Source organism: Diabrotica undecimpunctata, chromosome 6 (genome assembly GCF_040954645.1).
Source record: "Diabrotica undecimpunctata isolate CICGRU chromosome 6, icDiaUnde3, whole genome shotgun sequence".
Classification (NCBI taxonomy): Eukaryota; Metazoa; Arthropoda; class Insecta; order Coleoptera; family Chrysomelidae; genus Diabrotica; species Diabrotica undecimpunctata.
The window spans coordinates 142672026-142892913 of record NC_092808.1 but is presented as its reverse complement, the minus strand read 5'-3'; the positions used below and the strand labels follow the sequence as shown (position 1 = coordinate 142892913).

The 220888-nt window shown below is 32.9% G+C and overlaps 10 protein-coding genes and 2 long non-coding RNA genes across 22 annotated transcripts in view; 7 read left to right on the top strand and 5 right to left on the bottom strand.

Annotated features, from left to right (window-relative positions):
• Nucleotides 1-2031: 2031 nt before the first annotated feature.
• On the bottom strand, nucleotides 2032-34249 carry LOC140444014 (uncharacterized). The gene is made up of 9 exons (XM_072535588.1): nucleotides 34076-34249; nucleotides 31519-31636; nucleotides 27968-28087; nucleotides 16197-16332; nucleotides 10908-10990; nucleotides 3786-3998; nucleotides 3419-3590; nucleotides 2524-2603; nucleotides 2032-2327 (listed from the first exon to the last, which is right to left on the bottom strand). The coding sequence occupies exons 1-9, from the start codon at nucleotides 34160-34162 to the stop codon at nucleotides 2137-2139; spliced, it is 1200 nt and encodes a 399-aa protein (XP_072391689.1). The 5' UTR covers nucleotides 34163-34249; the 3' UTR covers nucleotides 2032-2136.
• Nucleotides 34250-37230: 2981 nt separating this feature from the next.
• Nucleotides 37231-45453, top strand: LOC140444012 (protein CDV3 homolog). The gene is made up of 3 exons (XM_072535587.1): nucleotides 37231-37520; nucleotides 43351-43742; nucleotides 44751-45453. Exons 1-3 carry the CDS (start codon nucleotides 37347-37349, stop codon nucleotides 44893-44895), a joined length of 711 nt encoding a protein of 236 aa, XP_072391688.1. The 5' UTR covers nucleotides 37231-37346; the 3' UTR covers nucleotides 44896-45453.
• Nucleotides 45454-51549: 6096 nt separating this feature from the next.
• On the bottom strand, nucleotides 51550-62805 carry LOC140444018 (putative gamma-glutamylcyclotransferase CG2811). Its single transcript, XM_072535596.1, is given in 5 exon segments — nucleotides 51550-51748; nucleotides 55717-55963; nucleotides 57959-58177; nucleotides 58180-58224; nucleotides 62470-62805. Coding segments are annotated over 5 exon segments (795 nt in total). The 5' UTR covers nucleotides 62720-62805; the 3' UTR covers nucleotides 51550-51714.
• Nucleotides 62806-63872: 1067 nt separating this feature from the next.
• Nucleotides 63873-100523, top strand: LOC140444019 (LHFPL tetraspan subfamily member 2 protein). 3 transcript variants are annotated; one of them, XM_072535597.1, is made up of 5 exons: nucleotides 63873-64292; nucleotides 94891-95230; nucleotides 96666-96776; nucleotides 97581-97841; nucleotides 99334-100523. In XM_072535597.1, exons 2-4 carry the CDS (start codon nucleotides 94933-94935, stop codon nucleotides 97835-97837), a joined length of 666 nt encoding a protein of 221 aa, XP_072391698.1. In that variant the 5' UTR covers nucleotides 63873-64292; nucleotides 94891-94932; the 3' UTR covers nucleotides 97838-97841; nucleotides 99334-100523. The 3 variants fall into 3 exon arrangements, with proteins under 3 accessions (XP_072391698.1, XP_072391700.1, XP_072391699.1); XM_072535599.1 differs by lacking the exon at nucleotides 63873-64292 and adding an exon at nucleotides 85093-85320; XM_072535598.1 differs by lacking the exon at nucleotides 63873-64292 and adding an exon at nucleotides 85095-85307.
• LOC140444017 (NACHT, LRR and PYD domains-containing protein 13-like) lies at nucleotides 68729-94226 on the bottom strand. Of its 2 annotated transcripts, XM_072535594.1 has the most exons (8): nucleotides 94023-94226; nucleotides 91648-91838; nucleotides 81789-81970; nucleotides 79162-79433; nucleotides 78198-78285; nucleotides 71826-72020; nucleotides 70903-71108; nucleotides 68729-68836 (listed from the first exon to the last, which is right to left on the bottom strand). In XM_072535594.1, the coding sequence occupies exons 1-8, from the start codon at nucleotides 94200-94202 to the stop codon at nucleotides 68795-68797; spliced, it is 1356 nt and encodes a 451-aa protein (XP_072391695.1). In that variant the 5' UTR covers nucleotides 94203-94226; the 3' UTR covers nucleotides 68729-68794. The 2 variants fall into 2 exon arrangements, with proteins under 2 accessions (XP_072391695.1, XP_072391696.1); XM_072535595.1 differs by lacking the exon at nucleotides 70903-71108 and having other exon boundaries at nucleotides 68735-68836.
• A 3592-nt stretch (nucleotides 100524-104115) lies between the features above and the next one.
• LOC140442886 (UPF0585 protein CG18661) lies at nucleotides 104116-106989 on the bottom strand. 3 transcript variants are annotated; one of them, XM_072533845.1, is made up of 3 exons: nucleotides 106947-106989; nucleotides 106142-106188; nucleotides 104116-104781 (listed from the first exon to the last, which is right to left on the bottom strand). In XM_072533845.1, exons 1-3 carry the CDS (start codon nucleotides 106974-106976, stop codon nucleotides 104166-104168), a joined length of 693 nt encoding a protein of 230 aa, XP_072389946.1. In that variant the 5' UTR covers nucleotides 106977-106989; the 3' UTR covers nucleotides 104116-104165. The 3 variants fall into 3 exon arrangements, with proteins under 3 accessions (XP_072389946.1, XP_072389945.1, XP_072389947.1); XM_072533844.1 differs by having other exon boundaries at nucleotides 106849-106980; XM_072533846.1 differs by lacking the exon at nucleotides 106947-106989 and adding an exon at nucleotides 106563-106666.
• A 1051-nt stretch (nucleotides 106990-108040) lies between these two features.
• Nucleotides 108041-110756, top strand: LOC140444011 (uncharacterized). Its single transcript, XR_011951308.1, has 3 exons — nucleotides 108041-108409; nucleotides 108789-108854; nucleotides 110598-110756. It is a non-coding gene; the product is annotated as an uncharacterized lncRNA (long non-coding RNA).
• Nucleotides 110757-111249: 493 nt separating this feature from the next.
• Nucleotides 111250-151103, top strand: LOC140444010 (VPS35 endosomal protein-sorting factor-like). Its single transcript, XM_072535586.1, has 15 exons — nucleotides 111250-111647; nucleotides 111746-111824; nucleotides 112172-112351; nucleotides 112849-113017; nucleotides 113111-113441; nucleotides 113695-113871; nucleotides 117268-117445; nucleotides 117577-117746; nucleotides 121468-121750; nucleotides 124147-124290; nucleotides 125508-125831; nucleotides 143804-143996; nucleotides 145348-145635; nucleotides 146230-146486; nucleotides 148701-151103. The coding sequence occupies exons 1-15, from the start codon at nucleotides 111625-111627 to the stop codon at nucleotides 148785-148787; spliced, it is 2883 nt and encodes a 960-aa protein (XP_072391687.1). The 5' UTR covers nucleotides 111250-111624; the 3' UTR covers nucleotides 148788-151103.
• A 1917-nt stretch (nucleotides 151104-153020) lies between these two features.
• On the bottom strand, nucleotides 153021-158772 carry Fen1 (Flap structure-specific endonuclease 1). 2 transcript variants are annotated; one of them, XM_072535584.1, is made up of 6 exons: nucleotides 158422-158772; nucleotides 157836-157949; nucleotides 157353-157720; nucleotides 157004-157105; nucleotides 156216-156434; nucleotides 153021-155492 (listed from the first exon to the last, which is right to left on the bottom strand). In XM_072535584.1, exons 1-6 carry the CDS (start codon nucleotides 158501-158503, stop codon nucleotides 155241-155243), a joined length of 1137 nt encoding a protein of 378 aa, XP_072391685.1. In that variant the 5' UTR covers nucleotides 158504-158772; the 3' UTR covers nucleotides 153021-155240. The 2 variants fall into 2 exon arrangements, with proteins under 2 accessions (XP_072391685.1, XP_072391686.1); XM_072535585.1 differs by lacking the exon at nucleotides 158422-158772 and adding an exon at nucleotides 158160-158335.
• Nucleotides 158773-159197: 425 nt separating this feature from the next.
• Cul1 (cullin 1) lies at nucleotides 159198-190152 on the top strand. Of its 5 annotated transcripts, XM_072535578.1 has the most exons (13): nucleotides 159203-159357; nucleotides 159468-159620; nucleotides 163973-164119; nucleotides 167174-167524; nucleotides 169629-169847; nucleotides 174851-175105; nucleotides 175858-176151; nucleotides 181001-181264; nucleotides 184074-184253; nucleotides 185485-185634; nucleotides 187089-187207; nucleotides 188375-188816; nucleotides 189822-190152. In XM_072535578.1, the coding sequence occupies exons 3-13, from the start codon at nucleotides 164099-164101 to the stop codon at nucleotides 189900-189902; spliced, it is 2376 nt and encodes a 791-aa protein (XP_072391679.1). In that variant the 5' UTR covers nucleotides 159203-159357; nucleotides 159468-159620; nucleotides 163973-164098; the 3' UTR covers nucleotides 189903-190152. The 5 variants fall into 5 exon arrangements, with proteins under 5 accessions (XP_072391681.1, XP_072391679.1, XP_072391682.1 ...); XM_072535581.1 differs by lacking the exon at nucleotides 163973-164119; XM_072535582.1 differs by lacking the exon at nucleotides 163973-164119 and having other exon boundaries at nucleotides 167137-167524.
• An 8745-nt stretch (nucleotides 190153-198897) lies between these two features.
• On the top strand, nucleotides 198898-218230 carry LOC140444654 (cystathionine beta-synthase-like). The gene is made up of 7 exons (XM_072536416.1): nucleotides 198898-199137; nucleotides 200364-200473; nucleotides 201779-201946; nucleotides 205809-205990; nucleotides 212303-212389; nucleotides 212476-212761; nucleotides 217974-218230. Exons 1-7 carry the CDS (start codon nucleotides 198989-198991, stop codon nucleotides 218228-218230), a joined length of 1239 nt encoding a protein of 412 aa, XP_072392517.1. The 5' UTR covers nucleotides 198898-198988.
• Nucleotides 218231-220496: 2266 nt separating this feature from the next.
• The window catches only part of LOC140442885 (uncharacterized), a 7082-nt gene continuing 6690 nt past the window's right edge, over nucleotides 220497-220888 (top strand). Inside the window, exon 1 of the long non-coding RNA XR_011951168.1 lies at nucleotides 220497-220621. This is a non-coding gene — a long non-coding RNA (uncharacterized lncRNA). The remainder of the gene's footprint in view (nucleotides 220622-220888) is intronic.

Genomic DNA, 220888 nt, shown 5'->3' with positions numbered 1-220888 from the left:
CTTTTAAGATGTGGAAGCTCGTTTAAGTGCTTTAATTAAAGACTGAAATATGAATAGAACATGATAGGCAAAAATGCATTCAGCAAAAGTTGAATAATCTGCTGGTTGGTCTTCTATAAACTTCCATATGATGCGATTGCAGTGTTCTGTCTTTTATCGAATTCCAATTTAATAGCAGACCATCAAAAGCTAGGAATAGGCTTAACCATTGCATATATATATATATATATATATATATATATATATATATATATATATACGTGTTAATACTTAATGATACCCAAATGGCTTCATTTGGATCAAAAAAATGAATAGCAAGAGGAAAAAACTTTCTATTACCTTTATTGGAGGCATTGGTAGCAATTAAAAAGAAATTTTTTAGTTACTAATTCCTAACTCCTAATAATACTAACCAGTATGTTGCGCACGATGGCCTCTATTTTTCTTCGTCCTAGGTGAATTTTGGTAGATATCGATGAATCTCAGTAAATTTGCCAATTGAGGTAAAGTAAAAATAAGGAAGCAGCACTACATCGTTCTCATGTTTTTACAGATCTCGGTGAATCCCAGCTAAATAAGTCAACATTTTTCCGACTAAGCTACCATAGTATAGAGAAATTAATACATAAGCAATATATATCACTACCCACCAACAGATGACAGACTGTGTTGTGTTTTCTTGCTTGGACGATTCCATTATTGCTTCGAGTAGATTTTTAAATTTTATTCTAATTCTAATTCTAATTATATATTATTTTTATTTTAAGTTTTCAAGTGCTTGTGTGAATAATTCTTCGGGATATTTATTAAATAATAATTGTGAAAGAACATAGCCTTGTCCCAATCTTCTGCTTATCTGTTGAGCATCCGTGCTTTTTTTATCTATTACTACAGCCTGTTAATTCCAATAGAGATTTTTCACTATTTTAATAAATATGTTTATCGGATCCTTTTCGTTTTAGACATTCCATGATAATGTTTTGTTTAACTTTGTCAAAAGCTTTCTCATAATCTATAAAAGCGACATACAGATCTTTTTGTTGGTCTTAACATTTTTTAGCAAGAGTTGTGAAACTATATGTACTCTATTGTTGCAGAACTCATGTTCCAAAGTTACTACGACAACCAAACTGTCTATTTCCCACATCCGCTTTACACTTTTTGAATATTCTTGTACTTATCACCTTTTAAAATATTTTCCATAATTATGATATTGCATCATTTCCTGGAGTAAGTAGTATATCGTTTTAACCGTGACCAATGTTTTACCGGAATCATGCCAGCGTATTTCGCTTATGCCTTATATTTCTACGTTCAGTTTGTTTATTTCCTTAATCGTGCTGTGCGTCTTTCCTTGTTCGAATAAGCAGCTCACATTACATGTCCCCAAATTTAAAAAGGAATTGTTGTCTTTATAGTTACTTGTCACATTCAGGTGGATTCTCCTCATGTGGATTTCTAGCACCTCTCGACCATTGAAGGTCCACCGTGGACTAAAAGCCGTGTGATTGACTGTGTTTGATATTTTTATTGTTTTAGGAAAATCTGATAATCTTTAATGAATTGGTTTCACGTTGCCTTCTACGTCTTTATGCCGATGACCAAATACAGGTTCATCTGCCTTTGGGGCAAATTTCTCAACCCCAGAACAAAAGAGAGTCCTACCACAACAACTAATGCGCCCGTAGCCGTTGGTCAGTAAAAGAGATTGCTTATACTAGCAATCACTTGGTGAATAACTCTCCACGCTGGTAAAACGGACTGGCGAATGGTGGGAAGCACGACCAAAAGAACTTCTTCAACTCTTGGGGTGTGGGTGAGATGGGTAAGGCTTAGATGGAATGTTGGGTACGGACAGCGATCAGCTGCTCCTATTAGTCGCTTTTACGACAAGTAGGAGATCCTATGGGTGTATTCTTCTTAAGTAACCCGCATCTAACACTACCAATAAAATTGTAGTGGAATAAAAATGAAATAGTGCAACAACATAAAAATAAATCAAAGTAAACAACATAAAAATAAACAACAAAATTAAAATAATTTAATAGTTTACTTGATCAAAATGATATTCTTCGTACATTCTGGATTGTATAATCTATTAACAGTCGTATATCTGTACAATAATAGATACTCTTATTATTTTGGACAGATTAGCTTTGTTTTTAAACTTTCGTCAACTTCGCACGGTTCTTTCTTACAAATCTGGTTTCCATCCAGGTCTACACATCTACATTTTCCTCTTCTACATTGTTTTTGGGAATAATTTCCATTGGCATCACAAGTCGGCTTTTCATTACTGGACATAGTAAGTCTAGCTCTTGCACATTCTATTAAGAAAATAAAAATAAATACAAGTTAACTCATTATACTACTAGGAGTATAGATAGGAGTACTGAGTATCTCTGAACTGAGGAAACAAAGAAAAAAGGTAAAGGTAACGAACAATTTGGTAATAGCTGACACTATAGACTATATAATATGAGTACATAAATAACACCATTTATTGAATAAAGTTTTACTTACTGCAATCCATAGTTTTCGCTAAAGTATCAGTTTGAAGAACAGCATTTAAGACAGATCCTTCCTTGTCCACGCAATATTTACTAGAACAAGAATAAGTGGATGTAAAATAGAAATTGATGGCATCAGTATTGAATGAGTAATGCAAATAAAATACACTGTCTAGCTATGGAGACCTGGACAAAGAAGTGAGAGATCAAGTACAAAAAGCAAATAGACTGGCAGGATGCCTTAATAACACTATATGGCGAAACAGACACATTAACACTGAGATGAAATCAAGAATTTATCAAGCCAGTGTAAGACCAATAATGACATGCCTCAGAACAAGACCCGAAACAGCCATAACGCAAAGGCTACTGGAAACGGCAGAGATGAGAGTACTAAGAAGAATTACAGGAAATACTCTGAGAAATCGAAAGAGAAGTGAAGACATTAGAAGAAAATATAACGTACAATGTATAAAGGAATGGACACAAAATAGAAAAAATAATGGAATAATCACATATGTGGAATGGAGGAGATCCGTGTCGTCAAAATAGCAAGAGATAAGTTACCAATCGGCAGAAGAAGTATCGGACGACCGCGCAAAATATGGAGTGACAACCTTCCATAGAGTTATTAATCCGCCAATGAACAATCAGAATTGCTTATAAAGAAGAAGAAGAAGAAGAAGAAGAAGAAGAAGAAGAAGAAGAAGAAGAAGAAGAAGAAGAAGAAGAAGAAGAAGTAGAAGAAGAAGAATAAGTGGATAGATACGTTAAAAAATAAGTAAATGAAACTAATTTCCCTTTAATAGCCAAGAAATGCTTATAATAAAATAAAAGTTATAATAAAAGTTTGGGTAGACAAATCCGTTACATCTACAAAATCAAAACATAATTTTTTTTCTACTTACTGTGTTGAATTCTCTTGAAGAGGTTTATAAGTTCCATCTATGTCGCAGTTAGGAAATGAAAATCCGAGCATTATACTAAAACCTTCGTCTTTTAGAGCCTTATAGGCTTTATAACTTTCCAAATAATCACCTTCGCATTTTTCATAAAATATACCTGGTTTATGATTTTTGTCTAAAACAAAATGTAAATATACTGTATGATTTTAAGATCAATAAGCAAAAATATCTGACAAATATTTATATCTATCCAGAATCTAATCTGTATGATAATTCTATTGTTGAGATCCATATCAATTGAATATGTAAAAAATTATTTTCTTATTCTTAGATAAAACGGAAAAGAGTAAATTGCACAGTTTTTACTTACAACACTTTAAAGTGTCTTTGGATATGTCAGTAACATTGATAGCTTTAGCATCAGGATAGGTGGGAACGCCATCGTAAGTGTCCACACAGAAACATTTCTCATCCATGCATTGAATAGGATAGTAATCTCCGTTGGACGCACACTTAAAGAACTCGCCAGGTCTAAGCTCTCTTCCCATCAACACCACTGCCTCTTCGTAGTCACGAGAACATTCTATAACGAGTAATAAAATACATAAGGGTACGAACATAAGAAATTACATAAATATTAGCTGCAAATAATTTGAAGTATGGTCACAGTATATTGCTTTATAAAGAATTCCTTTAGCAATATACTGTGGTATGGTAGTAGATCTTATTGTTTTTCCTATAAATTGTCGTATTTTTTATCGAACACTTAATAAGGAGTTTTTAAAACCTGAAAAAAAAAACTGGAACAAACCTAAAACTCATCAAGCAGGCTACGTTTTGTTTTTGTTTTTGGTCCTTTTCGACTGGTTATCATGAGTAAGTCAAAGCACAGTTTTTCTTCAATAGCCAATCAACATTTTTTATTCTTAGTTGTGGCTGGTAGATACGGAAGTCCTTGGAAAAACGGGTTTCATTGGTTTCATTGTATTATAACCAAACCGCTTGGAAATAAATATAAAAAGGAATAAAACTATTTGTTTTATGTCTCAATGTTTCGTCACGATTTTGTGACTTCTTCAGAAGAACACTGTAAATTTATTAGAATTATTGGATGGAAACAAAGTGAATATTTCAACAGTTACAACTAAAAGAGTAAAAATTTAAATTTTGTTAACATATCTAAATGACATTTGTTTGATTTTAATTTATTTAAGAGTTATAGTAACCACAATACATTATATTTTATAGAGTGAATTCTTATATTGGACAATTTTTAGTGAATAAGTTAAAGTAAACAATTATTGTGACAGTATTATCGATATTATAAGGTGGAAAGATGCAATTAATAGTAGAGGAATGAGAAAGAATCAGGAACATCTTAAATTGATCTATCAAATGTAATTGATGGTACGTATTCAGTTATTGTAATACTGATACTAAGAAATGGAATAAAATTGTAGGTAGAATTACTACAAGTAAAGTATCTAGGAGTGACATTGCACCAGAATGGAAAATGGAGGGAGCACGTGCGGGAGGCGGTCCGGAAGGCTGCGAATAGTGCGGCTGCGTTGGGGAGGGTGATGTCCAACATTGGGGGACCCAAATCCGAAAGGAGGAAGGCCTTACACGGTGTTGTTCAGTCGATCGTCCTCTACGCTGCACCAGTCTGAAGCGAGGCGGTAGAAATAACAGCCTATAGGGAGGCTCATAACACAAGTGGACAGAACAAGTCTGTTGCGAGTGGCATGCACCTACAGGACTGTGTCTGCGGCAGTCTTGTGGACCATCACTGGATGTGTTCCGTTACATGTTTTGGCGGTGGAAAGAAAAGAGCTCTATGAGAGAAGAGGCCCAAACCTTACTGTGGTCGAGAAAAGGCAGGAAAGGGAAACGTCAATTGAAAGATGGCAAGAAGAATAGAACAACACGGAGGATGTGGCACAGTGTATATAAGAGAATACAAGAGATTGGGTAGACTGTGGCCACAGGCGATTGGATTATTTCCTGACGCAGGTGCTCACAGAACACGGGTGTTTTAGGGCCTACCTCTCTAGGTTCGGAAAGCCTGACATAGATGAATGCCTATACTGTGGATACTCGGACACTGTAACACAAACGATGTTAGATTGCAGCAGATGGATAGTGGAAAGAAACAGAATGGAGAGAGAGACAGGTGTGAATTTTGTTACAGTAAGAGAAATGATTGAGAGAATGATTGAAAATAAATCAGGTTGGACTAACGTATACAGCTATATCCATGCAGTGATCAAGAAAAAGGAAAAGGAAGAGGAAGAAAGACAGCTGGACCAACGGCAAAGGTAAGAGTGAAAGATGCTGGAAGTTGAAGCTAGAGAAGTGGGTCACACTATATGAGTTAGATAGGCGTGAGTCAGATTGTGGGGAAGGAGGAAATGCCCGTCTGGGAATGATGCCGTACTAGTAGCGATGAGGGTCTTCTACATGCTACCTGAAACGAGACACTGAGCCTCCTTGCTGATGAATGGAGTGTGGATGTGTATGAATGAAGAATGAATGAATGAAGATAGTGCTTCGGAAGTGATGCCGGCCTTACAGCTGCCATTCCGCTTCAGGATCGCTGGATGACAGAGGAGGGTCTGGTTAAGCAGATAGACGCTCGGCGTAGACTCGGCGACGAGAGGGCAATTTCAAGTACCTCGGGACCTATCGCCGGGAGTACGAAGAACGAATCCTGCACTAAGGTCTGGTCAGGCGGCGTCCTGCACTGGGATGTCTTTTGAAGATTCTAGACCCCCCCCCTCTATAAAGACGAAAAAAAAAAGGTATCTATTGTATAATAATTTTAAATACCTATAATCTAGCCTGCATTCTTTAAGCGCCTATAGTATTTTGCTTAGCTCAACTGTGTCAACGGATTTGTGAAAATCGATCAATATCAGCACTAAAGTTTTATTGTATTCCACTTCCTTCACTATCTTTTACTAAACTCCTGGACAAAATTAACGCACCACTCATATCTTTCTCAATAATCTTTATTTGTTGATAATTTGCTGTACAAGTTGCCTATGGACCTTGTTTGACAGTGACAGTTGTTATGTAAGCTAATAATAGTCTTGTTTTAACAATAATTTGTATTAAACTTCGTTTTAGACTAAAAGTGAGTTAAACTTTTCATAAAAAGTGCCGATTAAAGCTAAGTTCTTGTGAGAAACAAGCTTTTTATTGTGATATTTTTCATCACATGCATGTTTAAAAGTTCATTTGCATAAAAATTAAATAAAAAATAAACCGCCAAAGAAGTTTGTTAATGGAGGAGCCAGTGGGAGCATCGACCCTCCTAGATGAAGGATATTCAATGCGATACGTTGCAGGTTTGTTAGGAAGACATAATTCCAGCATCAGTCGCAAGGTGAGGCGATATAATGAAACAGAGTCATACCATCGAAGATCAGGGAAAGGGCAAAAACGTTGCACTAATCAAATTGATGATCGTTTTTTGAAACAGCGTGTTCTGAAAGATAGGAAAGTCACCAGCAATTTGCTAAAAAATTAACTAGCAGATGTTCGAAAAGTCGCGATATCGTCTCGAATAGTTAGAAGACGTTTACATGAAGCAGAATTGAGTAACAGGAAACCAGCCAAAAAAAGCTTGCTTACCAGAAAACACAGGGTTCAGAGATTGAATTTTGCAAGATTGCATCAAAATTGGACCCTCGATGATTCGAAACGAGTTTTTTCTCCGATTAGGCTAGAGTAAGCCTAAAAGCTCCAGATGGTCGTGAGCGTGTCTGGCGAAGGCGAGGAGAAAGGTTTGCCAGCTGCAATATCTCTCCTAAAGTACCTTTTGGTGGTGGCTCTAAAATGTTTTGTAGGGAAATTTGTTTTGAAGCTCATACGGAGTTGGTCCCCATACGTACGAGGTCTATGAATGCCCATTATTACTTAGACAACATTATTGTTAAACATGTAATGCCTTTTGCTCCGTTTCTTGAAACTAATTTTTTATTCATGCAAGACAACGCATGTCCTCATGTGGCTCGACAGGTTATTGGTTACCTAAATGATGTTGATATTCCATTATTACAGTGGCCACCTAACAGTCCTGACATGAATTCTATAGAGCATCTATGGGACTATCCCAAAAAAAAGATTCGAAGTAGTAGACCCCCTGTTGCCAATCACAACCAACTCATTGATGCCGTTATTGAAGAATGGGAGAATATTCCGCAATCTTTTGTTGAATATTTGATATTAAGCATGCCTCGATGCATAAATGCAGTCATAAGAAGTAGAGGAGGGCCTACACGGTATTAGTGTTGACCCAGATGCATTGTACTGTGTTACTTTGCTGATTTTTGTCTTTTTGCAATTTGAAGTTATGCTAGCTTATTTACGCATTTCCAGCAAAAACAATTTTTTAAAGATACACTAAGGCAAATTAAGGTCATGATAAAGTCATGTTGGACTTATTTATCGGTGTTTATTATTATTTCAATGTAACTTAGTTTTATTTTGTGTTTATTTTGTAAATATTTAGATTAATTAAAGTGGTGCGTTAATTTTGTCCAGGAGTTTATTAGGGTTTTTGTGCTTTGTAGATGGTGATTAGTTCAGTAACTTTTTCAGATTCCTGCCTGTTCTCTTGGTTGATAAGTTGACAAATTCGAATGTAGTTATAAGTTCGAATTGTTTCTAAATTCTCTTTGTCCGATTTGTCTCGATAGACGATGCTAAAATAAAATGTTGAAGTCGTTAAAGTCGTGCAGTAAAATATAGTTTTATTGACAGCTACTGAATGATTAAACTATAGTTGTTGTTGCGGTAAAAACGTATAATAGACTTCGTCTTAAAGCTATATTTATAATCTCACGAAAACGCCTTCTGCATAGCACAAAAACCTTTGACTTTTGAAAGCTAGCAAAAATAATTTGAACCAATGAAATGATTGCAGGCATTCCCTTAATAATATTAGGCAATAGTTTGCAGGAAGTTGATCAAACTGTAATTAAGCTACTAATCGATATGTTTTACAATTGAGGAGCGTCTGTTCAAAAGGTCGTATTTTCACCATAAATAAACTTTACAATAACTTAAAAAAAACTGCCTGTTCACATAATTTTCTTTTTATAATATATTTATATATACATTAATATGAAGGTTAAAACTACAATATGATGTACATTTTCAAAATAAAAGAAAAAACTCAAAATTCTAGGATTTGTTCAGTTTTATTTTAGAAATACGACTTTTTGATCAGTAAACTCAGAAATACGACCTTTTGCTTAGTCAATGTTAGAAACATGGCTTTTTATTTTGCCACTTCTGGAAATAAGGCCTTTTGACTAGACCTCAGAAATACTTTTAAAATGAATTATTTAAAAAATCATCCTTATACTCTAATGTCCCCAATGTCTGGTTCCATGCAAACACATTCACTGTCTTCATCATTATTTTCCTCATTGGCGGTATTGTGTTCACTCAGAAGAATATTTCTATACCATTGTAAATCTTCAATCAAGCTCCAATCTTCACCAAATTGTTTAACTAATAATGATGTGACATCTTTTTTTTTATTCCCATTAAGACCCTTACCTAGTGGTTGATCCTACAGTTCCGTTGGATGTAGTTTACCTCTCTTCAATAGTGATTCAAATTTTTCTCCTCCTAATTCAAAGCGATAGTTTTCAAATGCACAAACTTTTACATCTTTGAAACGACCACCTGGACCTTTAATTTTTCTAATTTTGATTCTCTTGGCAGATTGAATTTGTGCAAGCTTTTTGTAATTTAGCTCCAATTTTTTAATATCTTGGAGTGACCAATCAGTACCCATATCGTGAACATTTCCATGTTTCTTTATAATTTCTATGTAGTCTGTCCTGTGTGTAATAATGTCTTTTTCGATTCTTCCGAAGATACGATCCGCAGGTAAGAAGCTATGCCCACGGACTAAAAAAGTTATAGAGATTTCTTCAATTGTGTTATTACTATTAGCTAGCCAGTTTATTAATAAATGTAGGATGTGGCTATTTTTGTTTTGACCGCAACATCCGCCGCAGTACAAAATTAGGATGTGACATTTTCCCCTATTTTTAACTTTGCTAAGTATACCAGCAATCCAGAGCCAATTTCTACACATCCACGGGAAGCCTACGTCTCATCCCATAAAAAGAAATCAGGTTCATTTTTGTCCACATGGGTAATACAAAAGTTGTAAAAACTGATTTGCTTACTGTAGTATGCATCGCATTTCCTGGCTTCAAAATTTGCGAAAGTGGTATAACACGACTACCACTGAACTGTTCCGCGCTGCAATAAGCAAAGTGAAGATAGCCGTGATGATCGCCAACGTCCGGAACGGATAGGCACTTTAAGAAGAAGAAGAAGTATGCATCATTTATAGGGGTTCTAGGTAATGGTAATACCTTCTGCAAATCAAAACATAGTCTTATGCTGTTAGCTACTGGTTTCTTCAATGATTCGTAGAAAGCATTGGATCTTAGTTTGTGAACTCTTTTTTCAACAATCAAAGTTTGCTTCTTTACGCTACAAGTTTCATTTTCTTAGACCACAATATGCACACACTGCAGGCATCAGTAGCTGGGGCCTTAAATCCAATGTTAAATTCATTTAAAAATATATTATAGAACATTGCACGGGAAACTCTTAGATTGCTACAAACAGAAAGGTTATAGAATCTAAGTAGTTTAACAGCATTTAATTCAGATGACTCCACCAAACTTTGCTCGTCCATATTATTTACTTTTTTTTGTGTATTTTGTTAACAATATCGTAAATTCTTAAAATCTTAATCCTAAAATCGAATCAAGGAATCAACCCAGAACACGAGTCACCGATAGTGAAAAGTATCTGTCATTCGACTTTACTTTGACTTGACAATAAATTGACACGACAATCTTCTTCTTTTTCACTGTGTGACAAGGACACTGGCGTTTAATTGTGCAGCCACAATCGGTAAATGCCACAACCGTCCACTGACCTAACATCTTTTTAATGATGCCAACTAGCGAAATAAATACGTCCTTTTGTACTGAACTTTTTTTAAAAAAAGTTTTATGACGAGGAAATATGCCTGTTTTGATTAATATTATATATTATAGATGTTTTATTTAGTTAAAATGGATAAACGGCTTTTTGATTGGAATTTTAATTTTTAGAATCTTATTTCAAGGGAAATATGCGCTTTTTGAACAAGATTTGAATTTCCTACGAAGTGATCTTACACCACAAGTGTAAAAAAACTTAAAAATAAATAAATTTCAAAAGTGAAATACAACCTTTTGAACACTCCTTTGACACTCCTCAATTATACGTGGTGAAACTACACAAATTCGGGAAATTAAGATTAATGTGAGATTACACATTATTGGTCTAATTTGTGATTGAACAAGTCTCTAATTTTCTTATGTTTAGCATTAGAGAATTTTCTAGGTAACCAACAATTTAATATTAGTATGATGGGCTATTTTAAAATCAAAACTTATTTACTTACTACACTTAAGATCGCTTTCTGGAATTGAAGTAAAATCTGCCTCTCCAAAAATTCTGCTGCCAGTTGCATTTACACAGTAACAACTAAAAAACATATATTTACATCAAATATATTAAAAACGTATATATTAAAATAAAAATGAGCGTAGCAAAATAAATGTAAAACATCTATATTTACAGTACGGAATAACTGTTTGAGGTAATTCTTCTCAAGCAGATCGAATTTTTAAACTACAAAAAAGACTAGTGAGGATACTTGCAAGAGCAGAGTATAGGGAACACTGTAAACCAGTATTTCTGGATTTATGTATTATGCCACTACCTTCACTCTATATACATATATGAGACGCTGATTGAAATTCATGCCAACAAAAGTAACTTTAACATAAACTCCAACGTCCATGATCACGATACAAGATCTAGAGATGCTATTAGAGCACAACGTTTTAGCTTTAGGTTGACAAAGAGCATAAAAAATTTGACTGATGTTAGTTTGTATAACTGTTTGCCAGATGGAGTAAAAAGTCTTCACTTGTTATCGTTTAAGTTTAAAATCAAATCACACTTTTTGAAACACTGTTTCTATTCAAATCAGAGTACTTAAGTACAGCTTTTACACAATAGTACTAGTTTGGTCAGGGTATTTGCCTATTATAATTATATTTCATGTTTTTTATAATTCCATTAAGTGTGTTTGTCGTTTTTTTTTTAATTTTTAATATTAAATATATACATGTTTGTAATGTTTAAATTCGCCAAAAATTTTATATGTATTGTCACTATTCCTTTGACTTGTCAAAAACAAAATTATTTTTGTATATTTGATTAAATAAATTCTATTCTATCTTATAGAATAATTGATTCCTCCGAAAATGTTTCTGAGTACCTTTCCTTTTCAGATCTCTACTTTCTTTTCTTAACCATGGGTCCGAATAATGTATCGTAGATCGTAGACTCGCATTTTAACACATTTTTTGCTTTAAGTATTGAATTTAGTGACTACTGCTTTGTTCCCCTTCATTAATCATTTGTCTATATTTTTTCCTTCTTTCTCCGTGTTTGTTATGGTTACTCCTAAGTATTCAAATTTTGTTACTTTTTCAAAACCATATACATCTTTTGCTTCTTTCATATTGATTTATTTGCTATTGTTTGTTATGTCTCCTCTCATTTCCATAAACATTGTCCTCGCTAGTATCACCCCATCATCGGCGTACGCTATGCACTGTTCTATGCTCTTGAAAATGGTACTGTTTGTGCTCACATTTGAGTAGTTGATTAAGTTTGATTAAGTTGAATGAATTCGTTGATAGCGGATTCCCTTATTTTAAACCTCTATTTACTATAAACTGCCTTGTAAAGCTTTCTTCCGTTGTTACCCTATTTCTCGTGTTTCTAAGCGTCATTTTCACTAGCCTTATAATCTTTTTTGGTATTTATAATATTCTCATGGCCTCATGGGATAAATTTGTTTTCATATTTCGTTAATCTTCTCCCAATAATTTTTGCAAATATTTTATAGAATACTTCTAATATTGCTGTACCTCCATAGACTTCGCACTCCGTGTTGTCGCTTGCTTTTTTATAGATCAGACAAATAAGAGCGCTACTGCAGTGTTTCGGCATTTCCTTTCTTTTCCAAGCTGCTAATGTTAAGAGGAAAATTCTTTCTTGCAGCATTTCGCGGCCTTCCTTAAAAATCTTAGCTGGGATACAAGCTTTTATTATTTATAATGAAAAATCTTTCTAATGCGGTTTGTGAAGTAATAACGAGTACTAATCTCTAAGTTAAACCACAAAAATATAAAAACAATGATTATTTAATACTACTACTAATAATAATACTCGTAAATAGTTTGCCAACACGATAAGGAACATCCCAAACTACTCAATTACTTTTTTAAACTATTTAATATTGGGATATTAAAAAGACCCAAAAGTCCCAGTGTTCTACTATGGGTACCATTTTGAAGAAAAAAAAAAGAAATTTCTCTTTAAAATGGTAGCCATTTTTGCACTTTTCTTTAAATTATACTTCATTTAGTTTGTTCTGATTTATAAAACTAATGATGACAGTGATGTCGAAACGGGTCATTAACCAGTTAGTCTCTTATTATTTGTTTAACTTCATTTAGAATTGGTTCAACACATCTTTCCTTGTTGTTAATATGTCGCCATTATGACTTCTGCATTGACTTGTGGTTGCCTTGAATTATTTTCTGTTGTTAACTTTTGTATAGAATGCTCCGAATTCTTTCTCTCTGTTGAGGGTTTCTTTAAATTTAAGTTTCTTATTTAAGTGCTTTCTTTTTTTTTCTTTTGTGTATCCTCTTTTCTTTTCTCCTCTTTGTCTGTTAAATCTCTACAATAATTGTTCTAGTTCCTCGGGTAAGCATCTTTCTGTAGGCTTCATTTGTTTCTTTTATTGCATTATTGCATTTATCGGCAAACCAATGATTTTTAGATTTTTAATTTTTCTAGATTTTTATTCCGCTTAAATGTTAATATATCCGATTTCTTCGTATTGGCAGTTGAAATTTTATGAAGTTGCCGAGAATGATACGGAGCGTTATCCATAACTATTACCGAATTTGATGGTATATTTGGTAGCAGTTGTTGTAAAAACCATTTTTCGAACAATTCGCTAGTCCTGTCTTCGTAATAGTCAGCACACGACTTTTTGATATTTTTGGCCGATATGAGAAGCGCGTTTTGTACGAATCCGTTTTCATTTCCTGCATGTAAAATTATTACGCGTTTTGCCCTCGAACAGAATTATCCATAATATGTAATAGTAATTGTAAGGAAAAATTAAATCTTTCAGTCCTAGGCCTTCAAGGTCTGTTGACCTTAATAAATAATAAATAAACATTACTATATCACAATTTTGTTAATTTTCAGATTCTATTGACAATTTCGAGTGGGGTTGATTTTTCATTTTTTGTTCTCAAACATTCATAAATATTTAAAACAAGCCTCTGACATGCAAATCCTAGCCGCTTCAATACTAGGTAAAACATTTTCTTCATTTTTAGGATTGTTGCTTAAAGTCTTTTGTCTTAGATCTCGAAGTGAAAAATGAAGAAATTTAATATTTATTTAATATCTGGCAACGCTGTGCTTTGGTTTCATTTAAACAAGAGAGACGGAACATCTCAATCCGTGTAGAGGACATTACGAGGATATCTCGCATAGCTTGGTTACGTTGCGTACATTGCTTGGTGTAGTAAAACAGATCTGTTAAATAATATATTTGATCCTCCTCGTAAAACTTCAATTTTCAATTGATTTTGGATATATAGTCGGTTCGCTATATTTACGCGGGTTTCGGATTAAAAATTTTATTGTAAGTACCCAGTTTTAATTACCTGCTCTTTGGGGAAATATCAACTGGTTAAATGAAATGAAAAATAATCCATAACTTTTTTTAATTAAATAATAACGGAAAATCTTTTATATAATTGACAGTATAATAAGGAGAATTACTTCATTAATGGAGTCTAATGTGGCTAATATAAACCTAATAATAATGTTATATTACACTTCACACAGAAAATATGGTATATGTATATTTGTTCCATGGAGAGAATTTCTAATGAAAAATAAAAAAATTTAACTTGCCAACAAAAATAAAAATCAGTCATTATCATCAAAAATATCATAATCGTCATCATCATCACTGTCATCACCATTAATTGTTATTATGATTGGACTTATTTCGTTTATTTTATTTTCACGAGTCCACCAATCTTCTATTAGTTTCTCGCACTTGAATATACAGTTGCACCACACTTCTGGAGTTACAATTGAAAGTGCCTTTCGCCAAGTTTCCCGAACTGCGTCGTCGCTATAACCGTTAGGCCCAATATGGTTGTCATAATATTGTTTTGCTATTCCCCATATATATTCGATGGGATTAACCTGGCAATGATACGGTGGCAGACGTAAAACTTGATGACCGTAACTTTCAATAATCTGATCCACAACAAAGGTTTTTGGTTTTGCGTGGATATTTGCCAAGCGTAATAATTCTGATTTTAAAATATGTTGTGTAAATGGTATATGTTCCTTTGTCAACCATTCTTTAATTTTATTAACAGTCCAAGAATTCGTTGGACTTTTGTTTAATACTTCAGAATGGTAAGGTGCATTGTCTAAAATAATTACGCTGGGCTCACTTAAACCTGGGAGAAGTTTTTCATGTAACCATTTTACAAACATTTCTGTGTTCATATTATCGTGATAGTCACTTGATTTTGATTTAGATGAAAATATTAAATCAGCACCTTCTATAAAACCCGATTTCTTTACTGCATATAAAATTATATGTCGCTTCCCTTCTCCATCAGTATGTTTGATAGACTTTACGTTATCATCTTGCCATATTCTCTTGGTTGCACCCCTAGAAAATATCCATGTTTCGTCTAAATATATAAAATTTGCCCTTTCTTCTTTTAATTTAGAATATTTTCTTAGAAAGTTAATTCTTTTATGCACAACAGAACTTCTTTCACAAAGGGCTTTTCTGTTATCCTCCTTTTGAAATTTGAAACACAAATTATGTATCAATTGCCATAGACTTGTTCTGCCAATTTCGTCAAATTTTCTATCTTTTAATTCCGAGAGAATTGTATTTAAGGTCACATGCTCCTTGTTGGCTCCCATTCGATAAATGGTATCACGAATTTCAAATTTTTTTCCATCTGGAATATCTTTCGTTTTCAATGATAGGCGAGTTTTTCGGTGATCTTCTTTCGGCCGTTCATTATTGCGATTTTGTAATACTCCTCTTAGTTTGGTTTCACTAATTCCTAGAGCATCACATACGCGTTGTTGAACAGACATTACCGATTTTAAAGGACCGTCATTTTCTTTTTCATCCGTAAAATACTTATGTACACTACAAATTAGACTATCTACATCTAACACACGTCTAGGCATTTTTAAATATTTCCACCAAACATACAATGTCAACACTGGCAAAGAATCAATTCAACTGCAATATTGTAACAAATTTATACCTACCCTAATGTTATTTTAATGTATTTTAAAATATGACCATTAATGCAGTTTTTACCTAATTTTCTGGGAAGTCGTTTACTGCAACTGGTTATCAATGAGTCATTAGCATAATTTTGTTAATCCGAAACCCGCGTAAATATAGCGAACCGACTTTACCTTAAGTTGTTTAAGACAATAATTAGATTTTATATACAAATTTTCAAAAAGCATCACTCATGTCGGGTATCCCATGACATTTAAGAATATTTTTTTGGATTGTTATACTTACGTTTGACCCGGTATACAATTGTATGGTACAAACTCTCCCTCACTATCACAATCCTGTCGCAGTTCCATATATCCTAGAGTACCATTTATTCTTTTTGCGTCGTAATCATCTTGCTTTTTAGTACAACTTGTCTCCACTAAAATAAAAATAAATTACTAAAAATACGTACAGACACGAGCAACTTCCCGTATCAGTTGGTCCGCCTATGGAATTTGCATTGTAAAGCTTTTTGCCGTTTGTGGATTGTACAATGGGTCGAGGTAAAGGTATCGATAAGAAAATTTGTTCAATAATTATTAGATTTTTTAATTCTGGAAAATCCAATTCAGAAATCGCGAATATGTTGCAATTGTCACGTTATAGGATAAGAAATATAGTCAGAAGACAAAAAACTACAGCTTCAGTCCTCAGAAAACCTAGAAGTGTACGAAAAAGTAAAATAACCGAAGCAGATCGAAGAGCATTAAGACGCGTTTTAGTGAAAAATCGACGAGCAAATTATATGAAGTTAAGCGTTTTATGGAGTGACGTTATTGGAAGACACGTTTCTAGATCAACATGTATAACGTTTAGTGTCTTATACAATTTTGAAAGGTTTTTAGCATTGAGTTAGAATCTATGGAGAGGGCATAACGTGACTAAAAACGACCTCACTTCGGCCATATTGTTTTGACACTTTTGACAGATCGTATATGTTTGTTTACGTTTGTTGTTTTTCGAATATTTTTAGTTTTATAATACTTTTATAGAAACTGTAATAATATATTATGATAGTGCATAATAATGGTTTCTTGTTCTCAATGTAGTTGCAGTAGCAGAAGCAATGTTAATAAAACATCTTCAGGAATAACGTTCTACAGGTTAGTATATAAATATGTAAACAAAGTAATGGCCCGTACTTCAGAGAATAAATTAATAGTATTTGACTGTATTAATTTATCTTTATGTATAATATATCGTGTTTTTACTGTTTGCCGCGGGATAAATAAATCATAGTTTATAAAAAATATATTGCACTTTTTTAGATTATGATTAAATCTTCTGAATAACTAGTCATATTTTTAAAGTAGTTTTAATATTATTGAGTCCGGCCATGATCCCACCGCCATATTGGTATCATCGTTAGCCACGCCTACCTACGCCGTTTTTAATACACACGTTAATATGCTCATAGCTTCTCCATAGATTCTAACTCGATGGTTTTTAGGTAAGTTTTTAGTAACATTTAATCAACTTTCAATTAAAATTACAAACAAAAATATTTTTAATTTTTTTAATTGGTTTCGTGGTACATGTTATTTTGAGGTTATGTTTACTTTATTTTTCTAAAAATGTGTGGAATAGCTTTAGTATCAGTTTTTATGAGAAAGGAAAACCATTGCATTACTAGTAATATTTGGCAGTGCTCTTACAAGATACAGCTATTTGATTATAAATCGATTTTGCTCGTAGTGATTCGTTATTTTCTTTGTTTCAGATTTAGCTTATAGAACGTGTTTTTGAAAAAAAAATGCAGCAAATGCAAATCAACCATCGACATCAAGCAAAAAAAGGAAATACGCGTATTTTGACAGAAGATGAATTGTTACAGTTGTTGGACAAGTCTGACGATGATTTTGATGGTTTTGACAAGGCTTATGAGATAAGTGATGATGAGTGATAATGATGTCGAGAGTGATCATGATGTCGAGAGTGATGATGAAGAAACTGTAGTTGCAAATAATAGAATTAGATTTTCACAAAATGAGATATTGCAACCAGCAAATGAGGCCGACCAAGCAGAAAACTCAAAATGGTTTGACATTTGTCCATATGTCAACAAAATACCGTTTACTGGAAATTCTGGCTTAAGAGTAGCTGTAGATAGTAACGAACCCATCAATTATTTTAATTTGCTCTTTACCGATTGTAACCGTTTCAAAAGATTTAAAATAAACTCATTATATATTTCGATTATATTTTTTTTTTAATAAAACTAATAGCCCCATCTATCTGTCAAGTACCTACCTGTAGCCGACTCAAGGATTCTTCTGTAATTCCCAAATATATCCGGTAGATGAGCATATTTTTCAACTTGTCACTCACGCCCAATTTCCAGATTCAGGCGCCATGACAGCGCTTCGCTCTTTTCTGTTAAGACCGTCCAACCGTTAAGACGTGTTTTATAAAGTGGGTCTCAATTCAGAGGTGAGTTAATAAATCCTTTTCTTGTCCATATTTCAGATAGATATATTATTTTTTTAGCCCCTTATTGGAGAGGCTATAATGCTGATATTATATTTCTAATACTCGTCGCAAGATAGTATTGCTATGGAGTTATTCCAGATCATGGCCCAGTAGCAGTATCTTTTTTTGGAATCCCTAACCCCTCTTATCTAGGATGGTGGTGATTTTATATAGTACGTAGCTGAATCAATGGTTTATTTGGTGACTTATTAAACAAGAAGAGAAACAGAGCAGATTAAGGTTGTACCAATTTTTATTATACCTACTTTCAAGACAACAGAAATGATTATGAACTCAAAAAAAATGAAAATATAGTGAAGTGTTCTAATTTAATTTAAAGGTTTATTTTCTTCATTGTTGCTAGTTGATAAATAACTATATTATTTTCAATGTAAACAAATTTCGAAATTTGGGGTTAATATATATATATATACATTCATTTTCTTTATAACCAATTCTTAATTTAATACGATACAAAGATTTTTTGTTTATGATAATGTTAACATAAAATAATATTTTGGAATCCCTTTGGGATGACGTAACTTTTAATGTTTTCTTTTTGTTCATTACTAAGAAATAATAAAGAATAGTTTTCTTGTAAACTTTCAATAAATCTTAATTTTTTTTTCTCTTCCCCTTCGAGGATAAACCAGGGGTGGCGTCCAATAATAAATTATAACTTCATATTATCTAATTGTGCTTGGATTTAAAATACGATATAGTTTCTATATGTTTATGAAAACCCCGCCCAATTCTCTTCCGACAGTGAGCGATTCAGGCCTTGTATATATTATTGTAGCACGGCAAGCGTTACATAAATGGCGCCCAACGTGGGGCGTGTATCTTCATTATAAAAACAACGTAATATGTTTATGATTTCTGTTTACATTTCGTATTTTAGACTCAAGTTGTTTGTGTATTTGCTTTTACCCAATTTTTGTTTAATCAGTTTAACTGGTACGATTTTCGTTTTCCTTTAATTTAATCTTCGTAAAATTACGTAGAAATATTTCCGTCTATTTTCTGAGATCAAAATAAAACGTATTTGGAATGATGTGATGTAAACATTCACTGCTTAATTTCTTTTTGTCGGTATTCTTAATGCGAACGATATTAATTTGTGTATTTACAGACTCGTCTAAAAAATAAACATTCCATGTTAGAAATTTTGTTTACGTTCATGAAATAATTGATTTGGTATCTAAACGCTGGCCTTTTCTTAGAAGCGTTTGTAAGTAATATAATATTTCGTCGTTCTTTTTTAGTGTTTAGATTGAGTGAAACCTTGAAATTATTCCGGCTAATATGTCTCGACAATTTGTATAGTCCTCAATTCTTTTTCTTTGCAGTTCAGTCTTTTGTTTATAGGAACCATAATAATTATATTCCTCAATGTGTTTATTTTAAATAAACGAAATGGCTTTTAGCGTTCGTTATTTGAAAAATCAATTAAGTGAATTTTATTTCTTAACCTTGATTCATGGTTTTTATTTGCGGCACACAGCTGGGAATTATACCTATATACAGGCTGTCCCGACCTACCTAATTTTAAAATATGTTATCTGGATTCGTGTAGAATACTTACGCGAAATATTTTTTTGCGAGGATTTGAAGTTGAGTTCTTTGATCTTGGATGTTTTTAATATGTTTAATCTGTTATCTGTTAAATTTTCTTTTTAATTTGTCTTTCGTTTATTTTAAAAATTTATTTTTTCATAGTTTAACTTTTTCGTACTTTGAAAAGAAAATTTTATTTCCTGAAAAGGAAAATGCTTTCTATATTTTACAGTCCATGGTTCTTTTGTTTTGCATGTATAAGGAAGTAATGATATGACTTCGTTTCTCTCTGCCTAAGGCGTCTTTGTTGAGAATATAGAGCGGAAATATTGTTATTTTCCTTCTGTTATGTTAATTTTATGTCTTTGTGTGGTCAGATGTAGTAGAAGTATGTTTTTGGTACTGGAATTTATTGTTATTTGTGGTTTTACCTTTTTTTTCTCGAGATGTCCTGTAGGACGTACAGGCACGTGACCTGTATTATTGTATCTTGAGTTATTTGTGTGGATGTCAGACTGTTGTATACGCAGCAGCTTTCTTTTTTTTGTCGTTGACATTTTTGCGGTCTTCTAATAGTTTATTAGACCACATATATCTTTTTGCTTTGAGACTTTTGGCTAAGGCTCAAAAGCTTTCATTTATTATCTTGTGTTCACGATATGGTACAAGTGAGGTTGAAGTAGTTTGCTGTTGTCTATTGTGACTCTTTGTATATACAGAGGTGAAACAACCCGCTGCCGCCTATTGTGAATTTATCTTTTATCTTTATGTCGACGTTAAGACCACGTTTGTTTAACAATTGAAATAGTTCTGGTACTACCGTTAAATGACCCACTGAGAATTAAAAGTTTATATTATTTTGACTTTGTTAGAGTTCTGCTAAAGAATGGTAAACATTTCTTTGTGATTTGTATGACGACCATATTGGATTCAATTAGGTGTCAAAAATGTTTTACTGTTCAACTTTTTTATTGTTGTGTTACATCCAACATCACGATTTTTTATTATTGACGATGGACTGTAATATTTTTCTATTTCTTTGGCAGATTGTAATGATTCTTCCGTTCCTTTTAAGTCTTATCGTAAGTTTTTGTTTTGTGGAAGACTCCTACGATTTTTTTTTGTTTCTTTTGGAAACATCAGTCTTAGACTGAACTGTTTGTGTAGCGATTGTGGCTTGTATGCCATATACCCATTTTTCTTTCTTCTTCTCCAAGATTGTGTATTAACGGTTTGGATTTATTTTCTTCTTTTGTCCTTTTGCCAGTCTTCTTGCTTGGAAATTTTCTGCTGTGATCAATCCCAGAGGATATTCCTATGGAACTATTGGCCATCCTGTCTTTCTTCTTTTGCGTTAGTTCAATTTTCAACCAGTGGTTGGAAATTCATTCATTGCTTGACTGTCATAGTCAACTTTATTATTGTTTGATGCTATTTAGGTTGTCTACCTAGTGGATAACTATAGCGAAGCTTGCTAAAACTACTTAGTTGGCCACCCGCCTTTGTTGAGCTGGAAGCATCCCTCTTTTCGCTCCCAGAAACTTTAACACTGGTCTGTTCCACACTTTTGGTTAGGTTAGAGCCATATTTATAGAAATCTGCCATTGGTCGACGTGCCTAATAGCCAACGAACTGTACCTGATGTCGATTCATCAAATCGAGCATCCAGTTTAATTTTGCATGTAAATATGTCGTGATTTTTGTTTATTTTTTATTGTTTTATTTAGACCTAAAAGCTTATCAACCAGTCAGTGTTTCGACGGAGAATTCAGATTTGTCTGAAACCGAATAAATCAGTTTTCTTAAATTTTTAATACCTTTCTTCTAAAATGTTCAGTCCATTCTTAATTTTTAATTTTTTAGTTGATTCCCTTTACGCCTTTGCGTACTTAATCTTTGCTACCTTCTCCAGCGACTATTCAACCCCTCCGTGGCCCGTGTACAGGAAGAGTTGCGCTAACGCGAACTTTATCCTGGAGAGGATTCGTTTCCTTTCCAAATTTTTTTGGCGTGGGGTCAGTACAGCACTGATACCCTAGTACTTAGTACATTGAATACCACTTTGCTTCGGCAAATCTGTCCCTTAGTGCTTCTTTCCCTTCAGGAAGTTGACACGTTTCAATTTTTTTTTGAGCTGTCTCGACAACCCTTGTTTTATGTTGGTGGTGTTGACTATTAGTCAGGGAGCATCCTGCTATAGTCAAGTGGATTAGTGGACCTATCCCTATTCCAATTAATAATTTTGTGTATCTCAGATGTTGTCGCAAAGAGACGAGCCTCTGGAAGTAGTGTAGGAGACTCCGCACGTCGATCTCCAGAGCAACTCAGTTTGGCTCGCACCCCAGTTCGTTGAACTGTTTTACTTTTTATTATTATAATATTGATCATTTATTGTGTTCAATATGTCTATATATATGTATATATGTCGTATTTCTTTTCGACATAAATTTTATTTTTATTTATCTTATTCTACTTCGGTATTATTCTCTCTCTAGTTTGTATTGATCGAGATCTTGAGTTTGTGCTACCCCGACCAAGAACCTATATTAATTTTAAGGGTGTTTGCAAAATTTAATCTCATTTTATTTTTAGAATGCCTTAGTAGAATGTGATATTTTTATGCTTATGTTAGTTTATATTACAATAAATTGTACATACCTTTAGTTGTCTTCAAGTGGATACAAAATTCAATTTATCTTATTTTACGGATTTATAAATCCAAGTAATTTTTTTGGTATCTATACCAAAGATATCAAGATTCCTCTGTCTAGTTACCAATGATAGTTCATTATAGTATCTGTTCATTTTGCCTAAGTTTTACTCTTAGTGTGAAGACCTTCGAATTTCGACTCTCTATTCGAAACCCCCCAAAATAATGTTTGAAAAGATTATTGCTGTCTAACATCCTATATTCTGAATGGCCAGACACTGAGGAAGGCTAGGGATGAAGTAAGCGGATTCCCGCTAGTTGACTCGTCGGAATGATAAGCCATTCATAATTGTATTTCAGTAATAAATCTAGAATAACAGCCTCCCGCGTCAGGAAACTTTTTTTAGTTCTCCAATACCTGTTTAGTTATGTAATCTAGAATTATTTAGACCCTACCCGAAGTTGACCCTACCCGAAGTTGACCCTACCCGAAGTTGACCTACCAATGTTGTCCCTATTATAGGCGGATGATACACGTTAGTTATCACAAATTCTAGTTGTCATACTAATAACTAAACATCAGCCTTTTTTTTGTTTCTAAATATAGATGTGTCTTACAGAAATTCTGATGTCTACCTTTCCCAGTAAACTTATTAAGGCTTGTCTTTGTAGAACTTTAATGTACCCAATTTTGAACTATTAGTAACTCTTTCCTTTTATTTGTGTATTTCTAAATGTGTCTATAATGACGCGCTGCGTTATTACCTTATGTTATTCGTGGATTAAGTCATAGATGAAAGACTCTATGCTTCCGAACAAACGATGACACATTTGTATTTTGTATCTTATGGCGTTAATGATACGATTGTATTATTATTCTTATGTTATTCGTGGATTAAGTCATAGATGAAAGACTCTACGCTTCCGAACAAACGATAACATTATTTTTTTGTGTTTTATTGTGTTAGGTCTCATAACGACTACGCAGTAAATTATCTGTTTTGTATCTTGGTGACAACACTAGTATGTTTTGCTTTATATTACTTATGAAATTTCAAATAATAATATCTTAATTATATTGTTTCGATTGAATGCGAGCATTTGGTCTCAAATAATGATTTGTAGATATGTTTTGTTTTATTCCGCTTTGTTCATGATATTGGTTATAGGTGAAATACCCTATGCATTTTGAGAGTGAGCATGCAATTTTTTTTTGTTTACATTTTTATAGTTGAGTCATTTCTATGCGTTCTGTTTCGCTTTGTTCTGAAATCTTTGAGTTGTTACCACGTGAGTTGTGAAAGAAGGATTCTGTGAGTCCAGATTGTAGCTATATTTGTCCATTCTGTTTGTCTTACCTCTCCGTATATCTATTCCCACTTTTGAAAAGGTTAGTATGGTGTGCCACCATGCCTAGTCCGATTCCACGCTGGTACCCAGTTGAAATCGTGGGGAGGGCTGTGTAACCGTTTCAAAAGATTTAAAAGAAACTCATTATATATTTCGATTATATTTTTTTTTTAATAAAACTAATAGCCCCATCTATCTGTCAAGTACCTACCTGTAGCCGACTCAAGGATTCTTCTGTAATTCCCAAATATATCCGGTAGATGAGCATATTTTTCAACTTGTCACTCACGCCCAATTTCCAGATTCAGGCGCCATGACAGCGCTTCGCTCTTTTCTGTTAAGACCGTCCAACCGTTAAGACGTGTTTTATAAAGTGGGTCTCAATTCAGAGGTGAGTTAATAAATCCTTTTCTTGTCCATATTTCAGATAGATATATTATTTTTTTAGACCCTCATTGGAGAGGCTATAATGCTGATATTATATTTCTAATACTCGTCGCAAGATAGTATTGCTATGGAGTTATTCCAGATCATGGCCCAGTAGCAGTATCTTTTTTTGGAATCCCTAACCCCTCTTATCTAGGATGGTGGTGATTTTATATAGTACGTAGCTGAATCAATGGTTTATTTGGTGACTTATTAAACAAGAAGAGAAACAGAGCAGATTAAGGTTGTACCAATTTTTATTATACCTACTTTCAAGACAACAGAAATGATTATGAACTCAAAAAAAATGAAAATATAGTGAAGTGTTCTAATTTAATTTAAAGGTTTATTTTCTTCATTGTTGCTAGTTGATAAATAACTATATTATTTTCAATGTAAACAAATTTCGAAATTTGGGGTTAATATATATATATATACATTCATTTTCTTTATAACCAATTCTTAATTTAATACGATACAAAGATTTTTTGTTTATGATAATGTTAACATAAAATAATATTTTGGAATCCCTTTGGGATGACGTAACTTTTAATGTTTTCTTTTTGTTCATTACTAAGAAATAATAAAGAATAGTTTTCTTGTAAACTTTCAATAAATCTTAATTTTTTTTTCTCTTCCCCTTCGAGGATAAACCAGGGGTGGCGTCCAATAATAAATTATAACTTCATATTATCTAATTGTGCTTGGATTTAAAATACGATATAGTTTCTATATGTTTATGAAAACCCCGCCCAATTCTCTTCCGACAGTGAGCGATTCAGGCCTTGTATATATTATTGTAGCACGGCAAGCGTTACACGATGAGTTTCTTGAGCCTATAATTGAAAATACTAACAATAATGCTCTTGAAATACTTGCGCGTAGTACAAACGATCGGAGTCGAATCACAAGGTGGAAAGATGTAAGTAAATCGCATTAATGATTATTGGCGGACTCATTACCTCTTCAGTATACCTACCTACTTTTGCCAACTTCATGAGCAGAAATAGATTTTTGTTAATATTGAGAGCGCTGCATTTTAACGATAATAATGAACCTAATGAATCAAGGCTTGCTAAAATATTGCCAGTAATGGAGTTTTTTAATTCCAAAATGTCCCAGATTTATTCTTCATAAAGAGAGCTGTCAATTGATGAATCAATGATGTTGTGATGAGGTCGGCTGATATTTCGTCAATATAATAAAGCCAAACGACATCGGTATGTAATAAAGCTATATATTCTCGCTGAACCCAACTGAGTTGTTCAAAAAATCCATGTCTATTCTAGGGCTGTCGATACTATTTGTAACGTTTCAATCAACCAATTGAACGTGACACCAAGCTCCGCTTGGTACTTGTCCCTGGTACTATATTATTCCAAAGCGACCTCACTAAATTATAAATAATTTCTATAATAGTATTGCTTTATGAGGACAATTGCTTTGAGAAAAAACTTACACAACCGGGACGTTTTAACAATTTCCTCAGAATATGATGCGGAGATGATCGAAACAATTTCGAGAAGTAAACAAAAAAAATGAAGCTCAGGCTTGTAGCCAAATATAATAAATTTATGGGAGGCATTGACAAAAATGACCAAATGTTTAGTTATTATACCTACATGTCAACATAAAACTCTGCGGTGGTCCAAGAAACTGTGGATTCATATATTCCAAATAATGTTTATGAACTCCTACTATTTGTTCAACAAATATTCCGAAAATAATATGACATTATACGACTTTCGAATATCTATTTTGGAAAAATTACCAACAATATTGAAAGAAGAAAAACCAACCTCCACTCAGTTTTTTCCAGAATATTGTGCAAAAGACGAAAGTGGAAGATCAAAACGTCGCCGTTGTAAATATTGCTGGGATACTGCTAATAAAAGGAAAGGAACAGTAAACTTTAACACAATACATCTTCATTTTTAGTTTAATTATTTGCTTAGATAAATAGAAATAAGAATAATCGGTAAGATAGTTTCGAAACAAATTCAGATTTCTGCTTTAATCTGGAGCCTTCTAAAAATTGCAAGGCATAGCCAGACGTTGATAAAGATGTTAATAGAGACATGGGGAATCTAAAATTTGCATTCCACGACATGTCTCCTCAACTAGGCAGAAACCCTTAACGAATTTGTTTCTTGTACTCATACAGAGTAGATTCGAATAAAATGAAAAAGATAGAAAAGATTTGATTTCACGTACAAAGCGTCTATGTATCTGTTGATACGTATTTCGACTTAATAAGTCTCATCAGAACAGTTATTCATAGCCGTTCTTAACGTGAAAAATAATCTTCTCTGTCTTATTAGGAAGCAACAATAAAATGGCTTCGCTATGGACGCAACAGCGACATCTGATAGAAAAATCGGTAAGATAGTTTCGAAACAAATTCAGATTTCTGCTTTAATCTGGAGCCTTCTAAAAATTGCAAGGCATAGCCAGACGTTGATAAAGATGTTAATACAGACATGGGGAATCTAAAATTTGCATTCATTTGCATTTCATTTTATTCGGATCTACTCTGTATGAGTACAAGAAACAAATTCGTTAAGGGTTTCTGTCTAGTTGAGGAGACATGTCGTGGAATGCAAATTTTAGATTCCCCATGTCTCTATTAACATCTTTATGAACGTCTGGCTATGCCTTGCAATTTTTAGAAGGCTCCAGATTAAAGCAGAAATCTGAATTTGTTTCGAAACTATCTTACCGATTTTTCTATCAGATGTCGCTGTTGCGTCCATAGCGAAGCCATTTTATTGTTGCTTCCTAATAAGACAGAGAAGATTATTTTTCACGTTAAGAACGGCTATGAATAACTGTTCTGATGAGACTTATTAAGTCGAAATACGTATCAACAGATACATAGACGCTTTGTACGTGAAATCAAATCTTTTCTGTCTTTTTCAGAACTAAGAATATTTCCTTTTTCTATTTAATTACCCGAAAACTAATCAAAACACGCAAGGAGTGTGGTGGGCACACAGGCAAGAATTTACTGCTATGTGCCCTGGACACGCCACGCCATGTCAATTTGACAGTTTTTTTATGTCCATTTTAATATGTATACATAGAGTCTTTCAAATGGTTGAATTAAAACGTGTTAGGGCACTTGACATACCGTTACAAATTTAACTGGCAGTTAATGAGTTAATAAATAGTTTTCATAACGTTATAAAATATTTTCAATAATTAGGAAATTCAAAAATGTTGTTCGATGCATCAAAACTTCTAAAATTTACGCTGAGCTTTTATTTTTGTTCTCTAAAATTTAATTTTATTATCAATCTAACCTTGGGCCAACTGATATGGGAAGGATCTCGTAGTTATACCCTATTTTATATTACATTATGAACTAATTTCAAATATTGAAAGCTATATTCTGTGATTATAATCTTAAAAGTAGGTTTAACACTAAAGAGTACAAAAATAAGATGAACCTACAACAATATCTATAACAGCAAGACTTCTATATTTAAAATCATATCTTAAAAGAGTTAATAAATATTCAAATGTTTACCAATAATTCTTATTACTATGTAACAAACCTTACTTCGACTACATATTCCATCACTTTCGTCTTGACTAAGACTTTTACAATATAATCCAGGTCCACATATTTCTGTCACAATCGGATTGCTTATGTCACCTATACTACACTCTTCGCCTTCATCTAAAAATATAGAATACAAGTTTTATAAATAATTGCTATTAGAAACTATTAAACACATAAAAATGTGTTATTTTGCGAATAAAATACCAATTTAGCGAAATTATTTTATTTTAATTTCTTTAATTATAAATATGAAAGTATAATAACAACATTTTTTGTGATGTATGGAATTATGTTTAATTATAGGTATATTTTATGTTGATTACTATTTAATTAATTGATTAATAGCCAAAAAATGCTGACAACTAAATATTGGAACAAGAGGATTTTAACGAATTAAAATAAAAAATAATAAGGCGTACTGTCGTCCTTAGCTTAAATAACAGCCTGAACTCTGTTAGAGATTGTATCAACTAGGCCTTCACAGAATTCAGGTGTGAAACTATCCCATATTTCTTGCAATTTAGCACGTAGTTGAGGTAAAGTACGCTGAGGGTTATTTCTTACGTTCAAGTCCGACAACGCGACTGTCGCGTTCAGTGAATATAGCCTCAGAGGCCACCAACGCGAGTCGCGCGGTCTTTGACGATATGACAATATTATGAACGTTATCTCAATGGATTTTTCACGAATTACAACAAATATCTGCTGGCCGCTTGGAAACACTGGCATATACTGGAGTTTGTGTTTGGTTTTCGAATTTTGATGTTAAACTTTATTCTGAGTATATGACAATGTATGAATGTTATCTCGGCGGATTTTTCACAAATTATAACAAATATCTTCTGTCCCATTGATAAATTGGATGATAAAATATGAAATCCTCAATTTCATTGCTTACTTTTCATATATTCAAGCTAGACGTGCTCGGAAACGACAAAATTAGCTGTAATGAAAGGTTGTAAAGTAATAAAAGTAAAAGCATCGGTAAGCTTTGAAAGAATCACCAGGTGTATTTAGATTATATTGTACTTTCAATAATTTGTTGTATTATCATAATCCAATCCCATCGGTTTATTTTGCTATGCATTTAGTAATATTTTCCATGCCTTCGGTGTTGAATGTCTTTTGGTTTTACTGTGAGCCGTTGCACGTGTTTTGCTAAATACTTCAATTTTACATTATTTTTAAAATGAGTGATGAATATTGCCAACCTTCGACTTCTAACCGAGGTCTGTGGGAAACTTCTCAGCCAATCTCTGATGGCAAATTATTACACATATTAGAAGATTCACATGACGACAGTGACGCAAGTGGTGAAGATTTATACTGTGATGAAGATGATCGGATAGACGATCCTAATTTACAAGAAGAATCTGAAGACGATGATGGTGATGATGAGTCTCAAAATATTATTAAATGGTCTTCAAAGGTTCAACATCTTACAGTGCTACCATTTACAGCAATTCCAGGATTGAAAATTAATGTTGGTGGCAGCAATCCTATGACCTGATTATTCAAAATAGCAATTTATATGCCGTTGATATTCTTTCTCAAAGTAAATCTGATAAAAGTAGAACTGCAGCTTGGAAGGATATAACTGTAGAAGAATTTAAAATGTTTCTTGGTTTGTTGTTTCACATGTCACCGGGACAACATTGCCAGGAACTGTGTGAAAGACCTCCCACCGAGCGTCACCCTCTACCTGACGACATAGTCAATGCCACCCTCAGACTCTGCTACTTTCCATCTCCTTGGAAAGTAGCCAATACAATCATGCTCTTAAAAAAGGGCAAACCCCGCACCGATCTACACTGTTATAGGCCGATTTCACTTCTAAACGTTCTAGCTAAAGTCTTCGAGAGGATTATCAATGAGGGACTCGTGGACTTTACCACCGAATACAATATCATTTCATCACTTCAATTCGGCTTTAGAGAAGGTCACTCCACCAAAACGGCATTGACAGAGATCGTCACACAACTGAAACAAAGTCTAAACGACGGCAAAGTATCCTTTGGCATCTTCCTCGATGTTCAAAAAGCCTTCGACCAAGTTTGGCATGCTGGACTGGCCAAGAAACTGTTCCCTCTCATTCGTTAGACTTATCCATTCATATGTCTCTCAAAGTCTAATCACGGTCATAGTGCGAGGTCATTTCTACAACGCTTTTACTCCTACAGCATTAGTACCACAAGGTTCAGTGTTGGCTCCCATATTATACACAATTTACAACAGTGACTTCCCCAACCCAAAGTACACCAATACAACCACTTTGCTCTACGCAGATGATACAGCTCTCGTAACAACATCACGAGACGTAGACTCAATACTTTACAGGTTTGCTCAAAATCACCTTAACCTTGTCGACAGGTGGTGCAGGCGATGGAGACTAACACCTAACCTAAATAAAACACAAATGATTCTCTTTAGACACCCCAGTCTCAGCAGATTCATCACACCCACCATATCCGAAAGACACAACCTTAGACATTGGGGGAACCGACTACAGCTCCACGACCGGATCGAGTACCTCGGTGTGGTGTTTTCACAAACAGTACACTGGAGGACCGTACTAGACATAGTCTGTGACAAGGCTAGGAGCAGACTCGGTCTACTTAATGCTCTTGGTGGAAAGTTCAGAAGAACACACCCACGTACACTCATACATACATACAAAACATTTATTAGGCCGGTCATCGAGTATAGATCCAACACCTATATGGCAATGCGCGGCCATCTCACACAAAAACTGCTGGCACTGGAAAGGGGAATCCTAGTGTGAGTGAACAACAAACGACGCGAGTATCCCTCCGCCCTCATACATCACCTGTCGAATATCCAGCCCATCGATCAGAGGCTCTCCTCTCTGAACAGGAGTTACACAATCAAAACCATCCGAGGCCAAAACTTACTGAAAACTACCTGCTCATCCATCGGCAATATATTCAGAAGAAAACCTAAACCCAAAATCCCTGTCCTACTAAATACATTGACACCCAGGAGGCTACTCTCCTCTACTATCGTCGCAATAACTAGTAAATGCTCACTTCGAGCTTGCCTAGACAAGGAGGGATCGGGTTGCTGTGGTTTCCCGATCCCATTGCACAATGATATCTGTCTATAGCAGAGGATACAGCCACAGCTGCCGAAAGGAACAACGAGACAATGAGTATATGTTAACATATACCTCTATGGCTAGAACTTTTAGAATATCTAGAGGACCAGCACAACGCACTGCTCACTGAAAAACTGATGCTATGTAAAGTGCAATGTATAATTATGAAACAAGTTTTGCAATAAAAGAAGTAGAAACAAGTAAATATAAGTGTACATTGAAAACTATAAATTAAAGCCTTAGGTGACACTAATTTTTAATTTTTTCTTTTATTCGATGTCCTCCAACCAGTTAGCAATTTTCGTTACCCGCGCTAACTTTGCCATTTTACGGATAAACAATTTGACTATAGATAGAAAAGACGACGTTGCAAAATTAAACCTGAATTGAATAAAGTTGATCAGACATAGTACTACTTGATGATATTACTTACTTAAATTTTCTAAACAATATTCGCAACAATTACATGTCGTCATCGATGGTAAGATTAGTCCATTGTGAGTGGCATTTTGAATCTGACATTTTTTGGGCAGCTCATCACATTTAACGTCCTGCAAAAAAGAGAATCAGAGATGCAAAGCTACTACATTTTTATAGTTTTTTGAAAAATATACCTATTTTACGATATTCCATTATAGAATATCCTAAAATTGAACAAACTACAAGTGACGTCTACCTTATAGGGAATACCATACTATTCCTATTATGGAATATTCCACACTAGCTATGCTTTATTTCTAAGAATTTTAAGAAGTAAATCTACATAAGCTCTCTGCTAAAATAAATGCTATATGTAGATTAATTATTAACTTTTTTTTCAGAGTAATACTATGAGTCGTAAAAAATGGAGAAAAGAAGACATGGTTCCTTCAATTCAAGCTGTGCGAAGTCAGGAAATGGGATACAAAAAAGCCTCAGATATATTCAATGTCCCACGCACTACATAATTCCGTCTATCAACTAAGACGAATGCTATACCAGCCAGATTATTGAAACAAAATTAGGAAGATCTGCAGTCCTACCACAAAACTTGGAAGATAAGTTGGTAGACTTTTTACTTTTAATGGAAAAAAATTTATGGGTTAATGAGAAAGGACGTTAGAAACATGGCTTATCAGCTGGCTGCCTTAACTAAATTACCAAATCCATTTTTCAAGGAAAATGAGAGTACTGGAAGAAAATGAATGAATTTCAGAAGGACACAAGGATCGAATTTCTGTCACAAAGCCAACTGATTATCCAGTTGGCTTTGTGTCCAGTGTGTCATCCAACTGGGTGGATTCAAACTTATATTTTTACAAAGTGGTTAATAGATTTTATTGAAAAAGTGCAACCATCACAAAACGATCCTGTTTTGCTAGTGTTAGATCACAAAATTTAGATATAATACATTTGGCAATGCAGAATTTTGTTCACATAGTGTTCTTGCACTTTCATTCAACCCACCAACTACACCCTTAAATAAAACGTTAATGAGACCCTTGAAAGCCCATTATATTGAGGCATTGAAACTATTTTTAAGGTCAAATCAAATACCAATTACACACTATGACATTGCTGAACTATTATAAAAAACGTATCTTAAGGTTCAAACTGGGGAAATTGCCGTTAATGGCGTTAAAAGAACGGAATATTTCCTCTAAATCGCTATGTCTTTAACGAAAGAGATTTTCTTATTTCAGAACAAGAAGAATCTGCAGTAGTTGAAAATATTACCGACTTTAGTGTAATTGAAATGAAATTTATTGGACTCGAAAACATTACACCGGTGCCAAACAGGATCAAACAATTGTAAGTAGAAAAATCAGGAAATTTTGAAATAAGTGGGAGCGTCAGAGATTTCCCTCGATTAGGACGGCTAAGGGCGATGAGCAAAAAGGAGCATCAAAATATGTTGAGTGTTGTTGAAAATCGTAATGCCTCGGATCTCTCTTTAGGTAAAAATTTTGGATTGTCAAATCTGTGGGTCACCGAACTATCAAAAATGAAAATTGGTATTCCTTCAAAGTCAATAGCATGCAAGAACTGTGAGAAGATGAGACTGACAGAAGACCGGTGTTTTATGAAATGGTTTTAAATTTGCTCAAAAGAGATCCTAACGTAAATGCGGTATCCGACTGACAAAACAATATTTTGTTTAAACGAAACCGTTAATAAACAAAATACATACTTTTGGAGTCCGTAAAACTCCCGTTGGTTTCAAGAAGATCATACACAAGTGCAATAAAAGGTTAATGTTTATGCTGGGATTATTCTAAATCGGTTACTGAGTCCATAATTTTCTAAGGCAATTGAAATGCAGATGTTTACTTAACTTTTTACGTTTATACCTTAGTCCAGCTTTAGCACGCATGTCTCTAATGAAATGAATTCGGATCTACCATCTAACAACATCTGGTTTTAACAAGATCGTGCCCCACCTCATCTTAGGAATGATGTGCGGAATTATCTTCAAAAAATATTTTCAAATTGATGGATAAGTAGAAGAGGGTTTATTGAATGACCACCTCGTCTTCCAGATTTAACTCCTTTTTGTTGTGAGGTTATTTAAAAAGCAAAGTCTATGAAAATAGAACTTTGGAGAACGACGGAGTCTGGGGAAACTGATTAAACTGGAAGACATATATATTAAACATGTCTCCAAAACAGTATATAGGAAGAAAATAATATCTAATCCTCTGTTACTTTTGTTGATGGTAGATGTATTGTTGATTCATCTAGTAGCTGGTGTAAGGATTATATTTTCTGCCTATAGATTAGTTCGCATATTTTATTTCGATCTATAATCTTCTGTAACAGTTCATATTTAATTTTTCCTCTCTTTTGTCTTTTCAAATTAACTAGTAAACTAATACATGTATAACAAAAATAAAAAATAACTGCCACAATAGCCAGAACTAAATTGCGATATTGATGATAATACCATGATAATGGGGATAATTATAATTCCAAGGAGCAGTATCCGTTTATGAAAAAAATTAGAAATATACCTTGCAAGTTTCTTCTGTGCATAAAATATTATCTTCTCCAGCCAATATTGCTCCAAATATACAAAACAGTGCTACAAACCACAACATTTTATTTACAATTTTTTTTGTAAAATCTCACTGTCTTACGAAAAACACAACTATTCACAAAAAACAAGTGAAAAATGTTTTATTTGAAACAATATTTGATTATCTATGAATCATGTTAAGATAATCAGATATCAGTCTAAGATTGATTCAAATAAAAATTTATGAAAGATAAAATAGTAAGAATTATTATTACAGGATGTTTTATTAATATTTGTAAAACATATTATTACTGTACAATGTTGATGCCGACGATTTAATTCAATTAATTAGACAAAATATTCAGCATTTATGAAATTTATTAATCAATTAAATATTTAAAAATTAGGAATCTATTTTTATATTCTATATCCAGGAGCTGACATAGCTTTTGGTCATAACCCAGTTACAACATTTTCGTTAACTCTCAAAAGAGCCAAGAAGGCCCAAAAGAAACGAAATATCTATAGTAAGTTTAAAATTAAGAAACAAAAAGTCTCCAGTGAATGGAAAAGAGAAGATTAATTCTTTAAAATCAAGATAAAATAGTTTATAGTAAAACTCATCGAGAAGTACTACCACGTAAAATAAACCTGGAATGGGTAAAAAGGGTCACAAAAGTTGGGCGCTATTTTGGGTAACGTAAAAATAAACCCGAATGGGATGTTATGTGTTTGAGTTTAAATTAAATAAATAAAACTCCATTGCTACCGGCCGCTAGGTGTTTTATTAAAGGCCACAACGAGCGTTGGGAAGTAGATCAAAATATCTAGACTGGGGATGCTGAAACGGTTGATTTAAAATCAAGGCAGTAAGAAACTAAATTAGAAAGGAAGCATACTAATTGAAAAGGAACTAGATAATAAAAAAAATCGAAATAAATAGAAAAAGCTCCACCTTATCTTTTCAATAATTACCTGAGAGATAAGGAAAACTCAGAGGATCCTAGATGTTAAGGGTTCATTTAAAAAAGGAAAAAAAATATAAAAATATATAACAAATAGGTTTAACTTTTTTCTAAATCAATATATAGCTAAAGAAAACGAAACGAAAGAGAATAAGAGATTGTTAGAGAAATAAAAAAAGTAGACAGTGGTAACCTACTAGCTATATTTATTATTGGTTATATTAAAAGCTAAGCTAAGCTTAGCTTAGCTAAGCTAAGTATTATTAAAATCATAACAAAATCAGTACAAATTACTGCATATGCAGACGATGTAGCCATCATTAGTAGGAATAAGCAACGACTAATGGAAGTGTTCAAACAAATTGATCCTGAAGCAAGAAAAAGAGGTCTCAAAATAAACGAAGCAAAAGCGAAGTATATGACAGTCAAAAGAATAACTGACAATGAAAATAATATCACAATAGACAACTATACTATCGAACGAGTGGATGCCTTTACATATCTCGGCACAGAAATCAATCAGAAGAACTCCGTAAGTAGCGAAATTAATGCACGTATTTCCAGCGGGAATCGTACATACTATGCTAATAAAAGATTGATGACATCGAAATTATTAGACAAAAGAACCAAAATGACTATCTACAGAATACTGATTAGACCCGTAGTAACCTATGGATGTGAAACTTGGGTAATGACGAAAAAAGATGAAGCCCAACTCAGGACATTCGAGAGAAAAATACTGAGGAAAGTATATGGCCCCGGTACAAGAGGAAGATGGCACATGGAGAATCAGGAGAAACGACGAGGTTTATGAGTTAAATGAAGGTTATGACATTGTAAGATTTGTGAAAAGTCAAAGACTGTCATCGCTGGGACATGTGCAGAGACAAAACGATGCAAAAACAACAAAGAAAATGTTACAATGAAAGCCCATAGGAAGGCGAAAAAAAGGAAGGCCCAGAACGAGATGGTTGGATGACGTGGAAGACGACCTGAAAACAATGAGCATAAGACAATGGAGAAGAAGGGCACAAGAGAGATCTGAATGGAAGGACATAGCCAGACAGGCAAAGACCCATCTAGGGTTATGATGCCAAAAGAAGAAGAAGAGTATCATAACAAAGTGGAGATCTTAAATTACATTTTACAGAAACAGAAATGTCCATATAAAAAGATTATACTTTTATAATTATACAAGGAGATTTCTAGCATCCTCGTCTACATCATCCTGCCATCACTTTCTCGATCTTCCAATAGGTCTCTTCCCCTGCAGTCTTGCATTCAACAGTTTTTTCTTTTTTGAAGCATGTTTTCTTCCATCCTAAATATATGGCCTGCTCATTGAAGACGCTGTAGGCGCTGATGCCTATGCGGTTTACAGAAAGTCAAAAAATCCCACTTAAATAGGCTGATAGATATTTTTAACACGTCTCTACTACACTGGCTCTACATGGAGGGGCACATTAAGAAAATTTCAGCTTTTATTAATGTTCTTTGGTAGAAATACCAAAAATAATAAAATTATCCCTTCTTCATCACCTAGTCTTTCCGAATTGTAATATATTATTAGTTAAAGGAAATAAAAAGGGATGAAAAGTGTATTGGGTTGAACTATTAATTAGGCAGCTCTATTAACACCTTTAATTCGAAAGGTTATACCCAATATTGTACTTTTGATAAACACAGTTGTACGTTGTACAATTATATACATTATGGCATATTAAGTAGTGAACAACTGTATAAAATAATAAAATTTGAACATTTTCTATAATTCGTTTCAGAAAATGTGTAAATAATAAATTAATGCTGATAGAAACATTGAGATTCATTGAAATCCCAATTTAATACAAACGGTCAAGTTAGATAACGATGAAAACACTATAATTTTTCTTTTGCTCTTTTATTTTTATTTATGATATTTATTATTTGCATCATTTATTATTTACGTTAGTTGTAGATTTGGTTGAAAAGCATTTACAAATAAAGACCACTAACTAAATTTTAAATAAATATTTTTTGATATGCCATTACTGTTACACCCAACGACAATAAGGTGGATAAGATTAATTAAATTGGATTAGATTAATTCCTGTTAAATTATTTTTATATCCGGAACATACTTCAACTGGGTGGAACGTAGCTCACGATGGTTGACGTACAAAATGTTGATGTGACAGATAAAAGGTGACGTTTATTTGACACTTCCTTTCGGTCCGGCTCTGCATATCAAAGGTGCGAATTTAGTCATTAAATTGCCAAATTTTCCATTTGCATTCTCTAAATCATTCGTTTGGTAAAAAGATGGCAGACTTAGATGATTTCTTTGCCAAAAAAGACCGCAAGAAGTCCAAAAGTACAAAAAAATATGCTACCACTGAAGAAGTTGCCAAGAAGCTAGAAGACACTGCAAAAAAGACTGAAAAATTAAAGAAAGAACGTGTTAATGAGGGCGAAGATAGTATAGTTACTGAACAAGTAAGTATCTCAAAAGATAGTGTATGTAACGGTACTTGCATGTCTGTAATTAATACTTTAAGAAATCGCCAGCCATATTGAAGTTCTAAAATATAATGCCACATGTGTTAGGTTATAACCCTTAAAAAAGAGAAAATCGTAAATATTTGCGTCTTTTACATGAAAAGAAAACCTCATGTAATTTCACCCACTGCTAAGTTATTTTTAGAACAAAGCTGAGGTTGTAAAAGTATGCATAAAGAATGGAAAAAACAAAAACCTTGAATTAGGTGGTTGTACTTTATGTGAACTGGCGCCCAATAATATAAAAGATTAAGAAGCTATGCATTTGGTCGTTAAATAGTTCTTTTAATGTCTGTCCTTTTTTCACTAATCTATTGTTAGAGATCTTTGTTTTTTAAGTAGATCAAAGAAATAAAAATATTCCAGGAAAATTGGTTAAAAGTTATTTCAAATTGATATTGTTGAAATGCTGGACCTATTTGGGTATTATAATTCCCTACTGCAGTTTAATCTTGAAATATGATCAATAATACAAGTGCTGTATATGTTTTGTTGAAGGCTATCCACTTTTAGATGTTTTTAACAATTATAATGATACTGCTAGTAATTTATTTAGCTTCAATGATTAATTAATATTTATAAACATCTCTGAATGTTTTGCAAGCTATTCAGTCATAATTGTACACTCCTATAAATGTATTCAGCAAAGGTCTTTTGTTGTAATGTTTTACTGCTGGCTTTGGTACTTACAGATAGATACTAATTGGACCCATAGGGTCACAGCTATTATGAATGTTAAAATTGTATATTTGGATGTGCAATAGTTTGGTAACTTTTGCTTTTAGTAAAAGTAACAAAACATAACATGAACACATGCAAGACAATGTGTTTTGATCACAAAATATTTAAATTCTTTTGTTATATTGGTTTAGTGGTAGCTTTGTTTTAGCTTCATTAGCAGCAATTTTCTGCTCTAGTTGTTGACCCTTCTTAGCAAGAGCATCTTTTGTTTTTTAAGCATATAATATGTAGGCTGTAAGAAACAAAGTATTAACATTCTAAATAAATCAATGAAAAAGTATTTTTGACTTTCTGCAAATATTTCAAGTTTTTTAATATGAGTTTATTTATTAAATATAGTTGTTATTTTATGTTTATAAACTGTTCTTTTCATATTATCCACTTAATTTATAATTAAAAATGTTTTGTGTGGTAAAACTTTTATTTTATTTGTACTTTAGTAAGCATTTAAATAACTGACCTGAGATCATCTAAAAATCTTAATTTCTCAACTTAACTCAGATGACATTTCTTTGTTTTTAATTTTTATTCTTATTTAAATTAATTTTTTTATTGTATATTGCTATATCTGGGCTGGTATATTACTTATATTGTAAAATGATTATATTCTATTTACTGACTTACCAAATCCCAAAAATTAGTAAAAGCAACAAATTTTTGAAGCATATATTTTAATTTAAACTAAAAGCTAAGTGAATAGCAATTTACACAAAAATTGTTTATTAAAATCTTAGGATATACAAATATAAAATAGCCAGTCCAAGTTATTTTGATGTAGAAGGATAAAATTTAACGAATGTGGTTTTATAAATGTTTTTTCTTCATAGCAAGCTAATCATTTTTTTATTCCTTGTTTTGTAGAAGAATTGCGCTCCTCATTGTAGTCTATATTTTCTAAAAATTTTAATCTTTTTTCAATTAAACTAAGGCATTCAGTCAAGTTTACAACTATCATTTGATCCTCGGTTTGAACTGGATCCAAACAATCAAGCTCTTTAATTTCCTGCTATTCCTCATGTATTTCTATGGGTTCATCAATTGTTAGCTCCTGATTGCTGCAATCCAACAGTTTCTGAATGTCATTTCTATCTACTTCTAAATTTATTGGCACAGTCATATCAGCAACTTCTTTAATTAGATTACTAATTTCATCAGGCTCTGCCGTCAACTTTACCTTAGTGTCAGTGATAAAAAAAGCACACAATTTTTCCAGACTCCATTTAACATTTTTTGTGAAATTTCTGTTCAAGATTGTCCAATGATCTTCACTGCATCTAAAACGTTGAATTGTTGCTAAAAATCTTTAAGATAAGCTCATTGTTTTTTATTATACTTTCATAGAGGTGTGCAAATGATCGTCTGGTGTAATAAGCTTTTAATGTTTTAATGACTCCCTGATCTATCGGTTGAAGTGAGAGGGTTGCATTAGGTAGTAAAAATTCCTTACACATGACTCAAAACTAGTTAGAGTTGCATGAGGATGACCTGGTGCATTGTCAATGATTAGCATCACTTTTAATGGAATTTGTTTAGATTGACAATAACATTCGACTTCAGGTATGAAATGAGGACCTAACCAGTCTTAAAAAAGGGAAGCTGTCGCCCAAGCTTTACAATTGGACTTCCAAATCATAAACAAGCCAGATTTAGATGTATGTTTTAATGCTCTTGGATTTTCTGAGTGATAAACTAAGAGAGGTTTTAACTTTGCACTTAACTGCCTAAAAGTTCGTTTAGGCTTCTTCTTCCAGAACAGGCCAATCTCATCTACATTGAATTATATCTACACAGCCTATTACTACACTTTCTGTAATGCTACACCAATTAGAGTGACTTTTTAATCAGCTGAACCAACTATTAATAGCTTTAAGCTCTTTATCTGTAACAAACTCCCCAGCATCCTCTTTCAATCTCTCAAAAATCAGCTTAGCTTAGGAGCGCACTGTGTTCTGATTAATAGAATAAATTTTCACATTTACCTGATTATCACATCATAATTTTATCATTGTTTCCATCTCGGTGATAATACTGTGATGTTTACAAACGATGGTAAATTTAAAGATTGTCCACTTTTCACAGCTTTATGAATTTTTTCTCTACCCTTAATAATTGTTCTGACCGTTCGGCAATTCAGTCAATGCAAACTTCTTTGCTAATTCACAAAATTTCATTTTTGTATCAAAATATTTAATTATGTTAAGTTTACATTCCAAAGATAACGTTTTTATTTTTTTGTTTGATACAGAAGGATCAGTTTTACTTTGTTATCCCGGTATAAAATATCAATATGCACTCTGTAGGCCCAACCTGAATAACAAATATGCACTCTACAGACTCAATCATAAGTTGTAAATAAATTGTAACTGTGTTGATTTCATGCAACAAGTCCGAACATGTACATTGGCTGAGCAATAGTGTTGGGGCGGTAAGTCTATTATCGATGATCGAGAGATTTGCGGATGCTCAAAAGACGAAATGACGAGATTTGAAAATCAAGTAACTCCAGGGTTGCCTAAGTCAGGGTAGTGTAAGTCAACGTATTACTGTACTTGATCAACAATCAGTTGTTTTCAATGACACAGTTCTAATCTAATAGTTATTTTGGATGTTATACGGACTTAGGGAAAAAATAAATATTTGCTGTATGATATAGTTTATAGTGGATGCAGCATAAATAAATTTTATGCTCTATTTTGAAGAAATAGAAGTCTAGTATCTATTTTTGTACTAAGGTAACTTGAGATGGCTATAAATTTACAAGTAGACATTCTGATATTCCTCTTGCTAAATATTTTTTATAAAGATACACAATGCGAAGTTCCCAATATAGAAGTATGTTAAACAACTAACCATTTTTTTGTAGCTACTCATTATCAAGTGTAATTGAAAAGTTGTGTAGGGGTTCACTGTTTGATATTACTGTGTTCTTGGATTTACGAATTTATGTTTAGTGTTAGTTAGCTTGTGATATCCAGACTTCGAATTTATTTTACTTGATAGAACATTATTTTTGATGTAGAAGGAAATTTAGAGAATTGGGAATCACACGTTTGTTATGTTCTATTCTGTGTAACTATTCATATAACGATTTCTCCTTTTAATTTTCATGTAATTACTTTTTGAGTTTAACATTTCTGATAGTGTATATAACATATTTGGTAATGAAAAGTCACATAACTTGTGTGATAAACATTTGTAATGGGTTTATATTTTTTATGTATATTTTTTAATATTTCATTATCTATTAAGTTTTATTATCAGTTTAGTTGATTTAATTAAATGTTCCAAAGTCCCTTTATTGTTCTGTTTGGCAGTATACAGATATATTGTGAAAAGTTCATATCAGCTTACATAAAGTGCTTATTTGAAGGGTTGATATCAGTATGCCATTTCTTGGTACATATAAGTTTTAAGACTTTGTTTTTATGCAATCTTTTTTAAATATCACCATAAATTGTCCAATTTTGGCAAATTATAAGATATTGCTGTCAAATCCACTATTGTCCATATTCCAGTCTATTTATATCAGAAAACTTTAACAATTTTGAACATCAACACAAAGTATAGCTTGATTCTGTTGACACCAATATAATAAAAACTGTTAATAGCATTTCTTATTCCAGAAATATTTGATTTTCAAGAAATATAAATACAATAAAGCATGGTTTTTCAATCTGTGGGTCATTACATTACATTATTATTACCTCCAAGTGAGTCCTGCAATCTTGTTCAGGTTGTCACAGTTGTAAGTTACTTAACAAATCGAGAGATATATGCCCTACATGCAATAATTGCAGTGGGAATGCTGTGCCTGTTTATTATTTAATATGATTGCTAATCATGGTTCTGTGTTTGATATACAAATAGTTAAAATCATTTTCCAACTGGTACATATTTCTGTAGGGGGTAGGAAGTGGGAAAAGAAGCTCAAAATTCATCATAGCTTTCTCTGCCAGCTCAGATTAGGAATGGTAACTATGTATTGATACATTACATATATATATATATATATATATATATATATATATATATATATATATATATATGTTTGAAATATATTTTAAAATTTTATCCATATTATTATATGGATATTTAACTTTCCATATATCATAGATATTAGAGATTCAATGTATCACCTATACAGGAAAAATATATCATATTGGCATGTATTTAATATAATCCAGAACATAAATCTACTGATTTCTCTTTCAGTAGTTATGGAGGTCAATATCCACTTCAAATTATGTCATATGATGTGTCTTTATAATAAGTATTGAGTTTCATTTCCAATCTATTTCTATCAGTGTGTATATTATTTTGTAGTTAGTAAAACTAGAAAGAAAAATGGCACCACCCAAAAGCATTGGTTGCATTTTAATAAACTTAATAAAGAACAATCTTGCTGCAATTGTTGCTATAAAGTTTTAAAAACATCAGGAAATACCTACAATTTGTATGCCCCCTTAACACAAAAACAAGGTGGAGATTTTAATCAAGTAAATATTTAATTACACAAAAATATATCAATATATTGCATGTATCAATATATTTTTTCTAATATATCATATATCGATATCTTGATTTGATTTATCATATGATACGATATATAGATGTATAATTTTTTTGCCAATCTCTCAGTCAGGATATTCTACTTTTCATGATATCATTTTTGAACTAAATTTCATGTGAATCATTTTGTCAACAGCCTAATATCTAAAATATCACATTTTTGTTAACAGATTAGCCACTTATAGTGGCTTATCTAAAAATGTACTTACATGTGTTCAATAGTGTCTCTACCAAACTTTTCCTTTTGCAAACTTTCTACTATACAAGAAATATAAGAAGCATCTTCAATCTACTGAACACAAGAGTCATACATAATTTTTTGTAAAAACGTTGAAGATGCTCAATATAAATACAAAATACAAAAAATTATAAATGATTTATATATATCTGTAAATGTTATTTCACATGCTTTACCATAACACTGATTGTAAAATTAATGTATCGATAAATTTCTAAGGACCAAGACGAATGGAAGGACTTTGAGGAAGAAAAGAAAGACTACACAGGGTTGAAGATAGGAAACTTAACCATCGGTCAAAATTCGGAAAGCAGTACTACGGGAGCTAAAGAAACCACCGAACAGCAACAAGAAGATGAGCCTGGACAAGATGCAGAAAAGAAATCTGGACCTTGGAAACGCATCGACGTCGGGGAAGCGGAAGTGGAGAAAGTTGAATATAAACCGGAACCGATACTTCCTAATGTATCTAAGACTGGCACTTATATACCCCCAAGTTTACGATCTTCAGGACAAACCCAAGTTCAAAGTACTAGGCTGAATAGAACAAAAGCTGCTCCAGATATCCATAACGAAGAATTTTTCCCATCTCTTTCTGGTGATCATAAAAAGTAAGTTCTTTGATTTTTTTAATTTAATTGGTACGGTATAAATCCCGATGCCCGTCATTATCTAGGTCAGAGATCTAAGTTGACGTTGTTGCCAAATTAGAAAAAAATTCCTGAATTCATTTTGAATAAAATATTTCACATAATTATTGCAGAAGTGGATTGTACAACAAAACAAATAATATTCAATATAGATCAATAAAACAATTAGAAATAGAAAACAAGAATCAACTAATAATCTTACGTTAAAAATAATTTGAGCCGCTTGTATAGTATAAAGATCATTGTTTCCATACAAACTTTGTAGTAGTTTAACTAGATGAATCAGAATCTGGCTTGTTCAGGAGCTATTTGCTTGGCAGTAAACTGATCTAATCTATTCTGTATTATCTGTAAAAGGATTTTACTTGCATGTGTTATCAATGAGATGAATCTATAGTTATTGTTGTATTCCTGGTTAAAACATCTGCGCTAATGGTTTAACACCAACAATAATCATGTTTACAGCAGCAACCTTCTTATTCTATACTGCAATTAAAGAAGTCTTTTTTGAATTAAACACATGACTGTTCTGGTTACTGGTATTTTTTTAAGCATTTTCTTTTTATAAATTGGCATTAATCTGTAAGAATTGGTTCAGTCATCCGATAGTAGTTTTTCTGTTAGTTATGTAATCAGTCCACATAAACTAAATCGCCAATCAGAACACCAGATACCGCTGTTTCGACCAATTGGAAGGAACATCTTTGAAGAGAGATCCTGAAAATGTCACTTATGTTTTACTTGGTAGTCTTGTTAATCTTCTGACTGGTTAGTTACGCATTTAAAAGCTTCCACACATAATTAAGTATATCTCAGTGATATTTAAAGAGTTTAGAAACATGCTTGAGATATCTCTCCATAAGTTTCTGTATAGAGAAGAAGGAAGATATTTTTGATCTTAACACTGCAACTAGATTTATAACTGATCGATATTTTGCGATGATTTCATTTTCGTATTTATTTTTTCAGAAATCGTAACGAAGGATCATTTGAAGTAGTGCAGTCCAATAGGTCGACCTCACATAGACAAGCGGAACAATCCAAGATAAACTCTGCGCAAGGTCCCAGATGGAACCTCGCCAACCGTTACAATACTCTAAGTAACGACAGCTAGTGACGTTAATAATCCATAGAGACCAATGTGTACTGTGTCGAGAGAGGTGGCCAGCGATAAAAAAATGTTACTTACGGTTGATTGACTTATCCAATAACTTTGAAAAAATCGTGTCTGTTAATTTTTTAATGGAGACTTGAGTGGGCCCTCGATGTTTTCTGTTTCCAATAATAATATATAATGATTCCCTTTGTCAAAAAAGTTTATTCAGCAAATGCAGGTCGTATTCTCGAAAAAGACACTTAAATGCTCATAAAAATGATTGTATCTTATTTCATAGATGGTATAATAATTATTCTTTGTCACGGTATTTATTTGAGATTTCCAAAGGATGTGGTTAAGAACTTGATCATAGTTAACGATATAAGGCAAATCCAATTTTATTCCACTAACGTCATTTCAGTTAAAAATTATTAATTTGTCGAGTTACACCAGCAAAGCTCTTAAAACATTCAGTTTGGAAATTTTCTCAGGATTTTCTATTTTTATTTTTCATGTAACTTAAAAACTATAGAAAATAGGAAGATTTAATAAATGCTTTAATGATAAGCAACAACAGTTACTGTAATATTATTTCGCTAAACTATTTTCGAAAAGCAGAAAAATGTGTATATTTTTCTACTTCAGATTTCGTCGAAGAGAAAGTTGTAGTGTTTTATCTGAGGAGATTTAAGTAAATGTACCGTGTACAAACCTGTAGTTCTACGCTCTGTCACCTTTAAAGAGTAGATAAGCTACGTTTGTGTTACTATAGATATAGGGAAATCAATGTGTTAGAGAGAGAAGTACCTTTTAGGTAAGTAAGAGTGAGAACGATATATGTTGACTTCACAAGCCCCGTCTCAATATGGCTGCCGCCTGTAGTTAGCCATTTTTAAATCTAAATTTACAAATTATTTTTGAGGTTCAATTATTATCCGCTAGTCGGCACCAGTATTTCGCCATTATGACTTAAAATATCGGCAAACGTCTTTTGTTCTTTCGTACCCTTTTTCGTCTGTAATGGACGAATCCACACAAACCTTTAAAACCAATCAACTACATAACATTTGACGCAATACGTGGCATTTGGCATAATATGTGACGTTTGACGTAAAACGTGACATTTGACATAAAACGTGATGAAGTTGTCTTGGTGTTAAAAAGAAAAATACTCAAAAAGGATAAAACTATGCTACGTTGGATATTGGTTTGTTCGTCTTGTTTTCTTCTTTTCGACGTTTTTATTGCAACTTCGTATCGTTTCTTTACTCCAAGCAACAGCTCTTTAAAGTTCAGAGAATTTAATAAATGGTAAAAGGCATAAGATCTTAAAAAATATTCAAAATAGATAAAACTATGTCTTGTTAAATATTAATTTGTTCGTGTTGTCTTTTCTTTGATTCTTCGTATAGTTTTGTTACTCCAAGCGAATGCTCAAAAACCAAGGTAAATTTACGTGGAGCAGTAAATAAAAAATACAGACGCATCATTAAGAATGTTTTAAATTAAATATTTTTATTTGATATCTAAGTAATATTTGCATAGGAATATATTATTAATGAAATTCTTCAAATTAATTACGTATTTGTATTAAATATTTTTCTTACTCCGCGAGAAAATTAATCTGTTCTTTCAATAAAATCCATACACTAAGGTCTATCAATTTCTTAACAGTAATACATTAAAATGCTTTAGACTTTAAGTTTTACACTGTGCTACTAATTTCTTGGCCTTCCCATATAACACCAACTGTACCCTAAAAGTGAGGATTTATGCAAGATCACAGCACAACTGATTAAGTATTCTATAATATGAAGATGTGATTCTGTTGATAATCATAAAATAGATCTAAAAGTAAATCTCGTAGGAAGTATAAGCCAGCCAATGAAGTAATGACGTACTTCATTGGTAGATTAGATTTTTTTTCCTTTCCTTCCAAGGTTCCTTGGATAATTTTTTTTTTCAAAAATCGTTTTTTTTATATTTATTATTCAGTCATCTGACTCATTTTCTCTACTACGTGATATTTTTTGTATAAAGGTATTAAATTGTTTGGTACAATTTGCTGTTTGAGGAGTGAAAAGTTGCATTGATTTTGTTCTGTTTTTTTTTCTCCTTCGGTTATTTTTCCTCTAATTGTATTAAAGATTTATAATACTTTCGGAAGTTAAATTACGCTACAATTTTATCGGCTTTTCCGCTTCGTCCACTCATAACAGGAACCTCTCGAACTAAACTATCATAATTATTGTTGATACAGAAGAGTCTGCTACGATTAAAATCAGTTTCTACAGCCCTAGTTGTGCCTTGACTTTCCTTTGTCTGTTTCTTCAGTCGTTCTGTAATGATGCTGAAGGAAAAGTATTATTTAAGAGCAGATATTGGTTCTTTTCAATATTATGTAGTTAAAGGAGTATATATTTTTATTGGGCGAAATCTGTTTACTTTGATTTGAGTTTATAATTTAATGTACAAGTGTATTCTTGCCATCACACAAATCGACTTTAAGGACCATGACAGTTTAGATTTTAAGTTACAAAACAATTATTGGTATAATACGCAATCTTGACCCAAATGAATATTAAGTAATACTTTATATTATATCTTTCTTATAATACTTTTTTCCTTTATTATTCGGCCAAAATTTACTGCCGTAAGGGGGATTGAAACAAGAACATTGATTTACTAGACATTTTCTCTGTTGTATAAATCGGCATCTCTTACAGTTTTCACTGCCATCAACTTCACATGTTTTCCAGTGAAGAAAAGGCTTGGGAAAAAAGAAGAAATCTTGGCTGAGGAATATCAGAGATTGGACTAATCTCAGTGTTAACAGATATTTCACATTGCAAAAGATATGGAAGCATTTAAAGAAGTGATCGCCAACCTTCGTTAAAAGACTGCACAATAGAAGACTTGGAAAGTATCAATATGTCACTGAAAAATCTTCGGTTTTTTCTAATGTTTAACGTAGCATGAAGATCTGGTCCATTTTAAAATCACTTTGGTATGATCGGAAAAATAGTACGTTCAAATATACACTAAAAAAGTGTATGCGGTGTTAGAGAATTTAAAAACTACTTAAGATTGTGAGTATTGACCCATTTCCTATAGATTAGTATTATGGACTCACATTGACAACCTCTTCGTCATTTTACATTCCAATAAATCTTGTCCTTTATATAATGGGCAGATAATTCGAGTCACATCATTCTTCTGGGATTTGTTCTTCATTCCAGACTTTGACTAGTGTTTTAGTCATGGTTCAAATTGTTTTTGTATTAAGTTCTTCCTTAACCCATGGTACTATCAAGTTTTCCAATAATTTCAAGTAAGTTATCATTGTTACAATAAATTTTTTATAGTTAGCTCATAGTCTTATATGATTTAACCTTTCAAATTTGTGATATACCATTTCTGTGACCTATTTTAGATAACATATATAGAATAGTACTAGAAAACCAATAATAAGATCAATATATCATAACTAAATGCATCAAGCATTTATTTTTCACTATTTTCTATAATTTTTAAGCAGGCAAAAAAATGGGACATCCTGTTCCAAAAGACATTCACAAAAACGGTTTACTGTCAATAAATAATAACCGAAGATCAAAAATATATTTAAATGTAAATTGTCAGATAAGCTGTTTTCTAGATATGTCTTCTACATATCTTAAAAGGATGTAGATATATTTTCTTATTAAATTATGAGGTTCAAAAGTCTCCCTCCGTTTGTTCTGGTACTAGATTTTTTTAAACTTTATACATAGAAATAAAATTTTGATCCCTAATATTTAAAAGAAATTTTATTTATATCAACTTTTGTATTTTTGTTTAATGATGAATTTTCAATGCCTAGGTGTAAAAATCTAAAGTTGTAATATTTTGAAGTCGATTTACAATCAAAATGTTCGATGTTTATAGATACAAATAAATGGATGAAACATACTCTTTTAGTATTATACATGTCCATAAACTCCTTATGGGAGAACACGTCAAATTACTTGATCGGAATAAAAATTTTACAAAAATTGATCCTTCAGTTTTATGCGAGTCGTCCGCGGATTGGTACAGCCTAAACTGCAACAGATAAAGGAAACCAGATGACGGAGAAAGGAAAATTGATTAAGCTATGTGGAGAAAAAGTTTTTACTTCTGGTTTCGAAAAAACTACATTTACTTAATAAATATTGTAGCTAGAGTTTTTTCTTATGCACCATCTTACGTCAAGCTGCCTTGTCCGAGTGAAAAAGACAGATCCAATGAACTCTGCCCGCACAAGTTCGAATCCTGTCTACAGCGTAACAGTTTCGTTTTAATAATTACATAATATAAATTCAACAAAAATTATGATACCTAAGAATATATAAGAGAAAACAAAATACATTGTGGGCAAAGTGGCACCTGATGATGGTGATTTAACAATAACTGCGCAAAGCTTTGAGCGTAGTGTCACAAATGCTCGTTAACTCGGTTGACAAGGCGCAGTCACTTCGTCTGTTGTCCATGTGGATACTAGTTCCGTGGTATATAAACGTTGACTCAAAGCAACAGTCACGGGACGATCAGATCACAGTCAAATCCTCCTTAAGTCAAGGGGCAATTCATGCACACACACAATCCAGGCAAATCATCGTCAGACTACTTTAGCATTTAGGTTGATCAACTCTACAAGTTGAACAAGATCAAGATACATAAGGGGAAACACTCTACAAAATAGCATTACTTAGATTAAGAAAAAGAGGAGAAGAAGAAGTGAGGCCTCGTCGAGAATCGGTACGCAAAATTGTACCCACAACTAGTGAACGACGAGGCAAAATTCGTACAGTACATTCGCATTGCGATTTCCTTAATTAGCTGTCTATGATTAAAGGCGATATAACGAAGATGGATACTAACTTTAAAAGAACAGTAACTCCAGCCGAAAAGCTTGCTAAAAGTTTTAGGTAAGTAAATAAAATCATGAGCATAATTAAAAATTTTGTATTGTAAAAAATTTGTACACAAAGTTTTCTGGTGAATAAGCTTCTAAGTAAGAACCTGCAATTTTATTAGAGCTTGATAAGTACTGGGATGGCGCATTTTGAATAGGTGGGTTGATAAGTTGGCTTTTACCAGTTCATTGTGATATGTTGCCTTCATTTTGTCAAAGAAAAGGTCAATATCATTTGTTTCTTTCTTATCTTCCTTCAAAAGGTGTTTCATCATAACTGCACTAGCACTTTCACTCTTCGTTAATGGTTAAACGTTTTTCGCATTTGGATCGCTATAGAAGAGTGGATTGTTCCGTCGGGAATTCTCAAAAGAAGCTTCTCGCCTACATGAACTTATAATGTAAAAAAAATTCATTTTTAATGTAATACGATTTTTTTAAATTGATATTTAATTTGGACTACTTATACTGAAGTGGTATAACAACTGAAAACAGGTGGCTGCCTGACTGTGTCCTATTCACACCAAACCGGCAGTCCAGTCAAGATGTCGAAATTTAAAAGCGACTACGCCATGACAGTCGCAATCGCTAGCGATTCTCATTCATTTCGATTGTAGTTAAAACTGAGGATATTTACTTTATCATTTTGACACTGCTGAAAATTTGGGTTGGCCCTCTTGGTTATTGGCAGCACGCTGCACAACGCTTGTTGAATGTTTGTTTTGTTTACGTTACGTGAACGTTTTTTTTTTTCTTGTTTGAGTTGTTAAATCATATAGTGGCCATTCTCAATTATATAGGCTGTCGGTGATCGTGGCGCTAAATTGTCTGTGGAGCAAAAGGAAACCATGGTGGCTTTTTTGGAGGACCATGCTATTTTGCTCCCTGCCCATGATGACAAGGAAAGAAAAAAGGCGATGTGGGAGATCCTTAAGTTATAACCACTAAGATTTGACTTCGTGGTTATATTCTAATATATTTTTAAATTTACTGCAGCTTAGTAATACTTGCCCCAAACATTTTGGGTATCCTAGAGGGATAAAACCCTCCTCCAAATATGGTTCTAATACCCTTATCAAATAATTTGCAGCTTGTTTATTAAGCCGGAATTGCTGCCTAAATTGAGCATCACTTAGTGTAAAAGGATTTTGAGCATCCCGTAACATTCTTCTTATCCTCCGTTGTGAGCGACGGATATCTATCCTCTCTAATTCCTCCAAAACCAACAAATGTCCGTAAAATGCAGTCATATTAATACTTTTTACCATATTAATACTCAGTTTTCCTTGCAAGAATCAAAACACAACACCGCCTAAACTGAACCTAAGTTCACTTCTCCCAGTCCAGCCAGTCATGTCAGATTAATTTCGACTCAAAATGAAATTTCAACCACTTTTTTGTTGAAATTAATTTCGATAAATCGAAAATTAGTGACGTCGTTTGGTTAGTTCAGCTGAAATCCACAAGGCTCGCAAAGTCGCATTTCGACGTCGCCATATTAATTTCGACATGTTTTGAGTCGAAATCTCAATTAGAATCAGGGCCCAGGTCGTCCCGTGACTGTCGGTGTGAATCAACTGTACTCTTATCCAGGGATACGGGTGAAGATTGCGACCAGTCCGGCTGTACAAAAAAAGTCATTTAAGAATTTTAGATTTCTGAAAACTATATTTTTGGACTCACCGATTCAAGTTCTTAAACAAAATACATTAACGAATAAAATCAGAACAGTTGAATTAAAACAAAATTAATCTTTATTTTTCATGTTACAATCAGAAAATCGATGCATATTAGCATGATCTAATATTTTTACTAATCTACTGTTTAGTAATAACTCTGGATAATTTTTGGTAGTAAGAAATACTAGAAAAATAACATCTGCTGCTGATTATCTTCATTTTTTATGCATTTAATTCTTCAAGTGTTGATGCATCTCTAAAATAAAGTAGTTTGATAAAGTAATATCATCAATATTGATTCTGAATATTCAGTTAGAATAATTACTTTAATTTAACATAAATGTTAGTAACTACAACAACTACTACAAGTTAAGTCAGCTTGATCAGGTAGATTGATCGGTATATAGGTCTAAGGAATTGGTTCCTCCGTCATTAGCTTTCAAGTAACTACAAAAAAATACAAGTGTACAAATTTCACAGGAAGAGTTAACACAAAAAGACATCACAACATAAATATACAGTTTAAACTTTCTGAAATTGTTTTCTTGTAGCATTGGAATGAAAATTACATTTTATAAATGTTGTTAGACGCACAAAAGTGTAAAGTTTTAGTTTTAGAAATTTATTGAAACAGACGTTTCCTACTTGAGGGGTCTAACTGCAAAACCCACATTCTCCTGCAAAAAACTATAAATACTATGTTTCAAGCCCATTTTGTTAATTATTTTTTCACACTTTGTTTGCTTTTGGTCTCTTAAATACCCTGTTCAATTGTAAAATAAATCAAATCACTATCTTTATATATAAAAATTTCGTGTCACGATGTTTGCCCAAGCTAATAGTCCAACTTAGGAGATAGGACATTGTTATAATAAATCGAGAACCACTAAATTCATTTGGTTAATTTTGATTTTGAAATATTTATTTAAAATCCTAGGAAGGTCTAGCAGGTGAGAAAATATGATCAAATTATAAGGTATAATTTTCTAGTTTTTTCTAGAAATTTCTAGAAAGTAAGCTCTATTATCTCTAAAAATGTATATTTTATAAAAAAATTTATTAGTCCTTGAGTTGCGCCAAATGTAGGCAACTTACAGTTGTTCTAAGCATTGCGGAGAGCTGAGATATATCATTTCACTTAATATTTCCTTAAATAACGAATAAAATTCAATATTAACATCTCAAACTCAAAGTAATGATTCTACCTAATTGAATTTCATTATTTACTGAAAATCGAGTAACAGTGTTTAGTGATTTTATATTTCACATTATTATAGGTATAATTTGAAAAATATAAACATTAAACCTTTGATTTATTGTTTCACGCAGTTTTATTTTTGCATTCGTTAGTAGTAAATAATTGTTAGTTTACAGGCAGACAGACAGGTTTTTCATCTCTTTACATATGCGAATGCGATTAGCGCATGTTTAACACAATCGTTTTTATGATGAAATGTCGAAATTTGCTAAATATTGGAAACGGTAAAATAAAACTGCATCCAAATACACAATGCATCAAACTTCTAGATAATCTCTGCAATTTTGGTGACACCAAACATGAATTAATTGTAAGTGTCCTTTCGGCTATACTGAATAATTACTTGAACCATAATTGGCGCAGTGAGCACGCAATTTTGGCAGCGAAAAATGTTGATTTTACGAAATTAATTTCTAGATTTAACAGTTGTTACTAGGTGATCTCGTATATTTTAAATCAATCGACAGTATTGTCAATGGAGACGAAGCCGTAAATTATCCAAAAGAATTTTGAAATTCTCTGGATATACTGGGTATGCCAACACGGATTTCATGATATTTACGTAACTCTCTTGAATAAATTAAACATAGATAATATTAGTCGTACAATATCCAAGCCACAGCAAAGCGTGGCCGGGTCAGCTAGTAAATATATATTTTTTAATGTTTATGTTTGGATAATGTGAGTTTCGAGTTCAAAAAGTGAGTTTTGCATCCAAGCGATATGGAAAATGTGAGTTTTGCTTCATTCCGAATGGGCGTGTCTAAGCTACACCATCATTAAAGGCGGGTTGGCACGATCCAAGAATGCTTTGATTCCAACTTGGACCAAGTGGACTTGTACAACAACTGTACTTGTACCAAGTTAGTTGCCACGGTTAAATGACTTGGATATCAAATAACCATTGTAAAGATGGCGGAAGTGATTGTGGAAGGTGTTGCTGATATGCTGATACATGAGTTTGAAATCCAGAAAAAAGGAGTAAAAAAGAAAAAAATCTCCGCTTCTAGCAACCTTATTTTTATATTACTTTATCCGTACATTCCATAATGCTTCCTCAGCTTCATATCACTCCATGAATCTAACACTCTCCGTTTCAGACCATTTTCTTTTTGTGTTTACTTCTCCTCGATTTTTCGACACCGCCATTTTAATTTTATAAAACTACTCTACTTGGATCCAAGGAAGTTGGCCAGCGTCCTACTTAACTTGGATAGAATCTGCTGATACAAGTGTACTTGGATGAACAGGTGACACGACCAAAGTAGCTTCCAAGTGTTGCGCGCGCAATGTCCAAGCAGACGGCAACGGAAAGCTATAATGATGAAATTTTAGATACTCCGATATCTTTACGAAAAGCTGTGACTATAGAATCAAAGTTTGGGAGCAAAGTTTTAAAAAATGATCGTGTAAACCAGCACAAAAACAATGCCGTACCATGAGATGTCCTTGCTTCAAGAAAAAAGTTCTTTGTGGATCTAAATGTCATAGCAGTTTAAGTTGTGTCAATAAATGATTTAAATGTAACATGAAAATTATTAAAAACCTGTCTTCTTGGATTATACAAATTACTCATATCAAAATAGTAAAAGAAAACCTCCTTTAAAACCAGTTAGTAATTTTTAAATGAAACTATTATTTACCAAATTCCAGGTATGTACATAAAACTACTTTCAGCATTCTTGTTTTATCGGTGTCATAAAGAAAACCTGTCTAATTAGATTATACAAATTACTTACAACAAAATGGTAAAAGAAAACCTCCTTTAAAACCAGTTAGTAATTTTTAAATGAAACTATTATTTACCAAATTCCAGGTATGTACATAAAACTACTTTCAGTATTCTTGTTTTATCGGTGTCATAAAGAAAACCTGTCTAATTAGATTATACAAATTACTTATAAAAGAAAACCTCCTTTAAAACCTGTTAATAATTTTTAAATGAAACTATTTATAATTTACCAAATTCCAGGTATGTATATAAAACAACTTTCAGCATTCTCGTTTTATCAGTGTTGCAGTAGTTGCAACGGTTAAATGACTTGGATGTCAAATACCCACAGTAAAGATAGCGGAAGTGATTGTCGAAGGTGTTCTAATAGTTGCTGATATGTTGATACATGAGCTTGAAATTCAGAAAAAAGGAATAAAAAAGAAAAAATGTCGCACGTCTGGAATCCTTATTTTTATATGCCTTTATCCGTACATTCCATAATGCTTCCTCAGCTTCGTATACCTCCATGAATCTAACACTGACCCTTTCAGACCATTTTCTTTTTGTATTAACTTCTTGTTTTCGATTTTTCGACACCAACGCCATTTTACAATACCACACTACTTGGATCCAAGGAAGTTGGTCAGCGTCCTACTTAATTTGGATAGATCCTACTTAACTTGGATATAATCTGTTGATACAAGTGTACTTGGATGAATAGGTGACACGATCAAAGTAGCTTCCAAATGTATCGCGCGCAACGTCCAAGCAGACTTTAACCAAGTACACTTGGATCATGTCAACCCACCTTTACAGCTAATAATAGGGCAATCCAAGTGACAAAACATTGCCAGTATCAAATTTAAAGGAGTCACCCGGACACAGAAATTAAGTACAGTCAGTAAGTAGGCAACTAACTTATCTTAATCATCAGATTTTAAACGAATTCTAGAATAGTTGTTCTCAAACAAAATTAATTGAAGTTAATCTAAAAGAAACGTGTTTAAAATCTCAGAGAAGAGATCCAAAGCGAATTTTTATTTTAATAATGCAGTTCCATATTAACAATTTTGGAATATATTCATTCAATCCTAGTGATCCCTCTTAAAACGACAAAATGGGTTTAGCGAATGATTATAAGCTTCATTATGAAAAAACACTACTCTCCAATATTACTCTACACCGCCGTATCAGCAAAAAATGTAATGACATATATAATATATAACAAATATTATAATAAATAATATGTTACCTAGGATCATATGGTTTTCCATGAGATCCTGAATTGCTATAACTTTCATAACATGTTTCATTTAGTAACTTCGGATTGAAGTTTTGAATAACGTAGATCCACACTTTTACAGAAGAACCACCATTTAACAAAGTAACGTCAAACTGTTCTCGTGTATAAAAATCTGGATATTCTTCTAATATATCTAAATCGGCAAAAACTTTGTCGTCTACTTCATATACCTCACCGATAATGTTAGTGCCATTTCCTAAAATAAGTTTAATCATGAAATAATAATAGTACGTATATTAGCTACTCGTTTCGCTCAAAATGTGCAAAGATTTAACCCATTTCTAGTTAAAACACTAAATAAAATAAAACTCTATCGGGATCAACTACTGCTAAGTAGGTAGGTACTCCCATTTTCTCCGCATTAACAATTTGGGGTCTCTAATCAATTTTAATAATTTACACAAGTTTACAGGGTATAAACCATTGTGCAATCTGAATCTACATCTACATATTATGCGTTTCATACTTCGCATATAATTATTTTCATAAGAAAAAAACAAAGTTACAGCTTTTGTAGCACTTCATCTTAAATATTAAAACCGTTTCTGTATATTTTCTATAAGTTTAATGAAGTTACGCCTTTTAAAGGAACGTTTCTTTTTCATTGGTTTGCCGTTTTATCAAATAATATTTCAGGTTTACTCACATACCTTCAAAAAACAATACATTCAATAGCTATTCGTTAGTGGTGTGACTAGTAACACACAGTCGTACCCAAAATTGTTGATTCACCAATAAAAATGTAAGAACTCTAAACTAGTTCTACTGATAAGGCAAGTAAAAAACCTGTTATTTTATTTTGACTCAGTTTTGGGTGTTGTTGCCTGGTTTTGATTGGGACGAATCACATTGGCAGTTACTTATTTTGGAATAATTTCATTTTTAATAACCAATAATAAAATAATACAATAAAATTTTTGTTAAAATATTTAAATGCAAATATTTTTTGACAAATGTGTAACTCCTAACTAAATAAACAAATATCATTATAATCCGCGCTTATTATGTCGCTCATTGCGTCTACTATTGAATTATTATGCTTCCCTCAAACGTATTTTCCAATAATTGTAATCGGTCATGTTTCGAATTGTTTGGATTCAGTTCGTTTTTACTCTTTTCAAATCGTCTGTTTTCAAAACCTCTCTTACGTCAAAATATCTCTGGTTCAGCATTTAATGGGGATAGGAGTACGTCATAACTGGCACACTTGTCAAAAATTTACCTTTTTATGCAATTGGGATAAAATATATTACTTTTTTAACACGTAGGCTGCCACATAATTTCCCCATAAAGTACGTGGTTTCTAGTGGCGGTTTTCTCAGCCTTTATATATTCGACTTGAAAATTTTAATTTATAATGTTTACTTTATAGTAACATTTATAAAGTTTCTTACAAATTGTTTAGCTCTTTAATTCATAGATTATGCCTCTGATAAATGAGCTGCAATTCAAGCAATTGTTCTGTGACAAAACTCTGAATACTGCGCTGAGACTGAGGTTTGTTGAATGTTACGTCTGGTCGCAACTATTGTACGGGGTAGAAACATGGACATTAAAAGCGCAAATAGTTAAGAAGCTTGAAGCCTTTGAACTTTGGATATACAGGAGAATGTTGAGAATTCCATGGACTGCCAGAGTCACCAATGAGGAAGTGCTGAGAAGGATGGGTCGAGAAAAAAAATTGTTGAGAACAATAAAAGTACGCAAGACTGCATACCTTTTACACATACTAAGAAATGATAAATATAGTCTTCTGCAGGTCATCATGCAGGGTAGAGTCGGTGGCAAAAAGGGAATAGTAGAAAGAGGAAGTCATGGCTGCGAAATATTCGAGACTGGACAAACATGACTGTAGACGAATTATTCCACGTTGCAAAAGACAGAGAAACTTTTAAAAATGTGGTCGCCAACCTCCGTTAATGGGGACGGCATAGGAAGAAGAAGAAATGAGCTGCGGCTAACTGACATGACTTATTTTTCCACTCAAGTCCACTAATTAAGTAAATTTAGTGTCTTAAATCATTTTTATCATCTTTATAAAATATGTGAGGAGAAAATTCAATAAAAAATTTTGTTGATGCGTTAATTTTTGACCAATGTATTATAAATATCTTCGTATATTTAAGTACATAAAAACAGAAAAATGATACTTAAGTTTAAGCTAATATTTCATGATAATATGCGCGTAAACCTTCCGTTCTCATATGTCTCGGCACGAACGGTCTCCCATGAGATTCTGAGCTAACATAAGTTCCGTAAAATTCTTCGTTCAGCAGCTTTGGAAGAAAGTTAGTAACTACGTAAATCCATACTTCTTCTAAGGAATTGCTTCCATCCAATAATCTAACATCAAACTTTTCTCTCGTGTAAAGATTCGGATAGTCTTCCAATATATCTAGGTCTGCTAAACCTTATTATCAATTTCATACACTTCACCGGTTATGAAAGTTCCATTTCCTAAAATGTAATTTTTGTGAACGATGTTTAATCCAGTTGTCAGAAAGTTGACCCATAAAAATCATACGAACAGGCTTAATTTTGCTGATAATATTAATTTTGGGACCTCAAAAAAGATTCAAAAAAGTTTACTACTTTTTCCCCAAGGCTTCCCCCTTAAACCCACCTCGCAGGGAGCTAAAAACGCAAAAAAATCGATTTACCAAGAATCTGTGCACCCTAGAAAAAAATATTTCAAATAAAAAACGTAGCTGAGATAATTTTAAACAAAAATGTTTATGAGCATTAGAAACAACGTTTGAAGCAACCGTTGATTTTGCATGTCAGTTCCGCGCGCGAAATCAATGTTCCATAAAATTTGTATCAGCTCGACGGTAAAAATCTGATATCTTTCGATCCAAATGTCCTATCGACAAAAATCAAGATGCGTTTTAAAGGCAAAGAGTGCAGCTTTTGTTTGAAGTTTTTTGCCATTTTTTACGATTCTCGTAAGATCAATAAAATTGTTCACTTTCATTAAACAGTTGTAGTAAAATTTCCATAAAGATCAATCTTTAAAACCTATGACATGAAATTTCAATTTTGAGTTGTGGTAACAAATATGAGGCATTTGAAATATGTATAAAAAATGCAGAATTTAATGTTTTACATTAGAAACGATCACACGTCACGGGAAATGCATTTAAGAAGACGGTTTTGGATGTAGTTTATTGCAGAAGTTCTGTTCTGTTGAAAAAAGTACTAGTGTAATTGAAAAAAAAAAGTTTTAGATATTTTAGATCGTTTGTTGTGTAAAAGTTTAAATCCAGCGTTTTTTAATCATATTTCAAATGCCTCACATTTGTTGCCTAAACTCAAAACTAAAATTTCATGCTATATGTTTTAAGGCTCTAATAATCGAAATTTCATAGTGGCCAGTCAATAAAAGGGATAGATTGTATTGATCTAGTGAGAATCATAAAAAATGCCAAAAATCGCGCCACGTTTATTTGCGGCAAAATACAAAAACTGTATACGAAAGCTGAACTCTTTACCTTTAAAATGCATCTTGATTTTTGTCGATAGGTCACTTGAATCAAAAGATATCGAATTTTTACCGTCGAGCTGATACAAATTTTATTTAACATTGATTTCGCGCGCGTAACTGACATGCAAAATCGACGGTCGCTTCAGAACGGAAGTGAACGGTTCATTCTACACAAAAAAATGCTTATAAATATATTTGTTTAAAATTATCTCAGCTACATTTTTTATTTGAATTTTTATTTTTTGCGTTTTTATCCCACTGCGAGAGGAGTTTTAGGGGGAAGCCGGAGGCTAAAGTGGTAAACTTTTTTGTATCTTTTTTAGGGTCCCAAAATTAATATTCTCGGCAAAATTCAGCTTGTTCGTATGATTTTTAGGGGTTGAGTGGCATTTTCGTCTCTGACGACTGGAGTAGTTGGGGAACTGGGAGATATAAAACTACAATAAGTAAGTTGTAATAAGGGATACAATATACAGTTTTGCCCGGCAGTTAGTCAGTTTATTTGTGTGTTATATATTAATTGTTACATATTTGGCTAAAAAATTTCGGCTAAATTTAACAATATTTAATGTTTTTTTTTTCAATATTTTAATCATTTGACCTACATTATGAGCTTGCCGTTGATAAACAGAGTCACTTACGAAATCCCGACGTAACATTTCCAATTGTTCCTATTACGAATAATATTGAATTTATATCATTTGATTATTTTGATCTCTTAATAATAAATTTATAGAATTATATTTATATTTATTTAATAGAAATAAACTTCTACTTGCTATGGTAGAATTTCGCATTCCATTTGATCTTGTCGGTTAACTGAACTTACACTCACAGGTGCAGAGAGCATGGTAAAAATCCAAAACGATCTCTCAAGACCCTTCCATTGCAAAAATGGACTAAGACAGGGTGATGGACTATATGGCATTAGAAAAAATAATTCGAGAGTCGCAGATTACTACGAATGGTACTATCTTTAACAAATCAGTACAAATTGTCGGATATGCAGATGACATAGACATCATAGGTAGGTCCACAGAATCTCTGACTGAAGCATTTCAGTCGTTAACAGCATCTGCACACAGAATGGGACTAAATATAAATGTTCAAAAGACCAAATATATGTGTTGCACTAGGTCAAGCAACCCGACACCTACACGAATAATAATTGATGACCTAGAACTGGAAGGTGTTGACACCTTCATATACTTAGGGTCGCTGCTAACCAAAGATAACAACGTCAGTGAAGAAATAAAAAGAAGAATAGTGCTCGCCAATAAGTGTTACTATGGCTTAAGAAGACAGATGGCCTCTAAAATGCCTAGAAAAATTAAACTGACTGTATACAAAACACTAATAAGACCAGTGCTAACATATGGTTCAGAAACTTGGACACTAACACAGAATGACCAAGAATTGCTCAAACGTTTTGAGCGAAAAATACTAAGACGAATATATGGAGGCATAAAAGAACAAGGTTTGTGGCGCAGGTGTTACAATTTTGAGTTGTATAGAAGATTTGGAGAACCTGACGTTGTAAAATTCATTAAGGTAGCACGCCTCAGATGGATAGGTCATGTAATCAGACGAGAAGAAGATGCCATAGTCAGAAAAGTTTTTGACCGAAGAGGGCCGATCGGACAACGAAGAAGAGGAAGACCGAGACTTAAGTACCAAGACAACCTAGAAAATGATTTGAAGTCTATCGGAATTAGAGCATGGAGAAGAGTTGCCAGAGACAGGGGCGAATGGAGGATTGTTCTGAAGAAGGCTTTGGCTCATAAAGAGCTGTAACGCCACTGATGATGATGATGAATAATAAATTTAATTGGATGATAGAAATGTATTTAGGCTAAAATTGAATCGAAATTGCAAACAGAAATGGAATGTTGGTAAATTCTATTTTGAATTCTACGATTGGTTTGGCTCATGTAAGATCGGGGCCAATATTCACAAGGAATTTTATCAACTCCGTGTAGTTCTTTTGCAATGTTACCTTTGAATAATCGGACAAGAGATGAAAATTTTTATTGGGGGGGGGGGGGGTAAATATTGATTTTATTCCTCTTCATTTGATGATTTTGTCAACTTTGTCAGTGACACAATTGATTGAAAAGCTTTCGTATGATAAGGGCCTGAGTCATTGGGTTGAGATTGGGTAGGAGATTGATGCCTGCGGAGCTCATATTGATGTGATTTTCGCTCCTCGAATAGAATCAGGCTGGAGGTTTCGTTGACGCTCGAAATAAAGCACACGACCGCTAGCCGGAAGGCTAGCCAACAAACAGCACAACGCAAAAATTAGAAATGAGAATATTAGGGGAAGTCTACGGGTGGCACCAATATGTATATTTCGCTAATTGTTTGTTAGCTTCGTCAGCAGAAAAGAATTAAGAGCATTTTTAAACATTTCCATGTTTAAAACAGTATTGACTGTCAGCACTGTTTTGAACATGTTTAAAAATGTTTCCTTTGACCTTTCCATTGGTCATTTCGATCACGTCACATCATAATCCTTATACTTTATATATATTGTATTAAAATTTCACACAAAAGTACAAAAATGTTTGAAATTTTCGCTATTCTAAATCTAAATACACAATAGACTCTTCTCGTTTTATTCCTCACTAAGTTATTTTATGAATGAACTAAGTATAGCACTCTGATATTGTACAGCAGTGCCTTTAAAGAAAAAAATATATCCACTAATATCTACGACATTGATTACCCTCAGTTGTACACTTGTACCACTATCCTTGTGAATGTACAGAACTTATATTTTAAATTTGATTTGCATTTGTATATTACTATTAAAACTATATGAAAGTACAATTTGATAGGTAGTTTTTTGCTTTTTCTGTGTCGAATACAGCGTTAATTTTCTCAAAAAATGTTGTTAAAAGCATGGGTATATAACTGATATTTAGATTGGCTACTGGATAAGCCATAATTAACACGTTATTCAGGAAAATTTATACCTACAAGGGATATACACACAACAGTATTTACGATTTTTGATCGCTTTTTTGTTCACTGGACAACCAACCCACATAAACAATAAAGTAAGTAGGTAATGACCCCGTAATTCAATTCAAAATTACAAAAAAAAAAACTAAGCATAAGGCATGTAAATTTACATGCAAAATTGTGTAAATATTATACTTACATAATTTATTTTAAATAAACAATGAAAATTAGTGCGGTAAGTAAATACTGACCTGGGCTTTTTAAAATAAATGGCACGTTGTATTTTGTAGCTATAATTAAAGGCAATTTTTCGACTGTCTTAGCATCGCCAATATATTTATAGTATCCCTCAGCATTTTTGGCAAACCAAGAATGATTCGGTTCATTTCTTTTTAAAGTTCCATATACAAATATTTTGTGCAAGTTCATCGCCTTCGTAGTTACACCTAAAATAAGAGTTAAAGAAAACATAACAAACAAAGGAAAATAATTATTAAACATTTTTGTTAACTTCAGTTCCTAACTTAGCAGAAATAATTGCAATCCGATCCTGTCGAAAATACCTCCCTCATTAGATAAAAAATTACCACCACTTACGAACTGAAGTTAGCCTTTCGTGCTTAATAACCAATAAAAATATTTAGATTATAACCAAAGAATATAGACGCTTATAGAAGAATTTTTCACTGTTATTTTTGAGCATAGCAAAAGATGTGACATAGATAAAGAAAAGTGGAACGAGTGGAACGCACGTGTTGCACGTGGTACCACTAAGGAGCGGTTTGCTTCTAAAATATGAAAGAGTGGGGCAATAAATGCAACTTTAGATATTTTTATATGTAGATGCCGCGTGGTCGTAGAATAGGATTAAATTTTTGCGTTTTATAAAATTGTTTAAAGAAAATAATATTATTTTAACTTTTAATAAATTAATCTTTTTAGAAAAATTATTATAATTCAAATTTTTAATTGAAATATGTACAAATCTTAAGTATAAATCAGTTTAAGACTATATTGTAATAATTTCACCAATATTCATTCATTGTGAAAATTATGTTTTAGATACTATTAGTTGTTATTTTAAAACAAGATTAAATAGTACCCATACAGCGTAAAAACTTTCACATATAGGTACTATTCATTAAAATGTACTGTTAAAGTTTATTTTGTTATTTCAAAAATAAATCAGGAATGCTTTTTGTTGTTATTGAAAAATTATGGATGAAATGGAAGTTTTGGCGAAACGGAAAATTTCATAATTTAGTAAAAAGTTTCATTGAATACTTTTTTTTTAAATTGAAATTTTTTAAAATTGTTTCGTTAATTTCTGGGCAGAAAAACAGTATAATAAAAAGTTATGTGACGGTTTTTCGTTGTGTTGGAACAAACCAATTTTTAATTCAAAGTTATACAATTAAAAAAATAAATACTTTGAATATTGTAAATATCATACATTTTTAAGTTTTAAAATTAAAAATTTAACAATTTAATATATTGAAAATAAAGATTTTATTGTGAAAAAACAAAAAAAAAGACAGTTTGCAAATCAATGGCATCGAAATTTTGTTTAGGCGTAGATGCAAAGTTACCCGTTCGTACTCCTTTCCCACTTCCCCCTAACTACATATTTCATTTTCAAGATAGTTTTAAGCCGACGGCCACGGCACCACGCTGTGAGTTTATGCAGCCACCCTCTTAAACCGTAACCAAATCGCCCATTTGAACTGGTCTTCTATAAGCGTCTATCTTCTTTGTTATAACTATTGGATTACACATAGGATAAAAAAAAGAATGTAGGATAAACACATAACACTGAAGGTCAAGTAATTAATTTAAATAAACCGGATATTCTAATAACAGGAGTTAACTGCTTTAAATTATTGCTGTATTTTTGTATCTAACTTCAAGTCATTGAACTTAAAGGCACTCCTGGCTCTCTGATGGGTCTCATCCTCATCGTGGCAATGGCCATCAGCTGATGAGGTGTCAAGGGGTGTGGTTATAAAGTGCCCTGTTGGTTTCATATTTTTTTGTGCTTAACGAACTTTCAGTAAAGAGAAAAAAATACTTACAGGTAAGTTGCACGTTTTTGTAATTCAGCTAAAATAAAATTTGTTGTAACAGTTTCAACAGGTTGGCTTCTTGTATAAAAACAATGTTGTTTATACTTATTATAATTTTTCCACTGTTTGGTAAGATTATGCTATGTATTACAAACAATAATAATTATATTAAAGGACTGTTCTAGTGAGCTTTAGTATTGATAATCTGTTAATAAGTATTTACATTGTTATCCACGTCTTTTTAAAATTGAACATTTTCATTATTAAAATCAAATTATCTTTTCTAATGAGCTTTATTATTGATAAATCTGTTATTAATAAGTATTTATATTGGTGTCATGTCTTTTTAAAATCAAAAACAAATTATCTTTTATGTATGTTATCGGTATCCAATGCAAATGTATGGAGTATTCAGTATATAATTTTAAATAAAGGTGATCATTTTCGTAATAGATTAATTAAGAGAGATCAAAAATCAAAAGATTGTGTTAAACAATGATTAAATTAAATACTTAAGTGTTTTTAAAGTGAATTCATACTAAGATTTAAGTAAATCAGAAAATATTGTGATTTGCTTTTGTCCTTTTACCTTTCAATATTAACATGAATAACTGAATACACAACTGCACAGAATAAACTCATGATTTACCTGTTAAACTATACCTACACATAGATTTTTAAACCATAAAATTCATTCTACCCTATCTTTCCTTATAATAATGAAGCATAGCATAATATATCTTTAATTATTATTCATTTTGACAGTTACTTGAAGTATCCACAATATTTTGAGAATAAATCTTTGTAGCCATAAGAGCCTCAATTGTCTTGCTAGTAGCCTTGCTGAGATTCCAAGCTTTACTCATATAAAACAGCAGAAAACATAACATTCACATTTAACAGCCCCATTCTTGTTTCTAAAGCTAGATCATGGCACATAAATATTTTTGAAATTTTAAACAATGCTCTCCTTGCTTTCTCTATTTCACACTTAATTAGCATAGGATGGTCTCATTCATTGATAGTTATTTCAAGAAATGTATGTCTTTACTCTTTTAAAACTTTAACATTCATATTATGTATCTTATATATCTACAGTTTGGTTTTTATTTTTTGAGGTTATCATAAATTTGTCTTTTTTAGCATTTTATGGTACCTAGTCTGTACACTTGCTTGCTTTTTTAGCTAATAACCCTGTCTTTTCTTTCAGTAACTATATTTTTTTATTTTGTGGATATTTGTATTACATATTACATGCTTTACAATGATTAGGTAAAGTTTGTTTAGCAGAAAATGGTTGACTTCAATTAGAGTGGTCGTAAATTATTAAATTTATCTGACTTGGCCCATTGTTAAGACTGGTCTGGAGCGATAACCAAACGAGGTAGATAGAGTTTGTCTTTTGACAATTAACACTGACTAGACGGTACTCCTAAGGCAAAGGATCCACAAAATTTACAATAATTAGGTACGACGACAAAATCAAAAAAACGGATGTAAAATATATTTCTTTGCCTTATATATTATTAAATTAAATCTATTTTAATTGCTAAAATTATAGAAAAACAAACATTAACTTTTCCCTCTATTTGACGGAGCTTTTGTCTTACATTTACCGGAGGAATCGGCAAATTATCGGACGATTTTCAGGACGGAATTTTCTTATCGAAGTTATATACTCATAACTCCATTTTTGTAAGCTATGAGATTTCATAATTACTTGTCTTTTGTCAATTATACGATATCGAAAGCCCATACTTTTCAAAATTTTCCATAAGCTGGTGAAGCTACAGCTTATTTGGATTTCGTCAACATTGAGCCGTTGCTTCAGAGCTCTTAATGTAGATATGCGTTGCTCTTCGTACATGGTATAGACTTTTCTGTGGTCTTTATCACAGTTCTTTTTACTGTGGTCAAAGGTATTTTCGTCAAATCGCATATTTCACTCGTAGTGGAAGTTGTGTCAAGTCCTCTTTTAAGTAAGGTATTGTATATAGTTTTTACAATTTGCTTTGCATCTACAGATAAACTGTAACTCATCTCGACCTCTACTATCGGAATGTTGTGTAGAAATTGATTTCGACTAGACAAGCTTTGTCGAGATCAAGTTTCGACATCGAAATTGGTCTTGACGTTTGTTTTGACATTTATTTGTTGACTTTTTTAGTCTGACATTTTTAGTCTGTGGTGTTATTTATTTAGATAAAGTTTACTAAATAATTTAACTGCTCAGCAGATGTCTTTTTCTTTGGTGTTTCGCTTGCCATTTTGTATTCTTGTAACGAACTTTTTAAACAACCAAAACAAATCAAAACTACTTGACGACAAGCTTGAAATATAATCTTCTTTTTTGATGAATTTTTCCGGGGGGCACTAGCCTTTCCAGGAACATAACGTCACAGAACACTTATTTCTCTTTTTAGTGCGGGGTTGCCACCAACTTCTGAGCGCGTCAAGTAGAAGTTGACGTTTTCGATTTACACCGATTATGATGTGAGTTACAGAATGCCAATCCAAACACAAAAACGACGTGATAGATATCCAACATTCCGATTTCAGGTAATTACGATTTGACTTGGTCATTTCTATTCGATTTGTAAAAAGTTATAGAATAGATCTGAATATCTTATTTCTTATAGACCAGGCAAATTAGCTTAATTTTAATTTAAAGAATGTTATCTAAAGTTTTGTCTCTGGTTATTCTAATTTCATGACCCAAGTATGTGTATTTATCGATTAATTCTACCTTGTTATTGATCTGTATCTCTTCGCTGGGAACCATATTGGTCATCATTTTGGTTTTCTCGAAATTTATCTCCAGCCCAGTTTCTTGTAGTATGTCATTCAGTTCTTGGAGCATGTCTTTGATCTCTCCCAGATTATCTGACAGAAGCACGATATCGTCCGCAAAACGTAGATGGTTTAATCTTTCTCCATCGATGGATATTCCTTTCTGTTGCCATGTTAGTCTTTTAAATGCATAATCAAGAACGGTAATGAACAGCTTTGGTGACATGGTATCACCTTGCCTGACTCCCCTTTTTATCTTTATTTTATTAGTTGCTGAATGTAGACTTATGGTTGTTGTGGCATTTTCATATATATTTTTAACTATATTACAATATCTGTGGTCGACCCTGCAATCTTGTAGTGCTCTTAAGATGGACGGTAGTTCCACTGTATCAAACGCCTTTTTAAAGTCTACAAATATCAATGCCAAGGGACGGTTATATTCGTTAGTTTTTTCTATCAGGATTTTTAGGCACTGCAGGTGATCGTTTGTGCCGTAATTAGGGCGGAAACCGGCTTGTTCCCGAGGTTGGTAAAAATCCAGCTTTGTCTCTAATCTGTTCGTTATTATTCGGGTGTATAATTTATAAAGATGGTTAAGGAGACTGATTGGTCTGTATCTTTCCAGGTCTGCTATATCTCCCTTCTTGTGTAAGAGTACAGTTGTTGAATTATTCCACTTTGCTGGGATATTTTGATTCCATAGGCATAGATTAAAGAGCTTTTGAATTTTGGCTATCAGTACTGAGCCTCCTATCTTTATCGCTTCCGTGACGACACCGTCCTCCCCCGGAGCTTTGTTATTCTTCATCTTTTTTAGAGCCTTGTAAATTTCGTCCAAGGAGATTTCTGGGATATCTTCGGAACCCTGATTTTGAACCTTCGTCAACTGATATTCAACTATATCTAGAGTCGATTGGTTGCTATATAATGTCTCGTAGAATGATTCCACAATTTGTAACAAATGTTCTCTGTTTGATGTGATGTTGCTATTTCTATCCTTGAGTTTGACTATTTGTTTATTTTCATTTGTGAGTTTGCGTCTCATTATTTTCATACTCTTATTTTCCTCAATGGTTTTGATGATTTTCGCATCTTTGTATTTTCTTAGGTCTTTTCTGATTTCTCTTTTCCTTGTTCATTTTATTTATATCGTCGTTACTAGAGTTTTCGTCGCTTCTCAGTATTCTTCTTTGTTCCATTTTTTTCTGTGTTTCCAGACTAATTTTTTCTTCCTTCACGCTTTTTGGGTAGCATTTCTTTTGAGCTTCTGTTATTGCTTCTACTATTATGTCATTTAGGATGTTAATATCATTTGTTGATGATTTTTCTTGAAGGAATTTACCGATATGATCTTCAAAATTTTGTTCGTTGTTTGGATGTGTCCATATGTTTATTTGCTTCTTTTTTATCATATTGTGTCGTTCATAGTTGGTATTTAACACAATGGTGGCTCTCACCATACGATGGTCGCTTGATTTCGCAAATTTATTTAGCACTGTCACATCTGTAAATATGTATCTTTTATCAGTGATAAAGTAATCGATCTCGTTTGTCGTTTGTTTGTTTGTTTGTTTGTTTGTTATATATATATATATATATATATATATATATATATATATATATATATATATAAAATAAGAGATAACTACGTTGCTCTGTTTGTAAATCTTTATTCGTTAAAATATCTACAGTCTAAAAGCCTATTTTTATGTGATGCATTTTAAAAAAGTGCCGATGAGTGCCTTTTACTACTAGTGCGTGTCTGAAACAAAAAATATAGTTAATGAAAATTACGACGTTTCGGCACCCATTATCAAGAGGGATATGGTTCCGTTCGAGTTCGGGGTCTCAATCTGCCTACTCCCCTCACTCGTGACGTCCAGTAGGCAGATTAAGATCCTGAACTCGAACGGAACCATAACCCTCTTGATAATGGCTGCAAAATGGGTGCCGAAACGTCGAGTTTTAAATTCTCAACGCAGTTCTTCCCGAGAGCTTAGTAATTTTCATTTACTTGACCGCGGAAATTTTCAAAAGTATTTAGCAAGTGAATGCAGAGGTTAATTCGGTCATTTATGTTGGCAAAAAAAAGAGAAGTCAGCTATTTTATTGGTTTATTGTATACGTTTCGTATTTTTAATTTTTCAAAAGCTTCTTCAATTCACTATAAATACATATAATGAAGCAGTTTATAAGTAAAAGCGTGCCAACTAGATATAAACATAACCTATTACAAGTCCTTAGTCTTAGAGTACATACGTTGACACATTCTATACAAAGATGAATCTCTGAATCTATTTAAGTCCATTCTCATTGATAACTCCTCTCCCATCACTATAATTAATTAATATCTATTTTCTAAAAGTTACCGTCATTCTATTTCAGAAGTCCCCAATGGCGAAAAATTAGCTTCCATTTCTGATAACAAACAGTTGATTAATTCCCCGTCCACCCCAGAACGATCCACAATATATGCTTATCTCCCGTCGTCCCCCAAATCACTAATAAACTTGCGAAACTCTTCAGAAACTTACCCTTTACGCCCTAAAAAATACCAGAACTCTAGGAAAGTTGTTTTCGAAGACCAAAATTCCATTGACCCCTTTAGAACATACTAATAGTGTCTATCACATACCTTGTTCAGAGTGTAACTCCTGCTACATTGACCAGACTTGCCGCTCACTTTAAGATCGTCTAACTTCTCATAAAAGCGACGTTACGATTTCCAAACCATCTTGTGTCTTAGCACAACATGTCATCTCCCTCAACAACAAGATATCCCTCCTAGAAATGTGCCACGTTCTTAAACATCCATCAGCCCTTAATAAACGAACTAGCATCGATAATTTAAGCCAGATTTCTCATTTTACATAATACCTAAATGAGAATCACATCTAACCCCATATTCCTAGTTCACCAAATATTCATTATACATTCCTAATAAAGCCCAATCTTCAAAACCTGTGGCATGAATTTACGTTTTGAATTGTTAAGGTTTTGATTTTTGGCTTTAAATGTGAGACAAGAACTCCGAAAGAAAAAGCTAATGCCTGTCAACATTGACCGGTTGTATCCAAGGAACCATTGCTCACAATTCCACTTTTTTTCTTTTGTACCAAACGTCTTGCCAAGTATTTTCCAACGCCGTTGCATGAATTTAATTTAAGCTAATAGTTACCGAGATATTTTATTTGTTTATAAGGCAAAAAATTGTTTATAATTTTAAAACATTCCTGAGACCGTCCAAATAGTCCGATTTCAATTCCATAAAGTACGTTAGATAGTTTAAGTACGTTTTTATAAGTAAAAAAATTCGCAAATTTTAGCGAATTACAAAAATCATGTATGATTCAGTGTACGTGGATAATACGGTTAAATACTTTCGATAGAAAAGATGAAGAAAGTGTGTGAATTAGATTTTAAGAATATTTGCGAGTTTTATAGCGAGTTTTCTTAAATATCCTTTCTTCTGAGATCACAACAATAGCGTTATTGAATGAAACAACAGGTAAGCTATTAATGAATGAAAATGGCCTATACAGCGTGATAAACTCTCTAGAGGCTTTACCAGATAAAAGTTGTAGTGAACTGTTGGGAAAAAGACGAAAAAATATCGAAACCAACCAAAGACTGTAGCGTTTCTCGTATTCTCTTTAACATATTCACTATCAATAATCTCAAAAACGAAATCAGCAGAATGCAGCAGTATACTTATTGATACAAATACTCACCTATCTACACTATCACTATTTACATTTTGCAGGCCAACAAAAGAACAGTATAAGAAATAGAAAATAACCTTCAACTAACACATCAGTTGCGACTTACCGTTACGATTTCTATACTTCCAGTTGACAGTTGTAGCTTTCTCGATAAAGCAGTTTGCACTTCAATGATATCTGTTTCACTCAAACGGTTCCCTTGAAGAGAAAGACGTGCAATACCTATGTACTCAGGTTTGCAACTGTATAGTTCGGTCTGATAACTTAGCATCTGAAGGATTAATGGTAGAGCTGCTTTTCTTATTCTGTTATCTAAAATAAATCGTTATAGACCCTTCTTATGTGTATACTACTATAATTATGTACTTATTCTTTTTGGTGGTAGCAAATGATGACGTAGGTAGCTGTAGAGTATCAATAGTAAAAGGCAAAAGATTTAAAATATGCAAAAGCAGTAATAAAACCACAGTTACCTTACCATTACCGGTTAATAATAGACGGTTACCTTAAGTACTTTTAAATCGATTTGAAAAAAAAATTGAACAAGATGATAACAATGGTGAAGTATCTAAGGTTTCTGAACCTAAAAGGTGGTATAATAATATTGCAATAGTTAATATTTGATGGAAAAAAATTGATGGATCCTTGAGAATTTGTTTAGTTCCGAATGACTTAAATAAAGTAATTTATAAGAGATTTTCAATTAATACCAAGATTTGAAGATATTTAACAAGGATGAATTTATTTAATAAGGATGAAATTAAAATCGCACAACTTTAAAATCGCATATAAATAATCAGCACAAAAAGAGACCTTACTGTACTTTGCTAGACTTTAAGCAAGGATTTTGGCAAATCAAGCTCGATGATCAGTCATCCTCTGTACCTTCAGTACACCTTTCGGATTTTACAAATTGCATAGATTACCTTTTGGATTATTTAAAACCTGATAATCCAATAATTTGTGAGCTTGTCAAATGTTTATACCTGTTTGTGTCAAAAATGGACTTCTATTATGTGATCTACTTACATGATAGATTTAGATTAGTTAAAATGCTGTTTCCATAGCAAAATACACTCGTCGATTCTTCTACACTGTCTTGTAAGGCTGGATGGTACGGCAACTCGGGAATACTCATGGTGGTTTTCGGTAAATCCTTGTCTTGTTCATACGAAGGTAATGAAGGTCGATGTGCTAGTTTATGATGAAGACGCCTCTCGAAAACTAATTCATACAATTCGTATATTATATATAGGTTTAAAAGAAAACTTAAATAATAATAACATTGACGAACGAGAATTCTTAAGTTATGGTATAATATAGAGACGTTTGCAGGGCAAAATCAAAGGCAGAAGAAGCGTAGGAAGAGGTAAAATCTCGTGGCTACGCGATCTCCGTGAATGGTTTTTACACAGATCAATCAATTGAACTATTCAGGCGCATAACCAACAAAATTATAATTGCCAGAATGATTTCCAATCTCCGATATTAACGGAACTTGAAGAAGATATACACGTTGGAAAGAGATAGCCCAACATCACAAAATGATGAACAAGAAGTGTGATGTTGGTGCTAGACTGATTTAGCCATCGTGCAGCAGGTGGGACGAGAGATCTTAATTTTTTCGTTGACGAACTTAACCCATCGTTTCAACAAACACTCTTCTCATTTTGTTGAAATTTGCTCTAGCCTTTTCTATTCTGATTTTGATCTCCTGAATGTAATCATTTGTGAAGTTAATCATTGTTCCCAGATATGCATATTTGTCCACTTGTTCGACGTTGGTTCCGTTTATTAGAAGATTCTCGTTATTTCTTTGAGTTTTCGATATTCTCATAAATTTCGTCTTCTTGACATTCATTCTTATACCATAATCTTTTCCATACTTCGCTATTCTGTTCACCAGTCTCTGAAGATCTTCAATATTTTCGGCTAAGATCACAGTGTCGTCCGCATATCTAATGTTGTTAATGGGAACTCCATTTACCTTTATTCCAGCTGTTTCACCCTCAAGAGCTTTTTTCAGGATCTCTTCGGAGTAGGCATTAAAAAGAATTGGCGACAATACGCATCCCCATCTCACTCCACATCTTATTTCAATTTCTTCTGACAGCTGTTCGTTAACACGTACTTTTGCTCGCTGCTTATAGTATAAATTTGATATGATCCTGAGGTCGTTGTAGTCAATCTTCTTTGATTTCAGGACATTCATTAATTGTTTATGTCGTACTTTATCGAATGCTTTATTATAGTCAAGAAAACATACGTATATATCTTGATTGACGTCCAGGCATCTTTGTATCAGTACATTAAGTGAAAAAAGAGCTTCACGCGTTCCTAGGCCTTTGCGAAAACCAAATTGTGTATCATTAACATCTATGTCCAGTTTGTGATATATTCGGTTATGGATGACTTTTAGTAGTAGCTTTAGCACATGAGACATCAAGCTAATGGTGAGGTATTCGCTGCATTCTCTTGCGTTTTTCTTTTTGGGGAGACAAATAAAAATCGACGTTAACCACTCTTTGGGTAATACGCCTGAACTATAAATTTGGTTCAAGAGTGTCACTAAAACATCAATGTGCTTCTCATCTAGAATTTTTAGAATTTCTATAGGAAGCATGTCAGGTCCAGGGTTTTTCCCACTCTTCATTGTTTTTAATGCGTGTAATATTTCTTCTTTTGTAATATATGGACCTATTTCTTCTGACGTAAGTTCTATGTGCTCCAGATCTCCTCTTTCGTCATCGAACAATTCGTCGATATATTCTGCCCATCTTTGTACTTTCTCTTCCGTATATGTTATAGTAGTCCCGTGTCTATCCAGAATTGCATGAGTTGGATTTTGTTTTCTTAGTTCTGCCAGTTCTTTAACTTTCTTGTGTAGGTTAAACAGATCATATTTATTTTGAAGGTCTTCGATCTCTTTGCATTTCTCTTCAAAGTATTTTTCTTTTGCATGCTTTATCATATTCCTGATCTCGTGGTTTATCTCTCTGTATTTATTGTTGTCTTTGTTTTTAAATTATCTCCGTTGTTCCATCATATTGAGTATCTCGTCATTCATCCATTCTTCTTTTCTCCTTGCGGAAGTCTTTAGTATTTCTTTACAGGGTAGACAATGTTTTAGTCGATCCCAGTACTCGTCAATATCATTGGTGTGTGTATTCAATTTACTGAAGTTCACATGCAGTTCATGTTGGAGGCATTATTTTACTTTAGGTTCTTTAAGTTTTCTTGTAATTAAACAAAGAAAGCTTGAATATCTAGGCCACATATTGAGACACGATAAGTACCGTCTACTGCAATTGATTGTCCAGGGAAAAATAGACAGTAAGCGAGGGCCAGGCAGGAGAAGACACTCGTGGCTCCAAAATCTGAGGAAGTGGTTCGGGCTCACATCGGTCGAACTATTCAGAAGCGCCGCAAATAAGATCAGAATTGCCATGTTAATAGCCAACGTTCGCAACGGACAGGGCACTTGAAGAAGAAGAAGAAGTTTTCTTGTGTCTATTGTAGAGATTTTTTGATGTCTTTTAATATTTTTAAGGGTGAGTGTAATCTTGGCGATAAGTGGATTGTGATCTGAGGCCACGTCTGATCCAGGATATGCTTTCACGGCTTTAACAGCATTACGGTATCTTTCATTGATCATAATGTAGTCGATCTGGTTCCTGACTACTTTCTCCGATATATCTGCGGGCGAACGCCATGTATACAATTGTCTGTTTGGTAACTTAAAAAATGTGTTTGTAATAATCAAGTTCTGCTCTTGATAGAATGGTAACAAAATACGTTTATTAATAACTTAAACTACGTGCTTGTTCTACAATGGTTAGGGTAGGACCTTGTCGATACACACAGCAATGATAAATATGGATCTTGTTTTTAATGCACATGCAGATTGTATGTCATTTAGATTTGATAAAAAAATAAACCAGAGCCGTGCGTGTGTAAATAATCTAAAATAAACATTTTTTTATAACAAGGGTTTTAAAAACTATCCCTGTTTCCGATACAAGGAAGGCACGTGCATACTTCACAGAAGATCGCGAAGACAATTATATCTGCTGCCTGTGTTTGTACAGCAGACAACGTTCGTTTATTCGTTCAATATGAATATTTCTGTCTTCCTTTTGTATTTTCTGGAGATATTGTTTTTGAGAGAATTTGTTGTCTTCGGGAGTCTTTTAGGTCAATTGTCCTTTCCGTCTTTATTTTGGTTGTTATTGGTTTGTTGTTGTTCATTTACATCAGACACAATAAGTGTCTTCGTGTTGGAAATCTCTGGTTTGGTCTGATAGAATTTATTCTCCTTAGTTTTATGGCAAGAAATTACTTTAGCAACATCCGGTCGGATACAGGTGTTACTAACTGACGTTCGCCAATGCCTTCTGATTAGGATATTCATATGGAGAGTTGATGGGGATGATATTCGTACCTGTGTTTGTGATGGTCATTTGGTTATCTACGCAAACTTGAATGGATCATTCATCATGTTGATTTCTCTCACCAAGTCCATGTTTTCGGTGTTTCCTATCTTAGTATTAAAATCTCCAATAACTATTAAGATATCCTTATGTGGTATGTTGGAAATAACTCTTTCTAGTTATGGTATGTTCTTCTTCTTCTTACGATGCCTATCCGTTCCGGATGTTGGCGATCAACATGGCTATCCGAACTTTGCTTGCTGCTATTCTGAATAGTCCGGTTGTCGATGTATTAAACCACTTTTTCAGGTTTTGAAGCCAAGGTATTCTTCTTCTCCCTGGTCCTCTCTTTCCAAATACCTTGCCCTGAAGAATGAGTTGCAACAAGCCGTATCTCTGTTCATTCCTCATAACATGGCCAAGATATTCTAGTTTGCGCTATTTGATGGTGTTAATAATCTCGCATTCCTTGCCTATTCTACGTAGGACCTCAACATTAGTCACACGATCCAACCATGAAATTCTTAAAATAAGTCTGTAACACCACATCTCAAATGCCTCGAGTTTTCTTAAAGAAGCTTCGGAAAGTATCCAGGCCTCTACTCCGTATAATAACGTAGAAAATACATAGCATCTAATGAGAGAGATTTTGGTAGCAAGTGGTAAATCGTGACTTCTGAAAAGAGACTTCATCATTATGAACGCCGATCTCGCTTTTCCTATGCGTTGTTTTATTTCACTGGAGTGATCCCATTGGCTGTTAATGTTGGTACCAAGGTATGTGTAGCTGTCCACTCTGTCAATTGGATGTTGGTTAACCAAAAGCTGTGTATTTAATATTTCGCGCTTACTGACTACCATGTACTTTGTTTTCTTCGTATTAAGATCATCGTCGTCGCCATATCTAATGTTGTTTAGACGTATTCCGTTGACTAATACGCCTTCTTGTAGTTCGCCTAGCGCTTGCTCGAACATATATTCAGAGTATATATTAAATAACACCGGGCACAGAATGCATCCTTGCCTCACTCCTCTATCTATGGAGACTGCCTCTGTCAATTGGTCATCCACTTTGGATGACCAATTGACAGAGGTATGTTGGAAATATATATTTATCTGTAATTTTACTATATCTTATGACATCAGGGACTATATGGATTCAGGAATTGAATTCCACCAACAGCAGAGAAGAGAAAAATCTAAAATGTGAGTTCAGAGCAGATAGCAATAATCGAAGTAGAAAGTAGACGAAATAAAAGCGGCAATCAAGACCTTGAAAATACTGGAGCACATAATACAGGCGATGTTATGCGTGAACTACAGGAAATTGGCTATAACTAAAAACACTATTTAATAAACGCCATGTAGAACGGATAATATCTGATGGTTAGATGGTTATCTCACAAAAATGGGATAAATCAATTTCTAGTATGCCAAAAGTTGTTATACAGGTTTCCATAACGATTAAAGTTATTAGATTAGATTAGATCATATTTAAACACTCAGTAACGTCATTAGAAAGTCAGCAGAATGTAACAAGAAACTGTACATATTTTTATGTACAGAAAAGGACAAAAACATGGACAACACTCTTTAGAAATCAGCACAATAATCGAATCTCTCCAAAACAGCAGATAAATAAACTACAGACATACACAACTTACAGAAAATATCTATGCTCGTCCTCTCTTACCGTGACTAGTACAATGAGATCCACCAAGACACCAAAAGTATAGAAATACAAAGAGGAGTAAGACAACGAACATTCTATTATAATAGTCACAACTACTTATGATTATTATGGAAGATAGGTTTAACCAACTGAATGTTGGCCTTTACATGAAAAACAATCTACAAACTCCAGGTTACACAGCGAAGTATGGACAGAGCATTTGTAACTAAAAGGATAAAAAATTCAAGGTCGATTCAGATATCCAAAATGAAAACGAAGACCTGGAAGTGGGTCAGACATCTACTAAGTACGTACCATACTAAATGAGTTATGGAAACAACACAATGGAAGCCGCGAGGAGAAAAAAAACTGGATGTGGAAGAAGACGAGGAGAAAAACTGAAGACCTGGAAATGGGTCAGACATCTACTAAGTACATACCATACTAAATGGGCTATGGAAACAACACAATGGAAGCCGCGAGGAGAAAAAACTGGATGTGGCACTTCTGGAGTGATCGAGGAGGGGAAGCATACCTTACTTATCGCCTACGCACGGAGCAATGGTTTTTAATTTAATTCAGTTCAATTCCATTCGATTAGATTCGGTTATTTTATTTTTATTTTAGTTTATTTTATTCAGAAATACGCATGGGAGTTCGTTTGCTACTCCACGTAGTGTGTGGTCGCGCAATCAGTCGTTACATTGCGTTTCTTTTGTTTTTATTTTTCCACAGCTCTGCGCTATCCATTCCATCGATCAATGCATTCCGTCCTTAGCTCGCGATAAGAAAGCTGTGCTTCCAAAAAGAAAAGACAGCCGAACAACGACTAGATGGTGCGTTAATATCGGGAGAACTGGATGAACACAGCATAAAACCGAAGACACATGGACATAATGGAGATGCATATTCAAATACGGACTAAGGAAACACTAAATAAAGACGAAAAAGAAAGATATGTTATTTTATCAATATCATTCATGTGCTCATGGCCAGCACAGTGGGGGACCCCGCATTGTTGGGATGGAGGTCCGATCGGCTCTCCCTCCAAATGAAAGATGACTAAAAACTGAATTATAATCTGATCGCCCCACCCTTTGGATTCTCCACTGGGTCAGCATAAAAACAATATGAAACCAAAAATATTTTCAAAAGCTTTCTGCATAAGTCGCACATTGGTTATAATTTTTTTATTTGATTAACATTACCTTGGTTGCTTAAACCTTACGTTTTCACCCAATATTCCATTTCACGCACAGACATATATATGAAATTATGTTTTTCATTGTATATACTTACATTTATTTCTACGTCGTGATCTTATTTTTCTTGCTGAACAAGTAATTGATAGAGTGTCGTCCGATTTGCTGGCACAGTAGACGTCAATCTAAAACAGTTCAGAGATAAGCAAATATTAGGTGATCTGTAAGGCTAATACATATATAGATTCCTCTAACGTGGCCTGTTCCACGTCACGTCAGGTTCCGTAGGTCGACATTAGACAAGAAGTGATCTCGCATTGGCCTGGCGTGTAGCGTATTAAACTACAACATATTTTGAGTTTTATCCTCGTGATAGGTAGTCTTGAGTTTTCAAGTATGAACTTCCTTAATGTATTTAACATGCTGGAAAAAGAGATTGCTTCCTCTGCTTTGCTCGTTTGGGAAATATGTGCATCCTTTTAATAATGGACGAGAGGAATTCGAGACAAATATTTAATGTTCCAATCGATATAAGATAAATGGCGGTTTCAGTGATTTTACCGAATGGTAAAACCCGAATCCTACCATCTCCTAAGCAGCACAGGATTTGCTCATACATGAACATCACTTCCATTTTTGACAAATCACTATTTTCACTTAAAAAAACATTTTGACGAGCAACCATCTTCGCATAGCTTTCTCATGTCCAAATGTTCAGTTAAAATGCGATGTTGGAAGTGCCTACTAGGTCTGCTAGCTCGCATACTTTCAGTTGACGATCATCCAGTACCACTTTGTAGATTTTCATCACCATTTCTGAAGTCATCCCCTCATTTTATCGAACACTGCGATTCTTGACTTAGCAGCTAATGCGACCGCGTTTAAACTCTGCTACTCAATGTTTTTTCTGTTGTAAACGAAAGAGCAGAAGGCGAGAATCATAAAACGGAAGTTTTGTAAAGTGTTAAAAGTATAAAAGGAATTTAAAACATTTTGCTCTAGGTCTGCAAGGCTTGTTGATCATTTTATAAATAATACTTAATATGTAAGAAAAAACGTACCATTTTTTTGTGATAATCAAATCTAATTTTTCTTCTTTGTATTAACTCATCTTCATTAAGTTCAAATTTCTTTAATGGTTCCAATAATAATCGAATACCATTTTCGGTGATTTTATTGTCTGCCAAATTAAGCGATAATAACTTTCTATTCATTCTTAATATTTTCGCCACGTAACATACACTTTCATCATAGAGGGCGTTGGTGGCCAAGTTTAAATGCAGTAGGGGATTGGTATCTGGTTTGTATAATTCCTCTGAAATCTGTTTCATTCCTAAAAACATGTTCAGAAAGTAAACCTTTTTTTGTTACACGCTGTTACAGTTGTTGTAAAATAAAACAGATTATAGTAGAGTATCGAAATTGTAGGCACTAAATTCTGAGAAATAATAATTGACTTTTAACGACAGCAGTGTTGCCAGGTTGTAATTATAGATAGTTTATCAACTTCTATATTAATAATTCACATACAGTCAAATAGTTACAGCATAAGAGAATTATTAAAGTATCTAATAAAACATGACAATGCTGATCAGTAGAAAAGAACAGTAGATCATCGAAGCCGCAAGTTAGAGAGAGATAGAGAGATATTTCACTCAGTCTAGGCGTTCACCTTGTATCCAGTAGCGCGTCGTTTACGTTCTTAAGAGAATTTTAAAATTTTATATGTACTAAAAAAACTACTCTTACCAAATTTATGTTTAAGTATAAATCTATTAGATATTTATGTGAAACTTATTTAACTTTTCAAAATTAGTAAAGTATGTAGGAAGATGTAAGTATTTTAATTTGACAATGTATGAAAGTAAAATTAAACCTATTATTATATGAGGCAATGTTGATAAAGAAGTTCGACATATGGCGACGAAGAGTAAGCAACAGCGATCCTGGAAAAAGGAAAAGCTGCTGAAGAATAAGTTTGACATCTACAAAATATCAAAACATTAACTATTTATCGTATTGTCCTGAAGCTATTTTCTTCTGTCATGTTAATGCAATACTAGTTTTGTTGGGAATACACCACAATTTTACTTTAAAATAAGTTTATTTCCACTTCGGAAATCGTTCTCAACATACAACACATTAATCTTTTGTATTTTGTATAAAAATACAAGTAGCGCTACTCATACAAAAAAATGTGTACGTCACTGGAAGATCAAGAATGGTCAACACTATTTCTTGGAATTTAGTGCCTAGAATTTAGATACTCTATAAAAAAACTATATAAAACTTTTTATACTATAGAAACTTTACAACTATAGATATAATAGGTATAGGACGGGTTTGATAAGCCTTTAAGTGATTGCCATGGACCCATCGAGTTAGAATCTATGGAGAATGCATCACGTGACTAAAAACGAACTCACTTCGCCCATATTGTTATGATCGTTTTGACAGATCGTGAATGATTGTTTACGTTTGTTGAATATTTTTAGTTTTATAATACTTTTATAAAAACTGTACTATTATATTGTGATAGTGCAGAATAATAGTTTTTTGCTCTCAACGTAGTTGCAGTAGCAGAAGCAATGTTAATAAAAAAATCTTCAGGAATAACGTTCCACGGGTTAGTAAACAAACAAATATGTAAACAAAGTAATGGCCCGTACTTCAGAGAATAAATTAATAGAATTCATAAAAAATCTTATAAGTAAGGCAGATCGTGCTATTCTTGAGAATACTCAAATATCTTCATCCTAAATATCTTAAAATTTCTTATTAACTACTTTAACAACAACATAATTATTTTTATGTTTATGTGTTTTTAGTGTTTACCGCGGGATAAATAAATCATAGTTTATTAAAAATGTATTGCTCTTTTTTAGATTATGATTAAATCTTCTGAATAACTAGTATTTGTATAGTAGTTTTAATATTATTGAGTCCGGCACTGATCCCACCGCCATATTGATATGATCGTTAGCTACACCTACTGACGCCTTTTTAATACACACGTTAAGAGCGTAGGCGCAAAATTTCGGGCCAATGCTTTTTAAATGCATTCATTTTTTTCGAATCCTAAAAAAACTAATAAGTATTTTTGAAAAATTTAAACGCAGAATGAAAGAATACATTATTACTGAGGGCCGAAAGTCCCTGAAAACTTCTATAATGTTTATTTTAATAAGTTACAGGGGTGAAAAAAAGGGAAAATTTAGTGTGATTTTTAATTTTAAATATCTCATTCAAAAATACTTTTTGTTTATTGTAAGGGACTTTTAGCCCTCAGTAATAATGTAATAGTCATTCTGCGTTTAAATTTTTCAAAAATATTTCTTAGTTTTTTCAGGATTCGAAAAAAATGATTGCATTTAAAAAGCATTGGCCCGAAATTTTGCGCCTACGCTATTAATATGCTCATATCTTCTCCATAGATTCTAACTCGATGCATGGACCACACAATATATAGGCGAGACCCTGAGCTCGTTTTTTTTTATATTTAGGAGGTGTGAGAAATTCCAGAATGCGAATCAAAATGTCGCCCATGCAAAAAATGGTCAGAATTTATTTAAACAAACTGTTTAAAACATTACAAAATCGGGTTCTGAAACAAGGCCATGAGACGAACTTCATATCCTAACTATACGCATTATATTCATTTTTAAATGCATTTTTCAGTAATACATACCGTCGATATTTATACTGCAATGTTTCAGCGATAAGGAGGCTAGTTCCTGCTTCAATAATAAATAAAAATTTTGTTCGGGAATAGGATTTCCGTTGACACTTACTTCCTTTACAGTATATAATAATGTCAGTAGCTCTGCAATTTGTTCTATGTGTTTCGCTTTCAAATTGCAAAATTCAAATCTACAAAATATATGTAAAACATTCCTAGTAGAAAATATATTGATTATAATAAAATAAACTTTTATATTAAAGATTTTAGAATAACCCAGGAAATTATAAACGGTTTGACGAATTGGTCAAAGTTATAACCTACTGAGCTACTGATAATCTCGCCAGTTATGGAATTTTTTCTATTAAAGGGAAATTTTCGTGACCGTTGGATCGGTATTCGTCCAAATCGTCATCACGGCAAAAATACTTCGCAAATTAGTTTCTAGTACTCACGAACTTGAGTAAATAAATAAAGCAGAAAGACGTTTGAGATTCAATTTCAATGAAGGGCTCCTGCCATCCGCTTATACGTATTTCGACCTTATTAGGTCTCCTCAGAGGGTGTCGGCCGATATGCGCTCGACCGTTTTGCGCTCTAACACTTTCTTAATGGAGATGTATAGCTAATTATTTTCTTATATTCTTATACCATAACGATCAGGTAACGGTTAGGCTAGTAAAATTAATTTTAAAAAATCATAAAACTATAAAAAAATAAAAATAAATCATTTTCCCTTCACACTTTCATTCCTGCTTAGGACTGTCATAGTTTATACATAATATAAACATTGGCGTGTTTAGAAGATGTTTTTTTTTTATTTTTTAATTTTTTTTTCGTTTTTTTTTTTAATTTGTTAAGTAATTTTTTTTTTCTTTTATTTTAATTTTTTTTTCGTTTTTTTTTTTTTAACTTTTTATACAGTAAAATACAAAAAATTCTTGGGAATAAAAAATTGTCTATTTATTGCAGCTTCTGGATATATACCAATGTCCTTAAACACAACCTTAAGTCCCTTGTATCGTTATATTTCTGTAAAGTTTTGGATATTCTTTCATCAAGATTAATACATGTTTTCTTGCGCCGCTTTCCTTTTAGATTGAAAGTAAATCGATCATAAAGGTGATCACAATATTCTGCTTCTTTAACCAGGCACTTCACTAATTGGATGGGAGGTGGTCTTATTAATGTATTCAGACGATGATTCCAACCTTCTAAAACGTTATTACTGCGATGTCTTTGATCATGGCAATTCCACATTTCCTTGGTAATGTGAGTATTTTCTAACCATTGTTTGACAAAGTAGTCATAAAACTGTTCCATTTTTTCAGAAATAGGAGAGGTTTCTTGAATGCATAACCAGCCATCATCGATATCTTCTATGGGTAGATACGCTAACACAGCACACATTCTTATGTGCAAAAGTATCTCTTCGTTGTCAGTGTATTCAGAAACAAGTCCAATATTTTGAACATTTTTCCATATACATTGATTGAAATGAAAATTACAACCAGAAATTTTGGCTTCGGGAAAATAATTTTCTAAGGTACCAATCATTGCCTGTTCAAAATCCAGTTTTATAAGAGATGGTTTCCAATTTGGTAGTTTCTCTTTCATTGATGAAAATAACATATCGTATGTCTCTTTGGTTTTGTTAGGAAGTAACGCAAATATCAATGGAATTGTATTTGTTTTCTCTGACGTACTACCAATATCGATATGAACTGTATATATTTGACTAAATTGCTTACTGCAGCTTTTGAATGTTCCATCCATAAATACAGTGTCCTTACTGTTAACCAAAATCTCCCTAGCTTTGTTGCTGGCAAACACCAAGATTCTGTATCCCGAGGGAGTGGTCTTGTCGATAAATAAAAATTTCGTTTTGTCGCTCATTGTAATAATTTCTTCTGGGAATACTATTTCGGATGCTGCCGCTGGATCTGTGAGCAGCCTACGCGCACGTTTTCTACAATCGTTTAAACCACTTTTCACTGAAGAGAATTTTGGGATGTCTGTCACGAAATCCAGTCCTTGACTATAATATAATCTTTGAAATTCATCTTGATATATTTTTGACATCGGCAAATAACTATTGTCTTCCCTAGCTCTTTTTCGAGCATTGAAGACACACTGCTTCACTTCTGTTGCTGCAACACTCGGCTTACACAGAAGTTCGGCTTCCTTAATTATTGTGTTATTATCCATAATTATGTGGCCTCAACATTTTTCAGTTTTCTCTTTCAAACAACTCCAAAAACCGAACCATCTTTATTTGTTTTTTTCATACGAAAACTGTACCCTTTATACAATGCACATGGTTTTCCCTTCGAAGTTTCAATAATTTGCACATCCATTTTTAAAATGCCTAACTCACACTGATTCACAATAATTCTTGATCCTACTATCTCAAAGAACGTAATAGAAATGATTGACCATCAATATGGTCATTATCACGTAAAATTTTCAGGTAATTTTTCTGTTACCATACCCTTTGTTAATGACTTAAGTAGTTACCAGTTCGCATTATCAGGTAGAAAGGAAAGTTAGTTCCAGCGATCTCTCATTTTGGGAATTCTAGTTACTAATTATATCTAAACAATTAACTTCTAGGTAGAAGGATTATAAACAGAGGTATTAAAGATTAAAGAACACTCTGTTGTTCGATAGTATTAGAAAAATTTAATAATTTTGTTAGTTTTGATTTGACATTTTTTTTCAAATCTAAAGGAAAAAGATGTTTCTGTTTATTTGACATGTTAGTTTGTTCATTGCAGGTTCACCAGACTATTATTGTAGAATGAAATTAAAATTATATTGCAAGAGAGCGCAAATCGGCCAATTAAGGAAACTATAGTAGTTATATATTTCTATTATGAAAATTGCAAAGCGCAAACCGGTTGATTTCAGGTAAGGGCGCAAAACGGTCGAGGCCGTATTTCCTCAGAGCGACTTATGCAGAAGCTCTTAATTGAAAATAAATCTCTCCCGTCATAATAAAATAATTATATAATGGTCTGAGCTATGGTCCCCACGAGAAAGATCAAAGTAAATCATTAGGGAATTTTTTGGCAAGAGACAAAAACAAAAAAATTTGTATGTTTAAAACTATTTTCGAAGTGAAAGTCAAATCTTCAAATAAAGTATTTTTAATATTCTCTACTTATGACCTGACTGCCCTACATGGACTCGCGATAAATATTCCATATCTTAATTGTGCAACGACCTATACTCGCTTATTTGTTAACCGACTCATTATAAGTCATTGTTAAACGATTTGCAAATATGTTTATGTTGACGCATTTGCAGTATTTGCAGTAGAGTAATAAAAAGGAACTTGTTGCTAAAATCGACGAGTCTATGAGAACCACAAGTAACTAAGCATTTCCGTTACGTGTCGAGAATCTGTAATACTCATTTCAGTTCAGTATGATAAGTGACTAGGTGTGGGCTATTTAGAAGCATTTCTTTATAAACGTCGTGAACCTTATTGACAGTGCTTAGTTTTGGATTGTTTAGGATTAACAGGTAATCTTAGTATGTATGTATCATAGCTTATAAATAAATTTTGCTCGTAGAACTTTTTTAGCTCACTAATATCGTGCATTTAAATGTTTTATCATTTCAAAATAAAGTTTTTGAAGTTACTAATTATGCTAGAGACAAAAAATCGTGCAAACCTTCATATTATAAGTTGACGCTAAGAATAATTAGATAAGATAAAATATTATTTTCTGACTTAACATCTGAACAGTCGTTTTCTTATAATAATCCAAAGAAATAAGATATTCCCATGACTTTGACCCAGCCAAATTTTTTTGAGATTCATGGACCTCGATAACCAAAACCTCAAAGTTGCCTGCAGTGGGTGCGGTGGACTTTTTAAATTATTAACAATTTAAGGCCAAAAGTGCATCATTTTAAGAAATTTCTTTTACAAGTAAAACGTAAATCAACGGATTTGTAGGTAATTATTTAATAAAATACATTTAAAGCTTTAAAATGGCGATTTTTGAATGTTAATGTACTAATTTGTTGGTTAGAAAACTGTAAAAATGAACCTACAACCTTGATATTGTGTGGAAAGTTGGATCTTATAGTGTTAACAATGTGGTTAAAAGTCCAGAGTGATTCATCAATTTGTTTAATACAAAAAAACTTTATTTTTGTACATAAGTTAGAAAAAAATTTGCAATAATTCTATGGGTAGCATAATCAAGAGAGGAAGTTATTATATTAAAAGAATTAAAAAAAAGATAAACCATAACCAATATTGTAAAACTTAATTTCAAAAACATTGCAATTTTTTGTTTATAAACATTTAGAATTTTTCGCTATTGCCCGGAAAAAAATATTTTTTCATATTTGAAAATCTGGCATTTTTAGCATTTTTCACAAAAAAAAAGTTCTACGACAATTAGGGAAAAAGTTAGTATTTTTTTAATTTGTTTATAATAATTTAGAAACCTAATTAGCGACAATTAAAAGATCAGGGACTGAAGTTATAGTATACAAAGTTTGAAAAATATTGCCCTTAAACAGAGTTGTTTACAAAGCTTTAAAATGTGGAGTTCCAATTCGTTCCAATTGGAGTAGTGGAGGGGGTACTTTAAAATTTGCGCTATAAACTGTATCTCCAGTTCTTGTTGATGGATTTTGACGTTTCTTTTTTAGTTTGTATGTACTCTTCTCGTAAATTACGAATGTGCCTTTTGTTAATAAATTTAATGTTAAATTTGCCATGTAAATTGTTTAAACAATTTTCGACAAAAAAATTTTTGGAACGATATGGTTTTCAATAATATTCGTTCTATAAGATATAAAACAGATGAATTATTTTTGTTTATAGAGGAATTAGGATTTTCCCCGATAGTTGCGGTTACCGAGCATTGGCTTGAAGTCAACGAACCTTTTTTGTAGAAAAATATACCACAATTACTAGGTATGATCGTCCAAGTTCAGCTTATGGTGGCACTCATGTTCTTATACAAATATAATAACAAATATAATATACACCCATAATTCTTTCTACAAATAATGATTTCTCTCCTGTAACAAAATATACTACTCTCCAAAATTAACGCACCACCTAAAATGGACCATGATTTTAAAACTATATTTCTTCTGAACCCTTAATTGGCTTTCCATGATTTATTTTTCACATTGTAGGTATATTTCTAGTTAATGACTATATTAATGTTTTTTAAGAAATGTCAACGTTTTACTTATATACAGGGTGTAAAAATAAAGTTGTGTTTTTTCATCTAATTTTGCAACACCCGGTGGAATGTATTAGAAACAAACGCTACATATTATTAATATTTTAAGATCGCTTCATTCTTTCTTTACATTTTGGTGAAAAAATCATTACGATACGTTTATTATCAAAAAAGAAAAGTATGTTCAAAGCATTGCGTGATTTTTTACTCTCCAAAATTAACGCCCGACCTCAACTCTACCATAATTAATAAGTTATTTTTCTTGTATATCCTTGATTGGATTTCAATAAATTTTTTTGCTCATTACAGACTTATTTCTAAGTAATTACGGTATTATTGTTTTCTGGAAAGTGGTAACATTTCACCTAGATACGGGGTGTCAAAATAAATTTAATTTTTCATCTTATTTTGCAACACCCTGTGGAATTTACTTAAAGCAAATGCTACATCTTAATCTTAATACTTTAAAAAAGTTTAAACATTTTCGTAAAAAAATCATCAATATCTTTATTATTAAAAACGAAAAGTACGTTCAAAGCGTAACGTGACTTTATTGAATTGTAAAAATTTAACATTCAATTTCAAGAAATCTGAGCCGAGATTCATCTCTCATACATAAAAATACACTATAGTAGAAACACTATATAAAGGCGTCCCGCTGAACAAGATCTGCAAATAAGGATACCAGTCACCCAGTCAGAGCTTTAAACGTAAATCATTGTAGAAGTAGATTACAATTTGCCAGAGAGCATCTTGACTGAAATATTGATGTCTGGAAGTACGTGTTGTTCACTGATGAATCGTGGTATTGCTTATATAGCTCAGTGTGAGAGTTAATCGACGGCCAAGAGAACGCTACGCACAGTGTAATATACGACCTATTACTTTATTCAGTGGTGGTTTTGGTTTTGGTTTTGTAATGGTTTAGGGAGAAATATTTCTTACAGCGCAAACGGACCTTGTTGCTTTACGAAGAGATTTCTTAACAGGTGAAAGGTATATTAGACATTTTGTCTAACCATGTAGTTCCATTTGCTCCTTACATAGGAAATAATTTTCTTTTAATGCAAGATAACGCTCGACTATATGTTGCACGTGTGGTTCGCAAATAGAACGAGGTTGGAATACAAACCATAAACTGGCCACCCTGCAGCCCTGATCTCAATCCCATAGAGAATTTGTGGGATATTATTGATCGTCAACTTAGGAGCCGACAACCATCACCTGTCTCTCTTGACGACATAGAAGTTATGGTGAGAGAAGTTTGGGATGCAATTGATCAAGACCAACTACGCTGCTTGATTTTAAGTATGCATCGCCGCTGTGAAGAAGTAATTAGATGTAGAGGTGGAAATACTCTTTATTAAGTGTTTTTGAGAAAGGACAATTGTTAAAGAATATTTAGGTTATATTTTCTTAGGCTTTATTTGTATTAAATGTCAATAAAGTTTATGTAAGTAATGTTTTCTTTGCTTTAAATGTTGATAAAAACTTGTTACATTTAAAGTTCTGTATAATCTTTGATAATAAAGATATCGAGATAATTTTTTCACGAAAATCTTAAGAAAGAACAAATTTATCTTTAAATAATAATAATATGTAACGTTTATTTCTAATAAATTCCACAGGGTGTTGCAAAAAACTATGAAAAAACACAACTTTATTTTTAAACTCCGTATACGGGTAAAACGTTGATATTTTTAAGAAAACATTAATACATTGATTTACTAGGAATAGACCTATAATATGAAAAAAACATCATCAAAATCTAATCATTCGTTCAGAAGAAAAATAGCTTCAAACTTTTGGTACATTTAAGGTGGTGCGTTAATTTTGGGCATTAGTGTATAAGTTAGCCATTATTATTCCACTTCATAACAGTTGTGAAAAATCGAATGTCTGCAACTATAGACCTATTGCCTTACTACCGGTCCCATCAAAAATTATTGAGAGACTTATAAAAACCCGACTTAAAAACGTCCTTTCTCGTTGAAAACAACATTTTATCACTAAGTCACTTTGGCTTTTTATCTAATAAATGTACCAGTGATGCTATGTTTTCTGTACTGCCTGAGGTCTATCAAGCACTAAACAATAATCTTTACACTGCCACTGTTTTTTGTGACTATGCTAAAACTTTTGATTGTGTAAATCACGATATTTTGATAAAAAAACGGACTTCGAGGTATTTCTTTGAATTGGTTCCAATCTTACTTGAGGAATAGGAAACACCTAGTTAGAGCAAATGATACTCACTCTAGTCACAAAATCATTGTATGTGGAGGACCACAAGGTTCAGTATTGGGTCCTCTACTCTTCCTTATCTTTATAAATGACATCACTATCTTAAAAAACGATGGAAAAATTTTTGTTTTTGCTGATGATACCAGAATCGCCTGGAGGAACTCTAATATTGCAACTCTTCATGCAATTATAACTTCTGATCTACTTAAAATAAAAACCTGGTCCGCTTCTAATTTACTCTCTTTTAATGTGGATAAAACAGTAACGTTATCCTATAAAGGAGCTCTTCAACCATTGCTTTTTAATAATAGCCAGATCAGTATCGTTGATTCTGTAAAATTTCTTGGCATTTTTATAGACAGTAACCTTAAATAGCCCCTTCATATCGATTTGTTAAGTAAAAAACTAGCCTCAGCCTGCTATGCAATAAAATCTGTTTCGAAGGAAATCAATTTAGCATCTTCGAAAATAACATATTTTTCTTTGTTCGAGTCTCATCTTCGATATGGTCTTCATTTTTGGTGTTCCAGTACAGCTGTCCAATCTGGTGTTATTTTTAAATTGCAAAAAAGAGCAATACGGTATCTTTTTGGCCTCAGTAGGATAACACATTGCGGAAGCTACTTCAAAAATCACAGGGATTTTAACTCTTCCCTCTTTATATATTTTAGAAACTGTTTACTTAATTCGTAAACACCTACACGTTTTTCCAGCAAGACCTAGTCATGACTACTCCATTAGAAATTCAACCTTTGATGTGTATTAATCGATCCTGTCTACTGAGTTAGTAAAGAAATCTATATTATATTCGGCAAAAAAATTATACAACCATCTCCCTTTGCAACCTAAATCTGCAACTTTTTTCCTTAAGTTGCGTAAAATGACAAAAAGTTATCTATCTCAAAGACCATATTATTCAGTGGAAGAGTTTCTTAACGAATAACTGAGTAATTACAGTAAAATTACAGTAAGTACATTTTACGTTTACGCAATTTATTTATATTTTGCAATGGATTGTGTATTTTATTATCTTTTATTTTGTGATATGGACGATTTATGTAATTTCAGGAAATTTTAAATTGTTTTGGTATTTTTCTGGACAGGAATGGACAGGAATACACAATACAGGCGAGCTGTGTCACGCCTCAATTCTAGTAATGAGATAGTCGCCTACGCACTTTGGTGTACGGCATGTTAAGAAGAAGGTATTTTTCTTTTTTAAGTTTTGTCATAAAATTGTACAATTTTCAGTGACAATAAAGCATATTTCTATTCTATTCTAACGATTTTTATTGGGAACCATAGGAATAGATCACCTACACTTGAATTTACAATAAATTCTTGTTAATAATTGGTAAAATTAAAATTGTTTATATTTCAATACGATATTATTTACCTACAGCTATAAATATTTATCAAATTACATGGTTGTCATATTTAAGAAAAAAAAATTTTCCTAATTTCACATTTTTTTGGTAAATAAGGTATTGTAAATTTAACTGTAAATGGTCTATTCCTGTTTTGTTAAAAAAATCGTCATACGGCAATTATTAAAAAAAACTTCAGAAACTTCGTTCAGAATAAGCGTAGGACAACTTTTTTTTAAACTTGCCAGCTTTTTGAATATGAAAAATAATTTTCCCTGGCAATAGCAAAAAAATTATTCAAATTGTTTATAAGCAAAAAAATTGTAATTTTGGAAATGGTTTTTTCTAACTTTTTTAAATGCTTTTGATATAATAACTCTATCTCTCTCCCTCTCTCTCGCTTATGGTACCCGAAGAATCATAAGTTATCGTAAGTAATCATAACGCTTATATTTCCATTCATTTTTTTTAGTCATTAGGAATTCATTTCTGCACGTGCACATTGAGTGTTTCCAAAAATTTCGTTTCTGTCCCTTAGCCGCTTTTCTAGTCTGCCAAGAAAATATAAAATAGTTAGATCTGGATATCTGGATGGCCAGCCTACTAGCAAACTAGGATTTATTTCCCGCTTACAACTCTGGCATCATGAACTTATCATTTACTTAACTGTATAAATAAATTCAATCGGTCATTAAGACAAAAAACGATCGTGAATGACATTACACAAGTCATCGCATTTTCTTTTTTTTTCTAGTTTAAAATCTTTAATCTGTTAATACCGATTCTTATTTCTTGGGAAGTGGACTGCCAGCTATTTCTTCATCTCTTGGGTGACCTTCCTTGCGTGCGTTTTCCAGTTTTATTTTCAACGTATTTATCAGAGTCTTGAGATTGCGACTATGGAGCAGAATGACAGATTGTGCATCACATAGTTTACGAGAGTCCAATCTCAGCGTTTCAAGGTACAAGCCCATGATTTCGCTACGAAATCTGCACATTTTTTACTGCAACCTATTCTATTTAACTATAATTACTTACTTAATGACTTTGAGCACTGGATAATCATCTCGTAAACATTCTTTTAATAAAAGTAATAAGTTACTTTCCAAAGAATCGTTTTTAAATACTATTGATATTAGATTTTCATCAACTGGAAGATCCTTACGTAGCTTTCTAAATTCGAAATATACACTGGTTTCTGATTGACTTAGTTCACATTTTGGGTAACTCTAAAACATAATAAATTGTAGTAATTTATAGTTGCGAACAAAAAGTCTGTATTGTCCTACTATGAACCTTCATTTATATTCGCTGATTTTTGCGTTAAAACCTCCCGTGATCATCGTTATATCTCTAGATTTTGTGACGTGTATTTTCTTTTTAAATACAGTGTAAAAGTTTTATATTCCTTCTTCCTCCTTTTTAACCAAAAGGGAGCTCAAGTGGGATCAAGTTCAGACCAAAGAACGGAGGTGCAGCAACTGGTAGATCCAAAACACATGGAAAAGTATAGGTGGATTGGCTATCTAAAGAAGCTATATACAGAGGAGCAAATGACGTTAGAACCACCATCAAAAAAAGAATTGGTAACGAACTGATTTTGTTAAAACTAAAATTTTGCAAAAGCGAATTAATCAAGGGTTAGCAGATTAATGACAATGATGAACTATAAATACCTGCTCAGCTATGAAGACCCGAATAGTGAAGTGAGAGATTAAGTACAAAAATCAAATAGACTGGCAGGATTCCTTAATAGGAAATAGGAGTTTATGGCGAAACCAAAAAATAACACTAAGATGAAATGCATCAAAAACAAGACCTGACATAGCCACAATAGACACAAAACTATTGGAAACAGCGGAGATGAGAATATTAAGAAAAATTAAACAGAAAGATGGAGATTTCGGAAGAGACTTCAGAAGAAAATGTCACAGGGTATGAATGAGTAGATACTAAACAGAAAAAAGAATGATATAACTACCTTAACAGCATGGTGAAGACCACCTAAAAGATGGAATGACAACCTTCCATAGAGGTATTAATTCGTCAATGAACAAGTAGAATTGCTTATAGCGACAAAGAAGGTTCTTTTGGTATTCGCCTCTTTCGTCCAAATTCTTGTTAGCAACTATCCATCTTCTTCATGTACCCTGTCCTTTCAGAACGTTAGTTACCATCATAGCTATCTTAATTTTATTCACTGCCACCGTAAATAGCATGCTTGTATCAACACCATACCAATCTCGCAAGTTCTTCAACCATAAGGTTCTTCTTCGTCCTGGACTGCTTTTGCCTGCTATTTTTCCTTGCATGATATTTTGTACCAACCTATATTTGGGACATTTCATTACATGTCCCAAATACTATCCATGCTATCAAATTTTATCATTACCATATGTATTATTAATATTACCACGTTATCATAATATATATTAGTAACCATGGTCAATAGAAATTTTCAAATATACGAAATGTTTTTCCTCCACATTTTTATAAAAATCACTGCCCATAGACATTTCTGAATCATGAACATGCAATAAAAGCACCAGATAAATCAAGTAATATTGTAACTTATAAAAAACTTAAATTAATATTAAGGAGCCTGTAATTAATTACTTTCTGTCTTGAAATTTAAATAAAGTGTATGTGAGATATCATCGATTTTTTTTATTCGTTTGAAAGGCTTCTCGGTGCCATTATATATGGAATATAACGTCTTTCATAGTTAGGATGGGTAGCGGGAAATGTTTAATGTACCCTAACTTTTCGTATAGACCTGCAACTTCAGCAAATCCCCACAAGAAAAGTCTAACGGGGTCAAATCGTACGATCTTGGTGGCAATTTCACATCACCTTGACGTGAGATAATCATGGCCTCAAATCCCTCGTACAGAATATCAAATTTAGCATAAGCTGTATAGCACCGGCCTGTGCCGGTGCACCATATGTCGTCGGTGTCCATCCAATTAAAGCCAAAAAAAGTTGATAATCATCTAAACAACACCCGTTGTTGACGGTGATGCCTGGCCAACGTCATTGTCAAAGAAATATGGATCTCATCTGAATTGATATCGTCCCAAATTCGACAATTCTGTTTTTGATATATCCATTCATCCAAAAATGGGCCCTATCGCTGAAGATGATTTTTCGATGAAAATTATTCAGTTTTCAACTACTTCAAAGCCCATTCAGCTCCTGGATCGGTTGAATTTTGTACGGGTACGGTTGTATGAATTAAATAAATGGAGCAATAAGGCTACGGCTACGGAACAAAAATAAAAATAGTAATATATCGAAATACCTATATTAGGAATAAATAAAACATATTTAAACAAAACTAAGTTTCATTGGCAAGCACTACGAAAAAATTATAAACGATATGAGATAAAAATGCAGATCTGTCTTTGACATACCTTTCCTTCGGCGTAAGCACAAGCTACTGGTTTCTTTTTAAATGCATATTTCTGTTTGTTTTTGTTAAGTTTTGTTACGATGTTTTCACCACTGTCTCCATAAATATTTTTTAAAGATGATTTACTTTTTCCCGCTGCATTTGATAAGTTTCGGGACAAATTCCCAGTGACAGAAGCCATTTTCGTTTAAATTGTTTGTGTCAATTTAATCTTCTTTTTTTCGTTTATTTTGTTGATAGGATGATATTGATTTTTTTACGGTTTATAAACATATTGGTTAACACGTTAAGCGCCAAGGCAATCTTTAAAATCCAGAGGTTCAGTCCAGTGTGTAAAATTGGTTTTTATTTTGTTGGTGATGGTTTTTGTGTAATAAAATATGGTTGCAATAAATATTTTTTGAATAAAAAAAATATATTTTTTTAATCCGTTATAAAAGGTATATATATTCTAAAAATACTCTTTTAGGTTACAGCACAGTAGGTTTTCGGAGTAATGTGGTAATTATTACATATTTGTTGATAAATTCAAATGATGTTGAAGTTTTGCCATGCTGTGTAGTAGTGTGTAATAGTTATTTTTAATAGTTAGTTTCGTATGCGAAATATGCTACTAAGCCTACTGTGTACGGCTGATGAATCGCTTTATTGTCCTTGTGCATTACGCACGTACGTAAGTTTTCTTCTGGATTGTTCCAGAACGTTCTATCGCGCGAAAATACAGATAGCGTTATCTTAACATTCTAGAAAAAAAACTCGGCCGCTCGGCTGTCTATTTCGAATAGCTGTCAGCGAAATTAGAACATACATCTATGCTTCAATTAAGTTTTGATTGAAAATGATTAACGAAATATCTTTATTTATTTCAGATGACTTTCCAACACTTCTGACTCATCAAGAAGTGAACTGCCATGTTATATGTAATAGTAACGGCTCGCAGTTTGCTATGGATGCTCACGAGTCTTTTTTCAACACTGCTGATGCTAAGTGCCTTCCTCAGTCCATCCTGGCTCCTTGCCGCACCTGAAACAGTTCAATTCGGAAACGAAACAGTAACTTATCGACCTAGCGTTGGAGTATATGCCAAATGTAGCAAGCCGATTGGTTTCGAATATCCAGTTTGCACACTCTTGGCCTTGAGAGGTCTAGCAACTGAATCACATATCTACCCGGTACCTTGGAAAGCTGCGACTGTGTTCTTAGCTTTAGGTAAGTTTCAGATTTTATCTCTTTTAGTCGCTAGGAATTATAAAATGTTAGTATTAGCAATTCTCCCTTAAAGGAAGGAAGGATTCTGCAAAGCTATGTTTTCGTTCTGACTATCTTGGTCTATATTGCTTCTGCTTAATGTACTCTGGCGTTATCTCCCATTTATCTACTTTGTCTTTGAAGGTGATGTCTGTTTCGTTTATATTTGTGCTTTTGAGGACCTTTTGAATACTAGTCATCCAGGGTGTTGGTTGTTTGAAAAGAGTTATGTACTATTTTTGTTTTTTTCATACGTCTTTTCCAGATATCAATTTCTACGTTCAAGATTTTTTTCAACTGTTTTGTTCGATTGTGGTCTATATCAATCTTAAACTCACAGCACCTTCTTTATTATACACAAGTGCTTTATTAGGTACTATTAATCTCTCAGATTCAACCTCTATCCGTATTTCTACGGCACCTCCATGTAGTTGTAATCATCCAGATCCCAACACTGATCTATGCAGATTATATAAATCAGAAACCCCGAACTCAGTTTCCGAATACTGATCCATATACACTGATTCTCTTTCCTCATTGCTCAGCAATACACAAGACAAGATAGTAACAATCCCAATTATCTGGACTCCATCTCATGTTGGTATATTCGGGAACCAAAAAGCAGACTAAGCAACTAAGCAATATCAAGTCTTTTGACTCAATCGTCCAAGAAATATAAACCCACACAGATCTGAAGGAAGTGATCAAACAAAAAATACTTCGTTTATGTATAGACCACTGAAGTAGAATAAAAACTAAGTTGCATGAACTTCAACCTAATTTCCAGCTTCATAAAGTCACCAATGAACCGAAAAGAGAAATCCATTATTCGCGGACTTGGAATAGGATACACACGTCTCCTCCAGTATACCAACACTCGTTTCAGTTAAAGATATGCTAGTGGACTGTAATCATTTTGCTACTTTTAGAAGGAAACACAACCTGAAAATAAATCTGAAACGTTTTCTCAGTTTCCCGGACCAACTTGATGAAACGTTTTCTCAGTTTCCCGTTTTATAAGACATATTTATTCTTTGTTACTTGTATAGATAATGTACTAATGTACTGTTTTTATTAAGTCTTTATGCCTATTTTAATTTATTTAAGTCTTCTAATACTAACACTAAAAACACAATTAACTTATAACATTTATTTACTTAACAAGTACAAATTTATTTTATCGACTGCCTTAAATTTTAATCGCTCTTAGTTGTATTGTCCTCTAGTCTAGTGTTTTCTATCATAGGCGTAGTGAGGCTATCGTAACACTATATTGAATGTAGCAAATATTGTAAACTGTGTCTGTGTCAATGACCCCAAGTAGAAAAGTTATGTTAATTGCAAATAAAAAAGTCACTTACAACAGCAATATGATTTTTTTATATTTTTGTTTTAGGTTTAGCAATTATGACACTCACGGTATGTACGGGTCTATTAAGTTGCTGTTTTCAAAGCATCTTCAAGAAGAGCATATTTAATTTATCTGGGGTAGCTCAAGCTATTGCAGGTACGATTTATATTAATTCTTATACTAATATCGAAATATTTATTTATTGATTTACTCTTTTCTATCGATATTTTTAACCCGGATTATCTTTCATTGGAACTATAGATATATTTTATATAAAACTTACGAATTACCTCTAAAGATTACCGTCTAATGTGTAGATAACTTAAGAAACTTGGAATCAGAAAACTGACGCAAAGCTGTCCCTGCATATCTTTCAAATTTTCCAGGCTTATCGACGACGTGACCTTAATGACCAATGAGAAGGTCACGTATAACCTGAAATTGATCTATTTAATATAATATAATAAAATAATGAAATATCTTATGCTAAATAGAGATCTGGCAGTGGTAGCACTATTACCTAAATAAAATATTGCTGATTATTAAGTTTAATTAAATATTGTTAATATCTAACTTCATTGTGACCGACTGCAACCCGTTATACACATCCTGCACTACGTGCTGCCTAACTTTTTTTTTTAATTTGTAGAACAATTTTAACATTTATTACCAATACAGATTTTAGTCTTCTAAAAAGCAAAAAAAAGCATTTTTTTACAGTTAGCAAAAACAAAAATCAGGTCATCACAGAAAACTTTGGATACAAACAACAGAGTAGTATGAGCGCAAAGAAATATATACATGATGACTGCATTAACTTCCTTATTAACTCACTATTATCAACAGTTCCAAATAAAAGCGATAAATGCACTCTAACCAAAAACTTCCTTGTGAGTCATTCTTTTATAGGCCAGTAACCTTTTATAGGACAGTTTATTTAGTTAAAAATACATGTTTTAGGCATATCCTATATAATAGGCGTGATGTTACATCCTATGGCATGGGGTAGTCAAAGAGTTCAAAAACTGTGTGGAAGAGATGCATCTGCCTTTTATCCAAACGATTGCAGTCTAGGTATAGGACTTTGGTTAGCCATTACAGCGACACTACTTACTTTTGTATGTTCGTGTTTATCCATGTCTGCAGAGAAATCAACCAGTAGCGATAAAGTTCAAGACAAAATTTATGAAGGACAGACACTAATTTGTTTAACTTAAAATAGTAAGTATTCATTTTTAATCATGTGTATGCAACACAAGTATAATCTAAATAAGAATATATTCAAAATAAATAAACTAAAATTAGCTTCTATATAATATGCACAATAAAATAAAAATACGAATCCTAATGAATAAATTTGTCCATTTAGTAATATAATATGAGGTATGTATATATATATATATATATATATATATATATAATGTATATACCACTAAATGTTAAGTCTTAAAATTCTTTAGGTACTGTTTTAACTTAATCTACACCTTTAGTACCTAGTTAATGCTTTAACTAATCAAAACTTAATCAATTAAAATTAATCAAAATTGCAGTTCTGTGAATATTTCTATTCTTTGCAGATTGAACGCAAAGGTCATTAATTTGAAAAAAATTCTTTTGAAATTCAAAACCCTCTTAGCATATATTTAAATGTAGTGACAAATTTTTTTTGGTATATGTAGATTAGTCTAACTTTTTGCTGACAAATTAGGACAAATTCTCAATCTTACTGTCGAAGAGCTTAGAGTTTATATATATATATATATATATATATATATATATATATATATATATATATATATATATATATATATATATCTATATATATATATATATATATATATATATATATATATATATATATATTTCTTCGAAAAGCAAAAGGTGGTGGATGAGTGTTTTTTTATTATTGTCTAGAACTATCAATAGTTAATTCATATCTAATACGAGTATATCAGACAACGTTATGACAGTCCTGTTCAAGGGCAAAGTCAATGTCAAATTTAAAATTTAGATTTTTATTAGCATCAGAAATAATTGGTTTTCATTCAGATCCCTCTAAACCTAGTCGATCAATTCGACTTGGTCAAGCAAAGAAAAGGAATAATCCGGAAGTTAGATCTACCCTTCTTAACGCAAAAAGTTACGCGATGTGGGAAAATATATAGCTATTAAAGGAACTAGAAGATGCTACCATTGTAGTACTAGATACAAAAACGTTCACACATTCTTTGCACATGTAGCACTAATGTCTTTGATTATGATTGTTTTGTGCCTTTTCATTATTATTGTGGTGTATAATTATAAAAAAGTTTATTCTAAATATCGTTTAGATTTCGTCGGTTGATTTACTTTGGGTTCGTACCTTATAATTTAGTTGTTAAAAAATGTTTGATTCATGTTTTGGTATATTCAATGTTTATATGGCTTTAACAATATTATAATAATAATACTTTTCTTGTTTTTTTCTATAAAAATAATATATTTTGGAAATGGTATAAATATCTACCACCAAACTTTTACAATTTTTCTGGGAACGCTTAGTGGTACATATATGTACCTCCACAAAACCCAAAAACTATCACCAAAGTGATCCTGTGATTACCAATTTTTGGTAAATTATATGCCCTAAAACTCAGTTATTACAAAAATACAATATTTGAAAGTTTATTCTATTTTAAAGAACTTAAATAAAATACAATATTTTTATTTTTAGGTAACTGCCGCCGATTAATAATTACTTCATATTCCGTACCAGAAGAGATTATAATTAACTGAATATAAAGAATATAATAGTAGTATAATTTTTCAAAACTAGGAATGACTTCGAAAATCCTACAATCGGCATACGCACTTGTGCACAGCCAAATTACCGGAAATTAAACTAAACTGTGTTTAAAAATCAACTACTGTAAACGCCGCATAGGAAAATCTAACCTCGAGCATCTGGCGTGAGCCGACTATATCCGAAGAGGTGGACAGTGACGTGATTATGCTTTTTATATAATTAAAGATACCAAACGCCTAACGCTGCGCTACTGACAGAGTGGTATTATGTAAACAAGGCGCTCGGACCGAATCGGTACGAAAATAAGGATTTGCGCTGGTTCTTTGTAACTGGCGCCTACTGTAGTCTAGTCCCGGCGTTCATCCATCTCTTTCTCTCCGCAGATGGGCAAAATTTCGAAAGTCATTCCTAGTCTTGACGAGTAATATCAAGGTTTTGACCTACTGACGGGTAATATTTGACTGAATTCGTGCCTTCTCAGTAGTCATATCAGACACACACCGTTTGTTGAAAAGTATTTTCAAGCAGCTGTAGAATGTGTATCTGATTTATATAATTTGTTTATTATCTATATTTAATATATGTATTAAATGTGTCATATGAGTACAGACAACTAAAATGAGTAAACGTTAACATAAGAATCATCTAGTCCCATTGAACAGGTTTATATTCTGTATTTTTATGGTAACAAAAAACGAATGCGATATTAAAAAAAATCCTAAATATAGGAATTTTGAATAGCGCCGTAATGGACAGGCACATTTTACTGACATGTTCAAAACTAACTAATAAAATCCTACATTGTTGAATATATTATTAAGCATTCATGAAAATACTTTTCACATATTTTTATTATTATTTTTCCTTTGATGTGATATTTTGTAACTTTTAAAATGTAGCTTTTTGAAGACTTTTGTCAGGAAATATTGTTTTAAAAACACCTGAATCTTGTTTACTTTGTTTATTATATATATACACCAAATATTTGATATGTACTTATTTTATTATGATTAAAAAAAGCTTTAAATATTATAAACGTAGCTTTTATACCTTATTAAATCTTATATTGTATGTCGAATTTTATATCTATAAATTTCAATAAAAAATAAGAGACCAAAATTTGTTTTCATTCTTTTGTTATAGGCTTATAAAATGGTAATTTTTTTTTAATTAATGTGGTCGGCTACTTTGACAATTGCGCAGGGAACATTACAACGAAAAAATGTTACAATAAGGGAGGAATCAGACTGCTCGACCAGACCGGTCTATGAAAATTACGAGTCTATGAGAATGTATGCGCAGAGTCAGACTTGTGGACCGTCCATCACTTACAGCGACCGTCGCTGTAATTGTGTCGCCGTGATTCATCGTTTGGTCGATGAATCTGGAACATTTCGCATTCATTTATACTATTCTGAGCAATCGTATTGACCATTGACATTTCAAAATTTGTAATTAACCTATAAAATTTGGGCTTGCTCATGCGATAATAATTTTGAAATTTAATATAATCATTTAACAGAATGGGATATAACACAAAGAATTCTCCTTGTTGGTGTCTTTTTAAAAAAATATGTCACGCACCCAAACTGTCCTACGCTTACGAAGACGTCTCCACATCAAATAAGTGATAAATAATTTATCAGTAGAATTATCGCTGCCAATTTTATCCATAATTCAATTTTCTACAAAAAGTCCGGTAAAATAATATTACAAAAATGTGGTTATGTTGCTAGTTGCTACACTCTCCTGACGTTTTGACTGTCGGTCGATGGAACACGAACGAGTAATGTGAGTTTAAAAATAAAAATACAAAAGTTGGTTGTTCGCCGTCGGACGGTTGGTCGTTCCTGGTCGGTCGGGCAGTCTGATGCCTACGTAAATAATATGTTTCAAAATTTTATCTTACAACGAAATCATATTTTATAAAACAACTCTAAATCTTTAAGGAATTTTAGGGAAAGGTTTATTTGATCCGTATGGATATCTCGTATATGAGGTTTGAGCAGCGGCGGCCGGCCAGGTGAAGTAGGTGAGGTTCACCAAAAAAATTATACCTAAATAAATAAAATATACATAAATTATATTGGTGAGGTTCACCAATAATTAAATTGAGACAAATAAATAAAAAAAAACATTATTATATCTAAATTCTGAAATCAATTATTTATTTTCTTTTAATTAATCTAAAAATTAAAAAAGATAACTAGCTTTATTAGCGGTACGTACTTGACGGTCAAGTCCTGACCTGTGTCACTAGCCATGTATAATAGGATTCAGGAAGAGGTGAATATAATTGTTGAAATGCAAAATCCATCTGCATCAGCGTTCACGGTTGCCATGGCAACGTGACGTCAGCCTATCCTTAGTGATAGCTGAGAAAACTGGTACGTGCAGTTCCACTTAAAAATATATTATTCGTCTTCACCCACTGTTGGATGTGTATTTGGTATTCCTATTTTTCGGAAATTTCTCTAAGCGACAATATTTTGAAATTTAGTCCATTATATAGATATTTTTATATATTATAGTGTATAGTACAGTATTTATTAGTTTAGTTGTCACAATATTAATTTTATTTGTTTAGTGCACTTTATTAATACATTTCTCTGTGGTTTGTTTCGGATTTCGGATATAAAGTGTTCTCGTGGATTTCGTTTGGACAAAAATAATTTTAGAGAGACATGAATCCAATTAATGACTTCTTCTTCTTCTTCCTATGCCGTCTCCATTAACGGAGGTTGGTGACCACATTTCTAAAAATTTCTCTGTCTTTTGCAACGTGGAATAAATCGTCTACAGTCATGTTTGTCCAGTCTCAAATATTTCGCAGCCATGATTTCCTCTTTCTACCTATTCCCTTTTTGCCATCGACTCTACCCTGCCTCTACCCCAAAAAACCCTCAATGAAATGTCGAGGTTCAGAACTAAAATACCCCAGGCAAGCAGAACTGAACAAGAAAAACTGTTTTCAAGTTATTAGGGCCATAAACTCTTAAACATTTTTTTTAACGAATTTTTTATGAGATTTGGGCGCGAAGTAGGTACCAAAACTCCTTTTGGCTCCGGCAAGCTTTCCTCATCTTCACTACTTTTTGAGGCCACGAGCCGCCGCTGGGTTTGAGTCGTTTGGTTGAATGTTGATGGCATTCGGTGAGTATATGATTGATTATCAGTTGTGATTGACATGTATCCATGTGTTAATTTTGATAAGATCCCGTTTGGACAAATTTAGTACATAGGGCCAAAAATAGAAGGACAGTCGATTAAATATTGAATTTGATGTAAAACTGAGTAGTTTGTGTCCCGGTGTTGTTGCCATGTGGCGTAATAATTTGAATGTTAAAAGCGGGATCAGATGTTGTTGAGGCAAGTTTTACGTGGTGGTCTGCAAGTTCATGGCGTCTTATACTAATACAAGTTGGTAACTGTTATATTTTGGGAAAAGATAAGTTGGTAATCGTCATGAATCTTTTGAACGATAGGATATGCGTCTATATTCTTTGATAGGATGATCAGTGAATACATTTTGGATAGATTGAATTGAGGTTACCGGGTCTGTGCAAATAGCAACTTGCTTTTTTACAGATAAAATGTATTTGATAGCTTGAAGTATGCTGAATAATTTGCCAGTATAAACACTACAAAATGAAGGAATAAGAGATGACCTGATAAGAGTATGTAAAGTTGTAACAGTCTACTCCTGTATCATTTTTTGAAGCATCAGTGTATAGTGCTAGGTCGTATTTCTTTGTAAAGATAATTTCTTTAAAAGTTTTTATAATGAGTTCCTTGAAGTCTTAAGTTTATCGTATCTTATAAGTGATTTGTTAATTTGAGGTATGACTATAGACAAAAGAGCATACGGGGATAGAAGTGGAATTGTTTGCAATAGAGAGATGTCATCAAGTAACTGTGCTAAAATAATTGAGATGGGTTTTAATGATGGTAATTTAGAGAAGTCATACAGTTTATTCGTATGGTGGTAAAAAATATTGAATTAAAAATATTTTCCGCCACTTTTTGACTGGAAATCTACTATACTCGGTTCGCTATTCCCAGTCCGAACTGCCTAGTGAATTTAGTAATTATTTTTTGCGAAGTTAGTTACTTTTTGACAGACTAAGGCTGGAAATTACTATACAACCAAGCACACGTACTCATAGCCAATATTAATAGTAAACAAACTAAATATGTAGTAAATAAAATAGAACTTTGCGAATTACCGACAATCAATATTTATTTATCTGCACCATATAATCAATAGTTATGTTAAATTATAACAACTAAAATATATTTTTTAAATATATACTACCCAAAAGTTGATGGGTTTAGTATACACTTTCACTATTTAGAATAATTCTTTTTTTAAAGAAAGAAGTCTGCAATAGTAGGATACTTGAGCTATTAATACTGAGAAGTAGGAATTGTTGTGTTGTAGGTTTCCGACAATGAATCTGTCAAAATATGCCCGAGCTAAACGAATGGAGTATTCTCCTAATTTTAAATGTATGTAAAAATGTGAGTTTGATGAACTACGTTATGAACGTAGCGATCCTGCAATGGGATCCTGTACTACTAGGTGGTGAATTAAAAAGCATACATTCGCGTTTAAAATTCTAACTAGCTTGTATCTGACAGAAGAGTAACTCAAAAGGTGCCTAAAGCATGATTACACTTGTTGGACAAAAAATTAAAAAAAAACTGCACTTTTCCTAACTTTACTCTTTTTTTACATATTATATATTGTATAAAAATATTCATTCTTTATTTTTTTGCCAAATTAAACATTTATTATTGGCTGGCATTTCGAGTATCTCCTTAAGTTTAATTCCATAAGATTCTGACACTTTAACGATATCTTGAATATCCCTAACTCCACAATTTGGATCCCTCTGCCTTATACTTTTGTCAAACTCTCTATTAGATTCAGGTTCCAAAACGCCGTTATTTGCATACGCTCCATACGTAACAAGCAATCCACCCGGCTTTAAAACTGCGCTGATATTCTTGAAAAGGCCTATTGTGCATGAAAACGGTGTAACGTGTATCATGTTTATATTTATTGCATAATCAAAGTCATTCGGTACGTTCCACTTCGTCCAATCATCTACAATGTTGACCTGAAGTGGTTCTTTGACATTTTTTGTGGGTGTATCTGCCGCGTAAGCTGAAATACTTTCTAATAGAGAGGGCTCGTTTTCAGTTGGTTGGAAGGTTAATTTTGGAAAATGTGGAGCAAAATATGCTGAATGCTGGCCAGTTCCAGATGAAATTTCTATAACTTTTCCTTCGATGGTATTATCAAAATATTGTTTGAGCACTTCTAGGATAGGTTCTTTGTTTCTGTCTGCTGACGGAAAGTTTACTTTTTTCCTGGAAATAAAAAATCAATTAACAAATTTAGAGTTGAAAAATTACCTAATTTATTTTTGTAGATATATAATTGTAAGAAATATTAAATACTGTTTTCTAAAAACACTTTTTTATTGAACTGCAAACTTTATACCATTTTATTCTGTTCTAACAAGCGACGTTAAAAGGTTCTGAAACTACTTTTCCCAGAAATACCAGATATGCAAACATGCCTGGATCAACGATCACAGACCACAATGGAAAGATGCATCAATAATCATGAAAGAAACAGACATAAAAAAGGGAAAAGTCAAAGAAGTAGCCCTCATCCTACTTAACGAAGAAACACAAATCTACATTGCACAACTTACATTACACAACCACAATAATTACAATACTGATTACACAAACATATCACACAAAAATAGCCAGAATTTGATATTCCTAAGGTAAAAACACCACCCTCAGATTTTTTCAAACAGATACAATACATGCTGTTGCCTACAACATCTAGGCCAATTCTGTGAAAATGTAAAACTTGGTTTTACATTTTCACAGAATTCTTTAAAATAATCTTTTTTAAGAACGATTTTGGGAATGAAAGTCGAAACATAAATATTGTTCTGTAAATGGCACAAATTGAACAACACATCCATCAGAATCTCCAGCACATTCCTGTGTGCATTAAGGTCAGGTCTAGGTACAGGCCCTATCTCTGTAGAAGCATGATAGACTATATTTCCTCAAAAAATGAGACTTCTCCAGACTCTAAAATGTCCACCTGATTTGTCCAATTCAATTATTGTATCATCTGTAAACAAGACACATTTCCGATCCTATGAATTATCTGGCAAATCTGAAATTAATAACAGAGTGCTGTATTACAAGAAGTAGAGTGGTGGGCCTACTATGACACACATTTGCTTTCCTGAGATATAGTGTGCAATAAAAAATATAGGATATGTAGTACTACCCTGATCAAATTATTTTTATGCTACAGTTGGTAGAAACTCTGTTTCCCAGAACATTTAGGAGCAGGAAATTATCATCTCTGAGAAGTAGCTCTATGTGATCCTTGTCCTGGTCTAATGTGCATTCCAGTCTACTGAAAACATTGCATCACTCTGATCAACACATTAAAACCAAAAACCAAGTCGGTTTTAATTGCAGAGATTTAATTTAGGATCTACCAAGTATGTTTATCTAAGTCACTAATGTAGGGGTTGATCTAACCTGCCTTTGTTGTATCCAAACAATGTCTGGGTTTACAATTCCAAGATGCTTCATACCAAATATGCCATTCACTTTCAAGCTACCAATATAAATGAACAAGTTTTTCAATATTTACAAAATTATTATTTTATAAAAGTTTCATACTTACCTTTGTTTACTCACTGTATCAGGAGCATATTGCTTTAAAAATTCCATCTAAAAAATACAAAGTATTTTATTATTATTATACTGAAACATCATAAAATAAATGTAAAACAAAGTACTAAACGCTAGGGTTAGAAGTGGATTTTTATATCAGAGGTACTAATTACAATTAAATATAAAATCAATTCTATATGTGGAATAGGTTCAATTGGCAAATAAAAAGTTCAATGACAACATTCCTGTATCCTCTCTTTCAGAAACCTATAGTTGTTTAGATGTTGAACTTTCAAGTGTTAAATGATTTATTTAATTATGAAACCTTATTTTAAAATTAACATCTCATGAGCTACAGATCGAAAGATACTGGACTACCATCATTAATTTCCACTGCATAATTAATAGAATTTAATAAATTAACATAATACCTGATTAAAAATTATTACTTTCAGGAATAAACTAACTATTACCACGTAGTACTCAATATAATCTTAGAATAATGGTTTCTTATTGTGATAAAAATAATATATCATAATTCATAAAAATGTAGTTATTACTATTTATAGGAGTAAATAAATTTTGAAGGTCATCATAACGACTCACTAAATAAGTAGTTAAAATAAAATTATAATTGTCAATTAAACAGAACATTTTTGGTCAATTTAACAATAATGAAATCATCCAATACTGAAACAACTAACTCTACCCACTTACTCTAAAAGGAAACTTGATTTTTAACAATTTCTTTCCAATAAAAAATGACATAAAACTATGGGGCAGAAACTATTTTATTATTAATTAATTGTGCCTACCCCCTTCCTATTTAAATAAGATTCAGACATTCACAGATCACAGTATATACCCCCTAGTAAGGTAAATCACATAGAAAGTTTTGGAAGAGAGTATCTAGCGCCAAATGCGGACGGGCCGAAACTAATTTCATTTGGCAGCAAATTTAAAATGCAAGTTCTGAATTTTAGGCGGCAAATTAAAAAAATATGCTCTGAATTTTAAGCGTCAAGATTCAAAAAGTATGCTTTTAGTGAAAACTAAATATAGTCATAAAACAAAGAAAAACTTATTCTATGCCAAAAAATGTATTCTCTCTGTCCAAAAATATAGTATATACTTATGCATTTTTATATATAAATGTATTACATAATTATATCAGATAGAGAGAGTATATATATTATGGCACAGGAAAGTTTTTATTTAATATTTTATGACTATATCTGTTTTACACTACATTAACAAACCAAAGTCCCGAAAACAACAAAAAAAAAACACAGATATCCTGACACTTGTTTATTTGTATAATTTTCTTTGGTAAAGTATTGGCAACAAATATCCTCCTTCTCCTTATTCCTTAAGCCTTTGTCAAGGTGTGGGTAGGGACACTCTAAATATTGTTAGCTTGCTTTCTCCATTGGCCGCAATCCTGTACCAGATGGACAACTTCATGTAGATATTTTTCCACCAATCTTCATTTAATCTTCCGATCTTCCTATTGATAAAGAAATATAGATGCCTCTATATTCATTAGTACTGGATGGTACTGGGTTGTTATAAGTTCCATTGTAAAATACTCTGGACCTAACCTGACTAGTACCGCCGTCACCATTATGAACGGTTGGGCCCATGCAACCTACTCTTCCCACATTTTCTATTCCACTAACACTACTATTTGTGGTACATACTGTGATAAGATTTTTAACAAATAATTTATTGTAGTGCGTCAAAAAGTCAAAAAAAGTCTTATATGATCATAGTACATAAAAAGAAATAGTAGTGCAAGAGAGATAGGGCAGCGGGGAAGTTTGTTTGGACGATTCCAGTCGTACGTAATGGCGGCGGCGCTACAGTCACTCTAGGTGGGGGTATGAGACGCATGTGCCGTGGAAGAATTGAAGAATGAAGGTTGGTGTTGTGTTGGTCTGTTGGTATTGTATTATTTGTATTGTACGCCATTGAAATATTGCAAGTTGAATTTTGTTTTGTTTTGTCTATGTTGTAATCATCTTATTGATTGTTGATCGTTAAAATGGAACAAAATAAAAGAAAAAGCCAACCATGTTGTGTTCCTGGTTGTAAGGACCACACAAGCAGTAGATTTCGTTTTCCAAATCCGAAAAATGAAATGGACACGTTGGAATGGTTGAAAGTAATTAAGAGAGGAGTATTAAACAATTATACACCTCTTACTGTTTACAATAAATTTCGTGTTTGCTCTAGACATTTTACAGACGAAGATAAAGTGGATTTTTACCAGCAATAGGTAAGCACTGTACCTCATAGCAAATGTTTGTTAGCAAACTTAAATTAAATAATATTTTGTATGTTTAAACTGTTATTGTTTAAATTAATGTTAATCCTATCATATGAATCTTACTTATATATTTTAAAATCATCAAAACTTATAAATCTAATTGTACTTAATTGTATTCCGCAAATATGACTTTGATTTTTAATATAAGTATTATGAATATTAATTGTAGTTAATTATTATAAATTTTGATGGGCCTTCTGGGCAACATATTATTTGGGTTCATTTCTGATGATGATAAAGATCAAGATATCTAGTACTTGTTTATTTATTAGTCCAACAGATTTATTTATTGGTTATGTTCTGTTAAAATATTGTATTTAAATTTCAGGCTCTCAGAATGCAGCAGATATTGAAGAAGAAGAAACTCAAACTATAAGGTTTATTGACGTACATGGTAATATCAAATATTCTATATTCTTTGGTAATATATTATAAAAATATGTCTTTACATTTTTCATTCAGTAAGTGTGCCAGATGCTATAACCACTTTCAAAGCTTTGCTTATAAATAATTTTATATCTTTTCATTCACCTGAAAGCAATTGTGAAAATGATGTTAGTGAGGGAGCATTAGATGCATTAGGTTTTTTTTAACAGGTGAGGTATTACCAGGTTGTAAACCTTTGGCACCTGAAGTGAATGTTTCACTTCCTCTTTCAGTTTCAAATGTTATGAGAACTCAGGTGGGAAGGTGTACTGTAACCTATGTTGCAGGATATGTAGCAAAGAAAGTATTGAAGGTTTCCTGTGAGCAATGTAAATATAATATGTTATTTAGAGTAAAGAAAGAGGATACAGATTTCATTGAAATTGAATTGTTTAAATTTTTCACCATTCAACTGTAAAATCCATTCAAATACAGGTATAAATATATGTAAATTTATTGTTAGACTTTCTCTGTATATGTGGTGTAAAAGTGTAAATGCAATTGTAAATGGCAGAGACCAGAAGTTTATTAACTTACTTAAAAATAAACCAGACTACACTATGATAGATCCTATGAAATTAGTAGCTCACAGAAAATATGAAAGTAGGAGAAAACAATTTTGTAAGTACAGGTCATAAGTGTAATTAAATTATTTCCAGTATAAAACTGTACAATTTTTATGTTATTCATTCTTGTTTACAGTTTCATATTTCCATTTTGTTGTAAACAAATAAAATTGTGTTTTCTATTTACTGGACTCATATGGAATCTTTAAAATTCTTTTTATTGTTTTACATATATCTTCATCATCAAACATTTTCCATCTGCTCCTGAATCTAGGTCTTTCACAATTGCTTTCATCTGTATCTACCTTGTCTTATAGAACAAGGGTGAACAGTTTGGGAGAAATGCTATGTCCTTGTCTCGCTCCCCATTGTAGTACATAGTTACATATTTTACTTTAATTATACATAATCACATATTTTCCTTTTATTATACATAGTTACATATTTTACTTTAATTATACTTAGTTACAAATTCATGAAATTCAAAGAAATTGCATATAATTTGTGAACACTGTGTATTTAAAAATTCTCCTTTGATGTAAGTTCTGGAAAGAATGTTACTTACTCTTTGTTTACAAAGGTTTTCAAAACATTTTAATTGTAAATGAATGAGATATTTCACTCGCCATTGTAGTACATAGGTACATATTTTACTTTAATTATACATGGGCACATATTTTACTCATAAACATAGTTTATTTTTTATTTATATATGTTTGTGTGTAAAATACATTAGATACATAATAAATCTCTAACATATACACACACACACACACACACACACACACATATATATATATATACATATATATATATATATATATATATATATATATATATATATATATATATATATATATATATATATATATATATCTAAAGAGCCTCATGCTGCTCTGCACTATTCAGTAAATATATAGATGAAACTAGCCTCCCATAGCACATCAGCGTGGTATGGGGGGGAGGGTGAGGAAAGCCTGGGGAGCATTGGGGCTCGAAGGAGTGGTCCCTAATTTACTAGGACCAATCTTTCTCACCTCAATGAATTGTATGCCTGAATGTCCATATGGGTATGCAAGTCTCCGCAGGTAGGGCTTACTTATTTCGGTTGCTGCTTGTGTGTAATTCCATATATCATTTTGCAGGTTGCAGTGAATAGATGGTTAAGTTCAGAATGGAGCCTAGTTTCGTGGATACAGGTGAAGACCACCACAATGGCAGTGATGACGATCTTTATAATTTATTATATCTCTGTGATTCCTCAAATTTTATAAATTACAGAAATAAATAAATTTTTAAGAATATCTGTTTTTTATGTTGATGTTTTAATGTAATGGAAAACAGATATAGTCACAAAATAATAAATAAAAACTTTTCCTGTGCCAAAACATATGTCTCTATCTGATATGTTATACATTTATGGTATACAAAATTGCATAAGTGTATACTACATTTTTGGACAGAGAATATATTTTGGCATAGAATAAGTTTTTATTTATTATTTTATGACTATATTTGTTTTCTATATAATATTCGGAACATTTTGAATTTCCCGCCTAAAATTCAGAAATTTATTTTTTGAATTTCCCGCCTAAAATTCAGTATATCCTTTTTGAATTTCCCGCCTTAAATTCAGAACCTACATTTTGAATTTGCCGCTAAATTTTTAGTTCCCGATTCCGAACTTATTTGGCGCTAGAAACTCTCTCCCCACTTTTTCTCCGGCACTTACCTTACTAGGGGGGGTATATACTATGTATATGATTGGTCGTGTGGTATTATGCCAGTCACAAAATAGGAATAAAATATGTCAAGTCAAAGGTCAAAAATATTATGGCATTTTCTGTTTATGAAATATTATTATTTTATATAAAATTAATGACAAAATAATTTTTTATTTGTTTTGAAGTTTCATTTTGGTTTCATATTAGCCGCCTTCACTCTTCACACAAGCTCTGCCTTACTTCTTACGGCAACTGTAAATGTCAAAAATATTATTATTAAAATAAAAATAAAGGGTGTTAAATGTGAATTTGATTTATTAAGATTTTTAACACTTTTTTTAATTTAGTGGAATTAAAGTGGAATAAAAGAATGTGTTAAAATACAAAATCATATTATTTAAGTTATCAAATATAGACATTTAAGTCATAATTAAATAATATTTACAACATGGGTGAAAATAATACAGAATGGTAAGATTATTTTTGTTTAATTATATCAAAGAATATAGACATAATATGCGTCTATATTCTTTGGCTATATTCATGTTTACAGCATATTTTCATTTTAGGAAAACAGTAATCAATGACCATGCAGCCACCAGTAAATTATTGGGGATGCCAGTTAATGACCATCCTTTAAAGAGTATAGTAAGTTATATTCAATGTTATATTAGCAGAAGTTATATTCATAATCATTCATGGATTGAAGAATATTGAAGAAGAAAAGAATTGTTTTCTTTTGGTATTTTCAGATATCCTTCAGATATTTTATTCTGAAATGTATATATTTTGTAATTGTGATACAAATGGTACTGTCACATTTGTTTATTTATAAGTACTAATTAATAAAGTCAATGTTTAAGAAATATTAATTATATTACTTAACTTTTGTAGATATCTTTAATGTATAACACTAACTATAACTTTGTTACACTAACAAAAATAATTTCTGCTTAAAATGTAACACTTTTTAAATAAAATCATTTTTTTTTCAGGTTACAGAAAGAGTTGCAAGAAAAATTTTGGGACCAGTTCCTGTTAGTGGAATGACTACTCCAGTTGCAACTCCTGTTTCTTTATTGGAACCACTAACTCTTGCATTGAAACAACTTGATCCCCTTTCAGAATTTGCCCTCCAAGAGATGGATCCTTTATCAAAAATGGCAGCAGAAGCGGTAATAATTTTGTTAATAATTGTAAAGTCTTCTTCCAAATTTTCACTTATGAACAAGAGCTCTGTTATATTTTAGTATTCTTCATGGGTACTTGTGTCCATCAAGAATTCTAAAATTGACCAAATATGAAGTATATAAACCATTCAGATCGTTACTTAACTGAGATTAATAATAGTAATAATGGTTGTTTCAGATCAAGCTGATATTTGTTTATTATGCTAGCATATGTTAAAATTGAAATAAAATATTAAAATACAATATCTTAATTAAAATCAAATTAATAAGAAATAAAATTAAGTTATGGGTTTACAACTTTCCCTTCTATCAATGCTACAACTCTTAAACTTTCAAAACTTATTAAGGATTAGACTTCAGGCCATCATTTTTCATGTTAATCCTTATTATTAATATTTTTTTTAGTTTCTTATTTCCAGAAAATTATTTGTTAATTAAAAAACAGTCCAAAATTTTGTACTACTTGAATTTTACTTTTTTAGAGTGTTCAAAATCTACCTTTATCAAGAAATAATACAAGCAAAGAAGGTGAAAATGATTTATTTCATCAAATGGAACCATGGCCTTTGAGAAAAACTGCCATATTGACCAAATATACAACATCAGAGAAGTTATCCATTATAACAAGTTTCTTATCAGAGGGTGAAAAAGGTATGTTATTAGCAGAATATAAAATAGAATTTTGTTATTTAATTATTTTGTTGCTGCTTGTTAATCCTTTACACATCTTCGTTTTTGTTACAGTGACTGTAAAAGCACAAAGTACTGCTGTAGATAAAGTCCAACATCGTTTAAAACAGTTGGACTCTTTCGAGGAAGGTTCCCAACAAAGATTGGATGTATCGCAAGCTGAATATGTATCAAAAATAGAGCAGTTGAATCGAGAGCTGGTTTTAGCTTGGAATACAGAGCAAAGGGTCAAAGCTCTGAAAATAGCTATACAGTGTGCAAAGCTTTTGGGAGATACTGAAGTACTTCCCTTTTATCCAAGTAAATTTGTTCTGGTCACGGACATTTTAGATACATTTGGAAAGTTGGTTTATGATAGACTGAAAACAAAAGCCCAGTTTTTAAAGTAAGTTTATAATATTTTACTTCAATTTTCCTTGATAAATTTGTTATTGGATATTTGTTCAATATTGTTTTTTCAAAGCGTTCAAATCTGCGTAATAATTTTAAGGGAATTTTTATGGGCTATCAGGTGGCCTTTCGTAATTAATTTGAAACCAACTTCCTGATGAGCTAGAGTCTTAAAATTGTAAACACAGCTTAAGACTGAATGCAATTATAATTTGATAATATGTATTTTATAGTCTTAAATTTTTTAGACCCGGTTCTATCACACCAACAACTTTACCAGACGATTTTACACCTGATATGGTTCCTGATACAGCAAAAGAAACCTGTCTCAATTGGTTTTATAAAATAGCTTCAATACGGGAACTTGTTCCTAGATTATATGTAGAAATTGCCCTATTAAATTCATATCGATTTATATCTACCAAGTAAGTTACCATTTTTGTCATATATTTATACAGATAAACTTTTTAATTACATAAAAACTATTTCAGATACATACAAAATTTTATCGGATTGTACTGTTTATTTGGTTCTTTAATAATACTCAGCAAAGATAAGTAACATTATCCTATTATGAGAAACAATTATTTCTCATAAAAGAAAATTTCTTTGAAGATCTATAGAAAGACGTTCCAGAAATGACACTAAGAAAGTGCTAGGTGACAAATTCAAGAATAGGATGAGAGCAAGTTTTCATTCCCAATATACAAGATCTGATGATGTTGATCAGGAACATTTACAGACAGCAAACATTTACTGCTTTAGCTATAAAACATTACTGCTTTTCAACAAAATTATCCATTTTTTATTTATTTAATATTTTTATTAAATACAGTAGAGTCCCGTAAGTTCGGCAACCTCGGGACCGGACCCTAGGCCGAACTAACCGACGTTTATCTAAAAAATGCCCATTTATTGTTTGTATGGATCTGGCAAAAACAAAACACTTGTACATTAAGTAGAAAATAACACAGAGGAATACTCTGACATATATTTAACACATATCAAAAGATAGACAGTTACAAAAATACTGTAAAACAATACTTACAGAACTGTAGGCCTAATAAAATTTAAAAATATTATTGCACATTGGTGGTTTGGCTTCTTAAACACTTAAAAAAAGTCAGTAATTTTTTTCCGAATTTTCTTTTCTAATGATTTTTGATGTGCAAAGTCACGCCACTTTTTAATAATCATTACATCGATGGCAGTTGCTTCCTTTTGCTGTTCGACGCAGGTAGCTGCCAGTTGTAAAGCTGTTTTGCCTTCAGCTCGGCTCATTTTATTTTCTTCATCTTTCTCTTCATCCTCAGCAGCATCTGTGTCGTTATCCTTCTCATTTTCTTTGCGAATGACACACTCGGCGATTTTTCGTCGTCGTTCAAAACCTCGTTGTGTAGCTCCTTTTCAAAGTTGATTCCCTCCAAAACATCTTCTTCTACAATGGGACCACAGTTCGGTAGTTGCTGAAGATCGTGCAATAGAGCTGCATCGTCATCAGGTTCGTTAATAAGAATGTTGTTTGGCTCATCTGTTGATGTGTTTGCTGGGTCAATCTTATCTTCTAAATTTGGCCAAAGTTTTTTCCAAGACTTTACAAACGTCGATGGTGGTATTTCGTCGTATGCCTTGGCCGACATGTACACAACATCCTTCATATTAACTGACTTCAGAACTTTTAATAGGTCTAAGTTGTCATCAGCCGCCTCCAGTTTGGAAAGAACTTCAGAAAGCAGTTTTCGGCGATACTTTCTCTTGAAGCACTCAATGACCCCTTGGTCCATTGGCTGTTAAAGACTGGTTAGGTTGGGTGGCAGGAACAGCAGTTTAAAGACCTTCCTGGTGAGTAGGCGCGTTGTCAAGCAGTAGAAGTGCTTTGATGGGCAGATTTAATTTTGTCAAATGGTTTTTCACTTTCGAAACTAATTCGCATACAAACCATTCCCTGGACAAATATGTGTCCATCCATGCTGATTTCTACGACCGGTAATACACTGGTAGAGTTTCCATGTTTAGGTTCTTAAACGCTCTCGGTTTTGCTGCTGTGCCAATGACAAATAGGGGTATCTTGTGGGTCCCCGAGGCACTTGAACACAAGGCGACAGTTATCCTCTCTTTGCTGACTTTAAATTCTGCCGCAATGTTTCGAGTGGGGTGGCAAAGCTTTTTTTGGGCCGAAGTCTAAAATTTAACCCAGTTTCGTCGATGTTGTAGATTTGCTCTGGACTCAAGTTTTGGTCACCAATGATTTTTAAAAATTTTGCATAAACATTTTTGGCTGCTGTTGGGTCTGCTGACAGCTTCTCGCCACAAACTCCAATAAAATGAACCCCGTGTCTCTTTTTCCATCGGGAGAGCCATCCCTCACTAGCCGAGAACGCCTCTTCTGGTTGAAGCTTTGAGTGCAAGATAGCATAGCCTTCTCTTTTAGGATTGGTCCACTTAACGGGGTTCCTCGTCTTCGTTCTTGAACGAACCACAACCACTGAGCATCTTCCACTAATTCGTGTTTTGCTTTTTTCAGTGTGCAACGCTTTTGTAGAACTTTTTCAGTTTAAATCTGTGTACAAAAGCCATCGATAGTTTTTATCGATGGCTTTAATAGTAGTCTTACAGTGGTTGACTTGTCGATCAAAATGACCACTGTCCGTCAACAATTTTGTGGACGTGCTGTGGTCGAATGAACCACAAATGAACCACACAAAGCACACAGCACAGCGATGAATTTTGAAGAAGCATTGTTGTGGCTTTTACTGCGTCAAAAAAAGACGGCGTCGTCGTAATATATTGTATTGGGTTCATCCTATCATCGAAAATAAAGAGGAAAGTCAATTTCAACAACTTTATCATCATTTAAGACTGTATGATGACAAATTTTTTAATTATTTTCGAATGAGGAAAAGTACATTCGATTATTTGTTAACAGAGTTAAAGGATAATTTAAAACGAGAAGATACATCCATGAGAACAAGTATTGCTCCTGACGAACGCCTCGCAATCGCTCTAATGTCAGTAAAACCATTTTATTATTTAATGTTTATTGAAATATTTACACAATAAACATGATGTCAATCAAAAATTTGAGATAAAAGCGACTCTTGGGAGAGTGGTGAAAACACCGGTTGACTTGGCGGCAAAGCTTCTCCCGGATTCTCAAGTGGTAAAAGCTCCGGTTCTGTTGGAGATAGTGATGCTTGAAAATACTTCCTTGTGAACATTCCGGTTGAACTCTTGGCGATCGGATCTCAGGTCGGTCAGTTCGGATACCATAGCGGTCTTCGGGAAACAGCTGTGATCTCTCTTGATATGTATTAGTCGTATTGTAACCATACTCGTGGTAACCATTGAAACCTCTATCTCCAACATTGTGGGTCTGCATGGGTTCATAAAAGAGTATTTTTTAATAACATTTAAAATTTCTCTTTAACAAATATTTAACAATCACCACCAGCACGACTTTATGCTTCACGCATAGAAAAGTGAATGACGCTTTGGCTAGAGAGTCGCTGACGAGAGACGTGCAGCGTCTGCGATAGTTTTGTGGACGGTATCACCCACCGAAGACGACAGTTGTTGATCTTACCACAGTCTCTCGTCCTTCTGAGTGCTACCACGATATTTCATACAAATTGTATACTCTCAACACACAACCACTTTTTTGTGGTTCTAATGTGGCCGGAAAGTGGTACGTCTGAGTTAAGCCTAAGCAGAGACCGAACTAACCGAGGTCGAACTTACGAGAGTCTACTGTATAATGGGCGTCACATATGGATACAACAACTGTATAATTGAACTTTATTGATAAGCGTTCTCTTTTCTAGTGAATGCTGTGAAAGCCTTCAACGAATGACTGATATGGTCCACGGAATTGGCAATCCGTTAGTGGCTTTGTATGTTAGATGTTATTTATGCAGAATTGGAATAACTGTTTTAAAGAAAAAATCTGAATTTGGGTTTTTACTTGCCAATTTTACAGGATTCTTAGATTCTTATCAACATGTAAGTGTTTATTTAAAATTGATGTTTAGAGAAACTCAGCAAATTTATCTAGACATTATATTATAAAGATTGTTTTTCGATAACTAAAATTAGTTTCTCAATAATTTAAAATCTTGTACTTGTCTTTTCAGTTATTTAGTCGTGGTGTCAAGAATGATCTAGAAAGACAAAATATGGAACTACCTGGTTATATCACACTCTACACGCCTGCATTAGATTTTATTCTGGAAGCAGTGAATTGTGTAGTAAATGAATCGTATCTACCGAACTTACTTACTATATGTCGAAAAAATAAAAACAGGTAATTATATATACATTTTTTAACATACAAGTTCAGTTAACTTTTAAATTACTTGTCATTATTTGACCTTATAAAATCCCCTTGTCGTCGACATTGGTTACCCAAATTAACTTCTCAGTTTTCGCAAATTAGTAGTAGTCCCTTTTTATAATTTCATTGTTGAAATCATCAACCAACTTAATTTAACAATACGCCACATAAGGATAATTTATTTCTAGGTTAGGTCTAGGTCTATGATAGCGGGTTCCTAAAGACTAACATTGGAGAATAAACAGGGATGCCGCAAAGCGCAACCGTTTTATGCATTCTCTCTCTCTCCAATGGCGCTACAGCCCAAATCGGGCCTTGGCCTCCTCCAAACTATGCCTCCAACCTTGTCGGTCCCGCGCCGATCTTCTCCAGGTTCTCACGTCTAGCAAATTTTGCGCGTCCGCTGCCACTTCATCCCCCTCCGTCCGGCTCGCGGAGATAAGAATACGGCCGGGGTCAGAAAGCCCTGCCTGTCGTAAGAGGCGACTAATGGGTAGGAATAGGGAGGTGGAGAGCCGTCGCTAGAGGTGTCGGGTTTGTAGAAACGCACACGGTCGCTTCGGCGACACGGTCACCGGTCTACACTCCTAGTATCCGAGACGAGACTACTCGTGGGACCACTCTACTCCCATTCCAAAAGAGCCTGGTGAGGTTGAACGAGCTGGGCCCGTAAATACCTCTCCTGACCTTGGTCAGGAGGGGTATGGACACACCGCGCCTGACGGCGGTCAGGAGCGGTGTAGGTGCCCCGGCACGTACCCACCGGGAGATCCAAGAGTGGTAGAGGAGAGATCCTCGGCGGCGACCTGTCTACGTGTGAGGTGGAAATTCCTCCGCCTGCCAAACCTACCCGCCCGTAGTGTGGGAGTAACGGGTAGGCAAGGTACTCACAACACAGGTACTACGGGGAAGGTGGAGCCCCCGCGGGTTGCGTGTGCTAGACGTGTCGTGGTAACCCTACGGGGTACCCCCACAGGGGGACCCACGGGACGGCTTTGGTACGCGCCCCGTGGCACCTTCACTTTGGTGTCGGACTCGTAGGGGCAGAGGTTTCGCTAAGAGCGTATGCCGAAAGGCCAGGAAGCTCAGGGTCCGGCCAAGTCTTTACTTGGAGGGCACGCCATTTAGCAATGCCACTTCATCCTCCCATCTTTTCCGTGGCCTTCCTTTTGGTCTTGCGCCCTGCATTTTACTATCAAGGGCTCTTTTCGGCAATCTTTCTGTCTCCATTCTTACTACATGACCAGCCCAGCGAAGTCTCCGAAGTTTAACGAATTCTGAGATCGGTGTCTCTTTGAACAGTTGGTAGAGTTCATGGTTATACCTGGATCTCCATATTCCGTTTTCGTTAATAGGTCCAAATATCTTTCTTAGGACTTTTCTTTCGAAGACTTCCAGTTTTCTTTTTGTCTCTTCTGTCATCACCCATGTCTCGCATCCATAACATACTATTGGTCTGATAATAGTTTTGTAGACCCTGATTTTCGATCTCCAGTGTGTGTTTTTGGAGCGAACACATGATCGAGTGAAAAATAAGCTTTGTTTCCCTTTACTATTCTTCTTTGGATTTCTGGTTCTTCTGTTCCATCCGTGTCTAATGTAACTCCTAAATATGTGAAACTTTCTACCGTTTCAATATCGTCCTCTAATTCAACTGTGCGTCTGTTTCCCCTAGCTCTTGCCTGTGTTAACTTTTTTGTCTTTTGAATATTTATTTCTAGTCCGGTCTCTTTTGCCTTTGATTTTAATTGTGAATATATTTCTGCCGTCTCTTCTGTTCTGCGAGACATGATGCTGATATCATCGGCATAGGCGGCAATCTGTATTGATTTATTTGTTAGGAGATTACCTCTTCCTATATTCAGCTGTCTTATCACATATTCCAAGGTCAGGTTGAATAGTGTCGGTGCTCCTTGCTTTAATCCTTGGGCTATCGTAAAGTTTTCAGTGAGCTCATTTTGACAGTTGCTATTGACGAATCCATTGTTGTTTTTACCAGTCGGATGTATTTTTTGGGGATATTAAAGCTCTGCAATATTTGATATAACTTGTTCCTATTAATTGAGTCGTAGGCTTGTTTGAAATCTATGAATATGTTGTGGACGTCAATGTCGTATTCCCATGATTTGTTTAAGATTTGTTTCACTGTGAATAGTTGGTCAGTTGTAGATCTTCCTTGTCGGAAACCGGTTTGATATTCCCCGACAATATTTTCAGTTAGTTGTTGGAGTCGTTTGTTTAGTATGTAAGTAAAAATTTTGTACGCCGTGCACAAGAGGGTTATGCCGCGATAATTTTCGCATTTCATTTTATCCCCTTTTTTTAGAGATTGGGCATATAATCCCGGTTTTCCAATCATTAGGGATCTTTTCATCATTCCAAATCTTGTTCATGAGCACATGCATTTGTCCTACTAGGTGATCGCCACCTAATTTATATAGCTCAGGGGGGACGTTGTCAATACCTGGAGCCTTATTGTTCTTTTGTGCGCGTATTGCCTGTTTTACCTCTTCCATCGTTGGGGGTTCTATATTTTCGGTGTCTCCCTCATTGTGATGCATGTCCATATGCTCTTCATTTTCTTGTGTCCCTAAAAGAGTTTGGAAATAGGTTTTCCAGACTGATTTTATTTCTTTTGGATCACTGGTTATTTGCCTTTCTTGATTTCTGCATAGATTTGTTCGGGGTTTGTATCCTTCTCTTAAATTGCGTAGATATCTGTACGCCCGTCTTATATTGTTGCTTTGAAGATTTTCTTCCATTTTCTGTACATTGCCGTTTTCGTATTTTCTTTTCTCCGTTCGGCATATTTTATCTGGCCTCCGTCTTGCATCTTAGTAACTTGCCCTTCTTTCTCTGGTTCTTCTTTTCATATATTTCTTGTGTTCTTCATTTCTTTTCTGTATGGCCTTATTACACTCGTCATTGAACCATTCTCTTTTTGTATTTTTCTTTTTCTTGCTGTGTCAATAACTTTTGTTTTGATTTCTTCTCAATGTTCTTCGGTACCTAGACTGTGTCTGTCAGTGTTTGTGTATTTATTACTGAACCTGAATTTTTTTATATTCACAAGTACAAAATAAACAACTCTGATCGAATGCATTACATAAATCGCTCGTTACGTAGACACTGGTAGACGTTATGGACACTGATTTTGTTTGATTGAGTTTGGATTAGATTTGACAATGCCGAACTTTGTGTTGGTCATGCGCATATGTTTTAGAACAGAAACCTACATTCTACAGTTAACGGATATTAACGAGCACTCCAAACACACGATGACAAAATACATTGCATCGATCGCAATGTCATCACAAGAGCACTTAAATCCCGTATCCAACTAGATGTGATACCTTAACTACAAATAATGGTTTCAATACTACACCAATAGGTGTCACCCTAACATACATCAAAACGTAAAATGTAGAAATACATGATCGTTTGATGAAAAATTACTAAATTTTTATGACTGCTTATTTTGGGATATTATATCAATTTTCATACACTTGATTTCAGAAACCGTAGGTGGTTCATATCAAGTCAAAACATTCACATATTCCTTATGATTGTCCAGATGAACATGAAAAGATTTGTATACTTCTAAATTAATTTCACCTGCTACCTTATTCATTTAATTAATCACACGTAATAGTTATTATTAATAGTTATATTAAGCATTCTTCATTTTTAGTTCGCTGATATTGAATACGATCATGTCTGGATTTAAACCAGCTTACATAGCCGATAGAACAATGGAATTTTTGGACATGATCAACGATTGTTCCGACGGAGGCGTACCCCTGCATGTCTTGCTAAGGACTTTGGGACTGTGTATAACGGTGTGTCCCCCACCTGCTGACCAACGTCGAGACATTTTAAATATAGTTTGGGGGTACATAAGTTCTTTTACGAAACCGGATGAGTATATCGCCTGCGCGGAAATCTGGATTCAATTCGTTGTCGAATATTTCACGGTAAGTGAAAGTATTTTATATATACTTCAAATTACCTGATTACTTGATTTCATTGTAGCTAAATAAAATTGTTTAAAATAACTTAAATGATATTCGTTGATACCTAGAGACCTAAAAAAGCGATTGATTTTATTTACATTATTGCGTGTCCTTGTATTCTTAGAAAGGAAATGGGACATATATGTCCCATTAGTGTTGAATCGTGAAATAAATAAATCCCATCAGTAAAGAAACAAACTTATATTTAAAATAAAAATCGTACATTACACAAAAAAAAAACATTACCTTTTACGAATGATGTGGTAAAAAACAATTTTTGCATAGAGGCACATTGCACGCTGTACATATAGTCGTAGTTCGAGTTTCTGATTTATTTTGTGAACATATAAAGCACCTTCTCCTAGTAGGTATTTGTTGTGATAAATAATCTCCAACACTGATCATCTATTTCTGTCGTTTAGATATTCTTCCAGAACGGCCGCTTATTCGTCTTTTTACATTTGATTTTGATCTTCCGAATTCAATTAGCTATTCTGCTAGTGGCATCAGAAAATTCAGATGTGAAAATGTTGTATTATCTTGTTGTACACTTCTTTTATGCAAATCCTTGTAAATAATCCAAGAATTTACAATAGCGTACATAACTAATCTATAAAAAAACTTTTCTCCATCGTTTCACAGATTTTCGGTCCATATCATACGTGCTAACGTTTTGATCGGCGAGATCTACTCCTCTCATAAAATTATTGTAAAAAATAATTGCTTCTGGACAAGTGAACTCAGCTTTTTCTCCAGTTCGTAGCTTTCTGTCGATAATTCCAACAGTTGTACTGTGACAATTTCAGATCAGCATCACTTCTTTCGTATCTTTCCATTTAGTCGCTAAAATTCCTTCGGATGAAACTAAAAACTCCATATCACCCCTTAACATTATGTTATTTCAAATTTGGTTACGCCTACCCGATTGGTCATGTAGGTTCCTAAACATGGAAAATTTAGGGTGTTTAGTAGGTTGAACAAAGTGGGAAATCTATCAAAACATAGACACACATCTGGTGACTGTAAGGTGTTCGCTAGAGTTTCAACAACTCGTTCTCCTAGAGTTCGAGTAGTTGGTGTGGATTCTTTTCCCGAGTAAATATTGAAATCGTATATATATCCTGTGAAAGAATCACGTCGTTGCCACATTTTTATACATCTTTTTACTGGCTTCATAGGAAGATACTGCTTCAGGGCAGATCTTCCTTTAAACTTAGTCATTGATTCGTCGATGGACTGATGGGAACTCTCAGCCCTCGTCTTTACAAAAGTTTGTTTGAGACAAGAAACCACTTCATCGATGTAGTATGTTTTTGACGTATTATCATTTCTTTCAGGATTATTATAGTAGGACTTAGATAGCAGGAATAAACAGCGATCTCTTAAAATAGCTTTTCTTATGAGGGAATTCGAAAGTGGTTCGTTTTGTGACCAGTAGTGTGAGATAGATGGTACTTTATTAATTCTATATTTCAGTTTTTTGGAAGTGCTGCTATTCTTTGGTTTATACAAGAAGCAATATGCATAAATAAACTACGCGGAAATAATTTTAGAAAAATATCCAAAACAGGACGAGAACCTTTATTAAGATTTAGTATTGTTATCCCATTTCTCTGGGTAGGAATTTCTTTTTTCAGACAAAAGTTTACATTTGGTATATTCCATTGTGCAGTCAATTCATTCCTTTCAGACTCATCTTCAGATATTTCCTCGTTATCAGAACTTCCTTCGTGGAAGCAGTGATGTTTACATCCACACGGTCAGGAGTATTCTCAGGTACTTCATCGGAATCTGAGGCAGAATCGTCACCAGGTACATAATCAGACTCTGAGGCAGCATAAGGTTCTTGCTCGGATTCATTTTCAGAAATATTTGAGAGATTTTCAATTTCTTTTTGAAGCTCCTTTTGTATTTTGTGTAGAGAAAACGTCTACGTGGCATAGTAAGTCTGCAACCAAACAATACGAATAGGATTAATACTACCGAGTATAAACTACTACTGGGACACCAGAGTCCCGTTTAAAAATTATGGTAAAATCGATGAAAACAATATCAAAAATAAACAATATATATCACTAACGTGTTAATCAGCAACTAAATTATATACAATCGGTTAAAAAAACAGAGCAGCCACTTTTTCTTTACGAAAATTGTATTATTTATGAGTTGTATGAGGAATGTCTAAACATACGGTTACATTCAAAACAGATGCCAGCAGATTTTTTGAAATCAGCTGGGACATATATGTCCCCGCAGTAATGAAAGAGTTAAACATTGTAAATAATATTAAAATGCCACTTCCAACAAGCTTCAGAAAAATATACTCAGTGTACAAAAAAAACATTTTTTTGTTTCAGAGCAGAGAGCTAAATTCCGTTCTTGGAGATTTAATCGAACATATGACACCCAATAGGAGCTTCGAGAACCATTACAACGAACTGAAAATTGTGATATCAAAAATAGTTGCCCAATTTCAAGATTTCGAGATGCTGTTAATTATGGTAAGTCGAAATAATCCTATTTTTTAAATTCCTTTTAAAGGTTTGGAATTTAGATCTACAGTAGAGTTATTTAAATAACAGTTGTTTGTATTGTAAAGATGTTTATTTGAATTTATCTCCTAGCGAGTTGCATGTACATATAAATATAACACTTCTTCTCTTTTCGTATTGGGTGATATACTCATTCTTAATTGTATCCTTTTTTTATCACTCTGAATCCAATACTGACTGACATATATCGGTCTTTGTAAGCTTTTCAACTACAAATAAAAACAAATATAGAAGAAATACGATTTTTAATATTACTAACTTTTTTTATTGACGTGACAACGTCTTAAATTAGGTTGTGGCTCGGAGTCACTCATGAAAAAGTGTAACGCCCGCTCACGTCTGTTACGATGAGTCACCGAACGAGAGAGAGACCCGTCTCTCTCCCACTCAAACATGATCGGTCCGCTGCGCGCGCAGCACTAGAGAATTAGGCACGTTGAATCGGTGCGTGCTTGTGTCTCTGTCTTTCTCGAGCGTTCTTGGCGTTGGAAAACCGAGAAAGCGTCATAATACAAGTTCACACGTGTGGTTAAAGTATCGTCAGCTGTGTCTGTAGTGAAAATGTGGAGTGCTTAGATTCGTCATTTACAACAACTGCAACAATAAAGGTAAATAATTGTACACTAATATTTCATCCTCGTAAACTATGATTGATTGATTAATTGTTAGATTGACACAAAAGTTGAGAAACTGAGTTTATAGGTTATGTCATACTATTGACAAATGTTGATAGTGTTAAGTAAATTATTAGTTTAAATCACTCTGCAATCAATCGTAATTCAGTCGATTGAGAAGAAACAGCGCGTTTCAACTGCAAACAACTATTGTGCAATTTAATAATATTCATATCAATAAATATTCTACCGAGAAAAAGACGTTGTCACGTAAAATCTTCGCCCGTAAAACCGACTTTACAGGCAACCGATTTTTTTTCATTTGTTTTGAAGTTTCATATTAGCCGCCTTCACTCTTCACACAAGCTCTACCTTACTTCTTACCGCAACTGCAAATGTCAAAAATTTTGTTATCAAAATAAAAATAAAGGGTGTTAAGTGTAAACAAAGAATATAGACGTAAATTTGGTTTATTAAGATTTTTACACTTTTTTTCTTTTTTTTTATTTGTTGTACAATTGCTCCAAAATATCAAAGTCTATTTATTTGCAGGATAACTTTTTGCCAGTTGTTGATCTCTTTCAAGAGGAATCGATCAAAGTAGAAGTCTGCAAAAACATTTTGACTTCCTGTAGCGGTCAATACAAAACGAACGACCCCGTCATAACTAACGCCTTGATGTTTTTGTGTGGCATTCTTCACGATTCTGTCAACGCTTTGACACCGGAGGATGAGTATAAGCAAATTGGAGAAATATTGTGCAATGTCGTTAGAAAGGTGAATTATGGCAGAGACTTCGAACAGCAACTTAACTTTTACGTGGAAGCTAGAGCGGCGTTTTCGAATATTGATACTGTATTAGCTGAATTAGTACAGGTAAGAGATTTAAAATTATGAATGATATTGTCGCACCTCAAGTTGTTGAATTTTTTATCCATGTGTTTTAATAAAATAGTTTATTAACCTTTTGACCCATACCTAAATGAAGCTAAATTATAAAGAGTAAAGCAGAAAATACACATAAACACATACATCATCATCATTCTGGCTTTGCAACCCTGCGTGGATCCTAGCCTCTTCAAGAATTTCTCTCCAGTCGTCCCTATCCATCGCCTTTCTCCGCCAAGCACGTATTCCCATATTTCTCATATCTTCATCGATGATATCAAGGAACCTTGTTTTGGATCTTCCTCTTCTCTGACCAATGGGTCTACCAAGAAGCGTTTTTCTAGCTGAGTCATTTTGTTTCATCCGCATTACATGTCCTATACACCTCAGACGTCCTATCTTAATATGTTTTAGGATATCTGGTTCCTGGTATGTTCTATAAAGTTGGAAGTTGTATCGTCTTCTCCGCAGTCCATTGTCATTTATTGCTCAAGAAAAGTACTAAGGCGAATCTATGATCTCATCTTAGTACTTTTCTTTCGAAACATCCAACATGTTTTCATTACTTTTTGTTAGAGTCCAGGTCTCTGACCCATATGTTAGGACTGGGCGTATTGTTTTGTTTTATTTTTGTATTTCTCGATATAATTGTGAATTTAAGGAGGAGATTGAGTCCAAAAAAGCATCTGTTGGCCATGCAAATTCTGCGGTTTATCTCTACGGTAGTATTATTTTCAGTGTTAAGGAGCGCTCCCAGGTATACAAATTCGTTCACTGCTTCGATAACGTCGTTTTCTATAACAAGTGGTCGTAGGATTTGTAGTTGCGTGCTATTTCCATACAGTGAACGGCTAAATTATGGAATATTATCATTATTTCGAGAACCGTCGAGTTTTGAGGGAAATCCCGAAACAGGTCGATTTTTATTATAAAATACCCATCTTATAACGTACATGTAGTAGGGATGACGTCACCGGTGTGGGTGTAGTGACATAACCGTTAATTTTTTCTAAATACAAATTGGTATAATGCGACACCTCATTTAAAGGAGAATATAATTCTCTATTTAATGACATTACATTTTTAACTACACTTGAGTGCACAATAATAGACTCTAAATTCTTTTGCAAAATTACGTCTCCTGTTTCAATCTAAAAAGTGTAAATTTAAAAATATTTAGTGTACAATCATTAACCTCATTATTGAGTTTTGAAAAAAAATTGTTTTTTGGTGAATTGGATGACGCATTACAAATAAATAATGCAACACGTAGAGAGGGGGTCAGAATTAGACTCAATGAAATCGACACGCACCGACTTAACGCGTTCGGTTAACATCGTACGCATCATTTTCCAAAGCAACCCACTAAGTCATTATAAGACATCAGTCACTCAAGTTCGCAACTCCATTACAAATGGATACCACATCCGTCAACGCAACTTAAGCAGTAGCATTATTGAGAGAAGGCCTGAGCCAGAAGGCCGTGGCAAATCGACTAAATTTAAGCCAATCTGCTGTGTCTTGAGTGTATCGTCGGTACCAAGATACTGTTGATTATATCCGTTGATATAAGCTGATACCTCCGCTGAGGTCATCCGTTTGGGATGACCTCAGCGGAGCTGTTTCGCCGAGCAGTCAACAAAACCGTAATAGCCTTGATGATCGCCAACATCCGGACCGGATAAGGCACTGAAGAAGAAGATATTCGTTGACAAGGAGGAGACCGTAAACGAATCACAACGGAACGAGATGATCGATTTCTTGTATCGAAATCCCTGGGAAATCGACATTTGAGTGATGCTAAACTCAAAGAAGAGCTTAGAGAGGTCCCAGGTGTGGTGCCTATCGTTTGGATAGTCAGAAGGAGACTAAAGGCAGCCAACCTGACACCAAAAAGGGCAGCTACGGGTTCCAATCGAACTGCAGTCCAGAAGCAAAGGCGATTAGAATTTGCTAATCGCCTTTGCTTTGATTGGGACGACTATCAATGGAGTCAGGTATTATTCTCCGACGAAAGTAGGATCTGCCTATATGGCAACGACAAGAGTCGTCAAGTCTATGGAAGGCCAGGAGAGCGATTTGCTCAATTTTGTATACGAGAAATTGTATCATGAAGGCAATTATTGTACGTTTTGGGCAGGCAGTTCTATGGATGGGAAAACCCAGTTGATTTTCGTGGCTGGTGGAGGACGTGGAGGAGGTGTAATGGCGGATCGTAATAGAGATATTTTGGAGGAACATGTGGTTTCATACGCGGGATTTATTGGTGATGCCATTATTTTAATACACGATAATTCACGATGCCATATCGCACAAGTCACCACCCCCTATCTATGTGAGATCGGTATACCTACAATAAATTGGCCTGCGTTAAGCCCGGACATAAATCCAATAAAGGATGTTTGGGATGAGCTTAAACGAAGGGTCCGGGACAGAAATCATGCACCAAGGAGCACAATAGAATTGAGAGCTGCGCTTAATGAGGATTGGAAAGCAATGCCTCACGAATTTATTAGAAAAGTTAACCGATCCATGCAAAATCGATTGGAAAATGTAATTAGGAGTAGGGGTGGTAATATCAAACACTAAATAATTAAGAAATTCATGTTGTAATTGATGATTTCTCTGTTCATAACGTCTTTCTTGCGTTAGTTCCATTGACAAATATTTAGAAAATTCTGTTTGTATTGCATATTGTTTTTATATTGCGTCTTCCAAATAATGCAATAGCAGTTTTTGTAAGTTCAATAATAAAGTTATTGTTTGCACATTGCATTTTTTTATTTTCATACGTCTTACATTGAAACCGAAGCTGTAATCTCAAATATCGCTTTGAGTCGATTATTTTGCACTCAAGTGTAAAATATTTTTTTAAGGGTACAAAAACAATTTTTTTTAATTTAAATTCAACTAAATTACAACTAATGATTTCATTTATAATGTACTTTAAAGTAACCAAATTATGCATAACAATTATTTTAAATTAAATGTTCGAAATGCCATCCATCGGTTCCTGCCATGACTTTCTGAAGTAAATACTTAAAAAAGCAAAAATAAGTAAAAATACTAATGGACACAAAAAGTTATCTCATAAACACTGAAACTTTTTGTCAAATGGTAATTCAAGTAAGTGATAGTGGCATAGTTACTGTAATATTTATTGACGTAAATGTTTTGATTTTGTGAATTGTCATCAGTTGTCAATTGTAATTTTTACTAAAATACTAAATTATGGCCACCTGAATGAAACACAACTCATAGAAATATTAATTCTTAGCGGATGCGGAGATAAGAAAAGAACACAGAACGAGGTTTGCAATTTATTCAACGCAAAATATCCAGACAGAGCCATCAGCCGATCAACAGCAAGTAAAATAGTCCGAAAATTTGGAAAAACTGGGCACGTTAAACATATTCCAAACGCTGGGCGTCCTAAAATTGAAGACAATGTGAAACTTGATACTTTATTAAATGTACATGACAATCCTCACAGTAGTTCAACACAAATAAGTGAATATGCTGGAGTTTTTTCTGAAATTATTCAGGATTTATGTATCCGCAATCCACATTTCATCAATCAAATCCTTTTTTCCGATGAAGCCACATTTTTTATACATGGTACTGTGAATCGTGCAGAATGGTCGGTACAGAATGATCACGGTGATATTTAACGAATATATTAATGGACATCCAACACCAGATGAATGGAAAACAGCATATATGACCCCAATATATAAAAAAGGTGAGAGGAGAAATTGTAAAAACTATAGAGGGATATCGGTCAAAAGCTCAATGAGTCGACTATACGGTTGAATACTACGGAACCTGATAGAGGAAGATTATCAATCGTCTGAAGACGAAGAACAAGGAGGATTTAGAGCAGGTCGCTCATGTACAGATAACATCTTCTGTCTTAAACAAATTATAGAAAAGAAAATTGTGACAAATAGAGAGTTACATATGACTTTTGTAGATCTTGAGAAGGCATATGACACAGTCCCGCTAAATAAACTATGGGCACATCAAACATACATCAAACATTGTTAGTGCTCTCAAAGATCTATATTATGGTTCAAACTCCCAAATGAAATTCGGAAACCTCTTAGCTGAAAAATTTGCAGTTACTAAGGGTCTCAGACAAGGATGTTGTATCTCTCCGACTCTATTTAAGATTTATATCTCTGCAGCTCTGAAACAATGGAAAAGGAAAGTCAAAGGAATGGGTATACAATTGAACGATCAGGATTACATATATACTTTACAGTTTGCAGATGATCAGGTGGTAATCTCAAATGACAAAGATGACATGGAATACATGCTTAGAAAACTAATTGAAGAATACCAGAAATGGGGATTAAATATCAATTTAGAAAAGACAAAATACCTCTCAATTGGAGCTGAAGCAGAACAACTCGATATCGATGACAATCAAAAAATAAATCCATGCAACGAATATAAATACCTGGGCGTCATCTTCGACCGTAGTGGAAAAGACGAACGAGAAATAGAACATCGAATTGTACAAGCACGAAGAGCTATAGCATGTTTGAACGGAATTCTATGGAGTAAAGAAATATCAAAGAAAAGAAAATGGAACATCTATGAGATAATGGTTAAAACTAGCCTACTTTATGGAGCTGAGACATGGAGAATAACCGAAAAATATAAGAAAAAGGTCGAAGCCACGGAAATGGATGCCATCAGAAGATCGATGAGAATATCAAGAGCCGACAGAATACGGAATGAAGTGATAAAACAACAAATGGGTATAGAGGTCACTATAGTTGAGGATATTGAGAGAAAACAGCTCATATGGTATGGGCATGTGAGCCGAATGGGGGACGAAAGATTGCCTAAAAAAACGATGATGTGGCAACCCCCAGAGAAGAGGAAACGAGGAAGACCACCACAGAGCTGGAACCTGGGAGTTAGGAACGCGATTAGCGCTCGAAATCTGGACGAAGACCTAACTCAAGACAGAATACAGTGGCGTTTGGGATTCGGACAACGTCGTAAGACGTTATATAAAACCGAATATATATATATATATATATATATATATATATATATATATATATATATATATATATATATATATATATACTGTGAATCGTCAAAATTGCAGATATTGGAGTCAAGAAAACCCACATTGGATGACAGCCACACACGCAATATCCTCAGAAAGTAAATGTATGGACAGGGATCATTAATGACAGAATCATTGGCCCTTTTTTCTTTGAAGAAAATCTAACAGGAGAACGTTATTTAACTTTTTTGAGAAATCAACTTAGACCTGTCCTTGCTAACATGTATCCAAATGCCAATAATCCAAATTTACCTAGTGAAAATATCTGGTTTCATCAAGATGGAGCCCCTTCGCATTACGCACGTGAAGTACGTCAATTTTTAAATCATTGCTTTCCCAGAAGGTGGATCGGAAGACGAGGTTTTATAGAGTGGCCAGCAAGGTCGCCAGATCTAACACCTCTAGACTTTTTCCTGTAGGGTTACATAAAATCAAAAGTTTATGTCAATAGACCCCAAAACTTACAGGAATTGAAAGATAGAATTGGGCATGAAATGAGTCTTATTACTCCAGATGTTATCCGCAATGTACTTGATGAATGTGTCCGTAGATTCGCATATAGTCAAGAAGATGGCATTTAATTTAAAATAATTATTATGCATAATTTCGTTACTTTAAAGTATATTATTTAAATCACTAGTTGTAATTTAGTTGAATTTAAAGTAAAAAAAAATGTTTTTGTACCCTTAAAAAAATATTTTAGATAAAAATGTAATGTCTTTAAATAGAGAAATAAATTCTCGTTTAAAACTTTGTATTATTATACATTCCAGTCATTGATAAGTTTAAGATAGATAGTTTTAGATAGTCAGTTAATAACTACTGGTAAAGTACTTTTATTTTAATTTTTATTGCCTGCTTTTATTACAGATAAATATATTTTTACACAGTCTCACCGAAATACGGGGCGACTATACTTTAAAGTCCCATTACTAAATTCTGACCTGTCTCTTTTCTATTTTATGATATTTTTTTAGCGTTAAATAAAAACTTTGGTTGGTCGATATGACCTTCATAATACAATCACTTATCTTGCTGTTAGGGCGATAAAAGCAGCTTTGTCAATATGAATGTGGGTTATATAATTAATATTTATACCAACTATTGTTTACATAAATCTTGTGTACTAATCTTTTTAATACCATATGTTAAATGAGGTCAACCACAATGCGTTTTCTATTTTTGGAACGTTTTCTGTTAAAATCAAGTCTGACAAATTGTTGGCGAATATTTTTGTTAATATATAAACGAAAATATTCCCCAAATTTTACAAACTATAATTATTTATATTCTAAAAAAAATTTATCCTTTGTTTATAACAATTATTTTTCCACATTCCATAGACCATAAAATAAAAATCAAAAGAAAAGATAATCAACTTTATAAACTCTTAGACAGACCTGAGAAATTAAGAAATGAAAAGCCTTTTTCGTGACACTCTTTTTTACAGGTATCTAATAACTACTTTTGATAAATTTGGTGATAACAATATGCAATAAATAAGATATCCAAAAGATTAAACGTCATTTTTTACTTATAAACAATATTTAAACAATGTAAACGATCGCTATATAGCGGAATAGGTTTAGTGTGAGTAACAGCAATCGACAAGTAAAATAATTAAAGGAAATATGTAAGATTGACAGATGGCACTTAGGGGAGACCGGGGAAATTATGCGACGTAAGGGAAAATACTTACAAAAAGTTTCCTATGTGCACACAAATTTCCATAATTTAACTACTGAAACTTATATCTATTGAAAACGTTATTCTCATAAAATGGTTTAAAGTTTTACGGGTTTTGAAGAAAAAAAATTACTTTCATATATGTGTCATTGCGCGTTATTCCTCCAAGTACGGGTAATTCTGCGCAGAAATTAAATAAAGCTCTATTCGAAAAAAAATTATTGATATAAATCAAATATTGTAAACAAAACAAATTTCTTTTTACACTAAATGTATCAGCTATAATGGATTTATTGGCATTATGTACTGATAATACCTATTTTCATCTACATAATGAATTCTGTAAACAAAATTTTGGTCTAGCAATGAGCTCTACTATATCTCCATTATTAGCTAATATATTTATGGAAGTTTTTGAAACAAATATTATTTCTAAACAAAATTTAAAGCCCACGGTATGATAGATATAATCGATAAAGAAGAGACAGTAATATTTACCATGAAAACGGAATATAATAACATACTACCTTTCTCGGATGTTTTAATTTCTAAGAACGATACTGGATATGAGACTCAAGTGTATAGAAAACCAACACACACCAACAGATATTTAAATTACAAAAAAAATCACAATATCCGTATTAAAAAGGGAATCAATAAATTCTTATACGATATACCCAAAATCACTTGTTCTAACGACAATTCGTTCTTAGAGGAGAAACATTTGTTAACATCTGTTTTATTAAAAAATGATTATCCCTTATCGTTTATTACTAAGAAATTTTTCACAATCGATCGAATGGAACAGAACAACTTAGAACGAGATCCTATAGCATCCAAAAGGAATAATACGAGAAAAATAACAATACCATACATAAAACGATTATCAGAAAAACTTACAACGATAGGAACTAAATTCAACATTTCAACAACATTCATAACAACAAACACATTGAGATCTTAAACCTAACAATGAATAAGAAAGAACGAAGAATTGTATTTTTATAAAATGCCTTGCGAATGCGATCAATTTTATTTAGGTGTAGTTTATTTTAGTGAACATCAATCTTATATTAAAAATAGAGCATTCGATAGATCTCAAATATATAAACTTAAAGGATTCAATGGAAAATGGATATAGTCCTGAAAGAAGCGGATGATAAAAAGAGAAAAATCAAAGAAGCGGTTTTAATTATGTTAAATGAGACCAGTTGTGTCGCAAATTCCTCGGCAGAATGCATATCTGGTTATCCATATTAAAAGAGGAAGTCAATAAAAAGAAAATACCTTTATTAGTACCACTATTAGTAAACATATAAAATCAGAATTTGGTGTTTATTGAGAGTAAACTAAATGTAATAATAAATACTTACCATGTCGAGCTAGTATTATGAGGTTTTTTTTCTTATGATTTACTGTGAAATCACTAACAGGAGAATTTTATCATCATCATCGCATGTGTCTTTTTAAAGATGAATCACGTGTTATGATTTTTTTGACGGATATTCTCAAGTTAAAGTTGATTTCATGTAATCGAATGAACTATCATACAATAAAGTCGTCCCAGAAACGCAACTCGGCAATATTGGCAATATCATTTTAAAGTCATCTACTTTAAAATGTATAACATATGTCTGAATTGTCAATAAATATAAATGAGTCAGATAAAATTAAATTATTAAAAGAATTTTCCACCAAGTAACAAAAAAAAAAACAAAATTTGTTTAAATTATCAATATTTTGTAATTTGAAAATGATTTCCGAAGTGGAAATCTAAACGTCAAAAAATAAACTTATAGTATATTAAATTGTGGCTGATTCTCATTAAAAGTAGTCATTGCATAGAGAAGTACTTTTTGCACTGAATGTTTTGCTACAGAAATATCGTGATTAACGTAAAGATGTCTTTGTCGTTTTCATTGATTATGAAAAAGCATTTGATACAGTACATCATGACAGGCTAGTTAAAATATTGAAAGAAAAAGGAGTTGATTGCCGCGATGTCAGAATCATTGAAAAATTATATTGGCGTCAAACTGCGATCATTCGTATTAATTTTATATTGTACCTAGTTTAAATGGAAAATAATAAAAAAAAGCATTTAATAGTTTATTTCTGTTTGGAATAAAATATAAATAAAATTTGTTCATAAATTAGTAGACAAGAATCATTTAAACTTTGTTTGAATATAGAGCTAAAATCTCATCAATAAATTTTTGCCAACTGCGTTCCCACTGGCTCAGAGCGACCTGTTTTTCTGAATCGTCCATTGCACTGTACATAATAGAGTTGATAGCAAATTGTTTTAATACCTGTATACCATTCGCCTCTGACGTCATCGCCATAAATGCAACGTACCAATCATAACTTAAACCAGTTGCTTCCCAGGCTGAGGGATCATCGTTGCAAATAACTACAGGGAATCCATTAGCCATTAGCCCCACCGCAGGATGGTTCCGTAGGTCTCGAATCAACATGAGTACTTGGTTGGAGATAGGACATAATTCTATGCAAATATTTTTATCTCTAGCAAGTTTTTCCACGACTGGATGCTTGTTCAAACCAAATCCGTGTCCTATCCTACTACTGTTAAGTAACACGGCGTCTAAGAGATTTTCATCGGTGTGTCCAAACCAATTAGTTTCTCCAGCATGAAAGAAGAATTTTAGTTCTTTTGTATAGTCCATTAAAACATCGTGAATTTCGAATAGGGTGTATCCTTCTTCTTCGTAACCGACCAAGTCAAAACCAGCTATAAAATCTGGAAAAGATTTTTTTAATTGCACTAGATCTTGAAGATCTTTTCTCAGATCATCCGGGGAAAAACCACGGTACACGGAATGTATATATCGCACTCCTAAAAACCCAGGATAGTCTTTCTTAAACTGCTCAACAACTTGGACGAATATTTCTAAGTATTCTTTCTTAGAGTAAAGAGTACCGTTAAGATCAAACAGGGGCATTATGGTTCCTCTTAGTTCAGTGTACATTACATTATCTAAATATAGTTCCTTCAAAAGTTGATAAATAAACATTTCAAACACTGGTCTGTAACATACCATGTCGTACTGGGTGCTGAAAGTCTTTTTGAATTTGGCCCAAATGGTATTTGCACTGGGGTACACTTCACCAGGATTTTCCACCACCAAAGACAGTTGACTGTATAACCATTCATCGAAATTTGGATCTTGCTTTCTATAATCTTCTAACTTTTTCCATTCACAACTAGTATTTTTGTAGGTATCGTTAACAAAAGACAATTTAAAAGTTCCATTTAAGTCACAACCGTAAATATTATCCAAATACGTGATATTTTTTATGATAAAATCCACCGACACTGCCGAAAGATAATGCGTATGTAACGAGCCACCTTTAGGAATTTTTTTTATAATCGAAAACATTTCCGATTGTTCTATTTTCTTTCGCGCATCAAAAAAGTGTTGTGCAGCCAAAAAACTCGACACATTTTTATATCCTTCTTGTAATTCAGATTTCTTTATTTTCAAAACGATATCATCAACTTCTTTTTCCCTATCGCTTAACTGTATCTGGCTGCCAATAAACATATTTTTTTCTGCGTGTAGTATAGCTTGTCGTTTTTGTATATAGTCGTCACTTTCACCGGCCATTGCTCCCACTGTTGTTGACGTGAACACTGCGAGAAGCGATATAACACTAAGAAAAGCACTGCTTCTGATCATGTTCTCGTTTAATTCTCCCTATTTATATATAAAGCTCTGCGTAAACGGACACAATTTTCACTAGTATGGGAATCCCCTATTTTCAAGTTCAAGTAAATAATAAAAAAATCATATGTACAGTACACACCAAATTGTCTAACCACATTAAATGTAAATGTTGTTGCTGATATATTATTTTGCTATTTGTTATAACTTATAATCTAGATATCTACTCAATACTCTTTAATAATAGAGGTTATTCATAATTATTGGATATTATACCTATTGGATCCTCTCGACAGGACCGGTGTTACCCAATTAAATTATTTTTCGATTGTTTGACAGTATAATATAACATAAAATTTCGAACATAAACTGTGTGATATAGAATATTTTTTAAAACAATTTTTATAGATTATTCCTCTTTCTGTTTCAATCGGTAGTAAATGAATTCTTACGTTCAAACTTAATTGTCTTTATGTGCCAATTCAGCCATTAGGCTAGTGAAGAACAAAAAAGCTAAAAAAATCTTATGTAGGTTCTAAAATTTGAAAGTTCTAAAAGGTATATGAGGGTAGCTGATGACAAATTAGTAAAGACGTCGCGATAATTTTGCTTTTTTTGTGAAATAACCATAAAAAGAAACAAAATCATTTTTTACCTATAAAACGTTTCTTCATATAGACTATATGCTTAGAAAACTGGGGGAGGAGTACACCAAGTGGAGTTGTACAATTAATATACAAAAAACCGAATATTTAGTTACAGGAGAAAAACCAGAAAGCCTACAAATTGAAATAAAATCAACTGAAACCTTCAAATACTTGGGAGTCCAAATAACATCAAAAGCAGGGAGTAACGAAGAAATGCATTCTAAGATTTTCCAAGCAAGATTAGCCACTAGACAGCTATGTGGACTATTGTGCAATAATAAAATAAACGAAAATAAAAGAAGAATTTATAAAACAATAATAGACAGTATCGGGTTGTACTCGTTGTACTCGGTTGAAATCAATCAAGAAACAAATAAAAAATTAAGGCCATTGAAATTGACTATTGGAGACGATGTTGCCGGCATACTAGACTTGATAGGGTGAAGAACGCAGACATTAGGAGAGAAACGGAAATTGACCTAGATATAATAGATACTTTTGAAACCAAAAGACTAAACTGGTATGGACACCTGCAGAGAATGCCTGAAAATAGATGACCAAAAAAGATAGAAAAATGGACTCCGCCCATAAGAAGAAAACGAGGTAGACCAAGACGGTAATGGAGAGAAGGGCGAAAATGCAATGACCGCTAGAGATTTAAAAACTGAAGATTGCTTCGACAGAAAACGCTGAAAATTATAATGCCAGAAAAGACGCCAGCTGTAGAAGACTTGACGATTATATATATATATATATATATATATATATATATATATATATATATATATATATATATATATATATATATATATATACAGTAGACTCCCTCTTAACACGCCGCTTGATGATCGTCTCTCGCCTCCGGTTGACAGTTCTGTTTTTGCTTTCGAGGAGGATTTTGAATTCGTCTTGTGCAAAAATGAATGAGAAGCGTAAACGTGTGGTTGTGACGATGGAAAAACGTCTAAGTGTGCTTAAACGGATCGACAAAGGTAAATCGGTAAAGAAAATTTGTTCAGAGTTGAATGTGAGGAAAAGTACAGTGAATGACTGGCGAAGGGATCGGCGTTCAATCGAAGATTTCTGCGCCCAAATGGAATCAGACAAAAATCTAAAAACTAGATGTACTAAAAAAACGAAATTTGAGATAGTAGATGAAGCTCTTTGGTTGTAGTTCCTTCAAGAACGGCGAAGAGGCACACCTATTAGCGTCCCTATTCTAAGGGAAAAGGCTTTATGTATACACAGCAAAATTATAGAAGGAGGCGAATTTATTGTAAGTGAAGGTTTGCTGACTCGCTGGAAGGGACGTCACGGAGTTAATTATGCACACGTAAGTAGAGAAAAAATGTCCGCGGACGCTTCAGGTGCAACTGATTTTACCTCCAAATTTGTAGAAATTATAAAAATGGAAAAATTAGAACCTGGACAAGTATATAACATGGATGAGACGGGTCTCAATTTTAAAATGCTTCCAGAAAAAAGAGTTTTGGGAAGTCATGAAAAATCGGCTTCTGGATTTAAAAATAATAAAGAGCGCATTACAGTTGCTATTTGTTCAAATGCAACAGGAACACACAAAATTCCTCTTTTCGTTGTTGGTAAGTCGACTAAACCGCCTGTATTTAAAAATTAACATCCATTGTCCCTCTCCGTATTCTCCATATCACAAAAATCAGCATGGATGAGCGCTGATCTATTCAAAGTATGGTTTGAGTGTGAATTTGTTCCGAGAGAAACGCCATCTTAAGAGCGTAAATCTTCCCAGTAAAACAGTCCTACTTCTGGATAATGCTCATCTTGGAAACCTAACATGAAAGAGATACCATAACAGATGCCATAAAAATTATCTTTCTTCGTCCTAATGTGACAAGCTTGGTGCAACCGATGGATCAAGGGGTGATTGAAAGCTTGAAAAGACGATACAGAATTTTACAATGCGCAGAAATTGAAGATGCAATCTTCTTGATGATATCATCAAAAAAATTAACTTAAAGGATGTAATTTACATGTTAGCTTCCGCCTTACAACAAATTTCTGCTTCTACTTTCGTTAAGTCTTGGTGAAAACTTTGGGCCAACATTGAGGAACTTGTTGAGGGTCAACAATCACACGAAGAAGATAAGTCTACCACCATTCTTCAAGATCTCCAAACGGTTTCCGAAAATGTCCAATTGCAGGCGAAGATATTGAAGAATGGATGAACTGTGACGAGGAACTTGAAAACAAATTTTTGACAGACGACGAAATAATTACACTAGCAACACATGAAGAGCCCTATGAAAATGAGGAGACTGATGATGATGATGTTGACGGAGAGAAAAAGGTCGGCGAGCGAAGCGAGGGCTGCAATGGAGGTGGCATTGAAGTATATAGAACAACAACCTGGGTCATCTTCAATATACGTCTGGGTTTTAAAAAAATGGAGAGATATAGCTTCTAAAAATTCACTTAATTTCAAGAAACAGAAGAAAGTTACCGATTTTTTTAAAACAAGTTTGTAAAATATTTAAATATGTATATATGTACATAGAAATAGTATTTCTCAACAAAATTTGACACCGTGAGCTATTGTAGAATTCCACAATTACAGCGGCATCCCTATTTAATTATTTTTATTCAGATTGAATTATTGAAGTGAAGAATACTTCTTATCGCTTGGTATGATGTTTTGCATGGGCTCGAAACCCTATTTAGCGTGACTCGAAATTCAAGACGGGTGTAGTAACCTTGCGGTATACCGTAATATACATAATATACATACATACATTGGCTAATTTTAATTTTAAAATATTTGTATGAAATAAAATACAATAAAATTTGATAAAATTCACTAAATATTATAAATTAAAATAAAATGATAAAATTTATAAAAAAATATTAAAAAGAATAAAAAATAATAAAAAGTTGCAAAAAAATTATAAAAAATTATAAAGAAATATAAAAAATTATACGAAATTTTTAAAATATTATAAAAAATTATAAAAATTATAAAAAATTTTAAAAAAATTATAAAGAATTGTAAAAATTAAATAAAATTAAGTAAAATAAAAACGAATAAATTTTATATTATATAAAAATAGCTACTAAAAAAATTACTAAAATAAAATTTTTTAAGAAAAAAAAATTTTTTTAATTTAAAGAACTTGTGGTAAAGAAATGTGTGGTGTTATTATAAAAATATATTAACAATTTAGAAATAAAAAAATTATCAAATTTCATTAACCCACGTAGTAATAACGCGTTATAAGAAGTATTCACTTCTGTCGGCACTCCATAAGTGCCACGAGCCGTTTTTTTTAACTATCAATTAATTTCATATTGTTATTGTTGTAGTTTTATATTGTTATCATTAAACGATTGTTAGTCTATATGAACTCTAATTATATGAAACAGGTGGCGAAAGATTCAGAAGCTGGGCTTGGCAATGGAATATTTGAAAGAATCAGACATTTAGTCTTACTTAAAATACGTGTTTGGTCTTTATTTTTGGTCTCCGAAGACGTAGGCGTTTGTTTTGCGATTGATATTGGAGCAAACATCCCAAACATCCAGCAGTTCAAAAGTTTGCTGATTTCTTGGTGGAAAACTACATTGCTGAAGACGCCAAATTTCCAACTACCATGTGGGCTGAAAATAGTACGTCTCTATTGAAGAACGACGAACGAATGCATGCGTGTTTCTATTCAAAATTCAATTCTTTGTTTTATACTTGCCATCCGAACATTTTCCAATTTTTGGAGGTTCTGAAAAATGTTTAATTAGATACCTATATTAAAGTAAGAAGTAGTAGTATCCCTAAAAGAGTGTACCGAAAACCAATACGTCTTAAAACAACTTTCATTGAACATCATATACGTCTTTTACAGGAAAAACGTATAACTGCTTTTGAGTTTGTAAAAAATATGTCAAGAATGCATCAACCTGAGTAGTCTGTAAGTTGCAGTTTCTTTAATAAATAAATAATTGTTTATGGCTGCATTTCTAATTCCTGGTGTATATTAATCCTCTTTTCCCCAAAATCCAAGTTTCAGAACGAGATTCAATTTCTGGAATTTCATAATGGGCGGGGGCCAGTTCATGTATGGTTTGGGACCCAATTGGCCAGTTTGGGAGCCAATTCGTGTAGGATTAAAGTGGTTTTATAGAGTTCGGGAGTCAGTTAAGCTGCGTCGATGTGAAAATCTACAATATATGAGTTCATCTGAGAGATGTGAATTTAACCCAACCTATAATATAAATATTGTAATAAAAAATTTATTTATACTGTACCTGGTATAAATTATTTGCGTTAGATTATTGTTAATGCGAAACGAATTTTTAGTACTGTCGAATACTTTTTAAAATCGTGGAATCTTGTAATCTTTTTTACGTTTTTTAAAGTGTAATTTTGATGACTAATATTATTTGACACTTCACTTTCGATATTGTAATTCCAATATATTCCAAACCAAATAAAACGCAATTTAAAAATATTATCAATTCTAAAGGTTAATCTGTAAAAAAATATATTAAATATAATTTATAATACTACATTTTTAATGGTGTGTAAATCCCGAAAGAAACCTTTTTAAATTAAAACAATGGGAATATTTTTTATTATTAGAACAAAGAACTTTAGATATGAAGGAGATAACTGTTCACCTGGATTAAAATATAATACTATAAAAAATGAATAGGGTATTTACTAAACATTCTCCTCTTCAAAAATTTGTATTCTGTAAATTATATCGTTTCGCCACTTTTCAATTAAAAACTTGTCACTACAGTTTCGAGCTATTCAACTCTCATGATTTTAACGTAGATCAAAAGACAGTCTAAAACGGGATCTTGTGACGGGTGTGACATTTGAATTAGCTGATCTTTGGGGAGACTAGGACCAACACAGGGTTGTAAAGTCAAAATGATGATGATGATCTTTGAAAAAAATTTAGGTCTGCTAATTATTGCGTCTACTGCGGATTTTATTAAAAATCCTTTTCGTTACGCTAGTAACATCTATCTGACCTACCAATATCATTCAGCTTATCATTTTGTTTGATTTCTGTAAGCTAAATAACATTTTCTGTCAGCTTTTTTTCCATGCAGTCACATGTGGGACTAAAAATACGCCCATCGTTGAAAGTTTTCACCCTTCGTCGCCATTTAAAAAATAAAATTTAATTGTGCCTCCCTGTGACAAAGTACGTGACGGGTGTGACACCATTCAACAAACTAGGTGTATACATATAAATGAATTGAACAAAGAGACTGAATTTCACATTTTTTTAATTGTAAAAATAAAACTTTTCAAAATAAAAGTACCTACATTACAAAATATTATTTATATACTTAAAACATTTGACAAAGTATCATAAAAATTATTAAAATTAGAAATCACTGTTAGTATAAGAAATCTTGGACCTTAAATGCGACATCAATGAAAAAACTGGAATCATTCGAGCTGTGGGTGTACAGAAGAATTCTGAAAATATCATGGACAGAACACTCACAAACAAAGAGGTTCTGGGAAGGATGAACAAAGAAATGGAAATTTTAAATACAATAAAAACAAGAAAATTAGAACATGTCGGACATATTACACGTGGAGAGAAATACACCTTGCTCCAACTGATTATGCAGGGAAAGATCCAAGGAAAGAGAAGTATAGGGTGGCGTAGAATGTCATGGCTGCGCAACCTGAGAGAGTGGTACGGATGTACATCAAATGAACTTTTCAGAGCAGCCGTCTCAAAAGTCCGAATAGCTATGATGATTGCCGACCTCCGCCGCGGAGATGGCACTTGAAGAAGAAGAATGAACGTTACTTATGATCCAGATGACTAATAAAACGTGTATCTTTTCAAGCTTTGAAAGTTAATACTAAAAGTCTGTATTATAATTGCCTGTTTTAAATTATTCATCCAATAGATCGCCGGGACCAATTTGACATAATATTTTTGAACTTATATTAGCTCCGAAAGCAATTGGATTGTAACCCCCGATCCTTAAACCAACTACTTAGTACATACATAAAATCCTTGCGCTTGAAAGTGAAAAAAACTACTGGGGCGAGAAGTCGCTCCACCTGGTACTGGTCGTTTTAAAATTCACCCGGTATTAGGAAGGTTAACTAAAGAGTATTTTTAACGGGTACTTACCGTTGTAAACGTTAAGCACGATTTGATTTGCATCGTGTGTGAGATGAATATAACCAGAACGTTTTTCAGATTCAGACTCGTCTTCACTTCCTGAAACATTGGCAGGAATGTACAGGATATCGTCACTAATCATTTATATATCACTCATATTTATAGTTATTACGCTGACTTCTGTTCTTAATAAACGACAAAAGAAAAATGAAGATATTTTCAAATAAAGTTTCTTCTCACAGAAGCCCATTTAGTGATAATTTGATATTAAGTAAACCTTATCCTTTTACCTGAAGAAAAATTCCAAGAAATTTTCTAATCTCTTATAAACACTGGCTTTACGTACCTAGAAATTTGTAATTCTGAATTCCAAGTACAAATGCAATTAACTGATTAAATTTAAATATGTACGCAAAATTATGCTTAAAATTTTATTTACCAATTGTTAACAACTCAAAATTGAAATACGTACCTGGCTACACCTACTTTGTATCATTTAGTAAAGTACCTTTAAACTTTGGAGAGAATTTAAAATTGAACCTAGTGCAACGAAAGACTAAGGGTGACTATTCGTTACATAATTAAGGTAGTACAGTCATTTTGTGCTTGATATCGGCCCAGTCTCTTAATCTGGGGAATTCCGTCTTGCAATTATCTTGCAACGGATAGTACACATTGTATCTTTTGAATTATATATTTCTATAATAAGAGATTTATTTTTTAGCAAGTTAACACCCTTTCTGTGAATACTCGACAAATAATGAAAGGTATGCACTCAAGAAAGACTGGTGATTTCGTGAGGGCCTGCGCAGCATATTGTTTTATAACTATTCCCTCTATACTATCTGACAAAACTCGCCTGGAACTCTATTTACTCTCTGGACAAGTGGCTCTTTTTAATCAGTGCTTGGGCCAAGGTAAGTATTTACTACTTGTATTTCATTATTTGAATTTATTAAGACGTATATCCTGTTGGTCTTGATGTATTAGAAGGTGAAGGATTCATGTTCAAGAAGATCTAAACGAAAAAGAGACAGAAAGCGGCGTCTAGGTGATATAAATGACCTGCGTGGTGGGGCATAAGATCATAAAAACAAGTGGTACTGGTATTTTGATGTGTCTGTCTTACTCTTCTGATGGTATTATCTTAATTGAAAGTTGGCAACAATCTCAACGAAGTAATGTCTATCTTGTACAGTTCGAAATAGTGAATGTGGATCCAAACCAGTCCAACCTCTTATATCGTCCAACCACGAATGTTTTGCCTTTTCCAGTCCTCTTATGCTTTATATTTTCCCTTCGATAATTAACTTCAAAAACTTTGCTATATTGTTTCTTATAACATGGCCAAGGTATGAAGTTTTCCTCTTTCTTATGTCTAGTGTCAGTTGTGTTGCCTGATTCTCAGGCATCTTACATCATCATATTAAAAAAATTAATTTTAATTTAATATGAAAAACATGCACATACAAACATACTCATTCAGTACAAACCATACTCATTACCATACTCTCCCAAGACATTTTTAACCCCACTTTTAGCTACCCTGGCGTTAAAATGACCACAATATAGTTAGCTCATTTTTCATAGTGTATTTCAGGAGCCTTTTTTATTATTTATAAAACTGTCTTATTTCGTTTTCATTACTATCTGCAGTTGGAGCATAGCCTTGTATTATATTGATATTGAGGTTTGCTTTTAGTATTACCAAAGACTTGATTTGGTAAATCATTGCCTGAGCAGTAGACTGTCTTCTCCTTGTTGAGATTTTCTGTTTCCTATCCAATCTCAAGTTACTTATTCTGGGGATGTTAACTGATGTTCTTTTTATTTCATTGATCACTTATATAGCTTCTGTTCCATGTACAGGCTACGGACATTCCACATACATATACGTATAGCCTTGTTGATTTGAATTTTCCACTTTCGGTAGCTCCTATTAAAACTATGTTCTGGACTGGAGGCCATGGTGTTTGTTCTTGCCATGGTTTTGCAACCATTTTGATAAATTTGTTATCTGCTTGTGTTTAGTTATGGTAATCAAGCTGTCAACTCCATTGCTAGATTTTTGGTTCACCATGAGTATTTTATTTCCTCGGTACCACCGATATCTAAAAGACATATCACTATCCGCCCTCGGGAAAGGCACTCAGTGCAGAAATCTAGCATAAAACCCCACACGGAGTATCTGTATTATAAATAACAGTAAATAACATTGCATTATAGTGGGTTACATTTTTTTTATTAAGGTTTTTATTTCATTTTCAGCTGATGCTTGCTTGAAGGCGGCACTGACATTACTACTACAGATGAAAAAATCAGAACCAAAATCTGAATCATACTTTATTACCTATATACGAAAATTTTTGTCAACACTACTCGTGGTACCTGATAATCCAGATAGGGGTGTGTTGGGCCTAACTCGATCTTTGCTCAATGTGATGAGGCAGATAGACTGGGACAAACAGTATTGCAACCTGGGTATATTATATGTTAACGTTTTAGATCTGTTGTCAGTGTTTGCCCAAGAGGAGTATCCATATCACGTAGAAAAAGGTTTGTTTACAATTTTTCAGTCTTTTTGGTATCAATCAATTTACTATAGAATCACTAACAGGAGAATTTTACTATCATCATTTCATAAAAATCATTTCATCAAACTTTTTAAAGATCACTTGGTATGATTTTTCTGGCGGGTATTTTTAAGTTAAAGTTGATTTCATGTAATCGAATGAACTATCTTCCAACAAAGTAGTCCCAGGAACGCAACTCAAAGTATTGACAATATAACTTTAAATCATCTACTTTAAAATGTATGATATATGTCTGGATTGTCAATATGAATGAGTCGCATAGAATTAAATTATTTGAAGGATTTTTTTAGCAAGTTACAAAAACAAAATAAACTTATTTTATAGTAAAAGTGGCTTATTTCAAATAAAAATAGTAAATTTCATTACAAGCATTTTATTCGTACATGAAAAAAAAGTTAATTGAGTTAATCAAGGCTATTATAATGTTGTTTACAGCTGCTCTAAATAACTATGAAGTTTGTTGTGCAGCCTAACCATTCCCTTAAGTTTCTCATAACTTAGAAACTTCCCAGCAGTAAAAAATATATTTTTGTTAAATTAATGTTTTTTGTTTCAGTTGAATCCAACGACGCTCTTTACGGCTCCGATCCCAAATTCATCAATGAAATCAACAATATGTGCTCTATAGTTATTAGGGAAATACTAACCTTGCTCAAGGATCTCGGAACTTGCCGAAGGCAATCCCAGATAGCGACTGAATTATTTGTTAGGTTGGCAACGAGAAGCGATTTGAGTGTGACACATACCGGCACATTGGCTTTGAATTTGTGGAATCTCAGCGTGAAAAGCGGATATTCGGATACTAAGTATATGGTAAATATTTTCTTTCTTATCTATACTCCGCATTTTTAATGTTAGTATTACAATAGGAGATATTTCTATGGAAACATCGATTAAGTAAAAGGCCTTCGCACATAACTTAAACAAATATTTAAGGTCAGATTTCTCCAATTTTCAAAAAATCGATTTTTTTTAAAAGCAGCCATTTTTAGAGCGGCCATTTTAAATTAAAAAATTATGTTAATGTATGTACTTTCACCTGTAAAAAGTTTCATTTTGAAATATATTTTATACTATAAATAAAATTTATTAAAAAAACACATTTTTTCTCCTTCCTCTTTATAAGCAATTCTGCTTGTTATCTTATCTGCTCGATACTTCTTCTGCCGATTGGTGACTTATCTCTTGCTATTTTGACGACACTGGTCTCCTCCATTCTACTTATGTGGTTATTCCATTTTTTTTTTCTATTTTGTGTCCATTAATTTATACACTGTAGTACATCTCTGCAGTTTCCAGTATCCTGTGCGTTGTGGCTGTGTCGGGTCTTGTTTCTGAGGCATATGTCATTATTGGTCTTACACTGGCTTTATAAATTCTTGACTTCATCTCAGTGTTCATGTGTCTGTTTCGCCATATAGTGTTATTAAGGCATCCTGACAGTCTATTTGCTTTTTGTACTTGATCTCTCACTTCTTTGTCCAAGTCTCCATAGCTGGACAATGTAATTCCCAGGTATTTTATTTCCATTACTTGTTCAATACTGATGCCATCAAATTCTATTTTACATCTGGTTGGTTCTTTGCTGACTACTACTGTTTCAGTTTTCTGAGATGGGATTGTTATATTAAATTCTTTTGCTCTTATGGTAAATCTGTGGACCAGTCTTTGCAGACTATCTTCATCGTGGGCTATCAATATTGCGTCGTCTGCGTAACAGCGAGTTACTGCGAGTATTTTTATTTCTTTGTTTCCCATTTTGTATCCTCTTCCTTTGTTAACCCGTTTGATGATTTCAGCCATGATCAAATTGAAGAGCGTTGGGTTCAATGAATCCCCTTGTCTTATTCCGCTGCCTATTTCTATAGGTTCTGTAACTTGTCCATCTATTCTGATTTCCATTTTGTTGTTTTGGTAGATGTTTTCGATATTTTTTATAATATTTAGGGGAACTTCTCTATTATAAAGAAGATGGATTACATCTTTGAGTCTTACTCTATCAAACGCTTTCTTTAGGTCAATCATGCACAGAAATGTTGGTCTATTATACTCTAGCGATTTCTCAGTAATTTGCTTTATAATGAATATTGCATCTGTACACGATCTTCCAATACGGAAACCCTGTTGTTTATCTGCTAAACTTATCCTCTGATTTATTAGCACTTGTAAAATTTTAGTTGTAAGTTTTAGCGTAGTATTTAACAAGTTTATACCTCTGTAGTTTTTCATCTCCTTTTTTGAATAGTAGAATTAGTTCGCTCGTTCTCCATTCTTCGGGTATTTTATTGTGTTTTATAAGTTTATTTATTGTTCTGTCATTGCTGCTCCACAATATTTCAGTAATTCGTCTGGTATCCCGTCTTTACCTGCTCCGAACTATATATATATATATATATATATATATATATATATATATATATATATATATATATATATATATATATATATATCACATCCTTCTTAAGTTTTCGAGTTATAAGCAAAAAATCGAAAAGTAGACAACTTTACCCCAATATCTAAGACAAGGCTCTATTTGGTAGCACTTTTTGATTTTTTTAGAGGTCAGTTGGTTCATATCATGATACTATGACTAACAAGATAGGATCTTCCCGTAACACAAAATCGGTCGTGTTCGCACATGCCGTCATTGGAGAGCAGAATTTGAATTCTTGTTAAAGTTAAATGGGATTTTTATGCATTCTGTGATAAAATTATTCAATTAGCAAAATAATAATATTAAATAAAGGTTTAATAATTACAGTAATCGTACACAAAAGGATATCTCCAAACTATTTATTAAAGATTATTTATTGACACATACAAAAAATTGACATTACGAACGTGCAAGTCTCCAATTACGTCACGACTTATGCGCAATATCTTATCTTCTTAATCATAGTATCATGGTTCATATGAAACAATAAAATTACTTGAATGCCTTAGGACCTTTTACCCATGGTTTTATAATGTCAATAGCCTATTATCTTACTTCACTTTTACTTATGTTATTTTTCATTTTGGTTTCAGAAAACAACCAAAGAATATTTGAGGAAAAGGAGCGAATCTTCCGGAAACGTGCATCTACAAAATCTTGTTTCTAAACTATCTATTTAGATTAATAACAATTATCCCAGTATCAGCGTTTTATATGTTAAAAAAATGTATAAAGAATCAGCAAAAGCGGTAACGGCTATGATCACAATTCATTTATGAACTTATTTCGTAATAGTGAACACAAAAACAAATGAAGTAAATCTGAAATTACTCCAAAATACGCTGGTGATGTGGCCTGAAAAGTTCATGGCGTGATAATGAAAACGACAATTTATGTTTTGAATTATGTTTTATTTTTTAATATAATCTCCTTTTATATCAATATATTTCATCCAGCGATTTACAGATGTAGATTTCCTTTATCTTTAGTGATCCTCTGGTAGTAGCTTCTTAATTTAGTGAAAAGCACTGACGAGTTGGGAAGATCTTCAGTATTGAGAGTAGATGGACCATAAACCATCGAAAACAAAGAAGTTCCAACACTATCGCTGCAGCTCTAAACTATAGTCTGAATCTTCCTAAGTTTTCTTTGCCATTCAGTTCTAACCATTGATAAATCTTAATAAAACAAAAAGAGAAATCAAACGATTTCTGCCTAGCGAAACCGAATTCAAATTTTTACCACTGTGTTTCCTAAAATTTGCGAAACAAACAGCTGGATAAATTACTCGGCAAGGGAATCTAAAATTGCATTCCACATGCCGTTCATCCTGGTCAAAATTCGTAGTGAATTCAGTTTCTTGTACTCCAAACGAAGTAAGTAATAAAACATAATGACGCTATTAGATTTTTGTTTTGATACAGGGTAGCGACAACCGCTGATACATATTTCGACCTCTTTAGGTCTCGTCAGAACGGTATAGCCACAGAACGGTATAGAGCAGTGGCTATACGGTTCTGACGAGACCTAAAGGGGTCGAAATACGTATCAGCGGTTGTCACTGCCCTGTATCAAAACAAAAATCTAATACCGTCATTATGAAATCTTAATAATTTGCTACACCAATTTTTCCAGCATCCTTATCTACACTATCTAAGTTTTCGCTCACATCTACGTTTCCTCCCCAGGTATGTAACACAAGGATTCGTCTGTGCCCATCCCAATCTTATAGGATAATTAAAAAAAAACATCTGTAGCTTAAACAATTCTCAGTTTAATTTCTTGTTTCCACCCAAGTTTGTAGTAAATCCAGCAACCAAGTTATTTGTATTTGCTTCTTTTGAATTATCGTTAACTTAGTTTTTTCTCGTTAATCTTCAATTCCGAATTCCCGACAAGCATTATTAAGCCGGTCTCAGACTATCTACAAGCTTATGTCGGTATCAGTTCATAGAACAGGATCATCGGCATACCTTATACTATAATATAAATTTGTACTTCAATAATTTTTATTCCTTTAGCATTTTTTTTCAACGATTTTTCACTTTTGTAAGGGGTAGCTATAGCTATTTTTTTAGCCCTCCAGGTGCCTCGGGGCCTGAGATATGTCCCTCGAAATATGCCCCTCAAAAATAGCACTATTTTACCCGATATTTGAAGAGCTTTATCTCTGAACCCAGTAGAGCGCTTTTAACTCACAAGGTCTCTTTTTTTGTTATAATGTCAACTTTTTGATGAAACAATTTCTAAAACCGCAAAAAATAAGTTTTATTTTATGGGCAAAGAAGAACGAAAAGAAAACTTACAAAATTTTATGATTTTCAAATAATTGTCAAAATTTAACCAAACGAGGAAAAAAATTTAAATACCTTTCAAATGAGCATTGGTGAATTAAAATCCATTTAGTAGATTCGAAGATACAGTTGTTTAAAAATAGTCAATTTTTCGAAAATAGCTTTTTTTATCATTTGTAAACTGATAGTACTTTTTCCTGACAATCTCACATGTATACAATAATGTCTATTTATTGAATTTGTTGGCCAGACCTTTAATTATATTTTTTTGGCTGGCTAAAAATTGAGCTTTTTACTTCACAAGTAAGCCAACACATGTGGTCGTTAATGATTTCTCCTTCTCCCATCTGTTTGATTATTCTACAATATTAAAACTCAACGAATTATTAAAATATATAATAAAACCTAAATTTTAAGCGTTTAAGGAAGCCTTTAGGCGGTCGAGAACCAAAATTATGACAGTTTTAATTTTAACTTTAAATGTGAGGTATCAAATTAGATGAACCTTTACTGTATAATATCCGAAATAGACATAATCGTCGGACTTTGTATAAAAGAATTGCTGTACAATGTTCGAATTTCAACAAGTAGCGTTAAAGTTTGGGAGAATATGACAGATATCGATTCACATATCGATTTTTTCGATTATTCTCCATTTATTATTAAAGACAAAAAAACATGAATAAGGTTATAAATCCATAATTAATCAGGGTTTCGGCACGTTTAACATATTTTAAATTATGATACACATATCTTGAAAATCTGAAATGTTTAATAAACATCTTCCCTGTATTATAAGTGATGTATCTATCGCTTGAAGCTTTGAAATGTTTCACTAATATCACTTTATTGAAGAACAATTTCTTCTTATTATTTATATTTTAGATTGACATAGCATTTTATTATATTGTCGATTCGAAAAAGAACAACTCTATATATAAATAGAAAATATAAAAATATCAAATAATTAACATTCGATTTTTGATTTGGTGTGTCGCTACTGTCGCTTGTCAATAATAATCGATTCGAATCGATGAGCGTTTCGATAATTATTTTGAATTTCGATCATTTCGGACATTGTACAGTTTGGGGTACAATTCTAGAAGTTAACAATAATTTCCGTACAATGCTGGGATTGTCCAATTTCGGGCTTTGCTCGTAACATATGTTTATATCGATTCTAATCTAATCTGATAATATAAATTTGTCATTAGTCTGATATGAGATATTTTTTATGCAAGTGCTTTGTATGATGATACACGCGATCAATCATAAAGATACCAGGTTACAGGCCTAGTATTTAGTTCCCACATATATTGACTGTCAGTCTCCATTGAGAAAATACAATATAGAGAAATGTTTGTATTTTAAATTAATTTTTCTCTGCAGACATGTTAACTGTATTGTTTCACTATTTTTTTTATTTAATCCTGTAACGCATACGGAACTTTTATACTCTTACTAATGAATTTAAGTCATCCACAGGATTTGTAAATGTATTATCTATGAAATGATATGCGTTGTACATTCTGATTGTTGTACATTTATTTACATAATAAAACCAAAAAATGTTTATCAAAATATATGAATGTTATTTATAATCATGTGATATTTGCATAATATAGTTTTATATTTTATTAAAAATAAACTTGTGTACACATCGATTGTTTATTTAAATAACCTAAAATCCAACAATTGTTAAACTTTTTATGAAAAATGAATGAACTGATAATCTACAAGACTAAAAATATAGATTAGAGGTGATTCTGTAGCTGTTCATGACTTTAGAATGTCATTATCATCACTGTGCTAGAACCCTTAAAGCTAAAGTCGACCTTCTCAAGCTTTCTGCTTCATTCTGCTTAGACCTTTGATTGGATATTTCGACAATGCAAGTTGGATTGTAACAATGCAACTATCTAAAATCTAAAGATTTATAAAACTTAGATACACCATAAAATGACTGCAACAAGTAAACGAATGTCAAACGTAATGAATTAATGGCGCCGATCCTTGTACATTCTCACTATATGCCGTCACGACCAATGCAGGCGCGTTTTGGACTGGCTCCTAATTATAATTTGAATTTTCTCTCGATATATATTCTTTCTTTCTTTGATATATATTATATATTTCATATTGTATATTTTAAATTATGTTCTGTTGTGATTTATAGCATTTTTTCGAATTTAAAATTTTATGCAAATTCCCTTTTGTAGTTGCTAACCCTTTTATCTGTTTTCTTCAATGACTAGTGTCCCTTTGTAATAATAATAAACTTGGTTTTCTTCGCGTTCATTTCTAATCCGTGCTGAATACTACATTAATTTGCTCTGTTTACTAAATATTTCAGTGTATCTAGAGTGTTATCTCAATAATCGTGTCATCTTAAAATCTAATGTTGTTCAACATTTGCACACCCCTGTCGAACGCCTCTTTTAATGTCTATGTTAATACAGATTAATTATAAAACGTATGTGTCAACTGTATATATTCTTTTCTCTTAGCAGCTTTAGATAGTAGTTTCTATATTTGCAGACATTAATATGAAGATAAAATGAGTCAAGGAGAGGGAAGGATTAAATTGGGCAGGTAAGCGTGAATAAAAAAATATTCTTTCATCATTATTTTTACTATTTAATTTTTTCAGTCAATTTCTAATACTTACAAAACTGATTCCATTAATAATGATTTCAAGACAAACTGGTGGATTACAAAAATTAAAAAAAACTAAAAATATTTCCTCTGCTCACATACTGGTAGAAAATAATTACAAATTTAAAAGCTTATATAAGTAACAGATTTTTTAAGTTAAACAATTTTTCATTATTACAACAATTTGATTAGATCTACAGTACTATTATACAAATACCATTCACGACAAATTTTTGAGTTACATGAAATTAACAATAAACGATTACAAACATAAAAAACTTACTTAAGTAACAAATGTTTTAAATTCGGGTAAGTCGGTGCAAGATGCTAGTGTGTGGAAGATGCCACACTGATACTGTAAATAGATATTTTCCAATAAAACTAAAAAAACAATATTTTTCTTAAGGAATTTAAATAATTAAAATGTAGATTACTCTCAAGAGAGGTGAAAAAACTTAAATCAATTTAATGACGTCACTTGTTCGCAAACATCACTGTCACTGGCTAAGTTGTTTGTTGTTCATCTAATATTACACTGAATTTTGTGCAACTTTATTGACATTTACCTATTAACGATTAAAACCTGTTTGCAAACGATTTTAAGAAGCTTTTAGCACAAGGGCAAGTGGATATAGACCTGGAGCTCGAATATTATACTCAACATCTGCATTCTTCAAATGAAACACCTTTTGACTAATATAACTCACTAGATACTAGGTAGTTATCGATTCGTGAAAACATACATTATATTCTCTTATATGGGACAGAGGCATGGACAAAGAACCTAAGTGCTATGAGAAGGCTGGAGGCCTTAGGGATGTGGGTATTTAGAAGACTCCTGAAAATACTATGGATAGTCCATATCCCTAATGAGGTAGTATTATGTAAAATCATCCATGGCTGAGAACTTATTAACAATATCAAGGAGGGCAAAACCAGTTATATCTAGGACATGTGTACTGGGGAAGATATTATGAGCTCTTGAGGTTGTTGATGGATGGAAAATTTTAAAGAAGCATAGGTCCAAGTAGCAGATGTTCAAGGTTGAAAAATATCAGAGAGTAAGTGAACCCCAAAACTCAATCCTTATTGAGAGCCGAAGAGAATAGAAAAAGATTTGTCAGAATTGTTGATGACCTTCAGAAATGAAGAGCGGACTCTAAAAATTTGCTTATTAAAGCAAATACTTAGAATTTGACAAGAATTGATTTTACAGCGGCCAATTTCTTCACACAAACAGTACTTTCTGCTCTACTGAATTTAGAACGGTGAAGAACTACATGTAAGTAATATACAAAGAATCGATATCTCTGGTACCGATAAGGAATACATAATAGCAATTATAGGTATATACAAGAAAAAATCGTTATTACCCAACATACTTTACTTTATTTCTAACCTTAATATTACAATTTTCATCTTTGAAAAGTTAAAAAAGAATGACTTTCATTATAAAAAAAATATATTAAAACTTGGTCAACTTGATCTTCACCAAAATACACTTTAATTTATCCAGATTTCTATTCATATATAATAAGATTAAAGGTTCCAAGCCAAAGCCAATAAGCAAAAAAAAACAAAAAATTTATCCAGGCACATGTGCCTGATCTCTATGGACTAGCTGGAGCCATATATTCCTTCAACCAGAAAAATACCAGAAACAATCAAACAAAATCAAAGATAAAATTAGGAAAGAAGGATACCTTTGAAGAGACAATTGCAACAATATGAAGCTATTAGTTCTTAAGAAGATGATACTACTCACCATCTATTACTCTTTTTTGGCATAGACTGAGTCCATGTGATGCATAAAAACTGCATTGAAAAGTCCAGAGAATGTCCAGCATTTTCCAATTTATTTATATAGATTAAACCTTGACAAATTTTGTCAAACAACACAGTCTATAATACCAATACATATTGTATAATTAATAAGACTAGGCATCTTACCTCCATGTATGTTACATCTTACTTCTACTTAGGGCATACTTAAAGCCAACTGGGAAACAATCATTGTGAGTTTAATTAAATTTAATTAAAACAATAATTTAGTGTGTCTTATAAATATTATTTCCTTAAAATTATCTTACACCAACTTATCCTATACAAACAATTTTTCCCTGTTAAAAAATCTCTCATTAGATCTATATTTATATTGATAAAAATACATATCCATACTACTATTTATTTTGGTTTACCCCTTCCTTTTCCCGTTGCTTTTCCCCGCTTATTTGGAGTATTTTTCTTATCATCTACCTTTCTCTTTGCTGGAGTAGTGGAAAGAACAGTGAAGAACCCATCCAATCTACCCTGTGTTGATCCTCCTTTGGCTTTCAATAATTTTTTACAACCGTTTCTCACTCTGTCCTCACTGAAATTTTTGTCTCCACATAAATATTTCACTAGTTCCTCTTCGTCTGGTTCACCCCATTTTAACTAAAATCAGGATGAATTAAAATATATTAATAGAATTAATAACAAATGTAATCCCGCTTGTGTGGTCACAGAATGATTCTGGTAGCCTTAGCATTTTATGTTGATACATATATGAGTTTGTGATACTGGTAACTTACTTGTTATATCAGGCTAGTATATTGATATAAAGCGACAAACCATGCAATAAAAAGGATGAGATGTAAAAAAATCAAAAATTTTGAATGCCAAAAAAACCTATCACCAAACACAAAAAATTCCAATGATTCAGACCAACTGAAAGGACTTGATGGCACATGAGAGCTATAAATAACATATATATTCAACAAACACCATCAGTGAGCGGAAAATAAAATACCATCCATTATACACTACATACACTCTTTGACACAAGACTGACAGACACATTTGACTGAAAGACACAAGATGGACCAGAAAACTAATTGACTGGTGCCCACGAGATGACAAACGTAGCAGAGGACGACCACCAACACGCTGGATGGACGACATTAGACGAATATCCAAGAAATGGCAACAAGAAGCACAGAACCATGCAGAGTGGCGAAAAATGGGAGAGACCTATGTCCAGCAGGTTGCTGGACAGAAGAGGTTGCATGATGATGATGACAATCTTTGATATGATACAAGTTTGGTAATATGTTTTAACAAAAATTAAAAAACAATAGTTTTATACTGAAGTCACAAATATGATTTATGAATACTTACTTCAATATCATCTGCCTCAGACACTTCTGGATTCTTGAAAAGTTCTCTAGCCCCTTCATAATTCCAATTTTCTGGAATTGGGTATTTGTCTTTGTCAATGTTTTGAATGATGTTTTCAATACTTTTGTGTTTTTGGATTAACTCTATTGCCCTCTTCGGACCAATGCCTCTTATGCTATCTGTATAATCACAACCCAATAATATACACAGATCAATAAACTAAAACAAATATGTATTTAATAATAAATTATATACAATAATAAGAGTTTTTTACAGATATTATTTAAACTAATCAATCAGTTACAAAAATTGGAGTGTCAAACTCATTATATGACTTGAAAGTAAACAATTATGTTTTAATTGCAAAAAGACACATATAGCACATAAATGAAATACAAGTTAGATTTGAGGTATATAAATGTAGGGATAGGCCCCCAATAAGATTGTAGAAGACTTAAGAAACTAGGAGCACTGAGACATGAAGGTTACACAACTGAGGGAGGCCTATGTTCAGCAGTGAATGCTACAGACTTTATGATATTGATGATGATGATCACTGAGCCTTTAACTAAAACTTTATAGTAAATAGTTATGTAACACCATGCAAAATATCTTTTAAATTAAGATCTTCCCTTAAAAAAGTAAACAACTTCCCATATGAAAAAGAAATTGATAGAAAGTTACATAATGGAAAATTCTTTAAAACCCAAATAAAATGCAATTTACATATTTATGTATGACAGTTTTATTATGAAACTTAAGGATCAAAATCATTTAATTATACAAACCTGTTCCTGACTTAAATCTAATCCTGTTAAAACTTTATCTAGATGAATTTCTTGAATTGGCATTTTCCTTGCTTCACTGAATGTCATGTGCCTTACCAAGACCTGTAAAATATTGTGTATAGTACCTCATGTCGTTAATAGATATACTATAAAACCAAAAAGCAGCAACAAGAAAGCTAAATGCGGACATAAATTTAATTTTAAATGCAGAAAAGAACTGGTTACTAAAATTAAAAATATTTTGTTATAATATCCCCATTGACTACCACATCCTTTGATTTGTGTGTGATGGAGATGGCAGACTAAGATTGTATTACATTATGTTTTATCTTATAATTTAGTGTCAAACCTTTGAGCCGAAAGTAAGTGCGTCCATATCCTCTGTAGCAGTAGCATATACTTTTCCTGCTTTTACTAACGCAGCACACTGAGCTTCAGCTTCACATGGAGCATTGACATATGGTATTCCCATCATTGTCAATAGCTGTTTCACTTCTTCAGAATGTTGTTTAGTGACTTTTACCAACCTTCTGTTAAATTTATCAATCTCAGCTGCATCCCCAGCTTCTGTAGCTTTCGCAAGTGCTGCTTGGGCCTCATTCCTTTTTTCCTGTCTCTTATTAAGTTCTCCTGATTTGAGGTCTGGTGGTTTTCCATCAAAAACATAAACTGGTTTGACACCATTTTCAACTAAACGAATAGTTCTATGAAAAGTCCCTAGAAAATAATAATATTTTATGTAAGCATTTATATATTTAAACAAAAATTAATATGAACAACAGTTCAGAGAATATCCAAACATGACAAAATACCTGAGCTCAGGTATACTCACCCAGAAGATGAGATGTAGTTTCACCATCTGCAGAAGTTAGTTGTGCTCCTTCTGCTCTAACTGCTATTAAAAACTGATAAAGACACATAGAGGCATCTACAGCAATTTTTCTTCCTAAAATGATTATATTTGAAGAATTATGGATCTTCCTATTTATTCTGTAACACTATAAGGCTAATGAAATTACACATTGTACACATTAGGTGTACTAATTCCTAATCAACTATAATATAGATGTCTATTGAAGAACTAAACCATGTTTGCAGTGCAGAACAATGTAAATATATGAAGAATATTCTAACCAGGTGAAATATGTAATGTTACCTTTTTTTGCAATACATTATTCTGAACAGCTGTCTTTCTGTATTGAATTGGCAATTTTATGGTTCCTAATCCTAACTGTAAAATGATGTTTCCTAAGCAGTAAGTGTGTAGTAACTCTCTATGGAACTGTCTGTTGCTTAATAGTGAATTATATTAATGAATTTCTTAGTTTTCAAAGTAACTCCGACTACGAAATTATACTTCTTAGGAAACTTACGTTTAGCGGAATCAAAGAATATAGACGCTTACCAAATATACTTACCAAAATAGTTTTTTAGTTCATAATCCTTTAACGCTTGAGGAGCTACATCAGCTAAAAGTTTAGTTAAATTTAAAATACCCATATTTATCTGTAATAACTTTGTATTTTATCAAAAGAATTATTCAAAGCAAATAAGTGAAGTATTTCCCGCCTAAGTATAACATAACCTCAAAACATTTTCTAATAAAAGAGTTGCAATCAAGGAAATATTACAGCTTCAACGGACAAGGAATGGGTAAATTAAAATTTAGTAAGGTCTATTTTTTATATATTTGTAGTTCAAAAAGTAAATGTCATCACTAAAAAAAATCTGACGGTGAAAAAAGAGCTATGAAACTAATTATCCATGGCATGGATATAAAGAAAAAGAAGAGGTGTAGTGTAATAATTATTTTGATGTTTTGTTTTACTGACAATTTTACAAAACGTCAGGAAGGACTGAAAATGCGGCATAAATTATAAATATGGATGCGGTAGTGGACGTAAATGTCTAACTTATTATTAAGTACAAAATCTAACATCGACGTAACATAAGTGAGCGAAATATGGTTATAACCGTTGATACATTGTCTTTGATCATGGATGTTGCAGTTGCAGACGAAACGTTAGGGAGAAATAAATCGAAATCACATCCTATAAACTCAGAAAACAATGTATTTTTTATAGAGATAAATTTATTAGTAAAAAGGAATTGTAGTTATCAAAAAATTTCCCATGACGTCATTGCTCATGGATATTTTGATGCAACTTAAATGACAACGACACATCGTTACCGTACAACTTTCAATTGTCAGTTGTATGTCATTCTAGGTGATGGTAAAGTTGAGAATTTTAGAAAATTAATAAAAATCTCTAATATTTTGTAAATTTATAGTTCTCTATTAGAATCGAGAGTTGTAAATACTGTACACGATTTTGTTATGTTATAATTACATGGTGAGTACCAAAAAAAGTAATGATAGTTTTGATCACTACAAACAAAAGGTGAAAGACATTTGAAAATATGATTTTCATACTTTATATAAACATCTTTATTGGTTTTTCAGGAAAACTGGATCTTGTGAGGCATGTAATATATGTGTATGAATAGTAATTTTTATGTAATGTGTACCCGTTGTCCAGTTTGAACATTTTTATTTTGACTGTGGTTAAAGTTATGCACTTCGCGTAATTTTATTGTAAGGCTTAAAGTTACAGACGTAAGTAGTTTTATTAACATTTTAAGTTGCTTTTCAAGAGATATTTTACACTCTGAACTATCATCTACTGCCCAAAGGCACTGTTGAAGAGCATAATTATTAGTTAATGAAGCAAATATTTGGTGCATAAATATCTCATTTGTGTAATATGATATCTATATATTTAGGACAATCATTTCAATTGATCTTTGATTAACTTCTGTATTTTTGTTATCATTTCTTGAATTTAATTTTTCTCATTTCATCTATTATGAATCATAAGTTAATATCTAAGTTAGTATATAGAGTCAATGATGCATTTCTATTGCAATCAATGATGCATTCTCTCCTTTAATCAGGTATTTCAATAATGCAATTTTAGGCTATCTTGAATTTTGAACACTATTTTCTAATTGGTTTTCAAGTATTCTAATTACACATTCTCTTTGCCTTTGTGTTCCAGTTATCCTAATTTATCATCACCATTTTTATTACAACTTATTTTTAATTAATATAATTTTTAACATTAAAATATTTTAATTTAAAGGATATACCAATAATATATATTTAAAAAACTTAAATCTCAGCACAGTGTATGTCAGTTTGTCTTAAAATTGTTTACTTTATACTCTATTATTAATTATTGTGATGATTCATTCAAAAAATTGTTTATTTAACTTTGTTTTGAATTATTTTGTTCTCTACTAGTATTTTATTGTGTATTTTATCTTAAAATGCATTTCAAGGTCAGTGAGGTAAACAAATATAAACCTTACTTATTTTTCAGATAATTTGTCTTTCGACATTTTATTAATATAGCAGAATTGCTACCAAAACATTTACTGTTTTTACTAAATAAATATTGTAATTGATCTAAATATTAATCTAGTGAAAATAATATTTATTATTACTCTTTTAGTAAAGTCCTTGTTTGTATAAATAATAATGGTATATAGGTTTCCAGAAATTATAGAAACATTTTTGCTTGATTCATTAATTAAAGATTACATTGAATGTAAGAGACCAGCAGATTTTTATTTACTTTTAACTTATATTGGCTGTTAAGGTAGTCTTGGTCCAGTACCAAATTATTCTACTCAGTTTTTAGTAGTATCTTTTATATCAACTATTTTATCAACAAGTTATTCCTGATATTTGTATATATACAATAATATATTTGTATTTATTATGACATAAGAATTTTGAATTACAATTTCTAATAATAGCTGCATAGCACATACTTGGATATAGCAGTTTGGCACACTAGACTCAGATTGACTTTATTTATGATTTCTACTTAAAACTTTTAGTTAACGCTAGAAATAAATAGAAGTACATAGAAATAAATTTTAAGCTGATTTTTCCACATGTCCTTTCTTGGTCAGTGACTCTATTTTAGTATCTTCCTGAATTTAATTTTGTTGGACTATGATACTCAGAAATTTACTAATTAATCAAACTTGGTTTGGTTAGTGTTTTCCAATATTTGCAACAATTTTTGAGTTTTTCATTATTAGGCAGTTGATAGAAAAATATATGATAAAGAAACAAACTCTCTTATGATAAATCATTGAGAAACAGTATTCAATACAAAGAGTACTCAATAAGAAAGTAATTTTTATTGAATATGTGGAAATTGGGAGAGATATGTGCTAGAGAATAACAACTAGTGTTAGGACAGGTGTGGTAGGATCAGGCAACAGGGGAATATCAAAATGACATCACTTGGTGTTTAATATATGCTGATGACGTGGTGTTTTTTCAAATACTGAGAGAGAATTAGAACCAAGTATCTGGAATCTTCATTTAAAGATGAAGTTACTACTACAAATAAGATGATAACTTTTAATGATAATTGTAACAAGTAATAGGAAAGCATATAACTCTTAGGGCACAGGCAGAGAGAAAGACAACAATTTGAATGTTTTATTTTACATCTTTACATGGCCATCCTTGACATTACTGTATCCTCAGTACTTGTAGCTACAAGTAATTATTTATAGCATTTCTATATGTTTTCTATAGTCTTTTTTGGAATGTAAGCTAATAATAGAACACACAGAAGTGGTTAAAATAACCAATTTCATGCATAATATTGGTTTTAAATTGGAAATAACCACATTAATTGCTGCAACTATCTTTAGATAACATGTCAGTAGCTTAAAGTAGGACATAGAAATTTGTTTGTTGATGTTGTTATGAGTCTATAATATAGAGATTTTTTTGTATGTTTATTTTGAACCCAAACTGATGGAGTTATATTTCTGCAGCATTTAAATCTATGCTGATTTTTTAACAGGCCCAATTTTTCAATGTTCACTGATTGTAGACTTCGAGGAATACTCCCAGTGTAACTCTTGGGAAAAACTTGTTACCAATTCAATCAATGTTACTAAATATAAAATATATTTAGTTTTACTATAGTTTAATACTTAAAAAACAGTGGTGGCTCGTGGAAAAAAGATTTTTTTTCATTTATTAAAATTAACATTTATGTATAATTAGATGACTGCATGGATAAAGAATTACGAAAATAAGGCAAGGTATAATGATGTTATGTCATAACAAACTGACAATTTATGGCACTTAAAAAGTTTTTATTAAAATGAAAATTTACACTGTTAAAACATATTTTTGAAATCTAGTCTTGTTTCTGTTTTACAAGCAGAACAATCAATAACTTGTTTATTAAAGTCTTCAATGTTGTTGAGAAACTCTTTTTTAGCTGATAACATTCCTAATGCACTTAAACTTTCTTCTTTAATTGAGTTGTGTAAAAAAGTTTTTATCCTCTTCAACATAGAGAAGCATTCAGATATTGACATAAGCATAGTCACTAAAACTTCCAGCAGCTAAATAGTTTCTTGGAAAGTAGATATAATTTCTTCCTTTAAAAGTAATGATAATAGAGAAACAGCCTCAAAAATGGTTTGCAGTTTTTGATATAGTACTTGCAGGTCTGTTTTGAAACATTTTTTTCTAGATATGTATATATGTCAACAGTATCAGAGAGCAATTTGTCTGGAAAGTCTCTTTAATATTCCTAAAAATGTTCTTTCATAAATAATGTGGTAGCTACCAGATATCCTGTATAAGTAAATCGAGCACTGTGGTAAAATGGAATCGCAAACTGCTAATGATTATATTATTTTGTTCATTGAAACAGATATATTGGAATGAGGACAACATTGCCTTTTCTGAGGAATAGGTTCAATGGTTTCTACTAGTTCTGAATCTAGTTGGTCAATAACTGTATATATTTCATCACGAATTTTTTGCTTTGTCTTTTCAAATGTTTGCAGATCTTGTTTAACTGTAATGGAGTCAGTATGAATCATCTACAGTTGCTTACTTAAAAATTATTTCTATGTGTGTCATGAATTTATAAAAAACTGTTAACCAAAGTATTATATGCACTGGATTGCTCAATTGTTGAATTCAATTTAATACTTTTATCATTCTCTAAAATATCCATGACTTGTCCAAGCTCATTTCGGTATTCATAAACTGTATTGACTCCATGTGATTACAAATTCCATCTAGTTTGTGATGATTGTCGTAATTATTTATGTGCTGTCCCTTCCAATACTTTTGTTCTTTGAGGTGATGTAGTGAAAAAAGAACAAATCCCAGTTAAATGAGCGAAACAAATCTGAACAGATGCATTAATCGAAGCCACACTGCTCATTATAAGATTCATCTGATGTGCATAGCAATGTACATAGTTTGCAAATGGATATTTATCTTTAATTATTTTTTGTACCCCATTTACATCTCCGCTAATGACCAACGCTTCGTCATAATTTTGCGGTCTTAACTTATTTGGCGCATCACTGTTTAAAGGATTAATTTCATTTAAAATACAATTTGCTATTGAAAATGGATGGAATAATATTGAATATGAATGGCATTCTGTCCGGGAGGATTTACAAATTTCCAAAATTTTTTCACTAGAAACAAACTTTCTACTACAAAGTCACATTCTAAAACATACGGGCCGAAGTTTGTCTGGCTCCGAATCATTCCATTTTTTGTATCGATACACCGTCTGTAAGCTGACTGTGTCTAACCTTTTCCTATGCGATTGAAGTCAAATCTCGAGCCATACTGAAATGAGCTCGGATAGTCAACTCGCTTGAATTATTTGGGTTTTTGTGGATATTAAATTAGGTAATGAGAAATAATGTTTGTAGATATAATGCATTGATAATAAAAAAAGCATAGGAAAAACAAAAGTATTTTTAGTGATCAATATATTTTTCGCAAATTACTATTTCATACTTTCTCCTCATCTCTCCCTCTAAATCTCCATAATGAAGTTCATTTATGACATTTTATTCCCAGAACTCTTTAAAACATTTACCCTATTACAGTAGACTCCCACTAAATCAAATCTTGAAACAACAAGCGCTGATTTTCAAGTTCAAAAATTAAACAAAATCATCGCAGAAAATTAAAACAATCAAAATTAATTAATATGCCAAGTAGTGCTAAGAAATATGGATTATTATTACACTGAGGTTTGTATATATTTATAACATGTAGGTCATATTATATTATAATATTTTTTTCATAATGAAAACTTGTTCTTAATCTTCAACGAACTAAACCTAGGATTTTGAAAAAATAAATAGGCCTTGCTCCAGTTTATTGAGGGGTTTCTACTATACAACTTATTAATTCACATTCATATTTTGTTTTTGGATTTATTTATATTGCTAGTTTTTGTCTTGGACAGGAGAAATCGTAACATAAAATTTTTCAATTTCTTGAGTACTTACACGTGAGAAAAAATTTGTTATAAAAAGTTCAGTATACCATGGTTTTATATTTACCACAGTGCATAAGTCTTCTTCTTTCAAAAAAGTCGTATGTAATTTTAAGCCCTAATTGAGGTACAGAAATGTTTTGGGTAATATGTAATAAAACTATTTTTTAATTTTTTAAAACTTTTGAAATTAAATAGACTATAACTGATTTGCATTATTAAGTTGATAACAAATATTTTCCTTGTTTGACTGGAAGATGGTATAATAAACTACATACATATGTAGTTTTTATGTTCATACTACACTCATACTGGGACTAGATCTGCCACAGATTCTAGTGAGGCTCAAAATTCGATGCCTTCAGCACATCAATTTATTTTAATTATGTGAAAACCATCACTAGTGAAGGTGAAAGAGTTTGAGTGAGATACGACACCCCATTTTTTAGTGTCAGTAATTACAAAATAAAAGTGAGCCAGATATTTGAAACTGTAGAATGCCTGACCATCCCATAGAAGGTCTAAGTTCGAATTCTAGCACCAGCAAAAACATCTAGATATTTTTAAAATATATAAAGACCACAGGCGGAGTCAACCTGAGTAAAATGAGTACTTTTGGTAAAATCTGGGGTAATAATAGGAGGTTAAGATGTGGCACTGGCCTGTATCCTTCATTGTATACAGTAGGCAAAATAAATAGCAGACTACTCTGTTTTATTATGTAAAGAGACTGTTTTATTATTATTATTAATTACACAATAAAGCAGAAAGTAATAGTGAAGTTTCAGTTATATTTTCTACATGTATTTTACGCATGTGCTTCTTGAGAAGACATTATTGTTAATTAAAGTGACTGGGCAGAAGCTAGAAAAAAGAAATTTTACTAGAATCTTTTATTATTTATGGTTGAAAGTTTATGTTGTTGTAGAATTAAAACTTTCACTCTACAACAACATAGAGTTGAATTATAAAAAAAAGTTAAAAGCGGAATAAAAGAAAATTTTGGGTTTTATTTGGGAGTAAAAGATAGGATGTATGTTTAAAATTTGCATAGAAAAAGAAATGTATCCGTTTATTTTACTGAGTCCAGAAATATATCCTGGAATAACTGAAACATACAATGCTGCTAATATGATGAGTCTGTGGGAACCAAATTCACATTAAAGAAAAATATCTTAATGCATATTTAATGTATTATCAAATTATTAAGCCCAGCAGCCAATCATTATTATACATAATGATAAATTATAAAATTCATATATATGCTTATTTTTTAATAATTTATTGACTTTTATTAAACTCTACTCAATATCTTTTAGAAGAAATTATAAATAAGATCATTTTCAGATTAGCTGCTAGTAATCGGAACTGTAAAATTTGCATAGTTCAAAATCAGCAAAGTTGCAAAATCAAAAAGAGTGGTAAAGGTAAGACAGGTGTTACTTTAAATGTTTCAAATTTGGGAACAGAATTGGAAAATTAAGAATTCTTCTTTTGGTTGAAGGTATTTCTTGAATGTTACTCCACAGAAGAAGAACTATGTAATAAAGAGACATATTTGAAGTAGTATACTCAAAGCAAGATTTGAAGGGAATCGTTGGTGCTATGAATTTACGATATTTTCTTTTAACAAACAATATTTGACAGGTTTTAAGGAAACTATAACATTGTAAATGTTATTGTGACAACTTGCCTAACCTCAGCAGAGTTAGCACGATGGTATTCGATTTTTAATCGGATAAATCACGTTTTAAGAAACAGTATGCAAGACGATTGATTCAATATTTTAACTATATTGTCAATAAATAGAAGTATTGGAGTAGTACTAAACGATCAAACCCACCGTACAGATCATGTATCTGCGCACGCTAGTTTTCTCTCAACCGCCGGAAAATGAAATCGAATATTAATGCGATTTCAGTTGAAATCTCGTGTATTGTACTTTTTGATTTTATGGTGGTGACACATTTGTTCTTATATTGTAGGTATTAGGAATGCAAGTTTTAGCTGATCTTATCAAATAATTTGTCAAATCAATTTATTGACATACTCAAATAGTTTTGCTCAACGCTAATTTTGATATAAAATCATAAACAGACGGTGTGTGAGCCAATGACGTAAAATTGGGTGCACTAATACTGCCATTTTTCTTTGTTTATGGATTAAATACATACGATTTGTTTCTTTGATTTACATTATTGAAATGAAGCGAAGGCTGCTCACTCTGCAACCTGCAACAACTGCTCTTGTTTGAACACCTTTAATTCTCGCTGATTGGAGTCATGCAATTTGATCCTGGATACGCTGAACTAGCCCCAAAGATCTTAAAGACCGTTCTAATAAAGAAATAATTGTTTTGTTGATTGTAGAGATCTTAGAGACGGGTTATGTCTAATTTGAAGGTCTTGGGAAGTTTTTGCGTCTCCTGAACTAAAATAGTATCAATCGCCAACTGTTAATAATATATGTATCAGAAGATTAAAGTGTCAGTGCTATGCTTCAGGCGCCTATTTAGACGTCTGGTTTTACTTATTACACCCATTTTATTCAGGCTGACTCGATCCGGGGCTCTGGATATTTTCTTAAATATCTCGATTTTTTTTTTTTGGCCTGTGCCAGCAATCGAGATCAGACTAACTACTGTCAAACACTATTGTTAGAGCTATATGATCCTCGAAATGATATTACCGACCTATAACGTTTGTTACTTATAAGATTTTTTGTTATATGTTTAGAACTAAAATGTTAACTTCTGTTCATTAATTTTAGTCAACTTTAACCACAGTCTCTTTGTGTTTGTCCACAGTGTGACGATATATCCTCGAATTCAAAGGAAATGTCTAGTAAGAGCTCCCTAGGTAACAATACATCTGTTTTAAAGCAGTTCGACCTGGATCAAATATGGGGAGATCTACATGCTGGCATCCAGCAAGTATACAATCGAGAAACGATGCATAAATCACGTTACATACAGCTCTATACACACGTTTATAATTATTGCACTTCCGTTCATCAACAGAACAATGGACGAGCTTCGGCAAATGCAAACCCAAAGGGTAAAAAGAATCAGATCGGAGGAGGTGCCCAGCTAGTTGGATTAGAACTTTATAAGAGACTGAGAGACTTTCTTAGGAACTATCTTGTGACTTTACTCAGTGTAAGTATCTTTAAGTTATTATATTTTATCTTTCATTCACATTTTACTTCATCAAAAGTTACTCATGCTCACAAAAATTTTGTAATATAAGCTTCATTATCTGGAATTTATACGAAAAAACACAAAATATATATATATAAGCAGAATCAGTTTTTCGGAAACAACTCCGGCTGTTGTTGCATTGCATTTTGATAACGTCTGTCAAAGTCGCAGACCAAATGCTAGAAAAAATAGGGCTAGACCATGGCCTATAAACTTGGAAAACCGTGTATTATCAGTTCTTATTTACTTTACACTTTTGAATGCTTGAAGCAAACTGCTCCAGCACCAGCAAGAAGCATTACTATCTGACTTGACAATGGTAAGTGATACTTTACCGAAACGTCAAAACGTCTAGTGTCGTCAAAATACTTCAGACTTCATGTTTAGCGCACAGAGGTGCCATCTGCTTTGATGCCTCTGCGTATAGTTTTAATTTAGTTAACTAAATTGACATTATCAAATTTTACAATACTAATATTTTGTAAAGCCACGCGTGGCTTTAAAAAGGGCAGCCACTTTCCTATGTGTACTAGTTATGCATTTTGCTGCTATATCTTTTAAATGGTCATTATGGTTCCAATGAAAAATGATTTTCTCTATCAACAGAACATTGTTTGTTATTACTTCCTCAGCCAATTTCTTTTTTCTTCTTTTTCAGGTGCTATCTTCGCTACGGAGGTTGGCAATCATCATAGCTATTTTAATTTTGAGGCAGTAGCTCTAAATAGTTGTTTTGAGTTGCATCCAAACCATTCTCTCAGGTTCTTAGGCCATGAAATTCGTCTTCTTCCGATGCTTCTTCTGCCATCTATCTTTCCTTGCATTATGAGTCGCAGGATGCCATACTTCTCGCCCCGCATCACATGTCCGAGATACTGTAGCTTTCTTTCTTTAATTGTAAGTTCAACTTCCTTCTCTTTACCTATTCTTCTCAGTACTTCATTGTTCGTAACTCTATCTACCCAGGAAACCCTCATAATTCTTCTATAAGATCTTATAAATCTTCTATTTCTTTTTTAGGCACTCTCAGGGAGATGCCGGGCCATGGTAACATAGGAATTTCTTGCCCTATCAAAAAACTTTTAATGCTTTTAGCTGTATAGCAAGGTGCTCCATATTGCGACCATTATCAAACTATTAGTTAATTTATGGAACCAATCTTGTCTGTAAGACTCTTTTATATTGGTGCTATCGCATGGTTCCTTCTACCGCGTATAAGCTTACCATTTTTATGCCACTCATTGTAGACCAGATTTTAATTTGATAATTTGTTTTATTATCATCCCTTCTCATATTTTCCCTAGGACGTCTTCGGACAAATTAGGCTTTATCATCCATAATTTGAAATGTTGCTTCATCACTAAAATAACCCTGCAAATGTGAATAAAAATTATAAAGTATGAAAAATTATTTGTATTAACTTACTTTTGCTAAGAATCAATAGTCCAGTCTTTTTGCAAATTGTGGTCTTAGTTGTAGCTTCGAACAGACCTGCGGTATTTAGACCTTTCCGAACAGACGTACCAGTAGGTACGTTTCTCATTTAAGTTTTTGACTCAACTTTCGAACTGACGATTAAGATACACCACATTTTCGTGCCATTTCTGTTTGATTATATTGATTATTTTCTATTAGAGCAGTACCAGAAAAGATTTGCCCAACAAAAAGATCTTTACATTTATAAACACTTACCACTGCAAATAATATCAACATTTACAACTGCAGATTTTACAAAATTTGAACACCAGTGACTAATTTAAGTAAAGTTTAAAATTAAAGTTGGAAAGAGTCGTTACTATACACGTTCTATTGTCACCTGTCAAGTTTTGACAATTCATTCAAAAAGTTTCACCATTTTTAACTTAATTATGTAGCATTTGGTAGCATGATTATTCACTAATTGTTATGCAACCCATTCAACAGCTCTCTATCACTGTGAAGATACATTATGTTACATAGTCAGATTGTTTTGTGATACATACTCAAATTGACGAAAAATTTGTACAGACTATAATTTTTGGAGAGTTTTTGTTTATTGTTTAAGTCAATTTGTTTGTTTTAGGATGGACTACATCGCATGGACGAAGACGTTCTCAAATTTTATACAAATCAGTGGGAGGATTATCAGTTTTGTAGTAAAGTGCTCGATGGTGTATGTGCATATCTTAATAGACATTGGGTGAAAAGGGAATGTGAGGAAGGTAGGAAAGGTATATATGAAATATATCAACTCGCACTGGTTACATGGAGGGATCATCTCTTCAAACAATTAAATAAGGCAGTAAGGTTCATTGTTTTTGTTAAAATATTTGTATTTCTTACTAATACCCTAATACTTAGATTTCTTTCTGTGGTAGTTTGTTGACAGATTTCCAAACTGTGAGTTTTGGGCACATATAAATGTTAGGTTGCAAATTGTCCATACATGAATAATTGTGGTAGTCTAAACAAAAACTTAGTTGTTGCAGATTTTAAATAAATAAAGAATTCAAATAGGTCGAAAGATAAGTATTTGTTGGTAATTTGTGATTTACTATATTAAATGAACATTTTTCGAAAATAACTTACGCCAATTTTCTCCGTTAGTAATGAGTTTTGTAGCATATTTATTAAAAGTTGTAGGAGATAGAAAAATGATTGAAAATTTGTAGTATGTTAGTTTAGTATGGATATAGTAAGTAAAGTATGGATTTGGAGCGAAATTTGCTATATTTTTTCTGTTAGGATTTTGTTCTAAAATTATTTTCTTGTGGTATTACTTTCGTATCTACTATATTTAATTGGAGTTAACCATAATCAAACACCTAGATTGGGAGGAAGAAGGATTAAACCTTAATGATACACGTTTGAGTCATTTAAATGAGCAATCAAATAAAATAGGTCTTAAAATGAACCTTCAAACAACCAAAATAATGAGTAGTCTACAAACTAACTTATATATATATATATATATATATATATATATATATATATATATATATTATATATATATATATAATATATACTTATATATATATATATATATATATATATATATATATATATATATATATATATATATATATATATATTTATATATAGCTTTCAGCAAGTTAAGCTACATTTTGAAGAACCAATGTGTTTAAGCGTAGAGTTAATGACAGGTTTATCTTACCAGTGACTACAAACGTATTTGAGACCATGGTCTTCACAAAGAAAACTTTAGAACAGCTCAGTATAACTCAAGAGCGATGGGGAGAGCCATGTTCAGGATCAGTTAGAGAGGCAGGATTCGGAATACTTACATCAATGACAGAACAAAAATTACTGATGTCATGAAACGTATAGCGAGGCTTGAGTGGCAATGGATCGGGCACGTTACTCGAGATTACCCTGAAAATGGATGCAGAGAATAATAATCTGGAAACCAAAAGAGAACAGGACAGTAGTGGGCAGACTGCAGAGAGGTGGACAGATGATATCAAACATATTGTGATCAAGCAGTAGATGATAATTACTCATATATCAATTGAAACAAATGCAAGAAGAAGAACCATTAAGTTTAGTTTTTAATGTAAAAATCCCATTAAGAATGATAGGTATTTTAAAATGGGGCATCCGAGAGGCTACTTTAATAGGGAAGGCATTATCTGCCTTTCTCCACGTTTTGCTTTCTTTTTGTGAAAGCTCTAGAATTGCCTCTTCTTCAAATGTGTGGCCGTCCAGCGAGCTAGGGACCTTGGTTTTGGCCTTGGTCACCGACTCTCCGCACATGAGTATTACAGTACCTGGCCAAATTATTAGGCCAAGCAAGGAAAAATTTACTATATGAAGTTATTTCTCTCAATTCTCTCAAGATTATACACAAATATATTTGAAAAAAATTACTGTTCTGTTCTTTTTTGTGAATATTAACTATTAGGTAATTAAACTGTACTAAAAAAGTTAACAAAAAACTTTTATTTATTAAAAAAGTATAATTTTTACAAAGTAGGGATAAATGTAATATTTTGTATGTCCGCCTTTGGCTACTAAAAGAGCTTAAACACGTCGAGGCATGCTCTCGATACAGTCTTTAATAGTTTCCTGGAGGTGAGGATTATGATTCCACTCATATATGAGCGTTTCAAGTAACTCCCTTTTATTAGTATTTTTTTTTGGAAATCTCCCTTTTTAGTAGTTCCCACCCATTCTCAATAGCGTTTATATCAGGCGAGCTGCCTGGCCAGTCAAGAATAATTTTTTTTTGTTTCAAATAAGTTTAAATACTGGCACCATCGTGCATAAATATGGGCCCCTCTTCTCCAGGAAATCATTCCTGCAGCTGTGGCAAAAGTCTCGTCTCGAGTACTTTCCGGTACTGGTCTTGTCTCATCGTCTTTTCCACCACGTAGAGACCTGTACCTTTGCCGGATACCACAGACCAGACCATGAGTGACGGTGGGTGTTTGATGGTGGGCACAGTGCAGTCGGGATTGTATTTCTCGTTGGGCCGTCTCCGAACAAACTTCGTTTTTTTTCTGCCAAAACTTAAAAAACGGATTCGTCCGAGAAGCAGACCTGAAATCAACAAAATTTTTAGAAATGCTCAAGTTTTTTAGTTTTTAATATTGATATTCAAGCAAAACAACACAAATATACCTTTTTCCAGTCTTCCACTGTCCAGTTTTTGTATTTTTGTGCCCATTCGAAACGTTTCTTTATCATAGCCGGAGTAAGCTTGGCCTAGCTACCAGTTTATTTTCGATAAGTCTCTGACGAACTGTTCTTTCTAAAACACAAATTCCGTCATCTCTCATCTCCTGGGTAAACATTCGCAGTGGTTTCTTTCTGTTTACTAGGCAAATATCTCTTATTTTGCGATCAGTCCTAGGAGTAGTAGTCACACGATATCTTCCGCTGTGACCCTTACGCTTTGGATCCAAACTGACTCCAGACGCAATTTTCTGATTTATATTCCTTACAGAACTTCTTGATACTCCTATCATTGCTGCTATTTCATTTTGAGACATTTTTCCAGCTTTTAGTAGTCCAAATACCTGGCCTACTCGTTTTGGTGACAGATCAGCGTTTTTCCCCATCCAAAAATGTATCTTCTTCTTCTTAACATGCCATACACCAAAGTGCGTAGGCGACTATCTCATTACTAGAATTCTGTTCTTGGCGGCGTGACACAGCTCGCCTGTATTGTGTATTCCTGTCCATTCTTTAATATTCCTTAACCAGGATAATTGTTTGCGGCCGGCTCCTCTCCTACCTTCGATCTTCCCTTGTAGGATTAACTGTGGTATTTCATATTTTGCTCCTCTCAATATGTGCCCAAGGTAACCAATCTTGCGTTTTTTAATTAATTCAAAGAGTTCTCTTTCCACGCCGGCTCTCTTAAGGACGTCATCGTTTCGAACTCTATCCACCCAAGGTATGCGCATCATTCTTCTCAATGACCACATTTCAAATGCTTCAAGTTTGTTGATAGATGTTTTTTTCAAAGTCCACGTTTCCATGCCATAAAGCAAGATGGACCATATATAGCACTTGACCATTCTGTAGCGTATTTCGAAATTTAGGTTTTGATTACATAGGAGCGGTCTGAATTTCACAAAAGCTTGTCTTGCCAGTTGTATTCGGGTTTTTATCTCTTGTTGTGGATCCGATTGGTCATTGATTGTGGTGCCAAGGTATTTAAAAGTTTTCACGCGTTTTATGCGATCGTCACCTATGCATATTATCGGGTTTTCTGGAGGGTTTCTGCTAATGACCATATATTTCGTTTTCAAAATGTTGATTTTGAGGCCATATTTTTTACCTATGCTATTCACCCTATCAAGTAATAACTGCTGATCTTCCAAATTATCAGTTATAATCACTGTGTCGTCCGCATAGCGTAGGTTGCTAATTGGTATGCCGTTCACCTTAATGCCTAATTCCGTGTCTTCTAATGCTTCCGCAAATATATTTTCAACATATAAATTAAAAAGCATCGGAGAGAGTATGCAGCCTTGGCGGACACCTTTCCGGATTTCAAATTCATCCGTATATTGGTCTTGATCAATCCTCACCTTTGCCATTTGGTTCCAGTATAGATTCTGAATAATTCTGATCTCCTTCTGGTCCATGTTGGCCCTATGTAGTAGTTCCATCATGATATCATGTTTAACATTGTCAAATGCCTTCTCGTAGTCGATGAAGGTGAGGTAGACATCTTTTCGTTGATCTAAACAGTTTTGTATTAAGGTGTTCAAACATAAAATTGCCTCTCTTGATCCTAGTCCTCCCTTAAAACCGAATTGTGTTGACCCGCTAAGTTCTTCTAGTATCTTGTACATTCTTGAGTGTAATATCCTAAGGAAGAGTTTCAGCAAGTGACTCATTAAACTGATTAAGCGGTGTTCATTGCATTTTGTGGCATTAGCTGTTTTTGGGATCATCACAAAGGATGACTGCAGCCATTCTCGCGGAATGTAACCAGTATCATAAATTCTATTGAACAGCTTTACCAAGATTTCGATATTCTCCTCGTCTAGTAGTTTTATTGCTTCTATATTAATTTCATCTGGACCTGTTGCTTTATGCATCTTTGTGGTTCTAACTGCATATTCTATTTCACTTCGCATTATTGATGGCCCTGATAAGTTTTCGGAAGGAAGTTTGCGCGTTGGTTGTGTTGGTCTTTCCTCATTAAAAAGTCTTTCTGCGTATTCTTTCCACGCCATTGCTATCTCCTCTTCTGACTCTATGTATTCGTTTCTGTCGTTGCGTATTCTTGTTCTGTGGTGGCTTTTGTGTATATTCGATATTTCTTTGATCTTCTTATGTAGTCCAAACAAAAATGTATAATATCCTTAATTATACCAATAACTTCACTGCCTATGGTTATAATATAAAAAATAATAAAAAAAAGATAAATCACGCACCTCTGCAATTAAATTTCAGCTCAAAACCGTTTAAAATTCAAATGTTCACAGGCAGTATTTGAGGTTATAAAATGCACACTAGTTGACAGGACGCAATGCTGTCTAGAAATGGCGGATAGGGCGATGTTGCTAACGTTAAAATAGTACAATAATGTTACCATACTATATTAAATGTTGCTATGCGAAAAAATAATAACATTCCTGTTGATAAAAATTATTAATTTTAAAAAATGCAAATTTTTAATGCTTGGCCTAATAATTTGGCCAGGTACTGTATGTGTGGTATGTATATGATCATCCGAAAGGTTATAGCTACTATATTATATTTAACTTTTAACAAACTGTTGTTATTTTTTATACTCCTTATTAAAGAAACATTTTTATTTTCAAGGTTACCAACGCAGTTCTCAAACTGATAGAAAAAGAAAGGAACGGCGAAACAATTAACACGCGTTTAGTATCTGGTGTAATAAATTGTTACGTAGAACTAGGTTTAAATGAAGAAGAACCAGGAGCTAAAGGGCCTAACTTGAGTGTTTACAAGGACAGTTTTGAAAACGTTTTTCTAGAAGATACCGAACGATTTTACATGAGGGAGAGCACTTCGTTCTTGTCCGAAAATCCAGTTACTGAATATATGAAAAGGGTAAGTTTTTTTTACATATTAACAAAAAATTTTATTAATGGCTGCTATTAAAGTTTAAAATTTTTTTATTATTCTTTCCTAAAGCGTAGGTAAACGTATAAAAACACCATTTTGGTAATAGCTAAATACTTTATACCTCTTGTAAATAACTTGGTTTTGTCAATTTTTTATATGCAGCATTATCAAATCACATTAAATGTTCTTTTACATTTTGTACCATGCCTGTCTTTAAGCGTTGGGTATCATCATGTTATCAAACTGCTATAATGCTTTTCGTTAGGTAGCTACTTGAAATAATTCTTCGACTGTTTTCTGTGTCAGATCTCTTAAGTGATCCAGACCCGTTGATATGTGTAATCAGCAAGTTTTTCGTTGTTATACTGCGTTCTTATTAATATTCTGCCCAAAGATATAGCTTTTTTTCTCCGTTTTTGTTTGCTTGAGTCATTACTTAATCGTAAGAATCTTGTAATCAGGTTTTTGGCAACTCCTTATGATTTTGATGGGAAGTAATGTACAAGCATTTAGATACTTATCTGTTTGCGAGGGTTTGCGGAAAACTGCATGTTAAAGAGATAATGCCGTTGCCAATTTGGGTTTTATGATCATGGTGACTTGCAACTACCTAAAACAAGTTACTTTGTTTCCGTTTTGTGTATTTTTCGCAAGTCGAAATATAGCTTTAGGGCATCTGCTGGTTACGACGAGAAATTTACCAACATATACAATATATAATTCATTTTGTATTGCAGGCGGAGCAAAGGCTTGCAGAAGAACAAAAACGTGTCCAAAACTACCTCCATATAACAACAAGTGAACGATTAGCAGGAACTTGTGAACGTGTTCTTATTCAGAAACATTTGGAACTGTTCCATTCGGAATTCCAGCAACTTTTAGACGATGACAAAGACGCCGATCTAGGTAGGATGTACAGCTTAGTTGCTAGGATTCCAGACGGTCTCGGTGAGCTGAAAACGTTACTGGAACAACACATAGCTGCACAAGGTTTAGCTGCAATCGAGAAGTGTGGAGAAAGTGCAGTTAATGTAAGTAATTTGTTTTATTATAAAAACTCTTTTATAATTCAATTAAATTGATATAAATTATTTTGACGACAAAGCTTTTCGTCATAAATTTATTAAAAAATCTTGTAACCATTTGGTTTTGGTGGGATTGCTTCTGTGGTTGCTTTTATTATTGTTTGGCAAACTGTTCTTCTTTGTAGACTATAGTACCTAATTCAAAAGTCCTTTTTTCGTAATTATTTTTTTATAGCATATCTTATACTTATTTTTCTTGTCTCAGTCTTTCGAAACCTAAGATCTTGGTCAATTTTTTTGACTTTATGCACGTCTGATCATAACAACGTTTTTTTATAGATATCTCTTATCTCTAGTTATGTACTCCTTGCACCCATATTTTGTTCCATTGCAAAACTTAGTGGCCTTTGCCCTTTATCATTACTTTTTCATGTTTAGTAGGTTTTCCCGCTTTTTCTTCTTGTTCTTCTAGTGCAGACTCCACTAATGAAGGTTGACTATAACCATTGTTTGTCTCTATCTTCTGCTTTTCTTAAAAGCGTCTATGTGTTTAACTCGGTTCAGTCGCGAATGTTTTTCAGCCAGGATATTTGTCGTCTGCCAGGACCCCCTTTTCCCTTCGATTTTACCCTTCGTAATCAGCTGCAACAACTAATACTTCTTATTTCTAAATATGTGCCCCAAATACGCTGTCCTCTTTTAATAGCGTTCAAAAGTTCTTTGTCACTCCCCATTCTGTGCAACACCGTTTTGTTCATAATATGATCGGTCCATGGTATTTTCAAAATTTTTCTAAAAAACATCTCAAAACTTTCAGCTTTCTCATCATTTCAACATTAACAGTCCAAACTTCGGCACCATAAAGAAGAATAGAGTGATAACGGTTTTCCCGCTACATTCTTGTAAATATTTTGTTGTTGTAATATCCCAACACAATTTTTATATAGTATTTATGGATTTTCTCATATTCTTTGGTTAGTTGTTTATAGAAAATGTCTCTGGTTTCCTTATCTTCAATGGGAGCATATGTATTAATTATTCACGTACGTAATCGAAACCAGAGTCTATAAGAATTAACTAAAATCATAATAAGTTGGCTGAGATGAAAATTTTGTGAATAAAAGACTATTACGGATATAGTAAAGTATTATAAAGTATAAACTAGTTTATAATACTAGCTAGTATAAACCACTAGCTTTAATATTTGTCGACTATGAAAAGGCATTCGACACCGTAAATCAACAAAAAATGTTGGAAGCCTTGACAGAATGCCGAATTGACTATCGGTATATAAATATAATTAAACACATATACCAAAACGCAACAGCCAGTGTTAGAGTGGGTGATCGTCAAACCCAGAAATTCCCGATACAACATGGAGTACGCCAGGGGGACACCATATCGCCGAAACTGTTCACTACGCTCTTGGAATATATATATGTAAAAGGGCAAAACTGACCGACAAGGGCATAAACATAAACGGAGTAAAGCTTAGCCATCTAAGGTTTGCAGATGATATTGTACTAATAGCTGATAGGATAGATGAGGCCAAAGAACTTTTAAATCAGCTCTACCTTTCCTCGCTATTGAAAATAAATATATCTAAAACCCAGATGATGACAAATCTTGTAGTCAGCGAAGATATATGCGTAGGAACAAGATCCATAGACCAGGTAATGGCCTATAAATACCTAGGTCATGTCACTTTATGCACGTCTGATCATAACAACGTTTTTTTTATAGATATCTCTTATCTCTAGTTATGTACTCCTTGCACCCATATTTTGTTCCATTGCAAAACTTAGTGGCCTTTGCCCTTTATCATTACTTTTTCATGTTTAGTAGGTTTTCCCGCTTTTTCTTCTTGTTCTTCTAGTGCAGACTCCACTAATGAAGGTTGACTATAACCATTGTTTGTCTCTATCTTCTGCTTTTCTTAAAAGCGTCTATGTGTTTAACTCGGTTCAGTCGCGAATGTTTTTCAGCCAGGATATTTGTCGTCTGCCAGGACCCCCTTTTCCCTTCGATTTTACCCTTCGTAATCAGCTGCAACAACTAATACTTCTTATTTCTAAATATGTGCCCCAAATACGCTGTCCTCTTTTAATAGCGTTCAAAAGTTCTTTGTCACTCCCCATTCTGTGCAACACCGTTTTGTTCATAATATGATCGGTCCATGGTATTTTCAAAATTTTTCTAAAAAACATCTCAAAACTTTCAGCTTTCTCATCATTTCAACATTAACAGTCCAAACTTCGGCACCATAAAGAAGAATAGAGTGGATAACGGTTTTCCCGCTACATTCTTGTAAATATTTTGTTGTTGTAATATCCCAACACAATTTTTATATAGTATTTATGGATTTTCTCATATTCTTTGGTTAGTTGTTTATAGAAAATGTCTCTGGTTTCCTTATCTTCAATGGGAGCATATGTATTAATTATTCACGTACGTAATCGAAACCAGAGTCTATAAGAATTAACTAAAATCATAATAAGTTGGCTGAGATGAAAATTTTGTGAATAAAAGACTATTACGGATATAGTAAAGTATTATAAAGTATAAACTAGTTTATAATACTAGCTAGTATAAACCACTAGCTTTAATATTTGTCGACTATGAAAAGGCATTCGACACCGTAAATCAACAAAAAATGTTGGAAGCCTTGACAGAATGCCGAATTGACTATCGGTATATAAATATAATTAAACACATATACCAAAACGCAACAGCCAGTGTTAGAGTGGGTGATCGTCAAACCCAGAAATTCCCGATACAACATGGAGTACGCCAGGGGGACACCATATCGCCGAAACTGTTCACTACGCTCTTGGAATATATATATGTAAAAGGGCAAAACTGACCGACAAGGGCATAAACATAAACGGAGTAAAGCTTAGCCATCTAAGGTTTGCAGATGATATTGTACTAATAGCTGATAGGATAGATGAGGCCAAAGAACTTTTAAATCAGCTCTACCTTTCCTCGCTATTGAAAATAAATATATCTAAAACCCAGATGATGACAAATCTTGTAGTCAGCGAAGATATATGCGTAGGAACAAGATCCATAGACCAGGTAATGGCCTATAAATACCTAGGTCATGAGATTCGCATAGGAAAAGATAACCAAACCGTTGAGCTTCTCCGTCGTATAAGACTGACTTGGGCAGCCTTCGGCAAGCTGAACCATATTTTTAAATCGTCTGATATACCAATATGCCTTAAAAGAAAAACGTTTAATCAGTGTGTTTTGCCAGTGTTAACTTACGGTGCGGAAACGTTGACCATGACAAGGAGAACAGTTCAAAAGATCCGTGTGTGTCAAAGGGCGATGGAGCGTGCTATGTTGGGCGTTTCACTACGAGACAAGATCCCAAATCACCAGCTACGACAAAGAACAGGAGTGGCTGATGCAGTAGAGAGAGTAGCAACACTAAAATGGAACTGGGCAGGTCACGTGGCTCGAATGACAGATAATAGATGGACAAAGCGGATACTGGAATGGAGACCAAGAGATGATGCCTACCGAAGCAGAGGTCTTCCACCAACACGTTGGACTGACGATCTAAAACGTTGTCATAGGAATTGGATGCAAGAGGCACAAGATCGAAATAGATGGAAAATTATGAGGGAGATCTATGTCCAGCAGTGGATAAGCGAAGATTGAATGATGAAAGTATTATATTTTGGAGAAAATATATCACTTTATATTTAGAAAGATAAAACAATATAAACATTAGTACAATTTTGTATATTTCTTAATCTTTGCCCAATTATTTTTAAATATTTAATCATATAATCTATTATTAGTGAATTTTATATTTTGTAGGACTCTAAATACTACTCCTCATCACACTAAACTATGAAAACATGAGAAAAAAACCACAATTTTAACTGAAAATAGATCATATTATTATAATATGAATATAACATATTCTCAATTGAATACAGTCCAAACAACAATATTTGATATATTAACATTAGAAGTTAGAAAATCAATCAATATGACAACTCCACGAAAGACCTTAGGTCTAAGTGATATATATATATATATATATATATATATATATATATATATATATATATATATATATATATATATATGTAGAGATGATAAAACTTATCAATGAAGAAAATCCAAGAAAAATCTATTACTGAACAAATATACCTCCAGAATCTTCCCAGAAGACTGGCTTAGATCAACCCATACCCAAGAAAATAAATTAAATAGATGTTCACCTAAAAACCTGAACGACAATCCATTTGGATTTCTTATGTTGCTTGGTACAAGGGAGGACATTATTTGGCCTCTATGACGAGATAAGTGAAAAGACGTGTTCCTCTATGTGAGTAAAACATACAGAACTAATAGAAACTTATAAGATAGAGGCCTTTGAGATGTGGGCTTTTCGTAGGATGCTGAAGATCTCTTGGGCAAAGCACGTGACCAACAATGAGGTGCTGAGAAGGATGGGGACAAAGAGAACTCCTAAACATTATAAAAAAATAAATAGAAAAAACGAGTTTTCTAGGACATATTTACAGAGGAGAAAAATACAACTTCCTACGACTCACAATGGAAGGGAAAGTGGAAGAAAAAAGATGTCCAGGAAGAAGAAAATGATCGTGGCTGAAGAATGTAAGAGACTAGACATATATGGACATTTATTCATCAGTTTGAGATAGAGAGTAATTTGCTGCAATAGTCCCCAACCTTCAGTAATGAAGAAGGTACCTACCTTAAAAAGAAGATTTTCAGTTAAAAATGTGGTTTATTTTCATTAAATAATAATGTAGCACATAATAAATCTTTTATTTATTAATTTTAATATTTATTTGCTGATTTCTTTTAGGATCCTAAGGTTTACGTCAATACGATATTAGAAGTGCACAAGAAATATAATGCTCTAGTTTTAGTGGCGTTTAGTAATGACAGTGGCTTCGTTGCTGCCCTGGATAAGGCTTGCGGCAGATTCATTAATGCCAACGCTGTCACTAAACAAGCTAATTCAAGCAGTAGGTCTCCGGAACTACTTGCAAAATACTGTGATCTTTTATTGAAAAAATCAAATAAAAACGCTGAAGAGGCTGAGCTCGAAGATACTTTAAATCAAGTGGTAAGTAAATTTCGGGAGATCCTAAAAGATTCTTTGGTTTATCTTTATTGATATTGAAAAAGATTGGGTTTGGTCATTATTTTTAGACAAAAATCAATAAATAAGTAACAGCAACTTTTTGTAATCTCAATCGACATTTTCCAACGGTTTGCGAAATATAAACTGAAGTGGCTTATAATCCTATTCTACCATGAAAACCTTAGAGCGTTAAAATTGCGGAAACCGCTGATATCCAAAAACAATTCCTAATAATTATCTTCTTTAAGTTCCATCTTCTATCGAAGGTTAGAAATTATCATGGCTATGCAGATCCTGTTGACTGTCGCTTTAAATAGTTCTGCACTACTGGATTCAAACCATTTCCTCAAGTTCTTAAGCCAGGATATTCTTCGTCTTTCAAGAGTTTCATATTCAAGAGTTTTAACAATTCTGTTGTGTATTATTTTCAAAAATGTTGTAAGTGTGTGACTCATTAAAGTTATTGTTTTGTGATTTGAGCAGAATATTGCACTTGACTTTTTGGGTATTGCTACAAAGGTCGATTGCATCCATTGTTTGGGGATTGGGGCAGTCTGATATATTAGATTAAAGAGTTCAACCATTACATCAATAACATCTTCATCAGTGAGTTTTAATAATTCGACGGGCATCATGTGGTCCGGTAGCTTTGCCCTCGCTTGTGTTTTTGATTGCACAGATGACTTCTTCCCGTAATATTGGTGGTCCGGTATCCTTTATGGTTTCTAATGATAGTTCTTCTCTTTCATCGTTAAATAGCTTTTGGATGTAATTGATCCAGTAATAATTCTCTATTGCTTCTTTATTTGAGCATAATATTTATGACTATCTCTTAAACTTTTCGAAGCATAAGCCACTCGTACACCATCTTGTAATATTTGTCTTCCATATTTTCTTATGAACTATCAACTGATAAAACAACAAGTTTTCTTTCATCAAAATAGGGTAATGCATTAAGAACTCTTTTAAATAACAAAATTTAGCTTATCAACTTGATTTCATTCTTATAATATATGTTTTTACATTAGGTTTTCCAAATTATTAGTCCAACTTGACAAATTTAAAATAAATTTAGCAATACACCTGGTGATGAAATGTCAAACGGGCCATAGGAAACTCAATGGGAAATTCTAAACTGTTAAATTCCTGCTTCCCTAAATATTTTATATCATAAGTCATGAGATACTATTTGTAGAATATGAGTATGTAGAAGGTCTGAAATCTGTATTGAAAACAAATGTTAAAATTATTCTACGAATTAAACACATATTAAAAATATACATTTACCAAAGTATTGTTGTAAAAGTTGGGCCACACGTAGTGCAAAATGTGTATAACGGGTTGCGTGTGGTCACAATGAAGTTAGATAATATTTGATTTTTGTCAAAATTTTTATTTTATGATTTATTATTTAAAAAACAATAAAGTTCATAAAACATACTCAGTTTAGGAGAAAGTAGCATTAATAAAGAGATTTCAGGCAATTACATTGACATTTTAACTGATTTTTGACTAAGGAGGCTATTTTAAAAGCCAGATTTTAGAAGACAGAAATTAGTTGGCTAGATATAAGTGATTTAAAAATTTGGATATTAAATGGTATACTTCCTGCAATCGAAAAAACAATCTTTATTAAGATATAAACTAAACTTCATTCTGTTTGTGCTCTAAAAAGTTATCCCATGAGAAAAATCTATTCCATGTTGGTTAGATGTCTTTTTAAACATGCCACTGTCAAGGTGCCTTTGCGAGCCTTATCAAGTCCCCTTAAAGTTGGCAATTAACATAGCAAAACCTTCTCTGTCTTAGGCTATTCTAAACAATTGTTATGCTCTTGTTATACCGGGCCATTCTGTGATCCGTTTTAACCAAGGGGTTAGCTGTCTAATAATCCCTCTTCGTCCTTTAAATTTTCCCATCGTAATCCATTGGAGAATATTATAGCGACTTCTCTGTAATATGTGTCCAAAATATGCTATTTTTCTAGATTTGATTCTTTCAATTAACTTACGAGTTGCGTCTGCTCTGTTAAGAACTGCCTCGTTTATTTGCATAGCCGTCCACGGTATCATAATATAAGAGAGGACACCATACGTAACTTTTGATAATGCGCTTCCGAGCTATATCATTCATTTTGTGTGCAATGTTTAGTACCATCTCTCGTTCCATCGTGTCCTATAGTATTCAAAAGGCCATGCAGTCCATTTATGTCACCAATCAATATCATAATAACTATCATCTGCATATCTGATATGTATGAGTTTTCCATTAATTTTTTACACTATATTCCAAGTTTGTAGAGCTTGTTTAAATTTATATATATATATATATATATATATATATATATATATATATATATATATATACACTGTTCCGAAAGGTTTCCGCGGTTAGTACAATTAAACCTAGAACCTAGACCAAATGAAATTTTTTGTGCAGACAGCCCCGATCCTATATAGGCCAAACAAATCGTGTAATTCAAAATAGGATTTATAAACATTCCATTTCTGTTCGTAATTTCGACTCAATTTCAGCTCTAGGTCAACACCATCTTCATACAGGTCACAAAATTGGTTTTGAAAACTCCAGAACCAAATTGTATCAATAAAAGAGATGACGGGATACGGTTACCTTCGACATGGAGAGCTCTGATAAAGAAAATACCGTCTGCTCCACCCGTCAATCAAAATCCTTCTGTCAGAAATGTTCGCGCCAATCCCCGCGCCATCCTCATGCCAACCCCCATTATCGAATTTTTGTACTATTTGCTAAATTAACATATTCTTTTTAGATGGTAGTATTCAAATATATAGAAGATAAGGACGTCTTTCAAAAATTCTATAGTAAAATGTTGGCCAAAAGGTTAGTGCAGCATATGTCGGCTAGTGACGATGCTGAAGCTTCGATGATCTCAAAATTAAAACAAGCTTGCGGGTTTGAATATACGTCTAAACTTCAAAGGATGTTCCAAGTAAGTAAAATTATTTTATTTAGTAAATTAAAACTAATAAGAAAAGTAATGTTGCCAGTTAGAAAATATTAGGACTTGGTTATGGATTAAAATCCAAAAGAGGCTCTACAGCAAGCACTAAAACCTATTCAAAGCAACAAACACAAATAATCTACAACTTAATTATAGAAGAAACTGCGAAACAAAGTTTTTTTGTATTAAAAAGTACTAAAACAAGTAAATTCCTTGTCAGGATATATTTATGTTAAGGGAATATTTAGGTTAAGTAAAATAAGTACGACAATACTAAGATTTTAGTGTAGTTCACACTACAATTATTCTCTAAGGTCGGAAATTTTGGCTGAAGGACAAGAAAAAGAGAATGCATCGAATGCCTGGGAAAAATGGGTTCACGCCCTTATATGTTTTCATCAACTTTACTTTTTTTTAGTGGCCACATCGCAGTGTCGACATCCATATTCTCAAGAGTTAGGGACAGACAACACAACTTTAAGTGGGATGGACGCCTTACCGTTCAAGTATTCATGTAGTTTTGTGTTTAATTCAATAAAGCCTTTATTTCACACCGGGTTTGATTGTTTTAACAAGCGGCATATATCGTAGTGCAAATCGAGTAACATTCAAAGATTACTACGCAAGTATTCGGACAGAGAATAATTGTTGAAAATAAATTAAGAATCAAATGAATGGTTTAAAAGTTTCAAGAGTTACCCGACACCAGAAAATCAGATTGATGGTGAAAAAAAAGGCTAGAGGATACGTGGCAACACTGTCGGAAGAAAAGTGGGCATAAATAAGCCTAGAGTCCAATTAACGTTGGAAAAGAGGGCTTATAAACAAATATAAAATCTTTGAGGTTAAAAGTACAGCATATACCATAGACATAATAATACAAATGGACTGAGCCTGACTCTTTCTTATTGGCCGGATTTATCGACCACGGGACCTTCGCATTGGTTATTTAGCACACGTGGTCGATAAATCCGGTCCATTAGAAAGATATGTCGGGACTATTTTGCGTCAGTTTACTCTGTCACACTGGGGGAACGGGACTTATTGTAGCGCTCAATTTGTATTATACGTCTATGGCATATATTTATAGAATTACAATCAAAGGGTCTCGTTTATTTAAGTGTAAAAAGTGTGATTGTTGTTATTCATTGTCTTATATTTTATATAGACTTATATCGTATATAGCGATATTTTTATTTTTTTTTCGTTTTCTTCACAGGACATTGGAGTCTCAAAAGATTTAAATGAACAATTTAGAAATCACTTACTCAAGTCAAATGAATCTTTAGGAATTGATTTTACTATTCAAGTATTATCTTCGGGCTCCTGGCCATTTCAACAATCATTTACATTTGGTTTACCCTCCGAGGTGAGTGCTTATTAGATCAGTAACTTTAATCTTTTATAATTTAAACTATTTTACATGAATATTACTTTTTTTGAATTACATTTCATAAAACTGCTGTTTTAGCAATTATTAAAGTTTTGATCCATTTAAATTGGAAACAACCTATAAAATTAGTTGTTAACCCGTTTTAACCATTTTTAAGATTAAGTAATAAAATATGTACTTTGGACAACATTTGAAAGGTTTATTTTAATTTGTAGGCTGCATCGTTTTTCGCAGTTGAAAATAGAAAATTTGTTAGAAATTAATTCACAAAATTTTCGGGTTGCCAAAAAAATGGTCGCAAATTTAGGTTGCCAGCTGTTAAAAACGCGCGGTATCAAAATATGAAGTTAAAGACATCTAGCGCGAACGCTACTGGTTTAAAGTGTCAGTTATGTGAGTTTTATAAGTATGCGTCGATAGGTTATACAGGTATGGAAAAAAATTTGACTATAGGGCATTAAGACAAAGTAACGAACTGATAAAATATATTATATAGACTTACATGTCCGAGAGAATAACATGTAACCACATTTCTGTGATAAACCCGTAAGCACTATGGACAGTCATGTCTGCACATTGTTGCCGAAAGAAAGTTTATTTTTTAGATTGTTTGGGGAAATATTTCAACGATGTGATTACAAGATTCAAAAGCAGGTTCATATCTTAGATTAAATCAACAGTTACATTAATCTCAATTCATAAAAAATAACAATTTCATAATTTTAATTAAAATTATTTTAAATTAAATTTTTAAAAAGTCCGCCACGTCAGCCAAGCAATAGCCCAATCTATTGTATAATTTCCTTCTGGTGTTCGACATAATTTCGGGTGTTATGATTTGATTTCCTTCACGCTCATGTCGGTAAATTTGTTGATTCACATAACCCCATACAAAAAAGTCTAAAGGTGCAAGATCAGGAGAGCGAGGTGGCATTTTTATGATACTTTTATACTAATAACTCTACCTGGAAACATAATTTTTTAAAAATCTAACACCTCCCGTGAATTGTGAGCTGGGCAGCCGTCTTGCTGCAATCAATGTATTGTGTTTTGTAAGGAACACTTATGTGCCTATATCTGTAAAAACCGTAACAGTTTTTTTTTATTATTAAAAAACTCGACAAAGAAAGTTTTTCTATTTTGAGACTACGAATTAGTAAAAAATTTAATAAACCTTTAAAATTTAGTCCTGAAATATATATTTTATTAAAGAAAGGATAGTTAAGTTTGCTTTCGTCAACCAAGAAATCTTTGGGTTTCTACTTTCTGATATATTTTACTATTTAATATTAAAAAAATTGCTGAAATTGGCTAGAACTTCAAAATTTGAAAGGGATTTTTCCAGTTTAAGTGAGACACACCTTACATTAAATTTAATAAAATACATGGTGAGTATATTAAATTTAATAAAATACATGTTTTATTTTCAGTTGGAACGAAGCGTACATAGGTTTACAAATTTTTACTCAGGTCAGCATTCAGGGAGAAAACTAAATTGGCTGTATAATATGTCTAAAGGAGAGCTCAATACAAATTGTTTTAAAAATAGGTAAGAATTTTATATTTCTATTGTAACACATTTTTTTAAAGTACTTTGATGTTTTCAAATAAATTAAATCCAAATTATTCGCATGTTGATATTATAGACTATAAGCTCATGGGATATTTTAGGGTCTTCGTGTTCCAGGTTTTCTTCTTCCTTTATATTAAGTGCCTGGTTAAAGTATTCCACCCATCTATTCAATACATCTTTCCTTGTACCCTTTCGCCATTCTGACTTCTGCATTGTCTTGTGGTTGTCTTGAATTCTTTTCTGTTGATGTTAATTTTCTTATAGAATGCTCTGAATTCTTTTTGTCTGTTGAGATTTTCTATATATTTAAGTTCCATATTTAAGTGGTTTCGTTTTTTTCTTTTGTGTATCCTCTTTTCTTCTCTTCTCTTTGTTTGGTAATTCTCTACAGTTGTTCTAGTTCGTCAGGTAAGCACCTTTCTGTAGGCTTCATCTCATCCTCAAATCTATATGTATTATTATTTGTTTGTACTGTTAAATACTGTCCTTATATATTCTTGGTCTGTGCATTTCATGTATGTATTTTGTTTTTATGTCATTAATATATATTTTTATGGCTTTTTCTTCTAATTCTTTAGTTTACCATATCACTTCCTGTTTACTTCTCGCTACTATTGCTATATAATCAGCGAACGCCAGGCAATGATGCTTTTTATGATATATAATTCCTTTTCTATTTATATTGTCTTCCTGCAGCACGTTTTCCAGGAGACTAAAGAGAATAGATGAAAGTGGGTCGCCTTACCTTACTCCTTCATTTACTAGGAAATTGTCTGATATTTCATTATTTATTTTTACTTGGTTTTCTGTTATTCTAGTGTTAGTTGTATCATTTTAATAATTTTTCTGCTTATTTCTAGTTCTTCAGTTCCTTCCTTTATCAAATGCTTGATTAAAGGGTATAAATCTATTCTCTTGTGCTTCTTCCTTGTCTAAAACATGTCTGGTATTCACCAATTATATCTTCCATTCTTTTTTTGTAGTATACTCTTTATATGCATTCCCAATATTTCGTATGCGATGTTTTGCAATGCTATGCCCCTCCAAATCCAGTAATAAATCCAAATACATATTCCTTTTTAATAGAGTAATCCCAGTATTTTTATATGAATATAAGGCAAATAAACATATTATTTTTTTTAGGTATACACTACAAGCCAGCACTTTTCAAATGGCAGTATTACTGCAATACAACGTAGCCGACTCGTGGACAATAGCTCAACTAGAAGAAAATACACAAATTAAAAACGACTTTCTTATACAAGTTGTACAAATACTACTTAAGGCTAAGCTACTCAATTGTGATGACGACGAAAATGAACTCGGTTTAAATTCGATGGTTTGTTTAAATTTAGGATTTAAAAATAAGAAGCTTCGAGTAAACATAAATATTCCTATGAAAACAGAATTAAAATTGGAGCAGGAAACGACCCACAAACACATAGAAGAGGATAGAAAATTGTTGATACAAGCCGCAATAGTTAGAATTATGAAAACGAGAAAGGTGTTGAAACATCAACAATTGGTAGCCGAAGTTTTGAATCAGCTATCCTCGAGGTTTAAACCAAGAGTTCATATTATTAAGGTAAGGGAAATCATAATTTTAAGTTAAGGTATCATATATTATTTAAATATTCTGTTTATATGGGATTAAACCAAAATTATTGGTTGTAATGAAAATCACATCAGAAAATCCATCAGCAATTTGTTATATTTTATTTCCATCGACAATAAAGAAGAATCAATCAAATTTTCAACCGAACAAGAAAACAATAATTCATTTCCTGTTCTGGACATGCTAATCACAAAAGAAGACACAGGATATGCAACCAAAGTCTACAGAAAACCAACTCACATGCGCAGCTATTTAAATTACCACTCCAAACACAATGTAAACATCAAAAAATAAATTATCAGATCTCTATATGACATAGCCCGAAGCACTTGCTCTAATGAAAATGCATTTCAGGAGAAAAAACCTAAAAAAGGTTTTGGCTACCCATTGACATTTTACGAACATCCTCTACTTAGCGAAGAAAAATGTGTAGCAAGCCCATCAGCAGAATGTAGCAGGCTTTGGTTGTCAATACAAAGACGTCAGCAACAAAAATGTACCAACAATAGCGGAGTAAGAGGATATCGAAAAAATATCAACTATAATCTTATACGCAATACATATGCAACACACAATACACAAAACAAATCTACGTTGCACAATTTACGTTACACAATCACAATTATTACGATACAGTTTACACAAAAATACAAATCGGTTAGAATTTAATATTCCTACGGCAAAGACACCACCCTCTGATTTTGTCGGTCATTTACACGCTGGTTCCTACAAGATCGAGGCAATGACATAACCTATAACAAATAACTTTGGTTATACATTTTCGCAGAATTTTTTATAATAATCTTTTTTGAGACCGATATTGGAGTGGAAGTCGAAACATTATTCCATTTAGTCGATACACACTGTATGTTTAGCATACAATCTTTATTATTATTAAAGTAATCTTCATTCAACGTTTATTTGGTCCACAATTACGTAACATTCCATTAATCTTATATATCTTTTCTTTTTCAGAAATGTATAGATATTCTAATCGAAAAGGAATATTTGGAAAGAACTGATGGCCAGAAAGACACATACAGTTATCTTGCATGATTCGGAAGTAGCAAGGAATGATAAAATAATTTATTTTTCACTAAGAAAGTTTGTGACTGTGGAAATTCTGTAATGTATAATTATGTACATACTTAGATTGTATTTTGAATCTTTAAAGTCGAAACCTTACTAAATAAAACAGTTACATTGTCATGTTTTCATAAGGATTATTATTGTTATTTATTGTTCTCGAGATTTTCTTTTTATGTTTTTATTTTCTGATCTTGAACATTAAATACGTACTTTCTTATTGTTTATTTTACTACTGATATCGTATACTCTAACAATAAGTTTATTTACTCGGATTTGAATATGAGAATCGGCATTTACATTAAGGAGAGAGCACTCGGATCTGAGTTTGGCTATTCAGACACAATCTCAGAAATATAAACACATACTCTTGGTTTGTTACTGCTCGGATACAAGTTAGTATATGAGTCGAGTTCACACCGAGCCCCAGTACGTACTGATTAATCAGTTATATATACATTCAAGATGGCCGATACTAAATTTAGTGGAGAACAAGTGGACCAATTTATTAATCTTTATGCACCCACGGCAGATAAAACAGACGAAGAAATAAAAGCATTCATTATATCATGACAACTAAGAATAAAAAGAAAAGAAATATCAACAATAGGCGATTTTAATGCCAAAATTGGACAAGGACGCGGAGACATAATAGGACCGTGGGGTCTAGGAGATCGAAATGAACCCGGAGACCGACTGAGGACTTTTGCAGCGGAAGAGGAACTAGTAGTTATCAACATATACTTCAGATTACCACAGAGAAGACTGTATGCACTGTGATCATCTCAAGAAACACCACAAAATGTTGTTCGAAATCAGATCGATTGCACTTTAATTAACAAAAGGTTCAGAAATCAGTTAGTCAACCAACAATCAATAAAACGGGTCACCAATTAATGTCATCTGGGCACAAATTTGAATGATCTATGGAACCATTCGACGAAGATAAAAGTAAGGATTTAGATGGCAAGATTAGCGCCTTGAAGCATTTAAAATGTGGTGCTACAGATGCATATTAAGAAACTCTTGGACGGGCAGAGTTGTAATGCGTAACGAACCTCGGTACAGCCTGCTCTCAATCATTCTGTAGGGTAAGGTGCACGACAAGACAGGCCCAGGAATCGTAGAATATCGTGGCTGTGCAATCCCAGAGATTGGTACAACTTTACGATTACAGAACTTTTTACCGCAACAGTTAATAAAGTTAGAATAGCCATTCTGGTAGCCAACATCCGTAACGGATAGGCACTCTGCAAGAAGAAGATAGATCTTTTCAGTGTTTTTGGGACCTGAGGTTTTAAAGTATGTATGCTCTCCCTTATCAGGAACATGGAATCTTACATAATTCTCTTATTAGAAATAAATGTTGTTAACCCACTTACTAAACAAACACACAACTTACATAATCAATCCTCAGCAAAACATACATACAAGACCCTGCTCCAGAAATAGATGATATAATGACCATATTTCGATTTGTCGAGTCAGTCCGGTGGTTTAACCTAACTCAATAGTTTGTATAGATTAGAATGTAGGTGAAACGAAAATAAAAACGTATTCTTTAAAAACGTGTCAAGTTTTGTCTTCGGAGAAAACGGTAAGCTGGTATTTCTATCCTCACACTGGTCTGGACGTCCCAACAAGCCAGTTACTAACACTATAAGGGTATAAATTACCGCGACATTAATAAGACAAATAGTGGTTATAAAGGGTGGCAGACAATGAACATCAGTGGTAAATAAGTGAAAAGAAAAATAAATAGCATACATTAAAGTATCTACAAGAGAAGAAAAATGTAGAAGCATCACATACAATAGATAAGTATAATAAATTTCAGCATATTACTGCTCAGTAAAATCAAAATACCCTCTTGAAAATTAAGAGTTAGATTTTCATTTGAGAGACTTTCAAGATTTCAAGACTTTTTGTCAGAGACAAAAAAATGGTAAGTACCTGTTATATAATTAAAAAATGAAAAAAAAATTATTTATTAAATCGATTAAACAGATTTACAAGAATATATAAAAAAAACTTAAACAAGATTTTCGGTCTGACACAGCAGATACAGTAAGTATAAATTCCCTGTCATCATTGGAACTCAGGATGAGGAATATCTCTCAGATCCTCATTTTAGTAAACTTCAATCAAATTCAATGGAATTGTGATGGGTTTTATCCATGAAACCTTGAAACTTGGGTTTTAGACTTGAACACTTTCAAAAGTTAATCCTTGATACTACTGCTGACATAGTATGTCTAGAAACGAATCTGACCACAAAAGACTTGTAAATTGTTTTGTAGAATATCAGTTCTTGATGACTATCTTAGAGCTAGCGGTGGAACATCCATATTCGTATCCAATGATCTCTACTCCACAAATCTTCCCATTTGCACAAACCGAGAAGCTATTGCTGTTAACATTTGGTGTCCAAATAAAATTTTAGTTTGTAGTATTTATATTCCTCCAAATTATAGTTTATCTGAAGCCGATTTAGTGGGTCTCATATACCAACTCCTTTTACTTTTCCTTCTTGTTGGAGATTTCAATGCCCACAATACATTGGTGGTTTCCAAAAAAACCTTCGACCGAGTGTCGAAAATGTCTTGAATATCCAATCATTCCAAAACTCATTCTAATATTGCTATCGGTACGTTTTCCTCAATAGATTTAAGTTTGTGCCACCCAAGAATATATCCTAACCTTACATGGAAACCAGTTGACTATCTTTATGACAGTAATCATTTTCCTATTTTAAATCTTATCTGAAAAATCAGCAAAACATTTCGACACCTTAAAAAAATGTAACACTTCTAAAGCCAACTGAGATCGCTTTCGATTATATACTGAAAGCAAAGTAAATCAGCTTCAGTTATCAGAAAATGCAGATGAAAATATTGCTGCTTTCAATAACTGTATAATCTCCACTGCCGAAGCAAATATTCGACAAATACCAATTTCTTCATATCATAAAGCAACACCTTGGTGGAATGAAAGATGCTCTCTGGCTATACAACAAAGTAAGGCAGCATTAAACAAATACCACAGAGACAGTACTAAAGCAAATCTATTCAAATTAAAAAAAACTGAGAGCCAAATTTAAGTATGTAATTAAACAAAGCATGACTTAGGTACCAAGACAACCTAGAAAATGATTTGAAGTCTATCGGAATTAGAGCATGGAGAAGAGTTGCCAGAGACAGGGGCGAATGGAGGATTGTTCTGAAGAAGGCTTTGGCTCATAAAGAGTTGTAACGCCACTAATGATCAATTAAACAAAGCAAAAAAGACTTTTTGAAAAAACACGTTTCATCCATAAATTAATACTGACACTCCTTCCAGCAAAATTTGGAAACACATGACAGGAAAGAAAATTTATTCAAAAATTTCTGCCATACTTACTCAAAACAGCACAGTCCAAATTCCTAAAAAGCGATTTCTCTCACATGTACAATGTGCAAACTTATGGAGGAAATGATTAATAAAAGACTCCTGTGGTACCTAGAAAAATATAAAATAATAAATTTTGCACAATCAGGTTTTAGACACCTCGAAATACAGCAGACAATCTAGCAGTCCTTCAAACATCAATCATTAACGCCTTCCAGTGCAAACAAGACCTAATCGCTGTTTCGTTTGATATCGAAAAAACATTCGACACTCTGTACAGGCGTCTTATTAGAACTAAACTCGAGGAGTATAGTACATCTGGAAATATATCTTCATTTATTAATAAATTTCTAACAAATAGAATCTTTTACGTAAGAGAAAATGGCAAAATCTCTAGGACTTTCAAACAAACTAATGTCGTTCCCCAAGGGTCTGTATTGAGTCCTACACTCTTTATACTTGTTTTAAACGATATATGTAAAACAAATTGAGCTTTCAGTTTAGTTTGCACTCTACGCAGATGATTTAACAATTTTCTGTCGAGGCAAAGACACCGTTGCCACTTGATTTGCTTCAGAATGGTACTGGCCAATTACTTGAATGGAATTCATTAAGTGGATTTAACTTGAAAAGACATAAAGTTTTCTCGCAGAACAGCCAGTACTATAAATCCTAAAATTACCATAAATGGTACTTTAGAACTCACTTTCGATAGTAAACTTACTTGGAAATGCCATTTAAAAGATCTCAAGACTAAGAGCATGAAATCTTAACATTAAAAACTCTGTCCAATCATCATTGGGGTATAGATGAAGTCTCCTTGCTTCAGATTTATAGATGTCTTAGATAATTGTTATTAATAAAAGCTACATTTACTTATGTATTTAATTTTAAGATAGTTTTTTTCACTTACTGAAAAAAACTCATATTTTGACTTGTCTGCTTTTGTCCGCCGACCGCACAATTTTAAGTCTTATGTTCGCAAACTTACCCTTCCTTCCCCTAAGCAAAATTATGTTCGTATTTGCGAATTTCTTTCGTGGGAAATAATTTCATAACTTGTATCGCTATAAAACTACCTTTAATAATGAAATTAACAATATTTTCTATAGGTAATAGTATTTCCGATCTATATGTGTAAAGCCGTAGCATTCGATTTTTTGTTAATAAGTATGAAAAAATCGGAACATTGTTAACAGCAAATTAATTGAACATCATAAAAACATTATCGATTCAATTATCAATATCAGTCATTCAGTAGATTCAATTTCACGAAGAATAATGCGGAAAATAATATTTTAACGACGCAGTAAATAAACATTATTTCCAGATATGTGGAATAAATATTTGCTACATTTTGGATAAATCGGTGAACGTTAAACAAATTAAATCTCTAAAATTTCAGCCAGACTAAATATAATAAATATTAGATCTAAATATGATGACTATTCATGCCATTATCTACCAAAATTAAATATAAACATTTATAATAATCTTATTTGTTAAGATTCTTCTTCCTGTGCCGTCTCCCTGCGAAGGTTGGCGATCCAATTAGCTACAGCTAGGCTAGCCGATCGTAAATTCCGATTTTATAAATAACCCATCTCCCATTCACACATTCAAGCAGTTTCTTACTACGACTGAATTCTCCGCTCCCTCTGTTCCTCCCTGTTCTTGTTCAATCTCGCCCCTTATCATTCTGCCTTATCTTCTTGCTTGCCTGGGCACCTTGCCTCCATTCGGGTCGCCTCTCTTCTTGTTCCTTTCTGTCCAACGTTCTCCTCTCACATATCTCTGAACTGCTCTCCACCGATCTGACGACCTAAGCATCTCCTCCACCAGTTCCGTAACTGATTGCACCCTACTTCCTAGCTCTCTCTCAAGCAGGCTTCTCTTATCTATCCATCTATCGAATATCAATAGAGTGTGTGAGACAGTGTCTGATAGTTCATAGTACAGGCATTTGTCATTTTCTGCCTTTCCAAATCTGTAAAAGTATGCCCTGAAGCAGCCATGTCACACCATTATGGACCTCTTCCTTTCATCTTTTTTTAAACGTTCTGTTACTGTTTTCATTTTTTTCTCTCGTATATTCTTCCTCTTTTCTTCACTAGCACGTGTTTCGGAATACACTCGGTGATAACCCCCAGCGCCTCGGCAGATACTGTTCTGTATGCACCTGCCACCATCAATAGACTCTTCCTATCTGCTCGGGTGAGCTGAATTCTGTACGCCTTTGTTAAAACTGCAGTACTAAATACCTTACGCATTTCACACAGAGTCACCCCTAAATACCTCACGCATTACTTTGGAACCACTCTCTTTCCTGTACATTCTAATGTTATCCCGTTCCTTTTCCTTGGTCCCTTGAGAACTATAACCTCGATCTTACCCGCAGCCAGTTCTAGCTCATGCATTGTCATCCATTCCTCGACTTGGTCGCATGTACGCTGTGCACCAAAGATGAGGTCCTCCCTGTCCCAAGTCACTACCAGCATAGCGAGGTCGTCCGCAAATGCGAAAAGGGTTACACCTTCTCCGTATTGTTGCCTCACAACCCTGACATATGCCAAGTTCCACAGTGTGGGTCCTAGGACCGACCCCTGTGGCACTCCGTCCGTCACGTCAACCTACACTACTTTTTCTACCAAAATTTTCCTCTTTAACAGATAGTCGGAGACCAAATTCATAAAGTACCTCAGACACCTTCTCTCTCGTAAAGCCTTCATTACCTCTTTCCATTTTAATGTATTGAAAGCATTCCGGACGTCAAACAACAGTAGTATTGCCCACCTCTGGTTAACCTCCACCCTGCGCAACTCCCGAAAGACTTCCATCAGCTGTTCTTTTTGAAACCGTACTGCCTGGGTGACAGCCCGACTGACCCTTCAATCTCTGTGTCTATTCGCCCTCTCAGAAGCCTCTCGTATAATTTACTTATGCACGACAGAAGGCAAACAGGTCGATACTTGTCTTTCCCCTTTGGGAGTAGCACGAGCCTTGAGATCTTCCAATTTGGCGGAAATCGTTGAGTTTCAAGTAGTGCATTGATATGTTCCAAAAGCCACGTCGGCTCCATACTGCCAATGCGTTTCACCGCTTCTGATGGTATTCCATTGAGTCCCGAACCCTTTGGTGTCTTTAGGGCACTCAACGCTTCGTTGAGTTCGTTTACGGTAAAAGGTACAGCTAGTTCAGCTTTGGCGTCCCACTGCACTCCATGCCAGTGACTGGGTGGAAACAGCTCTCGGGTAATCTCAATCCTCAAGTTGAGGTAAAAATTTATAATAGACTACGTCCTAAACTAGTTCCGAAGGTATATTTATAATCTCACAAAAATGCTACGATTCATCAAATAAGTGTATTGCCCTCTGCATAGAATAAAACCCTTTGACTTTTGAAAGCTGGTAAATATAATTTGGACCGAGGAAATGATTACAGGTATTTCCTCAATAAATATTAGGCAATAGTTTGCAGGAAGTTGAACAAACTGTAATTAAGCTACTAATCGATATGTTTCATAATTATACACGGTGAAACTATACAAATTCAGGACAGTAAGATTAATATGAGATTACAAATGAATGGACTAATTTGTGATTGAACAACGCTCTTTAATCGTTGGCATCAGTTCCTTGTTCTTCTGTATTCTGTTAACAACTTTGGCGTTTGTTGATCTTTTGATACAGTTAATACGTAGTATTCTTCTATAAGATACATTTCGAAAGCTTCGATGTGTTATTCTATTGGGTTAAGAATCCAGATCTCATAGCCGTAGAAAAAAATTGGGAATGCATACCTAATAGTGCAGCATTTGGATTCAACGTTTCATATCTCCCGACCATTGAAGAAGTTTTTCATTTCAATAAACATCTTCCTAGCTTATTCAAGTCGACACTGTCGCCTCAAGGGCCACCTAAATAAAATCGGACTGATGATTTGCAGAATATTTTCTATGTAACTGCCCAGTATTGGATAGGTTAAGGTACAATACATTTGATCATTATTAACTCGAGCCATACGACTTCATAGATGTCTCACCAAATACCAAAACATACTATGTTAAGAAAGCTGGGCTGAAACGACAACTTTAACTTAGGGATGAGTCACGATAGACCTCTTAGGTCGAGTGAAAAGTATGGAAAGGGGCTGCTTTGCGTCAGTTTTCTCTGTCACTGGGGGAACAAGTTGATATTGCAACGATCAGTCTATCCTGTATTATATGTCTATGCTCATATTGAAGCAATATGAGCATACTGTACAATCGGTCAGTTGTACAATCGGTCAGTTCCAAGTTTTTCTGGGAGGCAGAAAGCTGTAAAGCAAACATCGCAGTCGCCACTTAAAATTACCAATAGTTATTATCAAATCACCAACTAGATGATCTATAAAATAAACTTGAGAAAGTTACGTGTGACATACTAGGCATCCTTCTTAAAAGGTTCAAGAAACGTATGCCAGCGGGGTTTAGATTTTCTGGTACATCCAAGAAAGTTCTCAGGTATGAAATCAAATTAGATAGCATAACACTTATCATACTAAAAATCTGCCGAAATCAAAAGCTGAAAATTGTTCAAATAAATGCACTTCTACCAGATTACGATGACGAGGAAATCGAAGAATTTTATAAAAAATTATCCGAAGCCATTAAATATATATATATATATATATATATATATATATATATATATATATATATATATATATATATATATAAATACCTACCTTTACCCTAGTTATAGGAGACTTCAATGCATTTATTGGAAAACAAAACTTAAACCAAGAAAAATTCTTGGAAAAATTTGAAATTGGTAACAGGAACCAAAGAGGTGTAATGCTTTTAAATTTTATTTAAAAGAGAAAACCAGGGATTATAAAAAAATATTAAAAAATGTGACCGAATTCATTTGTTTACAGAAATTTTAAGAGATAGAGATTGGGATGGACAATCTTTGTTAAAATGAAGTACATGGTAACAAATAAGAAAATTTCCCAACATTGAGAACAAGAATGTTCGATACGGTGTATTGCCAGGGATATCATACTGAGGCAGACCTAGACATTAGCAAAATAAATAGTAAATAAAATAGAAGTTGGTTAAAGATCAATGGAAAGAAAAACGGTAGGAGTTACTTAGAGAGAGAGAGAGAGAGAGAGTTAGAACTAATAAAAAACTCTGAAAAAACAACAGAAATAACCACAAAGTTAAAATTAAATTAGAACATCATACAATTTGTTTTCGTCTTTTGTTTCATGTTTTAATTTTTAATTAAAACTTTTTAAAATACTTCTAAAAATCGATGACACAGTAAGTCTATCATCTACCATGTCTAAAGCGAAAAATATTTACATATGCCGGAAAATTGCTTTACGACCATGCGATTCCATTTTGATTGACCTTGAAACTGAACACTCAATTTAAGCTTAACAGTAAGAGTGTCACAAATAAGTCAAACCCCCTATTCGGCATTTTAAATCCCCATTTAACCGCTTCATCATCGCAATTGGTGAATAGCCAATAAAATAGACCATGTGATATCAATAGGATTTCTATATCAGATCGAACAAAGACGATCTTACATATTTATACTCAATCTTTTGCACTTTTTGGAACAAGTCTACACGTACTTCCAAATATAAATTTAGCATTTTTAAATTCACATTTTGCCATGAGTCCGGGACCAAAAAATCGAGATCCAGAATACTGTTTTAGATCGCCTCTAGAGGATCATGCTACACTTCCCAATAGACCACCTAAATGTCCATGGACCAAGGACCTTCATAAAACTGAACAATCTCCACATGGCAAATGGGGCTGGTAAGAGTATAATTAAAATTAAAGTAATTAATATTTTGTACTAAGATTATTTATATAAATATATATATATATCTTCTTCTTCTTCATCTTCTTTTTATATAGACATGACTCTGTCTGTTTTTCAATGTGCCTCCAATAAGTTGTCGTTCCATCGTTTTCGTGCTCTTCCTAGTGATCGTCTTCCTATTGGGGAACCGTCTCTTGCTGTCTTTACTACTCTATTTGTTGTAATTCGGCTTATACGATCCTTCCATTCTACTCTTCTATTTCTTACCCAGTTCTTCACCTTGCATCTACGTCGTATATCTGTATTTCTAGCTCTGTCCCTTAGTTTCTGACCATCAATTTTTCTAAGTGTTTTCATTTCTGCTGTTTCTAACATCCTTTTTGTCCTCTCTGTGTAAGGTCTTGTTTCTGCCGCGTATGTCATTATTGGTCTGATGACTGTTTTGTAAATTCTGCTTTTCGTTTCTTTCCCGATATTTTTATTGCTCCATATTGTTTCATTTAGGCAGCCTGCGGCTCTGTTTGGTCTATTCACTTGATCTTCCACTTCAGTTTCGAGCTTTCCGTAGCTAGATAATGTGATGCCCAGATAATTAAACTCCATCACTTGTTCTATTATCTGACCTTCCAGCTCCAATTTACATCTTAGTAAATTTGCGGTTGTAACCAATGCATTTTGTCATTTTTGGGGAAATTAACATGTTAAATTTCTGCCGGTTATATTAAATTGGTGCAGGAAACGTTGTAAATCATCTTCACTTTGAGAGAATAGTACTGCGTCGTCTGCATAGAAGATTATTTTAAGTTGTTTTTCTCTCATTTGGTACCTTTTTTTAGTTCTTACTTTTTTTATTATTTCATCCATAATCAGGTTGAACAATAGTTGACTCAATAGAGGGTCGGTTAGTTAGTTCTTTTTCTACTTTTACTGTTATTGTATTGTTTTGGTAGATATTTTAGATCGTTTTAATTATTCCTAGAGGTATCACTCTTCTAATATAATTTCTGGAAACTTTTTTGTTTTTGTCTTGGTTTTATGTAATTTTAGAAGGCTACGGGACGTATCCCTACTTTATCAAGGCAATTAATGTCTTTTTTTATGCAATTTTTTATATGTGCTTTTCTGTGGAATGTATTCACCGCATAAAACGAGACCTTACTGTATATGTATATACACCTACATGGATATTTATTTAGATTCATATTCACATTGATTTTAGGAAACCCTCTGATGGGAAAATACTACCCAGTATACTCAAAGCTGTAGGAAATACACCTTTGGTAAAAATGAATAAAATTCCAAAAGCTGACAATATAGAGTGCGAAATTTGTAAGTACATTAATAATGAGCCAATAATTAATATTTAGGAATAAACAGAATATAGGCAATCGGTAATTATGTGAAACAAATATTTTTTAGTAGTGCATAGTATTTTGGGTTTAAAGGCTTTGATCTGGAACGATTTTCCTGATTCGTCCAGTTCCGGTTCGTCTTGAACTTCAGAAAGAGTTTTCAAATATGATACGGAAGCAGACGTAATTACCTATCGCTCCTGTCAGTCAGTTATTCCCTTTTTACTAAGGGTGACAATTCCTCAATTTTCATCTTCTTTCACATACAATTCTGGAAGGGCTAGGTACCTTACACAAATTTCCCCTTCAATTTTGCATCATTTGTGTCCTCTAGTACTAACAGTCACATAGTCCGGTACCTCACACCATTCAGGCGATTCTTCCTATAATACTTTCATTACTTCCTTGGTGAATTCTGTCTCCCAATTTTTTAGGTAGTTGTTGTTCCCTTCATTATGTTTTCACTTTCCTCCATTGTTAGATTCTCCTACTTATATAGGTACCTTTTTTATTTTATTCCCACAAGTTGATTTTTCGGTTCAGTGACAGTGCGTACTCCGCCAAAGCTGTAGTCCCCTCCGGTTGGCTTCCTGTTTTAGGCACCGCTTGAGAGCCAATTGTAGCCTTATGCCCTTCAGCTTGATGGTGGTACACCTTGAGGTTGGAGCTGCGAGATATAAGGAAGATCCAAAGCCGCCTGCCCTAGCCTGTTGTTCTCAGTGATTTTCTTCACTGTTTTTTGTATTAGTGAAGGTTTTCTCCTCGGGTATGGCTGCAGCTATTAGAGGGTTAACTATGGGTAGGGGTCGGTTTCGTAAACAGTTGGGAGTATTTATTCTCACACAGGGACAGAATAGGAACTTGGAAAATGGACAGTGGATAGCTGCTTCAATTAGTCGCCATTTACAAACATACAAGGCGGTGAAGGTATTCTACTTGGGCGGCCCTACCCATTCAGGGAAACTTAACCTAACTTAACCATATTTTTAATGTTTACACACGTTTTGCTGTAAGCACAAGAAAAGAAAAGTTATATAATAGTATATTGCTTCTACTCTTTAGGTCTATAAAATTTTGCAAATATTTTTATTTTGTACGGTGATTTCACAGCTTATTTTTTTTAAATAGTCATATCAAATCCTTGTTTCAACAACTTTCAATTTGAGTAGGAATAGTTAAATGATTATCACTAGTTGAACTTAGTCTTACTAGATTTTTCGAACGTTTCATAATATTTTTATCTTTTCTGTTATTATTAATTCGTATTCTTGTGATATTCTAGATGGAAAATGTGAATTCATGAACCCAACTGGATCAATAAAAGAACGTATGCTTCTTCGATGTATTGAAGATGCGGAAAAATGTGGCACCCTTAAACCTGGTATGACGATTATTGAAAATACTTCTGGTAATACCGGGATCGCATTGGCTTGGGCATGTGCTATTAAAGGTAATATTTTAAATCGGTAAGATAGTTTCGAAACAAATAACGAAGCCATTTTATTGTTGCTTCTTAAAAGACAGAAAAGATTATTTTTCACGTTGAGAACGGATATGAATAACTGTTCTGATGAGACTTATTAAGTCGAAATACGTATCAACAGATACATAGACGCTTTGTACGTGAAATCAAATCTTTGCTGTCTTTTTCATTTTCATTTCACGTAATATTTTACTTTACTTATTATTGTATATACGTACATACATGATGAGCTTTTAGTGCATCATCGGTCGATAATTCTCTTATGGTACATAATATCTGAAAAATTTATTTAGAAAAAATGTAGGCAATGATATTCTTCAGCTTTGGATAATATGACGAATTCTACAGGGAGATTAATAACTACGTGGTACAGCAAACATAGGACACCCTGTATATTTTCTCATATTTAGATCCTTTTTACAATACCTGTTGTGACACTAATAGGTTTGATACTACTATACAGGTTATTTAAAACGAGTTATGACCATTTTATTTCGAAATTGCTATTAAATTAACACATTGTATATAAAGACTTATTGATCTTTAAAAAAGGTATTGGATAGATGAACTATTTTTTTATGGTAGAACGGAATTGGCATGCAAATGGCGGTTTGTATAGGTGAATTATCGGTAAATAGAGCCAAAGAGATCTTGGGATTGATTTTTCTTTACAACGAAGTACAGGAATGATGATGATGAATCAGACTCCATTTTCATTGTAAACTGGATACTGAAAAGTGTACTATTTAGGTTATTTAATAGGTTACCTAGCCATCCTTGGTAACATCCAGCCATCTCAGATGTGAGAACACGACGAGGAGCATCACCATTGTGGATCACCATCATTTACTCCAAACCAAATTTAGATGCAGAGTTAACAAAGAAAGAAAACGAAAGACAACAAAGAACAAACAAACTGGACCTAGAAAAACTGAAGATTCAGGAATGTAAAAGGAAGTTCGAAGAAGAAGTCCCAAATGAGTTAAGGACGCTAGAACTGCACTCCATAAATGCCAAATGGAATAATATCAAAACAGCAGTACTGACAGCGGCAGCGTCCACCCTGGGAAACAAGAAAAAGGCAAAAAGATGAGCATGGTTCGATGACAAGTGCAGACAAGCAATAGAGGAAGGAAATGAAGCACACAAAAGACGAACATCATTTGAAGTCGCAAGACGGAAAGTAGACAAGATATTTAGAAATAAAAAAAGAGCCTATGAAAATGGACAAATTAAAGGGGCTCACGAATACCTAAAAAAGATAAAAAGTGGGTATAAATCTCAAACAAGTCTATGTAAACATGAAAGTGGGCAAATAATCAGTTACCAACAGAAAGTCACAGAAACCTGGAAGCATTATTTTCAGACCCTACTTGGTATGAAGTAGAGAATGAAGTAGAGAATGGAGTAGAACCTCCAACTAAAGAGGAAGTTCTTAAAGCTATTAAGGCCCAGAAAAACAATAAAGCCCCGGGAGTTGACGAAATACCAGCAGAATTGTATAAGGTAGGTGGTGACCACCTAGCAAGTCACATTCACGCGCTCGTCAAATTCATATGGCAAGAAGAGAAAATACCCGACGACTGGAAGAAAAGTATAGTAAGATCTATAAAAAGAAAGGAGACAAACTCCAGTGCAAAAACTACCTTGGAATTTTTCTACTATGTACAGCATATAACGTCCTCACGTATATTATAAACCAGCGGCTCCAACCACTAGCAGAAAATATTATTGGAGAGTATCAGACGGGCTTCCGATGGGGAAGATCGACACTGGATTAAATATTTACAGTCAAACAGATCTTGAGTAAATCATGGGAACATGACACTGATGTTCACAACGTGTTTGTAGACTTCAAACAGGCATACGACTTAGTCAAAAGGAACAAACTCTACAATATATTGGCTGAACTAGCAATACCACATAAGCTAATAGGCAAATGAAAACTGGACGAAGAAAACTACTGACCAACCCAACGATTTAAGTTGCCGCTTATGCCGATGATATTAATATTATGAATAGATAATCAACAGGAGCACAGGAAACATACACAGAGTAAAAACGCAAACAAAAAGACTAGGTCTGGAAATTAACACAGAAAAAACAAAAATGACGATACAGACGCGAAGAAATATAGTCCCACAAAACATTATACATAAAGATGACATTGAAACGGTTGGAAAGTTTAATACCTGGGAGTAGATATATATGCCGACGGATCAGAAGATGGAGAAATACGGAAGAGAATAACGCAGGCAAACAGAGCTTATTTCAGCCTGCCCCCTATCATATATTTCGTTCTAAAAATGTCCACCGAAATACAAAGATGAGAATCTATAAAACCTTAATTCGACCAATAGCATGCTATGGCAGTAAAGCATGGGTCCTGAAAGAAACATCCAAAAGCAAACTTGACACATTCGAAAGGAAAGTACTGAGGAGAATACTAGGACCTGTGAGGGAAAACAGAATCTTCAGAGCTCGATACAACAATGGGCTTTATCAACTTTATAAGGAAGCACCACTGTCAGACAGAAAGAGACCGGTTGGAAAGCCAAGAAAGCGCTGGGAACACAGTTAACAGCGACGCAAAGCCCTTTTAGGAGTCTGTGTATGGAGATCAGCCACAGACAAGCAATGGTGGACGTAAAAAATCAAGGCTCAATTTGGGCTGTAGTGCCGTAGAAGAAGAAGAAGGCATCCTTGTCGTGAGATCAGATGATGAATGTATCATCCATATATAATCAAATGTGGTTTCGAGTATTAATGATGACAACGCTCGATTCTCGAAGACTTCGATGAATATATTAGCAATTAATGTAGAGAAATGGGAGCCCACTGAGGCACCTTTGACGTGTGAAGATAATTTATTTTGAACGCGAAATAAGTGGTCTTTTTGGATGTGTTTATTTTCCAGAGTATTTATAGTTTTATCTATAGAAATATTTATAAAATGTGAAATGGGAAATGAAAAGAATGTTTGAAAAAGTATGGGACATTTTCGACGACAGATTGTAGAGTTTTCGCCAGATATTTTGTCAGTGGTTGCTTTGGATAGTTTCTCTGAAATGGAACATACTGTACTATCGAGTATTAGAGATTTTAGGTAGAGCAGTTTAGTTCAACGCGAAGAAAAGTTTAATTGATGATAGCTTTTGTTGTTATTTCAAGGTAAGGTATTGGGCTGGGCTATTTGTAATTGGTTTATAGTCTATATAGAGTCTATATATAGTCTAAAAAATGTTTAGGATAAACTTTCTTTCTTTTATCGACAGGAAAAGTGACTAGATTGGGATTTGATTTAAGATCTTTCATTCAAATCCAATCCTTTGTGGTATTTATTTAACTTTTTAAAGTAGAATTAAAGCAAATACAGAAAAATAACGAGCATGGGATGAAAGGTAAAATATGAAAGGTAAAAGATCTAATACCGTCAATGCCAGTTCATCTATTCATGTATTGTTTTTCTCTAAATATATAACACTTTTCAAGAAAGGTTCTTTTATTGGAATAATTCTTGATGTACAAATATTGTTCTTATTGCTCTCTATTTGGTGGTTACGACTGGGAGAGTTTGGTGGAGTGAGTAGGATAAAAGCAGTACAATTTGTACTCAATAGGGAAAATTGAATGTAGTGTTTGTCTATGTCTCTCAAGTCAGATTGTGTAGAAATGAAAACAAAAAAAAAAAAGATTAATAAGGAAATATCCTTAGATATATTCCGAGACAAAATAGTAGTAATAAGAGATGATTTTAATGCAAGTATATTCAACTGAAAAGAACAACCGAAAGAAAACTTTTTTAACGTAAATTGTTTTCTATTTGTAGATTACAAATGCATTATCGTATTACCAGATAAGTCTTCAAAGGAGAAGGAAGACATCATGAAAGCATTTGGTGCAACAGTCGTAAGAGTTCCAATGGGCGAACCATATATTAGTGAGAATGGAAAGTACGGAAAAACCCACTATCTTCATAAGACAACACCAAATTCCATTATACTAGATCAAGTAAGTAAACAATCCATAGCTGCCTATACGCAAGGCGTGAATGATTTTTAATATATATATATATATATATATATATATATATATATATATATATATATATATATATATATATATATATATATATATATATATATATATATATATATATATATATATATATACTCGAGTGAGAGGAGTAGGCAGATTGAGACCCCGAACTCGAACCGAACCGTATCACTCTTGATAATGGCTCCAAAATGGGTGCCGAAACGTCGAGTAATAAATTCTCAACGCGGTTGTTCCCGAGAACTAAGTAATTTTCATATATTATATATATATATATATATATATATATATATATAACTGTTTTGGATGGGTTGGAGTCAATAATAGGGCTATTGGTAAACTATTTTTTTATTCTCGAGCTTTCAATTGTGTTTACAATTATTATCAAGAGCTAAAAAAGACAAAATACTTACAAGGTTGAACTAAAAAGAAAAAACAATTTTTGTTAACTTACCAAATAAAAATTAGTTTGGTAAGTAAAAATTACTGCTTACATGTTCAAATTATTTTATATAAAAATGTTTTGATCTAACAAATGTTTCTCCGAAAATTTCTATAATTTTGAAAACATTTTTTTTATTAATATAAAAATAATTGAATTTATAAATAAGTTCAAATAGCAACCAATTACAAATAGCCTCTAATGTCATAAATGCCAACATAAAATTTTTATTTTTGACAATTATATTGCCAAAAGTAAAACTTAGTTTAAACATTCTTTTTTTGTTTAGTAACAAAAAGAAGAAGATTTATTCACCCTTGACAGATGTCTGAAAGAATGTGATAGATATATGGAGAATTAAATATGACATTTTACAAGTTTTATATATAAATCATAAAGAAAGAATATAATTATAAATTTTACTTAAACTTTGAATTTCAGATCTTTTGTTTAAACTCTTATCATTTTTGCTAATACAAACCATTTCCAAAAAAGTCCTTTTAAATTTATTACTTTCACTACATAAAATTTTAATGTTATCAAAATCCATAATATGGTCTTTATCGATTACATGTTCTGCCAAAGCACAAGATGGTTTTTTAATTCTGCAATCACTTTTGTGAGAAATAATGCGATTTGAAAGATTTCTTCCGGTCTCACCAACATATTCAGCTTCACACTGAGTACAACTAATGCTGTATACTAAATTCGTTTTTTCAAATTTGTCTATAGGATATTTAGTTTTAGAATATAAAGATGAAATAGTTTTGATGTTCTTTGTTGCTATTTTTATATTGTCAATAACCTTTAGTGTTTGTATTAATTTAGGTGTTAATGATGGTATAAAAGGTAGTGAATGATAATAGATGTTCTGATTGTTAGATACAATGTTTTGAGATTGAGCAAAAAATGGTGTTAAATTATTTATATTACCAATATTAGAAAAAAGCATCCTATGTAGCATATCTGGAGGATAAGAGTTTTCAATTAGAATATTTTTTAATAACTGAAGATCTTCCTGTAGATAATCTGGATGAGAAAGTTTTAAAACACGTTCTTTTAATCCTGTTATAAGGTTCATTTTCATCTTATTTGGATGGTGAGAGTAATAGCTTATAAATCTATTACTACATATGGGTTTTCTGAACCATCTGGTTTTCAACATATTGTCTGTATTTCTTACAATTCTCATGTCAAGGAATGGTAGAGAATTATCTACCTCTTCCTCAACTGTGAATTGTATATGCTGATTATGACTGTTGAAAATGTTGACTGTTTCATGAATTTTGTGTTTAGGAAGTGCCAAAACTAAATCATCTACATATCTCTTAATAAAAGGAATGAAAAAAGTGCAATTACTGATACAATCACTGATAACATCATCCATGACATAGCTACTTAGAATGGGTGAAAGACTAGATCCCATAGGACTACCAAAAATTTGTTTATAAAATACACCATTAAATATAAAAATATTAGAATCAAAAACAAAGTTGATAAGTGTTTTGAAATGTAATAAGTCAATATTAGTGTGTTGTGAAATCTCATTCCAATGTTTTTCAACACTACTTATGATTAAATCTAAAGGCAAATTAGTAAAAAGAGATGTTACATCAAAACTAACTAAAACATAATTTTGTGGTAATTGGAAATTATTATTATTATTATTGGAAATTAGTTAGTTTTGATGTAACATCTCTTTTTACTAATTTGCCTTTAGATTTAATCATAAGTAGTGTTGAAAAACATTGGAATGAGATTTCACAACACACTAATATTGACTTATTACATTTCAAAACACTTATCAACTTTGTTTTTGATTCTAATATTTTTATATTTAATGGTGTATTTTATAAACAAATTTTTGGTAGTCCTATGGGATCTAGTCTTTCACCCATTCTAAGTAGCTATGTCATGGATGATGTTATCAGTGATTGTATCAGTAATTGCACTTTTTTCATTCCTTTTATTAAGAGATATGTAGATGATTTAGTTTTGGCACTTCCTAAACACAAAATTCATGAAACAGTCAACATTTTCAACAGTCATAATCAGCATATACAATTCACAGTTGAGGAAGAGGTAGATAATTCTCTACCATTCCTTGACATGAGAATTGTAAGAAATACAGACAATATGTTGAAAACCAGATGGTTCAGAAAACCCATATGTAGTAATAGATTTATAAGCTATTACTCTCACCATCCAAATAAGATGAAAATGAACCTTATAACAGGATTAAAAGAACGTGTTTTAAAACTTTCTCATCCAGATTATCTACAGGAAGATCTTCAGTTATTAAAAAATATTCTAATTGAAAACTCTTATCCTCCAGATATGCTACATAGGATGCTTTTTTCTAATATTGGTAATATAAATAATTTAACACCATTTTTTGCTCAATCTCAAAACATTGTATCTAACAATCAGAACATCTATTATCATTCACTACCTTTTATACCATCATTAACACCTAAATTAATACAAACACTAAAGGTTATTGACAATATAAAAATAGCAACAAAGAACATCAAAACTATTTCATCTTTATATTCTAAAACTAAATATCCTATAGACAAATTTGAAAAAACGAATTTAGTATACAGCATTAGTTGTACTCAGTGTGAAGCTGAATATGTTGGTGAGACCGGAAGAAATCTTTCAAATCGCATTATTTCTCACAAAAGTGATTGCAGAATTAAAAAACCATCTTGTGCTTTGGCAGAACATGTAATCGATAAAGACCATATTATGGATTTTGATAACATTAAAATTTTATGTAGTGAAAGTAATAAATTTAAAAGGACTTTTTTGGAAATGGTTTGTATTAGCAAAAATGATAAGAGTTTAAACAAAAGATCTGAAATTCAAAGTTTAAGTAAAATTTATAATTATATTCTTTCTTTATGATTTATATATAAAACTTGTAAAATGTCATATTTAATTCTCCATATATCTATCACATTCTTTCAGACATCTGTCAAGGGTGAATAAATCTTCTTCTTTTTGTTACTAAACAAAAAAAGAATGTTTAAACTAAGTTTTACTTTTGGCAATATAATTGTCAAAAATAAAAATTTTATGTTGGCATTTATGACATTAGAGGCTATTTGTAATTGGTTGCTATTTGAACTTATTTATAAATTCAATTATTTTTATATTAATAAAAAAAATGTTTTCAAAATTATAGAAATTTTCGGAGAAACATTTGTTAGATCAAAACATTTTTATATAAAATAATTTGAACATGTAAGCAGTAATTTTTACTTACCAAACTAATTTTTATTTGGTAAGTTAACAAAAATTGTTTTTTCTTTTTAGTTCAACCTTGTAAGTATTTTGTCTTTTTTAGCTCTTGATAATAATTGTAAACACAATTGAAAGCTCGAGAATAAAAAAATAGTTTACCAATAGCCCTATTATTGACTCCAACCCATCCAAAACAGTTATATATTTGTTCCAAACGAGTCACAAGTACTTCTTTTTTCTTATATATATATATATATATATATATATATATATATATATATATATATATATATATATATGGGAAAAAGACAGTTAAGATTTGATTTCACGTATAGTGCGTGTGTGTATCCGCTTATACGTATTTCGCCCTAACAGGGCTCTTCAGAACGGCTATTCACAGTCGCTTTGAACGCGAAAATAAATCTTTTCTGTCCTAGGAAGCAACTCTAACATGGCTTCGTATGGACGCAAATAGCGACATCTGATATTAAAATCCGTAAACTAATTTTCGAAACCAAATTCAGATTTTTGCTTTAATCTGTGCCTTCTAAGAATTGCAAGATCAAACAAACGTTGATAAAGATGTTAATATAGACATGGGGAATCTAAAAATTGCATTCTACAACATATCTCCTCAACTAAGCAAAAATCCTTAGCGAATTTGGTTTCTAGTACTCGTACAGAGTATATCGGAATAAAAGGAAAAAGACAGTTAAGATGTGATTTCACGTATAGTGCGTCTGTGTATCCGCTTATACGTATTTCGCCCTTAAAGGGATCTTCAGAACGCCTATTCACAGTCGCTTTGAACGTGAAAATAAATCTCTTCTGTCTTAGGAAGCAACTCTAACATGGCTTCGTATGATTTCCTGGAACTGCATATAACATCACCGACCTAACGTAGCCTGGTATAATTGAATCTTCTTGGACTTCGTTAGGGGACTTGTCCTGAAAATATAAGGAAATATTAGTTTTTTAGCTATAGTTGCTTTTACCTTAGTTTCTTGAACATGCTTCTTGACATTTAATTTAATCTTCTGTCGAGGTGGACTCTTAGGTATTTGACTGTATGACGTTTTCGAATGTATGACGTTTCCTCTCATCGTGATGTCGACAACTGGTGGGCTGGTTTGCTGGTTTATCTTGTTTTTCCATTTATCTGTGAGTTCTGAAATCCTCTCTAGGTGGTTTTCTAACGTCTGGACGATCCTTCTATCCTCTTTTCTTGATTGCCAAGTCATCTGCACATAGTGCTGTATTTGTTCTTGCATCTGTTGGTAAGTCTGTTCTGTTCTGAGGCATTCTTTCTTGAACTTCTTGCATCCTGGACATCTTTTGGTCAGCTAAAACTTGAAAAGTTTTATTAGTTAAATATGAGTCACATATATTAACTGAATAATATGGGAAGCTAGCTCTGCACATCTTGTGAATAAGGACTTTCTTCCAGACCGTGTCGTACGCCTTTTCAATGTCGATGATGGCCATTTCAGTTTTTTGGTTTCTGTTGAAGTGTATCTTCATGTCGCTGATTACTGTTGCTAGCTGTAGTTCGCAGTTTCTTCCTCTTCTGAATCCGAATGGGTCCTCTTGAATTATTTTTCCTCTTTTCACATGCTTTATCAGTATTCTGTAGATGATTTTCTCCAATATTTTTCCTAGTGACTTCAGTAGAGTTATTGGCCTCCAGTTTTCTTGGTCTTCTGCCGTCCTTCTCTGGTGGGATGATGAATCTAAAGGGATGATTTTTGCATGTTTCCAGTTGTTCGGAAAATGCTCGTTTTTTAGGCAAAATCTGAAAATGTAGTGTAGTTGCACAATATTTTCTTCGGAAGTTCCTTGAGTGCGATGTTGTGGATGTCTTCCATTCCTGGTGTTCTACTTTCTTATAGTGTTCTGATGATTTTCTCTCTACTAGTTTCTACTAAAAATTTGTTCCTTTTTCTTATTCTTTCGTCGGCGTTATTGACTTCTTGCCTTGTAGGTCAATAAATAGGACTGTTTAGTTACCTGGAAGAGTAGCCAAGATTTTTAGAAGGTTGTGGATTATAGAAAAAGTATTGGCGTCACAAACGTCAAGCACCTTTGTTACTTTATCCTGGCAGCTTCGCATATATTTTCATTCTTCCAGTAATTGTTCCATAAATCTAGTTCACCTTAAAATACAATAATATTTGTCTGTGTGTATCACCATTTTAATAGTTACACTTCTTTTTCTCCTTGGGAATCAAATATTTAAATTTATATTTTTTTAAATTCTCTTTTTGTTCAACATTATCTCAGCTACATTTCTTATTTGAAACATTTTTCTACGGTGGTTTCCCCCCACCCCTACGAGGGAGTTTTAGGGGTAAATCAGGGGTAAATTCACCGCTGACATTGACCGTAAATTGACCGCTGAAGTAATGAATTTCCCGACAACTCAACATTATAAAAATATGTTGCAAATATGTATTTATTATTATTTTTAATTATGTAGCTGTATATATTTAATATTATATCGGAACAGTATTAAAATTGTATCAATTTTATTACATGATATTTTTAATTTTAAGGAATTTTATGGCTCTTATTTTTAGTATTCTAATCCATCCAATGCGGTAGCCCATTATGACATTACAGCTGAAGAGATATATTACCAGTGTGATGGACAAGTTGATATGATCGTAAGTTAGAGAGTCATCTTTGTTTAAAGCATTCTATAAACGTGAACACAACCCATTAATAATTCTCGTATATTTAATTTGTATAGGTTATTGGAGCTGGTACAGGCGGAACAATGACTGGTATAGGCAGAAAGTTTAAAGAAATTTCTCCGAATACAATAATAATAGGTGCCGATCCTTATGGTTCATTATTTGCTGAACCAGACACAATTAATAAAACAGATGTGAAATTTTCCGAAGTCGAAGGTATAGGAGATACTATTATTCCTACAGTATGTGATCGATCGAATATAGATAAATGGTACAAATTAGATGACAAAGAGTCTCTGAACGTGGCTAGAAGATTAATAAAGGAAGAAGGATTATTAGTTGGTAAGAACAAACAAGATTTCTTTTGGTTAGGTGTTGGGTACTTTACATTATTCGTACAGAGTATTACACAATTCACATATTTTTTGCCATAATATTCTTCTTTCGCTAAATCCTTTTCACAAACACAAACTTGAGTCTGTGCTAAAAGCGTATTAAGTCAAATGTAAAATTCAGAATTAAGTTCAACTTACATTCTACTTCTAAATCTACATTAAGCAGATGGCTGCTTTTAATTTTTTAAAGGTGAAAACTACCCTTCATTGACAAAATCTATAAAAAAGCTTAAGAAGGGTGAAATTTAGTTTAGATAAATTAAATAATGATTGTCTGATACTATAACTATATTTTTTTAATATTTCAACCCTTTAAAAAATCATTTTCAAGGATATAAACTACCTCGAACTGGTCAGATTGATCAAAAAGCTTAAGGAGGATAAAATTTGGATCGAATGATTTATCTAATCATTATTGATTCATAATAAACATAATCATAATTGTTTAATATTCTTAATATAATTTCTGAGTATTTCAACCCATCAAAATTTATTTTTTAAGGCTACAAACTACCCCTTATTCCTAACTACAAAAAAGTTTATAAACAGTGAAATTTGGTTAAAATGAACTGAATAATGAGTTTTTGGCGCTCTGGTTTCAAAATAACCTCACTTTTCTGTAGCTACATGAGGCACCGCAGTCTTTCTTGCAGTGACAAAATATCACTTTTAAAAGTGTTGTTAAACAACCTATTTATGATATTGTCTGGGCCCAAAGAATAACAGGTATTATACTCCCGAGCGAGAAATTGGGACGAGTTCGCGCATGTCGTCACAATGAGAGTGATTTTAAATATTCTCCAAAAGAACATCAGCACTCGGAACACAGTTAATTTTTAATTGGCAATAAAGAGTCATTTTATAGATTAACAGAGTCTCTATTGAACTATTTCGGATTTATTGAAATATAGTTGTTTCATTATTTTGATTGAAAAAATTAATAAATAACGCAGTGAATAAAAATAAATCTGTAAAATAAATTTGTGAATTTTATTTTAAACTTTTTTTGTATCCTTCGCTTTTTAATTCTAGGAAGGTAGCCTTCCTAAATTTTATGAGCTCTATTTTTATTGGCTTGTCTTATTTGGCGTCAGTCTCAAGTAGTCTCTAGTTGCACGTAAACAGATGGAAATAAGTGATTAGTAATTATCTGTAATAAAATCGACAAAACAAATAAAATACAAGTTTTAAGTTACTTTTTTGTTTAATTTTCTTTTATTTCTTATATCTTCTTTAAATGTTAGGTTTAATTTCTTAATTCTAAAATATATTCGAGATCGAAAGAGATTGTGTAATTATCTGTTTCATAATCCTCTTCGACTATTTTGGAAAGTCTTTCCTGCCTTTTAAGTTGATTAATGAATAATTTTTTTGATTGTGGCATGTGTAGACAAGGAATAGCATCAGCTTAGGTCCTTTCTTTGATTCATTGCAGAAAATCAAGCTGCAAATTTCTTTCAAAGTCTCCCATCTTAAAGTATTTGGAACAAATTCTTGAGGTTTTAGTAGTAAATTTGTCTTCACGGCAACAAACAGTAACCCACAGTTTTTCCACTACCGAGTCCTTAAGAAAACCATGAAACGTACCAGATTTATCGACATCTCTTGTCCTACCTTCCTTAGAACTTTTCGTTCGAATACTTCCAGATTTCGTTTTGTGTCTTCTGTCATCAGCCATGTCTCGCATCCATAACATATTATTAGTCTGATAATAGTTTTGTAGGCCCTGATTTTCGATCTCCGGTGTGTGCTTTTGGAGCGGAACACATGGGCGAGTGAAAAGTAAGCTTTGTTTCTCTTTACTATTCTTCTTAATAATTAAACATACCTTATTTATAACTTTTTAAATACCATAATATTAGCCATATGAAGGAGATATACCTACAAAGCCAATATCACTTATAAAATCGCATTAAGAGTTCAAAATATTCCTAATAATAATTTTTTCACACTTAAAAGCCTACAAATCAACTTAAATCTAACAAAACACCATAAAATCTACAATAAACTTACCAAAGAAGCCAAAAGCTAAAAAAGTAAAAACATTTCCATTATATAGATATATTACATTGACGTCCACTCTCATTGTGACGTCAAGAGTAGGAATCTGCTGACAGTGGCCTGCGCAATATCATACCTGTTATTCTTTATGTATTGGCGCTTCCGTAAAAAGTGCGTGAGTTGTAGATGCGTCAACGTGTAGATCCAGTGTTTTGTGTTAAATCGTTTAACAGTTTTGTTTCTCTGAATACTCTGTGTCTTTGTTACTCCCCCTGGCACTGTAAATCTAATGATATTTGTATATCTTTTTTTTTCACTATCAGAATTGCGATAATTATCAATGTATTGAATCAGTCCTAAAGTTCACTATCAATGAATCGAAGGAAAAAAGCGTCTTAAGTGTTTTATTGCTTCAATGGTCCTAAACTATTTAGAAGCAATGAAAAGCAATATTCAACTACGTCTCTCTAAAATGTGGAAAGTTTGGTAATAAATTTATTCCTCTCCACCAAAAAGTTCTTCAGGAGCAGCCGACTCTTTCATTTTTAATGGATGCAACGATCCATCTTTTGAAAACCATCTCCAGTCAGTCGGCTGAACATTGTAGTTTTCAAGCCACCGCTGAACTTTTTGAGTACTCATCTAAAGCATCTAAAATAGGCACGAGTGATGACAACTTTGGCGGTATTTTTCGTAGTAGCTTTGATGAATGACTCGTAGTAGCTTTGATGAATGACTCGTAGCGCATGCGCTCAAGTAAAACTTTTAAGTCTTCACCTTTTTTCAATTTATTAACTTCTTTAGCAGTTTTGTACAATAAAAATGCACAGTACCTGCCGGATGTTGAAAAAAAAAAAGGATTTCTCCTTTTTTTACAAAAAAATTTATTTGTTTTGGGTTCCAGTCTGGATGATATTGCTATCTGGGTAAAAAACACTTTGTCTTGTAATATAATAAGCTTTGACAAATATATTACTGATAAGCATTTTAAAATAATTGGTATTTCAGCTAAAGCACATTTAAATAAAAAGTCAGTATGTATGAAAAACTGCTAAAGATCTCCTTCTCCTAATGTTATTACTTTCTTTGAGTCCTTAGAGGTGGTTTTAGAGAAGATAATCAAACCTAACATGTATTTAATTATCTAATACACACACCTAACGTATTATAAAATGATTCATATAAAACGAATTCGACCTACAATAAATTTATAGAAATATTTTTAATATATTAGTTTAGTGGCAATGTCTTTTGGCCAACTAGGGTGGCAAATTACTCAATTTTAAATAATTGATGGATTCGACCGTTACTTGATTGGAAATTCATTTTATGTAACAATAAAACACTGAAAACTTTGTTTCAAAACTTCCACAATTTTATTTTAACTTCTTATCACTACAGCTGTTTCGGCTGATTGCCTTTCTCAAGTGATCTGGTTTTTGGCATGGGTTAACACTTTATAGTCTCTAATGAAATAAGTTGAGGAGGGGAGAACTGTTTGTCTCAAGCTGGTCATTCAGAATTATATCTGTGTTTTTTAATTTGTTAATTTCCATAGATTCTAACAAAGATAGCTTAAGGCCTTTATTTTGAATGTGTAGAATTTAAATTCGTCATCAAAAGATGATTATGATCTAGAAGGTGAAGTGCATATGTAGAATCTGTTTTTCTATTATTGAAAGCCCTTTTATGTTCTGCTATTCGTTTATTAAATTTCTACCTGTTTGACCAATGTAAGTTTTTGGGCAGTCGCCACATTAAGTTTGTACACACCACTGTGTAAGTGTTTTTTATGTTGGCTCTTATTGTTTTTAATATATTTGCCTAGGTTGTTATTTGTTCTGAAAGCTGGTGTTATTCTTTCTTTTTTATGTGTTTGGCTATTTTTGTGATATTTTGCCTGTATATGTAATCGAGCAGAAGGTACTGGGTTTTTTCTCTGGTGGTGGAAATACTAAGTTCAGGGCTTTCTTGTGTAGTTTTTTGATTTAGCATTTTATTAATTGTTTGTTCGTTGTATCCATTGTTACTGCTATTTGCTTAATGATATTTAATTCTGTCTCAAAATTGTATTTTGACATAGGAATTGCTGTTAATCTATGTAACATACTATGATAGGCTGCCAGTTTATGTTGTGTGGGATGGGATGATGAATTGTGAATAGTCGTGTCAGTATGGGTAGGTTTATGAAATATGGAGAAGTCATGTTTGTTTTTAAGTCTGGTAATTTTAAATCTAAAAAATTTATGGATTGATTTTGTTCTGTTTCTATTGTAAATTTAAATTCTACACATTCAAAATAAAGGCCTTAAGCTATCTTTGTTAGAATCTATGGAAATTAACAAATTAAAAAACACAGATATAATTCTGAATGACCAGCTTGAGACAAACAGTTCTCCCCTCCTCAACTTATTTCATTAGAGACTATAAAGTGTTAACCCATGCCAAAAACAGATCACTTGAGAAAGGCAATCAGCCGAAACAGCTGTAGTGATAAGAAGTTAAAATAAAAATTTGTGGAAGTTTTGAAAACAAAGTTTTCAGTGTTTTATTGTTACATTACTCATTTTATTTACCGAACATATTTTTTCAAATTTTACTTTGTAAGGTCCTACATATGTGTACTTGATAATGTTAATGATAACTCAACAAAAAAATGGTTTAAACCCAGTTATCCAGGACGAATTATATGAATTGTTAATTAAAAAATTAAAAATTACCAGATATTCTGACTTGGTATATCGACATTCCAGGGTTTATCACAAATTTGTAATTGGTTCAATAATTTCACCTCTTGCACGTAAATTGGATTTTGATAAATTATTTTATTTTATTTTAATTGCCTTTTTTGGTTCGTATAGAACGATTTCTAAAGTATTCAGTTGCATTATGATCGATCGTTCATATTTGCTTAGAAATTTCTTATTAGGGAGAGAATAGTAGTATATAATATAATTTGTAAAAATTGTTCAATACAAGTAGCACTACTTGTCACTCTAACAAAAAATTTTTGTACGCCACTGAAAGACCAATAATAACTCATAATGGTCATCGGTTATTGGAATTTTATGTCTACAATTGCGAAACTATACTATAGAGTTATCAGCATTTCATTACCATCACCAACTTAACTTATAATGGATATTTGTTTGTTTTAGGGTTAAGCAGTGGCGTAATAATGGCAGGTGCTTTAAAAGCAGTCAAAGATTTAAACTTGGGAAAGGGAAAGAAAGTGGTAGTTGTATTGCCAGACGGTACCAGAAACTATTTAACTAAATTCATTGTTGATCAATGGATGGAACAAAGAAAATTATTACCAGCTGTTAACACCGTAATCATTGGTAAGAAAAATTTATTAGCGATATTTCATAAGTCAAAAATGAAACTACACGTATCTCAAAGTAATCAAAATTAGCTTCAACAAAAAATAGACTGCAGGGTATAAAACTCTATACAGAGTTAGTCACTCACGACGAGTCCTCCCTGATATTTGGTGATATTTATTGTATTTTGTAAAAATTGAAGACCCCGTTGCAAAAACCGGCTACGTGCAGTTCTTATAGTTTTGAAAAAAAAAATGACAAAAACGTTAAATCGCGTAGTTTTATAAAATTTAATAATTTTATATTTTCTGTGGAAAACAGAAATCAAAGGCTTTTATGTATAGTACTTTTTGAATTTGAATTTTTGAGTTTAAAGTTAATTTTTTTTTTAATTTCCACTGGACGGTTTTTGCTCTCAAAATCTTGAAAAACTGAAAATTTATGGAAATACATAAGAAAAAACTAAAATATCAAGTGAATGCAAAAAATAGTATTATATTTTAAAGTAAAACATTAAAAAATTATGTGATTTTTACATAAAATACAAAATAGTGGGTAAATATAGTGTATTTTAGTCATAATCACTATCTGCATTATTTTGTTCTCGTGTAATAGCGTCAAAAAAAGAAAGATAAGCAGGAGGTACATATTGTTGTATTTCTTGTATTTAAGTGAGAGTTTTTCTTTATATGCCAATGGAATCTTATTTAGGTCTATGAATTTACCTGGGTTTTTAAATAAAGGGTAACAGGTTACACAAGTAGGATTGTGAGATCCTGTAACGCACACTTTTTCTGGCATTGTAGAATCATAAATAAATATTCGGAACTTGGATATTGTACATGGTTTTTTCTTGACAACTGAAGTCTTTCTAAAGTGTGAATCCAAAAATAAGTTAACATCAAAAATCATTTCTTGTGTAATACACTCAACAACAAACGTTTTACCGCAGCATTCTACCATAGAGTGCCACTGTTCAGGCAAATATAATATTTCTTTGTTGCGCTTTTTTTGTTCTATAGTACCAAAGTCACGATCACAGTGAGATCACAGGTAGAAAGCTGTGACCTGGCTCTGGAAAATGATATACTATTTTTAAAAATCGTTTTTTATTAACTAAAACTGTTAACAAATGAATCATTACAGCATTTTTGTTTTGCCCGGCGAAGTTTTCAGAAAATATATAAAGGATTTTTACTTGGTCCTCTTATATAAATGCATTATTTTTAAATGTGAACGTTCACTGTCACAGGATTATAGCGACAATGCGCTTGTCCTGAGTTTTGTATTCGGTTAGGAAACTATGTTAGGGTTCTGTTACCCAGGACCTCCACATGAAGAGCATTTGGCTGATATTTGTGCCCTATCACTAATCAGAGTGCTATAGGGGGAAGGGATGGTCTGGAGCATTGGAGCGCGGTGGGTGACTCCTGTTTTTACTTGAGTTAACACACCTCGCTTCAATGAATTGTTACACCCGAACGTAATTCACAGGGGTGAACATTTCTCACAGGCTGGGTTTTAATCAAATTGCTTGAACGTTCACTGTCAGTGCTATGATCTAGGCGAGGATACAACGCGATGGTCTCCGTTATTCATAACATCGCATCGTATCCTTGCCTAGAACATAGCACTGACAGTGATCGCTCGTATTTAAAATAATGCATTTATTTTACCTGGCGATCGATAATATAATACGCTCCTATGGTCGGAGCGAGGGTGAGCGCCCACTAATAGTGCCTTTTTGTTGAACAAGAACTTGCTCTAAATACAGATAAAGATAGTGTAGTTGAAGCATTTAAAAAAATCGTACATTCCAACGACAAATGGTATTGCAATGTGTTGTTATAATACATTTTTAAAGTAAATCTGAATTTTAAACGTAATTATTTATATATGTGACTCCGGCCACCCATATTTTTTATATGATCACGCAATAATTTAATATAAAACAACTTTACTTATTTCAAAAATTTATTGTTCTAACAAATATATTTTAAATTTAAAAAATTCTTTCAAAACATTGTAAACTGTTTTTCATATATGAAAATATCATTGTTAGGAATAAAAAAAATTTAAAAAATGTATGAGTGGGGGCGCTGGCCACGCCTATGTTTAAAAGTCAATGCTACTTAAATCATTATTATGTTACTATTATTTTGAATTCTGTTTAAAAGTGTGGATTATCAAGTTTCAAATAAGGTTGCATTTTCATACAATTCAAAATATTAACAAGAGAAAAGCGCTCAACACTTTTAATTAGAAAAAATGATAATAAAAATCGAATATTTCTTTCTACGTATTGAAAAGTTATTAAATAGATAGTACCAATTTAAATATTATTTTTTTAAAGGTGGTGGATATTAACATTATGGAACTGGGCTTTAAACCATTAAAAAATGTAGACCAATCAGCATCTCCCAGAGAGGTTTTAGCTCTCATGATGAACTTAATGTCGATTATTTACCTGCCGTAAAAGATGGGTATGTAGGAAAATTTTTATTTTAACAGCTTTAATAAATTGTATAATGATTTTGTTGTTAATCATTCAATTTAGCGTAGGTATTCGAATATAGTGCGATATGTACATTTTTGAGGTAGAAAGAAAAAAGTTGAATAAACATAATCATTCCTGTACTTAATTTTAAATTTAATTTAATTATAGAGCTTCTGTAACAGTCATTGTGCATTTTATAGCAGGCACAGATTTAGGCAAAAATCTGAAGTTTGGTTTCGTCAACCAAGAAATC

What these genes read in the sequence shown, in the direction of transcription:
- LOC140444014 (XM_072535588.1), bottom strand. Translation starts at nt 34,162, where the DNA reads ATGTTGTGGTTTGTAGCACTGTTTTGTATATTTGGAGCAATATTGGCT. An exon ending in AATTGTATACCGGGTCAAAC is followed by an intron (nt 10,991 to 16,196) that starts GTAAGTATAACA and finishes TATGTTTTTTAG; the next exon opens with TTGTTACTGTGTAAATGCAA. An exon ending in CAAAGACACTTTAAAGTGTT is followed by an intron (nt 3,591 to 3,785) that starts GTAAGTAAAAAC and finishes ATTTTGTTTTAG; the next exon opens with ACAAAAATCATAAACCAGGT.
- LOC140444012 (XM_072535587.1), top strand. Translation starts at nt 37,347, where the DNA reads ATGGCAGACTTAGATGATTTCTTTGCCAAAAAAGACCGCAAGAAGTCC. An exon ending in ATAGTATAGTTACTGAACAA is followed by an intron (nt 37,521 to 43,350) that starts GTAAGTATCTCA and finishes TAAATTTCTAAG; the next exon opens with GACCAAGACGAATGGAAGGA. An exon ending in CTTTCTGGTGATCATAAAAA is followed by an intron (nt 43,743 to 44,750) that starts GTAAGTTCTTTG and finishes TTATTTTTTCAG; the next exon opens with AAATCGTAACGAAGGATCAT.
- LOC140444017 (XM_072535594.1), bottom strand. Translation starts at nt 94,202, where the DNA reads ATGGCTTCTGTCACTGGGAATTTGTCCCGAAACTTATCAAATGCAGCG. An exon ending in CCAGTGCTCAAAGTCATTAA is followed by an intron (nt 81,971 to 91,647) that starts GTAAGTAATTAT and finishes TATATTTTGTAG; the next exon opens with ATTTGAATTTTGCAATTTGA. An exon ending in AACTAATCTAAATCTATCAT is followed by an intron (nt 71,109 to 71,825) that starts GTAAGTAGATCA and finishes GATTTATTTTAG; the next exon opens with ATAACAGAATAAGAAAAGCA.
- LOC140444019 (XM_072535597.1), top strand. Translation starts at nt 94,933, where the DNA reads ATGTTATATGTAATAGTAACGGCTCGCAGTTTGCTATGGATGCTCACG. An exon ending in GACTGTGTTCTTAGCTTTAG is followed by an intron (nt 95,231 to 96,665) that starts GTAAGTTTCAGA and finishes TTTTTGTTTTAG; the next exon opens with GTTTAGCAATTATGACACTC. An exon ending in GGTAGCTCAAGCTATTGCAG is followed by an intron (nt 96,777 to 97,580) that starts GTACGATTTATA and finishes TACATGTTTTAG; the next exon opens with GCATATCCTATATAATAGGC.
- LOC140442886 (XM_072533844.1), bottom strand. Translation starts at nt 106,899, where the DNA reads ATGTCATTTTTTATTGGAAAGAAATTGTTAAAAATCAAGTTTCCTTTT. An exon ending in AAATCAAGTTTCCTTTTAGA is followed by an intron (nt 106,189 to 106,848) that starts GTAAGTGGGTAG and finishes TGTATTTTTTAG; the next exon opens with ATGGAATTTTTAAAGCAATA. An exon ending in GATACAGTGAGTAAACAAAG is followed by an intron (nt 104,782 to 106,141) that starts GTAAGTATGAAA and finishes TTTTATTTCCAG; the next exon opens with GAAAAAAGTAAACTTTCCGT.
- LOC140444010 (XM_072535586.1), top strand. Translation starts at nt 111,625, where the DNA reads ATGGGTGAAAATAATACAGAATG. An exon ending in CTTATCAGAGGGTGAAAAAG is followed by an intron (nt 113,018 to 113,110) that starts GTATGTTATTAG and finishes TTTTTGTTACAG; the next exon opens with TGACTGTAAAAGCACAAAGT. An exon ending in TCGTTGTCGAATATTTCACG is followed by an intron (nt 121,751 to 124,146) that starts GTAAGTGAAAGT and finishes TTTTTGTTTCAG; the next exon opens with AGCAGAGAGCTAAATTCCGT.
- Fen1 (XM_072535584.1), bottom strand. Translation starts at nt 158,503, where the DNA reads ATGGGTATTTTAAATTTAACTAAACTTTTAGCTGATGTAGCTCCTCAA. An exon ending in TGAACTAAAAAACTATTTTG is followed by an intron (nt 157,950 to 158,421) that starts GTAAGTATATTT and finishes TAATCATTTTAG; the next exon opens with GAAGAAAAATTGCTGTAGAT. An exon ending in TAGATTTAAGTCAGGAACAG is followed by an intron (nt 156,435 to 157,003) that starts GTTTGTATAATT and finishes TATTTGTTTTAG; the next exon opens with TTTATTGATCTGTGTATATT.
- Cul1 (XM_072535578.1), top strand. Translation starts at nt 164,099, where the DNA reads ATGGATTATTATTACACTGAG. An exon ending in TCAAACAATTAAATAAGGCA is followed by an intron (nt 169,848 to 174,850) that starts GTAAGGTTCATT and finishes TTTATTTTCAAG; the next exon opens with GTTACCAACGCAGTTCTCAA. An exon ending in TTACTGAATATATGAAAAGG is followed by an intron (nt 175,106 to 175,857) that starts GTAAGTTTTTTT and finishes TTTGTATTGCAG; the next exon opens with GCGGAGCAAAGGCTTGCAGA.
- LOC140444654 (XM_072536416.1), top strand. Translation starts at nt 198,989, where the DNA reads ATGAGTCCGGGACCAAAAAATCGAGATCCAGAATACTGTTTTAGATCG. An exon ending in TTGGGCATGTGCTATTAAAG is followed by an intron (nt 201,947 to 205,808) that starts GTAATATTTTAA and finishes TTCTATTTGTAG; the next exon opens with ATTACAAATGCATTATCGTA. An exon ending in GGAAGAAGGATTATTAGTTG is followed by an intron (nt 212,762 to 217,973) that starts GTAAGAACAAAC and finishes TGTTTGTTTTAG; the next exon opens with GGTTAAGCAGTGGCGTAATA.